This window comes from Equus przewalskii, chromosome 5, assembly GCF_037783145.1.
Source record: "Equus przewalskii isolate Varuska chromosome 5, EquPr2, whole genome shotgun sequence".
NCBI lineage: Eukaryota > Metazoa > Chordata > Mammalia > Perissodactyla > Equidae > Equus > Equus przewalskii.
In genome coordinates this window covers 36,873,365-37,114,300 of record NC_091835.1, presented here as the reverse complement: position 1 = coordinate 37,114,300, position 240,936 = coordinate 36,873,365, and the positions used below count along the sequence as shown (strand labels likewise).

Here is a 240,936-nt window from a genome sequence, read left to right as displayed (position 1 = left end):
AATTTGTATGCTTTTCTCCTGTTAATCTGTCTTTGTCAATTTAATTTTCAGACTCAGCCAGGGACCCTAAGAGAGTCAAGGAAATTTTTCCTACCCTATGCCCTCTATACTATTTCTTTAGAGCAAAAGTTTAAAATTACCATATTGATTGTTTCGGCTCCATATTCCATCCATCATTGCCCTCAAAAAAACAAAAATGGATATACCCCCACATCCTTGAGTAGCATAAGGTTGACAATAACATAGGCTTCACCAGTTTAGAAAATTACTATGTGATTAAAGGCAAATTGTGCACCTTCTCTCAGCTTTGGAGGTTTTTTCCTGTAAAATAGGAATAACACCTAGTAATTGTTGGAAATAAATGAAATGTTTATAAAGTGTTTCATACAGTATCTGACTCTTAGTACAAGCTATTCGTTTCCTTTAGTAACCCAATATATTTTTGTCATCACCAAATGTATTTAAACATCTCTCTATTTTTTATTCAGCCTACATCACAACTTTATTAACTCACAATTTAATGAATGAGTTTATGAGTTAAGGAGTTTAGTTAACGAATTTACTGTCAAGGAGGAAAAACTTTTGCTTCACTCTCTTAGATTCCATTAATGAGAGCCCAGTAATTAAACCAACAAAAGTCAGATTAACAGGAAAGAAGGCACACAATTTTTATTGAGATTTACTTGTGTGGGGGTTCATAGAGAAGAAGTAAAACTCAAAGAAGCTGTTAGACTCAGGAGCTTATGTACTCTTCTTAGCAAACAGAAGAGGGTTTGGGCTTCAAGGAAACATAAATTTCAAGGAGATGCTCTCTTTTCTCCCTGGCTTGCGGGGGTTTTGGGCGGGCACAGAAGGGACCTTCCTCACTTCCTCAAAGGGAAATTTATGCCCTGCTGTTAGGTAGAGAACTCTTCCTGCGTCTTTTGATTCTCAATTGCCTTCAGCTCAAAATAATCGTTCTGCTGTAGTGGCATATTTTGAGGTGGCATATTCTGATTCCCTTCATTAATATCATTTTATATGAAAAGAATATTTCCTTCCTTGTGTATGAAATTTACCTCTTTTGAGCTTCAAGTGTGTCTTCTAGTCTACTTTTCCAGAATTGGGGTACAAATCCATGTTGAGACTAAACTCTAGCTTTATACCCTCTGGCATTGTGTGCTCTAGGCTAGAAAAGCTAAGCCCCTGGGAAGAATTCTAAATAGAAAAAAATATTCAAAATATACTTAGAGACTTTGTCCATAGCTTCACATTGTTAAATAACAAAAATTCAACTGAGTTGATTTAAAGATCAAATTGGCTTTATTAAATGATTCATGAATTGGGTAGCATCCCACCTAGCAAATAGAAGGGAGCTCTGTCAAGCTGCAGAAACAGAAAGATTTTTAAAGGCAGAGAGGGAGCATAAAAAAGGAAATCATTAGCAAAGAATGCATTGTTTCGGGCAAGGTTGCCCCCCTAAGGAAACGGAAGGGGTCAATCAGCGAATCACCTCCTAGTGCTGACCAGGAAGTTCCAGGTCAGCTGGTTAGAGGTCAGATTCCTGGGCAGGTTGAAACTGCGATTAGGCTAGGTATTGAGTTTTGGTGGAGCTTAGCATAAGTGACTCCATTTCGGGCCTGTGACCTTCATCCACATGTCCCACAACCTTTACAGATTCCCTTGCTGCTGCCTTCGCCTGAAAGTCGGCTAGGGCATTTCCCTGACACTCAGATTCAGTCTTTTAGTGTGAGCCTCATTGTGATGACAGCAATTTCAGAAGGTAGGATAATTGCAGTAAGAAGCTCACTTACTTGTCCATTTTTGACTGTGGTCCCAGTGGAAGTAAGAAACCCCTTTATTTCCATAACATCCCCAAATCATGGAGGACCCCAGGACATTTCAGCCAGCAGGATAAATATTAACAATTTGCCCTTTTGATAATTGGCATACTCTGGTGAGGGAATGGAGCTCTGCTTGTTGGGCTGATTTAGCCTGTGGGAGTTTTCCCCTCTCAAGCAGCTCATGCTGGATGGTAATAGCATTACCAGCTCGGAAATTCCCTTTCTCATTTTTACAATATGACCCATCAACAACAAAATTAGATCAGAATTAGTCAAAGGGGTGTCTCGTAAATCAGGATGTGGTGTCACGAAACGGGACATCGCCTCACAGTCGTGGGGCTCACCTGTGTCAGGCAGGGGTAGCAGTTTAGCAGGATTAAGAACGTTACAATGCTGAAAATGCACATTAGGAGGTGAGAGCAGAAGGATCTCATAGGAGGTTAGTCTGCCTGCAGAGAAACGATGAGCAGTTCAGAGTTAAGAAGACTTTGGACAATGTGTGGTGTTTGTTAATACATGTGGTTTTCTAGGTTTAGATCTATTGCGGCTTCTATTAACTTTGCAGCTGCAGCTGTAACCTTAAAACAGCTGGGAAGGCACAAGCAAGTGATTAAAGTTGTATGCTGTAATAGGTAACAGGCCTATGTTTATTGCTACGTTCCTTTGTTTTTTTAATGAGGAAGATTAGCCCTAAGCCAACATCTATTGCCAATCTTCCTCTTTTTGCTTGAGGAAGATTGTCTGTGAGCTATTATCTGTGCCAGTCTTCCTCTATATTGTGTGTGGGATGCTGCCACAGCATGGCTTGATGAGTGGTGTGTAGGACCATACCCGGGATCCAAACCCTCAAACCTCAGGCCACCGCAGTGAAGCAGGCAAACTTAACCACTATGCAACCGGGCCAGCCCCTATTGCTATGTTCTTATGTGAGCGTTCCCAGAGCCTGGTTATCTCTTTCATGTACAGAAAAGGTAAAAGGTTTTGAACAGTTAGGTAGACCTGGGGCAGGTGGCTCTTGAAGCTTTTGTTTTAGTTGTGTAAAGGCCTGTTCATATTTACCTTCCCGGGAAAGGGGTTCAGGGACTGAAATTTTAGTAAGTTCATAGAGCAGGGAAGCCGAAAGAGAAAAATTAGGAAGCCATATTCTGAAGGGAGTGTGAGAGGCAGTCGTGTGTTTATTTGCTCCAGGCAGAGAGATCATGTGCTGGTGCATTAGAGGAACAACGTGGTTCAGGACACACTACCCTAAAATATGGCACCTTGCCATATTGATGATATTCAGCTGAAGGAGTTTGAGAAAACAACAGAAACAGGACTGTCTCTCTGACCTTTGCCTCACCCTTCTCCCCTGAACCAGGTCATAAAAGCCTCCTGTGACAGGTGCTCTCTTTATACCTGGAGGAAAGGAACATCCTTATGTCTGAAGACAAAGGGATGCTGAAAAGAATCTGAACAAACAGGCCTTGCTGAGTGCCCCCAGCTTAGTGCATTACCTCAGACTGCTTAACCTTCCCTATTCCTCCTCACCTGTCCGTTCGTCATCAAGCCCAGCAGGAAAATACTCAGGTGTAACCATTTCTTCAAGACTTCCTTTCTTTATGAAGACTCCATTGTGACGTCAAAATTATATTAAATAAGTTTGTATGCTTTTCTTCTGTTAATCTGTCTTCGTTAGTTTAATTTTCAGACCCAGCCAGGAACCCTAAGAGGGTCAAGGGAAATTTTTTCCTCCCCTGCAGGAACAGCAAGGACAGTGTGTCCGGACCAGAGTGAGACAAGAAGAAAGGAGCTGGAGATGAGGTCAGAGTTGTCAAGAAGTGTGGGAGGGGCTGGCCCCGTGGCCGAGTGGTTAAGTTCGCGCGCTCCGCTGCAGGCGGCCCAGTGTTTCGTTGGTTCGAATCCTGGGCGCGGACATGGCACCGCTCATCAGACCACGCTGAGGCAGCGTCCCATATGCCACAACTAGAAGAACCCACAACGAAGAATACACAACTATGTACCTGGGGGCTTTGGGGAGAAAAAGGAAAAAATAAAATCTTTAAAAAAAAAAAAAAAAAAAAGAAGTGTGGGAGTCCCAGGGGAGGGGAGGATGAGAGAGGAAGAAAGCAAATAATGATGATTAAAACTGACTTGGCTTTTACTCTGAAAAATATTGAAAAGATTTTAGTACAGGAGTAATGCAATCTGATTTACATTTTTAACAGGATTTCTCTGGCTGTTGTGTGAAGAATAAACATGAGAGACAAAGATAGAAGCTGGTAGACTGGTTAGGAGGCATCTGCAATAGACCAGAATGGTTAACCGTGGCAATGGGGGGAACTGGTCAGATACTGGGATGTAGTATGAAGCTAGAGCCAACAGGATTTACCGACATCACAGATGTGGGATGGGAGAAAAAGAAAGAAAATAAAGGTGCCTCCAAGATTTTTGGCCTAAGAAGAGACCTTAGAAATTCTTTTTAAGAGGATGCTGCCAAGTTCTTTTGTTGACAACTGCACAGTATTCCCTTGTGTAGATAGATTGAATGGACGTTTGTGTTATTATATAGTATAAGATGTATTGGTGGGCATTTTCGTTAGTTGTGATATTTTATAATCACAATATCCTTAAACGTATCAGAACACATAGATGCAAGCATAACTGTAAAATAAGTTCCTTAAAGTATAATTCTCAGGACAAAATAGGTGTATATTTTATATTTTAATAACTATTGCAAAATTGTTATGTATGGAGGTCGTACTCCTGTGTTTTCTTAAGTGGGTGAACTAATGGGCAGCCAGAATTAGACATAGTCCTGGGACCCCTCATAGAAATGAATCAGCATAGGGATGGTGTGTGAAAATATCATCTCTTGTACATACTGTAGCAGCAAAATGGTTGAAAACCTCTGTTTCAGATGGCTTCTTGTCGAAGCCTTATAATTTCATAGTTTTTTTTTCTAACTTTTTAATTTTTTTCTCTCCGCCCTTCCTTTCCAACCCTCCATGCACACACACACAGAAAACGTCTCCTATGAACATTTAGGTAAAGATAAGCTGTACTTCCCATAGAAAGATAATGTATTATCAATAGAATACACACTTTTGATGCTTTTGTTTGTACTAAGAATTTTATGCTGAGATTTTTAGGTTTTATTGTCCACCATCACGTTTACCAGATGCTGATTAGGGTTAGAAGTATATTATTTGACCGTAAATGAGTTTTCCGCACATAAACCAAAATTATTGAATGAAAAAGCAAGCCCAAATGGATTCTGGTATCAAGAGTATTAGTGGGAAATTTGGGAGTCTTGTCCCCAGGATCTATCTAGGTGTACTCAGGTTTAGTAAATCTATACTTTATAATAGATTGAGCCATTTTCCCCAGGTTCAGACTTGGCATATAGGTGAAGAGAAGTTTGGATTTTTCAAGACTTGAACTGTAATATCACATGAACAGTCAGTGTCTCTCTCATTTTTGTTTTGAGAAAATTTATAACGACTCAAATAAAGAAAGCAACAACACTGATCCTACGCAGGATATAGCTTCTCTAGCTTAATAGCTTGGTAGTCCTGCTAAAGGTGATTATTATTTTTTTTCTTTCCTGCTTTTTTTCTTTTGTCTCCAGATCCCCCCAGTACATAGTTGTATGTCCTTTTAATTGTGGCATGTGGGACGCCACCTCAACATGACCTGACGAGCGGTGCCATGTCCACGCCCAGGATCTGAACCGGCGAAACCCTGGGCCCCTAAGCATAGTGCGCAAACTTAACCACTCGGCCACGGGGCCGGCCCCAAAGTTGATTATTTTATTCTCTGAGTGTCATAAAAGTAGTCTGATTTCTTAATTTTGATTATGTAGAAGAGGAAAAAACATTTCTCTTCCCTGTTATGTTCTTTTGCTGGACCCTGTGAATTAAACCGACAAAAGACAGACTAATAGAAGAAAATGTTTATTCCGTATGAACGTGGGGGGAGGAGGCTCACAGAAAAGAATTGAAAATCCCAAAAAGCAGATAGGCCTGGGAGGTTTTATACAACTTTAACAAAGGGCAATAAATTTCTGGAGAAGTGATAAGACAAAGAAAAAGGGGTTTGGGCTTCTAGGGGTGATAAATTGTAAGGAGCTAAATATCTGGAAGAAATTAATGGAAATTAAATGTTACTTTAGAAAGATTTGTTTGTGTAGACCCATCTTGGTGCCATCTTCCTTTTATTGTCCCTGGTGATTAAAAGCCAGTCTCCTTTTTCCTGGTGTGGCAGAGGGGAGGGGGACAGCTTCACAAAGGGAAGTTTATTCCCCGATTTTAGGCAGATGGGGGATGGGGAGGGTAGAGAGCTTTTCTTGCATCTGCTGTTTCTCAGTTGCCTTCAGCTCAAAACAATTCCTATGCCAAAGTGGCATACTTTTGGGACGCATATTCTGATACCCTTTAAATACATCACTCATAAAACCTGAATTCATATTCTTGAATCTATAGTTCTTTCCACAAACATAATACCCTACAGAGAATTAGTAAATGTTTCCCATGATTTAATGATTTACTTTGTTCAAGGTATTGTGCTAGACGTTTTGGACATGCTAGGATGAACACAAATGTTCCTTCCTTTCAAGGAATTTAACATAACTAGGAAACACAGTCAGGTGTGTATATTGTTTAAGTCTGGTGTTGTGGTTAAGAACATGAACTTTGAGATCTGGGTTTGGCTCCTGATTCTGCTCCTTACTAGCTCTGCCACTTACATGGCGTGTGACATAACCTCTGTAAGTCTCACTCGCCTTATCTGTAAAATGAGAGCTCTACCTACCTTTCAGGGTTGTTGTGAGAATTAAATGAGTAGTACATAGAATTCATTTAGCTCATTGACTGTCCTAGGTAAGCATTCAATAAATATTTATTGTTATTATTAATCAACAACTAGAGTGTAAGGCACACTGTGATAACAACTCTATAAGATTATATAGACTCAAGGATACTGTTGTTCCCATCTGGTCTCCAAAAGAGTTGCCTTTCCTACAAAAAAGAAAAATACTATTTGGAGTAGGGTTTGGTCAGGATATGAAGGAGTCAGAAGGGATGTCTTTAAGAATCTTATATCTTGATCCAACTGGCCAAATGACCACCTCAGCAGTCATTTACATTAACTGTGCTGGATGTGTTTTGTTTATTATCCATTAATCTTCACATGGATCCCAAAAGGTCATCATGACACTATGATAATATACATATAAAATAAAATAATCAATTGGAAAAGGCTGTAAAAAAAGTTACAAGTTCTAGGAGAAGAAATTGAAATTTATTGAAAGCTTTATTTGAGAGTTAACCTAGTCCCATGGAAGTAAGACACTTGTCAGGAGAAAATAATCAATACATATATTTTTAGCACGTATTATGTTTTCAGATAGGCAATGTAAGAGACACAGAAGAACTATAAACATTGCCCCTGTTCTCAAAAAGCTTGTAACATGGTAAAGTAGAAGAAAATTACCAATGTAGATTGCAGCAGCCAACCAACGCATACAAATTTTTCTTTACTGAAAATACTAAAAATATATGATACATTATCACCAGGCAATGGGTGGAAGAAAACAAGAAAATTAATGTTGAGCTAAGTGATTTCGTATGATTCTTATTTAATCCTCTCAAGCATTCATTGAATTAAGGACTATTTTCTCCATTTTTATACATGAGGTTTCTGAAACTGATATGCTAAGTGACTTGTCCCTGGTAACATACATATTAGAACAGGGACTGAAACGCTAATATCAAATTCTAAATCTCTTACTGTTTTTATCATATTGAGGCAGCCTTTAAGACTCATCACAAATGTTCCAGATCTTTCTCTTTCTGGGCATATGGTAGGATTGTACTTCCCCACCCACTTAAAGTTAGGTGTGGCCATGTGACTTGCTCTGGCCAATGAGATGTGAGTGGGTGTGATATGCATCACTTCTGCGCAGAAGCCTCAAGAGCCAGCACACACGATTACCCTTGTTCTCTGGTTTCCTCTGCCGCAACACACAGCAATATTCGCTATTGCAACCACGCACTCACCTTTGGTCCTGGAATGAAGAGAACATGGAGCACAGGCCCTATCCGACCCTCGTGGACATGTAAAAGGAGGAATAAATATTTCTACTTTAAGCACTAACCTTTGAGGTGGTTTATTTTGACAACTTAACCTAATCAATCCTGACTCATTGGTACTGGAAATAAGGTGCATTTCTCATTAAATTCCTAAAATATGTAACTCTAGCTTAAAGACCAGTCAGCAGGTGATGAGGAAACTTACTGGAGACTGAAAGTCTGGAACGATATGTTATTATTTTGTCCACGATAACTTGAAAGTCAGGTAATGTGTTGGATAATCTTATCGGTCTAGAAGAAGTTAGAAAATAGAATGTTAGTAGCATGTGTTGGTTACTGCATTTGACTGAGTTTGACAAGGTACTACGAGAGATGACCCTAGCACAGAACTGGCCAGTTTTCAATCAGGAGTGAAAGGGAAAAGAGAGAGTCCAGAAATTTGTAGACTTATGGAATTGGAAGAGACAACCGCATGGAAAAACTTTTGAGTAAGAAAGCTAATTAGACTTTCGCTTTGTGGCAAAGATCAAATCAAGGAATGATAGTCACATTAGTTGTTAAAACTTCAGAATGGATTAATGCATTGCCCAGCAAATCCTCTCAGAAAAAATGGCTTAGTGTGTAGCTCTCCCACCAAAGCTTAATAGGCCTAACGTAGCCACAGTTCAATTGAGAAAGAGATAAGTCTCGAAAGAAAGAATTATAGATGTGGATACTGACATGCGGAGCTGACAAGAATAAAATAGAGGGGGCCGGCTCCATGGCAGAGCGGTTAGGTTCTCGAGCTCCGCTTCGGGGCCCAGGGTTTCGCCAGCTGGAATCCTGGGCGTGGACATGGCACTGCTCATCGAACCATGCTGAGGGGGCGTCCCACATGCCGCAGCTGAAGGGACCCACAGCTAGAAGTGCGCAACTATGTACTGGGGGCTTTGGGGAGGAAAAGGAAAAATAAAATCTTTAAAAAAAAAAAAAAGAATAAAATAGATAAAAAGCTGACTAAATTTTGAAACCGTGAACCTAGATTAAGAAATCTGTGACCACTTGGAACTAAAAAATGACTCCTGGACTCTTAATCTTCTGCAGGCAATGAACAAGCTATAAAAACTTAGTAGTCCAGTGCCCTTTTCAGATGTGGCCAAGGAGGGTGAAGGCAAAGAAAGACCTCCCAGAGAGTGGAGCCATAGTCACAGAAAACAGAAACTGGTGACTCCTTCCTGGGGAACAAAATTGGCACCTAATTAAGGAAATTCCTCATCACCTAGTAAGAGACCTAATTTTTCTGGTTAAAAAAAAAGGAGGGGCCGGCCCATGGCTCAGTGGTTAAGTTCGCGCAGTCTGCTTCAGCGGCCCAGGGTTTCACCAGTTCAGATCCTGGGTGTGGACATGGCACCACTCATCAAGCCACGCTGAGGCAGCATCTCACATGCCACAACTAGAAGGACCCACAACTAAAAATATGCAACTGTATACCGAGGGGCTTTGGGGAGAAAAAGAAAAAATAAAATCTTTAAAAAAAAAAAAAAGAAGGGGGCCAGCCCAGTGGCGCAGCAGTTAAGTTTGCACGCTCCACTTCGGTGGTCCAGGGTTTGTCAGTTCAAATCCCAGGTGTGCACCTACACACCAATTATCAAGCCATGCTGTGGCAGGTGTCCCACATATAAAATGGAGGAAGACAGGCATAGATGTTAGCTCAGGGCCTATATTCTTCAGCAAAAAGAGGAGGATTGATAGCAGATGTTAGGTCAGGGCTAATCTTAAAAAAAAAAAAGGGAACCTAGGATACCTGATCCTTGTTCTAAATTACCTCCACTTTCCACACATCAGAAGGCTAAATGTTGGGGAGACATCAGCACATCAGATTTTCTGTGAGATGATAACCTGTTTGGTTTCTGTAGCCCTCAGGTCTCCTGTGCTGCTTGTCTTGGATATCCTAAAAAAATTCTCTACTTTAGGCTCAATTTCCTCATTTTTTCAGTTGAAGAGATCATATCAGGTGATTTCTTTTTTTTTTTTTGAGGAAGATTAGCCCTGAGCCAACTGCTGCCACTCCTCCTCTTTTTGCTGAGGAAGACTGGCCCTGAGCTAACATCCGTGCCCATCTTCCTCTACTTTATATGTGGGACGCCTACCACAGCATGGCTTGCCAAGCGGTGCCATGTCTGCACCCGGGACCCAAACCAGCAAACCCCAGGCCACCAAAGCCGAACGTGCGCACTTAACCACTGCACCACCGGACCTGTCCCATATCAGGTGGTTCTAAAGACACTTGCAATTCTAAAAAATTATGATTCTAATCTTCTGCCAGTAGTGAATGGTTCTTGAATTTTATCCAGGATTCAGAAAACGATCTTCATTGAAGCTCCTGGAAACTAAAAAATAGTGCAGGCTTGTCTCCCTAGGACCACTAGCATGAGAGGCTCTCACTGATGAGGGGCGTTAGTCACAGGATGGATTCTTATGTATTCCGGGTGATGACTTTCAACTGGGAAATTCTCTGTATACATTCCTATTCAAAATGTTTGGAAAGGAAATCACAAGATGCATGGAACAAATGGCTGGACACAGAAAACAGGAAAATGGAGAAAAATAACCTTAGTTCCCAGAGAAGGCATAAGCTATTCGCTCTGTCTGGAACATTCTTCCCACACCTCACGCCTATACCTGTATCGTTCCTGCCTATCCTTCAACATCACTTCTGGGAATCCTTACTTTGGCCCCAATATTAGATTAGGTTGCCATAACTCCTGTCCTTTGTGGTATTCATTCCATTCATACCCTATGTTTAGTGTTTCTCTTCCCCCTTAAGCTCTAGGCCCTGGAAGAGCAGAGAGAGTAGTTGTCATGTTCGTCGTGTGCCTAGCACGGTGTCTGGCACTCAGTAGGGGCCTAGAAAATATGTATTTACGGTCAGGCCTGGCATATAACGATGTTTCAGTCAATGATGGACCGAATATACAATGGTGGTCCCATAAGATTAGTACCATAGAGCCTACGTGTATAGTAGGCTATACCGTCTAGGTTTATGTAAGAAGACTGGATGTTCGCACAGCGACGAAATTGCCTAACGACAAATTTCTGAGAATGCAACCACACCGTTAAGTGGCACATGACTTTAATGAAGGCCTCCCCAGCTGCCTTCTTATTTCAGTGCCATGGAATAATTATTTCTCTCACCTCCCACACAACCTGTAACTGCTTTATGACGGAAAAGAAGAAACCTGGAATAAGAGGAAACGAGCCCCAGCGGTTTTGCCAAAACCATAATGTGTTAGATAAATTGCTGCGGGGAAAAATACTAGTAAAATACTGCAAACAGTAATTCCATTCAACACAAAAGATTAAAATATGCATGCTCTGAAAAAAGCACACCACGTGTAACTACAGAGCAAATGCTATTGGGTAGCTATTATTTAAGGAATATCTCCCACTCTCTGTATTTCTGCAACAACTCTTAGAGGGTAAAAGATGACATCTCTTAAATTTATACATATATGATTGAATATGCACAGAATATTTCTGAAAAGATATCCAAGAAACTGAGAAGCATCCACGCCCACACAGTTTACTGCCTATGTTGATTGACTTTACCATTCCATCTTCGTCAACACAGCTTTAGTATTCCAGAAAACTCTTAGCCAGAAAATAGAAGTTGCAAATAATTGTATTGTTCGTTTCAGGAACATGCAGAAAATCCATTAAACTGCTTGCCTTTGCAATAGACAGCAAATGATCATTTATTCTCTAAGATTTTTCAAAACCCTCACCTTGCTGTGTCCCCAGTCCTAAACCATGATCCTTAAACCTGAACCCAAGTTTAATCAAACCCCTACTATGCAAGACCACCGCCCCCCAACCCGGCTTAAACCAGATCCCAAAACCTCATAAATATCCTGACTCGCCCTCCCCTCCCAGGTGCTAGGAAGGCTCCTTCAAGCCGGTGCGCTCCCTCACCACGGTTTGAATGAACGCAGCTCTGCCTTACCAGTGGATGCTTGGGCAGTGTTTTCAGGGAGCTGACGATCAACAAAACTAATCGTAAGTACTCCTGAGGAGGAAACTGAGAGAAGGGATGTGGAAGGTGTGTGTTTGTAGCTTTGAATCTTTACATCAATATGTCTTATCTATTCCAAAATAAATAAATAAAATAAAATTTAAACCCTTAAAAATGACACCATTGTGTACTCTCCTCTCTGACCAGAAGGTGTCACTTCCTTGCCGAGGTACAAACTGCTTCCACCCTTCCTGGGGCTGGGGAAAGAAGGTGTGGGGATGACAGGGGAGCCTCCGTGACATGGCAGAGGACCCAAACGGGGCTGGAAATTTTAACTCCTGGCAAGAAGAGTTGGGGACCTCTCCTCACAACAACAGCTAAGATTTACTGAATGCTTTCTAAACGCCAAATGATAATTTAAAAAGACCTTTCTTAAGGTAAAATTAGTGTACAATTAACTACACATATTTAAAGTGTACACTTTGATGAATTTGACATACGTATGCAACCATAAAACTGTCACCACATCACCATAATGAACACGTCCATCACCCCGAGAGTTTCCTCACGCTAATTTGTAGTTCATCCCTCCCTCTGTCTCTAGATAAGTGTTTACGTACCTTGTATAGATAATGTTCTCTCACCCCCACCATCACACTTTGAGGCTATTACTCCTATTTTACAAAGGAAGAAACTGAGGGGCAGACAGGCTCCATAACTTGCCCGAGTCAGTCAGCCAGCAAGTTGTAGAGTGGGTATTTGAACACAGGCAAATTTGATACCAGACATATGTCAAACCAGCAACTTTCAAACTGTAGTACGTGTACCTCTGGGGATGTACAAAGACTTTCCCGAAGGTACAAGCGCTTAAATTCCTAGATCTTCGCCGTCCACATGTGCTCTCCAGCTCAGCTCTTCACTGAGAACGGGCTGTCTGCGTCGAAGCTTCGTGATTTCTCTTTCTCCTTTCCCTTTGCTCTTTACAAAGCTTATAACTGTCATTCATTCCATGGTGCGTTGTTTTTGTTCTGGGGCTTTAAAAAAAACCCTCCTGACCACCAAAACCAATTTGAAATATTGTCACTTTATGTAAGTAAATTACTTTAATACAAAATTCATTTTCAAGTCAAGATTTACAGCTCTTTCTGTAGGAGAACCTAATCAAGTTGGACACTGATAATAGCTCACTAAGAGTAATTTTTGATGACAGATTATTATATGGTTTTGGCATATAACTTGAAAGAGTTCAGAAAATTCAGTGACATCGCTAAAGCTAAATGCCTTCCATGCCCACTTACTCATTTACACGAGTGAGATTTCTCAAAGAATGCATCGATAGAAATTAAAAATGGGGATAAAAGTAATCCTTATTCCTATCTCATTCTAGAAGTAAATAATAATCATCAATAGATACATGCACTAATCGAAAAAAAATCCCAACTATATTTATCTCATTAGGAACTGTGTTTCCAACATTATTTTAGGTTTTATGTTCAATATTTATTTACCAAAATATGTAATATATGTTTTTTTAACTGTTTATTTTTAAAATTAGTTTTTTTGATCCACTGTGTCTATTCATAATTGTAATGTTAACTCAATCCACAAGAATGCTTGAATACCTTCAAGGCTTATAAAATAAAAACACTTTGGTGTTTCAAGTTATACATTATTTTTGTGGCAGAAAGTTTGATAGGGTAATCAGTAAAACTTTTATGCATAAAAATATATTAGAAAAATTCTATGATGAAAGTGGATAAACGGGGCTGGCCCCGTGGCTGAGCAGTTAAGTCCATGCGCTCTGCTGCAGCGGCCCAGGGTTTCACTGGTTCGGATCCTGGGCGCGGACATGGCACCGCACGTCAGGCCATGTTGAGGCGTCATCCCACAAGCCACAACTAGAAAGACATGCAACTAAGATATACAACTATGTACTGGGGGGATTTGGGGAGATAAAGCAGAAAAAAAAAGATTGGCAGCAGTTGTTAGCTCAGGTGCTGATCTTTAAAAAAAAAAGTGGATAAAAATATGGATTGAAGGAGAAAAGGAACAATGTAAAAATTCTGACTGTTGGAGGACTTATTTGTGTAATTTTTTTTTTTTTTTTTTTTTTGGTGAGGAAGATTGTCCTTAAGCTAACCTCTGTGCCAATCTTCCTCTATTTTGTATGTGGGACACTGTTACAGCATGGCTTGGGAGTGGTGTTTAGGTCCACCCCCAGGATCCGAACCTGTGAACCCTGGGCCGCCCAAGTGGAGTGTGCAAACTTAACCACTACACCACTGGGCAGACCCTGTGTAATTTTTTTTAATGGATAGTGGGTATCAAGTTGTATGGACTCTAGATAACATTGGATAATATTTCTTAAGTGATACAATATTATATTGTATTGTGATTGTCAATATTATAATATCCAGAAATCATATTCTTTCAACTATTTAAATTTAAGATAAAAATTCTAGATGTTGACTGAAAATATTCAAGGGAGTGTGTGCTTTTTTTGTTTAATTTTTATTTATTTATTATTTTTCTTTGGTGAGGAAAGTTGGCCCTGAGCTGACATCTGTTGCCAATTCTCCTCTTTTTGCTGAGGAAGATTGTCTGTGAGCTACATCTGTGCCAGTCTTCCTCTCTTTTGTATGTGGGATGCTGCCACAGCATGGCTGTGTGTAGGTCCATGCCTGGGATCTGAAACTACAAACCCCAGGCAGCCAAAGCAGGGCATGCAAACTTAACCACTACACCACCATGCCTGCTCCAAGTGGGTGCTTTTTAAAATTTCTTTTGGGAGGGGCTGGCCCTGTAGCCGAGTGGTTAAGTTCATGCGTTCCACTTTGGCGGCCCGGGGTTCACTGGTTCAGATCCTGGGCATGGACCTACGCACTGCTCATCAAGCCACGCTGTGGCGGCATCCCACATAGAAGAACTAGAATGACCTACATCTGGGATACACAACTAGGTACTGGGGCTTTGGGGAGAAAAAAAACAAAAAAGAGAAAGATTGGCAACAGATGTTAGCTCCAGGCCAATCTTCCTCACCCCCCCAAAAAAGATTTCTTTTAGGAGCTATGCAATAAAAAATGTTTGAAGTTCATGTTTTCCTCACATTTGCTTCATAGAAAACAAAATTAGTGATCCTGACTGGTGGATCCAAAATCTTGTTAGGCACTGAGGGATCAAAGATGAACGAATCTGGCATGATTTTTGCCCTCCAGGGTTTGTAGTTGGGCAGGAAGCATCATGAAGACAATACAAAGTACAAGAGACATGAGCAATGCCAAAGATGTGGTTGAAGTGCTAAGGCAGTTGAGAAGCCTAGGGGAATACTTACAGCATTGAAGATCAAGGATGTCCTTGAGGAGGTGGCACCTGAGTTGGGTCTTGAGAAAAAAGAAGGCAATAGATGAAATTTTAAAATGGAGTGGAGGAAAGCTGGGTGACCTCCACTGTCGGATAACCTTGATCTCAGTTGAGTTGATTTAACAAATATTTATAAAATATCTATTTTGGGTCTGACAATGTCTTAAGTGGTGGAAATAAAATGATGACCAGGTCACAATATCTGTTCTCAGGGTGTTTCCAGTCTGGATGCTTATTGGTTTTCTGTTGCTCCTGTAACAAATTATCACAAATTTGGCAGCCTAAAGCAATATCCATTTATTTTCTCTTAGTTCTGTAGATCAGAAGTCCGGGCTAGGCTCTGCTAGTTAGTTCCACTGGTCCAGGTCTCACAAGACTGAAATCAAGATATCGGCAGCCTGGATTCTTCTCCGGAGGCTCCGGAGGACAGTCTGCTTCCAAACTCATCCAGAATTAACTGCCTTGCAGCAGTAGGTTTCTTTGCCTGTGTTCCTTATCATTTTGCCCCCTGCATCTTCAAAGCCAGCAACAGCTGGTGACTCCTGCTCACACTTGGAATCTCTCTGATTTCATCTGCTGTGTCTCTTACGCCTCCAGCTGGAGAAAGTTCTGTTTTGAAGGGTTTATGTGATTAGATTGAGATCACCCAGGTAATCCAGGATAATCTCCCTGTTTTAAGGTGTGTAACCTTAATCATATCTGCTAAATCCCTTTTGCTATCTGAGGTATCATATTCGCAGGCTGTAGGGTTTACGGCATGAACAGCTTTGGGGGCCATTCTCCCTACCTTGAGATGAGATCAGATAAGTACAGAGACATTTGCCACACAGTATAGCAAGCCCTCTGGTACGATAAGTATAGCATTCTATGGGACACACAGCAAATCTAATCTTGAAGGGGAATTGGGAAAAGCCTCCTTGCATTAATGATCTACTGCTGCATAACAAATTACCCTCAAAACATAGTGACTAAAACGATATGTATTTATTATTTCACAAGTTTCTGTAGACCAGGAATTCAGGAGCAGCTCAGCTGGTGATTCTAGCCCAGGCTCTCTCATGAGGTTACAGTCAAGATGTCGGCTGAGGGGATTATCTGCAGAGTTGACTGGTGTTGGAATACACTCTTTCAAGCTCATTCTCATGACTACTGACAAGAGACCCAGTTCCTTACTGACTGTTGGCTGCAGGCCTCAGTTTTTCACTGTGGAGGCCTCTCCATAAGGCTGTTTTAATGTCCTAACAACATGGCAAGAAGCTGTAAGGTCTATCACTTCCTGATCTCAGAGGTTGTACACCATCATTTCTGCCTTATTCTATTTGTTAGAAGTGAGTCGCTAAGACAGCTGATATTCAAGAGGAAGGGAATTAAGGACCACTTTTTGAAAGGCATGCTCCAGAATTTTTGGACATATTTTAAACCATCACGCCACCTATCTTGTATGTAGCAATATTGTGTCTGTTAACCATCCCCACAGCCCTCTGTGGGTTAGTCCCATTCAATTCCACTCTGACTTGCCGTTCTTCATGACAAGGGGACTCACCTTGCTTCTGATGGTGATGTGCTGACACCTGGTCTCTATGATTTTGGGAAGCTGTCATTGCTCTCAGAGGGTCTAGTTTTGTAACAGTGTCTCCTGTCTGAACCCATGCCTGCAGACTACAGCCACCACTTAGCTTCTCTGGTCCTGGTCCCTCACTCAACAAGGCATTCCTACTGCTTCGGTAAATGAAATGTCCTCTGGGTTCCCCCGTTGGACATTGTAGCAGGACCACTTCTGAGCTGTTTGATCCCATCTTCGACTATCTACCATGGCAAGTTGTCATTTCTACTTCTCTTAGTGTCGGTATCACTTTCCTCAAGTTCCCTAAGAGCCACCCTGGTAGCATTTTTGTACCAACTCCTGGGATCCTTGCCTGGGTATAAAATCCTATATCCTGGGAAAGTGCTCCCATATTGATAGACTCTCCTTATCCAACCTGTGTTCTAGCTCCCTTGATCCAGCACCTCAGAATCTATCTCATGCCTACTTTCCTGGCTCCTCATGGTATGTGTTGGCTAGATCCTGCAGCTTCTTCTGGGTATAGTCCTTTTCCTTCCTTAATAGGCCCAGCACTTCCCTAGTCAGATTGTCATGTGACTTAATCCTAGTTATTGCTATAATGGACAGAAGAGAATAAGGGGCATATTCTGGGGGCAGCATGTGCTATCTTGCAAGGCAGAAGCCCCTGCCTCATCTTTAAACAGGGAGAAATGCTAGCTTTTATAACACGGAGAAGTGGGCCGGCCACTTTTTCAAGCCTTGAGGATTCAGAGGAATCTAGAAATTTAAACCTTTGAGTGCATCAATTGTGACATTTCCATCCCAATGTCTCAGGGTCCCAGTCCTTCCCAAACAGAAATTTGGCCTTGGAACAGCAAGACCTGCAAGACTGAGAATTCAAACTTCTCTGGAGCTGTTCATCTTGTGACAAAGCTTTGAGCCTTCAGAAGTTGAGAATTTTTATACTCTGCCAAGAGGCCCTCTGACTTTTATGCTTAACACTTAATTGCTTATTAATCACCCTCAATATGTAATTATCTTTCTCCAAAGCATCAATCCCTCCTCATCAAAAGCCATCCAATTCCATTGTCCTTATAAATACTATTTCCCCTGTACTTCTCAAACACCTGCTACAATGCCCAGCCCCCTGTATTTTCTTCCACAGATATGCCATTTCAGTTCAAGACAGGTGACAATTTCAATAATTGCACTGCTAACAGTGCCAGAGGCTATCAATGCTCCCCCTGCCCGCAGGGATAGGGTCCTCTTCAAAGCTGGTCAGTCAATGATTCAGCTCCAAAAGCATAACTTAGAGTCTATTTTCTTGGACCAATTCTGACACCGGTGCTTCAGATCAGGTTTTCTAGGAAGCAGACTTTGACACACAGATTTGCGTGCAGGAAATTTATTAGGGAAAGTTCTCAAGATCAACACCTATGGTTGATAAGGGGAGAAACTGGGCTACAATTCAGTCACGACAAATCTCATGAAGAGCCCTGGAGGGGAGATGGCTGTGCAGAGTGTTCCCCAATTGAGGTAAGAAGGCAGAGTCTTTGTTTTTTTAAAGAGTTTTTAAAATTTTTCCTTTTTCTCCCCAAAGCCCCCAGGTACATAATCATATATTTTTAGTTGTGGGTCCTTCCAGTTGTGGCATGTGGGATGCTGCCTCAGCATGGCTTGATGAGCGGTGCCATGTCTACACCGGGATCCGAACCAGTGAAACCCTGGGCCACCGAAGCGGAGCACATGAACTTAACCACTCAGCCACGGGGCCGGCCCCAGAAGGCAGAGTCTTTATCCCCCACATCAGTCAGTTGTTGATCATGGGCTGTCCCTGGAAAGTGGAGGACAACAGCTGAAAGCAATAGTCCTGAGAGGACACAACTGTAAGTTGTTAGCTGTTAACACTCTCAGCAACTGGGGGAATAAGTGCCTCTCTCCTGAACAGGAGTAGATGGAAGTGGTGTGCCAGAGTCCACTAACTGTCATTATTTATGGATTACAGGGTTGTGTACCTAGATAATCTAAAAGAATCTAAGAAAAAATCAGAACAATAAGTGAATTTAGAAAGGTTGATGGATTCAAGTCCAAATACAAAACAAATAGAAAAATAAATTTAAATACCTTACTAGCATCAAAAAAATTGAATACCTAGAAAGAAATCTAGTATAAGATGTTCAACACCACTACATTGAAAACTGCAAAAGACTGCTGAGAAAAATTAAGGATGACCTTGATAAATCGAAGGATAGAGTATATTCATAAATTGAAAGGCTTTTTATTATAAAGATGTCAGTAATCTGCAAATCTATAGCTTCAAAGCAATTGTCCTAAATTCTCAACAGGTTTTTTGAAGAAATTAACAAACTTATTTAAATTCATAAGACCGGAAATAGCTAAGGCTATCTTCAAGAAGAATCACAAAACTAGAAGACTATTCTACCAGATACCATACATATGATAAATATGTAAAACTGTAGCGGGTATGTGTGTGTGTGTGTGTGGTATTGTTGCAAGGATAGGCAAACTAAAGAATGAAACAAAACACAACAGGGAAGACAGGCATCCAGCTCCAGTGGATGCCTGAAACCACAGATAGTACCGACCTTATACTATATTCTTTTTATATACTATGTTTTTTCCTATATGTACATACATATGATAAAGTTTAATTTATAAATTAGGCACAGTAAGAGATTAACAGCAGTAACTAATAATAAAATAAAACAATTATAACAGTATACTGAATAAAAGTTACCATAGATCTTAGCAACTTCAGCATATGACTTTTCTTCTTTCCTTAAGTCAAGAATTTTCACTTTTTCACTTAAAGGAAGCAATTTACAGCTTCTCTTTGGCGTATCTGAATTGCCAGCATCTCTACTCTTGTGCTTGGGGGCCGTTATTAAGTAGAATAAGGGTTACTTGAACACAAGCACTGAGATACTGAGACAGTGGATCTGATAACCAAGAGGTCTACTAAGTGACTAATGGGCAGGGAGCCTGTACAGCATGGATACGCTGGACAAAGGGATGATTCACGTCCCGGGCGGGCCAGAGGGGGACAGCATGAGATTTCATCACGCTACTCAGAATGGTTTGCAATTTAATACTTATGAATTGTTTATTTCTGGAATTTTCCATTTTATATTTTCGGACTGTGGTTGACTGCAGTACCTGAAACTGTGGAAAGTGAAACCACAGATAAGGGGGGACTACTGTAGAATCCAGAAATAAACTCTCATATGTATGGTTACCTTATTTATGATAAAAGCAAAACATGCAATGTCATGGGGAAAAGATGGTCTTTCAATAGACAGTGATAATTCAACACAGGAAAACAATGTATCTTGACCCCTACTTCACACTGGATGCAAAACTTAATTACATATGGGAAAACTATTAGAAATAATCAACAACTACAGCCAAAGTTGCAGGGTACAAAATCAACTCATGAATCAGTTTCATTTCTATACTCCAATACCAAACTAAGCAAAAGAGAACTCAAGAATACAATTCCATTTACAATTGCAACAAAAAGAATAAAATATCTAGGAATAAATTTAACCAAGGAAGTTAAAGACCTATACAATGAAAACTATAAGACATTATTAACAGAAATCGATGATGACATAAAGAAATAGAAAGAGATTCCATGCACATGGATTGGAAGAATAAACATAGTTAAAATGTCCACACTACCCAAAGCAATCTATAGATTCAATGCAATCCCAATCAGAATCCCAATGACATTCTTCACAGAAATAGAACAGAGGATCTTAAAATTCATATGGGGCAACCAAAGACCCCAAATAACTAAAGCAATCCTGAGAAAAAGAACAAAGCTTGAGACATCACAATCCCTGACTTCAAAATGTACTGCAAAACCATAGTGATCAAAACAGCATGGTACTGGTACAAAAACAGACACACAGATCAATGAACAGAACTGAAAGCCCAGAAATAAAACCACACATCTACGGACAGCTAATCTTCAACAAAGGTGCCAAGAACATACAATGGGGAAAAGACAGTCTCTTCAATAGTGTTGGGAAAACTGGGCACCCACATGCAAAAGAATGAAAGTAGACCACTATCTTATGCCATACATGAAAATAAACTCAAAATGGACTAAAGACTTGAAGGTAAGACCTGAAACCATAAAACTTCTGGAAGAAAGTATAGGTAGTACACTCCTTGACATTGATCTTAAAAGGATCTTATTGAATACCATGTCTTCTTGGACAAGGGAAATAAAAGAAAAAATAAACAAGTGGGACTTCATTAGACTAAGGAACTTCTGCAAGGCAAAGGAAACCAGGATCAAAACAAAAAGACAATCCACCAACTGGGAGAAAATATTTGCAAATCATATATCCAACAAGGGGTTAATCTCCATTATATATAAAAAACTCACACAACTGAACAACAAAAAAACAACCCTATCAAAAAACAGGCAGAGGATATGAACAGACATTTATCCAAAGAAGATATACAGATGGCCAATAGGCACATAAAAAGATGCTCAACATCCCTAATCATTAGAGAAAAGCAAATCAAAACTACCCTAAGATACCACCTTACACCCGTTAAAATGGCTATAATCACTAAGGAAAAAATAATAAATGTTGGAGAGGTTGTGGAGAAGAGGGAACCCCTCATTCACTGCTGGTGGGAATGCAAACAGGTGCAGCCACTATGGAAAACAGTATGGAGATTCCTCAAAAAACTAAAACTAAAAATACCATATGACCCAACTATCCCACTATGGAGTATCTATCTAAAGAACATGAAATCAACAATTCAAAGTGAATTATGCACCACTATGTTCATTGCAGCAGTATCCATAATAGCTAAGACATGGAAGCAACCCAAGTGCCCACTGACTGATGATTGGATAAAGAAGATGTGGTATATATATATGCAATGGAATGCTACTCAGCCATAAAAAGGACAAAATCGTCCCATTTGCAACAACAAGGATGGACCTGGAGGGTATTATGTTAGGCGAAATAAGCCAAACAGAGAAAGACAAACACTGCATAATTTCACTCATATGTGGACGATAAGCACATGTACAAAGAGAACAATTCAGTAGTTACTGGGGGCAGTGGGCTGGGGGGAGGGCACAGGGGGTAAAGGGGAGCACCCTTATGTGACAGACAAGTAATAACATACAACTGAAATTTCACAATGTTGTAAACTATTATGAACTCAATTTAAAAAATTAATTCCAAATGGATTGTATATCTAAATGTGAAAGTTAAAAAAAAAAGGCTTTTAGGTGACAACATAAGGAAAACACTTTTGTGACCCTGGAGTATACCAAGATTTCTTAAATAGAACATAAAAAGCACTCACTTGAACTGTATTAAAATTAAGAACTCTTGTTCACCAAAAACACATAAAAAAGTGTGAAGGCAACCCATAGACTGAAAGAGGAAATTTGCAATATATCTATGTAACAAAAGTCCTCTTATTTAGAATATATAAAGAATTCCAAGTGAAAAACAACTCAATAGAAAAATAGACAAAAGACTTAAAAGACACTAGAAAAGAGGATATACAACTACAACGAGATACTACTTCATAGCCACTAGGATGGCTAGAATCAAAAAGACAGATAACAATAAGTATTGATGAGGATGTGTAGAAGTTAGAACCTTCATACTCTGCTGGTGGGAATGCAAAATGGTATGCCTGCTTTGGAAAACAGTCTAGCAATTCCTCAAATGATTGAAAATGGAGTTACCATATGACCCAGCAATTCCACTCCTAGGTATAAACCCAAGAGAAATGAAAACATATATCTACTCAAAAACTTCTACGAGAATGTTTATAGCAACATTATTCATCATAGTAAAAAGGTGGAAACAACCTAAATATCCCTCCAAAGATGAATGCATAAACAAAATGTGGTATATCCATACAGTAGAAATGTAATGGCAGGCCATAGAAATATTCTCCAACCATAAAAAGGAATGAAGCATAGATGACACAACTTGGATGAGCCTTGAAAACAGTATGCTAAGTGAAAGAAGCCAGTCACAAAAGTCTACATGTTATGTGATTACATTCATATGAAAGTTCAGAATAAGAAAATTTGTGGAGACAGAGAGTAGATTAGTGGTTGCTTAGGGTCAGGGAGGGAGAGTAGGGGGATAAAGGACGACTGTTAAAGGGTATGTGGTTTCTTTTTGAGATGATGGAAATATTCTAAAATTGGCGGTGCTGATGGTCACATATCTGTGAATATACTAAAAACCATTGAATTGTACATTTTCAATGGGTGAATTGTATGGTATGAGAATTATATCTCAATAAAGCTGTTTTTTAAAAAAGAGGATATCCACATGGCCATAAACTTTTTAAAAAAAAGTTCTGAACTTCATTAGTTACCAAGAAAACGCCAATTAAAAACTAATGCACTACCAGTGTACACCTACCATAATGGCGAAAATAAACAAGTCAGGAAATAACAAAGTGTTGGCACAAGTGTGGAATAGCGAATTCTCATACATTGCTGTTGAGAGTGTAAATTGGTTCAAACCCTTTGGAAAGTGGTTTTGTAGTATCTGCTAAAGTAGAACATATGTATACCCTATGACCCTACCTACTGCTAGGTATACACTCAATATTAACACATACAATATATTCACAAAAGGACATGTATTAGAATAGTCAGAGCAGTGCTATTCATAGGAAGAAAAATCTGAGACTACCCAACTTGCCAGCAGTTGTAGAATGGATAAATAAATTGAGCTATACTCATACAATGGAATACTGAGCAGCAATGAGAATGAATGGTGTGCGGCCGGCCCGGTGGTGCAGTGATTAAGTGCACACGTTCCACTTTGGCAGCCCCAGGTTCACCAGTTCGGATCCTGGGTGTGGACATGGCACCTCTTGGCACACCATGCTGTGGTAGGCATCCCATGTATAAAGTGGAGGAAGATGGGCATGGATGTTAGCTCACGGCCAGTCTTCCTCGGAAAAAAGAGGAGGCTTGGCAGCAGTTAGCTCAGGGTTAATCTTTCTCAAAAAAAAGAAAAGAAAAGAGAACGAATGGTGTGTAACTACACACAACAATATCAATGAATATGATAAACATGCGTTGAGGAAAATAAGCCAGAAGCAACCAGACATATTCTTACATATTCTTATTTTTATAGGCAAAGAGTACAGGCAAATATAATCTCTGCTCTTAGAAGTCAGTGTTGTGTTACTCTTGGGGATTGGTGACTGAAATTGGAGAGTGGGTTTCAAGGATGCTGGTAATGTTCTAGAAGCAGGTTACATGGATGTTTTCAACTGGTGAAAATTCATTGAACTACACACTTACGAAATGTATACTTTCTGTAGTTTATTATACTTCAATAAAAAGGTAAAAAAATAAAAAGTAAACCATTTCTTTTTCTCATTGTCTATCCAAAATATCCAAGAGCACGCAGTCCAGGCTGCATCAGCGATGTCACCCAGCTCCTTTTATCTCTCTGCTCTCTCTTCTTCAGCATATGGCTTTTATCTGCATGGCTGCAAAATGGCTGCTCTTCCTCCAGGAATCTTGTCCTTGTTCCAGTCAGGAAGAAGATGGCCAAAAGTTTTCCCTTTGTGAAGATTTGTCATTTTATTCAGAAAGGATTTATTTCCAGAGGTTTCCAGTTACATTTTGTTGGCTAGAATTCTGCCACATTCCTAATTGCAAGCGATTCTGAGAAGGTGAATATTTTAGTTTAGCACATTGCTGCTCCAGATAAAATTGCGCTTTTTGCTAATGCAGAAGAAGAGAATGGATAATGGGAAGGCATTAGAAGTGTATACCATCTTAATATCCAAAATACACAAAGGACTCATACAGCTCAACGACAAAAATACCAACAACCCAATTAAAAAATGGGCAAAAGATCTGAACAGAGATTTCTCCAGAGAAGATATACGGATGGCCAACAGGCATATGAAAAGATGCTCAACATCATTAGCTATCAGGGAAGTGCAAATCAAAACTACAATGAGGTATCACCTCACACTGGTCAGAATGGCTATAATTAACAAGACAGGAAACAACAAATGTTGGAGAGGGTGTGGAGAGAAGGGAACCCTCGTACACTGCTGGTGGAAGTGCAAACTGGTGCAGCCACTATGGAAAGCAGTATGAAGTATCCTCAGAAAATTAAGGATAGATCTACCATATGATCCAGCTATCCCACTGCTGGGTATTTATCCAAAGAACTTGAAAATGCAAAGGCATAAAGATTCTTGTACCCCTATGTTCATTGCAGCATTATACACAATAGCCAAGACTTAGAAGCAACCTAGATGCCCATCAAGAAACGAATGGATATAGAAGATGTGGTATTTATACATGATGGAATACTACTCAGCCATAAGAAATTATGAAATCCAGCCATTTGTGACAACATGGATGGTCCTTGAGGGTATTATGCTGAGTGAAATTAGTCAGAGGGAGAAAGTCAAATACTGTATGATCTCACTCATAAGTATAAGATAAAAACAACAACAAACAAACACATAGCAATGGAGATTGGATTGGTGGTTACCATAGGGGAAGGGGAGAGGGGAGAGGGCAAAAGGGCTGATTTAAGCTCACATGTGAAGGATGGGCTATAATTAGTTTTTGGGTGGTGAACATGATGTAATCTAGACAGAATTTGAAATATATTACAATGTACATCCAAAAGCTATATAATGTTATAATCCAATGTTACTGCAATTAAAAAATAATAATAATAAAAAAATAAATTAAAAAAAAAAGAAGTGTATACCATAGGGTACCAACACTCAAGGACCTTCCATTCTGGTGGGGAGATGGGAGGGCTAACAGAAAATGTGAACCTAGTCAGTCCTCAGTGGGAAGCAAAGTGCTGTAGAGGCAGAGGGGGGTTCTTGGGGGAGACTTACTTGCTAGAGTAGAACACACACCTTGAAGACCATACCTTATGGGACTAGCGGAAGTCCTCCAGGCGGGAGAGATGGAAAGGCTTTCCAAGCAGCATAATAGAAAGCATATACCAAAATTGTCAGAGAGCATAGTAGAAATTGGGAACTAAATGTAGTTTGGGATTCCTGGAGAAGTAAGTGTGAGGCTGGAAGGCCAAAGATGGAGCTAGAGGGACAGACACAGGAGGAACTCTCTGCCCTTCCCCTTTCTGCCTGAAAGCAGGGTATCGATTTCCCTTTGTGAAGGTGTCTCCCTTCCATAGCAGGAGGAGAACAACCCTTATCATGGAAGATGGAAGCCGGCACTGACTTGTATCTGTGTAGACAAACCTTACTAAAATAGCCTTTATCTTCCATTCCTTTCCCCTATATATTTACCTTCCCACAATTTACCACCTCTAGAAGCCCAAAGCTCTTTTCCATTGTTTCATCCCTTCTCCACAATTTAATCCTTTGTTAAAATTTAACTCTTTGTTAAAATGGTAATATAAGCCCTGGGGCCTAACCAATTCTTAGGATTTTCACTTTTTTTCCTGTGAAGTGACCATGTGCATGTGAAATAAACTTCTCCTGTTAATCTGTCTTTTACCAGTTTAATTCACAGGTCCCAGCTACTGAATATAAGAGGGTAGAGGAATAGTTTTCCTCTCCTATAGAGTCTACAGTCTGGAATTCTGGCAGTTTTCCCAGACTCCTCTGTGGCTCTCCTGTCTTACATCCAATTAGTCATTGCCAGCGGTGAGCTTTACCTGAGCGCTGTGCTTCTGCAAAATGGGCCAGTTAAGAAATTCTCCCATCCTTTTGTTTTCCAAAACCCCCCTACCTTTTGTGTTCTGGGGAAATAGCTAACTTCCAGACCTCCTTCTCTTAAGTATTCCATGAAAAGAACCATTTCTACCCTTCCTCGTGACTCCAATAAGATTCATGCATAACTCCTTTGTTTTCCTACCTCTATAAAACTTCAGGTCCCCTTCTTTTTCTATCAGACATTCCTTATTAATGAACATGTTCTGTGTTGCTATAGCCTGAATAAAACCACTTCCTTAATCGTCTGGTGCCTTTCGCCTTTGACATCACTAGGTCTTCCTGATGCTATCTGCTAAATTGAGTAACTTTTGAATATGCCCCCACCCCCCTTCATCCCCACTGCCGGTTCACCAGCTTTTACCCGGATTACTGCAGCAGCTTCCTAAAGGGTTTCAAGGTCTTCAGCTTTACCCTTCTCTACTTCATTCTTCACTCTGTTGCTAGAATGATCTTTCTTTTTTTGTTGTTTTTTGAGGAAGATCAGCCCTGAGCTAACTGCTGCCAATCCTCCTCTGTTTGCTGAGGAAGACTGGCCCTGAGCTAACATCCATGCCCATCTTCCTCTACTTTATATGTGGGATGCCTACCACAGCATGGTGTGCCAAATGGTGCCATGTCTGCACCCGGGATCCGAACTGGCGAACCCAGGGTCACCGAAGGGGAACGTGAGCACTTAACCACTGTGCCACCAGGCCGGCCCCTAGAATGATCTTTCTAAGAAGCAAGTCTTGATCTAACCTCTCTCTACTTCCCCAGTCTAACTTCCAGGACACACACACACACACACACACGCTCGCTATCCATGAGTACACTGAACTACTTGGGTGAAATATCGTTTTCTACCGCCTCTCTGCCTTTCACATGTAGCCCCCTTTGCCAAAACTTGCTTCCTCTTTCATTTCCCGGCTGTTGCTCATCCAGCTCAGGCATCAACCTGGAGGAGGTTTTCCTGACCACCCCCTCACCTCAGTCTGGGAAGGTACCTCTCCTATGTATTCCCATAGCTTTTTGTCTCTTCTTCTATTGTTACTTTCTTGTCACACTGTATTATAACTTTGTTTGCTTTCTCTCTGTACTAGTCTGTGAGCTCCTTAAGGATAGAAACCTCATTTTATTTATCTTTGCATTCCCAGGCCTGTAAAGTGTCTGGCATATAATAAATATATGTATTGAGTATTTGCTGTAAGTACTATAATACAATATGACTTTACTCTTTACAATCACCTTGCTTCTCAAATATGCACAAATGTTTACATTTCAGTAAGTTGAACAATGTACATCTTCTGGTAAATAGCCTTTTATACAGTATAGTTGATCATTTAAGTCATAAGAATATTCTTTTTCTCCTCTCTGAAACCCCAAAGATAAAAGAATAAAGAGTTTCTGTAAACATTTAAAATGTATCCTGTCCAGATAGAACTTCAGTCTTGAGGATTACTACTTCCCTCCATTGCAAAAAAATGGAAAGTTATAGTAGGAGCTGCAGACCCAAACTGTAGGGGTGGGGCTTTCAGTGAGAGGAGGAGCTTTCACGACTGCCCTCTTTTCTATAGAGTGCTCACCGTTCTCTTCTCGATACCAAAGTATAAGGGAGGCTTGGGGATGACCTCCTCTGGCTATGTTCCCCAGCCTCTCTCACTTTGGGACCTCCTAGGAGGACCAGGGCAGAGTCTAGGGTGGTGCAGACAGGGGACAAATCGTTTATGCAAGTGTGGCCCTGAGCTTAGGGAAATCTCTCTCTCGAATCTCTCAACTCTCTCTAGTCAAGGACTTACTTTTCCCTGACTCTTTCTATCAGAGTTTATGATCTAGAGGAGTGAGATCAGAGTGTGGACATTTAGGGTAAAAGAGTACCTAGGGTGTAATTTCCTAGAGTGTAATTACCTAGACAATCTTCTCTCTTAAATATCACTCATCTTTTCCCCCATCCCTTTGCCTCCAAACCTCTGTTTCCGCGACAAAAATATCGCTCCAAGGAAGAGCTTACACAATGATAGGTATCTGTGTGGGAAAGGCTGGGACTGATCATGCAGGAGAACAGCAGAGACAGAGAGGGAATCCTGGCCGCCCACTTTTCTTGTTATCAATCACTGTTTGCCCTGCAGTGATGGGCTGGCGGAACACTGGCCAGTTAATTACGATTCTCTTCTCTGATCCCTCCCTGAATTTCAACATGATTCTTTGAGAAGTCTGGGTCAAAAGGTTTAAGGAAGAAGTCAAATTGTGAGTTTTTGTCAAAGGAAGATTATTATCCTTAAACAGAACCTTTGATATCCACAAAAATATGTACAGAGCCTAGTACATGGATTTTTTCCCAAAAAAGGAAATTTATTTTTTCAGTCTATTCCAAAAGCCCTAAATTACATTTTCCTGTAAGTTAATCTCCAGGAGGACATTCTCATCTTCCTTGGATCACCCTCTACTACCATCTCCTCTCTGGAGAGTCCTCTAAATGGTTAAAGAGAAGGCTAAACCTCATCTCCTCCTGCAATGATCTTTGCTATGTAGTTCCCCCTTTGTTTTTATCCCTATCCCATCTCCCCCAACCCTTTATTCTGGCACCAATGCGTCTAAAAAGTGGTAGAAAGTAGCTGAGGTTCCGGCATGTTCATCTTTATCTACTTTCTAGTCAATCAGAGAAATCAAATTATTTAACTGAATGAGCTCTGCTTTAAGAGGCTGAAGAATGCTGTCCAGTAACGTCACAGAGGATTAATTCAGTTTCTTTCCAACTTCTATCCTGGGGAAAAAAACAAAAACAAAAATGGAAGAAAACATCATGTATTCAGGTTTTCACAGCTATAGGAGAGCTTTTTCCCATGAGAGTTGACAACTTTATTAAGAAAAAAAATCTCACAAATGCATGATGAGGTTATTAATAGTGTTATCTCAGGGGAGAAGAATCAGGTAACCTGTCTTAGTATTTTTATGTAACAAAGATGTACAATGTAAAAATAATTAGGAAAAGTTCATCAATTTTCAATCTGATAGGAAATATTGTTTTTAAAAATCACAGAAAACTCTTCATACAAATGCCACTACTAGCTTTTTCTGATGTGAACAACAGAAATTGTTATTCTTTCTTCAAGAGTTTAGGTCAAAAAAGGAAAGCCTGCTTTCTATGAAAAATGAGCTTCGAAAAGACAATAACAGTAATTCAGAAGAGGGTCCCTTTACTTTTGAATAAGACCACCCTACCCCAAATGCCCACGCTTCTCCCCTCTGGGCTTACCTTGTTCACAAGGATCAGAATACTGAATTGTTGCCTGTTCATCTGTGAAGTGAAATGGCATATATTATTGCATCGTGGGCCTCATACATTCGGAGAGAAAATCTTTCCTAAAAGCTACTGCTTTTCAGAGGATCCCTGCAGGTCATGAGCATATTCAGAATTATAGGAAGGCTCCAATCACTAATATTTGCATGCTCTTGGTAAATTATTAATCATAGCAGAAATCTTGAGAATGGTTAGCCCTTAGAGAACAATGGTCCATATTGTTCTTTTGGTCTACGGATCATATCATACAAAACCTCTCTAGTACAGAAGACTTTTTAAAATGGCATATAATTGAATTGAAATGTTTTAGGAGATTATATTATATAATTATGTGCTATTTGGCTTGAGAAGGAGTATTTGTAAAATTAAGAGAGAGATCATGAAGAATGAGGCAGAAATGTGTTGGGAGATGCAGGTAAATCTCAGCCCTCACCTGGTAGGTAGTAGTCATAGACCTTGACGGTTGCTGGTTTCAAGTTAGTGACCAACACACTTTGGCTGATGGTGAATGTATAGCTCTGAGTCTTTTTACTGAGCTGTGGGGAAGACAGACAAAATATCACAATACAACTAAAGTGAAAACAACACTCTATGTAATATGGAGGTCAAAAGACTCTTGTCTTCACACAGATTTTCTGAAACTCTTCTACCTGTCTCTTCTGACCTATGCCAGTCTTAAAGATATTGCCTCCTGCTGACTTTCTGGCTCTTTCTTCTTAGGATCTTACAGCTTCCTGGTCCTTCTGTAAAATTGTTCCCTCCATTCTTGGTCTACACTAACCCATTGCTCCTCCACTAAATTAATTGAAGTGGCCAAAGAGACTTCCATTTTACTCCAACAGCTTCATGCTCCCTATTGGTTTTCTCTCTTCATTCATGTCTCTGCTCAGATTACATCTCTTGGAGAGGCCTTTCCTGACCAGCTTATTTTAAAATAGTCACATCCTGGGCTACCCCTACCATCACTCTTTATTCCCTTATCCTGAATAGCATTTATTACTACTGAAATCACTACTGAGCATGTGTGTGTGTACAAACATATATGTAATTTTTTAAAACTTGCAAATATCGTTTCTCTCCCATAGAATATCAACTCTAAGGATAGGGATCATGTCTATTGTTTTCATTGCTGCATCTCCATCACTTAGAAGAGTGTCTGGCATATACTGGTTGCTCAAGAAATATTTGTTGAATAAGTAAACAAATGGAGAATTTAAGACAATTGTATAAATTAATATAACAAGAAAACAAGTTTCAAGTTATAAATTTAGATATGGAGTTATAAACGCCTAAGAGGAAGAGATTTCCAAGATTCTTTTGGTACAATGCTTCTCAAAGTGTGGTCCAGGAACTCTCAGGGATCCCCAAGAGTATATCTGGGGGTCTGTAAAATCAGAATTATTTTTGGAATAATACTAAGACATTATTTGCTTTTTTCATTCTCATTCTCTTATAAGTGCATAGGGGCTACGTGACGTGTAGTATTGCAACAGATCAAATGCAGAAGCAGACGAGAGAATTTTACTGTCTTTAATTAAGCCAGATATTAAAGCAAAAAGTATAAAACAATCTGCTATTCTCATTTTTTTAATTTTGGAAAATACAGTTATTTTTCATAAAAGAGTTATTTAAATAAAAACGTAGTAAGATTATTATTGTTATTTTAAATAAATTAATAAATATTTTAAGATTTTCTCAGTTTTAGTTTCTAATGTGATTAACATCAATAGATATAACCTACATCACCATAAGCAATTTGAGGTCCTCAGTAATTTAAGAATATAAAGGGGTCCTGAAACTAAAAGTTTTTAGGACCACTGTTCTTGTCCATCATTTATTTACCATAAATATTTCAAGTAAATAACTAACATAAGCCAAAAGAAGGCTGGGATTGGTCTTAATAGCTGACCAAATGGAATCCAAGACAAAGATATACACACATGTATATAATAAGGGTAAAAAAAGGACAGTATATACTAATAAAAGGGAAATTGAATAAGAATATAAGTTCATAAAAATACACACAACTAATTATGTAGTTGCAAAATATATCAAGAAACAACTGGATCTGGCCCCGTGGCCTAGTGCTTAAGTTGGTGCACTCCATTTTGGCGGCCCAGGGTTTTGCTGGTTTGGATCCTGGGCACGAACAAGGCACTGATTGTCAAATCATGCTGAGGTGGCATACCACATAGCAGAACCAGAGGCACTCACAACCAGAACATACAACTGTGTACTGGGGGGCTTTGGGCAGAAGAAGAAGAAGGGGGAAAAAAAAGACTGGCAACAGATGTTAGCTCAGGTGCCAATCTTTAAAAAAAAAAGAAAAAGAAACTAATAGAATTGCATAGAAAGATTGATAAATTAACAATTGTAATTAGAAATTTTAACCCACCCTTTTCAGAAACTGTTAGATCAAGCAGAAAAATAAGCAGAGATATCAAAGACATGAACAATAGAAATAATGATCTTGGACTTTCAGATCTAGATCAAATTTATACCTGAGAAAGGAAATAGACATTCTTTTGGAGTGCACACTGAACATTTCCCAAAAAAGACCGTGAATTAGGTCATAAAAGAAACTTGAATATGTTCCAGAGGATCACTATCATGAAGACTACAATGCAATAAAATTAAAAATTAATAAGAAAAACATGGCTTTCAAAATCCCATGCATTTCCCAAATCATGAAGGTATGGAACTAAATAGTAATGAAAAAAATTCTTGTCAAAAATTGTGGGACAGAGATAGAATGTACTCAGACGGAAACTCATAGTTTAAATTCATTAGAAAATAAGAAAGACTGAAAACAACAAAATTTAGATTCAACTTAAGAAGTTAGAAAAAGAGTAACAAAAAATATCTTTCCCCTTTCCTCCCATCCAAAATAAAGAAGAAAAGAAATAATAAAGATAAGGAAGAAATTAATGAAATAGTGCACAAATTCAACCAAACAACAAAAAACAACAGAGAAGATGAATAAAACCAAAAGCTATTCTTATTAAATGTGAATAAGATTTTTCTCTGGTGAAACTGATCAGGAGAAAAGGGGAGAAGATACACAGAAAGGGGAAATAATCATAGATATAATTACAAACAGTGGCCTTTAGACCATTAGACTTGATATCTCAGATTAGCAGCTGACTGACAAATTTGGCTGGGTACACTGATGAGCAGGTCATTACAGTCTCAGGAATGGTATTGTGGAAATTGAAATTCCCAGGTTCTACTCCACCTTGGCCACTGACAAACATTGACTTAGACAAGCCATTCTTACTCTATCCCTTCAGGCCTCAGTCTCATGATATATAAGGAGGGCTGCTGGGTGAGACTCAAACGAGGTGTATATGAAAACATCATAAACTTTGCAAAGATTTTAAACAACTACATCATGATTTTAGGGTTGTTCCTGACAGCTTAACCAGAGTTGTCTCAAAAGAAACTATACAGGGCTCACTCAAAATAACAAACCCCTGGCTGCCTGGGAAAAAGAAAACCGCAATTAGAGGAATGAGCTGGTTTGGGGGCAGAGGGCTGCAAATGGATATTACTAACAACAGTAAATTTTAATTTGGGATACACTTGTCTGTCAGTTATACAATAAGGTTACCTTTGTTCCTTGTGTTGAATAGAATATGATGAAATAGGTATTGTAACAATTTGTAGAACATGACTAGTACTTGAGAATTTCTTGTTTTGTTGAAATGAAAGGTTACACAAAATAAGTCTAATTAATATTAACATTAAATTAAAATAATATCAATAGCTAATGTTTATGGAGGGCTTACTCTACACCAGGCAGAGTTCTAAATATTTTCACATCTTGAGTCATTTAATTCTTTCAATAGCTCTATGAGATAGATAACTATTTTCACCACTCCCACCCTCACTTTACAGCTGAGGAAACAGACATTCAACAACTTGCCCAAAGTTATGCAACCAATGATAGAACGAGGATTTTAGACCAGACAGTTGGCTTCAAAGCTCCTGCTATTAACCACTATGTTATACTCTAGAGCAGTCATATTGCAGGTGGCCACTGACCACTTCAATGTGCCCAGTCAGAATTGAGATGTGCCATAAGCATAAAATAAATACATCAAAGATGTATTTCAAAGATGTGGTAAGAAAGAAAATGAATGTAGATATCTCATTAACATTTTTGTATATTAATTATATGGTGAAATGAAAATATTTTGGGGACATAAGTTTCAATAAAATATATTATTACAATTAATTTTATGTTTCTCTTTACTTTTCAAAATGTGGCTGCTAAAAAGTTTTAAATGACATAGATGGCTCACATTTTGTATCTGTTAGACAGTGCTGCCCTGGAGGTGCATGAGGGTATTTTATGCTATACCAGCATGGAGGTAGAATTCATCATGTGCTTGTGGACTCATTCTCTCAGGTCCCTCATCCCTGTATTTGTGACACTAGTACATATAGATTAGAAGGGAAGTCACGAAGATACATTACCATCAGTCTCCTTGGTTCAGTTCCTGAATACCTACCTCTTCCAAGTAAATGTTAAGTGTGTCAGTTCCAGATTCAACCTTCTTCACCAGTGGTTGCTGGAGAAGCTGAATAAGAAAGGGGAAAAAAAGGAGACTGAGAGCCAGAGCGTTCCCTATCCCCTAGGGTAATCTTCCAAAGCTCTGTCATGATCAAGGAAACACTATATACTGCGGAAAAGGTAAGAAAAAGGGACCGAGACTATTACAGGTTCCATTTCATATATCTGATGCACCTTTGTGCATTTAGATAATACAACCATGAGTTGCATGCATATATATATAGATACACACAAACACCATGATGATCATTTCATCAGCCTTTTAATGATAATGTTAGGTCCCCTTGGAGCTGGTTAAATGATGAAAATAGAAGCTACTTACTAACTGATTGGTGCCGTCCATGGGACTGAACCCAGAAAGCATCTTCACTTCCACAATGGCCATATTGGAAGAGCTGCGACTCCCCACATAACTGAGGGCAAAAAGAAGGAGATCAGTGTGAGCCCATTACTTTCCCTCTCAGCACATTCTGCATGCCAAACACACACACGCACACACACACACACACACCCCTCAACTCAGCTTTTATGATGCAGGTGCCCCCACCACCACCTCAGCTTTCCTCACCTTGTGTGAACAGTGAGAGTCAAGGATCGAGGTGAAGTAGATAGCTCACACTTAGCTTTGCCTATTTCCACACTAAGATCAAAGGTCTCCACATTTTTAGGAGGGAGAATATTGTATCTCAGCACCGTCTAGTAGGAGGAAATAGATAACCAAATCAGAGTGGGAAGAACTTTAAAGATTGTGATGCTGGCCCTGATATCAGTTCCCCTATATTAAACCCAGCATAGATAGGGTTAAAATCAAAGCACTCAACCCCTTTCCCTGCTTACTCCCTGCCTTTCTGGCATCAGAATCCACCATGCCCCACAGAGGCAGACAACAAAGGACAGCCACCTGTGGATTCCGTTATCTCCTCCTCCTCATATCTATAAGCAGCCTCATAAATTCTAACCCAGGCTGGTGGGAAAGCTCCGACCAGCAGGGCTACAGGCTTCCCCCTCCCAACAAGCAGACACATTCCTTGCAAACTTTAAAACCCCTCGCCTCCCATCTTTCGGGGAGATGAGAAAAATTTGAGGGCTCACTTTCGTCTCCCAGCTATGTCACCAGAAATAAAAACATTTTCCTTGCAATAAGCCTGGTATTCCAGGTTTTTCTTGGCCCCTCTTCTGTGGCAGGTAAAGAACCTATGTTTGTAGCCGGTAACAGTTGTACAGTTCAAACTCTTTCCTTACAAACAAGATAACAGAGAGAAGGTTCTACCAAAGGCAAAGATGCTCTCAGACTCTCCTTCCCGATGCATACTTGTTCTAATGGCTCTCTGCTTACCTGCACATAGATACACCCCTGGCCTGAGGCCTCCAATGTGTACACTCCAGGGACATTAGGCAGAGTTTCCTGCTGAAATACTAGCCGGTTTGCAGCACGAACGTTGAAAGTACGCTGGAAATTCTCAGTGGATTTTACAGCCAGGCTGACTTCCTCCGACGGCTTATAGGCAGTACTGGCATATTTGGCAAGAGCTTGGAGAGCAACTACAGTATCCTGAGGAAAACAATCAAGCATATACTTACCATTTTATGAGCCATTGGAATTAACCTCAAACAACCCTATAACCTACACATCTCGCTGCTGTTTGCTAGCTTGGATGATACCTCTTCTAAGTATCTAAGAACCACATTCACCAATGCTGGGGAAGCTGACATAGAAATCACAATATCTTGCGTGTATAGAAAATCACCATCAAGTTACTATCAAAAATCCACAGGTCACTAGGCTAATCTCATATATCCATCTTCAGCAACCAAACGTTGCTTCAGAAGAGGCTGTTGTTAGAAGCAAGTGGATAATTGTTCAGTATCTATTTTGCATTTTCCTTATTTGGGGAAGAAACAGCAGTAACTTGATAGCCCTAGAAATTGCATGTTCTTCAAATTTATTTAACTGTGTAATAATCTTCCATGGCATAGTTAGAGAGCGTAATAGTGGATCCTTGGAAAATCCTTCCTTGCAGGCCAAGGCTTCTTAGCCGTGTAACAATCTTTTCTTCATTTGGGAATAAGACAGATAAACTGTCACTAAGAGGGCATGGCGTCATGTAGTTTAAACCATTCCACTCTGAAAACATGATTTATATAAATTACAACTAGGGGAAAGAAAAAAAGAATGAAGTGTTCAGCCAAATTGTCATATCTCACTCTGTGTTATGAGAATTTCTATATGCTCAACACTTTGTGAAATATCTACTACAGAATAAAGGAACCCCACTTCTTCCTATCCCATATGAAAAAGAACAGATGTATTTAGACATCACACTGTCATATAAAAACAGGAAGACAGGTAACTCACCCTGGGGAAGCTGTGAACAAGTTATACCTGTGCAACTCAACCATCTACAAACAACTGTGTGTCAACCCTCTGTGACCTGGAGCCAAGGAGGTCTTATTGCTTGGACATGTAAAAACAATTCAAGGAATGAGACTTCAACATCAGCTGAAAAACCAATGTGAGTGATATGTGACTTCTTGTAATAGCCAGGATTTTATTGAAAAATAATTCTGACATATATCTGTCACTGAGAGTTATAAACATTTCATCCACTGCTTTCTAAAATTGTATGTTGTAATTACTTAGGGCTCAGCAAGTAGAAGGAAGTCTTTACTGATTGGCAAAGAATTTCCCTGAAATAAGAAAGCATAGTACCATATAATTTTTAAAAATTCCTATTAAGCCATTACCATATTTAAGCTCGGGGCTCTTAACATCTTTACCAGACCCTCCATCTATTAGAACCTGTTCATCTGTGATTGACGCACACCTGTACTGGAGGATTTTGAAGCCAGCGATCAACAGCACCAGGGTTTTGGCTCTCTTGGCATTGGGAGCTACCACTTTTTAAAAATTATTGTTGTCTACTTCACTTTCACATAAAGGTATATGACCATAAGGTCATTTCACCATATTATCACTTCTAAGATCACAACTAATTTTCATGGAAGGATCATTAGATAGATGACATTGATTATTTACTTTGATCACCTATTGAAAAGCTCAGGTTGGATTCAATTAACTGTTTTGAATTGACCAGTCAATTGAAATATATAACGACGACAACAAAAAATCTGTTCATTCTTCCAGGTCTAATTTACATGTTACATCCTCAGTGAAACTGACACTCATTTCAATGAGTCAGAATATAATCACTTTGAGGACAAGAAATATATTTTCTTGTTTACTTCTGTATCCTCAATGACTTGGACATGGTAGGTATTTAATAGTATCTGTAGAACAAATTAATTAATGACTACTCTGTGATGATCTAAGATAATTTTTATGACATTATTTGAATTTATCATACAATTCTACCCCCCCTTTTTCCCTCTTTTCCCCCACTAATTCAATTTCTCGTTACTCCTAACCTAGACAAATGAACAGTCTCATGATCTCTTCAAATCCAGTGTCTCCCTCCTCTAAATCACCCCATATACCAAGTGACATATTAATCTTTCTGAAACAAAGTTAAAAAAATTAATAGCTCCTCAGAATTGGGAACAGACTTGAGCCTGATATGTAAGGCCCTTCATAATATGAACCTACCTTACCTTTCCAACTCATGTCTCAGTATGCTTCAGCTATACCAACTTTCCCAAAACCCATGCTATACTTTTGCAAATGAGTATCTCTATTCACACCATTCCCTCTTCCTCTTAATAGCTGCCTACAGAAATTTTAAATATCCTTTTACATCTACCTCAAATGCCATTCCCCTGTGAAGACTTTTCTTATCCCTCAAGCTGATGGTGAGCTCTCTCTCCCTTTTGAAATTCAATCATTTGCAGCTTTCTTATGTTATATAAGCAGATCCTGCTTTGTAATATATAGTACTTTTCCCAGCTTTCCTTCTAGATTGTAAACTTTTTTAGAGTAGAGGCTATATCTTATTACCTTTCCAATATCTGCAATAGTAGAAGAAGGTATGCCATAAAATCTTGCTTTTATGCTTACAGACCCAATAATTGGCTTTCTAATTTGTTACTGTATAAATTTAGCCATAATTATGTATATTCTCTTTACATATGAAACATGGATCTCATGATGTTTCACACTCTATAAAGAAAGAACATTAAATGCATATAGTACTATTTATGTGCTCATATAATCCAATTTTATGAATCCTTCTATACATTTTTCAAATGATTTTTCTATATATGTAGATAGAATTATAAGTCCCTTGCCCTAGAGGGCAAGGGCAATAGTTTTCCCTCTATCTCTACACAGGATCTAATCCTACCTGGTAAGTGGCAGTAGGAGAGCAGGCTATTTACCTGAGTGGAAGAGAAGCCCCCATAGGCATTGCGTTGCTTGGCCAACCAAGCCACTATGCCAGTGGCCTTGGCTATCTCCTTTTGAGTTAGGCTGGATTTGCTAAGCCAGGCCAACAATATATATGCTGTAAGTTCCACATCTACGGCCTGAGGCTGAGACCAAGGGCTGGCATTTGATGATGGAGTAGGTTTCTGGCTCCAGTGAATGGACTCTCCTATGAAGAAAGAAGCATAATTAGGAAGGTCTTGGAAGGAAATGACTTTCCCATATTCACCTTGTAAATGCTACACCTTAAAGAAGAGAAAGTACCAACCAAAAATTAATCATGTGTTAAGAAAAAATATTTCTCAGAATCTTCTGATTTATTCGCCATAAGGTATACGCATGGATATGTGTGTGTGTGTGTGTGTGTATCCACACCTAATTACCCAAGGTAAAGCTGGGAGCACCAATAAATGCCTCCAATAATTATATGAAAACCACTCTTGTTAATTTATAAATTCTAACGCTAATGTAGATAAGCAAGTAAAAACGTCTTAGAAGAATCTTATGTATTTGGGGGCATTTTTGGGGCTTACAGAATTTTTATTAATTTTCAGCTTTTATTTATTTAATCAAAGGTTTAACATTTTAAGAATAATAAGATGTCAGAACACACACAAGAAGTCTAAGAAGCCATAGAGGAAATGCTAGTGAGGGTAAGCCAATAGAACATGAGACTAAATCAAAACTCTAAGACAGCCAAGATGACAGATAACTTGAAGACAAGAAGAAAAAAGGGAAATAAGAAGAGTGGAAGCTAGAAGTTTAATTAAATATATGTTTAGAGATAACAAATAAATAACCAGTTCCATGACTAGAGTTGCCTGTACACAGGCCAAAAACTACCCAGAGCCCATATGAAAGGACAACTCCGCAATGACATTTGTATAAATGAAAGCTGAGATTAAATTTCTGTCTGAAATTATAATTTTAAAAACACAGCTAGATAAATAAAATGCATTAATATTTTATTTACAAGATCTGTTAGAATGTCAAATATTATTCTAAATAAATTCAAAGTTTTAAAAAGACCTTGAGAAATCTCTAAGTTTAAGTCTTACCGTCAACCTCAGTAATCTCACACCAAAGAATTGTTCAATATCTGCAAATGGGTGCTTCTACAACACCAATAAGGTTTCTGACTAGCTTCTACTATCTATTTTCTCTTTGTGTTAAAAGTATAACAATGCCTTTGAGGACCTACATGGGCTTTCCCACAAAACTCTCAACAATGATTTTATGACTTTACAACTTTTGCTAAAATGAATCCTAGAAATGAATATATGTAGGACTATGGAGAGTGGGGGAAATTATAGACAGCTCACAGTATATTTTTGCAACTTCAAAAAACTCCTAACGTGGCCAACATACCTGAGATGATAGCCTGTTGGTCTAACTTTTCAAGAAGAATGTTTCTGATGTCCATTTCCCCAGCCAGAGAGAAAGTGTAAGCTAGTAGGGCCTGTGTGTAGAGACTGGTGGTGGAGGAAACAGAATTCTTGAGACACTGCAGACCCCGACTCACCATTGGATCCTAAAAAGTGAAGGTGAAGATGGAATTTATAAGGTATTTCTTATAAAATGGCAAGTAATAAGAAAATCATCTATACCCTCCTTGAGTTTAAAAGGCTGAATAAAGACAAAATTAGGTGAATTTTTCTAGAAATAGGCATGATAAGAAGAGCATGAAGAGGAAGAGGTAAAGAAACTCACATCTGGGGTCTGGCCCATCTCCAGCAATGCAGCTGTGATGTATGCAGCCAAGGAGGTCTCATCATCAACACCACCCTAGAGGGAAACAGGGAGACAGCAAGTCAAGGCAGCAGCCAGCACACGCAAGGATTGTGTGCAAATTGCAAAAAGCTGTCCCCTCTGAACGGATGAATTATTTAAAAAAAAAAAGTGCTCCTTTCCACAGGCTGACTGCAGCCCCAAGCTTCCAGGATACACAATGAGGGGAGAACTGGCTGGACTTCAATAACTGCACAGCCTTAAACAGTGGCCTGCAAGAGGTAACATGAGGTCTTCAGCTCTGAGTGGGCATTTAGGAAACCCAAACAAAAGGGGTTAGGAAGAATGAGAGGTAAAAAAAAAAAAAAAAAGACGGGGGGAATAAGGAGAGAATCCTTTCTTCTCATATTCTTACTAAATCTGAGCTTCCTTAAAAGGCGGTCCCATCAGGCAGCACAAAGCCCAGCCTCTTCTCCAGAGGAGATTAGGTGACACCTTCCCTGTTTAATGCATTTCACAGAAAGATATTCACAAGTTTTAAAAAATATCTAAATTATTATCCTCACTCTCTATATAGGAAACAAACACTTAAAAAGGTTAAATAGCTTGTTCAAGATTACACAGCTAATAAGTGGCAGGCCTGGGATTCAAACCCGGGGAGTTAAACTCTGGAGCTCCTGTGCCGAAACCACTAAGCTTGGCCACATAAGTGAGGGGTTTCTTAATAGACCGGCCGGCTCTGGTAAGAAGGAAGGAGGAAAAACCTCTGAGATCTTGTTTTAGTCAAGTCACGGCTTGTACTACTCCCAGGTGTATTTCACACAGTGAAAAGAGAAGAGAGAGACTTGGGGGCACTGAAAAGATTCTGCATAAGGAATACGAATGAATCTTCTACAGAGATTGTTTCTTCAATGTTCCAGATTTTTAATTCAGGTGCTGGAGCAGCAATGTAAACAACTTCTCTAGGAAAGTTGTTATGGATCTTTCTTTCACTGAGCATGTTCTGAATTGAACAAGTTCTCCTGCAGCATCACCACCTCACCCTGTGTTTGTGGGGGATGCAGGTCGTGTAGCGAACGGGCGAGACCAGTGCCTCTGGAGTCCAACTGCTGCGATTCAAACCACAGTCCTACCACTCATTAGCACTGACCTTGGACAATTTACTTAATCTCTGCACCTTAGTTTCTTCATCTGTAAAATGGCATTAATAATGGTAAACTAGTACCTCATTCATGGATTTGCTGTAAACATTAAATAATATGAAGTAAACAAAGTGCCTGGCAGAGAGTAGATCCCTCGCAAAAGACACTATGCAGCCTGTTAGTCCTCACCAGAGGAAATGGCCCTGCTTCAGATTTAGAGACAGAGAGAAGGCTCAGAGATCTTCTAGTACAGTGGTTCTCAACTTTACCAAGTATTAGAATCACCCACAGGACTTGTTAACATACAAATTGCTGGCCTACACCTCAGAGTAGATCTGGGGTGGGGGCTGGAATTCGCATTTCAAACAAGTTTACAGGTGATGGTGATTCTGCTGATCTGGGGATCATACTTTGAGAACTATGTTCTAGTAAATATTCTCATTTTACAGATGTGGAAACTGAGGATCAGACTGGTTAAGTATATTGATCAAGGTCACCCAGAGCCAGAGCTGAGACCTGAATAATACCAACTCCTAGGCCCTGGCTCTTTTGATTCTGCTCAGTCAGAGGAACAAGTCCCTCCCAGACACGGCGGTGGGCTGCAGGCCCCGGGCAGATCCGTACCTTCATCGCTGTGTGAAGGAGCTTTCCCACATTGGCATAGCAGCCGCTGGGGAGCTGGTTTCCTGCCATCCACTCCAGAGCATCCTGGATGTTCTTGTCATCAATGAAGATGAATTCTCGAGCTTGGCCAAAGCATTTGGTGACAAAGGCTGTCAGCCTATATGGGTAAAGAGGGAAACATGGCATGAAGGAAGATTTCCAGGTGAGAGTGCAATATCTATAGCTTACTCTGGTATGTGGTTCCAGAAAGGGAGTTGAGGAAACATAATGCCATAGGAGGCCTGGAGAAGGGAGGCATTAACAGGCATTAATGGGGACAAGAACTGGGGAGGCATGAGGTGAGGGAGAAGCATGAGGGGCTTGACCATACATGAGGCTGAAATAAACAGTATGAAAGAGGTAGAGGATAGAGTGCAAGAAGGAATGGGGTTAAGGGGACAGGTAGAGGAATAGTTCCATAGGGTTCAGGAATTATGTTCTGGGGTACAGAACTCATTGGGAATTGGGCAATATTACCATGTGTTTCCATTTCCATCCTGCTCCCCAAAGGCACTGTATGAGCCATTGCTGTGTTTGTACATTAGCTCCTTCTGGTACCCTGGGAAGCCAGATGTAGTTTTAGATCACAGTGACAACTTCAAAATACACCCCATGGCTTTCAAGGATGCAGGACACTTCATGGGAAAACATCTCTATTTCTTATTTACGTATCATAGGCCCTAGAGAAGGTGTTTAAGAAGAAAGATCGAACCAACTCACCTATCTCCAGGAAACCCACTGCCCGAGACCTGATTTCCTCAGTCAGCAACCCTGACTTCTGCAGGTACTGCAAGACATAGATGATGGGAGCAAACAAGACCATGTTCTGCTCCCCACAGCCACTTGGCATCTGCACCAGATTGTCTAGGTTCTTCAGGGCTGTGCCCATAATGTCTCCTAGGATACAAAAGGAGAGAAAAAAAAGGTGATGGTAGAAGAAAGAACCCTTAAGAATTATTATCATGGGGCTGGCCCCATGGCCGAGTGGTTAAGTTCGCATGCTCCGCTGCAGGTGGCCCAGCGTTTCGTTGGTTCAAATCCTGGGCGCGGACATGGCACTGCTCATCAAACCACGCTGAGGCAGCGTCCCATATGCCACAACCAGAAGGACCCACAACCAAGAATATACAACTATGTACTGGGAGGCTTTGGGGAGAAAAAGGAAAAAATAAAATCTTTAAAGAAAAAAAAGAATTATTATCATTCATTTAACAAACATGCATTAGCTATTATTTAGTGTATACCTACTCTCCAGCCTGGGAGACAACAATAAGTCAAACACAATCTCTACCTCTAAGAGCTCATAGTCAGAGAGGAAAACAATTATAATACATTACAATTAAAATTCATTATAAACAATTATAAAATAGTACCATAATATTAGGTATGTACAAGGTGCTAGAGTACACAGTGAGGTACATAGGCCACTAAGGGAAGTCACTGGAGCTGATGAGTGATGCAACAAAACCCACGATACTTAAACTCAATCTCTTAAGTTCCTCCACTGCATATAAATACATCACCCTCCAAATCACCAAGTCTCTCCCAAACACACACAATCCTATACTCATTTCCAAGTCATATCTACCGACCCGTACATGTACTTCATAAGCCAGTAAGCTTGACATAAGTGACTCATGAACATCTGGATTTTAGTCATCAAGTTCAATTCAAATGTGTAAATATGTACTGAAAGTCAACTATGTTGCAGGAACTGTACTAGGAATAGTCATGAAGAGGACATGGCCCTTGTCCTCAGGGAGCTCACAATGCAGTGTGGAAGACAGACATAGACAGCATGCTATGATACAATAAGATGAGTGCTATACCAGAGGTATGAATCAAATACAATCAAAATGGAGAAATTTTAACCTAGAAGGAATCTTGGTAGAGGGTTAAGAGTAAAGAAAGAACCTAACATTTACAGGCCTCCTACTATGTGCCAGATATAGTGCTGAGAACTTGATATTATATTTAATCTTTACACCAGTCCTAAGATAGGTTATTATCATTGTCTTACAGAAGGGAAAAGAAGGAGCAGAATTGTTCACTAACTTATTCAAGGTCATGTGGCTCATAAATGGCAGAACTGGGATCCTAACCCAGTTTAATATACTTTTCAAACTCACCCTTTTCTATTTGCTCCCTCCTTGTCCAAAGGAGTGAAATGTCCTGCCTACATAAATAAGGTTGAATCTTCCCCAAATGATACTCAAATAGATAAATTCCTCATTTTCTAAATGGTTGTTGCAAATATTTTGTCTCCCCTCCACCCAATTTATAGACCACCTAAATTTAAATACCTATTAAGCTTCAATGACCTTTAACTTCCTTTTGCCCAGACTCCTTTTTGTTTTTAACCAGAACATAGTCTGTCTAATCCTGTCTGTACTGTTACCTATAGGCTGTACTTGTCCACTATATAAAATAAGCTCTTTTTCCTTCATCATTTCTAATCTACCACACCTTCCTCAGATAGGTCCACATGCCCAACCCCACTCCTCACCTTGGCAGCCTCCCACCCCATTTTTCCTTTTTGAGCCAAGAATTTCTAGCTGCTTACCCAGAACAGTAACATAAGCCTTGGTTGAATCAGGAACAACATCCACAGGGATCTCCAAGGAGATGGATTCTGAAGCCACTTTTCCTGCGAGAGCCAGAGAAAAGGCAAAAATAGTGAGGTTGTCAAAATGAAACCATAGAAAAACTTTCCATAATCCAGGGTTTTCTGTACCCAGTGCTTTCTGTGGGATGGAGGCAAATTTTTTTAACCTATTCATAGAGATTGTTGGTGAAAACAAATTTCAAAGAGAGCCATAATTGTGTTTTACATTTTCTTTCTTCATCCTTTCTCCCAACTAACTGGCCCTGTTTGGGATGGCACCCCTAGACTCTCCTATCCCTTCGAGTCCCGTATGTCCCTCCTTTTGCCTAAGAAAATCTCCTGTTGTCTAAGGGAATTCTCACTACCAACCCCTCTCTGTGCTCACCCACCTTTTGGGCACAGCAATGAGCTGTGTGTCTTCTCCACGAGAACTCCTTCAGGCTGAAGTGAAGAGAGGCATGGATGGGTGAAAACAATGAAGATGAACGTCAGGGCAGGTGGCAGTGAAGAAACAGGAAGAGGGAAGGAAATGGGGAGAACAGGCCCTCCCTGTGCCCCCAGGATTTTCTCAGAGCTGGAGAGAACAGAGCTTCTCTTCGAAACTCAGGAGGACTCCGTTTCAATCAAGGGAGGGGCCTCTCAGTAAAATTCTTTCTGGGCAAGAGCTAGAACCAAGGACAAGTTTAGGAAACTTCTAAGAGGGAGGATTGACGATGGGGTTCATGATAGGATAAAAAAGCAGCTAATGATGACATCATGGATTCTAATAAGAGAAACTAACATTCATTGAGTATCTACAAAGCACCAGGCACCGTATTAGGCACATTCATGTAACCATAACCATCAGTATTGGTTAAGCAAACAGTTAAGGGCAGAAAAGGGCCAAGGAATGGGAAAGGTGAGCTACCTGATTGGAGTTGGAGTAAGACTGCTGTGAGAGACTCACTGGTATGGTTAGACACACACTGAACATCCCTGGGTTGGTTGCTGTCTCTGCCTCTGAAGCTAGGCCCACAGAATACTCACCTTGACCAGAACTGGTTTGATGAGTGTGTCACTCCGGCCCTTTTCTGGAACAAACCCCTTCTGGCCCCCACAGAGTTCATTGCTGTCCAGAATCTTAGTACTAATAGTAAAGTTTACATGACCTGAAAACAAAGAAAAAGAAAGGACGCATTAGCTGTATTCCCAGAGGTACCAATGAGGTCCCTTTCCATCCAGACCAGTGCTTCTTAAACTTAATGGCATATAAATCACCTGCAGATCTTGTTACAATACAAACTCTGATTCAGTAGACCTGGGGTGGGGCCTATAGTCTAAAGTTTTAACAAGCTTCCAGGTGATGTCAATGACACTGGTCCAGTGTAGTAGGCAGCCTCTACTGGCTCCCAATGATCTCTGAATCCTGATATATGTGCTGTTCTGCAATCCCCTCTCAATGAGTGTGGGCTGGATATAGTGACTCACTTCTAAGCAAGAGGATAGGGCAGAAGTAATGAAATGTCTTTTCTGAAATTAGGTTATAAAAAAGACTGCATTCTTTGTCTCAGGTGCACTCTTTCTCTTGAACCCCTTCCTCTGGAGGAAGCCAGCTATCATGTCACAAGGCAGCCCAGTGGAGAGAGGCCACTTGCCAACAGCTGAGGCCAAGAACCACAGCCTCAGTATAACAGCCTGTGACGAAAAGAGGCTTTGGAATGAGCTTGGAAGTGGATCAAAGGATCCTAGTCAAGTCTTCAGAGGAGAACACAGCTCTGGCTGAAGCTTGACTAGAACTTCAGAGACCTGAGCCAGAGGCACTCAGCTAAGCTATACCTGGATTACTGACCCACAGAAACTGTGTGATAATAAACATTAGTTCTTTTAAGCTGCTAAGTTTTAGGGTAATTTATTAAGCAGCAGTCGATAACTAATACATCTGAAGACCATACTTTGAGTTGTAAGGATTTAATCCAAGAGCAAATGATATTTGATAGGGTTGTTGTGATGATTAAATGAGTTAATATACATAGAACAGTTAGATAGTGCCTGGCCCACAGTAAGCGTTGGATTAGTAACATGACCATATATCCCTTGTCCCGGCATAAATATCAAAAGCTCCCCCTTTCACACTCAAATAGTCCAGTCTGGATAATTTTTTGGTCATCTATCAAAGAGTATTTCTTTATTTATTTATAACATAAACTTAGGAGGGGGGAAACAGCGGCAAATAAAAAGAAGAGGAAAGAAGAAACAAAGCAAATGCAGCAGAGAAAAGGGTAGAGTTCTCAATCACTGAGCTTTCGCTCTGTGCTTTCCTTGCCCATCTACCAATTCCTTCTGTTACCTAATTTGACAGCTGTGATATTCCAGTGATAGGTTTTTGCTTCATCAGCACAGAGACAGCTGGAGGCCTGAGAGTCTGTCCACGATTCCACCTGGTACTCATCTGATTTAGCCAGGTTAGTCTGAACCTGAAGAGCATATTTAAGAGATAAAGGGTATGAGAAAAGGAGATGGCACATAGAGGCTTAGGAAAATTTGGGGGTGGAGACACTGACATCTCATCACTTTCCCAGGGAAAACTGGTATTCTTCCAGTTTAGGGACAAAATTATGGCGGGGGGCTGTGGTTCCAGGGCTGACATTTGCTTCTTGTAACCCCAGCTCTTACCCTGATGCAGTTCTTTAGATAATTGAAGATGGTGGCAGTAAGACGAAAGGATTCTCCACGAACTACTGAGTAGGGGAGAGTCAGATCAACAAAGAATGGCTTGAAAGCAGTTAGTCCCATAGTGGGTGAAAGACCAAAGCCGCTGGACTGGGAGGTGCAAAAAGTCATGGCTTTCCACTCAGTGATGGTATCAGGAACTGTGACGTGGACAGCCTCCTTCCCTGAGTTACTGTGAGAACACAAGAACCCAGGTGAGGCAGACAGCAGGAGAACTAGAGCATTTGGGAATTAAGCTACAAATTCATCTACAGAAGTGAATTTTTTTTGTTGTGCATGGGTGAAAAAGCAGAGGCAACTGAACTGGAGGAACTTGTGAACCTCAGAGTGTGAATCTTCGGGTGAATGAGGATGTACAAATATGGGAGAAGGGGGATGACGGAATCTGGGGGTGGAGTAGGTGTGGGTGGGCACCTGTGTGAAAAATATCTGAAAAAGGGACCAGTGCCCTCTGAATCTGTGATGCACTGTGTAAATGTGAAGATGGGTGAATTTGTTTTGAGTGATTGTATATGTTTGTTTAAGAATTCAGGGAAAGAAACAGGTTTCCTTACCCCTACTAAACTTTCTTGGCTTGAGAATTAGATTCATTAGAAATTATTTGATTTTGAGTTCTCTGCTGACTCCACACTGTATAATCTTGCTGTACCTTTGAGGCATCACTTACCCAATAGGAAACAGTTCCCAGAGCCAAGTCTCCGGGAAGTACTGGCGGACCTGAGAATCCTCTGACTGAAGTGATGAAGAGGATGACTCAAAAGCCACTGGACGAATTTTATCACTTGCTAAAGAGACCAAGAATAAGGGACTTTTGGGAAACAGAAGACTTCTGTTGTGAGATAAATTGAGGCAGAGGGACTATCAGCAAGAAATTCAGAGGAAAGCAGAGAACATCCAGTCAGACACAAGGAAGAAGGACCACTGAGGAACCGACTAGTCATAATGCCATCAGGAGGAAGTGACAGACAAGGAGGCTTGGCCAGGGAATGAATAGACAAGGACTTCAGGCTTCAAAAGCACCCCCCAGAGAGAGGGGAAACCGCCTGCATCTATGACCCACAACCCATTATCATTCTAAGGCTAGAGACTCAGTGCAAGAACAGGAAGCAAAGAAGGAGCTTTAGGACTTCCATGATTCTAAACATCTCAGTGAATTCATAAGCCACAGAGGTAGCTTACCTCCTCCTGTTACCATGCTGTATTCTGGAGACCAGTAACTGCAATCCACTGGCTTCTTGATTTTGGCATTGGACAGAATTTTCAGGCCCATATCCTGATAGGCACCAAAGAGACCAGAGAATTAAGTGTTAAGTCCCCTCCTTTACTACAAGGGCTACAGCCTAGGAATTCTACCCTCAAAGGGTTGAACCAAAACATTCTTTTCCTATTAATTATGGTTAATAGGAGACTGGTGGTTATTACCTAATATGCAGCATCAAGATTGGTTCACTTCTGTTCCTGCTAGTGTGAAGGGCTTTCAATTAAACTTATTTCATTGTGTGATCACTACAATAAGTCTAGTTAACATCCAACATCATACATAATTACAAAAAAAATTTTTTTCTTGTGATGAAGACTTTTAAGATCTATTCTCTTAGCAACTTTCAAATATGCAGTGCAGTATTATTAACTATAGGCACTGCGCCGTACATTCTATCTGCATGACTGACATTCTAGAACTGGAAGTTTATACCTGTTGACCACAGTCACCCATTTGACCCACCTCCCACCTCTGGCAACCACCAATCTGTTCTCTGTATCTATGAGCTTGTGTTTTTTTAAAGATTCCACATATAAGTGAGATCATATGGCATTTGTCTTTCTCCATCTCACTTATTTCACTTAGCATAATATCCTCAAGGTCCATTCACATTGTCGCAAATGACAAGATTTCATTCTTTGTTATGGTTGAATAGTATTCCACTTATTTTATTGTTAAACTTGTTCAATGCTTCTTCTAATTATTAGTCACTGTGTTCTTGTTATTTGATTTAGACACTGAAATTTCTGAGGAGAGGGACCATATCAACTCAGTCAATTCAACAAAAATACACTGAGCATTGTGATGGATTAGGCATTAATGAGAATAAAAAACTGAACAAGACATGGTACTTGACCTCAGAGACCTCCTGGTCAGACTTGGGCCACAGCGTCCCAAATTTTTGCTCATAAAATAGGTGTATTATTTTTAATAATAATGATAAGAGACCTCTGGTGTACCTTTTCTTTCTCCTTCTTGACTGATCCCATGGAAATCAATGTTTGGGGACCACAGAGAGAGGAGGACTACGTGTACAGCCTCTCACAGTGGTTCTCTTCCAATGCACCTGGGCAACTTCTTCAAGCATAAAGACCAAGAGAGACTACCTTACGTATCAGGAGTTTCTTTTAAGATTTCATCCCTGTCTGTGTCCATATGAGTCTCTTTGCCTTTTAGATATGGACTTTTCTTTCCCCCCTCCCACCACCATTGTTTCTATAAGAACAAAATGGGTAAGAACATCTACCTGGAAAAACCCAAAAAGGTCCGTGCCTTCAGTGAACCAAGGCCTCCATATAATCGGATGCTCGCTCCAACGCCCCACAGACATCGGCCTAATGAGGGGTTGAGGAAAGTCCCACGGACCAGACGCTGGACATTCATCATGTTCAGCCACCTGATAGGGGTAGTAACCATGCCGGAATGGGAATATCCCATAGACCTGAGATAAGAGAGGATAAGGAAATAAACCATCAATACAGTGAAATCAGTTGAGAAATTTCTTTCAGATTCTGGTGCCACAATTCACTACTCCTGCATTATTTCTCTTCATTAGTCCAGAATTCTTCCTATTCCACCATAACCCCTTCCTTACTTTTAAAATTTTAACCTTTACCTCCCCTTTTTGCATAATCTGTCACTCTTATCTCCTATTTCATCTTCTTTCCTTATCTCCATGTCTATATTAACCATTCCTTTCTCATACCATCATTTCTACCTTCATTTCCATACCAGTTTTTCTACCACTTTATGGTGGTCCACTATTTCCCTAAGACTGTCTTTCCCACTCCCTGAAATACATTTCTTATTCTAAAGCAGTCAATTGTCTTTGCTAACTCCTTCTTCCCATCCAATTAGAAGACTACTCACAGAGCTGTTGCTCAGCTCTCTCTCTGGTCTAAGTAGTAAGACACTCTCATCTACGGCCCGGACTGCACACAGGGAACCAGGAGCTGCCTGAAGCTGTAGTTCCACATCTGCTCCTGGAAGCTGCTGGGAAGAGGAGAAGCCAAGGGAAACCTGGGGAAGGGAAAAGTATAACTTGAAGATCAGGTCAGCCTGGAGAGGAGGAGAAAAAATGTAATTTGGGTTATCAGCCGATAGGCCCCAACTATGGTATCCAGCCCACTCTTCACTTTCATACTGATTTTCGTTTGTAAAGTGTAGCCCTTTACAACCAGTGTCTTAAGATAGAGTTGTAAAAAGTGAGCAGCACAGTAGAAGGATGTAGAAAGTTTAAAACACAAAAAGTAGAAAGAAAGAGAACATATGGAATAGTTATATTTGGAATAGCTATATATGTGCTTTCCCAGCATGACTTTTTAAAAAGAAGGAGGAGATAGATTTCAACAAAATGTACTAAAGATATAAACACAATACAACATCCAACTTCAATATTATCTTCTCATTTCCCTGCCCCTGCCTTATCTCCAACCCCAGCATATGCAAGATCTCACACTACACCCAGATCTTTTCTTCACCCTCCTCAATTGCCGTTTTACCTGATTGTCAAAGCATAGCTCTACTGAGAACTGAACTTTGTCAGCTATAACACCTCCAGTGGGAAAAATGGCATAGATCACCAGGGAAGGATCAGGGGCTAGTCTGGAACTGAAGGTCAGTGAAAGAGAGAAGGAGCCTTTCAGTCCTGCAAGAGAAGAGGGAATATACAGGGGTGAGAGTGCACACCCACCTACCAATGACATCCAACATGTGTTTGCACTTCTCGCTGGGCCAGATGCAGGCCTCATGGTGCAAGTTACTTCTCATTTTCCTATTCTTCTATGGTTATTGTTAGTGTTCTCTTCTCATTGTTTCTACTTATAAGACCTGTTTCCTGGAAGTTCAAAATATCCTTTTTTCTTCTAACAGAAGCATGAACACTCACCTTTCTTCTTAGAGTTCAAGTGTTTCTGCCCCTCCATCTCCAAATTTCCTTTCCCTGTTAACTAAAGAAGAGAAAAAAATCATCAACAGCACAGTAGTTATGGGAATTTAGACTTGACCCTGCTTCTGGAGCATCCCTGCATCTCTCCATAACGAGACATTCCTTTCACAGTTCCAGAGCCTGGATCAATACTTCATGGAGCATCTTTTGCTTGTCAAATGTCGGACACTGCCAACAGTCCTAATGACTCTTCCTCCACCTAAAATCCACCCTTACAACCTTTTTTTATTATCACTTAATTCAAAATGCAATGAAAGTGAGTGTACCTTAAACTGTCTTGAGTCCTCCTGACATTTGACTCTCTGGAGGAACAATCTCCTTTTCTAACTCTCCCTTCCTGTTCACTCTCACTTGAAACTAAATTCAGTGAAATTGTTTCTAAGCGGGCTGTCATCTCAGACTCCAGTCAAGGGCTGCATGGCCGGCTTCTCAGACAGCCATCTGACACTCAGCCCTTCCACACGGATCAATCCAACTCTGCTTTTCTCCTGGGCCTCCCCACACTTCTGTCCTGAAGACAGGGCCTGCATTATCACTCTGACTTGCTATTTTCCACCTACACCTCCTCATTCTGTTGTGTCAGGATGATTGTTTCAGCTTGATGAAGACACTGAATGATAGTAGACACTGGAATGATTCAGTGGGGAGAAAGTCTCTCAGAGACTTTGAGAAGATAAGAGAATAAAGAGACTCTCGACCATCAAACCTGAGGTTTACATGAGTCTAATTCTTCACTATCACCAAGGCCACCAGCAAAGCTGCTTATCTTTGTATATTTCCTTCAGGCTACAAATTGTGATTTTATTCCTCCAACAAGGCTGCTATCAATGTTAATTTTAACCCTATATCATCTATTAAAAGTATTGACCAAGGAAACACAGAATGAAATTTATTCTGACTCCTATCCCCTCCTCACCTTCCCTCCTACTCACTCACCCAGCTCCCTTTCAGCCCTGGCCAGCAACAGTTTTTTGTTAATTCTTTGTTTTATTTCCTCACACAATTTCCCTGGGCTCCTTCTCACAGTCTCTTTATTCTTCATTTGTCCCCATCTTTTATACTTACGCCATGCAATACAGTAGCCACTGGCCACATGTGACTACCAAGCCCTTGAAATGGGCTAGTTCAAACTGCTTTAAAATAAAATACAGGGGCCGGCCCAGTGGCGCAGTGGTTAAGTTCGCACGTTCTGCTTCGGCAGCCTGGCGTTTGCTGGTTCGGATCCCCAGTACGGACCTATGAACCACTTGTCCCCCATACTGTGGCAGGAGTGCCACATATAAAGTAGAGGAAGATGGGCACAGACATTAGCTCAGGGCTAATCTTCCTCAAAAAAATAAAATAAAATAAAATATATATTTTGAGTTTCAAAGAGTTGAAACTTAGCTGAAACAAAGAATGTAAAATATCTATTTTAATAATTTTTATATTGATTTCATGTTAAAATAATCATATGCTCGATATATTAGGTTAAATAAAAAATATTTTAAAAAATAGTTTCAACTTTTAATTTTTTTAATGTGGCTTCTAAAAGTTTTTAAATTACCTATGTGGTTCGTATTATCTCTCTATCTAGACAGGCTATACACCTTCTCTGGCTCACTCTCCTCATCCCCTTTTCTTCCTGACACACTTTCACCAATCCTTATTTCCCAGCCTCACATAGTAGGAGAAGATGACTTCCTGGTCAGGGTTCACATCATCCGGATCAATGTAATAATCCACCAGCACTTCCTGCGGCTGGCCACATTCCAAGATGCCACTTAGTGGGCGGATGCCAACAAAGCTGCGAGTTGTGTTGTAGAAAGGTCGCAGGTAAAGGTAGGCATTTTGGTAGTAATGATGCACCTGTTCTGGCTTATATTCCAAATCTTCCATTTGGAACCTGCCCTAAGAAAAAGAGAGAGAAAAAAGTCCTTTTAGCATGTACCCCAACCATATTAACCCCATGGATTTGTTATGATTTTCACGTAGATCTCTCACAAATCTTCACTGCCTAAAAATGGCATATATATATGTCACTAGAGGTGCAGCCAAGGATGTTTGAGGAATCCACTAATAGTGGTTATGTGCAGCAGCATTTTGGGATGTGAAGGAGTGAAATAAGGGCTGAATTATAGTTGTCAAGTGATGGAAAATTGAGGATGATATATCTTCACACATCTGATGCCTACGAGATAGATAAGCATGACTGAGATTATATAGAAATTAAAGACTATATCTCAGAGACAAGAAAACTGGGTTTAGAGGATAATAAGATTGAAAATGATTATCTCTGAGTGATTGAGTGATGCCAAGAGTAAAGAAATAGTTAAATTAGACACCATGCAAACAATATGTGTTTAGTTAAATAGTATAGCTGAATGGTTGCATTAATGGTTCCAACTCTTCATCGCTCCTTGCATCAACATCCTTTACCATGTAATCTTACAGTGCCCTCTCAGTCTAACTGTGGGCCTTCCATGTGACTTGCTGTTGGGAATAGGATGCTAGCATATGCTAGATAAGCAGAGGCTTGGAAAAGCCTTTGCACATCCACTTTTGCTCTTGCATCTCATCATCGCCATGAGAAAACACCTGGGCTAGTTTGCTGGAGCATGAGAGACATGGGGAGCACTAGCTTATAGCCAGCTGATTCACAAACATATAAGGAAGTGCACCACGGTCAGCAGAGCTGCCTAGCTGACTACCCTAGATGCAGGAGCAATAACTGCTTCTTGTTGTAAAATACTAAAGTTTTGTAGTGGTTTGTTAAGAGCATTGTGTGGGAATTGATAACTGATACAAGCCCTCCTTATAAGTTGTCCAAACTCTAAAGTTCACTTCTTTGCCATTTTTATGAGTAATAGGGGAAAGGGGAAGGGAAATAGGAGGAAGAAGATGACCCTGAACCATTTTTTTCTCCCTACTCTGACTTCAAATATAGGATCAGATAGAGATGGGGATAAATTATAAGATGAATTAGTAGAAATAGGAATTTTGATCTGAAGCATCCCTTATTTGATTGATATTAAAAACAAACAGGATCCAAGAAAAAGTGTTTATCAACTGAAGAGCAGGACTGGTGAGTGAGGGAGTTGGAATTTCAAATGGATGTGTGGGGAGAAATAGAAAAATTTTGAAGTTTTCCTTCAGGGAAGCCTTCCTTGCTGGAAAGCCGGTCCTCCCCAGTGCTTACCTCTAGAGAAATGTCTGTCCCATTCCAAGTAATCGTATCCAACTGGAAGGGAGCGAGGCCATCATTGTCTGTAATTAGGGTCTGGTTGGTGGTTCCATTTATGCCTTTAATCACCAGAAACACTGAATGACTCTTGAGAAGGGAGCCATCACGGCCCCTGACTCTTATCTGAGGGGTGAAGGTCATTAGGACATTAGAATTAGGTTTGGAGTAGGTTCAAGTATGACATAAAGTGAAGTGATCACAGAAACTCTAAGAGTACACTTCAGGAATGAGTTCAGAAAAAGGTAAATGTGACTCAAGGGTTGGAAACTAGGATCTATGAAGAACTGAGAAACAAACAGAAGTAGATTAGCCTGGAGCAGAAGCAGATTTGCCAGGAAGCTAATGAAGCTTTAGGGTGCTTCATTTGCACAGGCTCTTTCCAAGGTTCTGTACATTGTTTCGCTTTTGTTTTCTTCAAGAGACTCCCCTTCCCCTCCCAAATTGTATAATTCTTAGGCTCTAAGAAACTCTGGATCTACTCTCGGTCTAGAGAAAGGATGACTAAGAAATAAACGTATCTAAATATGTACAACATTATTGTGTTGACCAGTTGTTTGGGAAGTGAAGAAAGGGGTAGATTGTTAGGCATCGGAAAGAAGGCATCAACAAAAGAAATTTTAAAATCTCTAAAGAAAATGCTTAAGGAGCTACAAATGGCTCTCTGTCAAGGAAAGTTTGATATTAACCATGCCTAGATGCAGATGCCCAGACTAGATGATTTCTCCAGATGCTTGCAGCTCTAAAACTCAAAGATCTGTACAGTAGAATATGAGCCGCTGGCACTGGGAAGGGCACTGAAGTCACGTTAATATTCAAGGCATATCTCACAGGGGATTAAGGGCAACACCGTGAAGGAGTTAAGAGTACTTGGGATGCAGACTGCCTGAGTTTGATGGTAGTTACCACTTACCAGCTGTATAACCTTGGGAAAATCACTTAACCTCTCTATGCCTCAGGATCCTCACCTGTAAAATGGGGCCAATAATAGTGCCTACCTCATAGGATTGTAAAGATTAAATAAGTAAACACATATAAAGTACTTAGAACAATGCTAAGTTAGCCATTATTATATGTCTACAAGAAGGAGTCAACAGTGGGTGGTTAAGCATTTTTGTCTGTGCAGAGACAAGTTTCAACATACCTTCCCACTGAAGGGGAAATTGGGGTGATAAAAATTATTGGTGTCTTCAAAGCTCATTGATCCCATTTGTGAAGAAATGTCTATCTCCTGTGTGGTATTGGCCTCCACTCCTGCAGAGGGAAACCAGACATATGATGATCTAAATACCTGATATCCTCAATTTTATGTTTAACATAAAATCCCTGAAAGGATGGTGCCACTGGAAGTACGAAGCTGAATGTATTTCTGGCCAAAGATCCAAACCAACTCCTCTTCTCCAAACTTTTGGGGAAATAGGTAGTGGATGGCAGATTGGAATCGAGCATTTCCCTTTGACTGTGAACTAAGAATACTAGTTCCCAAACACTAATGAGGGTAGGTCTTGAATCTTCTGAGGAGGTCTGTCCCTGGGACAGTCTTTTTTCATTCTCTTTTCTTAGTAGAACAAGGAGTATCCCACTTACCTGTCCCTTCCTCCACCACAGTAGCCACAATATTGATCCTGTGGCTATACCTATAACTAGTGAGGTTGAAGGTGGACATGTCCACAGAAGCTGAGAAGCATCCTGCTTTGTCAGTCTGGTGAGGCAATCAGAGAGAGAGAGAGAGAGAGGATGAACAACAATCTCAACTTCCATTTCATAATGTACTGTAGAAGGAAATAATTTCTTATTTCTATACTTTAATTTCTCCATCTTTAAGATAGAAAAACTCTCCTGTAACATGAAGTATACACCCACACATATATAATCATGTCACAACCTTGAAGTTCCAAAATATGACAAGGGGAAAAGAAACAACCGTAGAATAGGAAAATCGTATCTCCCAAGGGATTAGTACAAGGCAGAATCTAAAAGACTTTATTTGTTTAGGATAAAAAAGACTGCTTTGTGCTTTGGAACTGGGGTAATAATCAAACGAAATGCTTTCTACTTTGGGCTTTCACCACTCTTCTATATTAGTGCCTGCTTATTTACTCTTTAGGACGTGTGAATAGAGCTCCTTTTCTGCATCCCATTTGCTCACCTGTCCAGAGATGTTCCTGCAGTTGTCGAGTAGCTGTTCCTCTTCTGCCTTTGGGAACCAGTAATTATGTGCCTTTTGACACGCTGATACCTGCACGGCCCCCAGCATGGGCTTTCCATAGGTGTACCTAGCCCAGAAAAGCACGAGGAGTCAGAGTTGGGAAATTTCACTTGAGATCCAACTCTCCTCCCCCAAACACCCCTTTTCCTTCCTTCCCACACTCCAGCCTCTGAAAGTAATCTAGGAACCCCACCCTTCTCCAGCTCTTTTTCACTTCCCTACTTTACTCAAAGCCTTAGAATATTGCCATTACACAATAAGTACCATCCAAAGGACAGAAACAGTGTCTTTCTTTTTCCTTACTCCTATTTTCTCCATGGGATTCGATATTGAATTCTGCACAAAGTAGACACTAGACCAATAACACTGACTGAGTGAGCAGTGGAAAGTAAGAGCAGAAACACAATTAGAAAATGTGTTCTTGGAGAAGTCATGACTAGACTACATAAAATATCCCAAGTTTCAACCACTACGTCCATAATCCCTCTCCCCATAACACTCCCTCATCACATCTCTCAATATAGCTTTAATCACCACCAGATCCAGAGCTTTATTCTTACCTGCAACAAATTTTTACTAGGAAAGATTTGTCCACCACTGATAACTGCTTGGGTTCCACGACCTCCAATTTAAACTTCGGCAGCACTGGAGAGAGTGGAAAGAGAAATAGAAAAGGAATGGGAGAGGGACTTGACCATATAAGTAGTGAACAGAAGGGTATAAAAACAGTGATAATCCGGGGGCGGCCCCGTGGCGCAGCAGTTAAGTTCGCACGTTCCGCACCGGCGGCCCAGGGTTTGCTGGTTCGGATCCCGGGTGTGGACATGGCACCGCTTGGCAAGCCATGCTGTGGTAGGTGTCCCATATATAAAGTAGAGGAAGATGGGCATGGGTGCTAGCTCAGGGCCAGGCTTCCTCAGCAAAAAGAGGAGGATTGGAAGTAGTTAGCTCAGGGCTAATCTTCCTCAAAAAAAAAAAAAAAAAACAGTGGTAATCCAACTAATTAGTTAAATTAAAGGGGCATTGTTAAGGTAAAACTCCTGAAGTTATTAGCTGGTTTAGCACTGATTCAAAAATGAGTAAACAATCCCTTCCCATAGAAGATTTTACTTTACCTTTGCTGATTTTGAGACAAGATTATGTCCAACACTTTGACCTGCTCCCACCTACCATATTCTTCCACACTGAAGGTGCCAAAGGTCTTGCCCTCAGCCACTGTCACTGTATAGGTGCCCAGCGTTGCCTCTGGTGCCAGTTGGAAGGATAGGTCGACGATGCCTTGCTCGGGCACCACTTCCAGCCATTGTGCAATCCTGTTGCTATTCGGATCCTGTGTCCATTAAAAAGAAACCTCATGATGTGCCTGCCTGTTTGATTCCCATTCTGCACTGCAAAAAGTAGATAAAGAAGTAAAAAGCAGGTAGAGAATCCCACCCATTGTTCATGACCTGCCATGGTCTGTGTCCAGGAAGAACAGCTCCCTGTGCTATTTATACTTTTCTTTACCACTGAATGAGATAAGTTTTCCTATAGGTCCAGCCCTCCTTTGGGAAGAAAAAAGTCCTTGTGGATTCAAGTGATCAGACTGAGTCCTTCAAGGTGTTATCACCAGTTTCAGAAAGTAGGCTTTAGAATGTACATTACAAAGAGTGTTTACTCTTCTTGGTCCCTATTACAGGACAACACTGAGGGGATTGATCATAAGACGCCTGAAAGATAGGTAATTTAGCAGAAAAATGGAGGGGATGCTGTGGGGAATTTGTCTTTCTAGTCCCTTTCTTTCTAAGCACTTCTCACAGGTAGTCATGTCATATTCAGCTCTTGAGGGTCTTCAACAATAGCCCTTACCAAAGACTAAGAGGAGTACAGAACCAAGGCTAGCTTGGCATGGCACAGAGAATTACAGGAATGAGAGTGGGCAGGTTAGCCACAGCAGAGGTTGGTGTCCTATCTACAGAGGTTTAGGACTGAGTGAACGTGCAGGCAGAGGCTTAGGAGGAATTGTGTGTCCTCTGGGTAGGGCAGAGTCTCAGGCTCTCGGCCAAAATCTGAGTTGTTTCTGACATCAAAGTTTAGCACCCAATTCTCATTCCTACTTCACCCCAAATGAGAGAAAAGAAAAAGAAACTTCTGCTTACCTCCAGTTCCACTATGGAGTACTGAAAAGGAAAACCAGATAATGTGAGTTAAAGGAGGATAAGCAACGAGGATAGGCTTGCTGAAACCAAGAAGTTCACAAAGGACTCTTTCTTTTTCTGTTGCCCACTCCTTTCTTTCTAAATGGTTCTTGTGTGCCCTGATAAAAGTAACAATGGGGCAAAGGTTTATTGGCTGAAGGAGGGAAGAGAAGAGATTTCCTCAAAGGGATTATTAGTCTCCAAAAAATTTGAACAAACAGACTCTCAGTCCCTTCAGCATCCCGCAGTGCTCTGACTGAGCTCCTCCACAGCACGCCCTAAAAGATGTCAGCACCTGGAGGCCCCCCAGTGTTTCAACCTCTTCTTGGGAGCCAACTGTCTCCTGGTCTCCTGCTGCCTGAACGCCACTGGGCGGCAACCTTACTTTCAAGTATTGCAAAACAACTTCAAAAAATTTTTTTTTGTTTAAAAGAGTTCTATCAAAGGATCATGTCTAGTTTCCTGAAGAAAATGGTTTTACATTAAGTTGGAGGGAGACAGGTCATTGAGCTAGGTGTCAAAGTGTCACCTCAAAGTTATTTGTTAATTTCAAAGGGAAAAAGATGTACCCTTACTTTGGAGAAATTAGGCCGTCACCTCCTTAACCAAGTGATTAAATTCATCATCATTAATAATGGCCCACCTAACATTATATGCCACCTGAAGAGACATAGTTGAGATTCACAGCATTATTTAATAAGTATTTTTGCCAAAAATGTTTAGCTTCAACCTAATTAAGACCTCAAACGTAATTCCAGAAGATAGAGGAACAAGTTAGATTACATAATAAGGAAATAACAGACAAATAAAAAGTCAAATATTCAATGAGACAACTAGGCTTCCTCAAAAGTTAATGTTATATTCCAGAAGGGGGAACACTCTATAAGTCACATAGTCTGATCTTTCTCTCTCTGTCTCAAAAAACAAAAGTCTACATAATGAAAAAATAAGGGTTGGGGGCCAGCCCCATGGCTGAGTGGTTAAGTTTGCGTGCTCTCCTTTGGTGGCCCAAGGTTTTTCGGCTGCCCAGGATTTCGCCAGTTTGGATCCTGGGCGCAGACATGGCACCACTCATTAGGCCATGTTGAGGTGGCATCCCACATGCCACAACTAGAAGGACCCACAACTAAAAAATATAGAACTATGTACCTGGGGGATTTGGGGAGAAAAAGCAGAAAAGAAGAAAAAAAAGAAGATTGGTAACAGTTGTTAGCTCAGGCACCAATCTTTAAAAAAATTAAAAAAAAAAAGGAGATTATTTTAGATTAAGATAAATTTAAAGGATATAAAAATCAAATGCAGGGGCCAGCCCCGTGGCACAGAGGTTAAGTTCGCGCATCCCACTTCGGCTGCCTGGGGTTTGCCAGTTTGGATCCCAGTGCGGACATGGTACCGCCTGTCAAGCCATGCTGTGGTAGGCGTCCCACATATAAAGTAAGATAGGCGTGGATGTTAGCTCAGGGCCAGTCTTTCTCAGCAAAAAGAGGAGGACTGGCAGCAGATGTTAGCTCAGGGCTAATCTTCCTTAAAAAAAAAAAAATCAAATGCAATGCATGAATTTTATTGGATCCTAGTTTTAAAAAAACCTCAACGTCATTTGGAAAAATGGGGTTAAATGATATTAAATAATTATTGTTCATTTTCTTAGGTGTAATAATATTATGATTATTAAAGATAGTATTTTTAGAAGATGCATGCTAAAGCATTTAGGAGTAACATGATGTCTGCAACTTACTTTTAAATGATTCAGAAAAAAATGATAGATTAAAACATATACGGCAAAATGAAACAAATGTTGAGTCTTGGTGTTATGTTTGAAAATTCTAACAATAAAATGTTGAAAACAAAATAACTGCTGAAGATAATCTTTCTATGAGAGAATTATCTTTTCGCTATGTTTTTTCTGTTTGTATAAGATGTTTTGATTTTTTTAAACTATAGTAGTTAGAATTTTACAAAATCATGGCCAAGGAAGTAGATAATTAGAATGTCTAGATGTGAATATAATTAAAAACATGACTAGACACCGTATTATTATGGGATTCATGGTTTTCCAATTAGAATTACATACTTGTAAAAGGACTTGCCACTAAATGAGATTGAATGCTGGAATTTAGATATGGGGTCTCGGAGACGGTACAAAGTTTGGGTCTCACTTGGAAGGGAGAGAGAAGGAAATCAAGATGGTGCTTGCCTTTGATTCTTGGGCCAAGTACCATGTGATGCCAAGCAGTGATGAAGTAGAGCATCACTACACACAAACATCAGCCTTGGTATCAAGGGTAATGCCAATTCTTCAGAAAAGCCCAAAAATGAGAGACAAGGATCAAGGCAAAATAGGACTTCCATAAACCCGGGGCTATATAGACAATAAGAAGGCAAATATCACTGAGATTACTACGGATTGCTATGAATTCCAGAGAAAGAATACTTCCTCAGAAGACAAAGTACTTTTCTCAACAGAGAGTCAAGAATCGGGGAGCACACCAGTGAGCCAGAAACAAGCTCTGGAAGGAAACAGGTGTTCAACTAAGAAGATAGCATTTCCAGCTGGAAGCTGCCTGAGCTTTCTGAACAAACGGGTGTAGCAACCAAACTAGACAGGGTCACCTAATCTCAAGTCTACTTTAGCTGCTTGAGGATAAAATATTGTGTTCTGTAAACTCATAATGTTTGTCCCTCAGTTTCTTAGTAAAATTCCTTTTGTTTAATTTCAGTGTTTTGAACTGGAGTTTCAAATTGGAACTTAGAGGGAGGAGCTGGCTAGAAGAAGGGAGTGGGGAGGAAGGAGTAATTTTACAAGGGAAATAGAGAGTAACTATGGAGCACCTCTCAGTAACCCCGCTTAATTTGAGCAAAGATAATGTAGCAGGGGTAGTTAGGAGATCAGCCTCCAGGGGGCAGTAGAGTCTAACACAAGTCATAACTGGCTGTGGCCACACTTTGATCCTAGCATGTCCTCTTTTCAGCTCTGGAATCAACAGTCTGAAAAGAAAAAAGTACTTAAAATTATACTAAACTAACAAATAAAGGATACAAGTGAGAGGAAAGAGAAGCTAAAAAGATTCTAAATTGAGAAAGAAAATACAGGCTTATCTCAGAGATATTGTGAGTTTGGTTCCAGACCACTGCAATAAAGCGAACATCGCAATAAAGCAAACATCTCAATAAAGCAAGTCATATATATACTTTTTGGTTTCCCAGTGCACATAAAATTTACATTCACACTATACTATACTGTAGTCTATTAAGTATGCAATAGCATTATGTCTAAAAACACAATGTATATACATTAATTAAAAAATACTTTATTGCTAAAAAATGCTAACCATCATCTGAGCCTTCAGTGAGTTGTAATCTTTTTGCTGGTGAAGGGTCTTGTGAAAAAACGCAATATCTGTAGAGCACAATAAAGCGAAGCGCATAACACGAGGTACACCTGTAGTGGTGGAGAAGCTCATAGCTTCTCTGTACATGGGGAAAGGAAACAGAATCTCTGAGAACGTGGAGATGGAAACTAAAATAAAGCTTTTCCTATCTTTAAAACTTTCACTTGAATACGTGGGCTGTGACTGAAGGAGAAAGACAGCGGGGGTGTCTGAGAGGTAAGTATTTTGGAAGTATGTGGCCTGAATGGAGATCAAACCTTTTCTAAGGCTTACAATTCTAGGGATTGAGCTGTTCAAGGAAAATTTAAGTATTTGCCAGATGTTATCACATTTTTTACCCTTGGTATTTACCCTACGTATTTTTTAAATGTTGCCTTAAGAGAATTGTCTATTTTATAAATTGCCTTGCACCATACTAAAAAAAGACAGCGGGGGTGGATATTCTTATTTCTTCCTTTTGTTAAATATTCTCCTGAATTATGTCTTAATATCTGAACTGCAAAGCCAGTTCATTCCAGTTGGTGTCATTCCTGGAGAGAAAATCTTGAAGTTTGCAAAAACTCTTTTAAAATGACAGGGAACGTAATCCTCTCTCAGGAATGTGAACCTAACTGACGTGAAGCTATCACAGCTGAGAACTAGACATCTCTGCTTGTCTTCAGGCAGACAGAGGCTAGGAGGATTCAGACGTGAACACCCTGAGGCTAGTACTTCAAGTCCCACATGCATTCTGCACCCCAGAGGGCCTCACCACATCCCACCCTTGGGAAGAATCTCTTCTCTTTCCCCCATTCTCTCTGAGTCGGCCCTGCTCCTTTCCCTTTCCCTCCTCCCACTACATTCTCACCTTGTCGTTCACTGGAAGAAAGTTGCTGTTCAGGCTGACAATGCGGAAATGCACTAAAAGGGAACGGGCATCATTAGCAAAGGGGATTTTCCCCTCTCGGAATCTTTCTTTCTTCCACTCACACATACTTCTGAGTCAGCAAAACCCCATCAGGTTTTACTTTTTTAAAAAAACCTAGTCTGAAAGAGAGAGAAAGCCCCAAAACAGTTTCTCTTCACAGTTCCTGGCTTTGAAACCTCAGAACTGAATGCGCCTCTAAGGAAGAAAGAACAAATACAAATAACAGGAGCTCAGCCAAATTCCCTTGAGGCTCTCTTATGCATACACAAGCAGCTTGCTACCAGACCCAGCAATCCAATTACACTCGCCACGTTCCGTTCCAGGAGAAATTTGTACTTTTGTTTTACATACACACACACACAGTAGCAACTCTATCCACTCTTCTTTTGCCTGCGTAACACGGCATATATTCAACTCCCGTAACACTCCATCCCTCCAGACCTTCCTCTCTTCTGCACTCCTGGCCCCATAGGCCTACCGCCAAACCACAAAGCCCCTTTTTACGAGTCTGTGCAACTGTTCCCCCAGTCTTTTGTCTAATCCGTAAGTGTGCCTTTTACCTCGCTGCCCCGGGTTGTAGACAGGTTTGTCAGTTTGTATAAAGATGCCATTCCACTGCCTCTGAATTAGAACCTTTTTCTTCTCCTCAAAGCTGATGTTTTTTCCGGTTCCCGACACCCGGATTGTGGCCACTTCTTCCGTGCCACCAGCAGGAGGGGGTACCTGATGAAAAGAGGGAAGCTCTGGGGAGAAGTAGGAGATTGGGGGAACAGAATCAACTGGTCTCAACCCAAGAGTGGGAGAGTAAAAGGAATGAACTGAGTTAGATGGAGTAGCGAGGGTAGAGCCAATACCTGCTGCCAGGAAGAATGGAAACAATAATATAAGAAGTTAAGGTCAGGAACTAAAAGAAGAAATCCAAAGTTAAGGAAGTTGCGGATGAGCTATAGCGGGGAACTGACATTATGTTTAGGGGAGATAGGCTTAAAGGTCGTGGCAAAAGTAAGAGAGCAGAAATTATCCTTAAAGTTGGCTTACGGTAAGTGCCTGGAGACGAGAACAGGAAAGTAAGCATTGATCTGGGGTTAAGTCTGTGCTTACCAAAAAGGAGATGCAATGTAAGTGCCTCTTCTTCATTCCAGACTGTTCTAGAAGCTTCTGGGTCTTGTCCTTGGTCTCCAGAGTAACGGTAAATTTTACATTATAGTCCCCAGGGCTCAGATCCAAACAAACCCTCTGAGTAGAGGGAAAGTTAAGAGTGGCAGGTAATGTCACCAGGTAGTTTCTGTTAAGGAAGAAAACGGATTTCAGGGCAGTAATGATTCATCCATTCAATGAAAAATTAAGCACACAGCATATAGCAACGAATTAAACACACCAAGCCCCTGCCTATATGAACCTTATTTTCTAGAAGGGAGGAGCAGACAGTAACAAATAACAGTGCACAGCCTTAAACTTCCCACCATTAGGAGACCATCACTGAGAACCTATGCCTAGGGTACCAAGGAGGCAACTCGTTCCATTACAGAGAACAAGGCACAAGGAATCTACTCATTTTAATATTATCTTTTTTAAAAGCTTCTTCTTGGTGCCTTAGCTTTTCTCTCTGGGTAAAGTAGAAACGGAACCAAAGAAGCGAAAAGATGAAAAGGAAATTAAAATAAATCGAAGTTATCTTCTCTCATCCGTATTTCTGTTTCAGAAAGAGAGACAAAGAAGCCATCTGCCCCGAATCAACTCTGACACCCAGCACTTACGGGAGGAGTTTTTCTGCAATGGCTGGTGATAGGGCCAATATTCCTAGAAGGAGTTGAGCCCACATCTTTGTGGGTGGGATAGCCTCCTCACGAACAGGAACTAGAGGTCTACTCCCCTGCTGTAGCGTATATATTAACCGCCCCCCAGGGAGGGTGTGGAGCTATGACTGATGCTCCAGCCAATCACCTTTTGGGGCCTCAGGCTAATGTGTAGACCAGGGTAGGGCTTCTCATAACTTCCTCAAATGTATTTTTCCCTGAAACATTCATACTGGCTCAGCCAGTCCATAATACCCGTTTGAGGGGAAAAACCAGGGCTGGGTATTCACAGTGGTAAAGCTCTCAGAACACGTTTTGGACTCCTCCCTTTTTTTCTGAATTCATTCCAAATTCCCATCCCCATTTGATCCTTTTTTTTTTCTTTCTCATTTTATTATTTTATTAAGGCATGTTTGGGAACACAGGTATGGAAGCAGTATCAATAGGAAAGCAGTATATTTCTATCTAACTGGGAATTTAAAGAAATTAATACTACTCAGTATTGTTATAACTGTATGGAAATAGGGATATACACACTCTAGAGAAAACATAATTAGGCAACCTTTCTGAGGGCAATTTCACAATACACATCAAAAGCCTTTCAGATTTGCATATTTTTTGACTCAGCAACTCTTATTCAGGAAATGTATCTTAATGGGGAAAAAGAACATGCAAGTATGCAAAAAAAATGTGCGTCTACATTGAGTTTCTTCACAGTGTCCTTTTAATGGCAAGACTTGAAAGCCATCTACAGTACAGTCATGCGCCACAGAATGTTTTGGTCAATGACAGACTGCATATACGACAGTGGTCCAATTAGATTATAATAGAGCTGAAAAATTCCTATTGCCTTGTGATGTGGTAGCCATTATAACATTGTAGCATAATGCATTACTCACATTTGTGGTGATGCTGGTGTAAAAAAACCTGCTGTACTGAAAGTCGTATAAAAGTACAGCACGTACGACTATGTACAGCACATAATACTTGATAACAATAATAAACAACTATGTTACTGGTTTATGTATTTACCATTTGTTGTTAGTGCCATGGAGTGGATTCCGACTCCTGGTGACCCTGTGGACAGCAGAACGGAACCCAGCCTGGTCTTTTTGTGCCATTCTCTCATCTTCCGGCACTATATCAAACAACGCTCCACTGCTATTCATAGGGTTTTCAGGGCCAAGTATTTCCTATACTATACCTTTTATCATTATTTCAGAGTGTACTCTTTCTACTTATTAAAAAAAGAGTTTACTGTAAAACAGTATGCTGTGTAATGCTGGCAGCTGCATCATCCATCTCGTGTTTACTGCATCTCTTGAAGGCATCATTTTCTTTTATACTTGATTTAATCGTTTGTTGTTTTGTTCATCGTGGCCCCTAAGCATACAAAGGCCACTGCCATTGTTGCCAGTAAGAGGCCATGTTAAGTGATTGACCTGGAAACAAATTTAAAAGTGCTTAAGGACTACAAAGGCAAAAAATCAGTGATGGTTCTTGCTCGCCAGTCAGGCATATCCTATTCCACCATAGCTACAATCTTGAAGAAGATGAACAAGTGACAAAAGCTGTTAAAGGATCTACTTCATTGAAGGCAAAGAGACTAAGAAAAATTTGAGAAAGAGACATGGAGAATCTTCTAATGACCTGGAATAAAGACCAGACACAGAAGCATATCCCTCTCAGCACCATGATGATCACAGCTGAAGCAAAAAGTTTGTTTATGATGTTGACAGAAAAGGCTGGACCTGACTACAATGTTAATTTTTTTTTTTATTTGAGGAAGATTAGTTCTGAGCTAACATATGCTGCTGATCCTCCTGTTTTGGCTGAGGAAGACTGGCCCTGAGCTAACATCCATGCCCATCTTCCACTACTTTTTATATGTGGGACGCTTGTCACAGCATGGCTTGTCAAGTGGTGCGTAGGTCCACACCCAGGATCCAAACCAGCAAACCCCGGGCCACCAAAGCAGAACGTGTGAACTTAAGTGCTGTGCTACCAGGCTGGCTCGCTACAATGTTAGTTTTACTGCTAGCTCTGGGTGGTATGATTTTAAACGATTCAAAAATCATTATTCATTACATAATGTGAAAGTGAGTGGTGAGTCTGCAAGTGCTGATGTGAAGGCAGCTGAAGAAGTTTTGGAAACTCGAGATAAGCTGATTGTGGAGGAAAATTACCTGCCAGAGGAAATATTCAATATGGATGAAACCTCCCTATTCTGGAAACAGATGCCTAAAAGGACTTTGACCCATAAGGAGGCCAAGTCAATGCTAGGTTTCAAGGGTAGGAAGATTAGCCCTGAGCTAACTACTGCCAATCCTCCTCTTTTTGCTGAGGAAGACTGGCCCTGTGCTAATATCCATGCCCATCTTCCTCTGCTTTATATGTGGGATGCCTACCACAGCATGGCTTTTGCCAAGCGGTGCCATGTCCACACCCAGGATCCAAACTGGCGAACCCCAGGCAGCCAAGAAGCAGAACATGCGAACTTAACTGCTGCGCCACCGGGCTGGCCCCGTTTCAAGGCTTTTAAAGACAGGAAAACAGTTTTCCTTGGGGGCAATGTTGCAGGCTACAAATTGAAACCCTTTGTGATCTGGCACAGTGAGAACCCCAGGGCCTTCAAGCATATCAGTAAACACACACTGTCACTGCACTATAGGAGCAATAAGAAGTAATGGGTGACCCAGCTTCTCTTCCAAGATGCCCTGCTGCATCACTATGCCAGTGAAATGAGGAAGTATTGTTTGGAGAATAACATACCTTTCAAGATTTTGCTTATTGTTGATGATGCTCCTGGACATCCTCCTTTTATTGGTGATATTCATCCCAATATCAAAGTGGTGCTTCTGCCTCCAAACACCACCTCTTTGATCCAACCAATGGATCAAAAACTCAGCTTTTAAGTGCTATTACCTGAGGAGGACCTTTGTCCAGGCTATTGCTGCTACTGAGGAAGACACTGATGCATTCTGGAAGAATTACAACATCTATGATTGCATCAAGAACCTTGCTTGGTAGCACAACCAGAAGGACCTAAACTAGAATATACAATCTAGTACTGGGGGGACTTTGGGGAGAAGAAGAAAAATTTAAAAAGAAAAAAAGATTGGCAACAGATGTTAGCTCAGGTGCCAATCTTTAAAAACAAAACAAAACAAAAACACCTTGCTTGGGCTTGGGGTGATGTCACCAAGGAGTGCATGAATGGCATCTGGAAGAAGACACTCAAGAAGTTCGTCCATGACTTCAAAGGATTTGCCAAGGGTGAGAAGGTTGTAAAAATCAACAAGGCTGTGGTTGAGATGACAAACAGTTTTAACCTGGGTGTGGGCGAGGATGACATTGAGGAGCTCCTAGACACTGGCTCCTGAAGAATTAACTAGTGAGGAGTTGCTCCAGTTGGAACTGGAACAGAGATGCAGAGCAAAGAAGAGGCAAGAGAAAAAAAACTGTAGGAGAAGAACCCTCAAGAAAATTCACAGTAAAGTGTTTAGCAGAAGCTTTTGTAGACCTCAACAAGCTCCTTAAAAAGCTGGAAAACATGGACACCAACACCAAAAGGTTTTCATTAATAGAAAGGAATGTTCATGATGTATTATATGCTTACAAGGAAATCAATGATGAAAAAAAGAAACAAACCAAACAAACCACCATGGACATATTTCTGGAGAGAGAGACAGCTCCTCAAGAAGAGCCTCAGGCAGGTCCTTCAGGAGGTGTTCCAGAAGAAGCATTGTTACCGAAGGAGAGGACAGCTCCATGTGTGTTATTCCCCCTGAAGACCTTCCAGTGGGACAAGATGTGGAAGAGGAAGACAGTGATATTAATGATCCTGACCCTATGTAGGCCTAGGCTCACGTGTGTCTCTGTGTCTTAGTATTTAAGAAAAAAGTTCAAAAAGTAGAAAAAAAATTTTTAATAGAAAAAAAGCTTATAAAGTAAGGATATAAAGAAATAAGATATTTTTGTATAGCTGTACAATGTGTTTGTTTGTTTTTTGGTGAGGAAGATTTGCCCTGAGCTAACACCCATAAGCAATCTTCCTCTTTTTTTTGCTTGAGGAAAATTAGCCCTGAACTAACATCTGTGCCAGTTTTCCTCTACTTTGTATGCGGGATGCCTCCACAGCACAGCTGATGAGTGGAGTATGTCTGCACCCAGGATCCTAACTGGTGAACCTGGGCTGCCAAAGCAGAGCACACGGAACCTTAACCACACGGCCATGGGGCCAGTCCCACAATGTGTTTGTATTTTCAGCTAAGTGTTATTACAAGAGTCAAAAAGTTTTAAAAAATTAAAAAGTTTATAAAGTAAAAGAGTTACAATAAGCTAAACTTAATTTATTGAAGAAAGAATTTTTTTTATAAATTTAGTGTAACCTAAGTGTTCAGTGCTTATAAAGTCTGCGGTAGTATGCAGTAATGCCCTATGCCTTCATATTCACTCATCACTCACTCACTGACTCATCCAGAGCAACTTCCAGTCCTGTAAGCTCCATTCATGGTAAGTGCCTTATACAGGTGTTAACATTTTTTCTTTTATATCATATTTTTACTGTACCTTTCCTATGTTTACATACACAATACTTACCATTGTGTTATAATTGCCTATAGTATTCAGTACAACATGCTGTACAGGGTTGTAGCCTAGGAGCAATAGGCTACACCATATAGCCTGGGATAGTAGGCTATCCCATCTAGTTTTGTGTAAGTACATTCCATGATATTCCCACAATGACAGAACCACCTAATGACGCATTTCTCAGAATGTATCCCGGTGATTAAGTGATGCATGGCTGTCTAAATTAGAGAGGATAATTTCTGGACCAATGACCAACCCAAATCAAACCAACTGAAACAAAAAAGAGATTTGGTAACTGACATGAAGAAAGAACTGAAGTAACCAGAGAAACTCCGAAGACTTTATGGCCTGGAATTAGAGACTTGATGTTGCCAGGTCTCATTTTCCCCAATCTTTTAGTCTTATTTGCTTGTCTCCCACTGCACACAGGGTTTCCTTCAAGTAGTAGGGAAGATGGCAGCTGTGAATCCTCTATCCATATTTTTCCAGCTCTATGACTGCAGTAGACAAAAAGTTTAATCTATGTTATAGAAATTTTTCTTCCTTTCTGTTTTTTGGGAAGACTGACCCTGAGCTAATATCTGTTGCCAATCTTCCTCTTCTTTTTGTTTCCTCCTCAAAGCCCCCCACTGTACATAGTTGTATATCCTAGTTGTAGGTCCTCCTAGTTCTGCTATGTGGGACACCACCTCTGCATGGCTTGATGAGTGGTGCTAGTTCTGCACTCAGGATCCAAACCTGTGAAGCCCGAGGCACTGAAGCGGAATGCGTGAACTTAACCACTCGGCCATGGGGCTGGCCCCTCGGAATTTCTGAAGAAGTATTTTGTTCCTCTTTCTCTCACAAGCTTACCTCTGAATCAATCACTGTAGCCAGAATACTGTGATAGGCAAGACCTGAGTCATTCTTACCACCCAGAGGCCAGGGTGATACAGTATTGCCATTGGCAACCCCATAGAGCCACACAGAATTGGGGAAGAGAAGTCCTCTAAAGAAAGGAGCCCCTTTTCATAGGAAGTGAGTTGGGGTAAAAATGCTGGGAAAATAAAACATTAAGTCTATTACAATACCTAATAATATGAGTCTGCTTGAATAAATTGTCATGTTAATACAAAGCAATACTACGTAGCCATTAAAAATAATGTTTTCAGGAAGCCTAATATACTGCTGGTGGGAATACAAACTGGTGCAGCATCTATGGAAAACAGTATGGAGATTCCTCAAAAAATTAAAAATAGAACTACTATATGATCCAGCTATTCTACTTCTGGGTATTTATCCAAAGAACATGAAAACAGTAATTCGAAAAGATATATGCAGCCTTATGTTTATTACAGCATTATTCACAATACCCAAGACTTAGAAACAACCTAATGCCCATCAACAGATGAATAGATACAGAAGATGTGGTGTATATATATATATATATATATATATATATATATATATATATACAATGGAATACTACTCAGCCAGAAGAAAAAGATAAAACCTTGCTATTTGCAACAATGTGGATGGACCTTGAGGGTGTTATGCTGAGCAAAATAAGTCAGAGGAAGACAAATACTATGTGATTTCATTCATTTATGGAAGATAAACAAAAAACCAAAAATACACATAGATACAGAGAACAAATTAGTGGTTACCAGAGGGGAACGGGGGCTAGAGGAGAGCAAAAGGGGTAAAGGGGCACACGTGTACAGTGACAGATGGCAACTAGACTTTTAGATATGTTTAGATACACAATATCTAAATACACCACATTGTGGTGAACACAATACAGTCCATACAGAAGTCGAAATATAACAATGTATATCTGAAATGTATGTAATGTTATAAACCAGTTACCTCAATATAAACAAACAAATACATGAAAAAATGTTTTTATGAAAAGAGAAATTGCTTTCAATGATAATTGAATGGAGGAAGGAGGGAATGATACAAAACAATACATAGGAAGTTCCACTTCTACTTAGGATGTAAAAAACTGGAGGGTATTGCTCTCTCCCTGACAATGAGAAAAAACCAGGCAAACTGCAAAATCACAACTTTTCTTGCACCAAAAAGTTGAATCTAAGAGCTGAGCTGAGGTTGGAGGTCAACTAAGTAGCCTGAAATACAAGGAGGCACAGTTCCTCTAGAGCAAGACTGGATGCGTGGACTGTCTCATCTGTGCCAGAGCATGGGAAGTATGTGGACCATCACAGAAGTAAGTAAGAAGAACACAGCTAAAATTTTAATGAATTGCTAAAGGGCTAGTGTGGGCCAGAGTAACTAGAAAGAATCTCTGTGTGCCATAGAAGCAAGGGGAGCTTGTACTTACTCACAGGCTCTTTCCCATGATCTTTACCAGATGCTCGCAAGAAAGAATGGGCAAGGGTGAGAGACTGAGAAAAGCCTCCTTTCGTAATATAGGCACAGAGGACAGTATCATCTATCACTGAAGCAGAGGCCCCAGCTGCCCATACTCTTCTCTCAAAAGGCTTAAGCATCTGGGGAGGAGCTGCAAGTGCTGTTGCCCCCATTGTTGCACAGGTAAAGACCCATTGTTGCCTGGGGAAGGATAGTGGGAAAAAACTCTACCCCTGGGAGAAGGAAAGGAAGAGTTCTCAGTCCAGAATATTATACCAATACTTTTAGAGGTCTCCTAAAACTGCAGGAGGGGCAGGAAAATCTTTCCCACACAAGACCTGCCACAGAAAGCAAGCAGAGTTTGGCAGGGAGGAGAGGCAGTAACGCTGAGAAAACCTCATTCTCCAGTGCCCAGACATATGAAACCTACCTAAGACTGAAGATGAAGAGGACAACAGAGAACCATTCTGCCCATCACCACCACCCTAGCAGATACCAAGTAACGAGGAGTAGCAGTCTGTCACTGGCAGAGGGGCAAGAACATGGTGAGGGACTACCTCTGTGATGCCTACAAAGTGTACAGGGAAGGTTGAGAGCTGAGTGTGGAGAACAAACATTGAAAAAACCCTCTGGCATTCCAGACCCCGCCCTAAGCAAAGGGTACCATAAGAATTCGAAGCCTGTGATGCACTGGAAGTAATCTTGGCAATAGTAAAACCTAAATCCAGCTCACTTTTTAACTAGATTGACTCCATCCACCATGCTAAACTGCTGGAGAAAAAGCATGTCCACTTCTAGGCACAAATACTATTTACCTAAATCTTTCCTGTTCTATACGTATCTGACATTCAATAAAAATTTATATGACTTACCAAAAGAGGAGGAGGAGGAGGGAGAAGAAAAAGGAGGAGAAGGAGAGGGAGGAGGAAGAGGAAGAGGAAAAGAAAGAAAGAAGAAGAAGACAGCCCTCTGTCAAGATAGAAAGCAACAGACAGAACCAGATCCAGACAATCTAGATGTTAGAAATATCAAAGAGGGGACTTTAAGATGGTTAAAAGTAATATGTCAAATGATCTAATAAAAAAGGTGGACTACATCCATGAATAGATGGAGAATTTCAAAAGAAAGATGGAAGCAACAAAGTCAAATAAAAATGCTGAGAATAAAAAATATGGTATCAGATATGAGCAGCTCCTTCTACAGCCTCACTAGTAAACTTGACCCAGCTGAGGAAATAATCAACCAATAGCTACCCTGAAGATAAGTCAATAGAAAGTAACCAACTGAAACACAAGCAAAAAAAAGAGCAGAGAAAAAACTGAACAGAGTATCCAAGAGCTGCAGGATGATGTCACATGGTTTGATGTAAATGTTATCAGAATTCTGGAAGGAGAAGAGAGAAAGAACAAGCAGAAGAAATGTGTAAGGAGATAACAGATGAGAATTTTCCAAAAATAACAAAAGACCGAACAACAGACCCATAAATTCTAGAATTCCAAACAGGATAAATACCACAATAAAACACACTAATGACATCATATTCAAAATGCTGAAAATCAGAGATAAATAGGAAGTCTTGAAGGTGACCAGAGAAAAAAGATACATTACATATAGAAGAACAAAGTTAAGAATTATAGCAAACTCCTCATGAGAAACAATATCAACCAGAAGACAATAGATTGGTATCTTTAAAATGCTGAAAGGAAGAAAAAAAAAGGAAATCTAGCATTCTGTACCCAGCAAAAATATCTTTCAGTATTGAAGGAGAAAAAGACTTTTTCAGGTAAACAAAAGCTGAGAGAATTTATTGCTAGTAGATCTGTGCTACATGAACTATTAAATAGAGTTTTTAAGGCAGAAGATATAAGACAGGGGTTGACAAATTATAGCCTGCAGGTCAAATGCAGCCTGCTACAGGTTTTGTAAATAAAGTCTTATTGGAGCACAGTAACTCTCATTTGTTTACATATTGTCTATGGCTGTTTTTGTGCTACCATGGTAGATCTGAGGCATTACAAGGGACGATATGGCATACAAAGCCTACATTATTTACTGTCTGATCATTTAGAGAAAAAAATTGCTGACTCCTGAAATAAGACACCATACAAAAACTGCACAAATAAATGAAGTTCTAAATGGTATCAAATAAAATATAAAAGACATTTAAATCAATTTCCAATAACTCTAAAAGATAAATGACTGCCTAAAGCAAAAAATAGTTCATTCTGAGTATGACGTAGGGGTGAGGCATTTTTTACATGTCAAGATAGAATGATAAATGAAGAAAGAAACATTGTAGAATCTGCTTAGCATAATTCCTTTGGCACCTTTTCCTTCTCTCCTATTTTGAATTTTCTGATTCTAAATATTTCTTTTCTTCCCTTTGTAACTTGTTCAGGGCCTACCACTACATGTCTACTTCTCTCAGCTTTTCTAAAATCCCAGTAAAGACACCTTTATTCTCTCCAGCCATGAATCTTCTTTTACCCTGGTCCTTTGATTCTAGTACAGATGATTTGTTAACTTTGGGATCTTATTGAACATTTTCCAATTCTGTGGATCTAAGAGAGAAGCTAGAATGGAGACAGGTATTGTTCCAGCTATGGGAGCTACCTTTGCATCCAGTAATCTATTACCCATGCAATGGAAAAATAGAAATGCCCAAGCCAAAGAGGGGTGCTTATTTATATATAAATGTTTTTATCTTGTATTCCCAAGAAACTAACTATACTGCTAATGGAGATTTAAAACAGCTATTTACTGGTGACGTCAACATCATGGCAGAGTAAGTTTTTCCAGTGATCTTTCCCCTCAGACATACAATGAATAAACATTCATACTCCAACAGAGGACATTCAAACACAACACAAAAACGTTGGAGAGACACACGCAGCCATATGATGGAGGCCAGAGAGGCTGGAGCTCCCCTGGGAGGAGGTGGAAAGGGGTAAGAGAAAACTTCGCTCCCTCCCCTAAAGATTGTGATCTGGGACCACAGGAGGCCTCCAAGAGGGAAGGAACAGGGGAGGGGACGTTCGTTCCTGGGAACACCAAGGACTCCTGAGGGCCTTTGCAGCCTACAGGGAAGGCCTCTACTGGGATGAAAGATCTCACAGGGGCTGACATTATCAAGCCAACATCCCAGGAGAGCAGACAGGGACAGCAGAGGGAGAAAACCCCAAGAGTACACAGGAGAAAGCACCTCTCCCTCCACCGGCTCAGCATGGCTCCAGCCTCTAGGATTTCAGCTGAAGGCAGAGGGCTCAGAATATGGGGCTCTGGACCTCCACCCAGTGGTGATAGGTGGTAACTGTGGCCAAATAATGCAAGGATATGAAAAAAACAGAGCCACTCCTTCTAGCAATATCAAACATTAGATTAGATCTCTAGACCAGAGAGAAAATGACAAGTACCCAGAAATCAGTCCTGAGGATGCAGAAATATGTAATCTAAATGACAAAGAATTCAAAACAGCTATCATCAAAAAACTTAATGAGGTAAAAGAGAATGTAGAGAAACAATTCAACAAGTTCAGGAGCTACTTCACAAAAGAGACTGAAACAATAAAGAAGAATCAATCAGAAATATTAGAGATGAAAGACACAATGGAAGACATAAAACAAAACATGGATTCCCTGAATGCTCGTGTGGAGACCACAGAGAAGCATATCAGCATAATCGAAGATAGCCATGTTGAAATGCTCCTGATAGAGGAGGAGAGAGAACTAAGACCAAAAAGAAATGAAGAAAGTCTCTGAGAAATATCCAACTCAATTAGGAAATGCAACATAAGAATTATAGGTATTCAAGAAGGAGAAGAGAAAGAGAATGGAGTAGAAAGCTTGTTCAAAGAAATAATAGCAGGGAACTTCCCAAACCTAGGGAAGGAAATCCATGTGGAAGAGGCTGCCAGATCTCCTAAATATGTCAGTGTAAAAAGACCTACTGCAAGGCATATAGTAGTGAAACTGGCAAAACTGAACGACAAAGAAAGAATACTAAGGGCGGCAAGGCAGACGAAAATAATCTACAAAGGAACCCCCATCAGGCTTTCAGCAGATTTCCTCTGCAGAATCTTTACAGGCTAGGAGAGACTGGAATGACATATTCAAATCTTTCAGCCAAGAATACTCTATTCAGTGAAAACATCCTTCAGATATGATGGAGAAATAAAAACTTTCCCAGACAAACATAAGCTAAGGGAGTTCATAGCCATAAGACCCCCTCTACAAGAAATCCTCAAGAAGGCCCTCATACCTGAAAAAAGAAAAAAGGGAGAAAGGGGTTACAAAGCACAGAGTAAGGAGATAAATAGGTAGACAGAATCAGAGCAGGATAGCAAATACTGAAGTATAGCATTAAAGACAAAGGGAAGGAAAACACCAAAAACAAAGATAATCTTGTCATTTTAACCACAAACTCATAACACAAGATGGAATAAGATGTGAGAAAAACAACTTAGGAGGGGAAGAGGAAAGAGACTGATTCGGTTTAGTCTAAGGAAATCAGAGGCCATCAGAAAAGGGACTATCTTATCCATGAGATTTTGAATACAAACCTCAGGGTAACCACTAAAACAGCTATTTACTGCCTTGGCAACCAGAAGACACCAATCTTGCAGAAAAAAAGATAATTGTGCAAAGAATCTGTACAAAGGATGCCATTCATTAGCTGTGTGACTTATGACAAGTTATTAACCTCTTTGTGCTTTGGTTTCCTCATCTATAAAATGAGAACAAAAATGGCACATATCTTATATACTTGGACTCTTGAAAATAAAGGGGTTTTTTTTTTGGTGAGGAAGATTGACCCTGAGCTAACATCTGTTGCCAACTTCCTCTTTTTGCTGGAGGAGGATTGTCACTGAGCTATTTTGTACATGGGATGCCACCACAACATGGCTTGGTGAGTGATGTGTAGGTCCACATCCAGGATCTGAACCTATGAACCCCGGGCTGCCAAAATGGTGTGTGCACTTAACCACTATGCTACCAGGCCGGCCCCTATTCTAGCATTTCTTAAATTTAAAAAATTGGCAAATTTCATTGAAAAGAAAAAGATTTGTGGGCAGATGTTTATTTCTCTTTGGGTGCACTGAGGATTCCACATGATCAGCAGAAGGCCCAGAGACAGCAAGCAGACAGGAAAAAACTTGAAAGACAGCTTCTTAATGCACGTGCTGTTGTCCATGCCGTTACCTTTGCCCGGACTGCTTTTCTCCTTCTCTACTTGGAGAATTTCTCATCATCCTTCCAGGTTCAGCTAACACCTCTATGAAGGCATTTCTAACCCACCTTATATTCTTCCAACTCCAGAGAGAAATAATTCCTTTCTTCTGTGCCCTGAAACTTCAGTGAACTTGACCACAGCACTAGCCATCATATCTTGTCACTCTTTACTTATATGCCTCTTTTTCCCACCCATTCTGTGAAACTCTTTAGAGAATCAAAGCTCATCCATCTTTCTTCCCTAGCTCAGGTGCTCAGTAAGAATGCATAAATGAGGAGAAAGGGCAAAGATTATCCCACATCCCTTCCATCTCTTTATTACCTCCAAATTAATTTCCTCTACTCCTGCTCTCCAAAACCCTTTGAATGTTCCTTCCCTTCTTTTCTTCAATGTTTGGGGCTCTCGTTTGGTACGATTTTATGATTAGTGGCATCATTAAATAATTATTCTTTCCTATAGCTAACTGCACATCCTATGGGCAGAAGAACCCACCTTTTGTCTCAGGTGATTTATTAATAAGGGAGACACGACAAAATGCTTATTGAAAGACGTTTTGCTAGGCCCCAGTCCCAGAGTTTCTGATCCATTGGTCTGTGGTGAGGGCTGAGAATTTTTATTTTGAACAAGTTCTCAGGTGATGCTGATGCTGCTGGTCCAGGGACCACACTTTGAGAACCACTGCTGTAATGCTGGATCTAGGAGTAGTTAGTGAGAAAGGCTTCCTGGAGTTGAGAGCAAAGTTCTGATTAATAAAGATGCAGAATGCCAATCTCTCTCCTGCATTTCCCCACCAATGTCCAATAGAATGAGGCCATGAAACTTCTTCCTTCTCTCTTCATCCTCTGTCTCTTGCAGTCTTTTTCTCCCAGGACTTCTCTGGGCTTATCATCTACAATTCTAGTCTGGTATTCTGCTACCCGGAGTAAAGTGAAAATAGTAACCACATGGGGTAGAAGAAACAGGATGCCAACACTAATGAGCTCTCTATGGAATGAATCCAGATGAACTCTCCCTTGATGGGAAAGGAGAGCTGCTCAGAAAATATGAGGAGCTGCCTCTGTTTATTGTCTATAATTTTCTTTAAAATATATCCAAATAAGCAGTGATGCATAAGGAAAACAGTGAATGTTATCCTTTAAACTTAATCTACACCCTGGAGTAGTTGGTTAACATTCAAAGGCCCAGAATATAAGATTCATATAAGGGCCGGCCCGGTGGCGCAGGGTTAAATGTGCACGTTCTGCTTCAGCAGCCAGGGGTTTGCCAGTTCAAATCCTGGGTGCGGACATGGCACCACTCAGCAAGCCATGCTGTGGCAGGTATCCCACATATAAAGTAGAGGAAGATGGGCACAGAAGTTAGCTTAGGGCCAGTCTTCCTTAGCAAAAACAGGAGGACTGGCAGCAGTTAGCTCAGGGCTGATCTTCCTAAAAATAAATAAATAAATAAATAAAATTAAAAGATTCATATATACGTTCATTTGGAAACCTCTCCAGGGTGCACAGTCAGACTACATATGCTTTCAGCTAATCAGTCAATACTGGAGAGTACTGGTGAGATCATGACTGAATTTTCCATAAATATTTCTTCAGAGCTTTGTTAGGAATGTCCTAGGGAACTCATTTCTACAGTTTAAAATAATCCCTCCATGTTTCCCTCATTCCCAGGACAGACACACAACAGGCACACACATACATACACACACCAGAACTCTTTGGAACACTTTGCGTTGCCTCTGGAGGCTCTGATTGATATGCACACAGGGAAAACTAGTACTTCAAATCTAGGTTTTAGTCTACATCTAATAAATTCTTTTTTTTTTTTTTCAGGAAGATTAGCCCCAAGCTAACTACTGCCAGTCCTCCTCTTTTTTGCTGAGGAAGCCTGGCCCTGAGCTAACATCCATGCCCATCTTCCTCTACTTTATATGTGGGATGCCTACCCAGCATGGCATGCCAAGCGGTGCCATGTTCACACCCGGGATCCTAACCAGCGAACCCTGGGCCAACAAGAAGCGGAACATATGAACTTAACTGCTGTGCCACCGGGCCGGCCCCATCTAATAAATTCTTAATAATCAATTTTATTACAAATACATTCATAGGCTACAGAAAGTTTATATGAAAATTAACACCAATTTAGAGAAACATGAAACCCAGAATTTTGAGATATCCTGAACTATATTCCATTTTCTATTGCTAATAACTACTTGTCTCTAAATACATGGTTCTATTCGATACCAATCTTTCCCTTTTATCTACCCCCCTTGAGATGTCCATGAAGGGTAGGTGTCAGGTAGCTTTTAACTGCTGATGGGGCCAGTCTTGCCTTTTGGAAACTTTAAACAATGAACTATCTGAAAAAGAAATAAAGAAACCATCTCATTTACAATAGCATCAAAAACAATGAAATATTTAGGAATAAATTTAACCAAGGAGGTGAAAGATTTGTACACTGAAAACATAAGACATTAATGAAAGACATTGAAGAAGACAAATAAATGTAAAGATATATCATTTCATGGATCAAAAGATTTAAAATTGTCAAAATGCCCATACTATCCAAAGCAATCTATAGACTCAATGCAATTCCTACTAAATCCAATGGGATGTTTACATAAATAGAAAAAAAAAAAATCCTAAAATCCATATGGAAACACAAAAGACCCCAAATAGCCAAAGCAATCTTGAGAAAGAAGAACAAAGTTGGAGGCATCACACTTGCTGATTTCAAAGTATATTACAAAGCTATTGTAATCAAAACGGTATGGTACTGACATAAAAACAGACACAGAGACCAACAGAACAGAATTGAGAGCCCAGAAATAAATCAATGAATATATGATCAATTAATATTTGACAAGGGAGCCAAGAATACTCAATGGGGAAAAGACAGTCTCTTCAACTAGTTTTGGGAAAACTAGATATCCATATGAAAAAGAATGAAATTGGACCCCTATCTTACGCCACTTACAAAAATTATCTCAAAATGTATTAAAGACTTAAATGTAAAATCTGAAACGATAACATTACTAGAAGAAAACATAGGGAAAAACCTTCTTGACATTGGTCTTGGCAATCATTTTATGGATATGACACCCAAAGGACAAGCAACAAAAGCAAAAATGAATAAGTATATCAAACTAAAAAGTTTCTGCACAGCCAAAGAAATAATCAACAAAATAAAAAGGCAACCTATGGAATGGGAGAAAATATTTGCAAACCGTCTATCCGATAAGGAGTTAACATTCAAAATATATCAAGAACTTATGCAACTCAATAGCAAAACACCAAATAATCTAATTAAAAAATGGGCAGAGGAACTAAATAGCCATTTTTCCAAAGAGGACATACAAATGGTCAACAGTTACACGAAAAGGTGCTCCACATCACTAATCATCAGGGAAATGCAAATCAAAACCACAATCAGATATCACCTCACCTCTGTTAGATGGCTATTATCAAAAAGACAAGGAATAGCAATTGTTGATGAGGATGTGGAGAAAAGGAAACCCTTTTGCACTATTGGTGGGGATTTAAATTGGTACAGCAACTATGGAAAACAGTATGGAGATCCCTCAAAAATTAAAAATAGAACTGCTATATGATCCAGCAATTTTACTTCTAGGTATATATTTGAAGGAAATGAAATCACTATCTCGAAGACTTATCTGCACCTCTATGTGCATTGCAGCATTATTCATAACCAAGGCGTGGAAACAACCTAAGTGTTTGTCACTGAATGAATGGATAAAAAAAATATGGTGTATATATACAATGGAATACTGTTCAGCCATAAAAAAAGAAGGAAATCCTGCCACTTGCAACATCATAGATGAACCTTGAGGGCATTATGCTAAGTGAAATAAGCCAGCCAGAGAAGGACAAATACTGTATGATCTGACTTAAACGTGGAATTTAAGAAACTCAAACTCAGAGAGTGAATGGGAGTTGCCAGGGGCTGGGGGGTGGAGGAAATGGGGAGATGTTGATCAAAGGGTAAAAATAAGTTCTGGGGAATCTAATGTACAGCATGGTGATTACAGTTAACAATACTGTACTGTATGCTCGAAATTTGCTAAGACAATAGATCTTAAATGTTCTCACCACACACATACAAAAAAGATAATTATGTGAGGTGATGGATGTGGTAACTAATCTTATTGTGATTGTACATAGACCTTTATTGTAAACAATAAAAGTATTTCTGGAGTAAGAATTATGTTAATTATATATTATCTTATCCTAATAGCTTATTATCTTATGCTACATATTATCTTAGGCATTACTACATATATGTAATTTGTCATTCAAGGGGACTCATAAATTTTCAATTCATCCTCACCAAACATTAGTGGTAATAAGCACTCAGTACAGCTAAGGAAAGAATTTTATTCTAGCGTATTTGGAATTCTTCTTTCTTTATATTATCCTAGCTTTCTTGATCATTTTCTAATAATTTTGTCCCACACCATTCTTCTCAAGGATGTTATTTCCTTATTTCCAGATTATTTACACTTTTTCACTTATAGCCTTTGGTTTTCCATCTGCTAACATTTTCTTTGAATACTCTGCTGTCCAAAAAGTCACTTGCTCGCTTTACTTGGTAATCTCCTAGGTTATTCCTTGGTACTATCCCCTAGGGGAGGGCAACTTCAGCAAGCCTTCTGCTCTCCTCATTCCTGAGGAGGCTAGAAGAGAGAGGCCTGTCTCTGCCCCACGTCAGGACTGCTGATCGGAGGCTCTACCTCTGGAGAGCATAGCCAATCCAATCAAGTTATAATACTGGGGAAAAGGAAGGGAGAAAGCACCTGAAGCAAGGGCCACTCCTTGCTTGCCTCTGTGTCTCCACCCTTCTCTATTAATTATAGGCTTCACTCTTTCCTTTTCAAATCCATTCAAGTGAAGTAGGCAGTGTTTCAAAGTTCAAATATGAACACATCAGGGCAAAGGAGGTTGCCACCCAGCCCCACCCAAGCTCAACAGGACCTGAACCAACATTTAGTTTCCTAAAGTAAGAAATGAAAGGAAACTGAAAGTTCATATTAAAAGAGGCAAAGGAAAAACAGAGATCACACGCTCAAATTACTCAGGGAGAAGGACTTTTTTTAAACAAATACTTATTGATCACTGTTATGGAATGAGTTGTGTCCCCTCAAAATTCATATGTTGAAGTCCTGACGCCCAGTACCTCAGGACGTGACTGTATTTGGAGATAGGGTTGAGTCGGCCAGCCTACCCTGCAGATTTTGGACTTGCCAGCCTCCACAACCACGTGAGCCAATTATCAATCAATCTCTTTTCTCTCTCTTTCATTATATATATATATATATATATATATCTTGAGCATGTTAGACACAATAGGAAATATATTTTAAGATCGTTTTTTGGACTTCAAGGGAAATATTTCATAACATAAAATATTCACAAATGAAAAGTTCAATAACAAGAAAAATATTAAAGAAATGCCACTGAACAGCATTTGCTTTAGTACCTAGAACGTGCTACTGATGACAAATAGAAGACAGATCTGTGGCCTGGATCAGAGTTGTAAGGAAAAATTTAATGGAGTACAGTAACTGAGAAGTTTCAGGGAACCTCTCATCCAGGTTTTCCTTATGCTTTTACCCTTCTTACTTTTTAACTTTAAGCTCTTTCAAATAAAAAAAAAGTCTTCCTTTTTGAAAGACAAGACCATCCTCCCCAGTCCTAACCATATTACTTCCTCTATAAGGGACTGGCTTATCGATATTAAACAACCCCCTCTGAATTTGAAGGTACTATTTTTGGAGGAAGGAGGGGGAAGGTAATGGAAGAGATGGAAGTGCCGCTGTGACGTCTTCTGGAAAAGAAGACTTTACAGGATTGATGGGAGAGAAGAGCAAAAGGTTTTCTAGAAACTCAGCAATGCAGGGCATGTAGTAAGCATTCAGTACATTTTTGTTGACTGCTTAAGAGAACAAGTAGGACATAAATTCTTTACAGCAAGATATCTAGATAAAATTAAATACCACCAACCAGTATTTTATTACTGTAGTTATATAACATGTGAGCCCCAGGGAAGAACATATATCCTCAGCCTGCTTGGATAGTGTCTAACTGTGATAGACACTCAATAAACATGAATGAATGAATAAATGAAAAAAAAATGAGAGCAAAAAAGCCTAATTGAGATGATTTCAGCAAAAATTATGTAGTAAGGATCTCCAAAAGTTTGTCTCTTCACAAAAGCAGCAGAAAAGCCTGGCAAAAATGGTCAGAATCAGCTTTGGAACTCTGGAAATCAACCAAAGGCTTGCAGCAATCCAGGGAACATTTAGTTAAGAAAAACAGCTGAATCATGGTAAGAGCAGTGAGTTTTGTGACATTTTAATTTACCTTAGTCCCATCTCCCCCACCCCAGTTCCGTGACAGGTGTGAAAAACAATAGCCTACATTCCTAACACCGGGAGGAGCAGAAAGGCTCTCATTCCCAAAGAAATATCACTATTTGACGTGTCTGCCAGTGGTTCTTGGAAAGACCTGGACAGGTTTTTCTTTATTCAACTTCACACAAACTTGTACTGTGCTAAACACCTTGGGGTGGGGGGAGATTCTGTTGAATGCTTTAACATCACAGCTGCCTCAGATGATGGCACAAACAATAACTAACCAAAAAGCTTAAAAGGAAAAAGCTGAGGAGTGCGATATTCATAGGGACACTGAAAAACTCTAACACTGAAAAATTCTGTGGAATTAGTTCAAAAGTCACTGAACAACAAATAACAACTACAAAAAGCAGTGATAGCAATAAGGAAGAAGGAGAATCTGATTTCCAGAGTTGTCACATTATATTATTTGAGATGTTCAGTTTTCAACAAAAAAAATTATGAGAAATGAGAAAGTATGACCCTTATGCAGGAAAAAAAAAAAATCAATAGAAATAGTCCCTGAAAAAGAAGAAAATGGAAGAGGGAATACTTGATAGTATACACGAAGTAGTACTTAGCAATCAAAAGAAACAAACGATTGTTATTTGCAAGGTGAGAGCAAACATCCTTGTCCTGTTCCTGGTCTTAGAAGGAAAGTATACAGTTTCTCGCTATTAAGTATGATGTTGGCAGTAGGTTTTTTTGTAGATGTTCTTTGTCAAGTTGAGGAAGTTCCCCTCTATTCCTAGTTTGCTGTGAATTTTGTTTTGTTTTGTTTCGTTTTAATCAAGAATGGGTGTTGCATTTTGTCAAATGCTTTTTCTGCATCTATCAATATGATCACTTTTTTCTTTAATCTGTTGATGTGATGGATTATATGAATTTTTGAATGTTGAACCAGCCTTGCTAGATGTCCTTTGTCCAGTCAAAGGAGTTTCCTTCTATTCCTAATTTATCAAGTGTTTTTATCAATTGCCCAAATGCTTTTTCTGAGCCTAATGAGATATTCATGTGGTTTTGTCCTTTATTTTTTTGATACGGTATATTACATTAATTAATTTCTGGATGGTAAACCAACTTTGCTTTCCTGAGATAAATTTCACTTGATCATAGTGTATAATCTTTCTTACATAATGCTGCATTCAGTTTGCTAGCTATTTGTTGAGGAGTTTTGCATCTATATTCATTAGGGATATTGGTCTCTAGTTTTTTGTGTGATGTCTTAGTCAGGTTTTCATATCAGGGTAATACTGGCCTCATAGATGAGTTGAGTAGTGTTCTCTACTGTTCTGTTTTTTGGAACAGTTTGTGAAGAATTGGTGTTAATTCTTCTTTAAACATTTGATAGGATGCATCAGTGAAGCCACCTGGGCTGGCTTTCTTTGCGAGAAATTTTTTGATTACTAACTTTACTTTCTGTCTATTCAGCTTTTCTCTATTATCTTGAGTCAGTTTTGGTAGTTTGTGTCTTTTTAGGAACCTATTTCTTCTGGGTTATCTAATTCGTTGATGTACAATTTTTCATAGTATTCCCTTATAATCTATTTTAATCTCCTGATTTTAGTCATTTGAGTCTTCTCTTTTTTTTCTTGGTTAGTCTAGCTAGTAGTCTGTTAATTTTGCTGATCATTTTAAAGAAACAACTATGATTTCACTGATATTCTCACTTGTTTTTCTAGTCTCTATTTCATTAATTTTCACTCTAATATTTCTATTATTTCCTTCTGTCTGCTTGCTTTGGGTTTAGTTTGCTCTTCTCTTTTTAGTTCTTAAGATGGAAGTTTAGCTTATTGATATGAGTTCCTTTTTTTTTTTTTTTGAGGAAGATTAGCTCTGAGCTAACATCCACTGCCAATCGTCCTCTTTTTGCTGAGGAAGACTGGTCCTGAGCTAACATCCATGCCCATCCTCCTCTACTTTATATGTGGGACGCCTACCACAGCATGGCTTGCCAAGCGGTGCCATGTCCGCACCCGGGATCCGAACCTGTGAACCCCAGGCTGCTGAAGTGGAACGTGCGCACGTAACTGCTGCACCACCAGGCCAGCCCCACTTTCTTCTTTTTTAATGTAGGTGTTTACAGTATAAATTTTCTTCTGACCATTGCTTTCACTGCATCCTGTAAGTTTGGTATACTGTCTCTTCATTTTCCTTTATCTTAAATTATTTTCCAATTTCTTTGTGACTTCTTCTTTGACACGCTGGTTACTTAGGAGTATGTTGTTTAACTTCCACATAGCTGTGAATTTCCCTAAATTCTTTCTGCTATTGGTTTCTAATTTTTCCATTTGGTTAGAGAATATAAATTATATGATTTCAATCTTTTTAAATTTATTGAAGCTTGTCTTATGGCTTAGCATATGTTCTATCCTGGAAAATGTTTTGTATGCACTAGAGAAGAATATGTATTTTGCTGTTGTTGGCTATTGAAGTATTCCATAGATGTCTGTTAGGTGTAGTTGGTTTATAGTGTTGTTCAAGTCTTCTATTTCCTTGTTCATCTTCTGCCAAGTTGTTTACTGATTCTGTAAAGTCTGTATTTTTGTGTGTGTGTAGCCACTGAAATTCCTACTCAGTTAGCTTACTGGTTGGCTAATAACTAGAGGGAGATTTCCCTATATGCCTATAAGCAATAAATCTCTCGGTCTTTATGGAAGGATTCTGCATGCATGTTGGGGCACATCTTCGACATTTAGCCAGGCACTTCACAACTTTATCTTAGCCTTCACTTCCTGCTTGTGTAGTCTCAAGGTCAGTCAGAGGTGAGAGCTCAGGGCCCTTTCAGGTCATTCCTGAGCATGTGCACAGCCCTACTCATGCACATGGCCTCCTAGGTCCCAGGAATATATTGGAGCTTTCAAAGCCCCTGTGGTCACCTCATTCTCTAGTTTTTCTCTTTTAAGCTTTTTGGTTAATCTATTGTTTGCCCCAACTGTGATCAGGGCTTGCTTTTAAGCTTTGTTAGGGGTGACCCAGCAGCCTTTAGTCTAGAGCAATCTTTTTTCCCCTCCTGAGGCAATACCCTTTTGAGTTCTCTACTTTCTGTCCCATGACATACTTGGTTTTTCCACTCTGGCTGGTGGGAATACAAACTATCCTGATCCTTTCGTGAGCTCCAGGGATTGCTCCCGATAATTTCAGGTGGCTCTTTCCTTGCTCTTGGGTAGTGTCTTCACATGCATGTGCTGGTCAGTACTCATCCAAAAACTCAGGGAGACCCTCAGCAGATCTCTGTATTTTCTCTCTGTGCAGCTCTTTCCTCCCTGGTACTCTGCTCTGAGAATTCAGCTGTGCTGGCCCTCTAACTCTCAACTCCATTTCTTCAACTCAGTAAGACCAATAGGCTCCTGTTAGATTGTCTTCCCCTGCACTGTGACCTGGAAATTCTCCAGGTAGTAAGCTGGAGGAATCACAGGCTCAGCTTAGCTGTTTTCCATCTCTAAGGGATCATTACCACGTGCTAACTGATGTCCAATATTTGAAAACCATTGTTTTATATTTTATGTCCTGTTCTTCAGTTGTTTCAGATGGCAGGGTAAACTCAGTCATTGTTACTCCACCTTGGCCAGAAGCAGAAACCTTCTTGCCAGTGTTATTGCAGTAGTCTCCCTGTTTCTACCTATGATTGCTGCGAATCTATTGCCAACACTGTAGCCTAAATGATCCCTTGAAGATGTAAGTTAGATCATATTACTTCTCTGTTCAAAACCGTCCAATGCCTCTCAATTTCTCTCCAAATAAAACAATGTCTCGATGGTTATCTTAAGGCCCTATTTAACCTGGCCCTTCATTACCTCTGTGTTACTGTTGATCTCTCTGCTCTATCCATACTAGCCTTATTATTGTTCCTCAAACATTCCAGGCATACTTCCAGCTTAATAACTTATTATTTACTATCTCTTTTCCCTACTGTACTACAAAGTAAGTGATGGCAAGGATTTTGTTTTGCTGATTTAACCCAAGCACCTAAAATAGTGTGTGGCACATAGTAGATCCTTTAAATATTGTTGAATGAAAGTCTGAGCCCAATCATAGAGCATTTAGGATTATTACCAAGGTTACAAAAACAGGCACTCAGCCATAAGAGACAAAACAAAAATCCAATTACCAAAAATGGAGTCTATCAGAGTCTTGCCAGTAACAACGGTCATTTGATGCCAAGAGTTATTGTTGGACAGGCGATACTTAATATGTTTTACCAAAGACCAGAATTTAACCTAGAAATTGGGATAAAGTGACTCAAACTGTGGGAAGCAGGACCTGATAATTAAGCTCAGCCTGAAATGCCTCAAAAACATGATTTCAAAGGGCAAAAATATCTAGTACTAGAACTTCAGGAGCTTGGATGTGTACTTGGAAAACATAATTCCTACTAGAATTCACCGAAGACTTGCTATATAACACCATAATCTTTTTTTAAAAATTAGTTTATCAAGATTTTTAATACTGATGAAGATGTGGTGAAATGGGCACTTTATAAACTAATGGTAGAACTGTGCTGCAAACTTTAATTTCAAAAAATTATGGTAAAAAAATTTACTCTTTTAACCATTTTTAAGTGCACAGTTCAGTGGCATTAAGTACATTCACATTGCTGTGCAGCCCAATCATCTCCCAGGACTGGTTCAATATCACCATTTTAAAATAAAAAAAAAAGATGCAGCAATTTTTTTCTAAAAGTATTTGTATCTACCCACCTACATAATTGGTGAACTAAAAAGAAATTTCTTCCTTCAATATCCTAAAGAGATTAGTTATATAGTATAAGTAAAAACAGGAGAAAGCACAAATGAATCCCAGAGGCCTAATTCCCTGTATGTACATTTGACCACCTATTGTGTTCTATCTTTAAGACAGAAAAGGTTTACAGCTCTTTAAGAAGAAAAACATATGTCCCTTGACTCAACCTTCTTTCACGTCAGATCTCATCTCCCTTTCAAATATATGTCTTACCAGGAAGACTACTTGGCAGTTTCTCCATCCTCTTCCTCTGTGATAGCTGCCAGTACCAATTCTCCTGGCACTGACAGTGGGTGGAGTTTATGCATCGGGCCATCTCATTTTGAACCCGGCAGCTGTTTGTGGGCTGAGGTCTCTGTCTGCAGAAGATAGGGCAGCATGTAGTACCCATAGAAGCTCTAAAATATGTTCTTGCTTTCAGGGTAGTAGTTATCTTGGTGTTCTCATTTAGGCCAGAGAATTATAAAAAGTACAAGATATTTATTGTCTGTGATCCTTTGGCCATAAATTGGCAAGGTCACTTTCTTACAATTCACATCCCAGTTGCATTTAGAAACTCTGCTCCCTTGCTTTTCAGACTCTGCTCCCTTAGATTGTCTCTCTCATTCCCCCTCCCTCCCTGTCTCTCTCTGCCCCCTCATCTTTCTCATACATTTGTCTCTGCTGCTTCTCTTATCTGACCTGGTCTTTAACTGTGAGCACACAATACATTTTAGTCTCTGAATGATTTCAAAGGGCAAAAACGTCTAGTGCTAGAACTTCGGGAGGAGCTTGGATGTGTACTTGGAAAACATTATTCCTACTAGAATTCACTGAAGACTTGCTGTATAACACCATCAAGCTTTTTTTAAAATCAGTTTGTCAAGAGGTGCATGTCACCACCTTGGAAAATTTATCCTCCCTTCCAGGTTTAACTACATCCTACATATAACTGAAACAATATAGGTTAGAGCTAGAAAGGACATCAGAATTAACCCAGTCTAATTCTTTCCTTTTCCAGATGAGGGAACTGAACCTCCCCAAATTAAGTGATTTAGTTTCTCAGTTAGTGGCTGAGCCAGCCCAGAATAATATTTCCTCTCTCTCAATCCAGTGCTCTTTCCATTACACAATGCAACTACCCTAAATGATTCAATATACTAGACCCCTATGCCTGTGAACCTATAAGCTATGTCCAGCACATGTTATCCCACCATCAGACAAGGCAGCACAATTCTGCCAGAGTCTACATACTATGAATATCTTTATAGTATAAAATATATTTATATAAAAACACCTAATAGGATATATGTAAATATATAAATACAAACATAAAAATATTAAATACAATATAGATTTATATAAATGTATTTAATAATATATATTTATTTTATACAAATATTTTTACTATAAAGATACTTTTATTAAATTTCTATTGCTATATAATGAACCATCAGTTTAGTGGTTTGAAACACTATACATTTATTATCTCATAGTTTTCATGGTTTGGGAGTCTGGGCACAGGACTGCTTGGGGTCTTACCAGGCTGCAATCTCATCTGAGCATCAGGTTCCTCTTCCAAGTCCACAGGCTGTTGGCAGAATTCAGTTCCTTGTGATTGTTAGGACCGAAGGCTTAGACTCTTAGAGGTTACTTACTGTCCCTTGCCATATGGCCCTCTCCTCTCCATGTCAGTTTGTTTCTTCAAGTCCAACAAGAGTGTCTCTGCTGCTTCAAACCTGATTTCTCCTGTCTCTGTCCTCTAGATCTTCTCTTAACCAGCTCACCTGATTAGGTAGGGCTCACCAAGAATAATCTTCTTTAGATTAACTTAAAATAAACTGATTAGAGTCCTTAATTGTAACTGCAAAGTCCCTTTGTCATATAACATAACCTAATCATGGGAATATCATCGCATCATATTCAAAGGTCCCGTTCACTGAAGAAAACTATACAGGGCATGTACATCGGGGGAGGGGAATCCTGGGGCTGTTTTAGAATTCTGCCTACTACGATATGTAATGGAAGATATTTCATTCTCACTTCCTGAGTATCCAGATCTATTCCAATTGATTTCCCTTTACTAGATCATCATAAAACAGATCAAAATGCTTGAAATCCTCACTTTGAGAGCAATGACTAAGAGTTAACAAAAGGCTGGTGTTTTTTTTTATTTTGCCTTTGCTACTATGTGACCATGGGAAGGTGACAATTTCTCTAAACCTATGTCTTAATCTTTTAAATATTGTCTCCACTAAACTTAGATAATACTCTCTCTAGATTAACATTCTCTAATCATTTTCATTCCATTCATTATCGCTTCTGTATCTTTTTAGGGAAGAAAACGGCTCCCCTTTTTTATGGGAAACTAATTCTATGTTTATCTGGTCTATCTTGTCAACACTTGTTATTAGCCATCCTAAGGGGCGTGAGGTGATATCTCATTGCAGTTTTTATTTGCAATTCCCTAATGATTAGTGATGTGGAGCATCTTTCCATGTGCTTGTTGGCCATTTGTACATCTTCTTCAGAGAAATGTCTCTTCAAGTCTTTTGCCCATTTTTGAATCGAGTTGTTTCTCTGTTGTTAAGTTTTAGGAGTTCACTATGTATTCTGGATATTAATCCCTTATCAGATATATGATTTACAAATATTTTCTCCCATTCTGTGGGTTGCCTTTTTACTGTTGACAGTATACAAATTTATTTTTGTTTTAATTGTTTGTAAGTATTTTTTTTTCCATATCTCAGTAGAATTATAGGCTAGTGGAAAATAGACATTATCACTTACAGTTCTTTTATGATCCTTCAGTGCAAAGGGGAGAAAATCTAGGAGAGGCATTTCTTTAATATCAATTATGTTCCAAATGCTACTAGGATTATCCTTAAATGAAAGAAAAACCTATCATTGATCATTTTTGCAGATAAAAAAATTGGCGCATAGAGAGGTTAACTTATCCACAATTGTAGAACTAGTATGTGGCAAAGCTGAAATTCAGACTCAGTCTAACCTGACTTTGCTCACTACACATGACGGTATCTGTCAAATGGTTAGGCTAGGGTTATTAGACTATTGGGCAAATGATAGACTTGATTGATCTTATTTATTAGTTGACTTCACTGCAAACTCCCTGAACTGGGAAACGTGTATAGGTCTGTTCTGGGGATAGCGTATTTATGTTATCAAAAACTAGGTCTGTTCAACCCAGACTAGGCCCAGTATATAAAACTTTAGGCTCTTTGGCAGAGATGCCTCACATAAAGTGGACTAGAATTATGCTAATTCATCTGCTTACAGATCAACCTAATTTATAAAATGTTTATTACCTGTGCCAACAAACATATAGTAAATGTTTCTGGCTGGCTAAGGTTGGCATGTGTTTTCACTCAAGTGGATTTCCTATAGATTTAGAGACAGAGTGGAGTATAAACTGAAATGAAATTGAAGACCATAAAATTGTTTTGGAAATATTGAATTGGTTGGAAGTCTTTCTTTTCTTTCTGCTTTCATTATAATCCCATACCCTAATTATGCCAAATAGGGATTTTGAATATATTCCCTGAATGTCTGTTTAAATAAGTGATTTTATTGAACTGGTACGAATGACTTTACTATTCTTGTTGGTATTTTATGGTCCCTAGATGTTAATTAAACTTGGTAACTCTTTAACCCCCCATCCCTGTTATGGTTCAGCTACCCTCCACTAGATCTACTGCCACTCAGGTCAGTCCAAGACTTCTCCTGGTTTGCAGAAGCAAGACATTATTTTTTTTTTATCAACCTATGTCCTTTTTTCCTCATCCTGTGATAATTAATCACATGACCAAATTTTGGGATTCATTTTGGAAATAACCATGGAAAGCTTCTCCATAGTTTTCCAAGGTACTATTTATTTTTTACCATTAGTATACAGACTTTTCCCCCAAAGGGTTACCTCTCTAGCAATGCTCAATTTGTGTTCAAATAATTTTCAATTGGTTATTCTAAGAAAATTGACAAAGTTTATTTTCTTGTTCTCAGTCTTTTTTTATTTTGTGAGGAAGATTGGCCCTGAGCAAACATCTATTGCCAATTCTCCTCTTTCTGTTTGAGGAAGACTGGCCCTGAGCCAACATCTGCGCCAATCTTCCTCCATTTTGTATGTGGATTGCTGCCACAGTATGGCTTGACGAGAGGTGTAGGTCTGTGCCTGGGATCTGAACCCATGAACCCAGACTGCTGAAGTGGAGCATGCCAAACTTAACCACTATGCCACTGGGCCGGACCCAACAGTCCTTTTACTTATATTAAAATTCTTTTGTTGCATGTAACAGAAAGAAAGAGGGGAAATTTATTGGAAAAATAGTGGAATATTTCATCTAACAAAAGCCAAGGAAATAAATTATGACAGAAGCAAATGGTAGAATTTTATGTAGCTGTGTAAAAAATTGAGGTAGCAGTGTACCTACTGGTAAGGTAAGATGTTCAACATATATTGTGAAGTTACGGAACACTGTTTCTATCATGATTCCACTGGGTTAAGGAAAAAAAGACATGCTTATAGATGAATTTAGAAATACTGGGATGATGTGCAAGAAAATGTTAACAATGATCCCATCCAGGGAGTAGGGTGAGGAGGAGAGGGAGGGGTATCGGTGGACTTTACTTTCCAGTTTATTCTCTTTTTGAGAACTACTTGTTTACCACGAGGACTGTGGCAGCCACAGATGATTGTCAATCAGACCTCTCCTAAAATGTGCTGTGAAAAATGTAGTTGGCTGGCCAGCCTCCAGCTGCCTCTCTTTGGCTCTACCTCAGGATTCACACTAAGGCCAGTCTCTTCCTGGTTTACTCTTAGCCAATGCCTGCACATGGCAGGCATACTAGGTCTTAGGTACATCATATACAGCCATTGATTTGGTAAATGCATTTTTTTTATCTTGATCAGGAAGGAAGACCAAAAATAGTTTGCATCCACACAGAATGGACAACATTCAATTAGTTTTGCTCCAAGGATATGTTAACCCTTGCACCTTTGATGATATAATGTAAATTATAGGCCATCTGGACATTCCACAGAATATTACATAAATGCATTACATCAATGACATCATGCTGATTGGACAAAATGAGCATAAGGTAGCTTAGCACACCAGAGGCCTTTCTGAGATAAGTGTTTCAAAGGGTAGGAGACAAACTTTACAAGGATTTGGGGATCTGCCATTCTTATCAAGTTTTTAGGAGACCAGTGTAAGGGGCATGCTGGAATATCCTGTCAAAGTATAAGACAGCTTGCTACATTTGCATCACCTGCTACAAGGAAACAAGCACAATTCCTGATGGATCTCTCTAGATTCTAGAAGCAATACATTCCATCTAGAAACACTATTACAGCTCATATACTGGATGATATGAAAGGCTACTTGGTTCGAGGAAGGCCTAGAGCAAGAAAGGGCTCTGTAGAAGATTTGGGCTGCAATGCAGATAGCCCTGCAACTTGGCTATATAATCTGGCAGATCTTACGGTATCGTAGGTGTCATTGGGAAGAAAAGACACAATGTTTATGTTTATGTTTGAGGCTCACTGCACTATTTTTACAATAGCCAAGATATAGAAACAACCTGAGTGCCTACTGACGGATGAATGGATAAAGAAAACGTGGTATATACACATAATGGATTATCCAGCCACAAAAAAGGAGGAAATCGTGCCATTTGCAACATCATGGATCTTGAGGGCATTATGCTAAGTGAAATAAGTCAGACAGAGAAAGACAAATAGTGCATGATTTCACTTATACGTGGAATCTAAAAACAAACCAAACTCATAGAAACAGATCAGATTTGTGGTTGCCAGGGCTGGGAGTTGGGGGCAAAAGGGCGAGGGGGAATGGGTGAAGGTGGTCGAAAAGTATAAACCTCCAGTTATAAGGTGAATAAGTGCTGGGGATGTAATGTACAGCATGGTGACTACAATTAACAATACTGTATTGTATATTTGCAAGTTGCCGAGAGAGATCTTAAAAGTTCTCATCACAAGAAAAATATTTATAACTGTGTGAGGTGATAGATGTTAGCTAAACTTACTGTGGTAACAATTTCACAATATATGTACCAAATCATTGTTATATACCTTAAACTAATATAATGTTATATTTCAACTGTATCTCAATAAAGCTAGGAAAAAAGAAAAAAGGAAACCTGATGCAAGCAGCTGCTAGCTACCATTCTTTCTGATCTGCTGTGGCACTCACATGGAGGTCCTGCTTTCTCCCCAGCCTGCTACCTGCAGATGAGTCACACAGTTTCTCTCCAATGCAGGCCTACTATAATGGGTAATCCACTCTAAGATTCCTCAACAGACTGGCAGAGACTTTCTGAGAGCAGCTCAGGTCTGATGCTCTTTCTACTCAACTTTCTTCTCTTCTTTCACAGGTGTCAGACCCACGTTGCGGTTTGATGGCTTTCCCTGGCTGCTGCTCTTCCTCCCTTGTATCCTTCACAGGCACCTTCTTCAATACACCTCTAGTACCTCTGACTCCATCTTGGTGTCTGCCTGTTGAAGTATCCAAAGTGATACTCGCATGGATGCTCTAACAATTAACTTTTAAAATGACAATAATCAATAAGCAAGTGGGGAAAGAGTATCCAAAACCATCCACGTCTCTTGACTCTACACAACTTTCAGGAACAGATTTCAATGGCCTAATCCATGCTGTCTCTCAAATTTATACCACACTCTCTCTTTTTAAAGATTGGCACCTGAGCTACCATCTGTTGCCAATCTTTCTTTTTCATTCTTCTTCTCCTCCCCAAAGCCCCCCAGTACATAGTTGTATACTCTAGTTGTAGGTCCTTCTGGTTTTGCCATGTGGGACGCCGCCTCAGCATGGCCTGATGAGCATTGCCATGTCCACACCCAGGACCTGAACTGGCGAAACCAGGGCTGCCGATGCAGAGTGTGAACTTAACCACTCAGCCATGGGGCCAGCCCTATACCACGTTAGATGTTTTAGATGTCATGAAATATCAATAGCTGAGTACTGTCATGGCCCTATAAGGGCTTACTTCATGGAGCCCTGAACTTTAAAGGATTCTTCCTGGGTAATTAGTAGCTGAGGACACAGGAACTTAAAAAATTAAACAACCCACCAAGGCCATCTGTTTGTAGTACTAAAGTCATTGTTTACTGAGCTTTAAAGTCCTAAGAACTTTGAAGGACTCAGTGCCTTAGCACTTTCTGGTCATACAAGTTCTACCTTTCTGTTCAGATATTTCTAGTTAGGCTTTCATGAGAATATCAACTCTTCCACCTTCCTTGACTACTAAAGCATCATTCTTAGTTCACTACATAGCATTTCAACACATCCGTTTTCCTACCACAGCAAATATCCTCAAACTCCACTATTACCAAAGTCTCAATTTAGAGAACTGAAATTCAGGGATCATTGCCTAAGGTACATTCAATCCACCCATTCCTCTAGCAGAGGGGTCAGCCTGCTCCATACAACTTATGAGCTAAGAACGGTTCTCACATTTTTAAAGGGTTATTTTTTTTTATGATGTTTGTTATGTTAACTTTATTTACAATTTCTAGTTATCTTCACTCTTTTATTTGTGAAATTCTGTTGTTTTTTTTTTTAATTAAGATTATGATAGATTACAACCTTGTGAGATTTCAGTTGTACATTATTGTTAGTCATGTTGTGGGTACACCACTTCACCCTTTGTGCCCTCCCACCAACCCCCCCCCCCTTTCCCTGGTAACCACCGATCAGTTCTCCTTGTCTATATGTTAACTTCCACCTATGAGCGGAGTCATACAGAGTTCGTCTTTCTCTGTCTAGCTTATTTCGCTTAACATAATACCCTCAAGGTCCATCCATGTTGATGCGAATGGGACAATTTTGTCCTTAAAGGGTTATTTTAAAAATACATTAAAAAAAGACAACACAGACTATATGTATGTGTCAAAGACTAAAATATTTACTATTTGTCCTTTCACAGAGTAAGTTTGACAAGTTCCAGAGCAGTACTTTTTTTTTAAGATTTTTAAAAATTTTTCCTTCTTCTCCCCAAAGCTCCCAGTACATTGTTGTAGAGTTTTAGTTGTGGGTCCTTCTAGTTGTGGCATGTGGGACTCCACCTCAGCATGGCCTGACGAGTGGTGCCATGTCCATGCTCAGAATCCAAACAGGAGAAACCCTGGGCTGCCGAAGCAGACCACGCAAACTTAACCACTCGGCCACAGGGCCGGCCCCTGGAGCAGTATTTCTTAAAGACACTAGTGCTGACCAGATTTAGGGTAGTGGTTCTCAAACGTTAGTATGAATAAGTCACTTGAAGAGTTTGTCAAAACATATATTTTTGGCAATCCAAAAATTCATGTCTAGGGCCCTAGAATCTATATTCTAGACAAATAATTCAAGTGATTATGATGTGGGTGGTTCTAGGATACTTTGAGAAAACTGTAAATGTTATCATTGGATCAGCTCAGACCATCAAGAGGACTTCTTACTGGACTGCTTTTATTGGACTGTATTTTAGTGTCAGGATATTGACCTGCATTGTAGGACATCTGAGGATCAGGAAATATTACTTTTCCTGTGCAAGAAATTTGATTCTATCTTAAGCACGAATCTTCTAATGATCTTATTCCACTCTTTGCCAATTTGGTTCCACCTCTAAGCAAATGTAAAGAATGCTTGTTTCACCTTATTTTTTTCCCTCTATTTTGGCTTCATCCCAATCTTTTCCATTTGTTTTAATACATCTCTGTTAAGTCATCTCAAATTATTTTTGGGAAAACAAGTCACAATATCCTAAATTATTCTTAATAGTACATGGCATGCATATTCCTTACTGATTTAATTCTCCCGGTTTAGGAACAAGAAAAAATATTTTTGTTATGAGCTGACAAGGAAAAAAATCCAGAGAAAACATGAGATAAAAGGTTTTTTCTTATACAAAACTCCTCAGTTAGCCAGTGGAGTGTGGACATAAGGAATAATCAATCTAGATTAGGAGAAATGCCACAAACACACAACATTTCAACCATAAGATCTTGCGAAAGCAGCTTAAATAGGAAAACTGAAAGGAAATCAAGAAAGAAAACCTTATAAACTCCAATTCTGAGATGAAAAGATTCAGCAGTCTTGAATAAAATATCAATAGCCAAAATTTACAGAATTAAAGGACAGTTGGTGTTTCTTCAATACTCAACTATGTGCTAAGCAGTATACATATACTATAGCATAGCTAATCCTCAAACATTAACCTAGTGAAGCAGGTACAATTACTTCCATTTTTCACAAACAGCCCCCTATGGCTTGAAGGTGACTTTTCCAAAGGTCATGTAACCAGTAATGAAGTTAGAATTTGTATTAATATCTGACTACAAAGCCCATTCTTTGTCACAAGTACTAAGGTTGCCTCTGTATACACATGTATGTATCAGACCCCCTACAGTTCAAATACACTAGATCAGACATGGTCTCTAGCCACAAAAACATTAACATGTAGGGAGCGATGCTGTGACGAGTGTGTGCCAGAGCCTTGTCAGAGTGAAACAGAAAAAAGGCTGTGTTTCTTCAGAGATAAAACAAAAACAGCAACAATTATTTAGCATGGACAGATAAAGTATGATGAAAGGGGCAGAGGAAAATCCATGTAATACATATTTTAGTGCCTGTGCCTGTCTATATGCCAAAAGAAAGAGTAATCATGTTAGAATACATTATAGAGAGATCAGTCTGTCAAGAACCAAAGGAACTTCATCTTGCAAAAAGTGAAGAAATGAAAAGAATGAAGAGAACGACACACAGGGAGCTGGACTTCAAGTCTACATATGTGGACTGAAGGGAATTCACAGATGATGGAGTGTGTAGAAATAGCTGCCAAGAGAACAAATCACACTCCATGCTATTTCATTTCCAATTCTGGTGTTTTTATTTTAGAAAACACGTTGACTCAAACAGGTCACAGCTACTGCTTCCTTGTTCTGTGTATTTCTATGCTCCATTTGAAAAAGCATACAGTCAAATCTATCTTCATCCAGTCTGTGAATGAGGTAATAAGCAAAAAGGATCACTGGTTACTTCAAAAGAACCTGGGGGGAAAACACATACAGCTCACTTAAATCACAGATTGAAACAGTGTTTATAATTAGGAGGAGGAAAAAAAAGAAAGATAACAAATTAACTAATGTGACAATGAAATATTACAAATTGTCTAGATTACCAAAGAAAAGACCACAACCAGTTTTTCTGTAATTACTAGACTTTATCTTGGTAATCTCAGCTGAAAAAGGTATATTAAGGTATAATCTGATTCTGACTTTGAAGACATTTAATGTTATCATTAAAAATTTAAAAAGTTTAGGGGCAGGCCTGGTGGCATGGCAGTTAAGTTCACACGTTCTGCTTCAGCAGCCCGGGATTCGTTGGTTCAGATCCTGAGTGTGGACCTACGCATGCTTACAAGCCATGCTGTGGCAGGCGTCCCACATATAAAAAATAGAAGAAGATGAGCACAGATGTTAGCTCAGGGCCATTCTTCCTCAGCAAAAAGAGGAGGATTAGCAGCAGATGTTAGCTCACGGATAATCTTCCTCAAAAAAAAAAAAATTAAAAGTTTAAATCTATGACTGGCTTATAGGAGCAATCTTATTTCCCAAATACTCGATCCTTCTTCAGGAGAAACTATTCTAACTGCCTGGAATTTGTTCTCTCTAGTGAATGAAGAATCAATAGTTCAATTTATAAGTCCATCATATTGTTTACTGCATCAAGATGTTGCCAACACTACAGCCAACACTTTTTTTCTTTAGTCCTGATGTTTGTGAATGTATGGTGAAATTTGTTTCTTTTTTTTAAAAAACGTGTAAAAAGAAGTCACCTTCTACTAAAAATGTTTATCCTAATGCCAAATACATTTTGTATATTAGTATGGAACATAATAATATACAGCTTTCATTACATTTAGACAATGATATCAGTTATTCTAGACAATGATATCAGTTATTCTGGTTTCATGTTACTATTTATCCTATTATCCAAGTTTACACAATCATCCCATTTAACTACCCACTTCCCCCACTGCTAGCCTAAAAATCTGCAAGAAAAAAAAGGAATGTAAGAACAATATAAAGTTTTATCTTTGTTGTAGATTGATTCGTTTTCTACAATAGAAACAGCAGTAAGCAAGAGGAGAGGTAGAAGAATCATATACTAGATCTAAGGATTCCATTACTCTTCTCCCTTGACCAGAAATTGCAAAGAACCTGAAGGCCTCTTTGCATTTTGTCTTAATAACAGACATCTTCTCATTACCAAATCATGTAAACCTTGATATACTCATTAATTCTACACACAAACCATCTAAAGTGGCCACCTACAGCTTGTCTTAATATCCTTTATTTGAATAGACTCCCTATCCTATATTAGATAACCACAAGCACAAAAGTGACAACTCTGTGACATCACAGCTCTCGCTGCAGCACACTTCACTTGCTCAGTGACTACAGTAGATTTTGAAAGATGCATGGTATATAACGCAAAGAGCACTGTACTGGCAGTTAGGAGACTTGGTCCTACTCTTGGCTCTGTAATCTTGGCCAAGGTATTAACTTTTCTGAACTTCAGTTTCCTTACCAGCACATTCAAGATTATACTATATGACCTTACAGCTTAAAAATTCTAAATTTCTATGGGAGGCCTTTGCAGGGCAGTAGCTCAATCTGTTACTGCAGATATTAATAGTGGTCAGGACTCTTTTTCTTTAAATAATAATTTCTCCTCTGGATGTCCTGTTTTCACCATTTATAAAACTTGAAAAAAATTATGTGTGTGCTACTTTAAGAAAGCTAATACAAATACTACTAAAATATAAATATATGTATTTTAGAAAAAAGATTTAGATCAGTTACTTTTAACTTTCACCTGAAAGACTAAAAATTGATTTTTTTCTCCAGTTATGACATCAGTAAGTCATGGAGGTGTAATGTATAGCATGGTGACTATAGTTAATAATACTGTATTGCATATTTGAAAGTTGCTAAGACTGTAGGTCTTAAAAGTCCTCATCAGGGGCCGGCCCAGTGGCACAGCGGTTAAGTTCGCACATCTGCTTCTCGGCAGCCTAGGGTTCACTGGTTTGGATCCCGGGTGCAGACATGGCACCACTTGGCAAAAGCCATGCTGTGGTAGACGTCCCATGTATAAGGTAGAGGAAGATGGGAGTGGATATTATCTCAGGGCCAGTCTTCCTCAACAAAAAGAGGAGGATTGGCAGTAGTTAGCTCAGGGCTAATCTTCCTCAAAAAAAGAAAAGTCCTCATCAAAAAAAATTTTATAATGATATATGGTAACAAATGTTAACTTACTGTGGTGATCATTTCACAATGTATACAAGTACTGAATCATTATGTTGTACACTTGAAACTAGTATAATGTTCTGTCAATTATACCTCAATTAAAAAAACTGATTTTCTTTCATAAATGTCTATAAAATACTGACTGCTTTGCTCATTTTTTGGTTTCATAAGAAAATTTAAAAATCAGAGACAATTTGAACTGAAAAGTCTAGATAAGATTAAGAACCATATGCCGGGCCGGTCCCATGGCCGAGTGGTTAAGTTCGCGTGCTCCGTTTCAGGGGCCTAGGGTTTCACTGGTTTGGATCCTGGGCATGGACATGGCACCACTCATCAAGCCATGCTAAGGCGGCATCCCACATGCCACAACTAGAAGGACCCACAACTAAAAAACAAATATACAACTATGTACTGGGGGGATTTGGGGAGAAAAAGCAAAAAAGAAAAAAAAAGAACCATATGCCTTTTCTTTCTAAGCGATCTTAAACAGCTTGGTTGCCGGGAACAATAAAGTATACTATAGTTAAAATTAACAAGTGAGTGAGTAAGTTTGTATTTTATTATGAATTTAAGAGTTGAAACTTACATTCTTTAACTCTCGAGACTTCAAAATATCATTTGATTTCTTAGAATTCAGCCTCATCAAATTGTAAAGTGTAGAGAATCACCACTCTGATTCATACACAAAGGAAATAAAGCTATTTACCCGAGCAGATAGACAGAGAATGCAAATGAAAAGGGGGAGACACACACACACAAACACACACAGTCACACACACAAAGAAAAAGAGGCAGGCAGAGATGAAAATGGCAACAATGGAGAAGTAAACTTCAAAGGGAATGAATGAGAGAGGGAAGCATACAGAGACTGAGGTGGAACAGAGATACAAAAACGGGGAGGCAGAAGCACAAGCAAAGAAAGAAGAAGAGCAGAAGAGCAGAGGCAATAAGCAAGAGAGAAAAGTGATCACAGAGTGGAACTGATGAGCAGACACAGTGACAAGGAAATGGGACTAGACAAAAGAGAGACAGCCAACTGAAGAAAAGATTTTTTTTTACAGGAAGATTAGCCCTAAGCTAACATCTGCCACCAATCTTCTTTTTGCTGAGGAAAACTGGCCCTGAGCTAACATCTGTGCCCATCTTCCTCTGCTTTATATGTGGGACGACTGCCACAGCATGGTTTGATAAGCAGTGTGTAGGTCAGTGCCTGGGATTGGAACCGGCGAACCCTGGGCTGCCAAAGTGGAGCACGCAAACTTAACTGCTACGCTACCAGGCCAGCCCCGAAAAGATCATCTTTTACCCCATGATTTTTCAAATTACATATTTTTGTTGTTATCCTCCCAGTACTCCCACTAAAAAGAGGATAGATTTTATTTTTACAAAGTGGTTAACAATGCATATGTCATTTATCTTGCAGATTTTTTAAAAATCAGATTTACTATAAGATATCATAATTTTTGCCATCATTAAGGTTCACATATCAGATGTATTAGTAACTCAGTGGGGGGAATTTTTTCACAATGTATGCGTGTATCAAATCATCATGTTGTACATTTTAAATATCTTACAATTTCATCTGTTTATTATACCTCAATAAACCTAGAGGGGAAAAAAGGTTCACATACATCAATATACTAGGGAGAAATCCCTAATTTTGCACGTTCTAATTTTTTTTCTAAGTAAAGAATGATAGTACCCTAGTTAGGACAAATTCATCCTAAGGCAAGGACCTATTTATGATTACACACTACAGTGACTTACACAATACCAGTATCAGACTGAAAACACATTCTTAGTTGAAAGTAACTTACCATTTAGAGCCAAAATCCAGCTATCTGAGTCTTGTTTCTATTTTGTGCCCCCTTTGCTTCACTTGGTATGCCATGCTCTCTCTCTTCTATGTAGATTCTGTCGGTAGCCATCAATCTGAAGAACTCCTTCTTCTGCTGCCACCTACCAGTTTATCTCTCTGCTGCAGCAGAAGGGTATATAGAAAAAGTTCTTGCTTACTATTTCAGATTAAACAGAAAAATTCCTTTAACATTTCATATCTTCACCTGTGCATGAACTTCCTCATGTTTTCCCAAGACCTCCCCGCCAGAAGTCAAAACAACAAAAATCCCCATCACAGGAAATCAAACAATGTATGATCAATGTTCATGCTAAGCTGAGAAAATTAAAAAAAAAAAAAAAAAGTGGAAAGATTTAGACACTCAGCAGTTGCCATCTCAAGGAGCCATTTCTTTTCTGTTACACTTTCCTTCTTCACCTATCCCTAAAATCTTACAAATAAATACATAATTTACAATTTTAACCAGGTAGTCTACAACTCCTACAAATTTTAAGTGCAGAGACTACCACAAGAATTGTGGAGGATGCAGCAATAAAGGAGTTTTTAAAAGTAATTCTAGAAACTAAGGGTGTTAGGTGCTTTACCTGCTTGAGTTTTCAATGTTCTGGACTGCTTATTGCCCAATGGCTCTGAATACATTAAAACACGAACACATACGCCACCTACATTTAAAATAGGGTAGCATTTGTATGCCCATATAAGCACTGGGTATATTTTTTGCAAAAAAGTAGTAAGTTTATTATGTCCTTTAAAAAGGACTGACCACAAATGCACATTTCCTCAAACTGTATACATATATAGAAGAATTAGGGTGAAAAAGGGAGACAGAGTGACAAACGTAGTAGCAGTTACAGAACTGGAAATTAACACCACATAAACGTTTTCTGTTTGTTAAAATCCTGAGACTCATTTCTATGCCCATTCTCTTTGTCATTGGGGTCTACGTTTCAAATTTATTCTGTATTAGCTACTAAAGAACAGTATCCAGTAATGAACTAGCAATAATAGTAATGGCTTGTTTTTGTTCCACCCTCCCACTACCTTTACCCCAAAATAAAAATAGGTACAGTTTTGCCAACTTAAAAACAAAACAAACACTGACATAAGCACCAAAGGCTAGTCAACAGTGGCAATGCAGTGACATTGTTTCTACTTTCTCATTCCTTCCCCCAATCTCAAACCCCACCCTTTGACCTCTGTATATGGGATGAGCCTGAGCAGAAGAGTTGGTGATGTCAGGACTGCGCCGTTCCCACGGATGCTCCTAGAGGCCTGCTGTGCTTCTGGGAACTGGGGCACAGGGATGTCTGTCTGACTGAAACCTAAAACAACAACAATTCACCCCACCCCTCATGTTCCCAAACCCCACAATAGCAGCCAGGTATATATGCTATATAAGGCTCATCTAATAAGTGAATATGGTGATATCTGAAAGCAAGATCATTCTTAACAAGTCAATGATCCTCACAGGAGCAGAAGAATGGAGACTGTTAAATTCTCCATGGCCCATGCAATCACACAGTCCACACATCCTAATGCTAGCCATTCTAAGCAGCAAGAGAACAAGGTCCTGCTGTACAAGCCTTTTTTAGTATACATCATAAGTTCCTGCAGGAGTGCAGGTGGGATTCCTTTGTTAGTAAACTTCAGTTCAACAGATAAATATTTTTGTCTTAAGATGCTTAGGGGAGTGACTGTTGCTATTTTACATGAGTGAACTGAAGCACAAAATAGGTTAATGATTTATTTTATGCCTTCAGCTGTAGAAATAGCATTATAAGCCAGGATTTCCTCTTTACTAACTAGTGGTTTATTGGACTTATAGCCTCTTTGGATAGGACATCCAAAGCCACAGGATAAAATTATGCAGAATTATATCTTGAAAAGGTCCTGGTTACTGTCACTACAATTCTACCTATTAGAAAGAAGATTATCTCCCAAAATGGTAACTCATATTAGAGCTAAAACTTTAGGAAGGACAGGAAAAGGAGGAAAGGGTAGGTGGACTTGGGTAGACAGAGGAGTAGATAGCATATTAACTAATAAAAAGGCCATTAAACTAGACAATTTATATTCCAATTCCTGCCACTAACTTTGTTTTATGGCCTTAGTTCATCTGCTTAATGATCTTGTGCTTCAGAAATGCCCTCCAATCTGTTCAAATCTGTAATTTTTGAATGTTTACACGATTATTTTATGATACTCTCAAACTGCTCACATCTCTGTTAGAACTAGTGTCCCAAAAATGCTAAAATGATTAGTTCTGAAATCACACTGCTCTTAAAATAACTGGAATAGTTTCTATTATCTTTGTCTCATTATTCCCTTTCACTTCCATAATGATGTCACAAAAAGAGAAGCACTAACATCAACTGAATGCTATGGTGAGTTTTTACAACATATAACCTAGAACCTAATTTTACCTTTTCAAAACTCTAGTTTTCCATACCTGTCAACTCCTAATTGATGTCTTTATACTGTGAGCTGTGTATTCGGAACACCAACCCCTGAAAAAGCTTAAGCCAGAGTAGCACAATGGAAGAAACAAACAAACCCAAAACAAAAACAAAGCCAAAAAAGTCACACTCTGAATACTTAATTATAGACATATATGCAAGGAATGGAGTTATCTAAATGGCTAAAGCAAATCCCCAAAGAAAGTCCTGAGTTCATCCCAAACAATAAAAACTTGACCCCCAAAGTTCTTCAATCAAATTATGTGCTAGATACATTTATGCATTATTTTTTAAAATGAGAGTTATTACAAACCCATGGTTGCCTTTAAAGTACATAAAGAAAAGAAATTTTAAAAAAAGAAAGTAAAGTTAGCCTTGGGATGGAAAGAAAGGAGGAAGAGTCAAATTACCTGCAAGCAGGCTGGGGCTGCGCCTGAATCCAAACCGCTGCATTTACCATTCATTATACAGCTGCATTATTGGGGGAAGGGGAGTTTAGAAGGGCACTGACCCCGAAAGTTCTCAATACTTCTCACTCATCATCAGGAAGGGGGAGAAGGAAAGTTTTTTCTCTGGGTATTTTTTTGTTTGTTTGTTTTTGTTTTTTTGGCTCCTGAAAAGGCTGGTAAAGAACAGTAACAGTGCAAGCAGTTAGAATATTTCTTTAAAAACAATTTTAAAAATGCAAAAACATTAAGGAATTTAAAACATCAAACTTTCGTTAATATAGAAAGAATTTTCACTAGAGTTAGGCAGCCACCCCAAAACAGCATGGCAAAAGGGCATTGGCATAAAGGAAATAAAATACCACACAAAAATCCAAAACAAAACTAAAAACATTTCAAATTAAACCTGGAAGACTAGAAGATTCCAACAGCAGATTTCTGTCCACTACTGAAACATTCCAAAATCCAAGCTTCAAAGGCGCCTAAATGTATCTCAAATGAAACTTTGTTTTGTTTTGTTTAAGAAAAAAAAGAAAGAAAGCAGTGAACCTGGTTATAAATCCTGAAATATATTACATTTAAAAATATCCTACTATAATAAAAACAAATTTTAAATGAAATTAAACAAACAAACAAACAAATAAAAACAGTAGCAGCAGAGGTTACCTGTCTGAGCACCTACATTTTCTTAGGAGGGGATCGTGTCTCACCAGCCATATAGCCCATAAACCTTCTCAAAAGAGTGAGCCAGAAGAAAATTGTAACACAAGATTTGATTTCACAATGTCTCTAAGCTCCCCAGACCCCAAACTGGGGATTCACTGAATGAAGAGAATTTATTTTTTCATCGTTTTCTTCTTGAGAAAAAGAAGAGATGATTTTGAAAGTCAATTACTTCTTTCAACGCCTTCGATACCTTCTCAAAAGTCTGATAAAGTGCTTGAGGAAAGCAAGTCTCTTGAAGGATTTTCTAATGTTCCAGGGTATTTTCTTATTGATAGTATATACAGAAAGATTTCAAAGTTCAGTGGAATAAAAGCCAGCAGAAATCACCAATCAATTTTAGGCACCAAAAAAGAAAAAAACTATTAAAAATTTTAAATTAGTTCATATTTATATGTGTGTGTGTGTGTATAGTCCAGTTTTCATCATGATGACATAAAAAACAATATCAGAAAGAATTACTTTCAAAATACAATTCAGAATTACAATTTTAACAATACACAATAATTTTACAATAATTCAGATTTTGGCGAGATAATGATTATACATATTTGATAAATACAATTTTACCTCTTATAATAGCAATTAAGATTATACAAAAGTTATTAAATAATACGAAAATATATTTAACTTTCACTTAAACATCTGGGCTGTTTTATTTGGGTTCTTCCAGAATGATTTGTTCATATTCTTTACCTTAATTTTTGAGGGAATTCAAGAAGATATTCATGTTTTTAAAGTCTAAGATGACCATTCCTGCCCTTCTCATTCTAACATGTGAGTGCACGATCCAGAAATATGTTTGTAAAACTATATTTTAATATAGTGTGAATGCAAAAAGATGGATAAATAATAAAACTAAAGGTGAAGTAATCTTAGATATTTTTTATGATATACTTGATTAATTGGGTAAGATTTTTTTAAAGGCTACCTATATTTTTCCTGGTAACCCAACACGAAACTTGAGTTTTTCATCAAATAGAGAGGGTGTTTTATTTGTGTTTTAAAATTCATTAATCTATGTACATGTGATATGTAACTATTCAAAGTATATGTACCATAATTTATGTCAACCAGATGGTCTCTACACAAACACATGAATGATGATTTAATTAAGCAGTTATTTCTCCCTTATTTATTTCTCTATCCCAAATGGTATGCATCCTTCAAAGTCTGGTCATTCAGTGAAAGAAGTACCAAGTATTTCTTTCTGTTAATAAGTCAGAGGTACTTATATATGTATGTAAGTCCCACAATAACCCTGTGCAAGTCAAATTCTTTTAGATGAGATTAGAATATCCTAAAAATAAATTAGAAACTCCTCTTATGTATCTTTTTCTGAGGTGAAAAGAGACACTGCACAGATTAGAGGTACTATTCTATTTGTCAACAGTCAACCTTCCACTCAATTTTAATATTATTTAATTCTATGGAAAAAACAAATTTTATTACATTCCTTTTTAAAACGGGGGAAAAACTGTACAAGTAAGCATGATCAAACCTCTGTTAGAGCTGGTTAATACTGATCTTTTATTATTGCCTCGAAGTCTCTCTAGTAGTGTCCGAGAAATTATGTTTAAGGTCCATCTGAGGGGAAAAAAGCACTGGAGAGGCAAGAAACAACTTGGGTAAAAGCTTCAGAGGATTGTAGGGAGATGGAACTTGCTGTTTAAAAAAATTACGTTGAGCTCTGGAGCATCTCCATTTCTTAACACACCTTCCAAACCCATCATTGGGATGGCTTTACCCATGTTTTAAAGGCTCCTATTATATGCAGTTTCAGGGCTTTTATAAATCAGAAAGTAAAGGAATATAAAGAGTGAAGAGTATTGAAGGCTTCAGAGTAGGGCTATAAGAGACTCAACACTGCTAAAATAAGTCCCCAAACCAAAAACGTCCAGTCCATCCCACCCCAAAACCTGTGTAATAGGAGAAAACGCACAGCCAGAAGCATTGAAGAAAAGCATGTAGCCTTGAATAAATTATACACTGAACAGTCCAGAACCAAAGGAAAAAATCAAACATATAGATACACAGAAAGGCCTAAGAAGCATCTATTCTCCTTATGTCTTTAGGTGAGTACCTCCACCCCAGTGGAGCATAGCTACGAAAACAACTCATCTGTTTCTTAAATTAAAAAACTGTTTCCCATCATGCTCCATTTTCTAGAATCTATCCTTTTTGATTGGTTGGTGAAAACAAAAAGCAAAACACATACACATGCATGCGTGCACACACACACATATACCCCCTCCTAAAATGTGAAAAATGCAAATATATAACACTGGTATTAGAAATCACTTCCGCTTTATACTTAGGAACTTATAGGCCCTTGATTTGCCCCCTAAAAATATTTTTCCTTGTCCTTATTGTTTAAATGCCCAACCACCAAAAGAAAAAAGGGAAAAAAAAAGGCTTTAAATGCACATATTTCAAGTCAGTGTCTTGTTAACAAAAAAGGTAGCATTTTCTTCACTTTGGCCATTGTTAAAGATGCAGGCATAGATCAGGGAATGTTAGACTAGCACGTATTAAAAAAAAATGCAACATTAACAGAGCATATATCTTTCAAAAAAGACTAAAACACTAACAAATACAAGTCAATGCACATATTTTAAACTAGTGTAATTTTATCTACATTGGAGTAAATGTTATTTTGTGTACCAGACGTTGCAATACTGTTCATTTCCCTTTTATCAGGCAAACATGCCAATTTTGTCATTAAAAAACCTTTATTGAGTCACAGTCATGTTTCTCTCCCACCCAAATTAAGGGAAAAAACAAAAATAATAAATCCTTCAAGATCTCATAAACTATGAACATAAAGCTGCTAGTTAATATGGTAAAGGCAGAATTTTCAGATTTGTATTAAAAAACTGCTGTACTTCAGGTAGATGTTTCCCTCACCCACTACAAATCTTTGCAACACAATGTGAAGTTATGCTACTCTGAAATTTGTACCAACTGTACAAAAACAACAGAGACCATGAAAAAATTTTGTATGTTCTTCATGGCCTGAGAGCATACACATTTTTGAGTAATTTAAAAGGGTAACTACAAGAGCCTGACAATTTTCTGTATCTTACCTCTTCTGCCTCTTTATCTATAGGATTTGTAAGTGAAAGCAACATCTTAATAGCAGAGGTCTAGTCTATCTCCCCTTTCTCCTCTCCTAACTAATCCTACTCAATTTTCTCTCATTCTCCTGAGTATCTTCCATGAACAGCATTGCAAGTTGGTTTAAAAAAAGAAACAAAAAAGGAAAAAGAAAGAAGAAAAAGAAAGTTTTACAAGGGTTTTGTTGGTTAATTATTTACTGGTGGAGTCATTCCACCAGGAGTTTGATTTCATTGGCTAGCAGCTGGTTCATGTTGAATAGGCCCCCTGGGAGCTTGGTGAGCAGCTCTCGCTCCGTGCTTTCAGGGTCGCTGTCGACAGAGCTGGAACTTGCGCTCATGTTGTCGACAGCAGTGCTGGCTGGGGGACCCAGCTCCGGCTCACTAGTCTCACTGGCTGTGGACACCACGGAGAGCAGGGACATACGCCGGGTGAGCCGGCCAGAGGGCAGAAGGGAGGCGGCATAGTCCGCTATGATACCAGCTACATCTAGATTACAAGCCTTATCAAAGGCGATGAAACCTACATTTGCATTGGCCTCGCAGACACAGAAGGAGCCGTCATCTTTCATCAACAGGTCAATGCCACACACATCCATCCCCAGGATATTAGACACCTGGATAGCTAGCTGCTTCCCTTGTTCACTCAATGAGCACATCATCCCCACACCACCTGGTAAGAGAAACAAAATAAAAAGTCACCAAAATGACAGATTTTTGGAGTGAAACTAAAGCTGGCCTCTAAAGTTAATCCTTTCTTTTCAAGCAGTAGTAAAAATTAATTCTAGTGTAAAACTGGGACTTTGAAGTCTAAGTTTCCTTCATCAGGGAATTTCACCTCAACCCAGTCTCTCAAAGAATCAATGACTTAGTACTTTTTCAGTATGCTATTCTTCTGAAGATGACATTAAACTTCCACTGAAGCCTATCTTACTTTCAATAATGTGACCAAGTAGAAGAGACTTTTGCATAAATACAATAAAACCACTTTATTTTATATATGAAAAAAGGGTTCAGTTTTTGATTTGTAAAAATAATAGAGATGCATAACAGGGACAGAGAATAGGACAGAATCTGGGAAGATGGTAACCTAAACACAGCTCTCTTCCTCTACAGTCCCCACTCCAATCTATCTGCCATTCCTAAGCCAAAAGGATTGTAGGGTTTATGGTAGCTGGTTGAATACAGGTGAAATCTTGAGTTTTGCTGGTATCTGAGAGAAAGGAATTAGAACTAGATTTTCTCATTTGCAGACCTGTCCAGGAAGCTCTGAGATAAGGACTAGAAAGCAAAGAATTCTGAGAAGAGCTTGGCTCACAGAGTTCTGTGTATCGACAGGAGGAAAGCTGACATCAGTTTCATGTTAGTATGCCTGACGTCTTTGACCCCAAAGGGGTCAAAAAGTAACTGCACAGGTGAGCTTAGTCCTCCCTACCACTGAGGCTGGAAGAGTAGAGGAGTCCAGGAAACAGGAATGCTTCTTTGAAGTACCTCAGTAGGTGACTGGCAAACTAATCAATTAATTAAACAACTCTGCTTCTTGGCATCTGTACGACTGAGGGCATCTGAATGCTCCAAATAACCAGAGCAGAGCCCTGATGTAACAGCAAAATAACAAGTATCCACAACTTGAATGAAAGAAATAAGAGCAGTTTAAGGAGACTCAAGTTCAGCACAAAAGGACTTTCTGAACCTAAAACGGAAGCATAATTACCCAACTAAAAACTTCATTAGAGGAACTGAGAGTACAGTCACCTGTGGGAGTTTAACGTACAACTTGGAAAATAAAGTATAAGAAATATTTCGAAGCACATACAAAAAACTGAAGATGAAATCACAAAAGAAAGAGAAGAAATTTGGAGAACTGCATCAGAAAAAAACTTCTCCAGAAGGAGAGAAACACATAGAGGATAAGCAATAATTAAGGAAGAAATTTTCCTGAAACTGTAGAAAAACAGCCTGCTGATAGAAACAGTTTGCTAAAATCCAGGTTGGGCTGATTGAGAAAAGATGCATCTCTGAAAATATCCTGACAAAACTTTTGAGCTCTGCCAAAAAAAAAGAAAGGAAGAAAGAAAAAAATTTAAAAAGAATAAATTACCCACCCTAAAATCAGAGTAGATTTGGACATTCAAATGCAACAACGTAACCTATAAGGCAGCAGAATCGAAGCTAGACTCTTAGAATCTAAGATTCTATCTCAGCCAATATATTCTCCTTTTAGAAAGAAAGAAGGATATATGAAGGTATCTATCACTCATATACCCCCCTTGAGGAAAATAATCATGAACAGATACTAACATAAACTAAGAATAGAGACTCTGAGATATGGGAAGATAAAGATGGGAAGTAAAAAATGGTGAGTAATGATTCTTGCAATATAGGTCTAATTAACTCTAAATGGATAAAGAATGACTGCCTGGGAATGGATAATGTAAGTGCTATATAAGAATTCTCGAGGGGGCTGGCCTCATGGCCGAGTGGTTAAGTTCGCGGGCTCCGCTCCAGGCGGCCCAGTGTTTCGTTGGTTCGAATCCTGGGCGCGGACATGGCACTGCTCATCAAACCAGGCTGAGGCAGCGTCCCACGTGGCACAACTAGAAGGACCCACAACGAAGAATATACACCTATGTACCGGGGGGCTTTGGGGAGAAAAAGGAAAAAAATAAAATCTTAAAAAAAAAAAGAATTGTCGAAACAGAAGACATACAATAAGAGAAATTCTAATACAGACTTGGACTAAAACTATTAAAAGATTTCAGCAAAACACTGGAATGTAAAAGCCCATGAAAACATGAATTTTTGTCTCTTTTGTTCACTGATATATACAAAATATTGCTAACAGTACTTGATAATTAAGTGGTATTCAAAAATATTTGTTCAATGAATGAATGAATCAAGAGGGAGGAGTAGGAAGGAAAGTAAAACTGTTCTAATCTTCTCATTGGAGGAGAGAGGGATCAAGGGATGATAGAGGAAAAGTGAAGGTATTCCAAAGACTTCATATTACTATGATGGCAGAGGGGAGCAGGAAAGAAAGAGCATCAGGAAAAACTGTTCTCTCCTCAAGTAATAGTAGAAAATATGTGTCTGATTATAAGAGTAGGGAAAGAGACGGTAACCACTAATGGAATGCACAACCACGGCTGAGCCTCCAGATTAATGAGCTTAGGAACGGCGGCGGGAGTGGAATGGAATTAATGGTACCTTACAAACCAGCAAAAATTAGAGAAGAAAAAAGAAGAAAGAACAACTTAAATTAAGTAAAAAACACAAAATAAGATTGAAGAAATACAATGAAGTGCATTAGCAATTACACTAAAAACAAACTGAAAAATTCCCATTAAAAGATAGAAACTTGTCAGACTGGAATGAAAACAAAACTTAGCTATACGTTGTTTATAACAAACATACTTTAAACAAAATGAAAAGGAAATTTTGAAAACTAAAGGGAGTGGGCAAAGAGATAAGTGACAAAGGAATAACAAACCACTTCTTAGCCTTATATCTTTGACTAGAGTATACACCATATATGCATTTTTCCTTTATCAGACATTAACAATAAACAATCATGTTTTTGACCACAAAGAAAACCTTAACAAATTTTAGAAGACTTTTACAGGCCACGGTCTCTGACAATAACCCAAGAAAATCAGAAACCAGAACTTAGTAATTCAAGTAACCAAAAGAATAAAAACTACTAGAACCTGCAAAATTGATTCCTTGAATTAAAGGAAAATGAGAACCGTCTAGATAGAGAAAAACACTTTGTACCAAAATGTTAATTTTGAAATCAGAAAGAAGAAATTAAGTACTCTTAGAAAAAGAAACTAAGAAGAGAATTTAATAAAGACAAAAAGTAGAATGAATAGAACAGAAAAATAAAAAGGACACAAATATCCACATGCTACTTTGACAAGATTAAGCGTGATATCAAAGCGAGAATCACAAAGGAGAGATTAAAAGAAACATAAGCAATTATCTCATGAAACTGGCAAAAAAATCTGAAACCCAAAACAAATGGATGATTTCTAAGCAAATGATAAATTACCAACACTGAATCAAGAAGCAGCATGCTTAAACAAGCAAATTATTACCGAAGAGACTGGAATGGTGATAAAAGAGCTATTACTACAAAAGGAACCAGGACCAGATGGGTTCAGAGGTGAGTTTTATTTAGCTACTCTTTATTCCAACGTCACTTTACCTACAGAATGTCCCAGGAAAAGACTGAAAATTCCCCAATACATTGAATAAAGCCAGCATAACCTTAATATTAAATGTTATCAAGAAGTGTAAAAAATAACAGTATGGGCCAATCTTACTTATGAAAATATATGTAAATATTCTAAATAAAGAACTGAATTCAAATTTTCAAAAGAACACTACACTATTACAAGTCAAAAGAGGTTTATTCTAGAAATGGAAGGGTAGTTCAAAAAAACCTTTTAAATCTAAAATTTATCAACATAACCCATTACACACCAAGAAATTAAAGGTGAAAAACACACAAATGATCTTATCCACAGAAGGATGCCAAAAAGGCAACGGATAGAATTTGACAATCATTCCTACTAAAAACTCTAGTAGAATGAAGCTACATAAACATCCTAAATAGCAAAACACTAAATCTATCTCAAGGAAAATCAGAAACTAGACAGATACTTATGATCATTATTGCTCAACACTGTGCTAGAGATTCTAAAACAGTGGTTCTCAACTGGAGAGAATTTGGAAACTGTATGGTGGCAACTTTGAATGTATAATTGAGATTGGAGGGGGAGGGCTCTAATGGCATTTAGTGGTTATTGGTCAAAACACTAACAAGAAAGACTACTCAACTGAAAAGTGGGCAAATATAATGAAAAGTAATCCACATAAAAGTAAAGATAAATGACCAATAAGCTATGAAAAGATACTCTAATCATTAATAGTTAGGTTTGAAATACAAACTAAAATAATAGTGAGATATCATTTAACTCCAATTTGATTAGCAAAAACTATATATCCAAAGAACAACACTGCTTGCAGGGAGGGAGAAAAAAGGGTACTTTAATATGCTGCAAGTTGAAATGCAGAGTTAAAGCCTTTTGGGAAAGCACTCTAGCCACATCTATAAAAATTAAAAGTACATATATTGATCCAGCAATACCAACCTTCAGACTGGTCATGATAAAAGCAGCAGTATGTAAAAGCATATTCACAAGGATATGTATTTATAGTAATACAGCTCACAGTGGCAAAAAACTGAAAATAGATTGTAAATCAATATAGGAATAGACGTATATGGTACATGATAGGAGAGTGGAGAGGTTAGGAAAAAAGCAGGGGATCACATTTTAGGATCAAAATTTAAATAACACAGCTAAACAGTAACACAATAAAGATCATATTTAAATAACATTATAAAATTATTTGTGTGTATAAAACTATTTAAATATTTTAAGGTCAACCAAAAAATATTCATTATAGAAAAGCCAAAAGTCTTTGCAAAAATAGGTTGAAAGTTGATTTCCAGGGACAACCATAGTTATCTAACATTTAGTTGAATGTCCATCAGGTGTGTCTATGAAATTTCACATAACTGAGATCATATTATTGTTAATAAACAGTAAGAAGAGTATGAGAGGCACAGAGCTTAACAGTTATAAAAGATGGTTAAATTTATAAAATTTATTTGAAAATCTAGATGATGTCTGCAAAGCTTCCATGTAATCTTTTCAATTGTGAAGCCAAGTTATTCAAGAGGCAGTAAAATAGAGTGGTTAAGAGGACAACTCTGGAGCCAAAAAGTATATCTGCATCCTAGCTACACTTATAAGATCTGTTACCTTGAGCAAGTTACTTAACTGTTCTGGGTCTTCCCTGTCTGTAAAATGGAAGTAATAACAATACCTGTGGAGTTGCTATGAGAATTAAAGCAACTAATAGTCATAAAACACTAAAGCACTAAAGAGATGGTAGCTGCTGTTACTGTTAATACTGAAGATGGGAGAATATTCATCATAAAAAAGGTCTCTCTGGGGATAGAGTAATGAGGGCATTCAATTTTGAAGAATAAGGTAGAGGAGTTCTTGCTCTATCAGACATCTAGGTATAAGGCCAGATACATCCAGGAATAATGCCTGTATGATTGATATTCACACAGAAAAAAGAATAATACAACAGACCAGAGGGCCTTAAGAGACCAATGAATATGTAGAAATACAATACATAAAAAAGATGGCATTACAAATTAGTAACAAATAGACTATTCAATAAACAGTGCTGGAAAAACCCGTTACTATTCATTTGGAAAAAAGAAAACAGGATCTCTATCTCACACTGAACAACAAAATCAATTTCAGGGAGACTAAAGACCTAAACATAATAAACAAAACTTCAAAATTTTTAGAAGACTATATACAAGAACAAAATATGACTTTGGGGTGGAGAAGAATTTCTTCAACAAAAAACTAAGCAGAGGGGGCCGGCTCCGTGGCCTAGGGGTTAAGTTCGTGCGCTCCGCTGCAGCGGCCCGGGGTTCGGATCCTGTGCGCGGACATGGCACTGCTCGTCAGGCCGTGTTGAGGCGGCGTCCCACATCCCACAACTAGAAGGACATCCAACTAAGATATACAACTGTGTACGGGGTGGGTTGGGGAGATAAAAGCAGGAAAAAAAAAAAAACACTAAGCAGAGATGCAAAGAAAAGGATGAATATGCTTGACATTAAAATTAAAAATTTCTGGGCCCAGCCCAGTGGCATAGTGGTTAAGTTCCCATGCACCACTTTGGTGACCTGGGCTTCACCCATTTGGATCCTGGGCACAGACCTACGCACTGCTTATCAAACATGCTGTGGCAGGCATCCCACATATAAAGCAGAGGAAGATGGGCACGGATGTTAGCTCAGGGCCAATCTTCCTCAATCAATCAACAAAAATTTCTTTCCGCAAAATATATAACAAAAAAGAGAAGAGACATCACAGACCAGGATGAAAATCTTGTATCTACAATTCATGTAAGTGATGAAGGATTTGAAATCAGATTACATAAAGGACTCTTACAAATCAATATAGAAAAGAAAAAGCAAAAAAAAAAAACAAAAACAATAAAAATGGAGGCAAAAGACCTGAACAGGCAATTCACAGCTGAAGATACCCGAATAGCACTAAGGGTTAGAGGTGTAAATTAAAATAACAACATGATATAATTTCCACCAGTGTGACAAAATCTTTAACGTCTATCAATATCACAAGTTGACAGGAAGGCGGCACTACAAGAAACAGTATTTAATGAAGAATCCTAAAGCGGTATAGTCACTTTGGAGAATCATTTGGCAATATCCAGGAAAGGTGAAGTTACCTAATTCACCATGATACAGAAATCCCACCTCTGGGCAAAAGGGTTAACCTAGAAACACTCGTGGGCATGTATCTAAGGACACAAAAAAACGTTCACAGCAACACTGTCTGTAAAAGCCCCAAACTAGAAATAGTCAACAGGTAAAATCATACAGCAGTGAAAATTAACTACTGCTATAATGTTGACAGAGATGAATCTCACAAATGATGCTAAGTGGGGGGGAAAAAAGAGTATATATAGTTATAAATCATTTATATAAAGTTTTATAACACAAAATAGTATCTTGTTTAGGAAGACGGAAGTACTGAAAGTACTTACAGGAAAGATAAACATCAAGTTCAGAACTTGGGGAGGAAAGGAAGAAATGATCAGGGAGTGCAAAGGAATCCTTTATATTATTCTTTATACCTTTTTGTAAGCCTCAGTTATCTCAAAATAAAAAAAGTACCACTTCTTAATGTAAAACTAACTTTTTAAAAATTTCCTTTTACATAAAGTATAAGAAGTGTTAATTAAATCTCATGGTAGCACGGTAAAAGGGAACGGTGTCCCAGAAATGAAAAGATGCCATTTAGCTCTTAGCAGCATTAAGCATGATATGTTGTGATGAAAAATGTAAGATGGGACATGAAGAACTAATTCAAGGGGGTGTAAGTCAGTTTTTCAAGAGTAGAAACTAGGCTTTATATCACTCATATCTTTCAATCCTGTGTGCTCCTATTCTATCCCATATTCTCAGAAACAAACCACTATATTGAACTTCACACTTATCAATACACTGCTTTTTCTTTTCTTTATAGCTGTTTTACTACATACGTTTGCATTCCCAGCAATGTTGTTTAGTTTTGCATATAAGTTTTATATAAATGAAATCATACTACATGTACTCTCTTTTGTGACTTTTCATTTTTTCTCAGCATTATGTCTCTGAGATTCATCCACGTGGTTGTAGATCTCAGAGAGGTGACTAAGGGTCAAATCATGCAGGGCCTGTTAGACTACTGTAGACTACCACACTCTGAATAAAATGGGAAGCCACTGGAGGATTCTCAAGGAAGTCTGACTTGATTTGACTTGTATTTTAAAAGGATCTATCATATTGCTGCTGTGTGAGGAACAGACTGAAGAAGAGTAAGGATGGAAGCAAGATAACCAAATAGAGGCGACTACAAGTAATCCAAATAAGAGAAGATGGTATTAGTGGTGGAGATGACGAGAAATAGTCATATTTGGATACATTTTGACACTAGAGATTTCGAGGAGTTCCTGACAGTTTGGATCTGGTGTGAGACTAGAGAGGGATCGAGGATGACACTGAGGATTTTGATCTAAACTGGAAAGACGGAGTTGCATTAAATGATAAGGAGAAAACTGTGGGTGGAACACACGGGGAGGGAGAGTTAGATCAGAAGTTCAGTTTTGGACATGTTAAGATGAAAATGTCTATTGGACATCTACACAGAAATATTGAGTAGGCGGTTATTTGTATGTGCCTAGAGTTCAGGGAGAAAACCCAAATTGTAGATATAAATTGGAAAATAATAACATATAGATGGTATTTAAAGCCATGAGCTAGATTAGATTACTAAGAAATTAGAAACAAACAGCGAAGAAGAAAAAACCCAGACTAAGCCCTGAGGCATTTCAACAATAAGAGATCTCAGAAAATACACACTTAAGTAAATCAAAATCAGCAATCTTGTTTGGACCAATGGGTAAAATAGGTTAGAACACAGCTTAAATGAATTCCAATTATACACAAAATAAGTACATCACCAAAGAGGGAATCTTTAACTCTGATCAGACATTTCATACATCTGTGAATTCAGTTACAAATTGAGTCTTAGTTACCAACTCCAGTAAATTTATGATCCAATTTCACTACTAGAAAAACTCAAAAGTATATTTATTATATTTATGGTAAGTCTATTAATCATATTTATATGTGAAAGAAAACATGTAACATGAAAAACTGTTTTTCAACTCACTAGGTAAAAAGATCTATGGTTATATTCCATATACACACTGGACAAGCTGTAATATTACTTTATACATTAGCAAGACACCTGCATTGTTTTTACCTAGCGAGCAGTTGCTTTGCATCCTCCCATCTGTTGAACAACGTAACATGGTGCCAACTACACGGCCTCCAACAACAATGACACGTACATCGCGTCCATGAGACTCTTTAACATACTTCTGGAACAGGTATGGAGCTTCATGGCGAATAAGATGGCTTAGATCGGCCAAATGGTGCTTATCTCGAGCCAAGAAAACAGCTTTGCCTGTGTTTGAAAAAGAATAAAAATATCCGTAAGTCATCAAACTGTGGGCAGTTGATATCTATCTCCTGCATCTTCTTGTGTCCCAATCTGCTGTTTCAGAATCAATTACTTTTAAACCAAAGTAATACAGTCATGGTAATTAGTGGGACAATACAAAAATGTATATAAAAACACAGTTAATAATATCCTTCTACCACTCCCTCAATCCCCAAACTCTTGCAACAGTAATCTAGAATTAATTTTGGTAAATGTTGTGAGGAATGGATCTATGATGTATCCCTAAAGGTTGGCCAATACCAGCCTCACGTATTAGCAAAACATTTCCCTCTGAGTTAAAACGTATCTTCCACATTAATATACTCTATTTGCATATGGTAAAACAGCAGTATGTCACTATATACCTAGTTTTATTTCTGAATTCTCCAGTCTGTTCCATTGCTCTATCAATTTTTGTGCCAATGGAAGAGGCTGTCTTTAAGATTTTATTGTTTCCTTTTTCTCCCCAAAGCCCCCCAGTACATAGTTGTCTATTTTTTAGTAGTGGGTCCTTCTAGTTGCGGCATGTGGGATGCCACCTCAGCATGGATTGATGAGTGGTGCCATGTCTGCGCCCAGGATCCGAACCAGCGAAACCCTGGGCCAACAAAGGGGAGTGCGCAAACTTAACCACTCGGCAACAGGGCCGGCCCCAAAGTGGATGTTTTAAAAACACGGTTATAGGGGCCGGCCCGGTGGCGCAGCGGTTAAGTTCGCACGTTCCGCTTCTCGGCGGCCCAGGGTTCGCTGGTTCGGATCCCGGGTGCGGACATGGCACTGCTTGGCAGCCATGCTGTGGTAGGCGTCCCACGTATAAACTAGAGGAAGATGGGCACGGATGTTAGCTCAGAGCCAGGCTTCCTCAGCAAAAAGAGGAGGACTGGCAGTAGTTAGCTGAGGGCTAATCTTCCTCCAAAAAAAAACAAAAACAAACAAACAAAAAATAATAAAAAATAAAAAATAAAAACACGGTTATAAATCCTTTTACTTCCTTCCCATCAAGAACAGGCGGAATCTATGCTCCACCCCTATGAATCTAGGAGAGCTTGTGATTGCTTCAGCCAAAAGAATTCAGCAGAAGAATTCTACATGACTTCTGAGGCTAGGTCATAAAAGGTCAGGCAGCTTCTTTGTTCATTGGAGCATTTACTGTAGGATCCCTGAGATTTCTTGGCTGCCTTACTGGAGAAGCCAAAATAAACAATGCAATCAACATTCCCAGCTGAACCCTGATCCAGCTATCTCTGCCAAGGCACTAAACCTTGTGAAGTACTGAGATTTATGAATCATTTTATTCCTTAAGAAATCCTTCTTTAATCTGAAGTCATTAAGATATTTTTATACACAGTCTTCTAAAGCTTTATAGTTTTGCCTTATACATTTAAGTCTTTGAAGTATATAAACTGGGAAGGGGATGCCTGAGGCTAGTGATCCAAGGTTTGAGAATCAGTCTAAATTAAGTGTGCATCTTTTTTTTTTAAATTTTTCCTTTTTCTCCTCAAAGCCCCCCGGTACATAGTTGTGTATTTTCAGTTGTAGGTCGTTCTAATTGTGGCGTGTGGGATGCTGCCTCAGCACGGCCTGATGAGCAGTGCCATGTCCATGCCCAGGATTTGAACTGGCGAAACGCTGGGCTGCCAAAGCGGAGTGCACGAACTCAACCACTCGGCCCCGGGGCTGGCCCCTAAGTGTGCCTCTTAAAAATCCCTTGGACAATCACTAAATGAACAGAAATAACTTCCAGCCAAACTGAACAACTCACAGTAGCCTTCTCTAAGTTTGAGGTACCATGCACCTAACAATTTCCTTCTAATTATTCTTCAGAAGCCCTGCTTCAAAAGCTATGAATTCCAATTGACAAGAATTATTGTCTAGTCAATAACCATGAGTGAATACAAAGAAAATAATAATTGCTTTGATTCGATTAAGAAAAAAATCTACTTTGTATAATCACCCTTGCTAATTCTCACGAGTAATTTCAAAATATGTCCCGTAGCAACAACTCATACACACCTCTATGACCCCGTGTATTCTTCACTACCATTGGGAACTCCAATACTTCTGCTTCATCAATCATTTTAGCAAAATTTTCATGACCACCTGGTTGGACAAAAAAGAAATTTAAGAAAAAAAGCAATAGAGGTGTTCTGTATAAATTTTATCTACATTGAAGTCAGCAGCACAAAGGAGGAAGAAGGTAAAACCTGATGGCTAAATTTTGTTTTCCTTGGAGAAAGTAATAAACAAAAAGTTGAAAATACAGTTAAATATCAGTTTAAAACAACCAGACTTTAAAAATGAATGAAAGCTATCTTAAACTATAAATATTCTAATATCCAGCTTAAAGAAATTAAATATCTTTCAGCTAAAACAAAGTTTCCTAATTCTATACAATTTTTCATTCTTACATCCCTTATTCCTCCACCACACAAATAATAGAAGCCCGAAGATCTACTTTAGTATATTCAATTCCCATTTGGATTAAGAAATGGAAGAATGAGTCAGTTGAGGAGACTCATCCAAGGTTGAAAAGATGCTGAATGCATACACACACATACTCTCAACAAACACACACATTTACTTTTATCTCCATTATTAGAGTTCTTTCTACACTAAGATACTCAGTGCCCATGGGTTAATAAGTCTTGCTTCTGACTGTTTTTATTGCCCAGAAACAAATGGTACAGTATCAAGATTAGAGCAAAACTGGACTGTAGTTGTAAAAAATCAGCATGATGATACAGAAAAATTAAACCAGAAAAAAGTTTGTTAAGCAACTGTAATATCATAAATCTGTAGCTTAGAGAAATTAAGATGATTCAGTCCTCTAATTTTAAACCCTCAACATCAGACCATAGGTAATATTTGTTAATTTGGTTAACCTTTTTCTCCTTTCCATTCTCTTAAAATCATGAATTGTAGACCAATGATATAAGTCATAACATCCCAAAAGCATCAGGAAGACAGAATTCTCAAACTATTCATACAGCTTTTTCTAAGCAATTGCTAGAAACAGCAATTATATACACACATGCCACACCGATGAGGAGTTCCCTTCTTTAACATATTAAAAATAAGAAGACGATAGAGACTTTTTTAAAAAGCCTCCTTAATTCTCCAAGCATGCTACTGTACATTTATTTGGAGAAATATCTTTACGAAAAACTGTACTGATTTATACTAAGTCCAATCCTTTCCAAACTAGAACTACCGGAAAGGCAGGAAATATATTAACTTAATATTGTTCATAGCAGTGCTATTCAAAGTGCGGTGCAGTAACCTGTACCTGTTTGTGACTTCTTTGCTCTTGATATGTGACCAGATAAATATAAAAAGAGTAAGCACTAGAGACTTTTATAGCAATCTGACATTCCTATGATATTTTAATTATACTTTATGAGAGTATCTACAGCAGACTGGGCTTTTAAAAAAAAAATGATCCTTTACCACAGACAGTTTTAGAACCACTGGTTTAAAGCATACCTAGGTAGAGTTCATTTCCTTAAAAAAATAAGAAAATATTTATGAAAACTTAACATGAAAATGGTAACGAAGATAATCAGAAATAAAACAAAGATGTTATCAAATTCTATTATCTTTTACCTCAGGGGTTGGCAAACTAAGGCCTGTGGGGCAGATTTGGTCTACCGCCTTTTTTTGTAATAAAGTTTTAATGGAACACGGCCACATTTATTTAAGCATTATCTATAGCAGTTTTCATACCACAATAGCATTACTGAGGATCAGAAGAGAGAACTTATGGCCTAGAAAGCCTCAAATATTTACTATTTGGCTCTTTACAGGAGAAGTTTGCTAAGCCCATTCTACTTACACCATGGAACTAAATCTTAAGAGATGATTCATAATTCTCCCGTCCAGTTTATTAAAACTAAAAGTCACTTCTATAACAACAACTTTCATGTTCGCAAATTTCCTTATATTACATAACTATAAATTTAGTATGGTTTTAAAAATTATCAGTGTTCTAAAACCTGGGTTATAAATTATTAGTGAACTCACCATAAGAGAAAGTGTCTGGCAGAGGAACACCATGGCCAGCCAACTCCTGAAACGTCCAGAATTTATTAACACAGTTCAGGATGGCTTGAGGTCGGTTCATCAACCGACATCCCATCTTCTCTAGATGGCGCAAAACAGTGATGTCACTATCACTTTGCACCCAAGGGGTTGGTACTCTCACTACCACCACCTGGGGGTAGGCAGTAATTAGTTCTCCATTGATCCGTAGGCCTGAAATATATAGGAATGAAGCCAAACCCATTAAAAGGGAATATACAATAAAATAGAGGAAGAGAAATATACCAAGGCTTGAGTCACAAAACCAAAGGTACTATTTTGTTAACATTTCATTGGGACAGATAGACATTCCTCCTTAAACTATATTCCTTTGTAAGAAAAAAGAAAATTTAAGGGGGAAAATTCCTGCACTAGTTAAATAAATTATGGTACATGTCAATACAATGAAATACTGCAGAGCCTTTAAAAAGAATGTCATAAATCTCTATGTTCAGAGATGGAAAAAAGGTCCAGGTACATAACATTAAGTTAAAAAAAAAAGAAAAGCAAATCTGAGAGTAAGTTTTGTTTGTGTTTACATATGCATAGAAAATATATGAAAGGATAAAAGATGAAAGCGGCCTTCTCTGAGTGTGAGTGGGTGGCAAGGCAGGAAGAGAAAGGTAGAATGGGGAATTTAAATACTTTGCTCCATACAATTCTCTGTCTTCTTTGTTTTTCTTTTAAGTAAGGATATATGCTCTTATAATGAAAAAAAAAATTTAAAAAGATAAGTTTAAATTTTATCCAATACTATTCTATTTAAAGAGGTCCCAAATAATAAATGAACAAGGTATTTATATGAGCTGCTCCTTAAAACTTATTTTCATTAAAAAAATAGTACATATACACTTGTTTAAAATATTCGAATACAAAAATATATAACATATTCATCTCCCATCTAACATTCCAGGTACTCTGTGTAAATAGTATGTATTTTCCCTACTGTTACCTAAGTATAGAAAGATATGTAGATAGTTTTCAGAAAAAGGATATATTTTGTATGTATATTATGTCACTTTCTCTCACCACTTAAAATTCTACCAGAGACATCTTTCTATGTCAGTGCATATATAGCTTTATTTCCTCCTTTTTTTAGTGGGCTGAATGGAATTCTATTTTATAGATATACCATACGATCAATCCTTACTCATGGACATTTGTTCATTCAATAAATATTAAGCAATTACTACGTGTCAGATTCTCTTCTAGAAGTCGGAAACAGATTGGTAAATAGGCAGATAAGGTCCTTGCTTTTTGAAGCTTTCATTCTAGCAAAAGAGACAGACATTCTATGTATTAATTTTTATAGTATTAGCTTTTAAACGTGTTAGTTCTGATACAGGAGAGATCAGTGAGGTAGAGGTAACAGCCGAAATAGAGCATTAGCCTTAAGGTATGCGTGTGTTTAAAGAAAAGAGAAAGGACATTTCAGTTGTAAAGAGTAACAGAAGTCACAGGGCAAAAAACAGCAATACGAACAATGTGTGCGTGAACTGCAATCTGTGTTGATGTAATATGAAAGATAAGGTTGGTCAGTTAAGGTGTCAAATATGCAAAGCCACAAATTTTTATTGAGATATAATTGACACATAACACTGTATTTGTTTTATATGTGTATATATTGTGAAATGATTATCGCAATAAATTTAGTTAACATCCATCACCTCACAGAACTACAATTTTTTTTCTTGTAATGAGAACTTTTAAGATTTAATCTCTTAGCAACTTTCAAGTATACAATACAGTATTGCTAAGTATAGTCACCATGCTGTACATCACATCCCCAGAACTTATTTATCTAATAACTGGAAGTTTGCACCTTTTGATCAACATCTCCTCATTTCCCTCATCCTACACCTCTCACCCTCTGGCAACCACCAAAGTGTTTTCTCTATCTATGAGTTAGATTTTTTCTTTTTTGTTCCACATGTGAGATTATACAGTATGTGTCTTTGACTTATTTCACTTAGTATAATGCCCTCAAGGTCCATGCACGTTGTCACAAATGGCAGGATTTCCTTCTTTTTTATGGCTGAATAATATTCTCTTGTGTATATATACCACATTTTCTTTATCTATTCATCGAGTGATGGATACTGGCATTAGTTCCAGGTCTTAGCTATTGTAAATAATGCTGCAATGAAGAGTGGGGTACAGATAATATGTTTGAGATAATGATTTCATTTCCTTCAGGTAAACACTGAGAAATGGAATTGCTGAATCCACATTCTGAGCTAACAAGTTTATATCTGCTCTCATTAAGGGAACTGAGGGTGTGTGCTAGATACTGCCTGTTGAAACTTCACACTATTCCCATCTTTTAATCCCTCCCTGTCCGGCAGAGGCTAGTAAGCATTTCCCACACTCCCTTGCCAGCAAGACTCCATTTTGAGAATGCAATGAAACAAATACAGAGAATTTTAAAGATGAAAGAGAAGCAGAAGTCATTATCCTCAAGGGGCAACTACAGGTAGGTGTGTGGTCATCAGATGTGAGGTTTTGCCAGTGGCTTCAGGCATTCTCCTCATGACAGTTCACTGTGCTGCTATAAGCAATCCTGACAGCAGCAGCAGATTTCTGCAATTCTGCACTTTCTCATTTCTTAGGCTTTAGTGACTTGCCTCAACAGGCAAATCTAAAGGGCACCCTTTTTTTTAAATCAGAAAAACCTAGTGACCAGGTTGGGGGTTAAAAGTTTTGAGACCACAATATGGAGAATGGGAAAGTTGAAAAGGGAAGCCAGTTTAGGGCAGAAGATGCTGAATTTGGATCTAAAGATGAAAGTTTTGGTGATAACAATAAGGACATCAAAGTAGAACTATTCTATAATAGTTGAAGTATGGATTGGAACTATACATATACGTATATATAATTCATATTGGTACTGTGGAGAGCGTGTGTGTGTGTGTGAGAGACAGAGAGAGGTGTGTGTGTATTTATTTATTTATTTATTTATTTATTTATTATTTATGGGAGTCAGCCCAAAACGTAGTAGCCGAAGAAATGAGGATATATAGGCTGAAAAAATAAAAGAAAAAAAATGGAGACACCTAGGACAAAAATTTGATGGATCTCAATGAGACAAAAGGATACAACCACCTGAGGAAAAAAATCAGTCAAATAACTAGGATAATGTAGTTTTAAGCAGTATTATGAGAAAAAAAAGAAAAGTCAATATTATCAGGAGAGAATGATCAAATTCTTTAAATGAAACAGAGGTAACAAGAAGACTGAGTTTTAAGAAAAGCTTGAGTGATCAGAAAAAGAGATACTGTCAACTGTCAAGAGAAAAATTAAACCATTATTACATTATCTTCTCATTTCTCCAAACTAAAGACAGCTTTTGCTCCTTTTTAAGAGATAGGATAAAGGAAGCAATGGAACTGTTCCACGCTCAGTCCATACCACTACTAGGAACCACCTATCTGCTGCCACTGGAAATTGGGTGTATGGGAGTACTCGACCCAAAGCTCAGTCAGATCTGCATAGTACACTATGGGTATTACCGAGGATGCAAAGAAATTCAATGCCACCTGTAACAGAAACAAACACTCTGTTATTCTAGGCAAGGAGAAGGTGATCCAGGACAGGAAAGCAGAGCAGGTACAAATGAATGTGAGCCAAAAAAGGCAAAGTGACATCTCTTACAACTCTGCCTTATGTGCTATTGATCTCTTGGGCTGGGACGAAGATTCAATAGAGTCATGCATCACTTAATAATGGGGATACATTCTGAGAAATGCATCGTTAGGCAATTCTGTGATTATATGAACATCTCACAGAGTGTACTTACACAAACCTAGGCAGTAGGGCATACTACACACCTAGGCTATATGGTACTAATCTTACGGTACCACTGCTGTACATGTGGTCCGCTGTCGATCAAAACATTGCTATGCGGCACATGACTATATGAATACTTTGGATCTATGTTTTGGGTTAAGTGTACGATCAAGCAAATTAACAGCCAATGATGAGTTAAGCTTAGAATAGCAATGGGATGGGGGGACAATTTTTGTTCCTATATTTTTAGGATAAAAATGTATTATGTATTAAAAGGCTGCTGCTGTTGTCAAGGCAGAGTGAAAAGGTGCTAGTGTCTGATAATTCTCTTCGGGATATTAACAATCTCCTTGCCAGTAATTTAAGTGGGGACTCTCTCATGTAGGCTACTCTAAAGCTGTACTTTTTGAAAGGAGAGTTTGGCTGCACTGTTAGGAATAAGTATTAGTGTTTTTGTCCTCAGGAAACAAGAAACAGACAACTCATAGACTCCTGCTGACTGGCATTTATTTTTCTTCTATCCTCTAGTGTTCTAGAGGATTTTTTGAGACTTCTGGAATCTTTTTAAACCTTATAGAATTTTAAGAATTTTAACAGAAAGTTCCAAGTAAAGGTGCTGTTTATATATATTTAAAAACCTACACAATCTCTGTGCCAAAAATCAAGGAAGCACTCAAAGACTAAGGGAGTTGTGTTAACTAGAATACGGGGACAGTCTGGAGGGGCTCCCATTAGCCAAATTTCAGATGATTTGACCATTAAAAGAATAATTAACTGATAACACAGCAAAAAAGTTCATGAATCCATAATCATTATGGAGAAAGGTAAAAAAGCCTTATTTGGTATCACTGGAGGGACTATTATACAAATCTCTATTCTAAAAACTGATAAGTAAAGAGGAAAAATTACATTTATCCCACTGTTTCAGGAGGAACCATAGTTTACCACCAGTAGGAAAAGCTCTCCTTTGGAGAAAAATGCCAATTAATATAGAAGAAATAGCAAAATTAGAAAATCACTACTTTGTAAATCCCAGTGAAATCAGTGAACCAGGCAAGGATCATTACAATGCTAAAAGCATTAAGGAAAGGTTGATGGAATATTTGTATGCTGCCAAAATATCAGACATTTGCTAAGCCAAAGATAAAAACAGATTTTTGTAACAGACAGACCCTGCAGACACTACCTTACTCAGTGATCAAACAGCACAGACTGTCATTTTGTGCTTCCCGGTTGAGTGCACTATGAAGTATCTACCATCACCTATGAAGTAATTTTTTTGCCCAAAATGCATAACCTCTACCTGATCATGCCAATTCACAAGAAGTTTCAGGAGGGCATCACAAGGAAACTATCAGACAAATCCAGAATGTGAGACATTAAACTGTTTTGATCACTTCAAAAAGTTGACGTCATTGAAGAAATAAGATGGGAAGACCACTCTAGAGTTAAAAAAGCTAAGTAGACATCACATCCAAATATAGAACCTTGCAGAGCCCCATCTGAAAAGAATAAGTGAAAAAGATATTTTGGAGTCAATTGTGAAAATCTGATTCTAGAGTATCTATTAAATAATATTAAAGAGTTATTCATTTTCTTAGATGTGCTAATGGTATTGTCTTATATAGGACAGTGTCCTTATTTTTTAGCTACAGACATTGAAGCATTTAGGGGTGACATAGACAGCTACTTGTTTTGAAAGGTAAATAACTCCGTCAAAAGGCTATAATGTATATAACATTTGTACATATTAGGAAAAAGATATATGAAAGAACTATGACTAAAGGTTACTACTGAACACCCAATCCAGGTAGCAAGAATATAGCTGTTTGTAATTCTTTCCACTTTTCTTTTCACTTAAAATTTTTAGTAAGGGGCTGGCTCCGTGGCCGAGTGGTTAAGTTCGCGTGCTCTGCTGCGGCGGCCCAGGGTTCGGATCCTGGGCACGGACATGGCAGCACTGGTCAGGCCACGTTGAGGCGGCATCCCACATCCCACAACTAGAAGGACCTGCAACTAAGATATACAACTATGTACTGGGGGTTTGGGAAGATAAAGCAGAAAACAAAACAAAACAGAAGATTGGCAACAGTTGTTAGCTCAGGTGCCACTCTTTAAAAAAAAAAAATTTTTTTTAGTTAAAAAACGAGATTTGGGGGTTTAGTTGGCAGGGGGGTGGATGGATCAAGACATCATGTCAAATTCTTGAGTATACTCTAAAGAAAACTGATGCTAGTTACTCCTGTTTCAAAATCCCCAAGTTTTGTTGCTCAGCTCTTTTTTAAAAAATTTTTTCAGTGGTTTCTCATCTTTTCTTTCACCAACACCAAAAGCCTATTTACTATTCTACCACTGGCCCATTTCCCTTCTCATTTATGTTTTAAGTGTTATTACTGCAATGAAAGTAGTTATATTAGCTCATCTTGGAAGGAGGGAGGAGGAAATTCTAACTAAAACCTAAAATAACTTAAAAGGTAATCAGAACCATATCTAAAACCAGAAATCTAACATGTTCTTTCTCAGTCCGTGAGTTTCAACTAGAAAAAGCAAGGAGGAAGTGTAAGAGATTCACAATTTCTGAGGTTCCTACTCCCAACTAAATTCACCTAACAAAATTTAGTTGTTTAGGTCAATAGTTCAGCAAACTGATCCATTATTTAACCAACAGAGCTACTGAATTCACCACCAAAAAGTGGTGTTTCACACGTGACAAATAAAAATGGCAAGTAATGGGATATATTGGAGTATATGAGGAAGCCATTTTGTGTAAACCTAATTCGGCCTGACCTTGTCTTTCCAAAAGGGCCTGACCAAGGCCGTTGAGCATGCATTGTATATCTGCTTTAGAGATTCCCTATGGCAAGAACAAAGGCCCTTGAGATAAAGGTGCAACTTCCCTCCCCCTCCCAACGTTGGCATTTCTTTAAGGGTTAAGCATCTTTCCTTAGGCTAGAAACTGATTGCTGAGCTCACCTGTGACCACCCAGCTCAAGAGAACAGATTTGCCTCCTGCTACGCCCTCTGAGATAGCAGATCCACTACCTGCTGTGTCCATCAAGTGCTGTGCAGACAGGGCAATCTTGTGACTATTGTGGGAGAGACATTTCAATCACATGTGAACCAGCCTCTTTGGGGGTATATAACCACTCTGTATACCTCACTTCCTTGGTGCCCTTTCTTCCTTCGGGAAGAAAGGCCCCGGGCCATGGTCCTCAGATTTCAGCTCAGAATAAACTCACCCAAATTTTCATTTATAGATTGGCTATGGATAGTTTTCATCGACAATGTAAAATCTCAAGAGTCATATCACCAAAAAAGACCAGATGAGTTCCGAACATTTACAATACTCAAGTCACTATAAATCTATTTTTCAATTAATCTATTCTAGGACATTGACTAATAAAAGATTTCAGCAAGAAGGCTTAGATCACCCAGAGCTGACGCCCACCAAAAATGCAATCCTGTCTTCACATATGTCTAACACATCAAAAGTGTCCTCAAACTTTTCTTTTAATCACTAATTTTGTTTCCTCCACCAAGTTTCAAACTAATAAAAAACAAAGGAAGAAAAGTAATTACCTAGATTTTGAAGAGAATAGGACAATTTGTAATGGGAATTCATGGTCAGATAATTCTGAGAAGAGTTATACAAAGCACTAAGAAGTCTTTGCTAAGGCTGGATGAGAACTCATACAGCTACTAATTATCAAACATAAAAAATAAGTATAAAAATCTGTTCTTATAAGAATAGATAGGCCTTTCCTATCTGCTTAGCTGCTTCCTAACAAGATATATTTTGTGTTTCCTATCAAAACATCCCTCTTTAATATCCTCAGCAATCCTTTTCCCCTCCAATTTGTTTGCAAGTCTAATCGAGTTATTAATCCCAGGTTAGATACAATTTTTTTCTTCAAAGGTATGCTCTTTGGGGAATGATGAGGAACCAATAAAATTCTTTTCCCAGATCCTCTTGAGTGGTACAGAAAGAAACAAAAGGAAGTGTTTCTGTGTATGCTATCAGTGTACCTCATTATCACAGAGCACTGCGGCATTGTAGCTGACAGTTAGGTATTTAAAAAAAAAAAGAGGGAGAAAGAAAATGGGTGAACTGTTGCTTTTTTTTTTTAGTTTAAATAAACTGAATAAGAATTTTTAAAAAAGAGAGAGAAAAGAAAGAAGAGAAGAGGAAAACAGAAAGCAAGCAAACAAGCTATTAGATTATAGCTGTCCGTTTTAAAAGCATCTTTTATTGAAGGCAATGACTGGCTAGCTTCTTTTGTAAGTAACTTCAAAAAACCACAGAAACTCAGGTCAAGAGAACCAATTCTATCCCAAAACTTGGCAAAAGGAGGTACGCATTGAAATGTAGAGAAACGTGATGCACTAGCTAAAATAATTCATCTCCTTAAATTTTATAAATGTTGTTATTCAAATTCTGCATGTTTAAATACATTCTCTTTAGTTTTTCTATAGATAGTAAAAAAAAGAAAAAAAAATTGGCTCGGGAGATATACCTCATGGAATTGATAAGTAAAAACACAAAATACCCTTAAGGGACTCATCTATTTACCCAATCATTCTTTTATTCATTCAAAAACATTTGCGGAGCACCTACTTCAAGATACTCTGTGCTTTGGGATAAAGTCCAAGCCCCACTTGAGAGGTTTTGAGGAGTATGGAGGAGGGTGAGGGGTGCGGAAGAATGCATGTAAAGTACTTAATAAATGACTGGTACACAGTTAGTGCTTAACAATTGTTAGTAGCTATCAACTGCTCTCAGTTTACAACGGTGGGGTGGGGTAGGTTGATGGCTCCTGTGCTGTTACTAGCAATACAACTGGAGAACTTGTTTCTTTATCTCCTTTTGCCCTCAACACCCAATCAAACTTATCTGGTTTATTTAATATTTGATGCATAAGGACTCAGTATTAGAAGCAAGAAGACATATTTCTATTTTGCTAGCATGGAAACTTTTAATGTTTTTCCTTATTATTATCCTAATATGACTTGGAAATTAAAAAGCTGAAATACTATATCAAATCTAATTATTACATTTTCTTCTCCCATAAAACAGCAATCTTTACTGAAATGGTAAGGAAAAGCTATATAGAAGATAGTGGGGAAATGTATAATTTAAGTCACTGTTAACGAAGCTAGCCATAAAAATTTACCACATCCTCCCAACAACAGACTACTGTAGAAGAGGAGAGAGAGGAAGCAAAGTGTCTTTGTAATGCAGACAAAGCTTCTTTTAAATGTCGAGTGCCTCTGTCCACTTTGAAAAAGGGTAAACTTCTTTTTAACAGTGGTTCCAGGTTAAAGACAAATATTTATATCAATCTGTTCTATCCTACTTTTGGCAATCCAGAGAAGCTTACACTACTTCATGACACCTAGAACTCTGTGAATACAGCTAGAAGTAAAAATAAATACAAATAAAAATATATAAATATACTTATATAATTTTAAACAAATATAAATAAAAAGCTATGGAATAATGAAATAACAAGGGGAAGAGGAACTATATCAAACCCTTTGAATACTGAACCCTCCAAAGAAAACTACAGGGAAAGTTAGGAGATTAAGGTTTTTCCCTCAAATGTTTTACTTAGACCCCAAATAACAACGGATAGTGATGAGGGGATAGCAAAGGCAAAAACAGAAAGTGAGCAGACCTACTGCAAGATCCTCCCCGGCATGTGACAAATACCCCACATCTGATTCATATCTTGGTTCTACCACCCACCTACTGTGTAAACTCAGGGAAGTTATTTAACCTTTCTGTGCCTCAGAGTCCTCATCTGTAAAATGGGACTAGTAACAGAAGTTCCTTTACAGCATTGTGTGAGGATTAATTTGATTAACATTAATGAAGAAGCGCTTGGGACATAACAATCACTTAACATAACTCTTAATCATCATTACCATCCAACATCCCCTTTTGCAGATGGGAAACTGAGAGCTGGAGTAACTAGAAATTAAGTTCCATGAGAGTAGGAATCTGACTATCTTGTTCAGAGCTATTACCCCCAGCACTATGTGGCACACAATAGATGCTCAATTATTATTTACTGAAATTTGAACTTGTCTCACAGTTTTTAAGAAGCAGAGCAGGCATTTAAACCCAGGTCTGAGTCTGAAGCTATCCTGCCTAAAACAAGATTGTCTCTATAAATGCTGCAGAAAAATAAGCCAATTCAAATTCAAAATACCAAAAGTAACTCAAAACACCAAAAGTAAATCAAATCATATTAATATCTAAAAACCCAAAGTAAACAGAAGAAAATTTAAAAGAGCAGAAATTAAACAAAAAGCAAACATCAACAGAAAAGACCAGCCAAGCTAAAAGTTGGTCCCTAGAAAACTAATAAATTTGTTAAATCTCTGGTGAGACTGATCTAGAAAAAAAACAAAGCACAGATAAACAAAGTCAAGAATGAAAAGGGGGCATCACTACATATAAAAGATAATGGAAGGATTTCATGAACAACAGTATATCTGAAATTAGTTAAAAAGTTTCCACAAAGAAAACTCTAGGCACAAATAGCTTTCAAAGGTGAATTCACATCATTCATTTAAGGAAGAAGTAAAACCAATGCTACACAATTCTTTCAGCAAGCAGAGAGAGACAACCACAACAAGAACAAAAACCACTCCTCAGCCTGTTTCACGAGGCCAACATAACTTAGCAGAAACTAACAATTATATTTCAAGAAAGGAAAGTTACAAGCCAATCTCATTCATACACATAAATGCAAAAATCTTCAACAAAACATTAACAAGTTAAATCCAGCAATACAACAATAATAATAATGATCATAAGCAAGTTGGGTTTATTCCAAATACTTTAAGTTGGTTTAACTTGTAAAAACTTAAAAACTAATCATGTAATTTGCAATACAGTAAAAAGAAATATGATCATCCAATAGATGTATAAACACTGTTTGATGAAATCCAAGAAGCATTCAGTATTTAAAAATATATTTAGCATATCTGGAGTAGAAGGAAATTTCCTTATTTTGATAAAGGTGTCTTCAAAACTGTACTCCCAACATTGTGCTTCATGGTTTAATGTTGAAAGCTCTCCTCTGAGGTCAGGAATGAGACTAAATATCCACTATAACTATTTCATCTAACATTGTCCTAGAGGTCCTATCATGTGCAAGTTAGTCAAGAAAAGGAAGTAAGACATAAGGACTGGAAAGGAAATAGAAAACTGTCATTACTTGCAAATAATACAATTTTGAAAGTAAGCAATCCAAAAAAATCTATAATAAATTACTGAAGTGAGGTATTTGTCAATATATAAAACTCAACCAGCAATGAGTGAGAAATGAAAAAAACTTTAATTATATCACATATTATAAAATTCATAGGAATAAGATAGATCTAATGAAAGATGTGCAAGACCTCTGAGGATAAAATTACAAAACCATATTAGAGACACCAAAGACAATGAGAAAGACAGACAGAAAGAGGGGGAGCCCGTGTGTGAATGTTCACATATATGGAACGTTCAACAGTATGAATTTCTTTCCAAATTGATCTATAAATTCAATACAATTCTAATCTAGACATTCTTGAAGAAGAGAGAAGACATGCTCTACTGGATATCATAAACCTACAGTAATTAAGTCAGTGCAGTATTGATGAAAAGAACCACACTTACAACAAAGGAACAGAATAAACTCATCTATGTACAGATGCTTGATTTATTACAAAGGTAACACTAGAGAGCAGTGGGAAAAGGTCAGTCTTCTTAGTAAAAGGTGCTGGGACAACCAAATATTCAAAGAGAAAGAAAATGAAACATCAGCACACACAAATCAATTCCAGGTGGACTATAAATCTACATGTGAATGACAGAACAATAAACTTTCTAGAACTTAAGATCAAGGGGTATCTTCATGACCTCAAAGTAGGGAAAGACTTTTTGTGTGCGTGTGTGAGGAAGACTGACCCCGAGCTAACATCTGTTGCCAATCTTCCTATTTTTGCTTGAGGAAGATTGATGTTGAGCTAAAATCTGTGCCAATCTTCCTCTATTTTATGTGGGATGCAGCCACAACATGGCTTGATGATTGGTGCTAGGTCCACGTCTGGGATCTGAACCTGCGAACCTTGGGCTGCTGAAGCAGAACCCACAAACCTAACCACTATACCACCAGGCCAGCCCCAAGACTTTTTAAACAGAGCACAAAAAGAATCAACCACGAACAATAAGACAAGTTAGATTACATTAAAAGTAAATTCTTCTATTTATCAAGACAGCATTAAGTTAAAAAACTAAGCTACAAATGAGACATTTACAAAAGTAAAATAATTAGACAACCCAAAAGGAAATAGAAAAGAGACCTGAAGAGGCCTTTTACAAGTGAGGATATCCACATTAATATATGAAAGATACTCAACCTCATCAGTGAGCCGTGATATAAGAATGAAACCACAATTACATACCATTTCATACCCACTAGAATAGCTAAAATCAAACTGACGGTTAACAAGTGCTGATAAGTACGTGGTGTAAAAAGAATCCTCTCTTATGGTCACTAGGAAGAGAGGGGAAATTTCCTTAACCCGATAAAGGGTGTTTGCCAAAAACATCTACAGTACACATCAGGTTTATTTATTGAAACAACATCACAGCACTCTCTTTAAGATCAGGCATAAGACAAGTGTGCTCATATCATCATTTTTATTCAACATTATAGTGGAGGTCCTATTTAATCCAGTAAAATAAGAAAAAGAAATAAAAGACATAGAAACTAGAAAACTGTCGTCATTTGCAGATATGATTATGTGCATAAGATATCCTGGAGAATCTAGTGGATAAAAAAGCAAGAGACAGAAGAGTATTTATAGTATGCCACCTCATATGCAAGTAAAGGGAAGAAATATGAATATATTCCAAGCTCTGAAGACAGCCTGCCTAATTTTAAATCTTGGTTCCACCACTCAATAGCTTACGATCTTGCATAAGCCATTTAACCAATCCAGGACTCCATTTTCTCACTTATAAAATAGAGACAACAGTACCAACCCCGTAGGATTATTACCAGGATCAAATGAGTTAATATTTGTAAAAAGCTATGAAACTGCTATATAAGTGTTTGAAAAGAAATATAATTTTAAAACTGGCATTCTAAGACCTGAGATAGATTATCATTCTTTTCCTAGCTCACTTTATAACTACACCCATTACTCCTTAAGTTCTTCTTTGGTGACTTGTCATCGAGTATCTCTCAGAGAACAGTCTTAGAGAATCAAATCCTCCAATTTCATAACTGTCAAAAGTACTATGCATAAACAATAGAAGAGTATCATGTCACCAATTAATAACAGTATCATTTACTGAATATTTCCTATGTGTCAGACAACATACCACAGCATTTTATACATATCCCAAGTAATCTTAAGCACATTACAAAGCAGGCCTATTAATTTTTAATCCTACTTGTCCTTAAAGGAAGAATTTACCAACAATTTAATATAGCAGTAAGTAAATGAAACACGGGGTTACACTCTACTGTACACAGGGTCGCTAGGAGGTGGAATCCACTCGACCACACTAACACTACCCCAATGAAACAAGACAATCAGTGTGACCAACTGCAAAAACGTTTAGTTTAGTAACTAGATCAGCCAGGACAGCAAACCTAACCAGTTCTAAAGCTCAAGCTCTTTTCATTATGTCACATGGGTTACCTCCAAATCCCTACCTGTGCTAATAATTTCCTAAACAGCATGATAGCTGGAAGACTCTTTTTAGTATGAATGTACTCTAATGGTTAAGTTAGACCTACAGTTCCAAATACTGGAAAGCCCCTGAATTCCATCATTTGCCTTGAAGAAAGAATTTAGAGATTTAAGCTCCTCATTCATTCCTTTAAGTCCCCAAATGCCTTCAAACACCATTTTAGTCTCCTGCTTCCAAATTCCTCATACTTTTTTTAAAAAAATTTTCTGTGGCAACACTACCAGATTCCCCTGAGCTTTATCCTCAACAAAACCATGGTTCCAAGGTAATAAAGGTAATTACTTAATTACCAGCTTCATCCCTATATACCATGGGTTATTAGATTCCCATTCTGGAATAAGAAAGGTGGTCCTAATTGATTTCTGCCCTATCTATGCCAAGTAACAAATTCTCTGAAGGTCTACTGTCTGCAATCTGTGCTCTGGAATTGATTTCTGTACTGATTAAGGTTATTTTATTTGTAAGTAACTAGTTAACTTGAACAGGAAAAAAATTAATGGATGAAGATAGGATTGTGCAAAGAACTAAAACGAATGCTGAGAAAACCAGGCTCAGAAAAAAAGACCAAGGCAATTCTGGGAATCCAAGAAACAAGAAACAACCCTGAGTCTCATCAAGGTGCCACACCAAAATAATTAAATTCCAAACTTTCTCCTTCCATCCTTGAGTTGAACTGCTCAAAGTCAAAGGGAAGAGAGACATTAAAAACAGACAGCCAACTATGACCTAGCTTGACTCTAAAGGGCACTATGCCTAACAGCCCCACCAAGGCTAGACAATATGGAAGAGGGAATTTCTCAAAAGGAAAACCATGTGCTGTTAGTTTAAAAAAAAAAAAGGGGGAGCTGAGGGGTGAGGGGTGTGATACTGAAGGTCAAGAAACAAGTAGAATGTACCACAGGCCAAGAACTGACTTAGCAACTTTATCTGTATATCTAGTCCTCAAAATTTAATAACATTTGGTGGGACAGTTCTGGTTATCTTAATAACAGCATTTAGGGGGCAGGGACAAGGGATACTCGATGTCTTTTAACACTTCATCACTATCTCATCCCACATCATAACCAAGGGAATTATTTGACACGGCACTTATATATAAGGATCTGCTTATTTATTTCCAAGAGCACCACATTTCCAAATTTACCTCACTTCAATTGCCTGTAATTCATCATAGTAACTTTTATTCATACAGCTGTGTCCTAATTTATAATACTCAACATCACATATAAACTATAGCCATTTCCAAGAGCTATTTTATCCCTAAACCAGAAAGAGTTTAAAGCATCAAAGGTACAACTAATCCAATTCCTTCACTTTCCTCAACTACTTCGGAAAGGGAAAGCAATCACTCTAAGACAGGTGTAGTCAGAGCTGAAAGATAAAATTTCATTCAAGTATCTCACTGAAGAACTAATCATGAAAACGCAGACTGATTTAGCATGCACACTAAATAAATCAAAGCTGCCTACTTTGATGATAGGAGGAGTGGGGAAAAAAAAGACCTGAGTTCATAAAAGAAATTTCTTCCTGGTGATTGAAGACACTAAAGGCTTTTCCTGTGAATACTCAACAAGCTATTTTCTGACTTATGGAAACAACCAACTGTAAATCCCATGTACAGTCCAAGTTCCCAAAAGATGAAGCAGAAAGCAACTCATCCTGGGCCATTCCTTGTCTAATTAACATTAAAATGAAAACAGCCACACTGGAGAGGATATTGGAAAAGGGCACGCTCTTTCAGGAGGACAGTTTGGCAATGAACAGTGATTCCATTTTTGGGACTTCATGGCAGAGGAATCCTAGGTGATGCACATACTCCTCTTCTCACTCACTGGATAACACCTACGCATCCTCCAGGCTTAAAGAGGCCTTTTCTGACCTCCTAACCTAAAGTAGATTCTATTGGTGTACTCTCTCATATCACACTGTACTTTTCTTTTATAACACTTAGTAGGTAACTATTTCTGTGACTTTTGTGTAATGTCCATGTCTCCCACTTAGCGTAAAGAAGACACGAACCAGTTGAACTATGTCTATTTTGCTAAACTCTACATCACCAGTGCCTAGTATCTTGGCACACAGATGACACTCACTGACAAGGGGAAAAAATTTTAAAGAATAGCATATATGTTACAAATCCATTTACGTGTGTGTGTTTAGCAGTGATCAACATATGGATGGTAAAATTTCAGATGATATTTGCTTTAATCTTTATATTTTGGTACTGTTTGCATCATTTGTATAATCAAGAACAATACAAGGCTGTTAGTATTTTAAAAAAGATGTACTTAGCACTATGCTTTGTATACAGTAGGTGCTCTCAAACTGTTCCCTTCTCTTCCCTGTGCAATTAACTAAGAGGAAACTTCCAGGGGAATATTTAAGAAAAATGTCCAGAACAAATTAAAATGTTTTAACTATATGAAATAACTAAGTGTTATTTGGGGGTAGGTTTATCTACTAATACAACAATGGAAAAGCAGCACCAAACAGCCAGAATTAGCCCAATGAATTAGGACCAGCTGAGCTCTCAATAATAATAATCTGCTTTAAATAACTGACTCACCGTCATGAGAGCACTATAACATAGAATTAGGAGGGAAAGTAACGAAGTATATGCCTATACTAAAAGCAGGTAATTTCTAAGTCTACTAGAAATTAAAACCAAAATGCCAACATAACACAGTATATGTAAAAGCAAACTGATTTCTTCTTACAAAACCATTTTTAAAAAGAAGAAAAAATAGAGTCTAATTTCCAGACTCTATAGCTTTGCGGAAACATAAAAATAACACGTGAAAAGAAGATTACAAACTGTTTCAGGAATTACATGCGTTTTGGAGAATATAAATCTGATTTGTTGTCATCTCTCCCCTAAAGAAATCAGTTAAACAATAAAGGTCTTCACGGGCAAACTGTAAAATTACAAGGTCCCCTTAAAGGCTAACACATATAAGACATAATTTCCATTTTATGCAAGATGCAAATTACATAAATTTGTATTATACATGCACAGAACCTAAACAATTAGATAGGCCTATTATAAATCAAGTGTAACATTTGCCTTTTCTCATGACCTTTCATGAACTTTTCAAAGCAATGTACACTTTCAGGTGAATTTACCAGAGTAGAAGAGAAACCTTTAGTTTAAATCAGAAAATGAGACTGGGAATAACAAGTTTTTATTCGTTCAAACTTTTTCTCCATTTATTTCAAATTTTTTATTATGGAAACTTCTCAACAGAAAAACAGTGAGATTATAATGCAATGTACCATCACCCACTTTCAACAATTATCAATATATGATCAACCGTTTTATTCTATACTCCTATTTTCCCCAACCATAGATTATTTTGAGTCTACAAAACAAGGTACAGTCAGAAGTCCAGCTCGACCCTCTTCAATCTTTTCCCTAAAGGTAACCATATTTGAAAAACTATAGTTTATCCTTCCATTATCTATTTTTTAAACCAGTGGAAATTATACTCACATATCACCTTCCCCTTAGAAAATGGTACCATTCTACATGCCCTTTCCCCAGTTTAATAATTTCACTTAACAATGTTATATTTTATCAAGTAGACATTTCAGTATGTATCTCAAAAGAAGGACTCTTGGGCACATAAATATTCCCTAACTATGATACAAAAAGCACTAACCAGGGGCTGGCCCCATGGCACAGTGGTTAAGTTCAGGGTGCTCCCCTTCAGTGGCTGGGGTTTGCAGGTTCAGATCCCAGGCATAGACCTATACCACTCATCAGCCATGCTGTGGCAGCAACCCACGTATCAAGTAGCGGAACACTGGCACACATGTTAGCTCAGGGCTAATCTTTCTCAAGCAAAAAAAAAAGGAAGATGGGCAACAGATGTTAGTTCAGGGCTAATCTTCCTCAGCAGCGGGGGGGGGGGGGGGGGGGGGGGAGCGCACTAACCAAAGAATTTAAAAATATAAATGGTACTTAAAATTAGAAACTTCCACTGACCAAAAGATTCCATTAACAGAGTGAAAAAGGCAAGCTACAGAGTGAAAGAAGATATTCACATACACATATCCAATGAGAAACCTGCTCCCACAATATAATGCAAAATAGCAAAACAAAAAGACAGACAACCCAATCACAAATAAGTATATAGAGGATTCTGAGAAGATGGTGAACTAGGGAGCATCAAGAATCTGTCTCCCCATCTAGATAACTGTATTGGCAGAATTTTGTTTGATGTAACTATTCTGGAACTGTGGAGTCTGTTGAAAGATTGCAACTTCCAAAAAACGACTGGGAGGGTAAATGCATTAATTCCAGTCAATTTCAGCTCTTAACACAGTAGCAGCTACCCATCTCCCACCCCTCAGCCACACTGTGGACCTGTTCTGGAGCAGTTGGAACAGCTGACACATTTTGCAGGAGACAGGGTGGCTGAAAAGACCCTACTCTCCAATTATTGTGGATCTCTGCTCTGACACCTAAGTTGCCACTTCTGATCAAAGAGCTCCAGACAAACCAGCCAGTAGCCATTGTTGTTACACTACTCTCCCATAGTTAAAAGCCCCTCCTTTTCTGGCTGAAGTGACTTCAGGGAGGGGGAGAAAGAGGAAGAGAGAGAGGAAGCGACAAAAAGAATATATTGAAATAACAGCTGAAAAATTCCCTAATTGGATAAACTACATGAATATAAACATTTAAGACTCTCAACTATCTCCAGGTAAGATGAATTCAAACAGCACCATGCTGAGATACACTACAATCAAACTTTCAAAACCCAAGACAAGGAGAGAATCTTGAAATCAGCAAGACAGAAGCAAATCACCACATACCAGGGATTCTCAATAACATTAGCAGCAGAGTTCTCATCAGAAATGATGGAGACCAGAAGACAGGGGGCCGATGTATTCAAAGTGCTAAAAGAAAGACTGTCAACCAAGAATCCTATATTCAGCAAAACTGTCCTTCAAAAATGAAGGAGAAACGAAGACATATCCAGAAAAACAAAAGTTGAGGGAGTCTGTGACCACTAGACCTGTCCCGAAAGAAATGTTCAAACAAGTCCTGCAAAGTGAAATGAAAGGACACTAAATAGTAACTCGCAGCTGTATGGAGAAATAAAGATCTCATTAAAGGTAAATACATGGGCAATTAGAAGAGCTAGTAGTACTGTAACAACAGTTTGTAACTGTATTTTTTGTTTTCTACATGATTTTAGAGAGTAATACAATTAAAGAAAAAATAAACAATCATTAGTGTAAAAACTAATATTACTGTAACTTTTGTTGGTAACTCTAATTCTTGTTTTCTACGTAACTTAGGAGACTAATGCATTTAAAAGGATTATTAGTTTATGTTTTGGGGCACGAAATGTATAAAGATGTAACTTTGTGACATCAATTAAAAAAGAGGGGGGGAGTCAGAGCTGTAAAGGAGCAGAGTTTTTGTATGTTACTGAAGTTAAGCTTACATAAATTCAAATTAAAGTATTATAACATTCGGATGTTAAATGTAATCTATATGGTAAACACAAAGAAAATAGCTACAGAATATACACAAAAGGAAATCAGAAAGGAATTCAAACATTTCACTACAAAAAAATCAAGTAAACACAAAAGAAGACACTAACACAGGAAATGAGGGACAAAAAAAAGATAGAGGGCACGTTTTAGAAAACAAATAGCACAACCCATAAGTAAATCACTCCCTATCAGTGATTACTTTAAATGTAAATGGATTAAACTCACTAATCAAGACAGAGATTGGCAGAATGGATAAAAACACACAATCACACGGTATGCTATGAACAAGAGACTCACTTGAGATCCAAAGATAAACAGGTTGAAAGTGAAAGGATGGAAAAAGATATTCCATGCAAATAGTAACCAAGAGAGCAGGGGTGGCTGTACTAATATCAGACAAAATAGACTTTAAACCAAAAAAAGGTTACAAGAGAAAAAGAAGGAAATTATATTAATAAAATGTTCAATACTGCAAGATGATATAACAATTATAAACTTTTATGCACTTAATGACCACCAACACATATGAAGCAAAAACTGGCAGAATTGAAAGGGGTAATAGACAGGTCTATGATAAGAGCTACAGACTTCAATACCCACTCTCAGTAATGGATACAATAACCAGGAAGAAGACAAGTAAGGAAATAGAGAACTAAAACAGCACAATAAACCAATTAGATCTAACAGACATACACAAAACACCCTACCCAACAACAGCACACACATTCTTCTCAAGTGCACATGAGACATGTTCTAAGACAGAGCAAATGCCAGGAAACAAGTCTCAAAACACTTAAAATGATAAATATCATACGAAGTATCTTCTCTGACCAAAATGGGATGAAGATAAAAATCAATCACACAAGTAAAACTGAAAAACTCACAGAATTGTAAAAATTAAACAACACACTATTAAACAACCAATAGATCAACGGAAAAATCAGAAGTGAAATTAGAAAATACTCAGAGACGAATGAAAATGAAAACACAACATACCAAACATGACAGTGAAAGCAGTGCTAATGGAAAAATTTATAGCTATAAATGCTTACATCAAAAAAAAAAAGAAAGATCTCATATTAACAATCCAAATTGGCAACTTAATGAACTAGAAAAGGAACAAACTAAACCCAAAATTAGCAAAAGGAAGGAATAACAAAGATTAGACTAGAGATAAATGAAACAGAATAGAAAAACAAGAGAAAAATCAATGAAATCAAAAGCTGGTTCTACAAAGAGATCAATATAATTGAAAAAGCCTTATTAGCTAGACAGACTAAGACAAAAAGAGGGAAGACAACTTATTAAAATCAGAAATGAAAGTGGGGACATTACCACCAATTCTACAGAAATAAAAAGTATTATAAGAAAGTACTATGAACAACTGAACACCAAAAAAATGAATAACATAGATGAAATGGACCAATTCCCAGAAACAAAAAATCTAACATGACTAAATCATGAAGAAACAGAAAATCTGAACTGACTGATAACTAGTAAGAATCAGTAACCAAAAGTTTCCCAGTAAAGAAAAGCCCTGGACCTGATGGCTTCATTGATGAATTCTATCAAATATTTAAAGAAGAATTAATACCAATCTTTCCCCAACTTTTACAAAAAATTGAAGAGGAGGGAACACTTCCTAACTCATTCTATGAAGCCAGCAAAACCCTTATCCCAAAACCAGACAAACACACTACAAGAAAACTGCACATCAGGGGCCGGCCCAGTGGCACAGGGGTTAAGTTCGCATATTCTGCTTTGGCAGCCTGGGGTTCGCCAGTTTGGATTCTGGGTGTGGACATGGCATCACTTGGCAAGCCACGCTGTGGCAGGCGTACCATGTATAAAGTAGAGGAAGATGGGCACAGATGTTAGTTCAGGGCCAGTCTTCCTCAGCAAAAAGAGGAGGACTGGTGGCAGATGTTAGCTAAGGGTTAATCTTCCTCAAAAAAAAAAAGAAAACTGCATACCAATATTCCTTATGAACACTGATGCAAAAATCCTCAACAAATACTAGCAAACAGAATCTAGCAGCATATTAAAAGGATTATACACCATGACCAAGAGAGATTTGTTCCTGGAATGCAAGGATGGTTCGACATATAAAAACCAATCAATGTAATACACCACACATCAACAGAATGAAGGAAAAAACTACACGAGCATCTCAAATGATGCAGAAAAAGCATTTGACAAATTCAACATCCTTTCAAATAAAAACTGTCAATGAAATAGGAAAAGAAGAAAACTACTTCCACATAATAAAAGCCATATATGAAAATCCCACAGCAAACATCATACTCAATGGTGAAAGACTGAAAGCTTTTCCTCTATATCAGGAACAAGCAAGGATGCCCACAATCACCACTTCGATTTAACATAGTATTGGATGTTCTAGCCAGAGCAATTAGGCAAGAAAAAGAAGTAAGAGGCACCTAAATTGGAAAGGAAGAAGTAAAATTACCTCTGTTTGTAGATAATATGATCTTATATGGAGAAAACCCTAAAGATTACACAAAAAACTGTTAGAACTAATAAATAAACTCAGCAAAGTAGCAGAAAACAAAGTTGACACACAAAAATCAATTGCAGGGGCCAGCGCCATGGCCAAGTGGTTAAGTTCGCACGCTCTACTTAAGCAGCCCGGGGTTTCGCTGGTTTGGATCCTGGGAGCAGACATGGCACTGCTCATCAGGCCATGCTGAGGTGGCATCCCACATGCCACAACTAGAAAGACCCATAACTAAAATATACAACCATGTACTGGGGGGATTGGGGGAGAAAAAGAAAAAAACCTCAATTGCATTTCTATTCACAAACAATCTGAAAATGAAATTATAAAAACAATTCCATTTACAATAGCATCAAAAAGAATAAAACACTTAGGAATTAATTTAGCCTAACAGGTGAAAGACTTGTACAGTGAATACTACAAAACATTGCTAAGAGAAATTAAAGAAGAATAAATAAATGGAAACATCTCATGTTCATGGATTGGAAGACATGATATTACTAAAATGTCAATACTATCCAAATTGACCCACAAATTCAATGCAATCCCTATCAAAATCCCAATGATGTTTTCTGGAGAAATAGAAAAACCCATCCTAAAATTCACATGGAACCTCAAGGAACCTTGAATAGCTAGCCAAACTAAGCTTGAAACAGAAGAACAAAACTGGAGTACTCACACTTTCTGATTTCAAAACTTACTACAAAGCTACAGTAATCAAAACAGTGTGGTAATGGCAAAAAGAGAGACCTACAGACCAATGGAATAGAACAGAGAACCCAGAAAGAAATCATCACATATACGGTCAAATGGCCATACAGTCTCAGTTGCAATTACTCAACGCTAGCTCTTGTAGCACAAAAGCAACCACAGACAACATGAATACCAAGTGCACAGCTATGTCCTAATACAACTTTATAAAAACAAGTAGCAGGCCTGATATGGCCTATGGGCCAGTTTATTGGCTCCTGAAAAAAATACATAAGCTCAATCTAATCAGGAGAAATGTACAAAATGTGGGATATTCCACAAAATACGTGACCAGCATGTTTCAACTCTCAAGGTCATAAGACAAGAAGGAGAGTTACATTAGCAAGATAGAATAGGAAACCCCAGACCTTGTTCCCCAACAGGGACACCAATTTAACAACAACATACATTCTAAAAAGTCTTTCTTAGAAATCCAAATTGGGGAAAATGGTCAAGAAGTTACAGTATCTCAGGCAAGTGGAAGGCCAAAAACAGGCACAATAAAACAGGTAAGAAAAGCCTTTTGCATTTTAATCACAATATTTCTTCCCACAAGCCAGCACAGCTCAGTGTGACACAGAGAAATTACCCTACTTGAGGTTTCTACCTCGAGAGAGAAAAAGAGTAAATGTATATCCAACTTTCCAGATTTTTGGAGGGCTGCCCAAGGGAGTAGTTTCTGTCTTGTCTGACAGAAAACCAGACATGACAATCCAGCATTCTTTGGATGCCTGGGGGCCAATAAGAACAAAGCAAAGATCAGTGGCTTGTTGCAGAACCAGAGAACCTGCAGTACCACAGGCAGACACCAAAAAGAAAGAGATATTACAAACTCCTGAAAAAGAAACTGACGAACCTCTCTAATTGGGAAATTACATGCACAAGCCCACAGAAGACAAAAACCCAGATAAGATTTAGGAGGCTCCCACAATCTCTAACTGGGCTGATTGCTGAAGGTCTTCTGTACAAAGCCAGTCCATAAAGAATGAGAGGGGTGGTTGCTTTTTCAAATGCCAAAATACCTGCAAAAAATAACAAGGCACAGAGGGAAACATGAAAATATGGTCCAATCAAAGGGCCAAAATAAATCTCCAGAAATGACCCCAAAGAGAAAAAGATATATGAACTATCTCACAATGAATTCAAAATAACTGTGTTAAAGAAGCTCAATGAGTTACAAGAGAATACATATAAACAACTAAACAAAAATTAGTAAAACAACCAATGAACAAAATGAGAATATCAACAAAGGGAGAGAAACTATAAAAAAAGAATCAAAATAAATTTTGGAGCTAAAAAACACAAAAACCAAACTGAAAATACACTACAGTGGTCCACCAGCAGAATTGCTGAAGCAGAAGAAAGAATCAGCCAACTCAAAAACATGACATTTGAAATTACTGAGTCAGAAGAATTAAAAAAAAAAAACAACGAAAAAAAGGGAAGAAAGCCTTAGGCACATGTGGGACACCATCAAGCAGATCAATATAGGCATTATGGCAGTCCCAGAAGGAGAAGAGAGAAAGATGCAGAGAGTTTATCTGATGAAATATTGGCTGAAAACTTTCCAAATCTGGGAAAAGAAATAGACATCCACATCTAAAATGCTCATGGGGCTGGCCCGGTGGTGTAGCAGTTGAGTTTGCATGCTCCACTTCAGTAGCCCCATTCACCGGTTCAGATCCCGGAAGCGGACCTACATACTGCTTATCAAGCCACACTGTGGCAGGCATCCCACATATAAAGTAGAGGAAGATGGGCACAGATGTCAGCTCAGGGCTAATCTTCTTCAAAAAACAAAAAGATTCTAAGTAGGATGAACTCAAAGAGACCCATGCCAAGACACATTATAATCAAACTCAAAAGTCAAAAGCCAAAGACAAATAGAAAATCTAGAAATCAACTAAAGAAGAGCAACTTATAAACCAGGGAGCTCTCATATGATTATCAAAGGGTTTCTCAGCAGAAACCATACAGGCCAGAAGAGGATGGGGGACAATATATTCAAAGCACTAAAAGAAAAGAACTACCAATCAAGAACAATACATCCAGCAAAACTGTCCTTCAAAATGAAGGAGAAAGAAAGATTTTTCCCAGATAAAGAGAAGCTGAGGGAGTTCATTACCAATAGTCTGGCCTTATAAGAAATGCTAAATGGATTCCAAGTTCAAACGGAACAATGCTAGAAGGCAACACAAAAGCATACAAAAATATAAAGCTCTTGGGTAAAGGTAAACATATAGATATATATAGAATCCTGGCATACTGTAATGGTACTGTACAAATCACTGTTATTTCTGGTATAGCACTTAAAAGTTAAAAGCATAAAGAATAATTATGCCTATAAAATTATGTTAAAGGATACAAAATAGAAGATGTAATTTGTGAAATAAATAACATAAAGTGGGGGGGATGTAAAGGAGTAGAGTTTGGATATAAACGAATTTAACACCTAAAACAGATTATTAAAACTCTAAGATGTATTACGTAATCCTCACAGGAAAAACAAAGAAAATATCTATAGAAGATATGTAAACCTACATGAAGATACATAAAAGTAAATGAGAAAGGAATTGAAGTATGTCACTCCAACAAATGAACAAAAAACAAAAGGTAGCAGGAAAAGAGGGACAAAATATGTACAAGACACACAGAAAACAATTAACAAAATGGAAAAAATAAGACTTGCTCTATCAGTAATTACATTAAAAGTAAATGGATTAAACTCCCCCAATCAAAAGACATAGAGGGAAAGAATGGATCAAAAAACAAGACCCAACTATATGCTATCAACAAGAGACTCTAGATGTAAAGACACACAAAGGCTGAAAGTGAAAGACTGAAAACAGGTACTCCATGCAAATGGTTACCAAAAAAGAGCAGAAGTGGCCATACTTGTGAGACAAAACAGACTTTAAGACAAAAACTGCCACAAGAGATAATCATCACTATAATGATGAAAGGGTCAATTTACCAGGAAGCTGTGAATTGTAAATACATAGGCACCTAAGAGAGCACCCAAATATATGAAGCAAACAGCAACAGACTGAAGGGAGAAACAGACACTAACACACTAAGAGGAGATTCCAATACCCTACTTTCAATAATGGATGGAGCAAACAGACATAAAATCAATAAGGAAACAAAATAACTGAACAACACTATAGACCAACTGGATCTAAGAGACATATCAAAAACACTCTACCCAAACAATAGCACAACCCACATTCTTCAAGCACAAATGGAACTGTCTCCAGGACAGATCAAATGTTAGGCCACAAAACAAATCTTAATAAATTTAAGAATATTGATATCATACCAAGTATCTTTTCTGGTTTCACTGAAATAGCTCTAACTGCATACATTAAAAAAGAAGAAAGATTGCAATCAACAACCTAACTTTATACCACAAGGAGCAAGAAAAAAGAAAAACAAACTAAACCCAAAGTTAGCAGGAGAGAAATAAAAAAATGAGAACAGAAATAACACAAATAGAAAAAACAATAGAAAAAAATCGGCAAAACTAATTTCCAAACTATAAAGAACACAAACAACTCAACAACAAAAAAACAAACAACTCAATCAAAAACTGGGCAGAGGATATGAAGAGACATTGTTCCAAAAGAGATATACAGATAGCCAATAGGAACATGAAAAGATGTTCAACATCATTAATCATCAGGGAAAGGCAAATCAAAACTACAATGAGATATCACCTTACACCCGTTAGAATGGCTATAACTATCAAGACAAAAAATAACAAATGTTGGAGAGGATGTGGAGGAAAGGGAACGCTCATACACTGCTGATGGGAATACAAACTGATGCAGCCACTATGGAAAACAGTATGGAGATTTCTCAAAAAATTAAAAATAGAAATACCATATGACCCAGCTATCCCACTACTAGGTATTTACCCAAAGAACTTGAAATCAACAATTCAAAGAGACTTATGCACTGCTATGTTCACTGCAGCATTATTGACTATAGCCAAGAAGTGGAAGCAACCCAAGTGCCCATCACTTGAGGAGTGGATAAAGATGTTGGTATACATATACAATGGAATACTACTCAGCCATTCAAAAAGACAAAATCATCCCATTTGCAACAACATGGATGGATCTTGAGAGTATTATGTTAAGCAAAATAAGCCAGACAAAGACAAACACTGTATGATTTCATTCATATGAGGAAGATAAACACATGGACAAAGAGAACACATTAGTGGTTACCAGAGGGGAAGGGCGTTAGGGAAGTGGGCATAAGGGGTAAAGGGGCACATATATATGGGGACTGACAAATAATAGCGTACAACTGAAATTTCACATTGTTATAAACTATTATGACCTCAATAAAAAAAAAATCAGCAAAACTAAAAGTTGGATTTTTGAAAAAAATCAATAAATTGACAGACTCTTAGCCAAGAAAAACAGAAAGACTCAAATAACAAAAATCAGAAATGAAAGTTGTTACAACTGACACCACAGAAATAAAAGGGATTATAAGAGACTACTACGAACAATTATACTCCAACAAATTGGATAACCTAGAACAAATGAATAAATTCCTAAAAACATACAACCTCGTAAAGTGAATCATGAAAAAATTAAAAATTTGAAGAGATCTATAACTAGTAAGAAGACTGAATCAGTAATCCAAAACCTCCCAACAAAAAAAACCCCAGGACCAGATGTTTTCACTCACCAGTGAAACATTCTACCAAACATTTAAAGAAGAATTAACACCAATTCATCTTAAACTCTTCCAAACGTATGTTGTCATTCCTCTTTGATGTATACATATGAGTGGGATGGATCCTATGGTAACTCAATGTTTAAGCTTTAGAGGAACTGCCAGACTGTTTTCCAAAGGGACTGCACCATTTTACATTCCCCTTAGCAATGTAGGAGGGTTCCAATTTCCCTATATTCTTGCCAATACACGTTTGCTGTCATTTTGATCACAGCCTTGCTACTGGGTGTTAAGTGGCATCTCATTGTTGTTGATTTGAGTAACATTTTTATGCTGTAAACAATGGATATTCAACACATATTTACTAAACTAATGTGTGAATAGGATCACAAGTATTTATGTGTCCCATATCTTGCTAAGAGAGATACAATATGGAATATAATACAGTCTCTGGATGTGAGAAACTGAAAAAACAAAATGAAAATAAATCTGTTAGAGAAAAAAATGACTATGTAATTAAGTATTAGTTGTGCTGCATAGGCATTAAGTGGTTTAAAACTTCAGAAGAAAGTAGTCAGGTAAAACTTGACACGAGATATGATAAGATCAGGGAAGAAATTCAGACAGCGTGAAATATACGAGCTTAAGTGACACTGAACTTCCATCGTGAACACAGTGATCCAAGGCAAAGAATAAGGACTAATAAGAGACGCGTTTGGAGAAATGGTCTATCTTATCAAGAAGCAGCAGCATTTGTAGCAAAGAGAGCCAACGACAGATTAAAAAAGGAATTTTGCTCATATTTCACCACTTAATTCTGCAAAACAGGCTTTTTCCTCATCTGTAAAATGATAATATCACCTTCCCTACAAGACGGCATGAGATTTAAATAAAGCAAAATATGCAAAATGTAAAAAAAAAAAAAAAAGCCTAGAAATTCTTGGAGATACAGGAGATGTACCAATTAAAAGTCTTAAAAATAATCAGATTTAATGCCACAGGGAAAAAGTGAGTTTCTGAAGGTGTTTAGAGAGATGTTAAGATAATAAAAGTGGTATTTAATGAATGAGAAAGGACTAGAGAGGAAGCACTGCTGTTAAAAAGAAAGAGCTACAGGGATGTTGCAGTCACTAAAATTTGAAGCAACAACAGCCTTACCCAGGACAGTGAGAAGCAGAAGACAGAACAGTTGTGGCTTAGAAGGAAAAAGCAACAAAATTTTGTGGCAGAAGTGGCTCTTAAGGATAAAAGAAAAAATCTGTCAAAGGTAAGCCCAAGTCAAAGGATGAAAAGGGATGTTACAAACAGGGACAGAAAAGCTGAGATAAGAAGACAGTTTTAGGAGGAAAACGTAAGTTCAATTTTGACATAGTGGCATAGAAATGACAGTTGAAAAAAAAGTAAAAATGCCCAGTAGGCAAATAAGAAAACAATCAAGAGCAACGGTTTTCGACCCTAGATCTTTTTCAACCTATGAAGCCTTCTAAAAATAGAGATGCCCATTTCCACCTCCCAAATCTTGTAGTAATGTGTCTACTTAGCAGAAGGTAGGTCACCTCAGAAATCCTGGCTGCAGAGAACTCTTAGAAAAGCAGCCTTAAGTTTTTCAACCTTTAAAACATAGAAACATACATGAGAAATACGTGTAAGTGGTGTTTAGTGAACTAATGTACTACACTGGCCTTTATATCTCTACTCACGCAGACTTCAAGAGCATGGCTCCTACCACAATAAGGCGTCTGAGTTTCTGACTCCAATTTCAACAATAGTTGTTCATGCACTTACGCTGAAAAAGTTGTAAGCTATAAAAGCACATAACAGATACTGGATTTTAGAGAAAAGATTTACCATGATTTGATCAGGACTATCTGTCATAGGGATAGGAGGGTGCAAAGTGATATCCATTCCATTCATTAGTAACTCACCAAAGTTACAATAATTTTACATTTATTTATGTGATCACTTGATTAATGTTAATCTTATTCTTTAGAATGTGGGGACTATGTCTCATTTTGCCCACCAAACCAAACAGCTAGCATATAAGTAAGTGTTCAAATAATATTTAATAAAAGAATGAAACAGGCTCTATCCCAGATCTCCTGGATCTGAATAACTAAGTGTTGGACCTAGGCACACACTGAAAACAAAATAGTGCCCATCTTTCTTATAAAGGTACTAACTACTTATTTGCTCAAGTGAAACAACTTAGAAACATTTCTAGAGCAGTTATTTCTAAAGAAACAATACCTGTTGAAAGGTACTGAGAATGAAATAAATAAATGTTAAGAGGGCAGAGACTAAAGCGATTGTTTGCAAAGAGATTCTACTTACTTAAATCTATGGTATCATTAATAATCAGGCAAGATTCTGGATCTGTTAACTAGCCTGTGAGTGATATTACCCTACAATAGCAGATTGGTACTTTGTATATTATTAATTCTCACAATAACCATATCTTTCCATTTTATTGATGAGGAAATTAAAACACGTGGCTTCATTATTCCGGTCACAAAGAAAATAAGTGAACCAGAATGTACTTAAGTGTTTGTCTTATATCCTTATCCAATACTATCACTAAACCATGAAGTATTTTCTGAAAGTTAATCAAAATGCCACTTATATGCCACATATAATGCTCCCTAACAGAAATGAACAATTTAGCTGTAACAAGTCATAACTTTCCAAAGCAAACATGTAAAGATTCCTGCAAGTCAGTCCTAAAGAATTTCTATACCATTTCCAAGGTATCTTGTAATACTAAAACAAATATGAAATATTAGAAATACTTATCACTTGAGTCAAATCATTAGGACACTTTTATCCATAACAAAACTATATTAGTATTTTGTAACATATATATAAAGTATTTCAAAAAGAAAATAAGAATCACATACAGGTTTTGATGAATTCACCAAAAGGACCCCCCATGAGGTAGAGATTCCCTTAGGAGCACATTATAAAACAAGGTACTTTAAAAGCAGAAGACAGTAATAATAGAAGAAAACTAGTAGGTTATCTTTAATTTCCCTCCCAATTGTTTTCTAAATACAAAAAGGGGTTCAATAAACAATGGTGTTCCCATTTCTTCCATAAAATGTACTGGATTTTAAGATTAGTTAATACTTAGTAATGATAAGATTATTAACAATTCCTCTGTCCTAATTATTCCTAAAATACGCAGATTCACCATATTCTAAGTAAAAATTCAAAAAATTACTTAATATAGACTTACCCAGGTTTCCTTGCTCGATTGTCAGCACCACCTCATCCATAACCACAGCCCTAAAGTCCAGTTCCTCCTCACAACATTTGGCCTTTAATGCTCGTAAGATTTCTTTTTGGGGATAGTCTTCCCTGATTCGACGATCTGTCAAAAACCACAACTTGGCAGCCACAGAGCTACACATCTTGATCTGCTTGTTCTTCCTTTTCCTGGATTATTTCCTCCTCAATGTAAACTCTTTCTAGACGGAAAAAAAAAAAATACACATACAAGGTAAATCAAGAAATCTACTTAATTTCTGGCTTTTACATAAATAAATGCTATGATTATATACTAACTATACAACAGGAAAAAACTAATGGAGTTATAGTATGACTGTTTCCCTTTAGTTCAAGTTAAAAATTTTTATAACACAAGAAATATGGGAACTGTCAACCTCCCCTGAAATGAGATTTCTCCATCTTCCACTAGGGAAGCTAGCACTGGAATTTTATAATTACAGCAGGTCACTTAGCAGAAACTTTCAATGCCATTCCCTCTATTATATATTGTCTAGGAATATACTCTAATCTGATCATCTCTTTTTGACTGATTTATCCCTCCCCCAAAATGCAAATCCCTTGATATGAAATAGATGAGACTGCAACTATCAACAATATATCCCCATATCTCTCCACCACTACAAACTCCAATTATGAATATTCATGTATCTGTAGCTAGTTTTTTATTCAATTTTCTTCCCCTGTTTTGTTATAAATGTTCATAATAAAATATACCTACACATAAGTATGTTAAAAAAAAAATGAGATAGTAGCACCTATATTTTACCAGATGAGCATCAGCACTGAAGTCATTTACACAGCAACTTTAATCAAAATAAATAATTTAAGAATGGGGGGAAAAAAACTTTAACCAAAAAAAAATGCCAAACCAAGTCCATTCACTAAAATTTGTTTATTTCAGTCAGAGGACAGCATGCTCTTACTCAGCGTTTTTATTCTTTCTTTAAATAGAATTTTTTTAAACAAACACAACTTGTTTACTAGAACACAAAAAAGGACTTTCCTCCACAAACAGAGTGCTGTTTCTCAAGTCTGTACTATGAGCAAGACAATAGCTGAAAACAGTTTTCCTAAGAAGCAAAAAGTCATAAGTTTTACTAACAAATTTGACAGGTGATTTCAACAAAAGATAAAATAACATTTATTTACAAAAATAAAATTTCTACTATTATTCCAGATGACACGGCAAATCTAGCACAGAAGGAAAGGACAAGGGCAAGGACAAGAGGAAGCAATGGCCATACAGATGGATGGCTTCCAGCATCACAGCAGCTGGAACCAGTCCCTCGTGCACCATTCACACGCTCTCCAGGATGTCAGCCAGAGGGCCTGCTCCACAGATGGACACAGCAAGACCAGAACATTGTGGGACAGAGGCACCACCACACACATATGTGCGTGGGCGTGCACCCCCGAACCTTAGCCTGCTGTGCCTGCCACACTCACCCACCTGCCCCACAACCCACAGTCTCAAAGGCATTAGTTACTGAAAAGCAGGGAAGGAAAAAAATAATGGAAAAAAATAATGTGGGAGATAATCAGGAGAGAGGGGCTTGTAGCTATGGAAGAGCGAGGGAGGGAGGAACTCTCAGCCATGGTGATGCATCAAGCAGAGACCTTAGTCACTAGCAAAGGGGATGCCTGATGCCTAGAGCCTCCTGGCCCTGTGCACCCTTGTTCCACAGCTGTGGTCGAGAGCGTGCTCACTCAAGCCCTAGGCTAGATACAGTAACAACTCAATTTACACACTAGGAAAACGGGACATGGCCTTACAGGGCCTTCCAGGCCACTAGGAAGGATGCCACTCAGAAGGAAAAGCTTCACAAAAGAAAAGTGACACCAAAGTACTTAATGTAGAGATCCCGTTTCCCCTCAGAAGGGAACTGTAAAAACGCCCTTCAAATGTTTATGTTGGGTAGCTTTTTAAACTCTCTTGTTGGAGTATGGCTCCAATACTCCAAAGCCATCTTGGTGCCTCCCCACCACTTAGTTCTTGATCATCTGTTCACCAGTATTACTGCACAAAACTGCATTGCATGAGTATAGCAGTGTGACCCCAGCAGAAATCAGGGTAGGATGTTACAGCCACTGGCAAATGGGAAGCAGGAATGTTTTGCAAATACTGATGTCAGCTCTCAGAAAATGCCCAGGCTGCAACAGTTACACAACATGGTGTTTTCAGTGATTCCATAATCAGACAATAAAAACACTCCAGGGTTGCAATCTCACAGTCGTGCAACTCCTGACAGATGATGCACGTGAGCATCTCCCTCTTGTCTGGCTTCACAGCAGCAACTCTGACATGATGTCCTCAAGTAAAGTCTGAGCATTTCTACACTGGTATGTGACCAAATGCAGGTTCAGATTAGGCTTCCTGTCTCCTTTCATTTTAACAGGCTGCAAATCCTCTTGATCCTGGGGTTCTAAGAAAGAAAATGATGTTCCCTCTCTGTCTGGGAGAGTTGAAGCAAAGCTAAAGATCTCATCATTTGCCACAACTGGACCACATCCTTTCAGGGGGAATGCCTGAATCCCCAGATCTGCACCTGGAGCAACACTCTCACCCTGAGGAGGACACTATGAAAAAAGGCAGAGGCTGTGTTGAAGAGGTCTGTCAATGGCTGCAGTTCCTCAAAGCCCACCCAAGTGGCAGGCAACATGGCAGGATCTGGGGGTCCTCACTTCACCCTACACTGAGCTATCTTTGGTCACGTGGAATACATTTTCTTTATCAAATTCAAAAGGATTCTTCTGTTATGCCTCGCTTTTCATGTAAAGATTCAGAGAGGTATGACACGTGTTCCAAGTCATTCTTCCTATACACCAAGTAGACGATATCCTCATTTCGTAAAGGGTGTGTCTGCTTCTTAACAACCTTCAGCTTGTTAATCCCTGTTCCACTGGTGCTGGTATCTTCAAGTGACACCTGCCCAGATATTTTATCCATTATAATTTTACAGTGATCTACAGAGACCAGTTTATTGCCAGGGAATGAAAGGGCACCACCTCTCCACCCAATAATCTGCTCCTGTTTCCACAGAAGGACGAGCAGCTGGCTGTCCTTGGGGCCCTGATGCTGCTGGTAGCTGCTTGCCTTTTTCAAGCTGTTGCACTGGGGTTCACATCTAAACCTATACCCAGGAAAATGTCAGGTGGAAGACTCTCCTACCAGAAGAGCAGAGGCTCCATGTCCCACTCCCCCATCTCTACCCCACCTTCATGGCCCTCCTGGCCTGGGACGCCACTAGCGCCTTCCTGTGGGCCAGTGGAGACCAGCAGGTCAACACCTCCTCCAATGGCCACTTCTTTCTCTATTATTTTAAAACATCTGCTTTTCTATTTTTCCCATCCATTAACATGAGGGAAAAAGAAAAAACAAAAAAACTGGTAAGAAGTCAACAGCATAACAGTAAATCGACACAGTCCAGGAACCCAAAGTATAGGAAGAAAGTGACAGCCCTGAGTCTTAAAAGAAAGTTCAGGGGCCAGCTGGGTGGTACAGTGGCTAAGTCTGCACACTCTACTTCTGCAGCCAGGGTTCACGGGTTTAGATCCTAGGCGTGGACCTAGCACCACTCGTCAAGCCATGCTGTGGCTGCATCCCACATAAAACAGAGAAAGATGAGCACAGATTTTAGCTCAGCAACAATCCTCCTCAAGCAACATGAGGAAGACTGGCAATAGATGTTAGCTCAGGGCCAATCTTCCTCACACACACACACACACAGAAAGTTCAAATATTATTCACCATTTTAAAAGACAGAAAATAGTCCCCTGTGAATGGTTCCTTCCCCCCTCCCCCAATATTTAAAGGAATAGGTTTGGTTACCCAATAAGACATCTCTAAGAAAAGAGTTTATTCTTCAACAGTGTAAGATAAATACAGCATTTGCAAATGTCCACATATACATAAGAGTATATTTCTCCTTTCAGAATGTAAACTCAGATCCACTAATTCCCATTCTCTATTTCTTTATTTCCCCAGGAGTATTAATGAAAATAATGCATAAATATCAGATACCAAATAAATGCTAGCAACAAACTGCTAAACTAGCCTTTTTGAAATAAAGAGAAATTCAACAAAGAGAATTTACTTTTTATTAGAGATAGTTTTCCCATGCAGACTTCTAGATAGGCACACCAATGAAAAAAATGTGTCATCTTCAAATAGTCTAGGCAAGGCTAATTAAATGGGAATCATAAATAAAGTGCTTCATTCATTTTTCTCATGAGGCCCGGTTCCCAATAGTAATTATTCCAGTAGGGAAAAAGCAAAATCACAGTCTACCATCCGAAGATATTAAGGCGCCTCTTACTATTAGGAAAAGTATTTATTCCAGATAAGACATAGCATATGAACTCAGAATCAAAAGACTGAAAAAGAATAAAGTTGGAGAAGAAAAAAATATATACTAATTTACAAACTAGAATTTACTCCAGTAGACAATTACTACAGATGTGCTTTCAACAACATCATTTTGTCTTGGATGTGAAATATATGAGTTGGATCAAGTTTGTACAGAAAATAACAAATTTGTGTATCTTGAGTTGTAGGCATTCCTTCACAGTCTCCTTTTCTGTGATTCTTTTCTCCTGACAGCTCTCCTTCTGTACATAATCCCCAGGGCTTCATTCTTAAACCCTCTCTCCTTTTTCTAGAAATGTCATCCTCAGCTACTATCACTGAAACCAGAATATATCATTGACCCACTAAATATCTCTTTCCATCCAAGAGTTCTCAATCGAATTTCAGATCCTATTTCAATGTGCCTACTGGGCATCTCTAACTAAATGCCACCCACTACTGCCTCAGTTGAGCAAGTAAAAAATGAATTTTTATTTTCAAAATAAAAATGTAAAAAATGAATTTTTATTTTTATTCAACACCTGGATTTTCCCTTGTGATGGTTAAATTTTATGTGTCAGCTTGGCTAGGCAGCAGTGACCAACTGTTTGGTCAAATACCAGTCTGCATGTTGCTGTGAAGGTATTTTGTAGATATAATTAATATCTACAATAATTTGACTTTGGGTAAAGGAGATTACCCTCTACAATGAGGGTGGGCCTCATCCAATCAGTTGAAGAGCATATGCTAAAGAGCATAAACTGAGGTTTCCCAGAGAACTCTCCATCAAGATTATAACACAGAAATCCTGCCTGAGTTTCCAGCCTACTGGCCTGCCCTACAGATTTCAAACTTGCCAGCCCCACAATCACACTAGCCAACTCCTTAAAATTAATATCTATTTCTTTTTCTCTCTCTCTACATATATATATTTCACATATATATATTCTCCTATTGGTTCTGTTTCTTTAGAGAATGCTGACTGATACATACCCATCCTCACAAAGGCACTTAATTCAGAAACCTAGACATCATTTTTACCTCCATCTTTCCTTTACTACTTAAATATACACACACCCCTTAGCAATTCTAAGTCCTAAGTATCACTTGAATTTTACTCTTCTCTTCATCTCCAGTACATTCATCACGACACCTGAGAATACTCAAAAAGCCTCCAAACTAATCCTCTACCCTCCATTCTCTCTCATTTCCAATTTTCTGAAGATACTGTATTCTCTCATGCCTCCTTTTCCTTGGAATATATATCCTAGACCTATCTACTTAGTGAATTAGTCTTAACACATCTGTTAAGTTTTCCCTGACTCCTAAATTCATCTTAATTCCATTAGTCTATATTACCTTATTATACATATATTCTAACAATTATCACACTACGTTGTAATTCAGGGGGTTTTTTTGGTAACTAGGGTCTGCCAGTGCTATAAGATGAATTCTTAAAAGTTTGTTTTCATGTAGATGATCATATTTTAAATGATTCTATTCATCATAAACACAATTTCTCTTTTAGAGGGATAAATCATAATTGAAAGGTACGTTCAAAGAATAAGCCTAGTTTAAGTCAGTGTTTTTCAAACTAGGATCCTGAAATATATTCAAGGGCTGTGAACTTTTTTTCCCATTTATCTTTAATACTCAAGCTTGAAAAGTTCATGGGCCTTTTTCCCCACAAAAATTTAATCTTGGGCCAGCCCCATGGCCAAGCGGTTAAGTGGGCACACTCCACTTCAGCGGCCCAAGGTTTCGCCGGTTCGGATCCTGGGCACGGACATAGTACCATTCGTCAGGCCACACTGAGGTGGCGTCCCACGAGCCACAAGTAGAATGACCCACAACTAAAATATACAACTACGTACTAGGGGCATTTGGGGACAAAAAAAGGCACGGAAAAAAAACTTGATCTTAATCTTATTGTACACGTGAGTTACGTCTTCCTTTCTATCCTAAGCACCTAGCATTTCCAAGTTGTTATACGCTATAACAGAAACACAATGTTTGAAGATGTTGAATGATTACATATCTGATCAAAGTCCAAATACTGGGCTAATTTACTGACTACTTTTATATATATTACTTCACTTAAACCTCAGGTATTATAGTAACCATTATGAGGGGCTGGCCCTGTGGCCGAGTGGTTAACTTCGCGCGCTCCGCTGCAGGCGGCCCAGTGTTTTGTTGGTTCGAATCCTGGGCGCGGACACGGCACCGCTCATCAAACCATGCTGAGGCAGCGTCCCACATGCCACAACTAGAAGGACCCACAACGAAGAATATACAACTATGTACCGGGGGGCTTTGGAGAGAAAAAAGAAAATCTTTAAAAAAAAAAAAAAAAAAAAAAAGAGGGTTAAGAGATACCTGAAAAAAATGTCTTTTACTAAACAACACCAAATAGCATAGCCTGGATTTCAAGAGATTTCCTGATTCTAAGCCCCAACAGTTTCCCCTCAAATCGCACTATGTGCCTATTAATTGACTTAATAATTCTACTTTTTAACACCAACTTTGTGATGCTTCAGGTTTTAACCAAGGATCTGTTTACCATGGCTTTTTCTCTCATTGAGTTCCAATGCCTCCAATTCTTTTCAAACCTGTCCCCCGAAAAACCAAACCAAAACAAAACACAATTTGGGATATATATGAAATTTTACCCTTTTTCCTTTCCTTTACTCTATCCAAAGTCCCTGTCAGAGGTCGACCTGAATTACTGTTAGAAATGAGAAAGAATGGGAATAGGTGGTAGAGGGACAAAAGATTAAGAAGGAGGATCGGAAAAAGGGAGAACTACCCTATTTGGGAGAAAGGGAGTGATTTCTTTGTAGCTCTTATTAAAGGTAAAGAAAATAAATAAATGATAAGATGAAAATCTCAGGAGAGTCTCAGAAACAATCAAATAATAGCATTAGTCCAGTTACTCCATTACCCACTAATAATGTTCATCAATAAATGATCACAAAACAATGCTCCTTTGAAACTTGGGTAGTTCCTAGACAATCTCACCCCTTAGCTAAGATGCCACTTAAAATAATATCTTTGTATAAAATGCCATTTTCTTTACCACATTAACTTGAAGGTGGACCAAAATGCTGTGAAAGTATGAGGAGGCTAGATATTAATCAAAGTATACTTTAGTGGTGACATAAAAGAAATGTATGACAGCCCCCATAAGTCCCCTCCTTATACTCAAAGGAGTATGCTTCAAAAATAGAGAAAGGGGCTGGCCCCGTGGCCGAGTGGTTAAGTTCGCGCGCTCCGCTGCAGGCGGCCCAGTGTTTCGTTGGTTCAAATCCTGGGCGCGGACATGGCACTGCTCATCAGACCACGCTGAGGCAGCGTCCCACATGCCACAACTAGAAGAACCCACAACGAGGAATACACAACTATGTACCGGGGGGCTTTGGGGAGAAAAAGGAAAAAATAAAATCTTTAAAAAAAAAAATAGAGAAAATAGAGAAAACATCTAATTTCCCAAAGTTTACATGACACATTCACTCAAACTCTCTCGTTCTGATAGTTCTTTCACCTATAATACCGTTTTTTAAAAAAAGCTATATGCATGATTATGGGTGAAAAATGACAGCACAACCATTTTTCTACCCAAACTCAATATGGTTCCTTTAAAGACTAAGGACTGGAGACAAGTGCCTATAAATTCCCCTTCTTCACACAAAAAAATACATGCAAGACAAAGGCAAAACATACATACACAGGTGAGGTTAAAAACATTCTCCATTTACAGTTCACAAAACACTTTCCACATACATTTTCTCATTAAATCTGCATGTAATTACGTAAGGAACACAGACACCTATTATGCCACTTTAAAAAAATGGCCTGCCCAAGATATCACAATAGCAGAGCCAGAACTAGGATTCACATTTTCTGATTTCTTTGTACTCTTTTCCACTAAACCCAAAGACATCAAAGGGAATTTGGACAAAGAAAATAATTCACATTTTGAGTGATTATATGTACCAAAAACAGTGTTGGGCAGTTTATTTTCTCTCCTCCTTTAATACTCAAAAGCATCCCTTGGAGGCATTTGGCAGGTGAAACTATTCTAGCAGAGAGGTTATTTACCTCGTCTAAATTTACACAATTAGAAAGTGGTAGAGCCCAGAGTGACTTCAAATTTCACACACTCTACGGCAGAGATTTCCACTGGCCTCCCAATATCCATTTTCTATCTACTACTCCTTAGTAGTAAAGTATCTGATACTTAGCTCAACACAATGCCATGTAACTAAAAGACTGTTTCCCTAGGCTTTCTTGCAACGAGATGTGGTCCAATAACTAAATTTTGGCCAATGAGAGCTGAATGAAAGTACTGCACTGCAACTTCCAGGAAGCATACTTCAGAGGCCATGGTCTTCCTTGGTCCTTCCTCCATCCTGCTACCTGGAATGTAGATGTTATGGCTACAGCTCTAACAACCATCTGGACCAGGAGGACAGAAGTCAACTCTAGGAAAAGAACAGCCACATGTTAGAAGTTAAATCCCTGACAATTGTGAGTGACATGGCCTTGGACTGCCAACTACTGCTTTTTGCATGAGAAAGAAACTTCTATCTTGTTTGTGTGATATGATAATGATACTTGGGGATTCTTTATTATAGGCAGGCCACTGAAACTTACCTTAACAAATTTACTCTTTCATACTTTACTCAAAGGTTATAGGAAATTATTCCCTTGACATCAAGGTTTGCATTATGTTAGCAAGCAGCGGTGCTGTTGCTAAGTGGTACTTTATTTTTACAGTAGTTAAGATTATCATTTTACATTTGAGGATTTTACTTTTACATTTATTTTCACATCTCTGTAGAAGTATTTCTACATCCTTCCCTCCAAAAACACAAACCGTTCAAAGTCAAAAATTAGTCATAATCACAGATAAACTAAGAGTCTAAGAGAACTACTAACTACACAAAACTAAGCATTTAATTAAGTAATACATTCAATTAATATTTGTATGCCTATGCACTCTTACCTAAAGACACCACAGTAAACAAAACAGACATAGTCCCAGCCCTCACAGAGTTCAAAAATGATCTCACGTTAAAATGTCATGAGTAAGAAAAAATGCTCAACATCACTAATCATTAGAAAAATGCAAATCAAAACCACAAAACCACCTTACAGACATCAGGATGCCTACTATTAAAAAAACAAAAAAACAAGTATTGGGAAAGATGTGGAAAAACTGGAAGCCTTGGAAACTGTTGGTGGTAACATAAAATAGTGCAGCTACTACAGAAAACAGTATGGTGGTTCCTCAAAAAATTAAAAATAGGATTACCATATGATCCAGCAATTCCACTTTTAAGTATATACTCAAAAGAACTGAAAGCAGAATCTGTACACACATGATCATAGCAGTATTATTCACAATAGCTAAAAGGTGGAAGCAAGCCAAGTGTCCACCAACAGATGAATAAGCAAAATGCACTATGTACATACAATGCCTTAAAAAGGAATTAAATGCTGATACATGCTACAACATGGATAAACCTTGAGGATATTATGCTCTGGTGTCTTAAGCAGTCAAATTCATAGAGATAGAAAGTAGAATGGTGGTTGCCAGGGGCTGAGGGGTTGGGAGAATGGTGAGACACTGTTTTACAGGCACAGAGTTTCAGTTTTGCAAGACAAAAAGAATTCCAGAGATGGATATGGTGATGATTGCACAACAATATGAATACACTTAATACCACTAACCTGTGTACTTAACAACAGTTAAGATGGTAAATCTTATGTTGTATTTTACCACAACAAAAAGAAAATTGGAAAAGGGGGAAAAAATCTCATGAGCAAATTAACAAGCAAATTTTTACACGTTTCCAACTAAAGGGTCAGGAAATTATGTTTTTATTTAAATTACCTGTAGCTTGGTTACTAAGGTTCCCAAAATAGTCTGTGGCATATAAAACCTATTAAATGTTTTTTTTAAAAGTTTTCCGTGGAATTCAAATAAAAATTTTGTGTGTGGGGGGGGGGGGTTGTGAGGAAGACTGGCCCTGAGCTAACATCTTTTGCCAATCTTCCTCTTTTTTTTTTTGGTCTCCCTAAAGCCCCAGTATATAGTTGTGTATCCTGGTTGCAAGTCATTCTAGTTCTTCTCTGTGGGGTGCCGCCACAGCATGGCTTGATGAGTGATGTGTAGGTCTATGCCCAGGATCCAAACCCATGAACCCATGAACCCCAGGCCGCCAGAGCAGAGCAGGCAAACTTAACCACTCGGCCACAGGGCTGGCCCCTCAAATAAAATTTCTAATGATTTCACTTAATAGAGGAATGTTACATCAAAGTATCTCCGGAACATGGCACAAAATTTGAAAAATGTTGCTGAGATGCAATGCACAGTTTAGCTCAAAGTTCATCACATTTAACACGCTAAATGTTGGGCCTTCCTTGCAAATTTTCTTTCTGGACATTACTTTGAAAAAGGAGTTAGGAAGCTATTTATGTAATTCAGCCAAAAGCTTTATAAACATGGCTAACTAAATCACATGTCAAAGGAAGAAGCAAACAACTGAGACCTCCAAAGCACTAGGGAAAAATTCCAAGGTTGCTATCTGGCCAAACTTGCATGAATTTTCAAGATGTAGTTTTCTGATAAAGAATCAAAGTCTGACATGCTGCCAAATATGGGGCAGCAGAACAATAACAGAACTGGTCTGATCTTACATAGTAAATCCATGTTCTACTTTGGACACCTTATATTTCTAAGAACATGGAGAGCTGGTATCAGAAGGCATTAAAAGAGAGAGAGAAAGAAAGAAAAATGGAATGTAAAAAGATGAGAGTGAAAAGTGAGGGGTAGGTTTAGATTACTTTTTTTTTGGGTCAACTTGGTGATGTGTTGCCACTTGTGAAAGGAAGGTAGTAAAAACTACTTAGCCATATCAATGTTTACACCAATTGGCACACATTTTATAGAATCTAGTAGACTCTTCCAGACATTGCTGGGAGAACTGATTGACAGACGAAAAGAACAGGGATCAACAAAATTAGATTGTAAACTCCAAGAAGATGGAATCCCTGTTTCACTCTCCGCTGTTATCCCCAGTGGACAATACTGAACCTCAAATGCGAGAGAGAAAAGTTAAGGGTTATGAGTTACTTTAAAGGAGGCTGCTGTATTAAGTCATAAGGGAGTATCAAAAAGTCATAGCGATTTTCAATGCTAAATAGCAGGCAAATACATACCCCAGAAGATCTAAACCTGTCAAAAATTCTTAATTTATTTTTTGAGTTTCTCATTAAAAACAAAAAACCCAAGCCTAATGCTACTTTCCATCATCATCATACAACTGATCCTGAAATAACTAGCTTTATTAACAATCAAAAGTAGTAGGAAAAAAAACAATTTCTGTAAGAGGAGGAAAAAAGATATAAGCAGATGGGTTCCATGCAGACCACGCTCTAAAAGAGTAGAGCTGGCTAGCTCTGTGGCTTTTGTCCTCCAAGCCAATTTTGAAAGGAAAAAACACTAGAAAACAAAACATTGCAAATATCACCATGGCATTAGCTACCATGAAGTAAGAAAGTCCTTTTCTGCAAATCTAACATCTACACAGATATATGTGGCACATGAATCTAAAATACATTATGTACAGATATTTTTGGAGGTACTATATTTCTTAACAAACCTTAATATGACAAGCAGGAAAATTCCCAAGTATTGAAAGACAATTTCCCCAACATCTGTACCTAATCTCGCCTATTCAACCTCTCTTGAAATAACTGCATGTGCCAGTACAGCTAACATTTAAAAACAATACTTTTTTCATTGTTCCTATCAGAATCTACTCTCTGGTTTTAAAATAACAGAACTATTACAATTTCTAAAGGTTCTTTTCTCAAAGGTTTACAACAATTTCACTTGCAGAGACTACTCTTTGTAAACTAACCTGCCATAAAGTCTCCCTAAAAATCCACCTCACTGGAGTACCCCCCCAAAAACAGTTGTCAGCAAGCAATATATATATTAAAACTCACCCTCCTTACTTTATGTTTGGTTTTCTCTCCCTCTTCACAAGTTGTTCGTGGGTAGAGAAGTTCTTCGTCCACCCACTGTCACTCACTTTAGATCTCTACACCTGCTCCCCAGAGGAAGATGATAAAAGCTACTTCCCAACGTGTGGAACTATGGGGTGTGCTCTGTGCCCTTCCCCCAACCTCTTCCAGTGTTCACAGTGTTTACCTCCCAGGGAGGGGAGAAGTTTTGAGAAATCAGTCTAGTGACTTACCCCAGTAGCAAATCCCAGGCGGATACAAACTGGGGAAAGGAAGAATTGGGAGATATTTTAAAAGATATGTTTCATCCTGTGCCCCAAAAAACTAATGCCTGAAGCTTGGTTGGTGTTCACTGGTCAGAGGCAAAAAATAATACTCCGTTTAGTGTGTTTCTTCACGATATGGATGAGAAGGGATAGAGGGTTTATAAGATGTTCCTGGTAATTTCCTTCCGGAGAGGAAAAGAGAACTAAATAAGAAAGGAAAAGAAAAAAATGGATAATTTCTTGTTGTCACTTTCCCTTCCACCCCCCAGATGCTATTATATTCAATAGCTATTATATTCAGTAGGGATTCAAAGGAAACGTGAGAAAAATTTTTTAAAAACTATCCACCAGAAACTAAGATAAGAGGAATTTTAGCTGGTAGCCAAAAGTCTAAAGGTTAGGTAGACAGCTCCTTACCCCCTGCAGGGGTAAAGGCAGGACGAGGAAAGTGGCTGTTGACTGAGCAGAGGATTTTGTGACTGAATTTGCTGTTCCCCTTCTTGTTCTCAGAATCACAGACCGCCCCCCTCCCCGACAAGTGGACTCCAGCACTTGGTGGGGGTAAGAGAAGACAGGAGAGAGAAAAAGGGAGACAGAGAAAGATGAAAACATCAACAGCCATGTTGCCAAACTAACAACTAAATCTAGACATGAAAGAAGGAAAAGTAACAGGACCAACCAAGTCGGAAAGGGATAAACAAAAGGTTACCTCAAAACAAACAGGCCTCCTCCCCTCTGACGCACTAACCAACTAGCACACAGTAACCATTAGAAAAATAATTTAACTGTGACTGTTAATCTTTAAAATTAGAGGTTTTCATTCTAAAAGTTAGAAAACAAATATTGAATCTCCATGGCTGGAATTTCAGAGAGTGTTTTATTTCAAATGAATATCTGAAAGTACTCTGACAATGAATTGTTTTTAAGAAATCGTTTTAAAAAACAGAAAAAAATGACCTGTAAACTACCCAGTGTTGTACAAAAAAATGAGATTTAAGTAACATTTAAATTTGAATGGTTACAGTTAATAATTAAGAAACTCCACAAATATTATAAACATACTAAGCCCACAAAAAAGAAAAATCTCCCATATTAGGCTGCCCGCATACTTTTCATACAGATTGAGAATCTGACCCAACTCCACAAAGATGGGGCAACAATTTATGTCAGTAAGGGGAAAATAACAGCACCTTGAAAGAATTCACACACAAGTTACATTCAACAAGGTTCGTATAATAACCCCACTCAGAGAAGAGAATCAACGCCCCGTCTCTACTCATCAACACAAATGGGATAAAATACTGGGATTACAGATCAGCAATCAAAGATAAGGCTAAATCAATAAGGTAAACCTTAAGTTATTGTCCCCCAACTGGGATTTTTTAAAGGGGGGGGGGGTAAAATTTGCATTACGGTCCAATGCTTAAAAGAAATCAAAGATAAGCCATTATTTTGTCACCCCATTCTCACTCAGAGGGCTGTCAAACGAAAAAGAGGAATGACTGCCACACGCTAAAATTTACACGTAAGGAGGAACAAACGGAATTAAAAACAATAACTGCAGGACGCACACCGCATCCTCGCCGCGGTCGCACCGCAGGAATTCGCCTGATGGAGGCACGGGCGGCAGGGCTCGCCACGCACCCGGGGACAGGTTAGCACGACGCCGCCGTCCTCCAACCAGCACTCGCAGGGTCACCACACCCCCTCAGCCCGGGAACCATACTTCCTCACGCCCGCCTCGCCGCCCCGCTCCGGCACGCTTCTGCCGGCCGCACGCTCCCGGCCGCAGCGACCCCTCCCGGCGCCCGCCACGGCCCACGGGCCGCCCCGCCGCCCGCCGCCCCCCGGCCCCGGCGCCGAGGCGACCACCGGCCTTCCCCAGCCCGCTGCCCTCCCCGGCCGCGGCCCCGCTCGGCCCCGAGTTCATTCGGCCCGAGTCGCCCGCCGGGGGAGAAGGCGGGGGCCGCGCCGCCGCCTTACGCCCTCCGCCCGCGGAGGGCAGCGGCCGTACCGCTCACCTGGCTCCGGCGGCTCCTCCCTCGCTCGCGGCCAGCGGAGCCGGGTCGGGGCCTCGGAGGGCAGCGCGGGCAGCGAGCGGCTGGAAGCCCGAGGAGAGGGGGAGGGGTCGGGATGCCGGGAGCCGCCTCCTTTCTCCTCCGCCGCCGCGGCTCCCGCGGCCAGGCCGGGCGCCCTCGCACACTCGCCCTCCTCCTCGCAGCCTCGCGCCCGCTCGGGCTCTCCCTCAGCCCCACTCCCGCACACACGCACTCCCACACGCACTCACACCCGGCCGCTCCTCGCTCCCTCACTCGCCTGTCGTGCGCGCGCGCGCGCGCCTCCCCGCTCACACACAGCGCGCGACGCCGGCGGAGGCCGCCCCGCGCTCCCCCAGCCCGAGGCGCCGCGCGCCGCCCGCCCGCGTGCAGAGGACCCGCGCGCGCCGCGGCCCCGCCCTCCAGGCGCGGCCGCGCGGCGGGCGGGGGGCGGCGGCCGGCGGCGGGCGGAGCGAGGGGCTGCGACAGCCGGGCGGCCCCGGCCGAGTGGATCTGACACCTGCGTCGGGACCCGCCTTCCGGGCTCGCCGTCCCCACTCGCGGCCATCGCGGGCCTCTCGGGTTGCGGGGAGGCGATGGAGCGCGCGCGCCGGGAGGGAAAATGGGAGCGCGAGAGCGCTTCGAGGACGCGCTTTCCCCACCCGCCCCCAAACCGTCCTCCCTGAGAAAGGGAAACGGCTGGGGGGAGGGAGGGCAAGGTTTGTTCCCAACTCGAAACCGCGAGATCGATCCCTTCCGTTGTGCACCCTCCCCGCCCTCGCATTCCCTCGTCGGGCCCCATTCATCCACGGTTTGAACCCCGACGCGAGCCCACCGAGCCTCCCGGGCGCGGGGTCCTGTCTGCGTGTCCACGCCTCTGCGCCTCCGCCCGGCCCACCTCCCGCGCAGCCTTGCGGACGGCCACCGCCTAAAGTCCCTTCTAGCCGTGGTCTCTCCCCTCCCCTGCGGGATGCCAAGATCTGGGGACAAAGATCATTAATATCTTTAAGGTCCTTATCCGTGTAGGGAGTCAAGACAATGCCTCTGAATCTTGTGAGGCAAATTTTTAAACTACATCCTAAATTCTCCCGGCTTTAGCAGGTTTAAAGACATAGGCAGGGGAGTGTGGTACAGCCGGCTCTGCCACTGAGAAACCAGTGTAAACCTTGAGCAAATTAGTTACTTAACTTCCTCCAAGTCTTTGTTATGGAAAGATGAGTATGTTCCAGGGTTGCTCTGAGAATGAAATAAGATATTTAAGAGCATTTTGGAAATTCTACAACCATATATAAAAATAAAATTATAGTCCAAAGGAGGCTAAGAATATGCTCAATTCATTCAATTCAATTCATATTTTTGTTCATTACTACTATGTTAACAAATTTTTCTAGATTATGAAGAGTAAAACCAAAGGCAACAGATGTCTGCCCTACTTTACATGGAAGATTCATTTTCAGACAACCTTAGTCATTTATTACCGCCAGAGATCCCAGATGTGAGACAATAATGTCCAACCAGGTTGCCTTTTTTGAAGGTCACGTCCCCTTCTCAGTCGCCTCAGCCAACAAATTCTCTTCAGCACTCCTCTTCCAATCTTTTGGGTCTACTTTTTTTGCTGATTTCCCTCAGGATAGTGAGAGTCCTTTAAGCGATGTAGCATAACCTAGGGTGACAACTTCTGCACTGGCTGGGACTTGTAATTCCACTTCTATGATCTTCTGAAGCAACTTAACTTCTCTGTATTTTAATCTGCTTAACTGTAAAAGTTAAGTATAAAAATATTTCATAAAAACAGTTACCTATTTCATTGAATTGTTATAATAAGTAAATGAGTTAACTACGTATATAATACTTAATGCCTGGCACAAAGCAAGTGCTATTATAAGTGTTTACTGCTCTTATTATATGTTATGTCACTGAGAGTAACCTAGGATAGTGAACTATTTTCACAAAGGACACATTTAGAGGAACAAATATGCTATATGATATACTGCTTTCAGAAGAAAGGGGAAAAAGTCTGCAGAACTAAAATGTTGCTATTTACTTCCACTTTTATATTCAGCCTCCTGGAACATAAAGTATATTTAACCTAAAGGCAAAGAAGAGAAGCATTTTGTGATCAAGGGGAGCTTGATCACAGAACTAATAACCCTATGAGAATCCAGCAAACAGTACACAGGGAAATTGACACAGGGAAAGGTTGCATGAGTCAGTCCAGCAAAGGATCAGGAACACCTAGCCTATCCTTCAGTCTCACTGTTCAGGAACCCAATTCATAGTAACCACGCACCACCCAGAAAAACAGGTTGTACTGGTGAAACTGTGGAAAGGGAGTATTACACTATTAACTCACTGCCCACTTGCCTTTAAAAAATGCTATCTGTCATTCAGTGTACTGTCACTATGTGGCAGACACCTCCAAGGAAATTCCTAATGTATACAACAGAATTGTTTTTAATTAAAGGTAGTCAGAAAAAACAAAAGTAAAAACCCAGAACTATATTTTTTAAAACAAAGCCAATGAACAATCATAACAAAAAGAATAAAATATTTAGGAATAAATTTAACCAAGGAGGTGAAAGACCTATACAATGAAACCTATGACATTATTGAAAGAAATCGATCATGACATAAAGAAATGGAAAGATATTCCAAGCACATGAATTGGAAAAATACATATAGTTAAAATGTCCATACTACCTAAAGCAGTCTATAGATTCAGTGCAATCCCAATCAGAATCCCAATGACATTCTTCATGGAAATGGAACAAAGAATCCTAAAGTTCATATGGGGAAGCAAACGACACCGAATAGCTAAAGCAATCCTGAGAAAAAAGAACAAAGCTGGAGGCATCACAATCTCTGACTTCAGAATATCCCACAAAACTACAGTACTCAAAATAGCATGGTACTGGTACAAAAACAGGCACACAGATCAATGGAACAGAATTGAAAGCCCAGAAATAAAACCACACATCTCTGGACAGCTAATCTTCGAGAAAGCAGCTAAGAACATACAATGGAGAAAGGAAAGTCTCTTCAATAAATGACGTTGGGTAAAACTGGACACCCAGACGCATAGGAATGAAAGTAGACCATTAACTTTCACCATAGACAAAAATTAATTCAAAATGGATCAAAGACTTGAAAGTAAGACTTGAAACCATAAAACTTTTAGAAGAAAATATAGGCAGTACACTCTTTCACATCATTCTGAGAAGGATCTTTTCGAATACCCTGTCTGCTTACACAAGGGAAAGAAAAGAAAAAATAAACAAGTTGGACTTCATCAGATTAAAGAACTTCTGCAAGGCAAAGGAAACCAGGAACAAAATGAAAAGAGAACCCACCAACTGGGAGAAAGTATTTGCAAATCATATATCCAATAAGGGGTTAATCTCCAAAATATCTAAAGAACTCACATAACTCAACAACAAAAAAACAAACAACCCAATCAAAAAATGGGCAGAGGATATGAACATTTTTCCAAAGAAGATATACAGATGGCCAACAAGAACATGAAAAGATGTTCAACATCACTAATCATCAGGGAAATGCAAATCAAAACTACGATGAGCTATCACCTTACCCCTGTGGAAATGGCTATAATCACCAAGAGAAAAAATAAATGTTGGAGAGGATGTGGAGAAAAGTAACCCTCCTACACTGCTGATGGGAGTGCAAACTGGTGCAGTCACTATGGAAAACTGCATGGAGATTTCTCAAAAAATTAAAAATAGAAATACCATGTGACCCAGCTATCCCGCTACTGGTTATCCAAAGACCTTGAAATCAACGATTGAAAGAGGCTGATGCAGCCCTAAGTTCATTGCAGCATTAATCACAATAGCTAAGACATGGAAGCAACCCAAGTGCCCAGTGGCTGTTGATTGGATAAAGAAGATGTGGTATGTATGCACAATGGAATACTACTCAGCCATTGAAAAAAGACAAAATCATCCCATTTGCAACAATACGGATGGATCTTGAGGGTATTATGTTAAGCAACATAAGCCAGACAAAGACAAACACCATTTGATTTCACTCATATGTGGAAGATAAACTAACACATGGACAAAGAGAACAGTTTAGCGGTTGGCAGGAGGGAAGGCAGTTGGGGAGTGGGCATTAGGGGTAAAGGGGCACAGTTATATGGTGACTGACAAATAATAATGTACAACTGAAATTTCACAATGTTATAAACTATGATGACCTCGATAAAATTTTTTTAAAAAGCTAATGATAAGGCTTATTTTAAATAGATTATCATTATATCAGATAATATTTACATGAGTAATGATCAAATTCACACTTCAGGGGCCAGCCTAGTGGTGTAGTGGTTAAGTTTGCATGTGCTGCTTGGGCAGCCCAGGGTTCACAGGTTCCGATCCTGGGCACAGATGTACTTTACTCATCGAGTCATGCTGTGGCAGCATCCCGTATACAAAATGGAGGAAGATTGGCACAGATGTTATCTCAGTGACAATCTTCCTCAAGCAAAAAGAGGAAGATTGGCAACAGATGTTAGCTCAGGGCCAATCTTCCTCTCCAAAAAACAAACAAACAAACAAAAACCAAATTCATACTTCATATTTTTGTATGAAGTAATGATGGAGCAGAAACTATTTTTAGCATTTCCATAATGGGAAAGCAAGGTCCAGAAAGGCTCAGTTTCTTCGATTCAATCATAATCTTTGTGCTTTCATGGTTGATATGTTTAGACAGGTATGGATTCACATCTCCTTTGGGTAGCAGTGTGTGCTCAAAAGTACTTTAAGTAGCTTGTCTTGGTTTATTCATGCACCACCCATTTTTAACAAGTAAATTAATATTATTCAGAGAGCTCTGGGGTCAACTGAATCCCTTGAGAAGACATATTATAAGCAACCTAGCATCTTTGGAGTCAGAGAAGTCTGATTTGCAATCCCAGCTTTATTTATTAGTGACATGAGGTTGTGCTTAACTTCTATAAGCCTCAGTTTTCTCATCAGCGAAATGAGGATTAACTATTTCACTAAGTTATAAAGATCAATGAAGTAACAAATATAATGCACTACATAGTAAGTGCTCAATAAATATTGGCTATTATTATACAAGACTAACTAATACCAAAATACTCAAATATCAGAAAGAAGCTATACAGTGCCTAGACACGTGCGGTAATAGTACAAATAGTTGTACATATTCACTGCATGTCCTTATGAGTATGAGACCTACCTTGAGATGAGTAATATCTTTGAGACAAACTGAAGTGCATCCTTTGCCTAAACTAAAACACTTCGAGATTTTTGCTCTTATTCCTGGACACATTTGAATCAATGAAGGGCTTTTAAAAATTGATTAAACCAGAATATCTGGGATTGGACTGGGCCCCAACGTTTTTTTTAAGGCTCTCCAGGGAATTCTACTGTGTAACCAAGCTAAAGACCCAGGTTTAGACAAGATGGATGTTAGCATTAACTATATATGACTGTGTTGAAATGTGCGTGTTATCTAGACATTTCAATTAATCAGAGTAGCTGATTAGAATGTGATAGCTGGATTTGAAGCAAGAAGCATTTTTGAAAGTTATTGGTAGACAATAAGAAGATACTAAGGGGAAGGTGCATAAAAGCAAGGGTTTGATGAAAACGAAATCTCTCCTAATGAAGTTGCTCAGGTCCAACCAACCCCGTGTGTCTGATTCTACTTGTGTGCATTGGTGTATATCTACATGAGCCAGAAAAGCATAAGTCACCTTTGGAGCAATAGTAAGAAATTGTTTCTCGACTGCATGTCAAGCAAAAATCTTTAAGTACCCCATTGACACCACCTAGTGCAAATCTTTTCCTCTTGAGTGTAAAGACAAGGAAACAAGCAGGGATACAATCAAAACTAAAGGCTGTGAAGTAGTAAAGAGGAGAATTGTAAACGGAAACGAGTCCAGGATTGTTATCAGTGCCTAAAATACTGTTCCTTATGGAGTATCTAATGTGGTTACTGTAAAATTCATGTGGCTGGAGAAAACGTAGTGGGTGTCATATCAGAACCTACACTAACGAATAAGGGACAGTAGCAGCAGCTGCAACAGAGCTAGCTCTCCCTGATGCTTCCTCTGCCTGAGCCAGCCGGCCAGAACCAGCCTGACAACAACAGTCTTCACAGAATAGCTAAACACTGATCTAGCCTTTCTCCACCCACATCCCTCCTCCTTTTCCTCCACTCCATTTCTGCACATTAAACTGAGCGCCTCTCTAACTATGCTAAGAAAATGCCAATGCCAGACACAAAGGAGGCTGGGGTGGGGAAAGGGAGGAAAGACTGTACATTGGCTAAATCAGAGAAAGAAAGGGTGTAAAGGAAAAAAAGACTTAGAAAGAGGAGTGATGTAGGGTTTCCCCCTCCTTTAATTCTATCTGGTTGTTAGTAATATTTCTTTTTCTCTACTACACAGGAATAACCTGGGATGCTTGTTTAAAATACAGATTCCTTGGCCCTCACCTCTGCCCTTCTGAATCAGCCTGTGTATCTGCACTTTTTGAGCCAAACTCAAAGCTCATGGAATTAGCCATAAGTCTGCACTTTTAATAAGCACACCAAGTGGTTCTTAGACGCATGAAAGTTTGAGAATCATATCTTCAAGAGACTGAAATAACCATTGGTAAAATGCTCTTTAATTATAGCACTCAACATTTATAAATTCATTTTAGCCTCAAGCAACTTTGTAGGATTGAGCAGATATTGTTAGTCCCCTCTGACAGAAGAGAAAATTGAGACAATGAGATTAAATCATTAGTGCCAATTTCCTGGTCTCCTGATTCCCCGTTCACTGGAATATCTTAAAAGTATATCAATCTGGGAAGAATGGAAAAAGAGTGAATGGAAAACGTAAATGTGGAAAGGCAGTGTGTTCTCTTCTAAAGAACAGAGAAAGCACAAAGTAATAAAGGAAAAGAGAAAACAAGAATCCACTACTTGATGCAAAGAAACGTGACTGAATTAGACATTTCAACCTTAGAAATGATGATATTTAAACCACACAAGGGCCGTGTGGATCTGTCACACATCTATGTCACCAGCAGCACCCTGAATAATTAACAAATATTTACTGAATGAATGAATGAATTCTGGAAGCATCCTAATGACCTGGCACCACCATGATTGTCCTGGTCTGTTTTGTGTCTTTTGCACGTTGAAAAAGTTAGACTAGAGAGTCCTAGTCTTCATTAACCTAAGTTCATGTAGTTATCCTCAGTGCAAGAAACAGAGAGATTTATATCTATTCTGTCCAAATTCTTATCTGCCCCCTTTCTTCATTTTGTTTTGTTTTTGAGGAAGATTAGCCCTGAGCTAACATCTGCTGCCAATTCTCCTCTTTTTGCTGAGGAAGATTGTCACTGAGCTATAACATCTGTGCTCATCTTCCTCTACTTTATATGCGAGATGCCTGCCACAGCGTGGCTTGATAAGCAGTGCGTATGTCTGTGCCTGGGATCCGAACCAGCGAACCCCAGGCCGCCAAAGCAGAGCATGCGAACCTAACTGCCACACCACCAGGCCACCCTCTTCATTTTGTTTTAAATCATTTTTGCTCTCTTGGTTTTCAAATCCACAGTGGTCATTGAGCTAGATTTTTTTTTTTTATCTTTCTTGCATTTCCTATTTAACCTTTCTTCCATCAACTCCACCTGAGTCCCAAACTAACTCTTTCCTTGATTTTTCTTCTCTCTCAAGCCTTTCAAATTGGGTTTCATCCTAACAGGATGATATAAAGTCAGAGGAGACAGTAGAGAAAGAAAGAACAAATGAAAAAGAAAACTATGGAGAGTGACACTACGGAATTACTAAGCAAATCTCTAATATACAGATTCCCATCCTTTTTTGCTTGTTTCCCAGAACTTTTTTGGACAACTGGGGCAGACAACTTAGACCAAGATAGAGGATCTATAATACTGGCTTGCTTAGTAAAGAAACAGTGAATGAAGACTTAGGCGTAAAGAAATTACAAAAAAAAAAATTGGAACATATACAGTTATATATCTGTCTCCAGTCTCATAATAAACCTTACATGTCTTAGAACATGAAAAGTTCTCAGAGCTTTTACAGATATTAAACAGCTTAATCTTCCTAATAACAATACTGATTTGAGCATCTTCTTTTTTACAAATAAGCATACTGAGACACAGAGAAGCTAAGTAACTTGTCCAAACTCACACAGTTAACCAGTGACAAAACCAAGCAGCAAAGTCCATGCTCTTAGCCACTTCTTATAATCCCTCCAAAGACTGTAAAACTGATTTTGTCAGCAGTTTCACCCTGCTTCTTAGAAAGCAAAGTTTTCTTGAGAACTCAATGCCTGCTGTTTTGGCTAATGGCTCCAATATCATATACAAACATTTGAAAAATTATGTCACATATTACTATAGTTTGTCACAAAGGAGCTAAAAGTCCTTTAACCAAGCATATCTATAAAGACACAACAAAAAATTATTACTAATATATGTGATATTCTTCAAATATTTAGAGATTCTATTTTGGTTAACAAATACAAATCCGTTTAAGTCATATATGAATTTGCTATATCATAGAAGCTTTTTTATCATTATGCCTTTTCTCAAACTTCAGATACTAAAAATAAAACTACTATCCTGTGGGAGACTGAAAGATTTTGAGGTTTAAAAAGAGAACCACTGACATGTTGGGGCAAAAAAGGGTTTAGCAGAAAAATCAGGGTTTAGCAGAGAAACCAGGCTTTAGCGCTTAATAATGAGGGCAAAAGTAGGTCAATGTCCCTGGCAGTCACAGCTGGTAGAGAGTGATGTCACTCGAGAAATGGGGTGTGGGGTAGGCGAGGTGGAATTTAAGGTAGGGAAATGGAGAGACCCTTTGAGTGGGAAAACCGTGGGGGCGGGAGAGGAGGAATTTACAGAGGCGGCTTAAGTCAGCCTTTTATGGGCTAATTGCAGAAACAGCTGAAGCACCACTTCCTCCTCCCCACGCCTGGCCGGCTTTCTCCCAGGCCTCATTCCCTACCTCCGTGTCACCATCAGACCCCCTCTGCTGGAGACAAAGCCACTGCAGAAAGGAATGAAGAGGAAGACAAGCCTGAAAAAGAATAATTTTGATTAAGGAGAGAGCGGTGTGGAAAAAAGTGAAAAGAATTTTAATCAGATTCAGGGAGACGTGATGAAGAGGAAGAAATAACAAAGGAGAGAGGCAGATAAAAAAATAGTAGAAAGAAAAGGAGGAAAAGATAGCTGAGTGAAACAAAAGACAGTAATAAATGGAGCAAAAGTAGTATTGGAAATATAATTATAGTAATTTCCAATTACTTAGGCTTAAAAAATGAAGTGAGCAAAAGCTGAAAAGACATCATAGTGGTTGCAATTTGAAATCGTCAAAAATATGTAGTGTTTTGGCAACAAAACAAAACTGGGATGATCCCAACTAAGACATCCCCCTCCAGCCCACACCCAAGGTCAAAGTTATGCTGTCTCTGTGTTTATCTGACTAGATCTAAAAGAAGTTCTCACGACTAAGTTAAACTTCTCATTCCAGGTATAGGTGGTTCACGTTAAATTCTGATAATAATCGTAATAATAACAATAGCCATCTTTGGAATGTGGAGGTAGGGTGTATTTCAACACTCCTGCTTTTGAAATATGTCATGCAATTCATGTATTATTTTACTTACAAAAAAAATTCTCTAGTCCTGTTCGTTTGATCTCTGATCAAAACTATCTTTCCATTATGGCCAATAGCTCTCCTGTCTAACAACAACAACAAAAACCCTTTCTTTCTCACCTAAACACTGTTAACGCTCCTTTCTGGATAATTGTTAAGTTTTTAAATACTCCCTGGTGTAACCAAAGTATGCCTGTAATATACACGTCAAGATAAACCATGTCTAGAAAGAAATAATGGAGGAAAAACTAGGAAATATCTCACCAAGGTGCCAGAAGAACTGGGGATATATAGTGCCTGTGAGGGGTTCAGAACAGCCCTCCCCAGTATGTGCCACTTTGGCATGTGAAATATCTTGAGCTAAAGGCAATCGAGACCCTGTAGGCTCAAGAGAAACTTTTACCTCTCCCTTAAAGAATTTAAATTGGCGACCTTGCCCATAATGACTTATTACCAGAAACAACTTTTTATGACCTATCTGTATGGCAGGCAAACCTCTAATTAGTGGACGTCTGCTCTTGTTACCATCCCGTGTGAATTACCCTCCTCCCCTCTGACGCCCCAGGCCCCTCGCCCACTCCTTAGCTCAAGATGGCATAAATACCTCACTTTACCTTTCTGTCTCTGAACCTCTCCTGTATGTGGTGTCTCTGCCTCTCCCATGTATGTGGGCTTCCCGTATGTACATAATTTATTATATTTGATTTTCTCTTATTAATCTGTCTCATGTCAATTTTTATTCTCAGACCAGCCAGAAGAATCTAGAGGAGAGGGAAATTTTTCCTCTCTCACACCTATATATGGAAGAATGCTGCTTTTCTTTCCCTCTTCCTCTTCAACGTCTTCCTTTTCTAAGCAAGGAATTTCTATTGTTTACCTTCTGTTTTCTCATACCCCCTTTCTCCAAATCTCCTTTTTGTTTTCCCTCATTGCAACAGCTTCTGTCTTTATTTCCATCTCATGTGCCCCCACATTTCCTCCTGACTTTGTTATGTCCTGGCTTAGTCAGCCAGACTTCCACTAAACTTTCAGAGCTGGAATCAGAACAGCACATTTGGCAAAAAGTCAGTCACACATACCACACAACCACAAACAAGCACTCCGACTGCAAAATCCTTTCAACAAAACATTCCTGTTTCTAGCAGTCAGCAGTTCGCACAGACCCATGATCTGAAATAAGCAACACATACATTCACATACATTCTGCATGCACATGGCCTCTGCAGTCAGCTCACAAAGACACAATATCTGCAGAAAGGTCTTACAGGCAGCATACACAAGCAGTGCATTCTCCACCCCTTTCACAAGCTCTTCCTGACTGGCTCTCCTAGCCACCTCCTCCCCTCACACTGCCTGGCAATGACTCCCCTCCTCTTCCTGCAGTTCAAGTCTTAGCTGCAGTGCCATCCATCACCCTCGCAACAGATCCTCAGGCAAAGCAATTGTTTCTTGAAGCTCTCTTTTCCACTTGCTGACTGAGAACTTGCTCTAGCAAAAGGACTGTCAGAACAGAATCTCCTTCTGGAACACAATACTTTAGGTTGACCCCTAGTGCCCTAACTTGTTTCCTCAGATTTTAATTTTGACATGGAAGGTTTGGGGAGAAGGCAGAGAAGAAGGAAAAAGAAGAAAGAAAACAGAAAGAAAATGAAGGGGAGGAAGGACTATTCCTCTCCCCTCTCGGTCATTCTGGCTGATCTAAGAATTAAATCGACATGAGACAATAATGAGAAAATCAAAGAGAGTTTAGTTACGTGTATAGATGGGAGAAAGCCAGGAAAACTGAGTAACTCACCAAAATGGCTGAAGCCACCACCTTAAATACTATCTTCAGCTAAAGACAAAGGACAAAGGAAGATGTTGGGGTTAGTGGTTTGGGACTTCAAAGGGGAGGAAGGCAATTTACATGGAGATGGAAAAGCAAATGTTTGATAAATAAGTGTTTGCTGGGCCATCTATAGACAATGTGACCTGAGAGACAGAACTTTGATAAAAATGGGCTTAGCAAGGACCCTCCCAGTCTATCACACACAAAATTGTCTATGGTGAAGGCCTGTTCTGGGGACAGGCCTTCTATATTAAATTCTTTCAGGCAGGGGCCGGCCCCATGGCTGAGTGGTTGAGTCTGCGTGCTCCGCTTGGGCAGCCCAGGGTTTCAAGGGTTTGAATCTTGGGTACAGACATGGCACTGCTCATCAGGCCATGCTGAGGTGGCATCCCAGGTACCACAACTAGAAGGACCAACAACTAAAATATATACAACTATGTACTGGGGGTCGTTGGGGAGAAAAAGGAAAAATAAAATCTTAAAAAAAAATTCTTTTAGGCAGTTAGGGGGAAGGCCAAAGTTTCTTTCAGAGTCTTTTGTCCTTGTAAATAATCAAGCCAAAGAGACACATTTTGGGGTGGCCAATTCAGATCCCCCATAAAGAGAGAGAGAGAGAAAGAAAGAAAGGAAGGAAGAAGGGAGGGAGGGAGGCAGGAGGAAAGGAAGAAGGGAAAGAAGAGGAGGAAAGGGAAGAAGGAGAAGAGAGAAACCCCTGGTAGAAATTTCAATGAAAACAACTTGGACAAAAGCAGAGAAATAGACTTAAAAAGGAAAGAGAGAAGAGCAGAGCAGAAGGAGAGAGGAAATGGAGCAGGAGATATGAAAGTAAAAGGAGTAACAAAGAAATAAGATAAATGTATGAAAGATTAGTTAAAATAATTTCTTGAGCTTTTTGTTAACCAATAAGTTGCTGAGATGACCCTGGAAGTAGGACAGAAGATTCTTAGAGAAGGTTAACAGGAAAATCAATAACAAAGAGAATAATCTCCTGATGAGATTGTATGTTTTGAAATTTCCTAAAAAGACAAAATCGACAGCCATCGCAAGTATCTGCCACAAGGGAGATTTAAACTACTAATTTGAAAGTAGTCAGTGATACCTACAGGAAAAGTAAATTTAACTTTCAGTAAAAACAACAGATGATTTGCCCCAAATATTGCAGTATTTGAGATATACTAAAAATTTATCTGTTGTTTAGCTGAAACTCATGTTTATTTGGCCATCCTGTATTTTACCTGGCAATTACATCCTCAGGGGATTCCGATACACGCTCAAGTCTGAGAAATATGGTATAAAGAAAGCTTCCATTTAGTAAGACCACCTGGAGGTGGTTGCAAAGTGAGGATTCTTACCCCCACCACAGACATCCCAAAGAAGGAGCTCAAAAACCTTCACTTTGATGTACATTGGATGATTTTGATGCACTAAAGTTTGATCACCACTGATTTCCCCACAATTCTTCCAGGGAGCCCTAAATCTGTATAAAATTTGTTTACTTAATTAAATAAGGGGGCCATTAGACTGAGGTAGCTCTAATGCCATGGCAGGTATGCAAGCTAACCGAAATCTAAGCCTATAAATGTCTCAAGGTTACAAAACCAAAACCTAAGGACAACCAACACAATCAGCCAACTAGGCTTTACGCTGTGGCCAATTAATAATTTTCTTGCCTTTGCCTTTTCTCTATGAAAGTTTCCCCCGAAGCTCCTGTGGATGGAGAACGCCTAACCACTTCCAGTTTGGCACTGCCTGATTAGAATAAATTTTTGTTCAAATAAACTCAAAATTTTTAATATGCCTAAGTTTATCTTTTAACAGTTCTTACGTCAGAAGAGGGAACCAAAGTAGACTGTCTGGAAACCAGTCAGAGTTGGATTGGGTCCAATTTAGAAGCTGGACTGATTTTGGGGTCAAACTGGGTCTGGCTTAAACTGGACTGAGTCCAGCGTGAGGTCTCAGGTGAATAAAATTTTGTTTTAAGGCTGAACAAGTAGGCTACCCTTACCAAAGATAGTCTTGAATTACAGTGGCCACAGTGGGGAACTTTTAACCTAGATCTGTTTATGGCTGCCCCAGAGAAAGATGGGTTTCAGCCAAGCACTCACTATAGAGTAGATGGAAGATTATTTTTCCTCCTCTATAGTTTCTAGCAACCAGAACGAGACCCACTAGGACATCCCACTCTCTCCAAAGCCTGCGGATGGGATCCTGGGGAAACTGACAGAAGCTGGCAAAGGTAAGAATTCTTACCAAAGTCAGCTCTCCCAGATCTCTGTCTGTGGTGCCTGGTTGAGACAGGAAGGTAAAACTTCATGCTGTCCCTCCCTTTCCAAATTCAGACTCGTGTAATTTTGATTTTGGGTACTCATTAGTTATCCATCCTTCTCTCCTAGGGACAGCTGTTGCCTCCTTGTTTGCCTCATTTTGTACCCTGAGAACTTGACATGGCTTTCTGCCTCCTTGGGACATGCAGGTTGTTTATACAGGCAGCTCAACCATCAGATTGGGAGCCTCCCAGATATGGCCGGATGGAAATATGGATTGCACCACATCTGGAACTGGATATGGCTGGACTGAAATGTGAGTTGCACTCCATTTTTGGCTAAGGTCCTACTGACTGTTGCTAGCTCTCAGGACAACTGTATAAGACTTTGTTTCTTTTAGCTATCTTCAGGAGTGTCTCTGGATCTTGGAAGGGTAGTACTTTTTGCACCCTCTTTGGGAACAATTCTTGTGTCCATGGGGTTAATATTGACAGGAATATTTACTGTTTGTCCCAGCTGAAATCTGACAAGATATTTGAAAGGACATTTTTTTTTAAGTAGCTCTATGGTCAGAAGTTAGCCAAACTGCAAGCTGATATTCAGGGCTTGACAGAACTTTGTTTCAGGCCTTCTCCCTTAAGCTAAAATAAAACTACATACCCAGAAGGTAGGGAAACCATTCTGAAGCCATTGCGGAAGCATTTATGAAAATATTCCAAAGTCACACAGCTTTAAATCAAGAACATAGGAATCTTGATTTCCATCTTAGTTGGAAATCTCCCTGATATAAAGAAGCAAATTAATGTATTTGGATGGGTGGGTCAGCCTGTTGATATTGATGAGGATCAAGGCTGCCCCAGGGAAAGAAGCCCAAGAAGTCCCGCCCTACAGACCCATCCATATCATCCTCCAGGTCCTGACCTGATCCCACCTGATTTGCATCCGAAGTTGTAGGACCACCCAAGAACCAGACCCCACTTTCACTGATACCATTTTAATGACTTTTTAACATAATCTTTCCTTTGTCCTGTAAAGAAATAACTCACATATATATGCCTTATAAATTTAGCCCTACCCTCAACTCATTACAGCTCTTCAGTGCCCGTGGGTCCTGTCCTCATGCTGCAGCACTTTACTGCCCATGCTACTCCATGCTATTCTCTGAATAAAGGAGCACTGCTACCAGACCTTGAGAGTCCAAGAAATCTTTCTTCCAACTCCTCGGCTCGCTGAGCCTGCATCAATATCATTCAGATCACAACCCAATTCTTTGAGGAATTAAAAACAACTGTATAGTCATGTGCTCCATTACCACATTTCAGTCAATGACAGACCGTGTATACTATGGTGGTCCTATAAGATTACTACCATGTAGCCTAGGTGTGTAGTAAGCTATACCATCTAGGTTTGTGTAAATATACTCTATGATGTTTATACAACGATGAAATCACCTAAGGACACATTTCTCAGAATGTATCCCTGTTGTTAAGCGATGCATGACTGTACTTGCCTTACTAGTCTAGTCTTTACAAGAACAGAAATGTGGCCCTAGAAGCAGTTCAAAGCTCACCTATTCTTTTTACCAATCCCCAAACTTCCCTTATTCAACTCAAAAGGCTTAAAGACATTGTAGAAGATCTAGATTTAGGAAACAAAAGCCCTTCTTGGAGAAACTTACATCTTTTGTCTGTGCCTTTGAGATGTAAATATTCTACTTGGGCTTCTCTAGGAACCCAGAGACATCTCTTTGAAATGCAAATTTCAGTGAGGTAATTCTTATAAGAAGGGAAAAAAACTATTTAGAAATTAGGCAAATAAAAAATCTTAAAAGTCTTTCCCACAAATATTAGCATAAAGCTTAAGCCATCTGAGTAGGTAACCTTAATTTATTCCATCTGCCAGAAATACAATTTTTGGATCCAACTGTTCTTTTATAAACTGGTGAGTTTTGTATTATCATACCTGTCTTGTAGCTGTCGAAGAAAATTATCCATAACCAATCTATAAATGAAAATTTGGGTGAGTTTATTCTGAGCTGAAATCTGAGGACCATGGTCCGGGGCCTTTCTTCCCGAAGGAAGAAAGGGCACCAAAGAAGTGAGGTGTACAGAGTGGTTATATACCCCCAAGCAGGATGTTTCACATATGATTGAAATGTCCCTCCCACAACAGTCACAAGATTGCCCTGTCTGCACAGCACTTGATGGACACAGCAGGTAGTGGATCTGCTATCTCAGAGGGCGTAGCAGGAGGCAAGACTATTGTCTCAAGCTGGGCGGTCACAGGTGAGCGCAGCAATCAGTTTCTAGCCTAAGAAAAGATGCTTAATCCTTAAGGAGATGGGAGGGGGAGGGAAGTTGCACCTTTATCTCAAGGGCCTTTGTGCTTGCCATAGGGAATATCTAAAGCAGATATACAATGCATGCTCAACAGCCTCGGTCAGGCCCTTTTGGAAAGACAAGGTCAGGCCGAATTAGGTTTATACCAAATGGCTTCCTCATATTCTCCAGTATATCCTATTGATTGCCATTTTTATTTGTCATTGCTAAAATTTTTAAATGAAAGTTATAAGATCTCTTTGCGTCTGTCTGTATGTTTATAGATGTCTATATATGTATGTTGTAGATGTGTGGGTTTTCCTACCTCTGGATGGTACTGCCAAAATCAATTTGCAAAGAACTCTATTTAATTGGCTTAAAGGAAAATAAGTGCTTATATAAATTAAGTATACTCTCAAAAATATGGAAACTCACCCAAATGTTTTTCAAGTTCACATGATCCAGCACAATCTTGGGTAAATAAAAGCTGGTTTGGGTTTGTTAGTTTAATTAAAATAGGCATGTTTTCATGGTTATCAGCATTAAATATAGTGCAGACACACAACTTTTATTCTAAGTGTACTCATCATAAATTCATCTTATCTTTCACAAAATTTGTCAGCAAGAAAAGTAATATAAGATGATGGTTAGCTGTTTAATGTCTCTTGAAGTTCTTTTGACTAAGTTAAACATAATTGTTAAGAACGGGTATATTAGATGTAAATAGGATAAGTTTATAAATGAACTGTTAAACAATAATTATGTTGTATGGCATGTTTACTTAAAAAGAATTTCCAAAATCTTTTTGGAACTTGAAACCTTAAAATTATGCAATTAACTGATAGATATTCATTAAATATCTAGGTTATTTCAAATAAGATAAAATACTGAGACATTAATTACTGAAGACAAGTTTATCTACTTTGACTTCTTATTACAAAAGAACTAAAGATATTTGGGTCTATCAGTAAACATGTCTTGTGCCATCTTTTAAAATTTACTATGAGGAAAAATATATATAAAGAAACTATGAAATGTATTCATAAACTTGCCAATCTACAGAATACTAGTATAACAGACAGCCCACAATTGCTCTTTTCTTAGTTTTCACTAGAAATTAAAGTTTCTAAGGGTTAAGAATTGTAATCAATATAAGTAATTAATACTGGAAATATTAATATTAAGTCCAAAAGAAAACAACTGTGTATGAAAAGTAGGTAAGGAAAGTAAAATGTGATTCTTTTGGATAATGAAAATTATGAAAGACATGTTTTTGTTAGGGATGTCAAGTGATTTTCACATATTGAGATATGTGAGGTAACTGATTCAGCTTGGACTAAAAAATCCTGATTTCGGAACTGGCCCGGTGGCGCAGCAGTTAAGTTTGTGCGTTCTACTTCTTGGTGACCCGGGGTTCGCCAATTCAGATCCCGCGTGCAGACATGGCACTGCTTGGCAAAAGCCATGCTGTGGTAGGCGTCCCACATATAAAGTAGAGGAAGATGGGCATGGATGTTGGCTCAGGGCCAGTCTTCCTCAGCAAAAAGAGGAGGATTGGCAGCAGTTAGCTCAGGGTTAATCTTCCTCAAAAAAAAAAATAAAAAACCTGATTTAAGGCCTAGCAAACATACATTGTACATCTGCTTTAATTATTAAAGTAAAGAATGCACTCTCTTAAGGTAAGAATGCATACTTCCTTCCTATGCCCTTTTGGTAACACCTTATTGGTAAAGCCAATATTAGTCCCTTTCCTGACATCCGGGTCATGTTGACCTGCTAATTTGCAAGTGAACACCCTTTGAAACTTAAATGTATCCTGGGTGTGTTTAATGTATGCTCATTGTTCTAAAAAGATAGAAGACTATACTGAAAACCATGCTTCTCTGGGATGTTTTCTAAGGCCTTCTCGGGTTATAATCCTCATTCCAGCTCAAGTAAAACCTACCTTATTTCTCTTATCTATAGAATGGTTTTTTTTTGCATCAACAGGGGGAAAAGAGCAATTTTGTCTTAAAGTTGAATGACTGATTGTTCCAGAATGAGAAATAGAAAAAAATATAGGAGAAAATCTGAATGAATATAAAAAAAGTTGTAGCTGGTTTGTGGAAAAGGAATCTTAGAAAAGGAATTTTATGTGTGGTCAAGCTAGCTAAGATTGGAATGAATTTATTTAAGTTTGTAAAGAGTAAGTCATAATATCAAAAGTACACTAGTGCAAAATTAGAACTTGATTTTCTTTCTGTTAAAAGGACAAACTTTTCTTAGACTATTGATCTGCTCATATAAGAGATTGTGAAAGGTTTTTATTTACCTTTAAAGTAATTTGTCTAGAAGATGAGGATTTTGTATTTTATCAAAATAATTTTCTGTGCCTAAAATTAGCTTTATCAAGACTTTAATTACTTAGGAGAGCTGAGTCTTCTCAATATTAGAAGAGCTTAGTTTTGTTCACAACTATATAGTCTTCTGAATTTGCCTTTAAAGATCTTCTATTGTTACTTTGATTAAATTAATTATTATTGTATAATCATCTGTGATCCTGTTTAGTCAAATATTCAAACCTTTTGAAGTTTTTGGCAATTTCCCAAAATCGAATTATAAATGGAGTCTTTCTGACCTCAACTAACTTTGAGATATCTTACAAGGCCCCTGAAAAGTCTCAAAGGATTTGTCTCTCACTTTGTAAAGAGAGATGTTAAACTAATTAGTTTTATTTGGCATGTTAAATTATGTGGGAAACATTGTCAATTAAGTGATGATAAACCTTCTTAGTTATATGTGTATGGATATACATTACTAATATAGGCATTCCAGAAATTATTTGAACCTCTAGAAATTTTTTAATATTCTTATTGTCCAATTATTATCTTAAATTGTTACATGCCACAGAAATAACTACACTTCCTTATCCAAATGAGCTCTCATCAGATCTTTAATCATGGCTTTTTTGTTTTTTAGTCTTTTTGTCATTTACAGACAGTTATTGTTTTACTCTGATGCTTTTGCAAAAAGTGCTTTGTAGAGGAGACGAATTTGATACCCCAAAATATGTCTGTTTGGCATAAGGACTATTCTATGCTGATTATCCTTACAAAACAGCAATATATGAAATTTTTATAATGTTATAAGCCAACGTGACCTCAATAAAATAAATATATAATAAAAAAAAACTGCAGACACAGGAAAAGCTCTGAAAACAGAGTAGAAGTTACCCTTTTGTAAGAGACATTTACGTTCATAAGGAAAAAATCTCCCTTTGTAATGGCATCTCCCTTGCTGTACCAGGAAGACAGGAATGACTCAATCTCTAGAAACTCTTATCAATGCAGAAGACAGTGAATAAAATCTGCATAACAACCTTACCCTTATTTACTGTGATTTTCCTGGAAACCTCCCATATTTGACTCTCCACCCCCAGCCGTCTTCTGTCTTTAACTGAAGGTGGTATTTAAGGTGGTGGCTTCAGCCATTTTGGAGAGTTACTCAATTTTCCTGGGCCTCTCCCATGTATATAGGAGGTATATATCTTATTAAACTTGTTTTTTTTTCTCCTGTTAATTTGTATTACATCAATTTAATTATTAGATCAAAGAACCTAGAGGAGAAGAAAGAAAAAAATCAGACATGACCAGACAGTTTTAAGCAACTAATGTTGAATTTATAGAGACAATAAAGCCCTTTTAAAAAACCAGCCTGCTGTCTTGCTTACATGATTCTTGGCAGCCTTACCAGGTGAGTAAAGAAGGTCACTTCCTGGCAGACCCAGGAACCTCAGAATATCTTGGGTGCCTCAAGAAGAGAGGAATTGGGCCAGCCCAGTGGCACAGCAGTTGAGTTCAAATGTTCTGCCTTGGTGGCCCAAGGTTTGCCAGTTTGGATCCTGGGTGTGGACCTACTCACTGCTTGTCAAGCCCTGCTGTAGCAGGTGTCCCACATATAAATTAGAGGAAGATGGGCATGGATGCAGGGCCAGTCTTCCACAGCAAAAAGAGGAGGATTGGCAGAAGATATTAGCTCAGGGCTAATCTTCTTCAAAAAAAAGAAGAAGAAGAAGAGAGGAATTAACCCAACTCTTTCTATAGGTATACCAGGCAAAGTCTGATGGCAAGTTCTTTTTTTTTTTTTTAATAAAAGTTGTGGGTCCTTCCAGTTCTGGTATGTGAGACACTGCCTCAATGTGGCCTGATGAGTGATGCCATGTCCACACTCAGGATCTCAACTGGTGAAACCCTGAGCTGCCGAAGCAGAGCACTCAAACATAACCACTGGGCCATGGGGCCAGTCCCTGATGGCAAGTTCTTGACTTGACTTTCTAAGCTGAAGAGGCTTTTAAAAGTCCAATCTAAGTTCCTTATGAAAAGTTCCAGCAAAGCAGATTTAACAAGAGCCTGTATGGTCAATTACTATACTTGCTGCACTTAGGTTAGTAATGAGGCCAAGTTTAATGAGATTACCCTTATTTTTCAAACAAATTAATCTTACCGCAATTATCTTTGATAGAAATGAACGTGATTGAAGAGAAAGAAAAAAAATCATATTTCAGTAGAAAGCTGTAATACAACTTGCAGATATCAGATTCCAGTTCTGTTCATTTTATGAGGTTTTTTTATATACCTACAATCCAGGCTGGATCTTGAATTTTTCTAGTTTCCTCAAATATCTGGCTAAGATGCTCCAAACTAATGTTTCCAATTTTCTCCCACCCTTCTGATTTGGAATCACTAAGAACCAAGACTGCATTTGAACTTCCTTGGAAGGAACCATAGCAGATTCTCCTCACTACCCAGATGGCAGCCAAACTTCAGAGTCTTCAACCTTGGGTCCAGGACTCCCAATAAAAAGGGCTCCTGCAGACTCTTGGAACTACACACCAGCTGGAGATCCAAAATTAAAATTGACTGTGGAGGCTCCTCCCCAGAAGCAGATGGCATCTTGAGGTGGACAGCTCTCCCAAGATTGCAGATCAAGATCTCCATCTCCAATATAAAACCTTGATTCTTTTTGCCTTTCTACTACCTGCTTTTTCTCTCTGTTACTGCACAGGAAGACAATGCTCCTTAACTCTGGCAACTATCCCTGAATATACCAGTAAGGCCATGTTGGCATAACAAAACTCCCTAGACTTTCTTGCTAGGGTGGTTTTAAATAATAGAGTTGCTTTAGATTACTTATTGGCTGAACAAATAAGAGTTTACGTCATAGCAAAGTATCTATTATACCTGGATCAACACTGTTAGCTTTATAGCAAATATAAGAAATTAATAAACAAGCCACTTGGCTAAAACAGGTTGATACACCTTCAGGTAATATTTTTAAATTTCTTTGGTGACTGGCTTGGTTCATTGGGGGACCTAGCTAAGAAATATACTTTACTTCTGGTATTATCCTTCAAATAGTCATCATTATAGTCTTCCTGGTGTGCTGTGTTCTCTCAAAGGTCTTAAATGCATGTTTGCAGCCATCAGCAGTACATCAGATGGTCTCAGTGCATTTGGAGAAACAGAAACAAGATGAACAGCAAAAACAATTCTTCTATGCACCTGAAATCATAATCTACAAGTTTCATGATGAGACGAGAGCAACTTAACTGTGATGGTAACTGAGAGTGGCCCTGATACCAAAATTTTGGTAAATCTCTCGTGTAAACTAATTGAACAAGGAGGCCGTTAGACTGAGGTGGCTCTAATGCTGTGGTGCCCCATATAAGCAAACCAAAATCTCAGCCTGTAGATGCCTCAAGGTTACAAAATTGAAACCTAGGGATAACCAAGAGCAAACAGCCAAACAGGTTTTAAGCTATAGCCAATCAATAATTCCCTTGCTTTGCTTCCTCCTTTTCTCTATAAAAGTTTCTCTCCAAGATCCTGTTGGTGGAGCACTCCAATTTGGCACTGCTCAATTCAAATAGACTTTTCCCAAATAAACTCCTAGAATTTTTAGTATGCTTCAGTTTATCTTTTAACATGTTAAACACTGCATTTTTATATACATCTACATGCATATGTCACACTAAATAGCATTAACTTTAAAAGTCAATGGAAAATAAAAATGAAAATACAACATATCAAAATTTGTGAGAAGCAGCAAAAGCAGTACTTAGAGGGAAATTTGTAGCACTGAATGCATATATTAGAAAAGAAACGTCTAAACTCAATAATCTAAGCTTCCACCACAGGAAACTAGAAAAAAAAGTGCAAATTAAATCCAAAGTAAGCAGAATAAAAGAAATAATAAGAATTAGAGCACAAATCAATGAAGCTGAAAACAGGAAATCAATAGAGAAAATCACTGAAACCAAAAGCCAGTTCTTTGAAAAGATCAATAAGATTGATAAGCCTTTCGGCAAGCTAACTAAGAAAAAAGATATGACAGAAATTACTAATATCAGAAATGAAAGAGAGAACATCACTACAGGTCCCATGGAAATTAAAGGGATAAAGCAATACTATGAACAACTCTATGTCCACAAATTTGATAATTTAGGTGAAACAGAACAATTCTTTGAAACTCATAATCTCTCAAAATTCACCCAAGAAGAAGAAGACAATCTGAATAGTCCTATATCTATTAAAGAAATTGAATAAACAATTAATAATCTTTCAAAACAGAAAGTGCCAGGCTCAGATGGGTCCACTGGTGAATTCTACCAAATATTTAAGGAAGAAACTGTACCAATTCTCTATAAGCTTTTTCAGAAGATAGAAGCAGAAGAAGTACTTCCTAACTCATTCTTTGGGGCCAGCATTACCTTCACGTCAGACAAAGCTATTACAAAAAAATTAAATTACAGACCAATTACCTCTCATGAACATATATGCTAAAATCTTCCAAGTATTAACAAATCAAATCCAACAATATATAAAAATAATTATACCCCATGTCCAAGTGGGATTTAACCCAGGTAATGCAAGGCTGGTTTAAAATTCAAAAAAATCAGTTAATGTAATTCATTTAAACCAACAGTCCACAGAAGAAAAATTGCATGATTATACCAATAGATGCAGAAAAAGCGTTCAACAAAAATCCAACACTGATTCATGATAAAAACTCTCAGCAAACTAGCAACAGAGAGGAACATCCTCATCTTTATGAAGAACATCTACAAAAAGCCTACAGTTAACTGTAGTGTAAGCCCTAATAGTTGGGTTTTCTCTTTTTTTTCTCTTTTTAAGGTTTTATTTTTCCTTTTTCTCCCCAGAGCCCCCCGCCCTCCCAACCCCGCCCCGGTACATAGTTGTGTATTTTTAGTTGTGGGTCCTTCTGGTTGTGGCATGTGGGATGACGCGTCAGCATGGCTTGATGAGGGGCACCATGTCTGCACCCAGGATCTGAACCAACGAAATCCTGGGCTGCAGAAGCCGAGTGCTCAAACTTAACCACTAGGCCATGGGCCGGCCCTAGGTTTTCTCTTTTTTGTAATGCAAGTGCCTGGCTTAAGTTTTGTTTGCCAGGGCATCCATTTCAAAGAGGCATCCACTTCAAAGAAGGCATTGCCAGCCACATGGCTATGTAAAGAGCCAGGCCGCCTCCCCCCACTGAAGCTCCTTTGTTTTAGGGATCTTGGTTGATTTCAATAACTGACCATTTGGGTTACTTGTTTTTTTCTCTTCCTGTGCTTTTAATTCCCACTCATGTTTTAAATTCACCAATAAAGAATGAGCTCAAGAAACCCTAAGGCCTCCACCTTCAACCCCAATAAAAGCAGAACACCAGGTCTATGCACCCTCTCTCTATCTAAAACCTCACTATGTGGTCCCAGGTGTGATGTGTAATATCCAGGTCTTGGAAGTAATGACCCTTTATTTTTTCAAAGTTCCTGGATGGTTATTGCTGAAGAGCATCTTGCAATCGTAATGAGAACCACGAGAACGGCTCCAACCACAACACTGCTTATTGATAGGCAGAGACTGGCACGAAACAATTGGTCTAGCTGGCAGTATTGCATGCTTGCCTTTGCAATTAACCAGGCGAAAAGCCCTCTAGTTGCAACTTGCTTCCTAAGTCCCTAATTCAGGTGGGTAACACCCTCTGGAAAAGGAGCACTGCTTGCTGGTTGTCTGTCACTGCTATGTGCATTTATATATTGCCTCTGTTGTGTGTTGCCTGTAGTATACAGACCAAAATGTCAAGCGTGCTATAATAATCCAACAGAATAGCATGACCAAGGCCATCTGGTCTAACAAGATGATTGGACCACTAATTACAAAGGCCTTAATTGACTATTAATATATGTAAGGGGTCCTCCATGCCTCAAAGCCAAGGAGAGCTAACGAGGGTGGATTGGCTCGAAAGGCTATTGTTACTGCCCAAGAAGAGGCTCTGGCTAAAGGCAATAAGAAAAGATTGCCGTAGGTGAGGAGGATGGGAGACCTCTGCCTGCGACCGCTGAGTTGGTGGGTTGTGCCCAGACTAGGTATCCTAACCCAGAAAAGTGAAATGGCTTTACAACTGGAAACCAGTGGCAATGCCAGAAGGAAAATATAACAGAAGCCCTACAGTCTCTGTGGCATCACTTTACCCGTTACTGTCATTCTTTGTCCCTGACCTGATAGGATATTATAGGTCCAATCTCTGGTGAAATATTGCTAAAAAATTAATGGAAAAATCTAAGTGTCCTGAACATCTGGTGCCAGCACCTCCTAAGAACTCTAAGGAGGTGAACCAGCTCCCTGATAAATGCAAAACGCCATGGAAGCTTCCCAGGCATTACTCAGTGCCACAGCATGACCAAAGTGCCAAGACTCTAGTATTATGTCCCAGAAGCCTAGGGGTTTTTCCCAAAGACCCTGCGCATAACAAGATAGTAGAAGCAAACCTGAGTCCCAGAGAGGTCTCTTGGGACACCCTAGAATGGAAAATGGCAACCTATGAAGAGGGCTCACAGTGATGTCATCCAAAGTTTTCCAGTGACAACATACAAGATTAAGGTAACAGGAGAAAGTCAAGAAATAAAAACTAAGATAAGAAACTATACATTAATTAGAATTCAGACCTTTCTTAAAGATTTCATGCAGCAAGCAGGAGAGTGGGGAACTAACTGGTCTTTTGCTTGTTTGTTTGGAATGGGCTCTGAGCTATTATTCACAGCTGTCAAAATGGGTCTACTGGCTGGTATCTCTAAAGACCCGAAATTCCATAACTTCCTTAAAGATCCATCCAGGCTATATGCTCACTGCCTCCAGGATACCACAGATCTTAAGTCTCCTTGGCTTTCCCCTGAAAGAAACAAAACTAAAGAACACAACACAGGAGGTGCCCCTACCACCAAGGGAAAAGCTGACAGGGTCATCAAAGCCTCTAGTGCAGAGGAAGAGGGAAATGGGAGCCAAAGTCCTCTAGAGCCACCAATATGCGTACCAGGGCCCTCCCTCTCCTCAGTTGGATATTTATTGCTTGATGCTGTGCCTATCCTATCACAGAGATCACTACTAAGGCTCCTGGTGAATGGAAAACATTAAGATAAAGCCCATCTCTTGCTGTGTAAAATGAGCATGATCCAATGGATTCATCATTTCCATGAACACAGTGACCCAAGTCAGCCCCTCTCCATTTCCAGCCCTGAAGATGCCCCATTTGACTGAGTCTGGAGAAACTCCCTACAGGGCGCTCCCCCTAGTTACGGGGTGACACTGCTACATTTTATTAGCACTGCCAAAACCATTCAAAAGGCACTAAAACTCCTAGGAGAAACTTATATTTTCTTTCTCTGTCCCTTGAAGATGTGAATCTTACTATGTCTTTTGAAATGCAAACGCCCCAGGAGGCAATTAAAACTCTGCCTAAGACTAAAGAAAAAAAAGAGGGAGGAGGAAGTATTTGGAAATTGAGCAAATAAAAAAAATCTTAAATGTCCTCTCCACAAATATTAGTAGAAAGCTTTAATAGGTGAACTTAACTTTTTCCAACTGCCAAAACAAAATTTGGACACAACTGTTCTTTTACAAACTAGTAAGTTTTGTATTTTACCTGATTTGTAGCAAAAATTTAACAGAAGCCGTAGAGTGTCTGTCTGTGTATTCGTATATGTATATACATATGTTGTAGTTGTGTGATTTTTTTTTTACCTCCAGATGGTATTGCCAAAATTCATTTGTAAAGAACTCTACTTAATTGGCTTAAAAACAAATGCTTATAAGTCTTTCTAAAAGTTCTCAGAAATATAACAGAAACTAACCCGAATGAATTTCAGGTTCATGTGATCTGGGAAAATATTAGGTATTAAAGCTACTTTGATTTTGTTGGTTTAATTAATACAGACGTGCTTTAGAGTTATCAACATCATGTATAATACTTTTATTCTACCTAGGTTTACTAAAAGTCAAATAAGTTCATGTCATCTCTCTTGCAAAATTTGTCAACATTAAAATAAGAATAAAAATGACAATGTGATGAATGTGATGGCTATCTGCTTTAATGTCTGCTGAAATTTTCATGAGTTATCTAAGTATGGCAAAAATGAACGAATTAAATAGGTGTAACAAGAAAAAGTTTTCAGGTGAACTTTTTTGTATATGTACTTAAAAATAGCATTCAAAATTTTTTTTGTAACTTGAAACTTTAGAGTTTTGCTAAATTAAATTAAATGATGGAAACTCATTGAATATCTAGATCATTTCCAAATAAAATATAATGGCTAATGAATATAGGGTTATCTACTTTTTGTTTCCTTTTACAGAGTAGTTAAAATTATTCGGGTCTTGGGGCTGGCCCCATGGCCAAGTGGTTAAGTTCACACACTCCACTTCGGCGGCCCAGGGTTTTGCTGGTTTGGATCCTGGGCGCCGACATAGCACCGCTCATCAGGCCATGCTGAGGCAGCATCCCACACGCCACAACTAGAAGCACCCACAACTAAAATATACAACTATGTACTGGGGGGATTTAGGGAGAAAAAGCAGAAAAAAAAAGATCGGCAACAGTTGTTAGCTCAGGTGCCAATCTTAAAAAAAAAATAGGTCTATTAATAAACATGTTTTGTGCCATGCTGGGAAATTTTCTATGAAAAAGCACGTTTCTAGAAACGTTTATAAGTTTGCAAATCCATAGAATGCTAATGTGAAAGACAGTTCATAGTTACCCACTTCTGAGTTTTCACTAAAAATTAAGACGTCTAAGCGTTAAGAATTCTAATTAGTATATGTGATTAAAACCACTAAAATTAATAAGGGAAACATCTCTGTATACAAGGAAAGTAAAATGTATGCTCTTAGTAAAGACAGGCATGAGAAATGAAGATACATTCTTTGCAAAAGAGAAAGAAAGTAATTTTTGTCCCTGAGGCTGGGAAGGAGGAAAGGCATGGAACAAAATCTGAATGTAAAAAGAAAGTTATAAAAGGCATGTAAAGAAGTCTTTGGAGGGGGGCTTTTTGTGCATGGTCAGGACTGGCTGAAATTAGAATGAATTTAATTGAATAAATGAATTGTAATATCAGGGGTGAACTGATGCAGGGTTGGAATTTGGTTTTCTCTCTCTGTTGGGAGGATGAGGTTTTCTTGGACTGTAGGTCTGCTCTTGATAAGAGATTGTAAAAAGTTTTGTTTTCCTAGAGCAATCTGCTTAAAAAAATAGGGATTCTATGTTTTGTCAAAATAATTTCCTGTTCAAAAAGTTGAGGCCTCTCTATTAAGAAAGGTACAGTTTGTTTGCTTTTTTCAGCTGTTTAACTTTTTGTGTTTGCCTTTAACATCTATTGTCACTTTGGTTAAATGAATAACTAAGCATTGTTTCACAGTGACGTATGATCATATTTGACCAAGTGTTTTAAAACCTTTGATGTATATTTTTAAAATTATTTTATTGAGGTCATAATGGTTTATAACATTGTGAAATTTCAGGTGTACACTATTATTTAACAGTCTCTGTGCAGACTGCATTGTGCTCACCACCAATAGTCTAATTTTTATCTGTCACCATACATATGTGTCCTTTCACCCCTTTTGCCCAACCCCCAACCCTTCCCTTCTGGTAACCACTAATCTGTTCTCTTTATCCATGTGTTTATCTTTCACAGATGAGTGAAATCATATGGTGTTTGTCTTTCTCTGTCTAGCTTATTTCACTTAACATAATACCCTCTAAGTCTATCCATGTTGTTGCAAATGGGATAGTTTTGTCTTTTTCTATCGGTCAGTGTATTCCATTGTATAGGTACCACAACTTCTTTATCCATTCATGAGTTGATGAGCTCTTGGGCTGCTTCCATGTCTTGGCTATTGTGAATAATGCTGCAATGAATATAGGGCTGCATCAGTCTCTTTGAATTGCTGATTTCAAAGTCTTTGGATAAATATCCAGCAGTGGGATAGCTGGATCATATGATATTTCTATTTTTAATTTTTTGAGAAATCTCCATACTGTTTTCCATAGTGGCTGCATCAGTTCGCATTCCTATCAGCAGTGTATGAGAGTTCCCTTTTCTCCACATCCTCTCCAACATTTGTTATTTTTTTCTCTTGGTAATCTATTTAAAGACATTCTAACAAGTATAAGGTGTAGTTTGGATTTGTGTTTCCCTAATAATGAGTGATGTTAAACATCTTTTCATGTTCCTGTTGCCCATCTGTATATCTTCTTTGGAAAAATGTCTGTTCATATGCTCTGCCCATTTTTTGTTTGGGTTGTTTGTTTTTTTGTCATTAAGTTGTATGAGTTCTTTATATATTTTGGAGATTAATCACTTGTTGGATATATGATTTGCAAATATCTTCTCTCAGTTGGTGAATTGTCTTTTCACTTTGTTGATGGTTTCCTTTGCCTTGCAGAAGCTCTTTAGTCTGTGGTAGTCCCATTTATTTTTTTCTTTTGTTTCCCATGTCAGGGTAGACACAATATTCAAAAAGATGCTTCTAAGACTGATGTCAAAGAATGTACTGCCTATATTTTCTTCTAGGAGTTTTATGGTCTCAGGGCTTACCTTCAAGTCTGTGCTCCACTTTGACTTAATTTTTGTGTATGGCAAAAGATAATGGTCACCTCCTTGGTTAAATTATTCCTGAATATTTTATTCTTTTTCTTGCAATCATAAATGAGATTGTATCCCTGAGTTTTCTTTCTGTAAATTCATTATTAGAGTATAGAAATGCAACTGATTTTTGAAATTTGAGTTTGTACCCTGCAACTTAGCTGTAGTTGTTGGTTGTATCTAATAGTTTTCCGATGGATTCTTTAGGTTTTTCTCTATATAAAATCGTGTCATCTACAAACAGCAAGAGTTTCGATTCTTCCTTTCTAATTTGGATCTTTTAAATTTCTTTTTCTTGCTTAATTACTCTGGCTAAAACCTCCAGTATTATGTTGCGTAAGAGTGGGGAGAGTGGGCCCCATGTCTTGTTCCTGTTCTCAGAGGGATGGCATTCAAATTTTCACCACTGAGTATGATGTTGGCTGTGGGTTTGTCATATGTGGCCTTTATTATATTGAGGTACTTTCCTTCTATATCCATTTTATTGAGAGTTTTTATCATAAATGGATATTGGATCTTGTCAAATGCTTTCTCTGCATCTATTGAGATGATCACATGATTTTTATTCCTCATTTTGTTAATGTGGTATATCATAATGATTGATTTGCAAATGTTGAATCATCCTTGTGTCCCTGGTATAAATCTCACTTGATCATGGTGTATGATCCTTTTAATATATTGCTGTGTTCAGTTTGCCAATATTTTGTTGAGGATTTTTGAATCTATGTTCATTAGTGATATTGGCCTGTAATCTTCCTTCTTTGTGTTATTTTTATCTAGTTTTGGGATCAAAGTGGTGGTGGCCTCATAGAATGTCTTAGAAAGCATTATTTCTTCTTCAATTTTTTGGAATAGTTTCTGAAGGATAGCTGTTAAATCTTCCTTGAATGTTTGGTAGAATTCTCCAGAGAAGGCATCTGGTCCTGGACTTTTGTTTTTTGAGAGGTTTTTGATTATTGTTTCAATCTCTTTACTTGTGATTGGTCTGCTCAGAAGCTCTATTTCTGCTTGATTCAGTTTTGGGAGGTTATATGAGTCTAATAATTTATCCATTTCTTCTAGGTGATCAAATTGGTTGGCATATTGTTTTTCATAGTAATCTCTTAGAATCCTTTGTATTTATGTGGTACCTCTTGTAATTTCTCCCCTTTCATTTCTAATTTTTTTAATTTGAGGCTTCTCTCTTTTTGCCTTAGTGAGTCTGGTTAAGGGTTTGTTAATTTTGCTTATCTTTTCCAAGAACCAGACCTTAGTTTCCCTGATCCTTTTTATTGGATTTTTTTTTTGGTCTCTATTTCATTTATTTCTTCTCTCATTTTTATTATTTCCCTCCTTCTACTGACTTTGGGTTTTGTTTGTTCTTCTTTTTTCTAGTTCTGTTAGATATAGTTTAAGATTATTCATTTGAAATTTTTCTTTTTTGTTGAAGTGGGCCTGTATTGCTATGAATTTCCCCCTTAGAAACACTTTTGCTGCATCCCATAAGAGTTAGTGTGATATGTTTTCATTTCAATTGTCTCCATATATTTTTTGATTTCTCCTTTGATTTCCTCATTGATCCAATGGTTGTTCAGTAGCATGCTGTTTAGCCTCCACATATTTGTGACATTTTTTATTGTAGCTGATTTCTAGTTTTGTAGAATTATGGTCGGAAAAGATGCTTGATATGATTTTAATCTTAAATTTATTGAGGCTTGCCTTGTTTCCCAAGATATGGTCTATCCTTGAGAATGTTCCATGTGCACTTGAGAAGACTGTGTTCTATTGTTTTTGGATGGAGTGTTCTATATATAGCTATTAAGTCCATCTGGTCTAGTTTTTCATTTAATTCCACTATTTCCTTGTTGACTTTCTGTCTGAATGATCTATTCATTGATGTAAGTAGGGTGTTAAGGTCCCCTACTATTATTGTTTGGATGTTAATTTCTCACTTTAGGTCTGTTAATCATTGTTTTATGTACTTTGGTACTCCTGTGTTAGGTGCATATATATTCACAAGTGTTATGTCTTCTTGGTGGATTATCCCTTTTATCATTATATGCTGCCCCTCTTTGTCTCATATTACCTTTTTTATATCGAAGTCTGCTTTGTCTGATATAAGCATGGCAACACTTGCTTTCTTTTGCTTGCCATTTGCTTGGAGTATCATCTTCCATCCCTTCACTCTGAGCCTATGTTTGTCTTTAGAGTTGGGATGTGTTTCTTGGAGGCAGCATATTGTTTGGTCTTGTTTTTTAATCTGTCCAGCCACTCAGTGTCTTTTGATTGGAGAGTTCAATCTATTTACATTTAGAGTGGTTATTGATATATGAGGGTTTAATATTGCCATTTTATCCCTTGTTTTCCAGTTGTTCTATATTTCCCTGTTTCTCTTCCCTTGTATTTCTGACTACAATTTCAGTTTCGTGATTTTCTATGATGGTTTTCTCTTTATTTGTCATTTGTGTCTCTGTTCTGATTTTTTATTTAATGGTTACCGTGAGGTTTGTAGAAAATATATTTAGATGAAATAGTCCATTTTCTGATAGCCTCTTATCTCCATTAGCCTAAGCATGTTCCATCCCTTTCCTCTCCTCTGTCTAAGTTATTGTTGCCCCATATTATTCCATTTTGTGTTGTGAGTTTGTGATTAAAATGAAGTGCTTGCAGTTAGTTTTGATATTTTCTTTCCCTTTATATTTAATGCTATAATTAAGTGTTTGATAACCTCTTCTGATAAAGAGCTACAGTTTTCTGATTTTGGATGTCTACTTATCTCCTTGCTCAGTGCTTTGCAAAACTTCTCCTGTTTTCTTTCAGGTATGACCGCCTTCTTGATCATTTCTCGTAGTGGGTGTCTTGTGGCAATGAACTCCCTCAGCATTTATCTGGGGAAGTTTTTATTTGTCCATCATATGTGAAGGATAGTTTCACTGGATAAAGCATTTTTGGCTGAAATTTTTTGTCTTTCAAAATTTTCAATATATTGTTCCACTCTCTCTTAGCCTGTAAAGTTTCTGCTCAGAAGTCCACTGAAAGCCTGATAGGGGTTCCTTTGTAGATTATTCTCTCTTGCCTTACTGCCCTTAATATTTTCTCTTTGTCATTGACTTTTGCCAGTTTGACTAATATATGCCTTGGAGAAGGTGTTTTTTGCATTGGTGTAATTAGGAGTTCTCTTCACTTCATTTACTTGTAATTCTAGTTCATTCCCTAGGTTTGAGAAATTCTCAGCTATTGCTTCTTTGAACAAGCTCTCTGCTCCTTTCTCCCATGCGTCTCCCTCTTGAATACCTATAATTCTTATGCTACATTTCCTAATTGACTTGGATATTTCTTAGAGAATTCCTTCATTTTTTTCTTTTAGTTATTTCTCTCTCCTCCTACACCTGAAACATTTCTATATTTCTGTCATCTAAATTACTAATTCTGTTGTCCATAATCTCAGCTCTGCTGTTTAAGGTTTCTAGATTGCTTTTTTTCCCATGTGATTTTTTTTAAAGTGAAATAAAATAGTTTATAGTTCACATCATTGTGAAATCTCCGTTGTACAACTTCACCCCCTGTGCCAACCCCCAACCTACCTTCCCCTGGTAACCACTGGGCTGTTTTCTTTCTCCATGTGTTTATCTTCCACGTGAGTGAAATCATATGGTGTTTGTCTTTCTCAGTCTGGCTTATTTTGCTTAGCATAATACCCTCCAGGTCCATCCATGTTGTTGGCAAATGGGACAGTTTTGTCTTTTTTATGGCTGAGTAGTATTCCATTGTGTATATATATATACCACATCTTCTTTATCCAATCATCGGTCAATGGGCACTTGGATTATTTCCATGTCTTGGCTATTGTGAATAGTGCTGCTATTAACATAGGGGTACATATGTTACTTAAAATTACTTAAAATTTACTTAAATTACTTAAAAAGTTACTTAAAATTTCAAGTTCTTTTGGTAGATACCCAGTAGTGGGATAGCTGGGTCATGTGGTATTTTAATTTTTAGTTTTTTGAGGAATCTCCATACTGTTTTCCTTGGTGGCTGCACCAGTTTGCATTCCCACCAACAGTGTATGAGGGTTCCCTTTTCTCCACACCCTCTCCAACATTTGTTATTTTTAGTCTTAGTGATTATAGCCATTTTAACACGTGTAAGGTGGTATCTTAGTATATTTTTGATTTGGATTTCCATGATTAGTGACGTTGAACATCTTTTCATGTGTTTATTGGCCATCTGTATATCTTTGTAAAAATGTCTGTTCATATCCTCTGCATATATTTTGATCAGGCTGTTCCTTTGTTTTTTAGGAAGATTAGCCCTCAGCTAACATCTGCAGGCAATCCTCCTCTTTTTGCTGAGGAAGACTGGCCCTGAGCTAACATCCATGCTCACCTTCCTCTACTTTATATGTGGGACACCTGCCACAGCATGGCTTGTCAAATGGTGCAGAGGTCTGTACCCACAATCTGAACTGGTGAACCCCAGGCAGCTGAAGTGGAACACGTGAACTTAACTGCTGTGCCACTGGGCCCGCCCCAGGCTGTTAATTTTTTTGTTGTTCAGTTGTGCGAGTTCCTTATATATTAGGGAGATTAACCCCTTATTGGATATATGATTTGCAAATATTTTCTCCCAATTGGTGAGTTGTCTTTTTGTTTTGATCCTACTTTCTTTTGCCTTGCAGAAGATCTTTAGTGTGATGAAGTCCCACCTGTTTATGTTTTCTTTTGTGTCCCTTGTCTGAGAAGATGTGGTATTAGAAAAGATCCTTTTAAGTTTGATGTCAAAGAGTGTACTACCTATATTATCTTCCAGAAGTTTTATGGTTTCAGGACTTATCTTCAAGTCTTTGATCCATTTTGAGTCTATTTTTGAGTATCATGTGAGATAATGGTCTACTTTCACTCTTTTGCATGTGGCTGTCCAGTTTTCCCAACATCATTTATTGAAGAGACTATCTTTACTCCTTTGTAAGTTCTTGGCACCTTTATTGAAGATTAGCTGTCCATAGACATACGGTTTTATTTCTGGGCTTTCAGTGCTGTTCCATTGATCTGTGTGCCTGTTTTTGTACCAGTACAATCCTGTTTTGATCACTCTGGCTTTGTAGTACATTTTGAAGTTAGGGATTATGATGCCTCCAGCTTTGTTCTTTTTCTCAGGATTGCTTTAGCAATTTGGGGTCTTTGGTTGTCCTGTATGAATTTTAGGATTCTTTGTTCTATTTCCATAAAGAATGTCATTGGGATTCTGATTTGGATTGCATTGAATCTGTAGACTGCTTTGGGTAGTATGGACCTCATAACCCTCTTTATTATTCCAATTCATGTGCATGGAATCTCTTTCCATCTCTTTGTGTCATCATCTATTTCTTTCAATAATGTCTTATAGTTTTAATTATATAAGTCCTTCACCTCCTTGGTTAAATTTATTCCAAGATATTTTATTCTTTTCTTTGCAGTTGCAAATGGAATTGTATTCCTGACCTGTCTTTCTGTAAGTTCATTATTAGAGTATAGACATGCAACTGATTTTTGTAAGTTGATTTTGTACCCTGCAACTCTGCTGTAGTTGTTGGTTATATCTAATAGATTTCTGATGGATTCTTTAGGGTTTTCTACATATAAGATCATGTGATCTGCAAACAGTGAGAGTTTCACTTCTTCACTCCCTATTTGGATTCCTTTTATTCCTTTCTCTTGCCTAATTGCTCTGGGAAAAACCTCCTGTACTAGATTGAATAAGAGTGGTGACAGAGGGCATCCTCGTCTTATTCCTGTTCTCAGAAGGATGGCGTTCAATTTTTGCCCATTGAGTATGATGTTGTCTGTGGGTTTGTCATATATGGCCTTTATTATGTTGAGGTAATTTCCTTCTATCCCCATTTTGTTAAGAGTTTTTGTCATAAATGTCTGTTGGATCTTGTCAAATGCTTTCTCTGTATCTATTGAGATGATCATGTGGTTTTTATTCCTCATTTTGTTAATGTAGTGTATCAGATTCATTGATTTGCAGATGTTGAACCATCCCTGTGTCCCTGGTATAAATCCCACTTGATCATGATGTATGATCTTTGTGATGTATTGCTGTATTCAGTTTGCCAATACTTTGTTGAGTATTTTTGCATCTATATTCATCAGTGATATTGACCTGCAGTTTTCCTTTTTTGTGTTGTCCTCATCAGGCTTTGGTATCAGAGTGATGTTGGCCTTGAAGAATGTGTTAGAATGCATTCCATCTTCCCTGATTTTTTGGAATAGCTTGAGAAGGATAGGTATTAAATCTTCTCTGAAAGTTTGGTAGAATTCTCCAGGGAAGCTGTCTTGTCCTGGGCTTTTATTTTTGAGGATGCTTTTGATTACTGTTTCAATCTCTTTACTTGTGATTGGTCTATTCAGATCATCTATTTCTTCTTGATTCAGCTTTAGGAGGTTGCAAGAGTCTAAGAATTTATCCATTTCTTCTAGATTGTCCATTTTGTTGGCATATAGCTTTTTCTAGTAGTCTCTTATAGTCCTTTGTGTTTCTGTGGTATCTGTTTTTATTTCTCCTCTTTCACTTTTAATTTTATCTAGGTGAGCTTCTCTCTTTTTTTCTTTATAAGTCTGGCAAGGGGGTTGTCAATTTTGTTTATTTTCTCAAAGAACCAACTCTTTGCTTCATTGATCTTTTCTACTTCCTTTTTTGTTTCAATTGCATTTATTTCTGCTCTGATTTTTATTATGTCTCTCCATGTGCTGACTTTGGGCTTTGTTTGTTCTTCTTTTTCTAATTCAGTTAGGTGTAGTTTAAGATTGCTTATTTGGCCTTTTTCTTGTTTGTTAAGGTAAGCCTGTATGGCAATGAATTTCCCTCTTAGTACTGCTTTTGCTGCATCCCATATGAGATGGCATGGTATGTTTTCATTTTCATATGTCTCCAGATATTTTTTGATTTATCCTTTAATTTCGTCAATGATCTATTGGTTATTAATTGCATGTTGTTTAGTCTCCACATCTTTATCCCTTTCTCAGCTTTTTTCTTGTAATTAACTTCTACCTTCATAGCATTGTGATTAGAAAAGATGCTTGTTATTCTATCAATCTTCTTAAATTTATTGAGGCTTGCCTTGTTTCCCAACATATGATCTGTCCTTGAGAATGATCTGTGTGTGCTTGAGAAGAATGTGTATTCTGCTGTTTTTGGATAGAGTGCTCCATATATGTCTATTAAGTACAACTGGTCTAGCTTCTTATTTAATTCCACTGTTTCCTTATTGATTTTCTGTCTGGATGACCTATCCATTGATGTGAGTGGAGTGTTGTGGTCCCCTACTATTACTGTGTTGTCATTAATATCTCCTTTCAGGTTTGTTAATAGTTGCTTTATTTACTTTGGTGCTCCTGTGTTGGGTGCACAGATATTTATAAGTGATATGTCTTCTTGGTAGAGTGTCCCTTTGATCATTATATACTGCCCCTCTTTGTCTCTTTTTTCTTTTAAAGATTTTTAAATTATTTTTCCCTTTTTCTCCCCAAAGCCCCCCAGTACATAGTTGTATATTCTTAGTTGTGGGTCCTTCTAGTTGTGGCATGTGGGACACCGCCTCAGCTTGGTTTGATGAGCAGTGCCATGTCTGTGCCCAGGATTCAAACTGACAAAACACTGGGCTGCCTGCAGTGGAGCGCGCGAACTTAACCACTTGGCCACGGGGCCAGCCCCTCTTTACCTGTCTTATCTTGAAGTCTACTTTGTCTGATATAAGTATTGTGACACCTGCTTTCTTTTGTTTGCCGTTAGCTTGGAGTATTATCTTCCACTTCATCACTCTGAGCCTGCGTCTGTAATGGGAGCTGAGATCTGTTTCCTGGAGGCAGCATATTGTTGGGTCTTCTTCTTTAATCAATGTCGCCAATCTGTGTCTTTTTATTGGAGAATTCAATTTACGTTTATGGTGATTATCGATATATGAGGGCTTAATGCTCCCATTTTATCACTTGTTTTCCGGTTCTCTTGCATTTCCTCTATTTCTCGTCCTGTGTGTTTTGGTCTACTGTTTAAGTTATGAGGTTTTTTATGTTATGTTTCTTTGTTTCCTCCTTATTTATTATTTGTGTCTCTATTCTGCTTTTTTGTTCAGTGGTTACCATGAGATTTGTATTCAAAATCTTGTAGATAAGATAGTCCATTTTCTAATGGCTTCTTGTTTCCTTAGACTAAACCAATTCAGTCCCTTTCTGCTTCCCTTCCTAAGTTGTTTTTCTCACATCTTATTCCATCTTGTGTTGTGAGTTTGTGGTTAAAATGACAATATTTATCTTTGTTTTGGGTATATTCCTTCCCTTTATCTTTAATGTTATACTTGAATATTTGCTAACCTGTTCAGATGTATAGCTACAATTTTCTGATTTTTATCTACCTACTTATCTCCTTACTCTGTGCTTTGTAACCTCTTTCTCACTTTTTTTTTCCATGTCTGAGGGACTTCTTGAGGATTTCTTATGGGGGGAGGTCTTGTGGTTATGAATTCCCTTAGCTTTTGTTTATCTGGGAAAGTTTTTGTTTATCCATCATATCTGAAGGATATTTTCGCTGGATAGAGTATTCTTGGCTGAGAGCTTTTGTGCTTCAATTATTTGATTATGTTATTCCAGTCTCTCCTAGCCTGTAAGATTTCTGCAGAGGAAATCTGCTGAAAGCCCAAAGGAGCTTCCTTTGTAGGTTGTTTTCTTCTGCCTTGCTGCCCTTATTATTTTTTCTTTGTCATTCACTTTTGCCAGTTTCACTACTATATGTTTTGCAGTAGGTCTTTTTACATTGACATATTTAGGAGATCTGGCAGCCTCTTCCACGTGGATTTCCATCTCCTTCCCTAGGTTTAGGAAGTTCTCTGCTATTATTTCTTTGAACAAGCATTCTACTCCATTCTCCTTTTCTTCTCCCTCTTGAATACCTATAATTCTTATGTTCATTTCCTAATTGAGTCAGTTATTTCTCAGAGACTTTCTTCATTTCTTTTTAGTCTTAGTTCTCTCTCCTCCTCTATCTGGAGCATTTCAATATTTTTATCCTCATTTATGCTGAGTCGGTCCTCTATGGTCTCTGCCTGAGCATTCAGGGAATCCATATTTTGTTTTATCTCATCAATTGTCTTTCATCTCCAATATTTCTGATTGATTCTTCTTTATAGTTTCAACCTCTTGTGAAGTAGCTCCTGAACTTGTTGAATTGTTTCTCTAAATTCTCTTTTAACTCATTGAGTTTTTTGATGATAGCTATTTTGAATTCTCTGTGATTTAAATTACATATTTCTGTGTCTTCAGGACTGACGTCTGGGTACTGTCATTTTCTCTCTGGTCTGGAGATTTAATATAATTTTTGATACTGTTAGAAGGTGTGGCTTTGTTCTTTTGCATCCGGGTATTATTTGGCTGCAGTTACCACCTATGGCCACTGAGTGGGGTTCAAGAGCCGCATATTCTGTGCTGTTTGCAATCTGCTGGGATCCCAGACACTGGAGCTGGTGCTGGGTGGGTTGGAGGGAGGGACACTTTCTTTTGCATGCTGTCAGGGTTTTTTGCTCTGCACTCACTATCTGGTCTCCTGGCATGTTGGCTTGATGAGGTCACCCCTGCATTAGCTTTCACCTTGGTAGGGGCTTTCCTCTAGGCTGTGAGGGACCTTGGGGATCTGTGATGTTCCTGTGAGCAAGCATCCCTTCCCCCCTCCTTCCCTCTCAGAGGCCATACACAGTCCCACATTGCAGTCTTTTGGGGAGGGAGCAAAGTTTTTTCTTACACCATTTCACATCCTCTGATGGGGGCTCCAGGCTCTCCACCCTCCGACGTGTGGCTGTGTGGGTCTTTCAGATATCTTGTGTATTGTATAGATGTCCTCTGTTGGAGTATGAATGCCTTTTTCATTGTATGGTGGAGGGGAGAGATCACCAGAGAACTCACTCCACCATGATGCTGACATTGCTCTCCTCATCTCTAGATTGCTTTTTATGTCATTCATTATATTCTTCCTCTCCAGCATTTCTTTTTTTTTAAAGATTAGCACCTGAGCTAACATTTATTGCCAATCTTCCTTTTTTCCTTCTTCTTCTTCTCCTCCTCAAATCCCCCCTGTACATAGTTGTATATTCTAGTCATAGGTCCTTCTAGTTGTGCTATGTGGGATGCCGCCTCAGCATGGTTTGATGAGCAGTGCTAGGTCTACACCCAGGATCTGAACTGGCAAAACCCTGGGCTGTCAAAGCAGAGTGCATCAACTTAACCACGTGGCCATGAGGCCCACCCCAAAGTTTATTTTTGACCTGAAAGTAAATTTGAGAATTTCTGGAGTGCCTGGGACTTCTCAAATTTGCTGTCTCTTCTTATAAAAGGGAGATATAAAAATAACTAGGCTTATTTGATATGTTAAATTACATGGGAAGCATTGTAAAATTAGTGGTGCTAAACCTTATTTATGGTTATTGTATTCATATATATTACTAATATAAAAATTCTAGAAATTTTATGAAATTTTAAAAAATTCTGATATGTCTTGGTATACTGTTATCAGCCATAATTCTAGTTAGTATCTGAAAATGTTGTATGTCACAGAAATAACAAATTTTTTTGTCAACTGCATTACAATGATTTTAATCAGATCTTTAACCCTGCCGTTTTGAGTCTTTTGTAATTTATAGGCAGCTGTTTTATTCTACTGCTTTTGCAAAAATGCTTCATCTTCAAGAAGGGGCTTTTTGACAAGTATAGGTTTCTGAGAACTTTCAGATCATGACACTGAGCTCTATAAGAATTTACAGAACTCTAAAAGGAAATGGATAGTTTGGGCTGGCTCAGTGGCTCAGCAGTTAAGTGCGCACACTCCACTTCGGCAGTCCAGGGTTCACCAGTTTGGATCCCAGGTGCAGACATGGCACTGCTTGGCAAGCCATGCTGTGGTAGGCGTCCCATGTATAAAAAGTAGAGAAAGATGGTCACAGATGTTAGCTCAGGGCCAGTCTTCCTCAGTAAAAAAAAAAAAAAGAGGAGGATTGGCAGCAGATGATAGCTCAGGGCTAATCTTCCTAAAAAAAGAAATGGATGGCTTCATAAAACTGCTAAAGATCAAAATTAAGAATTAATTACTTAGGACTGAATGAACTTGATAAGGAAGACTATAATTTTTTAAATAACTTTTTATTTAAAACATTGCTGATTTTTGTAATGTTTTGATTTTTCAGATTTAAGGAAAATTTTTTCTCTTTTCTCAAGCTATCAACAATTTGGTAAAATATACATTGGTGAACAAAGATGAAACATTTATCTTTTCCTCCCTACCGGATCCCTCCAGAATTTGGAAACTGTTAGTGAGTGAATATTCTTATTTTCATGGCAATACAGCTATTTGCATAAGTGCAATAAGAATTTGCTCTCCATTAACAAGACACAATTGGAAATATTGGTTATATTTCCAAGGATTTGACTAGAATCTCATATTTGAGAGAGACACACATAAAGTCAGATATGACCAGACAGCTTTAAGAAAATATGATTGACTTTCTGTAGCCAATAAAGCCTCTTGGAAAAACAAGTTGGTACCCTGCTTACAGGATTCCCAGCAGCCTCGCCAGTTGAGTAGGGAAGGCCACTTCTCAGCAAGTGCAAGAATCTCAGGATATTTTGGAAATCTCAAGCAGAGAAATTCACTCAAATCTATAGGCATTGCAGGGGAGTCTGATAGCAAATCCTTGGCTTGATTCCCTGGCCTTGAGAGGCATTTAAAAGTTCAATCTGGATACACTTTATGAAAACTTCCAGCAAAGCACGTTTAAAAGACTGTATATGATCAATCACTATTCTTGCTGTACTTATATAAATAATGAAGCTGAGTTTACTGAAATTAGACATTTTACAAATGAATTAGTTTTACTATAATTATCTTTGGCAGAAATGGGGGTGACTATAGGTAGAAAAGTTATGTTTCAGTAGAAACCATAATATACTCTTGTGGATATCAGATTCTAGTCCTGTAAAGTTCATTGAGATTTTGTTATTTAACTGTAAATTTGATTGGATGCTAAATTCTTTTTGCTTTCCCTAATATCTGGCCACTACTCTCCAAAGTAATGTTTCCAATTTTTCTCCTACCCTTCTGACTTGGAATTATTGAGAACTAAAACTCCCCTTTTCTCAAGGCCATGCAAGCTGAAGTGGCACAACTTAATTTAAACTTCAGAGAAACCACATAACAGTGAATATATGGACAATCTTCAAGCTTGTGGTTGTTTGGGCCACATAGAAAGCTCACCAGAGACAATCAAACTGCAAACCAGAAAAATCTATCAGATTGTCACTCTCTGCCCTCACTCCATCTAAAGACATTTCACATCAGACATCTAGATATCTTCTTAATTGGCTGCCTTCAGAACCCAGAAACTGAGAAACCAGAAACTACTCTGATCTTTTTGTTTTTCTTTTGTATCCATAGAAATGCCTCTTATTAAATTAAAATTAAATTAAACCTGATTGTTTGCACCATAGGCCTAACTTTGAGAGCCACCCTACATCAATGCCTCTTGAAATGAAACAGAACCTTTAAGTGAACTGGCCTGCTCTCAGGACTAAGAAACTGGTCCAATGAGATATGGAGCAATCTACTAACTCAGGATGGATTCAAACCTACTTATACCAGATGACTCAAGATTAAAATATTTCACAGTATTTCCCAAATCTTTGAACAGATTCCTAGGGACCCAAGATCACCGGCTTAGTTTCATTGTGAGACCCTTTTAAGTTTGGGACAACCACTATGGACTGGATTTCAGACTATTGTCTGCATAATTATTATAGGATTTGCTACTGTAATCTTATTTATATGTGTACTTTCTGGATTACAATGTGCCTTACCCCTGACTTTTAGCATATCAGCTACCCAGGCAGTTAGTGTCCTCACCATTGACTCTGATACCTCAGTATCAGTTGTGTAAACCCTCACAGTTGGGTTTTCTCTTTTTTTTTTTTAACACAAGTGACTGACTTAGTTTTGATTACCGAGGCATCCATTTCAAAGAGCCATCCACCTCAAATATGTTTATTTATTTCTCAAATAAACATATTGCCAGCCACATGACTAGATAAACAGCCAGGCCATCTTCCCCTTCATTGAGGCTCCTTGGTTTTAGAGATCTTTGTTGATTTCAATAACTGACTACTTGGGATACTTTTTTTTCTCTTCCTCCACTTTAAATTCCTGTTCTTGTGTTTTAAATTTACCAATAAAGTGTGAGCCCATGAAACCCCTAGGACCCTATCCTCTACATCAATAAAAGCAGCACCCCAGGCCTATGCACTCTCTCTCTCCCTCTCCCAGTTATGCTGTGTAATTTCCAGGTCCTGTAAGTAATAAACGTTTATTCTTTCAAAGTTCCTTGTGGTTATTACTGAATACTTATTATGATTTTTCAATCATAATAAGAACTGTAAGTGCAAATGCAACAACAACATTGGCTATTGATAGCCTGAGACTGGCACAAAACACTAGCATCATACTAAATGGTGAGATACAAGAAGCTTTTCCACTATGATCATGAAGAAAACAAGGATGTCCCATCTCACTACTCCTTTTCAACATCATACTAGAAGTCTAGCTAATGCAATAAGATAAGAAAAGGAAATACAAGATGTCAAAATTAATTAGAAGAAACAAAACTGTCTTTGTTTGCAGATGACATGATCATCTACGTAGAAATCTGAAAAAATTGACACACAAAAAACATGAAACTAATTAAGGATTAGAGCAAGGTTGCAGGATAAAAAGTTATACAAAATTCATCAACTTTCCTATATACCAGCAATGAATAAGTGGGATTTGAAATTAAAAACACAATACCATTTACATTAGCTCCTGAAAGGAAAAATCTCTGTTTCACCTATCCTTACAATACTTCTGACACCAAATGTGTGGATTTTTTCCCCACATTGACCAATTCTCAAACACCAGCTGGGTGCCCTATAATTCAATTCAATTCTGGCATTATCTTCCTGGAGTTAGTGTCAGATTCCACAAATTAAGGGCTAAGTCCCACAAGACTGCTCCGACTTCAGGTGCCAATTACAAGTCCTGCCTACTGTACTTCTTAACCAACTGGCTATAAATCAGGGGTTCTAACAACCCCTCCTTGAGTTCAATAATTTCCTAGAATGGCTCACAGAACAAAGGAATGTGCTTTACATATTTTTGCCCATTTATTATAAAGGCTAAAATGCAGGAACAGCCAAAAGGAAGAGATGCATAGGGCAAGGGATGAGGGAGGAGTGTGGAGAGCTTTCACACTATCTCAGGGTACACCACTCTTTCAGCACTTGGATGTGTTCACCAACCCAGAAACTCTCCAAATCCCTTCAGTTAGGGTTTTTTATGAAGGCTTTATTACATGGTGGTGTTTGATTACATCATTGTCCATTAGCAATTATCACTGTCGTGGAGATGGGGATAGGGCTGAAAGTTCCAGCCCTCTAAACACAGGTTGGTTCTCTCTGGCAACCAGCATCCATCCTGAGGCTATCCAGGGGCTTCCAACCACTAGTCATCTCATTAGCTTACAAAAAGACACTTATTACTTCCCAGATTCCAAGGGTTTTAGGAGCTGTGTGCCAGGAAATGGGGGTGGGAGGCAAAGACCCATTACATATAACTTATTATGTCACAGCATCCAACAAAATGAAATATTTCTGTGTAAACCTAAGAAAATGTGTGCTATTATCTATATGAGGAAAATTACAAAACTCTGAGAAAAGAAAGAAAAACTAAATGGAGAGATACTTTATGTTTATGAATAGGAAGACTCAATATTGTTAAGATGTTACTTCTCAACTTGATATATAGATTCAATGCAATCCCAATCAAAATCCCAGCAAGTTTATATGGAGAGAGAAAAGACCCAGAATTGTCAGCACAATATCAAAGATGAACAAAATTGGAGCACTGACACTACCTGATTTCAAGACTTACTATAAAGCTGGAGTAATCAAGAGAGTGTGATATTGGCAAAAGAATAGACAGATAGATCAAAGGAACAGAATAGAGAGCCCAGAAATAGACCCACACAAATACAGTCAACTGATCTTTGACAAAGAAACGAAGGCAGTACAATGGAGCAAAGATAGTCTTTTCAACAAACGGTGCTGGAACAACTGGGCATCCACATGCCAAAAAATGAATCTAGACACAGACTTTACACCCTTCTCAAAATTAACTCAAAATGTATCATAGACCTAAATGTAAGATGCAAAACTATAAAACTCCTGGGGCTGGCCCCGTGGCCGAGTGGTTAAGTTCACGTGCTCTGCTTCGGCAGCCCAGGGTTTCACCAGTTCGAATCCTGGGCATGGACATGGCACTACTCATCAAGCCATGCTGAGGTGGCATCCCACATGCCACAACTAGAAGGACCCACAACTAAAAAAAATTACACAACTATGTACCAGGGGCTTTGGGAGAAAAAGGAAAAGTTAAAAAAAAAATCTTTAAAAAAAAACTATAAAACTGCTGGAGGATAATTTAGATGATCTTGGATATGGCAATGACCTTTTTAGAGACAACACCAAAGTTATGATCCGTGAAAGAAATAATTAACAAGCTGAACTTCCTTAAAATTTCAAACTTCTGCTTAGTAAGAGACAAGGAGAATGTCAAGAGGATGAGAAAACAAGCCACAGACTGGGAGAAAATATTTGAGAAAGACATATGTGATAAGGGACTATTACTCAAAATATACAAATAACTCTTAAAATTGAACAATAAGAAAATGAACAACTTGATTAAAAATGGGCAAAAGACCTGAATATATGCCTCACCAATGAAGATATAAGATACCAAGCATATAAAAAATATGCTCCACTTCATGTCATTAGAGAAATGTGAATTAAAAACAATGAGATATCACTCCATGCCTATTAGAATGGCTAAAATCCAGAACACTAATAACATGAAACAATGGCAAGGATGAGGAGCAACAGGAATTCTCATTCATTGCTGGTGGGAATGCAAAATGGTATAGCCACTTTGGAAGACAGTTTGGTGGTTTCTTATAAAACTAAACATACTGTTATCATATGATCCAGCAGTTATGCTCCTTGGTATTTACCCAAAGGAACTGAGAACCTATGTCTGCACAAAAACCTGTACATGGATGCTTATAGCAGCTTTATTCATAATCGCCCAAACTTGGAAGCAACTGTAAGGGAGGAGGAACTATTCCTCTATTCTATAGGTTCTTCTGGCTGATCTAAGAATTAAATTGACGTGAGACAGAATAACAGGAGAAATCAAACCAATTTAATAACGTGTATACACAGGAGAAACCCGGGAAAACTGAGGAACTCACCAAAATGGCTGAAGCCACCACCTTAAATACCATCTTCAGTTAAACACAAAGGAGGATGTCAGGGTTAGTGGTTTGGGACTTCAAAGGGAAGCAAGACAATTCATCTGGAGATGGAAAAGCAAACGTTTGTCATACCTTTCAAAAACAATGGGATATGGGGAGAAATTTGATTAAATAGGCCTTGCTAGGTTCCTCCCTGTCTACCACACCTGGTTTATGTAGGGTTGTAGCTTCTGCCTGGGACAGGCCTTCTATCTTAAATTCTTTTAAGTAGTTAGGGGGAAGATCAAAGTTTCTCTCTGAGTCTTTTGTTCTTAAAAATATTCAAGCCAAGAAACACATTTGGGGTTGGCAAATTCTGATCCCCCACACAACTAAGATGCCCTTCAGTAGGTGAATAGATAATAAAACTGTCTTACGTTTCAGACAATGGAATATTGTTCAGCACTAAAAAGAAATGAACTATCAAACCATGAAAAAGCATGGAAGAATCTTAAATGCGTAGCCTAAGGGAAAGAAGCAAATCTGAAAAGGCTACATACTGTATGATTCCAACCATGCATATTCTGGAAAAAGACAAAACCATGACAGTAAAAAGGTCAGCTGTCAGGGCTTAGAGGAGAGGGCGTGAGGGATAGTCAGAGCACAGAGTATTTTAGGGCAGTGAAACTATTCTATATAATACTATAATGGTAGATACGTGTCACTATACATTTGTCAAAACCCATACAATGTACAACAGCAAGAGTGAACCCTAATGTAAACTCTGGGCTTTGGGTAATAATTCCGTGTCAATGTAGGTTCATCAGTTGTAACAAATGTACCACTCTGGTACAGGATGTTGATGGTAGGGAAAGATGTGGGTGTGTGGGGCAGGGGGTATATGGGAATTCTCTGTACTTTCTACTCAATTTTGCTGTGAACCTAAGAAGTGCTCTAAAAAAAAAGTCTATTTAAAATGGGGGTGGGGGAGGGAAGGTGATGGGTTTAAGTCACACTTCTCTGGCTGTCCTAGAATTACTTGGGTGTGGAACAAGCTGAGCCGGTGACGGTGGTTTTCAAACATGTCAACCATCTAGTGACTCCGAGTTTCTATCTTCCTTGCCCCCCATAAAGCTAATCTTCCCATCATCTTAAGCAGACATTGCTACTGATGAAAATGGGCTAAATCATTTATTTCTTCATATGTTTGGGCAATTTTTAAAAAGTTCAGAATCATTTCTCCTTCCCACTAAATTCTTGATTCCTTGAATATAGGAACTGTGTCTGATTAATTTTTTTAAATTGCCAGTACTTAGTGAAGTGCCTAGCATTGAGAAAGCAACCAGAATATAAATGAAGTACAGTTCTGAGTCATTAGGATCTTCCATCCTGTCAGGCATAGCTCAAGAGTCGTGTTACAGGAACTACGTCAACAGTCAGTTGGAATAGTAAATGGGATGTAGGAAAAAGCAGCTAAACTGCAAAACTGGTCTAGAAGTTATTTGTTGCCCTCTTGTGTCCAGTTTTAGGAAATACAGCCTTTCCCCTCCACATTCAATGAGTCTTTCTGATGCACAGATTGTTGTGAGTCCCTGTGTTTGGTTTGGGGTATACATCAGTGAACAAGGTGTCTCCACAAGGAGCCACTCAGTGTAGTGGAGACATTTTGGAAAACAATCCAAAGGAGATATTGCACAAGCTAAGGTATAAAGGATGAGGAGAGATTAGCCAGCTGAACCTAAGGATTGTGGAAATGTAAGGATTACGGTGGAGGTGTTGCAAATAGAATGTAGCATGTACAATGGCTTAGAAGCAAGAGAGCTTGGAGCTTTTGCACAACTACAAGTAATTCAATATGGCTGGAAAGTAAGGTGCAAATGTATTAGGTTGGGTAGGTTGGCGCATTGGTGATAAGAGATAAAAATATTATAAATTGCAGGGTCAGCCTGGTAGCACATAGTGGTTAAGTTCACGCACTCCACTTGGGCGGCCTGGGGTTCCTGGGTTCAGACCCTGGGTGTGGACCTTGTACCCCTTGTCAAGCCATGCTGTGGTGGTGTCCCACATAAAATAGAGGAAGATTGGCACAGATGTTGGCTCAGCAACAATCTTCCTCAAGCAAAAAGAGGAAGATTGGCCACAGATGTTAGCTCAGGTCCAGTCTTCCTAAAAATAAATGAATAAATAAAAATACTATAAATAGCTATATATGCCATCCTAAGATGTTCCATCTATATTGTAAGGATAATGGAGAGTCTTTAAGGTTTCTGAACCAGAGTTACTTAGATTAGTGCTAGAAATATTACTCTTGTTGCTTTGTATTATCAATAAGGGTGGAGAAACCCTGGACCTGGAAGACCAGGTAGGACTCTGTTAGAGCAATGACTGGACTGAACTGAGTGGTGGAAATAATGGAGAACATGGATGGATTTGAAAGATAGTAAGGAGGTAAGCTCAATAGGATTTTGACAACAAAGGGTACGTGTGTGTGTGTGTGTGTGTGTGTGCTGGAACTCAATGTGAGGGAAAAAGAGAAATTGAGGAAACTGAGGATGACTCACACATATGTAAATTGGGTAACTGGGAAGATAGTGGCACCATAGTCCTAAGATAGAGTGGACTGTGCAGGGAAGATAATGACCCAGTTTTAGACATGCCAAGATATTGTCATTTAGCTTACTCAACATTTATCCAAACTTCCTTGTGCACCTTCCTGCATTACAGAGGGTAGAAAACTAAACACCATATACCCTAGACTCTCCTAGTAGAATTTGAATGTGAATACATTCCACCAGCCATGTGCACTAGCGTAAGACTTGAATTCAAACAGAGGCAGGGAACGAGGATCCATTTTGCTTGTGTGGATTGCAGCAGAGCCAGTGTGGCTCAAGAGCCTGAGCAGTGACATCTCAATTTGGAAAGTGGCCTCCAGATGGTGGGAGGAGCAATGGGGTCTCTTGGTGTCACTCCTGGAGGCTCAGGCTAGTATCTGCTCTTTAGTTTACCCCCTTTGTGCTTAGATGATTCTGCTCTCAATACAGCAAAATCTGTAATTAAAGCCTGACTGACTCAAGGGGCCTCTGAGACGTCCAAATAGAGATGTGCTATTGCACATTCCGAGGCAGAGCTCAGGAGATGGATGCAGATGAGACTGAAGTATAGACCTGGGAGCATAAACCCATAGAAGGTGAACAAAGACATGGGAGTGGATGTGATTCACGAAGGAGAGGAGAGTAAAAAGAGAGGTGGCTGGGGCAAGAACCTGGAAAACTACAGGCCTGAAAGTGTAAACAGATGTGTAAAGGAACACTGAGTGGAGCTAAGAGGAAAACAAGGGATGTGATGTCATAGATGCCAACGGAAGAGAACATTTCAAAAAGGAGAGACTGGTCCACAGTGCCCAGTGCTGCAGAAAACAAGAAAATAAGACTAGAATTTATGTATGATATTGAGCATCAAAGAGGTCTTTGTGTGACACCTTTTCTTAGAATTGTGAAGAGGATGGATTAGGTTTCAGGGAAGTGCAAAATACAAGTGTTCCTTGTTTGGCACTCATCCAGTCTATTGAAAAGATTCAGTTTAACTTCTGAGGCACTGTGGGAGATTAAAGATGGCTACGCATTTTTTGCCACTCCTCCCATCAAGAGGTGGAGTCTGTTTCTCCTCCCATTAAGTTGGAACTGAGCCTGTAGACTTTCTTTTTTTTTTTTTTTTTGCTGAGAAAGATTCAGCCTGAGCTAACATCTAGTCAAATAAGACTAGAATTTATGTATGATATTGAGCATCAAAGAGGTCTTTGTGTGACACCTTTTCTTAGAATTGTGAAGAGGATGGATTAGGTTTCAGGGAAGTGCAAAATACAAGTGTTCCTTGTTTGGCACTCATCCAGTCTATTGAAAAGATTCAGTTTAACTTCTGAGGCACTGTGGGAGATTAAAGATGGCTACGCATTTTTTGCCACTCCTCCCATCAAGAGGTGGAGTCTGTTTCTCCTCCCATTAAGTTGGAACTGAGCCTGTAGACTTTCTTTTTTTTTTTTTTTTTTTTTGCTGAGAAAGATTCAGCCTGAGCTAACATCTGTTCCTCTATTTTGTATGTGAGTCGCTGCCACAGCATGGCCACCAACAAGTGGTGTAGGTCTGCACCCAGGAACCAAACCCAAGCTGCCAATGCAGAGCATGCCCAAGTTGACCACTAGGCTGCACGGTTGACCTCCCTGTAGACTTATTTTGGCCAATAGAACGTGGTGGGAATGAGGCTGGGTAACTTCTGAGGCTGAGCCTTAAGAGATCTGCAGCTTTTCCTTTGCTTCTTGGAATGCTCCCTCTGTCAACCCGTAGCCACGCTGTCAGAAGCCCAGGGAGTCAGGTGTAGATCCTACATCGAAGAGCGCTTTCGGCAGCAGCCCCATCTGAGATCCCCTCTGGCAGCTAGCACCAATTAGCTGTTTGAATGAAGCTATTTGGATCTTTCAGCCAATACCACGTAAAGCAGAATTATTGCCTGATCAACATACAAAATCATGGAGAGTAATAAATTGTTGTTCTTTTAAATCGCTAAGTTTTGGTAAGGTTTTTAAAACAACACCATTAAGGGAATTGGGGAAAAGCATCTTCAAATAGAAAGATATCAAAGGTTCATGGTAACCAATCTGCAAATAGTATTTGAAAGAGTAGCACTCTGCTTCTGCCCATCACCATTCTCATCTCTCTAATGAGCCTCCTTCACTCTTGCACCAGAAAATGCAACCACTGAGCAACAAGCAAATTCCAATTTTCCTGGGATGACATTCAGTTCCAACCTTTATTAATCATCAAATCTATCACTGTCTTTCTAGAAACAGATCAATGCAAAGTCACTAGAGGAGAAGTCTATCTCCAAAGAAAGAATTTCCATAGCTTTCCTTAGAAAATGTAGGCAATATAAGGGCAAAATGTCTGGGTTTTTTCCTGTTGCGTTCCAATGGCCTATAATAGAATGGCTGGAGTATAGAAAGTTCTCCGTGTTTGTTGAATGAATAAATGAATTTTAACGATTCACTGTTCATTTATTCAAGAAGTCACTCCAAGACATAATTTAAAATAAATTCCAAAATAAATTGATTTTTATTCTGTCCTAATTTTTGTGAAAGTGGTAAATATAAACTTACCAAAAATCTTCAGAATAATATATATTTAAAAATTATTAAATTCTTCCTTCAGGTTTTCTTCTCCAGGCCAAACAACTGAAGTTCCTTTAGTTCTTTCTTGCAAACTAGATTTTCTAACTGTTTACTTCTTTTCTATGGTCCCTTATCAGATTTTCTACATTTCAACTAAGTTGTAGTACTAAATGGTATAAAGGTTTGATTCATAGTGAATATTAAAGGTAATTCTGTGGTTTCCATGTGAGTTCTTTCTTTCTCCCATCCTCTCTCTGTGTTTCTCCCTCCCTTTCTGTTTTTTCCTCCTTACTATCTGTGTCTCTCCCTTCTCTTCTATACCTCTCCCTTATCTCTTTCTTTTCTTCACTCTCCTTTTTCTCTATGCTTTCCTACAAATCTACTAATTTCTAAGGGAGCACAACTATACTTATTTTTTAGGATAGTGTCTAGCGTATGGTAAATGATCCCTAAGCATTGGCTATTATTACTAACTAGTGTATATTAATGGCTAACATATAATAATAGCTAATTTATAGTCTTTCATATTAATATAATTGTATCAGTTTTATAACACATTATATAATATATAGTTATAAATATATAAATGTTATTACATTTATATAAGAGGTAAAATAAGCAGGTATGGTAGTTATAAGACATGTTAGTTTTCTATTTAGCAGCTTAAAACAACAAACATTTATTTTCCCTAAGTTTCTATGGCTTAGGAATCCAAGCACAGCTTAGCTGCATACTTCTGGCTCAGAGTATCTCACAAGGCTAGAGTCAAAGTATTGGCTGGGGCTGCAGAGAGGACCACTTGCAAGTTCATTGACACAGCTTTTGGCAGGTCTTAGGTTGCTGGCTGTTGGCTAGTGACATTCGTTCTTGCCACACAAGCATCTCCATACAGTAGCTCATAGCATGGCAGCATCTGTGTTTAGAGCAAATTAGCACGCAAGAAATTAAGAGGGAGCACCAAAGTTAGAAACCAGAGTCTCTTTGTAACCTAATCTGGGACGATACACCCCATCGCCTCTGCTATATTCTATTTACTAGTAGTCCCTAAATCCAGCCCACACTCAAGAGGAGGGGATTACACGAGGGGGTGAAGAATAGGAGGTGGGGATCTTTAGGGCCATCTTGCAGGCTGCTTAGCACATATAATATATAAAATATACATATATTTTAATCATATAAATATACTAAATTTAATAATTATACTAGCTATTACTATTTGTTAATAATTATGTACACTGAACTTCCCTTTTCCATATTCGCAAATTCCAGCCTTCTGTTTTTGTTTTCTGATGGGTAGAATGGGAAGATGGAGATTTCCCTCCCATTAATGAGTTTCTAGTATTTATCCTCTTTTGCTTGTCTACGGACAGTTTTATCAGTTATTTAAAGTCTTTTGGTTGTGGGTTCTATTTCAAGGATCTTAACAGAATCCTGAACCTGGTCAACCATTTTACATTTGCACGGTCAAGAGAGTCACAGCGCGAGACCACCAGCGCCATCACAACATTTGCAGATGGCAAAATGACGAGACAGAAGCGCTAGTTAGCATAGGTGTAAGTTACACATGTTTTACACGAACTGATTTTACAGCTTCCTGCCAAAACGCCTTTGTTTCTCTGGAATAACTGTTACCTAACTCCCTTGCCTATTTCCTTTTGCGGACTTCCCCTTGTATCACTTCAATACATCAGCTAGCTGTCCTACTGCCTAGACTCCTTTCACTCTCTCAAACTACTTTCTTCTCTAGAACTTTATCCTCTATTTCTTTGCATTTGACTCAATTTTTAAATGTTTCTATCTGGAAACAGGAAGTTACTATTTCAAGTCTCCATCTCAACGCAATTCAAATGACCAAATTTCGAGTTGTTATGTGCTAATCATTATGTCAGCCAGAGACGAGTAAGACTTAGCCTCTGTGATCAAGGAATACTCAGTCTAGTGGGGAAGACAGATTGTAAAAGAAAGAACATAATAAAGTTGATGACATAGCTATAAAAACAAGCAATGAGGTGGCTCAGGAGAGGGAGTGACTTCTCTTCAGAAGCAGAGGGGACCAGGAAAGCTTTCTGGGAAGAGGCAGCATCTAAGCTGGGTTTTGATGGAGATATAAGCATTTATTTACTGCAGTTGGGAAAAGAATATTTCAGAAAGGAAGGAACAGAAAGTGCAATGTACAGAGGCATGAAGAACAGCGTATTGGAGCAGGTATGGGTTACTAAGAAGCGGAGAGTTTTCTGAGGACTCTATGTTTGCTGGCTCCTAAGGCCTGCACTGAGGCCATCTTTTAAGTTTGGCTGTTGCTATTTTATTGCCTCATTGCTCTACACACCGCTCTCTCTCTTCCCTCCCTCCCCACCTCATACAATCCTCCTTCTTTCCTTTTATGGGAATTTTTTTTGTGTTTAGGCCCTGGATTTAATTTTGTTGGATTGGACTGTAGTAATAACGTTTCTGTACATTTGCCCAGAGGCCTTCAGCTAATGGGTGTATTCTTTACAGGCCAATAAACAGATGACTAAAGCCAGCGTGCTGTCTCGCATCTCTGTCTCCTTTCTCTTTCTTTGCACTTTACTCATCTTCCATTGGTTGGAGATCTTTTCCGAAAACTAAAATTTTCTTAGGTAACACAAACATTAGATTGCCTTCTGCATCTGCCCGTCAGTTCCATGAGGACTTTCCTGTTGCTGGAGAATATGCTCTTCACCCACCGGAGATCCAGCCTGTGTCAGAAGGGAGTATGGACTGCTGCCCAGGGAATTCTCCCCCAGTGTCAGGGAGAACCTCAGAAAATTATGGGCTCACATCTCTGGATGGTAGTTGCTCATTTCTGGCTAATGGTGCTGATTTTGACGTGATGTAATTCAAGGATAAACTGATAGTGTAATCGAACAGAGGCTCACCCAATCACCTTGAGAAAAGTAAATCTGAGGTTCTCCAAACCTGGTAGCCAAGCCTGGGCTCTGAAGACAAATGGGGAACAGTGCCAGAAGAAAGGGGCCACCGTAGCTGCCATGAAGAAAAAAAGTAACCAAACTATTGTGAAATAAACTGCCTTCTTGAATGCCTATTAAGCCCAAGAAGAGATAGTGGCTTCTGCTCTCTGCCAGTTCCTGCCTTGCTTCCTCTCCTCTTCTGCACCCTGCCTGTCTTCCCCATCTGCCTTGCTCTGAACATTCTGTTCCTGTTTTCACTGTCTTAACTTCAGACTCCCTCCTAAGACCCCAGGAGAGCACCCCCTCCTACTGCCTGGGGAGACTTTCCTATAGTCTCTAGCTAGGCCAGCACACTGAGGTCATTGCTCTCCCTGCCAAATCATTGGCCTGAGTTCAGTTTCTCCATCGGTCTGAGCTTCATGGAAAACATGATTGTTGCTCTAGGCTCTCTATTATATGTCCTGCCTTAGTTCTGCTTTGCATCTGCCGTTTTGTTTCTCCCGGACCCTCACCTCCCTGCCTTTTCTTTCCCTAACTCTCCTCAGACTAGAGTCACATCTGTTTTCCAGCCTCTGCACTCTCACTGTGAAGCAGATGGGAGAAGAGCAAGGTCCGGGCCAGGGAGATCTGAAGAGCTGGGTTTGTACTCAGATTTCTTCTGAGGACTCACCAGAATCCATGTGTCTCAGAGACGGAACATGTACAGCTCCCTTGGAGGAACTGGAGGTGTCATTTGCTTATTTCTGACTACGTCTATAGCTGTCCCTTCCTCCTAACTAGACAGCTAGGTTCCTTCTTTTTTTCCTTCTTTCCTTCCTTCCTTCCTTCCTCTTAGCTCATTAAGGAGACCCTCAGTGTTGACTAAAGGTGCTAACAGATAAATTGAAACTCATACCCTTCTAGTACACATAAGGTCGACCATTTCTCAAATATGAGTTTCTATAATTCAAGATTATTCCCTCCAAAATGGAGATGTTTTAATGGTCCAACCACCAGTGTCTTTATGAATAAGAGCAAATACAAAGTCATTAAAACTCCTGGATCAGAGAAAGTGTTATCTACATATTACACGATCTGAGGAAAAGCACATGATCTGAGGAAAAGGCAAGCAAAATGAACTTGGCTCCCAATTTCCTTTGGGCTTCTGATGGCACTTTATCCTTAAGATTCTAGAAATCAAGATTCTTAGCATAAGCTTAAACAAAGCCAAAAGACAGAACAAGTCTGGCATCTCCTCTCACAGAGCTCCTCCATGTTTCAAAAACAAATTTGGAGAGTTCTGTGTTTCTCAGCCTTTCCTAACCCTAAGACAGACAGCGCTCCTCTTGGATGAAATTCATGTGGTGTCTGTGTTGGCTTGGATTTGGAAGTAAATAGGATTCCCAGGGGAAAAAAACAAGAGCCTGAATGCGTGGGTCAAGAAAGAGGCAAAGAAAAAAGAGAAATACAGGGATAGAAAGGAATTTGTTGGTGTTGAAGAGATGAACGTTGAAAAAAAATGAAAGCGAGAAAGGAGGATGGAGGAATGATTCAAATACAGAAGACAGCCAGAGAGACAGAAACAGATTCTGGTGATGTTCAGTAAAACACTCCAAGGATGAGGGGAAACTATTTAAGTAAGAAGGCACTCAAGGAAAAGGGGATGTTGGGGCCAGATTGTGAGAGGAAAAATAGGCTCATGGAAGAAAGGCAAATACGAGCTCGGGCCAACTCTCCTAGCGAACGGCAGCATCTCTCACCAATGTGGTCATAATCTTAGGAATGAGGGTGTGAGTGACTGCAAATTCCCATCCCCCTTCTCATTCCAGCCTCATTGCACTCCTCTAGCCTGGCTTCCTCTCTCTCTCTCTCTCCCCTTCGCTCTCCCTCATCTCATTGTTTCAGAGTAGGCCAAATTTGAAGTCCTTCCCAGGGAGTGGCCCTGTTCATCTTATTCTCCAGCCAAAGCAGGAACAGCGTGAGAAGGAGAGAGACACTTTCAGCAGCCAAAGGACTCGGTGGAAAGAGCAGAGGACCATAGACAGTGAGTTATTCAATTATATAAAACTTGAAATAGAAGGAGTGTGTGTGTGTGTGTTTGTTTGTGTTTGTCCATTGAAAGGCTGGAGGAAGGCAATGGGGAATGTTACTGAACTTGGATTTGAGCAAACATCCCAATTATCTATAGAAGTTTAATGAAGGGAGGCATCAAGATGAGCAGATGATATAAAAATGACACAGATACCAAAAAGGAAGATTAGATACTAGGGATGAAAGAAGCCACAGGGTAGGGGCAAAGTTGGACCATTTTGAATATAAAAATTCCTCTGACTTGGTAGATAAGAACAATGAGAGTGAGAATAATGGCAGGTGATCAAAGAATAGAATTTTAAGGAGAAATAAATGTTGAGTGAAAGATAAGAAAAGAGAGACAGGGTTTGAGTCATATGGGGGACCAAGAAACCTCTTGGGGTGACAAAGAGACAGGGCCCTACAGACCTCCGTGCCTGGAACTGAGATGCTGATGTGTCCCTGAGCATTACAATCTCTACTCTACCTACCACCCTGTTAGATATGCTGCTCTCAGGACCCAAGGCGCTGCTGTTTCTCACTGCACTCATCATCCCCTGCGGTGAGTCCCTACCTTTTATTCTTTGCTCCCTAAACTTCAGCTCCTCAGCGATACACGTGTGTGGAGGTGCGTGTTAGAGCGTGGGATGGAAGGAGGTTGAAGGGGAATGGGAGGAGAGATGCTTGTTATTGAGTTCTAGAATTACTATTAAAGAGAGAAAAGAACAGATTTCGTGTCAAAGAAGAAAGGGCAAGAGTATGGATAGAGATGACCTCGGGCTTGGAAAAAGGTATCCTGAGAGTTATGAAACTAATGCTAAATGAAGATGCACAGATGCCTATTAACCAAAATAGGGTCACAGACATAGATATACAAGTAAATACCAAAGGAAAAAGAAACTGATATACAAGTGCATACACAAACATAGAGACCACCTAATAAGAAACTGGACCAAATTTAAATTCTGAAGGAAAATAGTGGGAGAATATACACTAACACCTAACAAACACCAGCACCAGCATACACACAAATATATTCACACGCACACAAAAAACACATGCCATGTCTGTACACAAAAGAAAAATGATCTTCACAGATTTCACAGAATCTAGCTAGGAGATTGGCCACAGAAAGTGAACCTCAAACCTCAAAGAAATCCTGCTTGATTTCTTTTCTCTTTCTTCCAGATACAGACTGTGAAAAAATAATTTTTTTGCCTTGTTCAATAGTGTACCTAGTGGGACAGTTGTGGGAATAGAAGGACAGCACACATTAGAAAGGCTGCTGGCCCTGTCTTTGCAACAGGACCCCACCCCTTCTGGTTGGGGATGAGGGCAAAGGGCATCCTGAGTCAGGGCACAGCAGAGCAGGGCTTTGTTCTCAGGAACTGGTCTTTCTTGAGTGTCTCCATGTTTGTTTGTAGCGCTAACAGTCTGAGTAATTCTGTTTTAAGCAATATAGAAGTAAAGCATAGAAAGATAAAGCACAACCCATCATTTTCTGGTTCATCTCATCAAAGCTTTATGGAGCATAGAGCAGGAGTCACTCACATCGTTTTCTCCTTCCTTTGGTACAGACTGGACACCCCTAGGGGTCAATGGTCAACGAGGAGGTAGGTAAACCCTTGGATCTGCGCTCTGTTGGGATTCTTATTAGGATAATGCAGCTGAATGGTGAGAGTTAAAGAATCTGTAACACGACAGAGATACACTTCCGGGGGTGGGGTAGGGGACAGGATCTAATTCACCAGTTTTCACAATCCTATTATCCCATTCATAAAACCTTGTTGTCTTTTTTTTTTTCACTACTGAAATTCCCAAGACCTCCTCAATGCCCATCTCTTGTTTTCAGTCTTCTTGATACATCTCTTATCTCACTCAGAAGATGCCCACTAATCCTAACAGAAAGCATTTTCCTATCCATGTAACAGTGGAAAAATTAAAATGCGAAGACAGGATGAGAAGTCATGTCAGTACTACAGTGAAATTGTGGCACAACTGGACAGAACCCAAAAGCTTTGGTGTCCAAAGACCACTTCCTTCAGCCTGATGAGCGAAACTCTGATCAACATCTCCGCTCTGCCTCCAGACCTTCAACAGAATTATGATTTCTCTCTTACCTTTCCCAACCCTTGAGACCATGACAGTATGTAACCCATTAATGGGGCCTCAAATCAAATTAGTGGGTCACAATTGGTATTTTTTTAGTGAATTAGGATAGATTAAAATAAAAATAAAGTACATTGCAAGAGTAAAGTATTATCTTACCAAACTTCTTTTAGTTTTGTATGTGTACACTGGGGCACAACATAATTTCTTACTGTGTGTCCTCATACACAAAATAAAAATATAGGAACAAAACTTTTTTTCTCTGTTGTGGGTAAAAAGGGCTGAATCCTCAAGTTTCTGAAGCTGTTTCAGATTTCAGTACTACCAAAAGTAAAAATCTGAATTAATTTCTCTGGGCTGGTTAAGGTCCAGTCCTGTTTAATGACTTAATGATGCTTTTCTAGCAGAAATATTATACAATAAAAATGTCACCTTAAGATTCCTTTTCAGAGAATATTCATGAATCCCAGATAAGCATTTATATGATGGTAGCTCATGGAAAAGTGGGTAGCGGGCAAACTGAGGAATATACAGAAAAGCAGTGCTCTGCCCTGAAACCCAAGGAGACAGCTAGGATGCACTCAACCTCTTTGCTCTCCCACTGCTTCATTTCTGTTTCTCTGCGTGGCTGGACTGGAATGCAGCTAGAGGAAGGGAAACAGGGCCGGCCAGGGCTGCACCCTGGGGAGGCTCCACGCCTCTCTTACAGGCTCTGGAATGACTAGGTCAGTGGTTTTTTAAAAAATATCCTATGGGATTGGAACAGACCTGGATTGCTTTTATCAAAATTTGTTCTGAAAGAAGAAAGCTTATAGTGAGTCTTAAAGACACGAAGGCTCTTTTGTCAGATGGATGACTTTCTATCTGAAATTCTTTTGAAAGGGATGAGGTAAGCAGTAAGCAGGGAAAATCCATTCAAAATGTTCTGTTCATGTTTTGCCTCTAGTACAATGATCAACACCTCTGACACGCTTTGTAAAAATGCTATTCTCACCAGATTGAAATCTGACATTTAGACTGAAGTTTTCAAAAAAGAAAAAAAGTCAAAACAAACTCTGTGAATTTGCTGACCCCTAGTGGGTAAAATAGATTATGATTATCAGCCGTCTACAAAGGATAACTATAGATGAGACATTTGCTAAATATATGGATGTTAACACTGTTTTCTTAGTTTGTTTTTTAAAGTCAAGACAATTTGTTTTAGGAGGTGCTATTATTTATAGTTTCAAATTCCGTTTTCTTAGTTTATTGTAATTGATTTCACCTAAGACCTGGGTCGTTTTTGTTTCTTCTCTGCCCGCCTTTAGTCTCCAGTGATCAAGTGCAAGACACTCTCTACTAACACTGGCACTTCCCCTCCCCTCTCTTCACCTTCACTTCTCCTTGAGCATCAGAAACCCATCAACATGACCTTTTGTGAAAATTCTTGTCTATAAGCATATCAGCAAACTGATATTGAATTGTATCAAAATTATAAATATCAAAATCACAATGTCTTTGGTAAAGACAATTTCTCTTTAAATAAGTATCACAGAGAGGTCATCAATCCACTGCAATTATTAACAAGTTCTATGATTTGGGGTAAATTATTTATTCTTCTGGTGCTCGGTTTTATCATCGGTAAAACAGATTTAAGCAGGGGCTAGCCCCGTGGCTGAGTGGTTAAGTTCTCATGCTCCGCTGTGGCGGCCCACGGTTTTGCTGGTTCAGATCCTGGGCACGGACATGGCACCACTCATCAGGCCATGCTGAGGCAGCGTCCCACATGCCACAACTAGAAGGACCTGCAACTAAGATATACAACTATGTGCCAGGGGGATTTGGGGAGATAAAGCAGAAAAACAAACAAACAAAACAGATTTAAGCAGTACCTGGCACAGAGTAAACCCAGATTAACTATATGTATTATTATCTGTTAGGACAATGAAATAATATGCTATTCCTGCAGTCCAATGCTTAATCAACATCTAGTTGAGAAAGAGGATGCCTGTGGAGGATTATCTGATGGGCATGTAGTTCATTCATTCCTGTTGATAAGGCGGACAAAGGAAAAAGGATATTCTAGGCTGGGACTGTGTAGGTGTATTCACGGAAGTAGGAAAGCGTGACGTTTGTTTGGGTTACAGGGGAAAGGGCTTCGGGTTGAGAAGGAAGCCAAAAAACAACATTGTGGGATACTTACTATGTGCCGGCCGCTGTGCTGGTCAGTTTCACTGACTGGGAGTGCAAAGGTGGGAGGGGCACAGAATGCTCAGCAAATGCTTTCTGATTTTTTCATTCAGACGATGTGACTCAAGTGACGCAAGAAACCTTCACAGAGGATCCCAGTAAGCTACTTGTTTATTTCTTTGCTTTCATCTTGGTGATAGAAGGGTGAGGATGATGTCTGTACAAAGAAAAACGAGGACTAGGAGAGAGGTCAGTGGAGACTCTGAGCTCACGCAGAGCCCTGTTGTCTGTCTTAGATGCCTCTGACACTGTAAACACGCCCAGTCTTTTTATCTCTTCCATTTCCTCTTGTGACGGTCCCTTATATTTGCCCAAGAGTCCACGTGCTTTCACTTCAATCTTTCTTGTCTCCTTTTAGATCATCATCCCTTCATCCAGCCTTTCTTTTCTTTTTCTTTTAGGAAAAGTATTTCCTACCTGCGTTTTTCATTCTCTGTTCTCTTGTCTTTGCAGATCTGGTGAATGATCCTTCGACGGATGAAACAGGTAGATTTTACTACAGTTCTTTAAAAACGGCATGATTTTTGTTAATATTCACAATATTTATTCCAGCTCTCAAATTAATCCTATATTTTATCTCTCTGAAAGGGATAGAGGGATTGTGGGTGTGTTATTCAGTGACAGTGGAATGAAAGCCAAGAAGGGACTCCGACTTCGCTAAAGGAAGGAAATAGTGGATTAATAGCTAAAATAAGGCTAAAATAATAAATTATATAATATAATACAAAATATATATAAAATATATAAAATACATATTATATATTATATATATTTATTAAAAATATTTTATTTTATATAAAATATATAAAATATAAAACATAAAATTTAATATAAAATAACAAATTAATAGCTAAAATAAGTGGATAATAAAGGATTTTAAAAATTAGTGTAATGTCTATAGGCCAAATATTCTTCAAAAAATATTCACCACTACTTCAATTAACACTATTCCCTTGAACATGATGCACCCAGCCATAGCCTTGACCTTGCACTGATATCTCCATTCTCCCTCTTCTACTCTGCCTTCCCCCTTGCCGATTTAAAGCCCTCCTCATACCTGCTGTTTTGTGCCTTTTCAGTTCTGGCTGATATCACGCCTTCCACAGATGACCTGGGTGAGTTCAGATCCGGGATCCCAGGGCCCCCAGGGCCATTCTGGGCTTTCCTCAGAGCCCATTATGGAAGGCAGTACAGCTGGTGAAGGATCCTAAATAGACAGCACCACAGTTTATGTAGCACATTCTTCCAACAGTTCACTTTAAATTAATGACATTTTTGATGCCTTAACAAGCGGGAACAGTGCTAGGTGTTGATATACAAAATACCAAGACGTGATCTTTTCCTCAAAGTTTCCAAGACTGGACAGGTAAAGCCAAGACAAATATATAAACAAATACATGTTTGGGAAGATAAAAGGAAGCTTTCTAGAAGAAGCAATGGTTAAACTGAATTTTGAAGGAAAAATTGGAGTAAGCCCGGCAGTCATGTAGGGGATGGCCATTCCAGCCAGAGGGAATAGCATGTTCAGAGATGCGAAAGAAAAATAGCGCTTGGCACATTGGGGAAACTGAGTTTTTTTATTGATTAGGGCAAAAACTACAAGAAACAAGTAAGTGGTAGGATGTGCGAAAAAGAAGCTAGATTATTTTTAACAAATAGTTACTGAAAATCTGCTACTAGGTGCCAGGGATATAAATGTGAACAAAACTGATTTTCTTCTACTAGCTATCTTTTGTCTAATAGACAAGATAGACAAATGAACAGACAACTTTATTCAGTTTCACAAAATGCTATAATCAGTACAGGCAAAGGAAGCTACAGAAGACTCAAAAAGAGTCCTTGACTACATCCAGCGCTGGGGGTTAGGAAAGGCTTTTCTGGAGGGCACAGTAGCTAACTTGCTTCTTGAAAGACAAGTAGAAGTGAATCAAGTGAATAGAGGCGGGAAGAGCTTTTAGGTAAAGAAAACCACATGGACAAAGGCTTAGGATAGAAATGAAAACCAATCAGAGAGGAGTTTATGCAAAGAAAGGTTCTAATCAGATTTGTGAATTGGAAAACCAGTGAGGACCCTGTTGTAATAGACTCAATGAAAGATGGTGGCCTGAACTAAGGTAGAGGTAGTGAGAATGAAATGTGAGCTGTCAGGCGGAGAGGACTATCGAGACGATGGCCAGTTTTCTACTGGGTAGAGGGTGGTTATTGGGTGCCTGGTGGTACCATTCACTGAAGAACAATTTAAACTGATGAAGGGAAAGATAGTCAAGTCAGTTTGAGATATGTTGGATTTGAGAGATCTTTGAAAAATCCATGAACTCTTCCATAAAATAGCAGTTGGATTTATAGGTCTGGAGCTTAGAAGAGAGGTCTGGGGTAGAAGTATAAATCTGAGAATTCTCAGCATATAAACCTGCAACTGGAACCCAGGAATAGATACAATCGCCTAGCATACTTCCCATAGTATCCTATTAGCAACTCCTTCAAAACATCTTTACAGATAACGCCCATGGTTAGCGTATTCCCTCAAGACTCATCTTACTCGTTCATTTGTTCTCCATTCAACAAACTAGGCCATATTTAACCTGCCCTAGGGTAGGTTTGGCTGTGGCTATGACTCTCATTATTCTTTACCCAAAAGCCTTTATCAAAGAACCATGATGATGTATCTAATTTACAGAGAAGAAATTGTCTTTAATGAGGAAGAGCTTCTACAGGATAATAATCTTTTCTCTCCTTAGCTCTAGGATGAAGCTCTTCTGGACATATGGCTCTCTGCCTTGTGTCCCCTACTAAATTTGCTTCTTGACAACAACATAAAGATACTCAAAATACAATAAATTTCTCAACTTTCTAGGAGAGAAACAAGAAAGGCAAAATCAAATTTCCCATCCTAACTTCCAAATCTCTTCAATTTTGTGGATCGAAACAGCTCGTTATGGATTTTCCTTTAGAAGTTGCTAAAAGAGTTATTAACTCATTTGTTTCCTATTTATGGGTGTCCCACGTGGGTCTCAAGTGAGGCAACATGAATTACAGAGGAAGCAACTTCTAGAACTAGTAATAACTGAATAAAATTTCTGCCTTCCAGCCTCGCCCAATGATAAAAATGCCACTGCAGGTATGATTGTCTTTTTCTTAAGCTTTTTTTCTTCCTGAGGATTCCTTACCTCCTTCTTCTTTGGAGGGCACTTGGTACATCTTCTAGTTTACTTCCAATTCTTTCTCAGAGAATATTTTTACTACCCTTTATTTTCCCACCCCACTCCCCTTTGTTAAAGAGCTCCTGTCCTAAAAATCATGGGGAAAAGACAGAACCCCTTTTGCATGGTCCTGAAACAATCCTGTCCCTAAACTACCTTGGGACTTTATTTGGCTCGTGGGTTGTGTGTTGGGAAGTGACTGCAAGGACTCAAGATTACCATAGATGTCATGACTAGAATTGCTTTCTTTAATGTAGTGATAATTCTGATGTGCAGAAAACCACTGGAACAGAGAAACAGTGGCCCACCTAAGAATTCTCATTCTTCAGAATGGGATTATCAGGATTTCAATCTGATATTTCATATTGCCACCTGGATAAGCCTTAGAAGGACTTTTTCCTAGAAGAGCCCTCAGAGATTATTTAATCCACTTCTGTTTCCAGGTAGGGAAACACCGAAATTTCATTTTAGCCAATTTCCTAGTGCTCTGTTTTAGTGAGCGGGAAAGACATGCCCCAACTTACTATGATCCTCTGTAGAAACTACTTTGTATTTGTTTCCCACTCTTATCTCCTCTCCTCTAGCCTTTTAATCTTTTGTTTATGGCTTTCCTATTGTTATGCCTCTCCCGATTTTTGGGCTTCTTCAGAGTGCCGGGATGAGAAATTTGCTTGCACAAGACTCTATTCTGTGCATCGGCCAGTCAAGCAATGCGTTCATCAGTTATGTTTCACCAGGTAAGGAATCCCAGAACACCCAGAGAGCATCTTACATGGTAGTGGTTTTGTGTCAGTAACTAATGAGCACCCACTGTGAATGGGGCAGAAGTTTTTAGCATGACCCTCCTAAGCCATTCCTGAAGATGCCAGCTAGAACCTAGAGTCTGGACTGAGGCATATGGAGAACAGACTGACTAAGAACTCTAGACCCAAGAAAGCAAATGAATGAGAGGGCTGGAAAAAGGAAAGTCATGAGGCAAACACTGGTACGTTGAATTTATTACCTCATAGAAAAAGGCTGAAGTAAGAGATTCAACTCTGAGGACAGAAAATAGTGGGGAGGAGTATTGAGCTTGATTGTAGGTGGAATGTGCAAAGTGTTGCTATGAAGAGTAATTCAGACCATTCCATCTCCACATTCCTCTGGAGGGAAAAAAAAGAAGTCTGAAACACTTAAGGAAACCCAAATAGGGGAGAACAGATAAGGAAGAGTGGGGAATACAGGAGGTAAAGAGACATCTTAGGCCTAGGCCAGTCCTCCCGCTCAATGATTTTTTTCTATCTCTGTCCTTAACCATGACCTTGGGACTATGGCAGTTTACGACGGATGTACATCATCAACAATGAGATCTGCTCCCGTCTTGTCTGTAAAGAACACGAAGCTATGAAAGGTAAGACGATGTCTGGGTTTTTAGGAGAGAGAGACAGTCAGGAGAGAGGTACATAGGGACATGATGCTCATGGATCTCGTGGATCTAAGCTCTGGCTTTGGAGAAGGGCTTTAGGCCACCCCTTTAACTTCTGTCAGCCCCTGGTCCACCACATTACCCCAAATAAACAATCTAAATAAAGCAGTATCTTAATATATAAACATAACCCTAAGAAGAGGACCCCTAGATCTCTTTCCAATTAGACTGTAACCCCCAACCTCTCTTCCTGAAGCTCTGGCCACTTTGAAGATCTTTCATCAGAGTTCTAGATGAGAGGGCCAAGTCAGCCATTACAGATCACAGATTCTACTAGTCTGCAGCCATGTTGACAACTCTAAAAAGAAAAAAAAAAAAAAAACCCACCACTTATTTGGAGACAGTAATGTTTGGATAGGGCCTATAAATAAATTAAAAATCTACTGGACATTTAGACACTGGCTACATTATAAACAGTCCACCAATTCCAGGAACTATTTACATTACTTATTGTGAAATTTCAGAGGTAGAGGAAGATAGAAAGACTTTAAAACAATTAAAATGGTCCAAAGTGTGTGGTTATAGACCACACATAGTGGAAGCAAAGATACTTCTCACCTTCCCCATGGCCAGCCTTAAACGATGGCTGTGGTTGATGAAGCCACCACAGACACAGCCACTTCTGACTCAGCAGCCCGCCTTGAGCTGAGTTCCTGAGTAAGACCTGTAGCGAACTTCGCAGAAGGAAACTTGCTGCTTGCCCCCATTGGCTCTGTGCAAGCCACCTGCAAGGGAAGCACCTTGACATTGAGGATGAGTATTTGGGACTCTAGGCACTTTCAAGTGTCTCAAGGGACTTACTAAAGTTAGCTTTTTGCACACAGTAAACACTTAAACATATATTGAATGATTGGACCTCATATTTTTGCTATTTAATAAGCCCATGATTAGAAGAATTGGGAGCTAGGTATAGAAAGGAAACTAAAATTTCCTGACCACTTGTGCTAGGTACTTTGCATACATTATTCACTTTAATACTCTCAACTACAGTGTTGAGGCAGGTATTTTAACACTTATTTTACACAAAGGGATAGTGAGGTTCAGAAAAGTTAAGAAACTTTATAGTAAATAGCAAATAACCAGTAAGTGGCAGAGCTGGGGTTCTAACCCACATCTATTTCTCTTCAACCTTTTCGTGACCCCACACTGCAGTCTTCTCTTTCTCCTCAAGCGTGAGCCCCTATTTCTCCCTGCATTCTCATTCCAACATGCTCTGCTTCTCTTCTAGATGAACTTTGCCGTCAGATGGCTGGTCTACCCCCAAGGCGACTCCGTCGTTCCAACTACTTCCGACTTCCTCCCTGTGACAATGTGAATCTGCAGAGACCCAGTGGTCTCTGATCATCAAGGAAGAGGAAAGAAGAATGTGTGGATGGGAGGAAGAGAATGCTCTAAGAATAGGGAACTCCTTGTCCAACCATTTTCAGCTAACCCATAGACATTAGCATTTCTTAAACCAATTGCTTTGCATGTCTAGCTTTTGCCCCTACTCCCTGATTTTTCACCCTGACTAATTAACATTTATGTCATTTTTCAATACATAAAATATAAAGTCTATATTATTGCATGGTTTGGGTGCTCCCCAATATCATAGACATGGTAGATAAATGATGACCATGTGACTCATATACAAACATTCTACATACAATTTCAAGGGAACATAAACTTTAGGTTAGTAATATTTACTATTAAATCTGTCTGAGAAAGATCTTAGAGTGAAAGAAGCTATCATTGTCTATTTTCACTAGTCATACAACTTCATTTATTCTGCTTTCAAGAGTTTCCTAGATTAACACCCCATTCATCTACATGGTCCTCTTTACTCTTATTTTAACTGTTTTGCTGATTGTCCTAACATTTGCCTGGCAATTCCTCTTTATGAGAAGAATCACAGTAATTTCTGTAGTCCTAGGAAATTTTCCAGAGCCAAGAGTTATACAATCCTACTAGCAACATATAAAGACCCAAAATGTTGTCTTTTACTAAGCTCAGAGGCTGAGGCTAGAGGAGCACACCAGGTATAGAACTTGGACTCATGATTCCACATTCAATTTTTCATGCAGTTGTCCAATCGGCAGATAGTGCTGGAAAGTAAGTCTCATGTATTTACTTAGCCCACCTCCACACATTAATTAGACAACTTAATGTGAAATCATATCATTGGTCTGAGCTTCCTTGAGTTGTTGCTACTTCTTTCATCCTCATCACTTACCAAAATCTATAGAGATTATTGTGCAAATGCATTCTAGAATAGCCTGATTTGGGGCCTTAAGAAGGGCATTCAGACCTGAACTTCAATAGGAAGGCACGAAGTTTACCCAATGGTTTCTAGGAAAGAGTAAAAGAAACACGATATTCAGTCAAACCACATTGTTATCTGGCTCTAGCAGTAACCAGGTAGCCTCAAATAAGTCATGTTCCCTCGGCAGGCCCTGGTTTAATGTCCCTATCTTTAACATGAGAAAGTTAAATTTATGTAAGTTCTAAGGTTTCTTTTAATTATATGATTCTCAAGATTTGAATGCATTAGTCTTGTTTCTTGAAACCTAGACGTAGTCTAATTCACAACAACCACGTCTGCTTTATAAGGTGGGAAATACCCTCCATTAGGACAGCAGTCCACAATGTCATAGAACAAAATCCCATTATAAGTGACAAATTATATATTATGAGCCCTTCCATCTGAATAACTCAGTAACTTTCTACAAAGCCAATGAAATTCAAGTGAGAACCAGGGGACTCTGAGACAACAAGTTACCTGAGAGAATTCCACTCTGCAGGGATGGATTCCTTTCGTATTGCTGAGAAGACTACCTAAATGACGATCAGGCTCTTGCTGTTAAGAAGCAATTTAATTTAATGGATTTGCACAACTGAATAAAGAGAAATGCTAGGAAAAGCCCCAAAGCATGTCATCTCTGCTCCGTAGTCTCTAGAAGTAAATGTACTCATACCTAGAAAGACATATTAAGTGGATATTGTAGCTACTGTAGAGAAATCTCATAGGCACAGAGTTTCCAAGAATCTCTTCGTGAACTTGACCCTCCTACTGCATGTTGAATGAGAGGTGGCATTTCCACCAGAAAGCACCTCAATCCCAGTATTGTGTATGTTGCAAATTAAACATTTTAAAATAATGTTTTCTCAAGTTTCATTTTCAGAAGAGAGTGTTCTTTGGTCTGGTTATTTCTCTTTCCCTTTTATGTTTAGAAGGAAGACCTGAATTTATGCTTTCATCTCCTTTTGAAAACTGAATACCAACATTGCTCCAATTTCTCTATTCTGCTATTCTCTGTTGCATCCTTCTTCACTCCACAACTTTACCATTGGTTCTCCAACATTCCAAATTTATTTAGTCCCCTCTAGACATGGCCCCTCCTTGGTTCCCCAGAAAATTCGTTTCCTTTTCTGCCCCCTTGAGGTCCATCAGTCTTGCTAGGTGAGGTTTCATACCTCACTCTCACTTTCTTTTTGCATGGTCAAATTGCTGTGTTTTGCCATTTCTCATTGTTCTTATATTCTCTACCTTTTTTACTCTTCTTGATAGGTAAACCAACATTTCTAACTTGCTTTCCATTCTTTCTTTCCTCATCCTTATAACGTCTCATTTTCCCCCATAACCTTGCCCTAAGAAGGGTCCCAGGTCAAAGTTTCAGGAGGTTGCTTCTGTCTCAGTTCTTTCCCTCTGCACTCTCTTCCCCATCGGCAGAATTCCATTCACCTCCTTTTGCTTGTTTTTCACTCTTGCCTCATTTCAGGTCCCTGCTGTTCTAGTTTTCTTTCCTTGTTCCTCCCGTGGAAAGGATTTAAAACCTTTTACCCTTTAAGATGTTAATATTATCCCTTTCCTGGCGAACACAAATGATAACCTTCTTAAGCAAGGAACATATATTTTGATGAAAAAGAATTATGTGGGAGCTGGCTCCATGGCCTAGTAGTTAAGTTAGGTGCACTCTGCTTTGGCGGCCTAGGTTGGGTTCCCAGGCACGGACCTACACCACTTGTTAGCAACCAAGCTGTGGTGGCCCACGTACAAAATAGAGGAAGATTGGCATGGATGATAGCTCAGAGTGAATGTTCCTCAAGCAAAAAAGAGGAAGATTGGCAACAGATGTTCGCTCAGGGCAAATCTTCCCCAGCAAAATAAATAAATAAACAGACATTATAAAAAATTATGTGAACCAAAACAATGTATCTTTAATGTTGCAATGAAAGGATTTGGTGAAAGTATCATTTGGCAATTTTTGAGCTCGAATACCTTCCTGGTACCTTGAAGAGATAGTGGGCTTATCTGCCTACCCATTAGGTTTACCCTTATTTTCTCTTCCAAACTTGAGTTGATCCTGCTCTGAGCCTAACTTTTTCTATATTTCATGCTTATGATTGGAGAAAATCCTGCTTTCTCCTTGAATGAACAAGTTCTGGAAATTCAAGTGTGCACTATGCTCTCTAAATATAGTTTCATGCACACTTTCTCTAAGTATTCTTTTGACTCACAGGCAGAAGGTGCAAAACCCAGCTGGTTTACCCACTTCTGGCCCTTACCTTTGATGACATCAAGCAGTATAAGTTGCTACCCACAAGCTCCACCCTCCTGTGCTTCAGGGTGCTTGTGGCAAGAGTTGGATGTTTAACCAAATGCTTTACAACTGGTCAGAAGGTGCAAGCAACTTGCAGCCTCTGAGGTTCCCCTTCCTTCTGTATTGAAGTAGCTGTAGCACAGTGAAGGAAGAAATGTGAGAAGAAATAGAAAAGAAGACAGAAGAGCACCGGACAAGGGGGATAAGGAACGGCAGAGTGATGACAGCTTGACCTCAGGGAAGGGGAACCAGGAGGCTAGAAGGTGGGAATAGAGAAATCTGTATGGGAGAAGGCAATCTGGAAAGTGTGGTGAAGAGGACCTGAGCAATCTGGAAACTCACAGGGCAGAATGGAAGGACATCAGGAGCAGCGGAGGGGAGGAAGCCTTGTCCTTGCAGCTTTGTCCACTCAGGGAGGCAAAGATTTGGTTAAAAATACAACACTCCAATAAAAATTGAAATTGTTATATCTTTTAGCATTTTCACTAACCAAGCATCAGGGAAAGTGACTTGTTGAGTTCCTCTGTGGTGGAGAGAGGAACAGGTGGCCACAGTTTTGTTTTTTTTTTTTCTAAAAACCAGTCAAGCAGAGCCAAAAGCAGCAGTCAGACGACTACTTCTGGGCAGAACCTAAGATGGAAAAAGCAAATGTTGTTTATATAAATAGAGGTGCAGAGCCCATTGTTTCCTGTTGACAAATCAAGCTTCACTTCACCTCAAACCCTCAATTTTTTAAAAATAGCTGATAGTGGGGTTTTCTTTTTTTTTTCAATTTCTCCAATCACTTTCAGTGAGGTTCTAGTTTTTTCCTAATACAGGCGTCCTGCAATTCTTCTCTCTCTCTCTCTCTGGTGTTTTTCTCTTTCCTCTCCCTTTTCATTTCTTCTGTGTGTTTACCTAGCCATGCATCTGTATTGTGTAGCTTTATGGAATACACTACTAAATTTATGGTTCTAGGTATAATAAAATGTACATTACAGCATCCTGTCCATTTCAATATAAAAGAATTGGTATTTGTTTCAGGGCCAGTCCTGACGTAGCTCTCACTAGTTTTGATGCTAAGGGAATAACTTCTCAACTGTAAATTGATGGCAATACATCTGCTTTACCAGTGGTTCTGAGAATTAACAAGCTCATGTATTCAAAAGATTTAGCACCTGTAAAACTATTATATATTTAATAAAGCTGTAAGGGGCTGGGCGTGTGGTGGAGCGGTTAAGTTCACAGTTCCACTTCCTCAGCCCAGGCTTCACCAGCTTGGATCCCGGGTGCGGACCTACGAACCGCTCATCAAGCCATGCTGTGGCAGGCGTCCCACATATAAAGTGGAGGAAGACGGGCATGGATGTTAGCTCAGGGCTAATCTTCCTCAAAAGAAAAATAATAATAAAGCCATAGGCCTTTTTTTTCCCATTTAGGCTGATTGGTTTCTCCCTAACTCTTCCTGAGTAGGTTGACTCTTCAGTTCCTTCCGTTGTAACACAATGAGTTTACCCTTGCTGGTTAGCCACTGAGTGGAGCAGTGTGGAAATCTGCCAACGGTCGACAATACCACCAATTCTGGTGTCTCCTTGGTTTAAGGTTTCTAATTTTAATTTAACTTTTTTTCAGCATCCAAAAATCTTTTTAATAGCAGGCGGGATCTGGGTTAGCTTTTGTAGCTGCGGCTGGCATGGCGGTCTCTGGCACACCCAAACGTAAGGCACCTGGAGCACACGGAGAGTTTGGTGTGACTGAGCACTGTTCCCGGCGCCTTGCTCAAATGCCTGTACACCTCTCTGCCCCCGTGAGGACCAGAGAGCAGGATGATGCCACAGCCCTTGGGGGAGCCCAGGGCCAGCTGGTCTAAGGTGAGGCTCTTTTTTTTTTTTTAAAGATTTTATTTTTCCTTTTTCTCCCCAAAGCCCTCAGTACATGGTTGTATATTTTTTTAGTTGTGGGTCCTTCTAGTTGTGGCATGTGGGACGCCACCTCAGCATGGCTTAATCAGTGGTGCCATGTCGGCGACCAGGATCCGAATCCGCGAAACCCTGGGCCACCGAAGTGCAGCGCGTGAACTTAGCCACTCTGCCACAGGGCCGGCCACTAAGGTGAGGCTCTTGCTTCCAGCAGTGAAGATGCGGCTCGAGGGGCAGCTGCTCACACGCAGGGCACACATCTTCAATTTGGGCACCTCAGGGACACGCACATCATCCGTTATAGCCCCTACAACCACAGCTGTTTTGTCTCCTCGCCAGGAAGCTTCATATTCTGGATGGTCCAGAAGAGAGACAGAGGCAACCAGTTGGTGCGACTCATTAACAACCTCTTCAGCACAACTTGGTTGAAGGAAGAGTTGGTTAGTCTGGCCAGAAACCCGTACAGCTCAACCAACAGCCTTTGGTGGATGTCCAGGCTCTTGGGCTCCTTGAGCCGAAGTTTAACCTTCCCATCTTTGTTGTGGCGGATGCTGACTCCCATGATGGCGCCCCCTGCTGGACCAGGACTGGACTAGATTTAATTTGTAAATTTTCTTGTCAGGTAGTTTTTTTACAAACATCATGTTTCATTGTGAGAATGACCTTGTAAGATGGGCAGCAGAGGGATTATTGTTCCTATCTTTCAGACGAGGACCAGGTTTAGAGAAGTAAAGAGATCTGGCTAACTTCGTAAAGTTTAGCATGACAGAACCAGGCCTGAGCTCATCAGTTCTACAACTTACGCTAATGTTCATTCAATTACAGGTGTAGAGAAATCTAAAGTAGCTTACTTGTCTGCCGAAGGTTGGTAAGGGAGTCTGGAGTTTAGAAAAACTGGAATAAAAAGTACAGTGTACAACAAGAAAAAAAAATTAGATTTCTAAGGTTCCCAAATTTACTATTAGTCTGTTCATGGTGGGAAAACAGCATTTTTTCCCCCTGATTGTCACGTCCTCACAGATTACCTATCTTCAAACATCACCATTGCCAAAGTCAGGGATATAGTGGTTTTTGCTAGAGAGTCAGTAACTTACAGGAAAGACTGAAGGTTTTATTTATTTTGGAGATGAACTAGACAGTAGTTTTATGCTTATCTGTTTTCTTGTTTATCTCAGAATGCGGAATGCTTTTTTTGCCCACTGACTGCGGGATGCGATGTGTGCTCCCTTAGTCAAAGTTGAGGCTGACTGCAGGGGTCTCTTTCACACTTACAGGTTTTCACACACTACATTCACTACCCAGGAACGTGCTACTCCAGAATTTTGTGGAGACAGAGCCAGTGGTTGAGAGCTACGACTCTGACCAGAAGGAAGAACGTGCAAAATACCGAAGAGGTTCATATTTTTCCTCTTCTCAGAAGAATGGAGAATCACTGTGTTTGCTGACTAGTCAATCTC

General features: G+C 38.9%; 4 protein-coding genes, 1 long non-coding RNA gene and 1 pseudogene across 17 annotated transcripts; 2 read left to right on the top strand and 4 right to left on the bottom strand.

The window, feature by feature from the left end:
- Positions 1-24,128: 24,128 nt before the first annotated feature.
- On the bottom strand, positions 24,129-27,624 carry LOC139083519 (uncharacterized). The gene is made up of 2 exons (XR_011540314.1): positions 25,726-27,624; positions 24,129-24,556 (listed from the first exon to the last, which is right to left on the bottom strand). It is a non-coding gene; the product is annotated as an uncharacterized lncRNA (long non-coding RNA).
- A 1,233-nt stretch (positions 27,625-28,857) lies between these two features.
- On the bottom strand, positions 28,858-103,146 carry A2ML1 (alpha-2-macroglobulin like 1). 5 transcript variants are annotated; one of them, XM_070620661.1, is made up of 36 exons: positions 103,006-103,146; positions 64,840-65,023; positions 64,299-64,461; positions 63,679-63,731; positions 59,404-59,424; positions 58,436-58,595; positions 57,826-57,910; positions 57,206-57,332; positions 56,644-56,758; positions 56,201-56,310; positions 55,015-55,182; positions 53,499-53,726; positions 51,777-51,837; positions 51,391-51,536; positions 50,759-50,908; positions 50,136-50,330; positions 48,808-48,901; positions 48,296-48,413; positions 47,572-47,800; positions 47,246-47,372; positions 45,946-46,067; positions 45,309-45,360; positions 44,878-44,961; positions 43,035-43,211; positions 42,792-42,873; positions 42,276-42,432; positions 40,492-40,566; positions 40,150-40,312; positions 38,736-38,950; positions 35,740-35,955; positions 34,972-35,099; positions 34,726-34,816; positions 34,342-34,410; positions 30,261-30,363; positions 29,783-29,824; positions 28,858-29,290 (listed from the first exon to the last, which is right to left on the bottom strand). In XM_070620661.1, exons 2-36 carry the CDS (start codon positions 64,873-64,875, stop codon positions 29,286-29,288), a joined length of 4,167 nt encoding a protein of 1,388 aa, XP_070476762.1. In that variant the 5' UTR covers positions 64,876-65,023; positions 103,006-103,146; the 3' UTR covers positions 28,858-29,285. The 5 variants fall into 5 exon arrangements, with proteins under 5 accessions (XP_070476762.1, XP_070476761.1, XP_008538643.2 ...); XM_070620660.1 differs by having other exon boundaries at positions 28,858-29,285; XM_008540421.2 differs by lacking the exon at positions 103,006-103,146 and adding an exon at positions 65,496-65,687 and having other exon boundaries at positions 28,858-29,285.
- Positions 98,740-169,450, bottom strand: RIMKLB (ribosomal modification protein rimK like family member B). Of its 6 annotated transcripts, XM_070620666.1 has the most exons (11): positions 168,489-168,790; positions 166,435-166,670; positions 153,770-154,001; positions 123,476-123,706; positions 121,469-121,555; positions 119,216-119,419; positions 106,615-110,460; positions 105,913-106,124; positions 103,631-103,708; positions 103,006-103,166; positions 98,740-98,923 (listed from the first exon to the last, which is right to left on the bottom strand). In XM_070620666.1, exons 3-7 carry the CDS (start codon positions 153,942-153,944, stop codon positions 109,997-109,999), a joined length of 1,161 nt encoding a protein of 386 aa, XP_070476767.1. In that variant the 5' UTR covers positions 153,945-154,001; positions 166,435-166,670; positions 168,489-168,790; the 3' UTR covers positions 98,740-98,923; positions 103,006-103,166; positions 103,631-103,708; positions 105,913-106,124; positions 106,615-109,996. The 6 variants fall into 6 exon arrangements, with proteins under 6 accessions (XP_070476767.1, XP_070476770.1, XP_070476766.1 ...); XM_070620669.1 differs by lacking the exons at positions 166,435-166,670; positions 168,489-168,790 and adding an exon at positions 169,339-169,450; XM_070620665.1 differs by lacking the exon at positions 166,435-166,670 and having other exon boundaries at positions 168,784-168,924.
- LOC139083212 (basic proline-rich protein-like) lies at positions 164,916-169,529 on the top strand. The gene is made up of 3 exons (XM_070618230.1): positions 164,916-165,001; positions 166,978-167,028; positions 168,032-169,529. The coding sequence occupies exons 1-3, from the start codon at positions 164,916-164,918 to the stop codon at positions 169,527-169,529; spliced, it is 1,635 nt and encodes a 544-aa protein (XP_070474331.1).
- A 52,684-nt stretch (positions 169,530-222,213) lies between these two features.
- On the top strand, positions 222,214-236,138 carry MFAP5 (microfibril associated protein 5). Of its 4 annotated transcripts, XM_008528859.2 has the most exons (10): positions 223,422-223,972; positions 224,501-224,560; positions 225,576-225,611; positions 228,390-228,434; positions 228,790-228,822; positions 229,416-229,451; positions 231,425-231,454; positions 232,186-232,273; positions 232,853-232,926; positions 234,230-236,138. In XM_008528859.2, exons 2-10 carry the CDS (start codon positions 224,503-224,505, stop codon positions 234,340-234,342), a joined length of 513 nt encoding a protein of 170 aa, XP_008527081.1. In that variant the 5' UTR covers positions 223,422-223,972; positions 224,501-224,502; the 3' UTR covers positions 234,343-236,138. The 4 variants fall into 4 exon arrangements, with proteins under 4 accessions (XP_008527079.1, XP_008527081.1, XP_008527080.1 ...); XM_008528857.2 differs by lacking the exon at positions 229,416-229,451 and having other exon boundaries at positions 222,214-223,972; XM_008528858.2 differs by lacking the exon at positions 225,576-225,611 and having other exon boundaries at positions 223,739-223,972.
- Positions 236,139-239,229: 3,091 nt separating this feature from the next.
- Positions 239,230-240,041, bottom strand: LOC103556647 (large ribosomal subunit protein eL18-like; annotated as a pseudogene).
- Positions 240,042-240,936: the final 895 nt, after the last annotated feature.

Coding starts and splice junctions, on each gene's coding strand:
- A2ML1 (XM_008540421.2), bottom strand. CDS start 65,560: ATGTGGGCTCAACTCCTTCTAGGAATATTGGCCCTATCACCAGCCATT. Junction 59,425..63,678: donor TTCTTCCAGTGAACGACAAG/GTGAGAATGTAG, acceptor TTTCCTTTTCAG/TACTCCATAGTGGAACTGGA. Junction 55,183..56,200: donor ATTTCCCCTTCAGTGGGAAG/GTATGTTGAAAC, acceptor TTCACCCCTCAG/ATAAGAGTCAGGGGCCGTGA.
- RIMKLB (XM_070620669.1), bottom strand. CDS start 153,944: ATGTGTAGCTCTGTGGCTGCCAAGTTGTGGTTTTTGACAGATCGTCGA. Junction 119,420..121,468: donor GAATACACGGGGTCATAGAG/GTGTGTATGAGT, acceptor TTTCAAACACAG/GCAAAGCTGTTTTCTTGGCT. Junction 110,461..119,215: donor GCAAAGCAACTGCTCGCTAG/GTAAAAACAATG, acceptor TTCTCTTACCAG/GTGGTGTGGGGATGATGTGC.
- LOC139083212 (XM_070618230.1), top strand. CDS start 164,916: ATGGAGAGCTGGTATCAGAAGGCATTAAAAGAGAGAGAGAAAGAAAGA. Junction 165,002..166,977: donor ATGAGAGTGAAAAGTGAGGG/GTAGGTTTAGAT, acceptor TCTTGTTCTCAG/AATCACAGACCGCCCCCCTC. Junction 167,029..168,031: donor GACTCCAGCACTTGGTGGGG/GTAAGAGAAGAC, acceptor CAATAACTGCAG/GACGCACACCGCATCCTCGC.
- MFAP5 (XM_008528859.2), top strand. CDS start 224,503: ATGCTGCTCTCAGGACCCAAGGCGCTGCTGTTTCTCACTGCACTCATC. Junction 225,612..228,389: donor GGTCAATGGTCAACGAGGAG/GTAGGTAAACCC, acceptor TTTTTCATTCAG/ACGATGTGACTCAAGTGACG. Junction 228,435..228,789: donor AACCTTCACAGAGGATCCCA/GTAAGCTACTTG, acceptor TTGTCTTTGCAG/ATCTGGTGAATGATCCTTCG.